The sequence below is a fragment of the Schistocerca cancellata genome, chromosome 9 (assembly GCF_023864275.1).
Source record: "Schistocerca cancellata isolate TAMUIC-IGC-003103 chromosome 9, iqSchCanc2.1, whole genome shotgun sequence".
Lineage (NCBI taxonomy): Eukaryota > Metazoa > Arthropoda > Insecta > Orthoptera > Acrididae > Schistocerca > Schistocerca cancellata.
In genome coordinates, this window is record NC_064634.1 from 336,375,111 (window position 1) to 336,618,903 (window position 243,793).

The 243,793-nt window shown below is 43.5% G+C and overlaps 1 protein-coding gene and 1 pseudogene across 1 annotated transcript; one reads left to right on the forward strand and one right to left on the reverse strand.

Moving 5' to 3' along the window:
* Window positions 1-103,643: 103,643 nt before the first annotated feature.
* LOC126100377 (L-dopachrome tautomerase yellow-f2-like) lies at window positions 103,644-229,430 on the forward strand. Its single transcript, XM_049910985.1, has 6 exons — window positions 103,644-103,759; window positions 172,186-172,495; window positions 190,316-190,568; window positions 202,063-202,422; window positions 215,097-215,337; window positions 228,947-229,430. Exons 1-6 carry the CDS (start codon window positions 103,712-103,714, stop codon window positions 229,163-229,165), a joined length of 1,431 nt encoding a protein of 476 aa, XP_049766942.1. The 5' UTR covers window positions 103,644-103,711; the 3' UTR covers window positions 229,166-229,430.
* A 13,177-nt stretch (window positions 229,431-242,607) lies between these two features.
* On the reverse strand, window positions 242,608-242,725 carry LOC126102382 (5S ribosomal RNA; annotated as a pseudogene).
* Between the last annotated feature and the right edge of the window lie 1,068 nt (window positions 242,726-243,793).

Sequence of the window (243,793 nt, forward strand, 5' to 3'; positions counted from 1 at the left end):
CACAATTGGTCTGATAGTCCATATGCTCTTACTTTGTTCATTAAACGACTGTGGGGAACTGTATCGAACGCCTTGCGGAAGTCAAGAAACGCGACATCTACCTGTGAACCCATGTCTATGGCCCTCTGAGTCTCGTGGACGAATAGCGCGAGCTGGGTTTCACACGACCGTCTTTTTCGAAACCCATGCTGATTCCTACAGAGTAGATTTCTAGTCTCCAGGAAAGTCATTATACTCGAACATAATACGTGTTCCAAAATTCTACAACTGATCGACGTTAGAGATATAGGTCTATAGTTCTGCACATCTGTTCGACGTCCCTTCTTGAAAAAGGGGATGACCTGTGCCCTTTTGCAATCCTTTGGAACGCTACGCTCTTCTAGAGACCTACGGTACACCGCTGCAAGAAGGGGGGCAAGTTCCTTCGCGTACTCTGTGTAAAATAGAACTGGTATCCCATCAGGTCCAGAGGCCTTTCCTCTTTTGAGCGATTTTAATTGTTTCTATATCCCTCTGTCGTCTATTTCGATATCTACCATTTTCTCATCTGTGCGACAATCTAGAGAAGGAACTACAGTGCATTCTTCCTCTGTGAAACAGCTTTGGAAAAAGACATTTAGTATTTCGGCCTTTAGTCTGTCATCCTCTGTTTCAGTACCATTTTGGTCATAGAGTGTCTGGACATTTTGTTCTGATCCACCTACCGCTTTGACATAAGACCAGCATTTCTTAGGATTTTCTGCCTAGATTTTCGGAGCACACCGTTCATCGCACACTGTTGAACGCGGAGTTCCGCAGCAAACCAGCCCTACGTGTTTACATGTTGACCCAACGATATCGTCAATTGAGATAGCAGTATGTACGGAAACATCGGGATTCGATCGTCGATCAATGGGAACGCGTCGGTTCTTTGGGTGAATCACATTTTTGCTAAACTATGTCGATGGCCGTCTCGATAAATGCCGTCTTTGAGGTGACCGGCGGATCGAAACGTGCAGCGCGCGACAGTCTTTTGCGCTTGTATGAGACCTGTGGTAGTAATGAAAGACAAAGTGATAGTTACGAAACACCTGAATCCCTTCATGCTTGATGTCTTCGCTGACGGCGACGTCATCTTTCAGCAGTATTATTGTCCGTGTCTCGGGGCGAGAACGGTGCTACAGTGGTTTGAGGAGCATTACAGTGAACTCGTGTAGATGTCTCGACGATTCACCTGACGTAAATCCTATGGAACCCATCTGGCGTCATCACCGCGAACGAAAATCAGCAGCCTGTTATTTACGAGAATTACATGGCCTGTGCGTAGAAATCTAATATCACATACCTCCACAGACCTACCAACAAACTGTTGGATCCCTGATATGCAGAATTAGTGACGTATTTCGTTCCAAATAAGGACAAACAAGCTGTTATGCAGGTAGTCTGTGGGGCGGCGGGTGGAAATAATAGATATAAAATGTAGAATGTAATGTAGAAAAGATGCATTTCCCGGCCGATGCACCATATGTGGGGAGGCGGGTGGAATAATTGTCATAAAATGTTTTGTATTTATGATGTTGCTGTTGTTTGCCGTTCTCAACACTGGCTCTCTCATTACAATATTGGCAACCAGAAAGTGATTAGCAAAACGTGAAGCCTGTAATTAGAATTCCTAGTGCCCACTTCATCTGAGAAATACATTTATAGCTACAGCTTACAGCTCCGAGGAATTAGGAGATTGTGTGGGATTCGTAATCAAAAACCATTTTCTCTAAAATGTTCACTATATTCTGAAAGTCACAGACCAAAGAGAATCCACACAATCCAACTACCAGAGCAGTTCAGAGTCAAATGCTCTGATGCAACTATAACTGTTCAAATTAAATGTTTAAGTGAATGCTCGCCATAATTTAATGATAATGTTCATCAAACGCCACGCTAAATAATGGTAGAATGTCCGTTCCGCGGCGGCACGTGATAATATGACATACGCAAACTGAAGATAGATCATTAATGTCATCCCAGAATTAATACTTCACTCGAAAACGATTTCATGGTTACGCGATCTAGTATGATAAAAAAAATTATTATTATTAGGTTAAATATATTTCAATTCTATCAATTTAAGTCTGTGTTTCATACTAGAATGTCGTGTTCCCAGTCTGGCACAGCTTTGCCACAGGAGACAGGAAAGCGGTCGAAGACGTCCGTCTTCTGGTCGGCTCCTGATCGTTGTCAGAAGGAGGCTAGTTTTTTATTACGCAAAGACTTCTGTTATTTTGAAAAGTACAACCCGGATTTCTTTACGTAATCAGTATGAATTTTGTAATTACCTAAAGGACCTTTAACAATGAACAGTAAAGAAAATTGCATTTGCTAATGAAATCATTAATAAATGGGGCAGCTATGAGTTGTATAGAAGACAAGGGGCAGCCTTCTGTACACGACCAGGATGCCGCAGTATTTTCTGCTGTAGTAAAGGCTGTTTGACATTTCTAAAAATAATATGGCACGGAGGTTAAAAAAGTATAAAGGAAAAGAATAGAATAAGAAATCTGGTAAACACTAAATATATTATAATAATTCTCACAAGCAATTAGAGCTACTTTATAAACAGCATAACTTACATAAGTAATTTTCTAACTCTATGGTGCGATCAGATTTCAGCCTGTCCTGTACTAGTTCCTATGTTCACGTTTTTGTCACAAATTACAGTCATTACTTTTCTCCTTCGTTAAAGACAATTCTTGCACTGTTCAACACCTCCGATAACAATAACTTGCCGATTTACAGTTTCGAACATAAATTACTTGAATGTTATTAATTAATAATGTTGTCTGCACGCTGGCAAGACCGCTCACATTTTTGAGCTTAAAGTCGACCTTCTTCTACGTTTTCACATTACAAGCAGAAGTAGTACATTAAAATCTGAAGACCTACAAAGTTTTTTTACTGTCATCTTTTATTTAGATCGAAGCGGAACGTCAGTTCAGCGTCTGTTAAAATGTCTCTTTGACTGCGCAATCGGTGTATTAGCATCCGCGCTAGATGCGCATCTTTACAGTTAGTAAATTATATAAAACAAATGTCTTTCAAAGAATAGGTCTCATTTCATAAGTTGATCATTTAATATAAAGATAGGTGAATGCCTTTCCAAGGGTACTCACAGGTTTCATACTACGGAAATCCCAATAATATTACAGTGTATCCCAAGTAACTTATTACGGTATCCGAGGTTGTTTATAGCAATGATACCGATGTGACGCGACTCCCGGCATAGGTGGTGCACTAATCAGCGTCTGGAGAGAACTGGAGAACTGGAGCCTTTCTCTCTCACGCAGCGTTCTTACATATAAAGCAGCGGTGCGGACGGCTAAGGGAACGCCTGATCAAATCCGCTCTCCCGACTAGCCGCTGAGCTAGTGATGCACCACTTTAAGTTATTGAAAAAATTATTGCTTCATTTGCTGATGGCCGATGAAGTTCTCAATTTAAATGTGCAATCAGCACACAGGTAAGTAATCATAATAAAAATCTGTCGTGGCTAAGTCAAATATTTTGGGCGAGAGAATCAATTTAATTACACAACATGCAGTAGACGAGCTCTGAACTTGCCCTTTGGAGATACGCTATCACTATAGTTTTATAGTTATTCAGTTGAAACTTCTCACATCTTTATGATTATAGCGGATCTCCCTTCTACTTAAATTTAAACATCCTAGCCTTATTTATTCGCCTACTTAATCTATCTTGCTTCCTTAATTTCTAAGACAAAAACCAGAAAATCATGAATTTCAACTAAAATTTTAATTTGTGAGATCCAGAATACTGTTTCTACTAAATTATTATGAAAAAGGAATCTAAATATAAATTTTTAAGTTTCTAGCTCTTTCCTGTTGCGCCAATGATTTTTACAGAAAAACATCCAAATTTCGAAAATGGTTAAAGTTATTGAACTGATATCCAACACATATTGATTTAGTATTACTCCTGACATGCTAGAAACGTTTCAGGTTATTTACTTGATTTTTAAAGTATTGCGCAACATTTATGACATCAGAGCTAGTTACAGCGGACTGGCTGGCACACAATGGAAAGGCTGATGTGAATTTTATACGGCGTGAGTAGGCTGCTTCCCTACATCACCCTCTACTTAATTTTTTTAATGTAAATGGAGAAAAAAAATTAATTACAAAAAGGGAACCTAGAGTACAGCTTAACTCCCTATGAAAATTAAAATTGAAATGCAAACATATAGAAATATTAATAGAAAACTTATAACCTGCTTCAATTATTTAAATTGCTGGCATGTTCATTGCCTCTTAAGCAACATTATCACTCAAAATTTAAGCATAATAAATGAGACACTTTGGCATACATATTGCCTTAGACAGACAAACACATAAAATATGTAAAATTATGAAAATCTTAAATCCATTAAATATATTTTTACATACACAAATTCAAAGAAAATAACACAGTTATTCATGATACATAAACAGATAATTATATCTTAGCAGTCTTTTCTAAACCTGAAAGAAAATTTCACAAATCATGACAATTTCATTTTTACACACGTGGTTGTAGCCGCTTTGGCTGGCGTTCTACACTTCCATACACAAGGGTAGTAGAGGGAAGTTGCTATGGTGTGCGTCCTTCACGTTCACTCTAAATTACATGGGGAAAGGGGAGAGGTCACTGTGAGTTGTGTCCAAGTCACTCCACACTTTCACGCAGCTACCAGGCTGCTATTATCTGGTTTGTCCTGTAGAACAAACAAAAAGAGTGCCTCAGACTCTGTTCACTTAATATCTAAGGGTGGGTCACAATGAAATGGGGGTATATACATTTTATCTTTCAATATGTTACTGGAACAAAGTTAACAGAACTTTTTCAGTTTTACTCTCGCAGTTACTTAACTGTCATAAAATCGGTAAACAAATGGCTCAAAACGCCATTAGTCACGTACTAGAGAAAATTTATGCTCAAGGCATACAATCATAAATCCCATTTAATTTCAATTTATTATTTCTGGGCCGGAACACTGAACCAATGCTCGGTACATTCCTCATACATTTGTATTTTATTTACTTAGCTGACTCATCTTCGATTACCTTATTCTTAGAGATAGTATGAGTATATTTGATTAGTAGTTGTCTTCTCAGCTTCTTTGTACATGTGAGTAACTTGTGGTAATAGTACAGTTCTGAGTGTTCAAAACACACTACGTTTAGTTGACTACTAAATCCACTTATTGGTCCTCTGCTGCTGTGTCAGTTCCACATCTGCAATTATGTACTTACTTCATCGAAGTGTATTTATTCTGAGCTATAAATAATGTTTCACGTGCCATTATGTTACTCAATTACGTTGCTAGTGTATGTACTTATTTAACACTCATTCTATTAACATTTAACGAATAGGATAGCACATTTATTTCATATCGATAGTGTATTGCAGCTGATCAGTTTGCTCACGTGGCAATCCATTTCACTTGATTGGACGCTGAAACCACAGGTAGTCTCTCTCGACCTACCACTAAAGAGCATTAAGTAATTATGGACGAGCGTAATGCTAAATTCCTTAAACCTATAGGACACCATGAGCTGCTCTGTCTCATCTAACATAAGGGTACCTATGGTCGCATTCACGCCTCCAACTCATAACCTAAATACGTGTAGGTGTGTCCTGTCACACACTACACCAAATAACGGCCAGCTCCAACCTTATAAATGTTTCAAGGACGTGTCCTTCACGACTCAACCACAAACACTGTTCAATTCTATTACACTGCCATTCCTTGCTACACAAGGTGATTTCATTCATACAACTTATCTGCATATTTTTCATAACACTAAGCAATCTCTTTTACTATTAATTAGTTAGCTCTAATGCATACCCTAGGTCTCATTGCCACTTCAGATCCTGCTTATAAACGAACTTGTATATCTTTTTTAAATATCATTGTGGGTGGACCATTTCCAATAAAACAACAACTTTGTACTTATAATATTACCAGGGTTCTATACATACTTGTTACTCAAATACCTTTGTATCTTAACTACATCATACTTCTCTGTTGTTTATGTCCCTGTTAGGTTTGTCACATTAGGTATTTTCTTCACTAATCGGTGGATAGAATGGTTACAGAACTCATGGCTTGATAGCCATGACGGAAAATTTTAGTATTGCGAAGAAGGAGTCGAAACTTTGGTAGATAGGAAGGATGAAGAATGAGTGAGACCTGAAAAGGAAAGAAGATCTCACACAGCTGGGACTGCACAGCTGCCACACTGTGTAGAGGTTACAGAACAACCTCCTCCCTACAGAATTCATTAGTTTATTATTGGCTTGATAACCATAACGGAAAATTTAATGTGTTGGAAAGAAGAGGTCGAAATTTTAGGTGGATAGAAAAGATGAAGAGAGAGTGAAATCTGAAATGGGAAAGAAGATCTCACACAGCTGGGACTGCACAGCTGCCACACTGTCTAGAGGTTACAGAACAACCTCCTCCCTACAGAATTTATTGGTTTCAGAAAATTTTCATATTGGAAAGAAGGGGTCGAAATTTTTGTAGATAGGAAAGATAAAGAATGAGTGAGACCTGAAATGCAAAGAATATCTCACACAGCTGGGACTGCACAGCTGCCACTCTGTCTAGAGGTTACAGAACAACCTCCTCCCTACAGAAATCATTCACTACCTATGAACTTCTTCAGGTCGATCACTTTCCTGAGACCTAATAGCTTTTTACTCTTAGGGTACTCTAGTCTATATGCATTGGCATGTGGTTTTCCTATGATCCTGAAAGGTCCTTGGTATACGAACATGAATTTCTTTGTTTCTGCATTTATTTTCTTTGACTTTTCCTTGGTTTTGACAAGGACTAAGTGACCTATTTCAAAACTGGTGGGTACAGCTTTTGCGTCATGACGCTTCTTCCTTTCCAATGCTCTTTTTCTTATATTTGCCCTAACCTTTAACTTCTTCTCGTCTGTGTTTAGCTTACTTTTACTAAGATTAACACCTTCGTCCCAATATCTCCTATTTTTCAGAACTCGTAAAGGCAGCTCCCAAGTTTCATCATTAGTTACTACATGTTTATCAATAAAAGGTACCGTAATTACTCCGGTTATCGGCAAGACCAATTTTAACTGGCTTCTTTCAAAGTCAACAACACTCTGATATTTCGACAAGACATCTATGCCAATTAGAACCTCAATACTGAGATTGTTTACAATTAAGCATGGATGATCAATTAAATTACCATTAATATCAAAGGGCAGCAAAGCTTCTTGCTTTACCGTTTTTGACACCTTGCCAGTAGCACCAATTATTCTTAGTCCTGATACCCTCATTACTGTAAGCTTGTCTTTACCAGGTAATGCATCAAAGAAGGACTGAGATATCGCACTCACCTCACTTCCACTGTCTAAGAGACAACGTACATTGATACCCAACATATTCACTATTATTATATGGTGGCTTATTCTAATTTGTACAGGTGGTTCCTCAAACTCATCCAATAGTTCCTTGTGGATTTGTCTCCAACTAAAGTGATCGACATCTGTCTTCATTACATTTAGGTCAAAGTGTGTAGGGGTTTTCTGAATTACATTTTCAGCTGCCTTTTCCGGTCGGTCTATTAATTTCAAATCGAAACACCGCACGACTTCATTAGATTTACTCTGCTGAACATGACCCAACTTACTGTAGTCTGAGCGATTCTGCGCCTCCAGACCGGGCATAACACTAGTTACAGCTAAACCACTTTCACTATTATCGTCGAGTTCCTTCTCAAGTGACAACTGGTCACAGCTACTGGGTTCATCGACCCCCAACAGGCTATCCTCTACATTCTCACTTACCTCCTGTCCTAAATCTATTAGTACAGTATCAACATCTTGCACAGGCACTTTAGATAAGAGCACATCATCCTCATCGTAAATATAAGCATGAATTTCTTCTGCTTCTTCACCTGACAATTCAGTATTTTGTAGCTCTTCCCTACCGTTACACTGCTGCGCCTTCTCTTTCTCTTCCCACTTAGAAAGCGTCTCTAACACGGCATCTATCAAATACTGTGTGATCTAATATTTCTGCTGTATCCTTAGATGCTACCGACCCCGCATCCACATGTTCAGTCTGAGTATTCTGATCTGTCTTACCAATTTCTGTAATTACTGGCTTAGGAAAAATAACAGCCTGGTGAGCGTCAGTGTCCTCATAGACGGGAACTAGTTTTCCTGCCTCGGCCTACTACTGTTCCATTATAGTTAACTGGCACAGCTTTGCGTTCCGCACTGTTGTTTACCTGCATAATTTTGTTCGAAACAAAATTACTATCATTTGGATGCCATTGTTGGTTCTGATAATTATTTCTCCAATTCCTACCTCTCTTAGGATGGCGAACACCTACTGTTCTGATGTTTACATTGCCATTCTGCTCGTTCTTAAAATTACTACTAGTGTTATTAGCATTTCTGTTATTACGTGCTTGCTCCTCATTGGCAGCCACACGTTCTACACGTTCCAAATATTCAATGAAACGATCCAGATTGTCTCTAGGGGCAGATAGAATTCTAGTTTGCCAATACCATGGCAGTTTGGCTTCAAGACCTAGTATTATCATTTCAGGTTTTAGCTTTTCGGCCAAATGTGACAAACGTGAAATCCATGACCTAGCAAACTCTTTAATAGATTCCTTGCCTGCATTGAAGCGTTTTCCACTCCAAAATTCTCTCAACACTTCATTTTGCTTATTGCTAGAACAATACTCATTAATGAAAGCTGTTTTAAATTCCTCTAATGTTTTACACTTCAACATAACATCAGCTGACCAACGCATGGCGTCACCTGCTAAATGGCTTCTAATAAATGAGATTTTCTCTCGTTCAGACCAAGTTGGTGGAATCACATCTTCAAAATCGTCCCAGAAATCTAGCGGGTGGATATTTTTATCTGGATGCAACCGCAAGAACTGCCGACACCCGATAAAAGCGGCGTTTGCAGCTACAACTTGTTGTATACTACCATTACCAGAAGTTACTGAAGCTACTTTACTCTCAATGTTAGCAATGTTAGTACTAATATTTTCTACTCTCATTTCAACATTATCTACTCTTTGCATAATATGAGTAGCATCAGTTTTGATTGCGCCTACTTCTGCTTGACATATGTTTACTTTTATATTAACATCTTTAAACCTATCTGAGCACAGTTCAAATTCCGCCTCGATCTTTTCTGTTAACTTGTGCTCCAGCTTCGCATCTTCCATTTGGAAGTCTCTGTGAACGTCAGAAACTTCGGATTTTACTGTTTTATACATTTCAGAAAATTGTTGAGCAAAATTTTTCTTAATATCATCATGATTGTAATCAATTTTATAATTCAAACTGTCCAGATCCTCTTTCAACTTATTGCAACCAGCCTCGAAGGTATTGTCCTTTACCTCCAATCGTTTATTAAAATTAGTTTGGCTCTGAGCACTAAGGGACTTAACATCTGTGGTCATTAGTCCCCTAGAACTTAGAACTACTTAAACCTAACTAACCTAAGGACATCACACACATCCATGCCCGAGGCAGGATTCGAACCTGCGACCGTAGCAGTCGCGCGGTTCCGGACTGAGCGCCTAGAACCACGAGACCACCACGGCCGGCTAAAATTAGTTTGGCTGGTCACAATCTCATATTTTAATTCAGCATTACTGCTTTTGACCTCAGTTATTTCAGACTTTAATTCAGCTTTATTGGATTCTAATTTATTGTCCATTGCCTCAAACCATTTATTAAAATTAGTTTGGCTGGCCACAATCTAATACTTTAATTCAGCATTACTGGCTGACAATTTTGCATTACTGGCAGCTATTGCTTGTAATATAACATTTAAATCAATAGCCCCAGTATCTTTGGGTTGCTCACTAGCTGGTTTTTTATCACACTCAGGTGACAAAAAACTAGCTCCAACACCAGAATCATCAAAACTAAATGAAACTTCTGATCGATCAGTCATATCTAACTTATCCTTTTTAAACTCTACCATCTCTGATGACTGTTCCGTTTTTAACTCATCAGATAAACTATCATCCAATAAATTAACAATTTCTAATTTCTGTTTTACTACAGGGGTCTCTATTATTGAATCATTGCCCCTTTTCACACTACTGTCAGGAGACAATACTTCATATTTCACTTTAACATTACTATTTTCCTGCATATTTACACTTGAACCGTTGTCTGGATTTGCAGTTCCCTCAACAGACATAGGTTCTGATTTAAGTTTAACCTCGGTTTCTTCTGACAGTTCCATCACCGACAGTTTTTTAGTGCAGGTTAGTAAAAATTTCACTTAACTTAGTGCCTTCTGCACGACGTATGGCGTTGCCGGCGCGGCGTACCAGGATTACTGATGCGATGCGGCGCGTTGAAATGCAGACGGCACTTCGACGGCTGCTGTGCGTTTGCGTGGATTGCAACTGCAGGCGCGGCTCCGGTTGCTGCGGTGAGGCGAAACTGGCTTCTCGCGATGCCAGCAGCGCCGCTAGACTCAGTGCCAGCTCCGTCAATCCAGATGCATTGTTAATCCAATTGCGTCGTCCACGTACACACATAACACTATCACTGTTCTATTACTCAGTTGCGTGTCGCATTTCACTCCAGATCCAAATATTTAAAATCACTTTCACTTTAACTCAGTATCTTTCCCGGCCGATGCACCATATGTGGGGCGGCGGGTGGAAATAATAGATATAAAATGTAGAATGTAATGTAGAAAAGATGCATTTCCCGGCCGATGCACCATATGTGGGGCGGCGGGTGGAATAATTGTCATAAAATGTTTTTCATTTATGCTGTTGCTGTTGTTTGCCGTTCTCAACACTGGCTCTCTCACTACAATATTGGCAACCAGTAAAGGATTAGCAAAACATGAAGCCTGTAATTAGAATTCCTAGTGCCCACTTCATCTGAGAAATACATTTATAGCTACAGCTTACAGCTCCGAGGAATTAGGAGATTGTCTGGGATTCATAATCAAAAACCATTTTCTCTAAAATGTTCACTATATTCTGAAAGTCACAGACCAAAAAGTATCCACACAATCCAACTACCAGAGCAGTTCAGAGTCTAATGCGATGATGCAACTATAACTGTTCAAATTAAATGTTTAAGTGAATGCTCGCCATAATTTGATGATAATGTTCATCAAACGCCACGCTCAATAATGGTAGAATGTCCGTTCCGTGGCGCCACGTGATAATACGACATACGCAAACTGAAGATAGATCATTAATGTCATCCCAGAATTAATACTTCACTCGAAAACGATTTCATGGTTATGCGTTTCCCGAGTAACTTATTACGGTATCCGAGGCTGTTTATAGCAATGATACCGATGTGACGCGAATCCCGTCACAGGTGGTGCGCTAATCAGCGTCTGGAGAGAACTGGGGCCTTTCTCTCTCACGCAGCATTCTTACATACGAGGTGCATTCAAGTTCTAAGGCCTCCGATTTTTTTTCTCCGGACTGGAAAGAGATAGAAACATGCACATTGTTTTAAAATGAGGCCACGTTCATTGTCAATACGTCCCAGAGATGGCAGCACCATATGGCAGATGGAATTTTACCGCCAGCGACGAGAATGAGAACTGTTTTAAATACTTAAAATGGCGACGTTTTCCTTACTTGAACAGCGTGCAATCATTCGTTTTCTGAATTTGCGTGGTGTGAAACCAACTGAAATTTATCGACAGTTGAAGGAGACATGTGGTGATGGAGTTATGGATGTGCCGAAAGTGCGTTCATGGGTGCGACAGTTTAATGAAGGCAGAACATCGTGTGACAACAAACCGAAACAAACTCGGGCTCGCACAAGCCGGTCTGACGACATAATCGAGAAAGTGAAGAGAATTGTTTTGGGGGATCGCCGAATGACTGTTGAACAGATCGCCTCCAGAGTTGGCATCTCTGTGGGTTCTGTGCACACAATCCTGCATGACGAATTGAAAATGCGAAGAGTGTCATCCAGGTGGGTGCCACGAATGCTGACGGACGACCACATGGCTGCCCGTGTGGTATGTTGCCAAGCAATATTGACGCGCAACGACAGCATGAATGGGACTTCCTTTTCGTCGGTTGTGACAATGGATGAGACGTGGATGCCATTTTTCAATCCAGAAACAAAGCGCCTGTCAGCTCAATGGAAGCACACAGATTCACCGCCACCAAAAAGCTTTCGGGTAACCGCCAGTGCTGAAAAAATGATGGCGTCCATGTTCTGGGACAGCGAGGGCGTAATCCTTACCCATTGCGTTGCAAAGGGCACTACGGTAACAGGTGCATCCTACGAAAATGTTATGAAGAACAAATTCCTTCCTGCACTGCAACAAAACCGTCCGGGAAGGGCTGCACGTGTGCTGTTTCACCAAGACAACGCACCTGCACATCGAGCTAACGTTACGCAACAGTTTCTTCGTGATAACAACTTTGAAGTGGTTCCTCATGCTCCCTACTCACCTGACCTGGCTCTTAGTGACTTTTGGCTTTTTCCAACAATGAAAGACACTCTCTGTGGCCGCACATTCACCAGCCGTGCTGCTATTTCTCAGCGATTTTCCACTGGTCAAAACAGACTCCTAAAGAAGCCTTCGCCGCTGCCGTGGAATCATGGCGTCAGCGTTGTGAAAAATGTGTACGTCTGCAGGGCGATTACGTCAAGAAGTAACGCCAGTTTCATCGATTTCGGGTGAGTAGTTAATTAGAAAACAAAACCGGAGGCCTTAGAAGTTGAATGCACCTCGTATTAAGCCGCTGTGCGGACGGCTAAGGGAACGCCTGATCAAATCCGCTCTCCGGACTAGCCGCTGGGCTAGTAATGCACCACTTTAAGTTATTGAATAAATCATTGCTTCCTTTGCTGATGGCCGATGAAGCTCTCAATTTAAATGTGCAATCAGCACACAGGTAAGTAATCATAATAAAAGTCTGACGTGGCTAAGTCAAATATTTTGGGCGAGAGAATCAATTTAATTACACAACATGCAGTAGACGAGCTCTGAACTTGCCCTTTGGAGAACGCTATCGCTATAGTTTTATAGTTATTCAGTTGAAACTTCTCACATCTTTATGGTTATAGCGGATCTCCCTTCTACTTAAATTTAAACATCCTAGCCTTATTTATTCGCCTACTTAATCTATCTTGCTTCCTTAATTTCTAAGACAAAAACCAGAAAATCATGAATTTCAACTAAAATTTTAATTTGTGAGATCCAGAATACTGTTTCTACTAAATTATTATGAAAAAGGAATCTAAATATAAATTTTTAAGTTTCTAGCTCTTTCCTGTTGCGCCAATGATTTTTACAGAAAAACATCCAAATTTCGAAAATGGTTAAAGTTATTGAACTGATATCCAACACATATTGATTTAGTATTACTCCTGACATGCTAGAAACGTTTCAGGTTATTTACTTGATTTTTAAAGTATTGCGCAACATTTATGACATCAGAGCTAGTTACAGCGGACTGGCTGGCACACAATGGAAAGGCTGATGTGAATTTTATACGGCGTGAGTAGGCTGCTTCCCTACAAGTCAAAATGTTTTGGCTCATCAGTGTATAATGTACGTTAAATGGGTTCAGTGCTGTATTCATTGGACAGATATATTATACTAGAATTGACATGTGATTACATTTTCACGCAATTTGGGTGCATAGATACTGAGAAATCAGTACCCAGAACAACCACCTCTGGCCGTAATAACGGCCTTGATAAGCCTGCGCATTGAGTCAAACAGAGCTTGGATGGCGTGTACAGGCACAGCTGCCCATGCAGCTTCAACACTATCCCACAGTTCATCAAGAGTTGTGACTGGCGTATTGTGACGAGCCAGTTGCTCGGCCACCATTGACCAAACGTTTTAAATTGGTGAGAGATCTGGAGAATGTGCTGGCCAGGGCAGCAGTCGAACATTTTCTGTATCCAGGAAGGCCCGTACAGGAGCTGCAACATGCGGTCGTGCATCATCCTGCTGAAATGTAGGGTTTCGCAGGGATCGAATGAAGGATGGAACCACGGGTCGTAACACATCTGAAATGTAACGTCCACTGTTCAAAGTGCCGTCAAGGCGATCAAGAGGTGACCGAGACGTGTAACCAATGGTACCGCATACCATCACGCCGGGTGATACGCCAGGATGGCGATGACGAATACACGCTTCCAATGTGCGTTTACCGCGATGTCGCCAAACACGGATGAGACCATCACGATGCCTTAAACAGAACCTGGATTCATCCGAAAAAATGACGATTTGCCATTCGTGCACCCAGGTTCGTCGTTGAGTGCACCATCGCAGGCGGTCCTGTCTGTGATGCAGCGTCAAGGGTAACCGCAGCCACGGTCTCCGAGCTGATAGTCCATGCTGCTGCAAACGTCGTCGAACTGTTCGTGCAGATGTTTGTTGTCTTGCAAACGTCCCCTTCTGTTAACTCAGTGATCGAGACGTGGCTGCACGATCCGTTACAGTCGTGCGGATAAGGTGCCTGTCATCTCGACTGCTAGTGATACGAGGCCGTTGGGATCCAGCACGGCGTTCCGTATTAGCCTTCTGAACCCACCGTTTCCACATTCTACTGTCATTGGAGCTCGACCAACGCGAGCAGCAACGTCGCGATACGATAAACCGCAATCGCGATAGGCTACAATCCGACCTTTTTCAAAGTCGGAAACGTGATAGTACGCATTTCTCCTCCTTACACGAGGCATCACAACAACGTTTCACCAGGCAACGCCGGTCAACTGCTGTTTGTGTATGAGAAATCGGTTGGAAATCTTCCTCATGTCAGCACATTGTAGGTGCCGCCCCCATCCAACCTTGAGTGATTGCTCTGGAAAGCTAATCATTTGCATGTCACAGCATCTCTTTCCTGTCTGTTAAATTTCGTGTCTGTAGCACATCATCTTCGTGGTGTAGCAATTTTAATGGCCATGCACACCCGAATAATTGGCACAGTAATTCTATTCTTAGTTATAGCAATTTATAGGATACGTTTTACCTTGAGGTCAAATATCATTTTGAGGTGCAACAGTAATTATTAATTTACTATCAGCAATTCCATACTTAGGAACAGATTTAGTTCAATGAGTGTGAGGAGGATTTGCTGTTGATGACGCAACATTAAATCGACTCTTTAAATTCCTTTTGTATTACCATTTATTATTGCAGGTATGAGGAACAATAGTTGGTAGAACTTTTTCAATAAGTTTCGGATTTAATTGTTTTAAACACTGTCATCTCCCATAGCCCAGATCAGATGAACTCAGAGCTTTAAATATTTAAAAACAACGTCGCTTTGAGGTTGACGTACCCTGCAGTAAGGAAAAAACTTAACCTCCAGTTTTCTCTGAGGCGAATGTTATTGTTTTGAACGTCGTGTTCGCCTCGCGTGCTGTGAATCGTACGACCACGAAAGTCGGTAGACTGCCGTTTCCGTCTTCGATTGGTGATGTGAAGCCAAGGTGACGTTAAGTATGCATGAAGACTTGTGGAATGAGTTTTATCCATTCCCTTACGTACCACTGTCTTTTGTTTGCTCAGTCTCAGTACGTCTGTCTACTTGACAGCATATACCTGTTATTGTGTCATGTGTTGTCACGTAAGATGTGATGTTCCTCGTGCAGTATGTCATGTAGCACTGAGAACAGTAGAACGTGTGAGTTTGTTTAACCTGAAGTGGTCCAATAAAGTGTACAGTAATACGGTCATCAGTGTTCTCCACAGAAATAATTTATGGCAGTAGCCACATGCGTTACAAATCTCAACAGGTTATGAGCCCAGTCCAGTTCTTTTACTCAACAATGATAGCGACGAATTCTTTGGTTAACGTGCTGAAGATGAAAGGACGTTACAAAAGAAGGGGTTTTTGCAGTCCATAACGTGCTTATTCTCGAAGGATTAGAAAAAGGTAGCTCAGAAGTTGTTGTATCCCAACATGCCAAGGCCGAGGCGAAAATAAGAATGATTTATTAGGAGATGTTTGAAAATTTTCAGTATTTCTTCATTCCCCGGTGCCTCGCTGTCAGCTCGACGTTATTGCACTTCCGGTAAATTGTCACTTACAGGAAAGTTTATTAATAAATGTACCAGCTGGAAACAAAATGTTGGTCAGGTTTGCCACGGGCAAGGCCAGAGCAATTTGCTTTCAACAGCTTGCGTTGTTTCCTCGACAGTCACCTTCTCGCAAGGCTGCCTTTCACACGTCAGATGTGTATCTGTGTGTAGAGGTAGAGGGGAAGTACTCGCACCCAGTGAGGCACGACTTTGGCGATGATCTAAAACCAATTGAATTGATTGTGTTCGTGACATTTAGCGCAAAGCAGCATATTTTAAAATATCGAATGGAAGGTCCTAAAGGAAAAAAAAGCATTATTACCAGGTTTGGTCTGTGACAAGTTGTTGACATTAGCTAACACGATGAATATTTTCGTTTCTTCTTGTTTAGAAGGTAATGTTGTTCCGCAACTATATTCTCAATTAATTCAAGTTGCTGATATAATATGTATTCAAGTCCACGGCAGTATGCATCTTCACTTCGAGGTCTGTTCCACGTGGACTGAAACTGCCATGTATCGAAATGTGCAGTCTTTTCTTATAATGATGATACGTCCACTTTCTTACGATGTCACGGGGCATATCACTTTTAAATCTAGCCGGGATTTGACGTTGCTTCACCACGGCACCATGTAAGACATACTCATTTCTGTACTTATAATATGTATGTGTAACTTATTTGTGTCCTGCCATGTGAAATATTGGTTTGGTGGATAAGTTCGTAGCGTTTTTCCTTAAGTTTAATAAACACAACAGATACAAATAACAGAGATTTTAGTCATCAGTAGTATATACTGAAATGTTGGAACACGTGAGGCAATACTAACCTTACGACTTATCTTAGAAGAAAGATTAAGAAAAGGCAAACCTACGTTTCTAGCATTTGTAGACTTAGAGAAAGCTTTTGACAATGTTGACTGGAATACTCTCTTCCACATTCTAAAGGTGACAAGGGTAAAATACAGGGAGCGAAAGGCTATTTACAATTTGTACAGAAAACTGATGGCAGTTATAAGAGTCGAGGGGCATGAAAGGGAAGCAGTGGTTGGGAAAGGAGTGAGACAGGGTTGTACCCTATCCCCGATGTTATTCAATCTGTATATTGAGCAAGCAGTAAAGGAAACAAAAGAAAAATTCGGAGTAGGTATTAAAATTCATGGAGAAGAAGTAAAAACTTTGAGGTTCGCCGATGACATTGTAATTCTGTCAGAGACAGCAAAGGACTTGGAAGAACAGTTGAATGGAATGGACAGTGTCTTGAAAGGAGGATATAAGATGAACATCAACAAATGTAAAACATGGATAATGGAATGTAGTCGAATTAAGTCGGGTGATGCTGACCGAATTAGATTAGGAAATGAGACACTTAAAGTAGTAAAGGAGTTTTGCTATTTAGGGAGTAAAATAACTGATGATGGTCGAAGTAGAGAGGATATAAAATGTAGACTGGCAATTGCAGGGAAATCGTTTCTGAAGAAGAGAAATTTATTAACATCGAGTATAGATTTAAGTGTCAGGAAATCGTTTCTGAAAGTATTTGTATGGAGTGTAGCCATGTATGGAAGTGAAACATGGACGATAACTAGTATGGACAAGAAGAGAATAGAAGCTTTCGAAATGTGGTGCTACAGAAGAATACTGAAGATGAGGTGGGTAGATCACGTAACTAATGAGGAGGTATTGAATAGGACTGGGGAGAAGAGAAGTTTGTGGCACAACTTGACTAGAAGAAGGGATCGGTTGGTAGGACATGTTTTGAGGTATCAAGGGATCACAAATTTAGCATCGGAGGGCAGCGTGGAGGGTAAAAATCGTAGAGGGAGACCAAGAGATGAATACACTAAGCAGATTCAGAAGGATGTAGGTTGCAGTAGGTACTGGGAGATGAAGAAGCTTGCACAGGATAGAGTAGCATGGAGAGTTGCATCAAACCAGTCTCAGGACTGAAGACCACAACAACAACAACAGTATATACTGCTTCACCTTTTACAACAGTCTGCCTGCGCTGGGGCAATTTTCGAGTCCGTGACTGCAGAAATCACATGGTTTTGAGACGAAGAACTCGTCTAGCCATGTTCAGAGCGCATTTTCTTCCAGAACGGAAGTTCCTTAAACGCTGTTCGATAGAGAACGGAAAAGGTGAAACAGTGAAGGTGCAAAATCAGATGACTAAGGTAGGTGCGGAATTACTTTCCCACCAAACTCCTGTGTAGTGTCTTTTTTCAGTCTACCAGAATGTGGGGATGCGTTATCGTGGAGTAGCATCAGTTCATGCGGTCTTCCTCATTGTTGTCCTTGGATTACGCATGCAAGACGTCTCAGTTGTCACCAATAAATGTCAGCAGTGATAGTTACTTCTCGGGGAAGCAAATCGTAGTACACCACACCGTCGCTGTCCCACCACATGGATGACATAATCTTTAGCGGACGCGCGCAGGCTGTACGGGGATTTAGTCCTTTCTTTTCCTTATGTTAGCATAAAGACGCCATTACTCATCGCCAGAAACGATACAGGATAGGAATGGTTGGTGCTGTTCACGAGCCAATTGATGATGAGCAGGCACCGACGTTCTGATTTTTGTGATTTTGGCTTAGAGCCTGCGGTATCCAAACACCTGATTTTTGAACATTCCCCATTGCATGCAAATGTCGCTCGATGGTGAAATAATCACAGTTTATCACATCTGGCTTTTTTCGAATACACTGACGGGATCATTATGGATTAATGCGCTTAAATGATCTTCATCAAACCCTGAAGGTCTTCCTGAACGTGGAGAGTCACTAATGTCAAAACGATTCTCCTTTAAGTGAGAAAATTATCTTCTTGCGGCGCTCTGTCAAAAGACATCGACCTCATACTTGGCTCAAATGTTACTGGCTACCTCCGCTGCTGTCACCCCTCTACTGAACTCAAACAGAAGAATATGTCAAAAACGTTCCGATAATTTCTCACTTGGCCCTCTATTTGGTAGCGTCCACAGCTTGCAGAAAAATTACCAGATGGTACACATATCATCTCTGCGTATCAGTTCGACATGTCATCGGGGCCTCTGATCTGAAGATGGCCATATAGACCGAAATTAGACTGGAATTTAAATAAATAGCCTATTTTGATCTGGACTGTTTCTCTTTTCTTAAAGTTAATTTACGATCGCTGTGCTTTCTAAATGACGTTGAAAATTATTTGCTCGTAAACCATATAATGAGCCCCGTGGTCGGAAAATTCAGCTTACTTTCAAATTATTCCGCAGTTTAGCTGCTGTAACGGAACTGAAATGATGGTGGGCTGACAGTAATTTGGAGCCCGCGCGTCTGAAACGGGCGCGCTTGTGTGAGACTGCCAGGGAGTGCACCCTGATGCCATCTATTGGCGAAACTGTGAATTAGCGCTGTCAGACAATGCACTAAGCTCTCAGAGTCAAATGTATTCTTTTTCTTGGTAATTATAAGTTATTACTGTATAATTTAATGTTGTAAAACGCTAGTAATAAATTATTATGACTGGTATGGACTCCAGGGTAGTAAATATAAATATTCTTAAATACTAAATGATTTCGGTAAAAAGGTGGTAGGGGAACGCCCCCACTCTTGGTGATACGAGCGTAGCTAGGGGTAGCTGGAGACACAGGGACAGAACAATGGAATGGCCTGGGGAGTGTTGACGTGATCGGACGTGCGTAACTGTGCTCACGCAAAAGTGATTGTGCAACAGCGAAGAGGCGAATATCGTCGCCGTTTGTGGAGTAGAACGCGACGAATGGTTGTCGAAGCCGCCTCTATGCCACTGGGGCTGATTGTAAGAGTTCCTGTGCCCAGATTTTATGGCGGACGTGCAGTAGCTTATACGAGTGCTACAGCTCATAGTTCCAGCCGCCATTAAGGGCATGAGGCGTGAAGAGCTGCGTTAGCCACCAGCATCTCACCACCAGCACCGACACGTCTACCCAAGGCAAGACTGCTTGCAATTGTTAACTCGAACTTTGTATACATGTAAAAGGAGAATACCAATTTTCTTTTATGCAAGTGCAGAGGACAGAATATAGTAATGAGTAAAATTATGACGCATGTTGTTCATTGTAAAGTGTAGTAACCTCAAACATAGTATAGTGAAATCAGACTGAGGCCACCATCGCCTCTTTCATTTACAACTCTTTTGGTTGTAGAATACTTTAGCGTATAAGAATGTTGAAAAGAGCAATGGTCACACCAGAATGAGTCGCCTATTTACAGTTACTTAAATTTTTCTGAGCAACCTTTCAAGTAAAGTCACCTAACTAATTCTGTATCAATGGTCCAAAGAGTAATATCCAAAATCATTAAATAAGTTGAAGGATAGAATTTTGTTAACTGAAGTTGCATAAACTGTCTTGGTAGTAATTACCAAGCCACCTCACAGAAATTGAGAGAGTATTTGCTTTGTAGAATCATCTAGAATGATCAGAAATAGTAATATTCAGAATTAAGTTTAAATTCAACTCAAGCCATTTCACTTTGAAACGAGCCCAAAAATTGATTTATTCTTTTGCTCCTTCAGAGCTGGCGACCGTAGTTATAAGTATTTTCAGGAGGATTCGACGGTAAGTCTGCTGCTCTCGTTGTGCTGATAGGATTATCCACTGCTGCCAGCAGTGGTGATTGGATACATAAGCTCACTACCAAGTTAAGTGGGTCAGGTAGGCAGTGTTACCGTGTGAACTGTAGGGCACTGTAGGCCGTGGATCGAACCCGTTCAATCATCACAGCTCTTAGGGAAATAGTCCGGTTAGGAGTGTACTAATCATTAGGTAAATACTGGCGAGTAACGGTCAAAAATGTATACGCAAGTGAATTTAGCAAGGTCCACGTAGCACCTAGTTAATGTGGTGCAATGGCGAGGGTAGGAGTGGAGTAAAAGTGAGCTGAGCTTGTGGCAGCTGTGCTGGATTCAAATATTAACTACGTGAATTCACTACTGCCTCTTACCATTGGGACTGAGCTATTTACAGTCAAAATACGTAGCAGTAAGCGCAAAGGCGTGACAGCTACAAGTCCGTATCGGTTTTATACATACGGAATTGGGAAGTGGGTCATTCCGTCAGTGGAGGGGGTTAAAACAACCGAGTCAGTGGAGAACATACCCCATTTACTGATGGAAAGATTCAGCGGTTCGGTCGCATGTGGCGACCGTGACAGGACTAACCAAGTTTGTAGAATAATGGCTGCAATAAAAGTGTTTTATATAAATTTGTAGTTTCAAGAAAATTTTAAATTTAAAATTCTGTTGTAGACAAATATACCACAATTGGTAAGTTCAAGACGACAACCTGCAAAGCAGCAAAAGAAAGTCCAATAGTAGGAGTTAAACAAGTAATACTTGGTTTAATAAACATTTCTATTAGGCACGAAATACAGCAGCATAAGATGGAGTCGAATAGTAACAAGCAAGACGAAAACATTACAAGGTCAGACCCAGAATTAGGGACCATAGATACTGTTGTAGGGTTGGAAAATCTTATAGATGAATCCACACCCATAAGACAGGAGGAACGAGAAGTGAAACCCAAGGTAGTGAAAAGTGAACCCAATGTATCTGTGGATGCAAGTCACAAGGGAGAGGATATGGAATTAACAAGTTTGTTAAATAGGATGATGGCGCAAATTCAAGAAGGGAATGCTAGTTTGAAAGCAGAAATGGCTAGTCATATATCCCAATTGGATGAAAACCTATCTGGTAAAATAAAAGCCAATTTAGATATTTTGAATACGCAAAGCCAACGTATCACAGAGGTAAACAAATCAGTAAATAGCATTAGGGCTGAAATAACAAATGTTCAGAGAAAAGTCACAGAAATAGAGAAAAGATTTGATACCGAAATTCAGAGAATAGAGAAATCAGTGGAACCTTTGGTTAGTGAAAAATTAGAACCGATAATTGAAAGTAAATTACAGGTGATAGTACCAGTTCTAAAGAAAGAGATTGTTAAAGAAACGGCAGCTGATATTGAAACACTGCGCAATACAATGTTGAGTTTTGATGCATGTGTGCAGGAGCAGGAAAATACACTGCGTAATGAGATAAAATTATTAAGTCAGCAAGTTCAGAATCAGACGTTTCTTAACTGTAGTGGTATCCCATTGGTAATGCAAAAATCGGAAATACTGAGTAGGGAGGAAAAATACGATCCTCAAAAGAAACAAGGTGGATGGCATCCAATGGATTTTATAAAAAATTGTGAACGTGTCTTACCAACAGACATGTCGGATAAAGAAAAAATTAATTTAGTAATAGACGCTTTAGCAGGTCATGCTAAACGTTGGGGATTGAATTTGGATATCGACAATTTGAAGTTTACAGACTTCAAAGAAAAGTTCCTTGAGGAATTCTGGAGCACACAACAGAGAGATAGGTTGTGGAGAGAATTCGTTGTCGCCAGAATGCCAGAACATGGGCGTGGGCTCATGAAAGAATACTGTGAAGGATGGTTCAAGCGTTTGGAGTATCTTAAAGATCGTAGATCAGAATCGGAGATAGTGTGGGAGTTGTGGAAAAAGCTACCTGACGATTCAAAGCGTTATGTAGGAGGCACTCATCGAACATTCGATGAAATTTTAGAAAAAATCGAGAATGAAGATAGGTGGCGTGAAACTAGAGAGTTTCGAGGTTTCAGAAATCAGAATGGAATAGTAAAAGGTGGTAGGAATGAACCGCAAATTAACATGATGAGAGGAAGAGGTCAAGAAGGTAACTCTCAGCGAGGGAGAGGACACTATCAGGGAAACAGGATGCATTATCAAAATCAGGAAAACTAAATACCGCGCAGGTCAAGGGCCTAAAGCGCGCGGAAAGAAAGAAATGGCCCAAATATAGGGAAGATCGGAGTAGTCAGTACTATAGTAGGATAGTGCGTCGTTCGCCTGAAGAGCAGTTACATAAACGAAACTTTGCGAAGTATAATTCAGGGATACAAACAGAGGAGAGAGAGCAGGGAGGAATTATTAAGGGAAATGAAGTAGGAAAAGAATATCGGTCGGATGTGAAGGCTCACGTGAATGAAATAAGTACAATTCGCGGTCAGAGTGACGAATTGATGAAGGAAGAGTCAGAGAAGGCGTTGTTTGTCGGTAGGGATGGCAACTGTGCAGAGAGGCAGGAGCAAGGGAGGAGTGATGTGACTTATGGTAAAAGGTTCGTACGAATAGTCGACGAATCGCATCGAGAAGTAATTAAAGAGGAAAGGGTGGATAAGAAAAAGGGGCATAGTGCAGAGACGCATGCCGATTCAGAAATTGCCTCGTATGCAGAATATATACATCAGCTCAAAAGCCAGCCAGCACAATTAGAAAGATCTTCCACTCAAGTGATTAATTTGGACCCGAATATGACAGTGTTAGAGAGCCATACCGATTATGATGTGTACCTAGTGACAGCAAGAGTACATGACTGTGATGAAGATTCTTTTAAAGAAATTAGAGAAAGTGTATCTAACCAAGAGAAAGAGTGTTGTGATCCCTGTAGCACTGAAGCAAATGCGTTGAGTGAGACTGGAATTCCATTAGTAGGGGAAAATAATGAAAGTAAGAGTGGCGAATGCACTATGCAACAAAGGGAAAGTATTGAGATGGATTATAATTTGCGAGAATTATTTGAACCCGAAGAAGGTCATATTTCTAAGGAGGAGGAATTATCGTCAGAATCATCAAAAAGCATCCAGGGAGAAAAAGAAATAGAGGAAGTTTCCGATTCCGCAACCGAGAGTTCAGGCATGACAGATTCGAATGAGAACGAGATGGCATTAAAGAGCCTAGACGAAGGACTATTGGAAAAAGTGGTGAAAGAATTTAGGATGAAAAGGAGAAAGAAACCTCCGGATGGAATGGTCAGTATAAAAACCGGAAAAATAATATGGCAAGACTTGGCGGTGGAAAAGGATTTATTATGGGAAGATAAAGAAAGTATGAAAGAGGACAATAGGATGCAAACAATCCTACCCATTAATGTATGTGGGTACGATTTATATGTATTGTTGGATACGGGTGCTCAAATAAATGCTATTTCGCACGCATTTTTTGAGATGATCAAAGAGCAACGAGGAGTAGTAATGATGCCAGTAACAGGTGTTAAAGTGATAGGGGCGACAGGGAAATGTAGTAAACCTGTTAAACATCAAGTGATGATGGAATTGAAGATAAAAAACAAGCTATTTTCTAATGCATTTTTAGTAGTTCCAGAGCTCAGTGCCGAGATCATTTTAGGCATTGACTGGTTAATAAAACAGAAAGTAATTATAGATTGTGACAAAGGGATAATAGTTTGTAAAGTTGATAGTGCGGTATTAGAAATACCATTTGAATCATCTAGAGTAATCGAAGAGAACCAGCTGAGATGGGTAGAATTTAGAGATGATCATGATTCAGGAATAGGTCAAAAATTCGATTGGTTTCTGGTGAGGCAGATAGTTGAAGATGGAAATAAGGAGACACTCCTTCGAAATGTAGTGGATAAAACGGAAGGACTATCTGATGCCCAAAGGGAGGCTCTATGGCAAATTCTGAAAGAAAATCAGGAGGTATTTTCGGGCAAACCGGGACGAGTGATAAATTATGAGTACTGCATGGAGGTAGAGGAGCATGAACCTTTCTTTAAACCACCATATAATGTACCCTTGTCTAAGAAAGAAGCAGTTCAAAAAGAAATAGATAAAATGGTTTCATGTGGGGTCATTGAACGGAGTTCTAGCCCATATAATAACCCATTGGTGATAGTAGGTAAGAAGGATGGAAGTGTACGAATAGTGATAGATGCTCGTACTCTGAATAAAGTAGTGAAGAGGGAGTTGGATCGTCCAGAGAACATAGATAATTTATTGCAGAAGTTTAATGGTGTAAAGTACATGACTAGTTTAGACCTAACGGCAGGATACTGGCAAATCCCATTAAGTGAGGAGTCTAGGAAGTACACGGCATTTTTATTCAATGGCAAATGCTACCATTACACAGTGGTACCATTTGGCCTAAATACTTCCGTTTCAGTGTTCATTCGGGCTTTAGACAAAATTTTAGGGAGTGAACTTAGTTCGCTAATCACGGTTTATGTAGATGATTTGTTAATTGCTACAAGGACATGGGAAGAGCACATGGAGTTATTCGACAGGGTGTTCAAAGCTTTAATTAAAGGAGGAATGACCCTGAACCTGAAAAAATGCGAGTTTGTGAAGAAAGAAATAAAGTTTTTAGGTCACATAGTAACACCAGAGGGAATTGAAAAGGATCCCAACAAAGTCAAAGCAAGAAGAAATTGTCCGGCTCCCAAGAATAAAAAACAACTAAAGTCGTTTATAGGACTTTGTTCCTTTTATCGTAAGTATGTGGATGATCAGGTGTTCAATAGCCCACATCTGAACAACCTACTTAAGAAGAACAGTGTGTATATATGGACTGAGGAATGTGAAACAGCATTCAACCGGCTAAAAGACAATTTGGCTAAAAACATAAAGTTATGGCACCCTGACCTGTGTGAACCATTCCACATGGCAACAGATAGTTCAGATTATGGATTGGGAGTATCCATATTTCAGGAGGTAATGATAGATGGGGAAAAAACTCATAGACAAATAGCATTTGCGAGTAGAACCATGTCTAAGTACGAAAGAAACTATACAGTTTCAGAGAAGGAGGCTTTAGCTATAGTATGGGGTTTTAGGAAATTTCAACTTTTCTTATGGGGACATAAGACTGTGGTCCATACAGACCACAAAGCTTTAATATTTTTGAAGGACTGCAGATTGTTACATAACAGGTTGACCAGATGGGCGCTGTTTTTACAACAATTTGACATAGAGATCAAGTATGTTAAAGGGAAAGAACATGCAGTACCGGATGCTTTGTCGAGATTACCGGAAGGATGTGAGACACTAGAAAGTGTAAAGAATAGGGAAGATGTTTTTGAGGTGAATTACTTCAAAAAAGCGGAAGGAAGAGAAAAAATTAGGGAAATATGTCGGAATATGCGAAGATATCAAAGTGATGATGATGCACTCAAGTCGGTAAAGGTCAAGTTTGACAATCCGGACGCAACTAACATAAGGGCTTCATATAAAATACATAAAGGTGTACTGTATCTTCAAAGATTAAATAATCCAGGGAAGTGGAGAGTATGTTGGCCGGAACAACACACTGAAGTGCTGATAGATTATGTTCACTTGGCATATGGCCATTGTGGTGCACGGAAGTGTACCGATAAGTTAGATGAATGCATTACCTTTAACAACATGGCACGAAGGGTAGCACAGAGGATAAGATCTTGTGATCTATGCCAAAAGGCGAAAGTAACAAATGCAACTAATCAAGGGCCCATGCAATCAATAAAACCTGATGAAGTATTAGAAATAGTAGCAGTAGATATCTCTGGACCTTTACCGAAAACCATGGGGGGTTTTGTGTACATATTTGTAGCAGTTGAACTTTTCTCAAAGTATATAAAGCTTTATCCCTTGAGAAAAGCTACCGCCAGAGCTGTGTATGATAAAATGGTGTGTGATTATTTTGTGAAAGTAGGGAAGCCAAAGAGAATACTATCAGATAATGGTGTTCAGTTTTGCTCAAAAATGTGGAAGGATGGGATAACTGAGAAACAGGTAGAAGTGGTACATATCTCAGCTTATCACCCATCAAGCAATCCGGCAGAAAGATATATGCGTGAGATAGGTCGGTTATTTAGGACGTACTGCCATAGTAACCACAAGAAGCGGGCCTTTATGTGAGTGAATTCGAAGAAATCATGAATTCATTAACAAACGAGAGCACTGGATTTACTCCAGAAGAAATCCTGAAAAAGACAAGAAGTAAAAGTCTAGTAGAAGACCTACTAGAATTTCCAAATAGAGTTGAATTAGATTATGATAGTAAAAAGAACTTAGTAAAAGACAAGATGAGAAAACAAGCAGATGCGAGAATTCGTCGTCACAACGAAAAAGTAAGGAATCCCAAATTCAAAATAGGTGATCTTGTTCTTGTAAAAACACATGAAAAGTCAAGTGAAATTAATAACGAGATCAGCAAATTTAAATATATATATAATGGACCATTTAAAATAGTGTCCATACCCAATGTGAATGCTTATTATTTAGAGTACCCATTAACAGGCAAACGCCTGGGAGTAAGAAACATAGTGGATCTCAAAAGGTATGAACCACGAATTCTACCAGATTGAAAATAAAAATATAAATAAATATTAAAGTAAACCAATATGTAAATAGTTGTGTTTCTTTTGTTCTATGTGAAAGGTAAATGCTCACTAAAATATATTGCAGTATTCTAATGAAACTTCTAGTTTAAGTAGAGACTAAACAGACTGGAAAAGACTGAGCTTCTAAGAAAGGCTTAATATATGTGTAAATAAGTGTTGTGGAAGAGGTAGAAAAGTGAGGAGGTAAAGTGAAAAGGACGGGCTACAAAGTAATAGGCGCATAACGTGTGTTTTACTAGCCTGAGATAAAAGAAGTGTATTTAAAACTTTGTAAAAAAAAAAAAAAAAAAAAAGATGTTTAAAGTGTACTGTGTTTAGAAGTAAGAAAATTGGAAAGAATATATGTAAATCATTTATGTAATGTTTAGCAGGAAAGAGAGAAAGAATTGGTGTTTCATTTTAAATATGTAATATAAGTATCGAGGTGTATCAGTAAGAAAGAGAAAACCCTTGGTAAAAAGCTTATCAAACATTTCAGATTCATTATAGGAGAGACTTCTTATTGAATTATCACTGTAAGATACTTCAATAAGAAGTGGGGCATGTGTAACGGAACTGAAATGATGGTGGGCTGACAGTAATTTGGAGCCCGCGCGTCTGAAACGGGCGCGCTTGTGTGAGACTGCCAGGGAGTGCACCCTGATGCCATCTATTGGCGAAACTGGGATTTAGCGCTGTCAGACAATGCACTAAGCTCTCAGAGTCAAATGTATTCTTTTTCTTGGTAATTATAAGTTATTACTGTATAATTTAATGTTGCAAAACGCTAGTAGTAAATTATTATGACTGGTATGGACTCCAGGGTAGTAAATATAAATATTCTTAAATACTAAATGATTTCGGTAAAAAGGTGGTAGGGGAACGCCCCCACTCTTGGTGATACGAGCGTAGCTAGGGGTAGCTGGAGACACAGGGACAGAACAATGGAATGGCCTGGGGAGTGTTGACGTGATCGGACGTGCGTAACTGTGCTCACGCAAAAGTGATTGTGCAACAGCGAAGAGGCGAATATCGTCGCCGTTTGTGGAGTAGAACGCGACGAATGGTTGTCGAAGCCGCCTCTATGCCACTGGGGCTGATTGTAAGAGTTCCTGTGCCCAGATTTTATGGCGGACGTGCAGTAGCTTATACGAGTGCTACAGCTCATAGTTCCAGCCGCCATTAAGGGCATGAGGCGTGAAGAGCTGCGTTAGCCACCAGCATCTCACCACCAGCACCGACACGTCTACCCAAGGCAAGACTGCTTGCAATTGTTAACTCGAACTTTGTATACATGTAAAAGGAGAATACCAGTTTTCTTTTATGCAAGTGCAGAGGACAGAATATAGTAATGAGTAAAATTATGACACATGTTGTTCATTGTAAAGTGTAGTAACCTCAAACATAGTATAGTGAAATCAGACTGAGGCCACCATCGCCTCTTTCATTTACAATTCTTTTGGTTGTAGAATACTTTAGCGTATAAGAATGTTGAAAAGAGCAATGGTCACACCAGAATGAGTCGCCTATTTACAGTTACTTAAATTTTTCTGAGCAACCTTTCAAGTAAAGTCACCTAACTAATTCTGTATCAATGGTCCAAAGAGTAATATCCAAAATCATTAAATAAGTTGAAGGATAGAATTTTGTTAACCGAAGTTGCATAAACTGTCTTGGTAGTAATTACCAAGCCACCTCACAGAAATTGAGAGAGTATTTGCTTTGTAGAATCATCTAGAATGATCAGAAATAGTAATATTCAGAATTAAGTTTAAATTCAACTCAAGCCATTTCACTTTGAAACGAGCCCAAAAATTGATTTATTCTTTTGCTCCTTCAGAGCTGGCGACCGTAGTTATAAGTATTTTCAGGAGGATTCGACGGTAAGTCTGCTGCTCTCGTCGTGCTGATAGGATTATCCACTGCTGCCAGCAGTGGTGATTGGATACATAAGCTCACTACCAAGTTAAGTGGGTCAGGTAGGCAGTGTTACCGTGTGAACTGTAGGGCACTGTAGGCCGTGGATCGAACCCGTTCAATCATCACAGCTCTTAGGGAAATAGTCCGGTTAGGAGTGTACTAATCATTAGGTAAATACTGGCGAGTAACGGTCAAAAATGTATACGCAAGTGAATTTAGCAAGGTCCACGTAGCACCTAGTTAATGTGGTGCAATGGCGAGGGTAGGAGTGGAGTAAAAGTGAGCTGAGCTTGTGGCAGCTGTGCTGGATTCAAATATTAACTACGTGAATTCACTACTGCCTCTTACCATTGGGACTGAGCTATTTACAGTCAAAATACGTAGCAGTTAGCGCAAAGGCGTGACAGCTACAAGTCCGTATTGGTTTTATACATACGGAATTGGGAAGTGGGTCATTCCGTCAGTGGAGGGGGTTAAAACAACCGAGTCAGTGGAGAACATACCCCATTTACTGATGGAAAGATTCAGTGGTTCGGTCGCACTGCACTCATGTAAATTCGCAATGATGCTTATATTATACATAGTGTTTCGCTTCCAACGACAACTGAATCTGTGCGCAACTTAACTAAATCTTATATACCGATATCATACGAAGCCCTACTATTATGTGAAAGGAGTCTGTTTGAGAGTGTACTACCACAGTGAAACTTCAGTTCCTCACTGTATTTCATTAGGTTGCATTTTCTATTACGACCAAGCAGAAAGACCAGCCATTGTAAAACAAATAATAACGCTCTTGGTAGAGCAGCTAACTGAACTGTACACCGAAAAATATTATCCCATTGCCGACATAGCTAACGATAACTTCAAAGTCCTTGTCTAACATTCAGACATGAATTTCAAACTTTGCATGCAGTTAGACAAATATCTAGTTCTTTTGACATAGATGTTAAGGGGATGCCATTTCGAACCGAAAGAGAAAAAAAAACTGTATAGCGAAATATTCAGCCAGCCGTAGTGGTCGAGCCGTTCTAAGCGCTACAGTCTGGAACCGCGCGACCGCTACGGTCGCAGGTTCGGGAATGGATGTGTGTGATGACCTTAGGTTGGTTAGGTTTAAGTAGTTCTAAGTTCTAGGGGACTGATGACCTTAGAAGTTAAGTCCCATAATGCTCAGAGCCATTTGAACCATTTTTTGAAACATTCAACTTACTGTGAAGTGCGTCTTCGAGGGCATCTATTACCATATAGGGCTATTAAATTATTAAAAGAAGAAACAATTTTCAAAATTCAAAATACAGACGGACTGGTACGACTCGAATATGCTGAATCTGATCAATGGCGAAACTGCACTGAAAGTTCGGTAGTAAACGGAATAGTCATCTCGTCATAAACAAGCTCATGTTTGCACCGGAAATTCGTAGTAAATGTTTGCAGATGTAAACGAAAACAACTCAGAGCTCTGCTGGTGTCAACATCGAATTCTACACCTTCACTACTACTCTGCAAATCACACTTACGTGAGTGTCAGAGGGTACAGAGACACAGAGACCCAGTGCCAGATTATGTCTCCTCAGTTCCATTCTCGAATAGCGCATGGGGAAAAATAAACACCTTAATGTTTCCGTGCGAGCCCTCATTTCTCTTACTTCAGTGATAGTCATTTCTCTCTATTCAGGTGGGCGCCAAGAGGAGAAAGCAGATGACTGAAATTTCGTGAAAAAATAACACCGCAACGAAAATCCTTTTTTGTAATGATTAGCACCCAAATTCGCGTTTCATGTCCGTGACACTCTCTCCCTTATTTCGCGACAATACAAAAGAGCTGCCCTTGTTTGAACTTTTTCGCTGCCCTTCGTTAATACTGTCTAGTAAGGATTCAACACGGCGTAGCAGTACTCTACCAGAGGGCGGACAAAGAGTAGGCAGTCTCTCCAGTAGATTTGTTGCATCTCCTCCGTGTTCTGCCTATAAAACATGGTCTTTGGCCCGCCTTTCCCTCAGCATTTTTTGTGTGACGGTTCCAATTTAAGTTGTTCATAATTGTAATCCCTAAGTTTCTGATGAATCAAGCAACCTTTAAATTTGTGTGATTCATCATGTAACAGAAATTTAATAGTTTTTTTTTAATACTCATGTGGAAGTTTTCATACCTTTTATTGTTTAGGGCCAATTTTCACATCATGCAGATTTCTTGTCTAAATAATTTTGCAGTTCATTTTGATGGTCTGAGACTTTACTATACGGTAAAGGACAGCACTATTTGATAAAACTTAACAGGGCTGCTCAGACTGTCTGTTAAATCGTTTACATAAATTAGGAATACTAGAGTGCCTATAACACTTCCGTGGGGAACGTCAGATATGACTTCCTGTCAGTGCTTATGAACTGTGACCTTTTTGGCTGGAAATGCAAATGCATTCTCATAACCACGACAATACTACTTAGGCACGCAATCTTTTTACAAGTTACTTGTGAGGAATAGTATTAAACGGTTATAACACAGACTTTCTCCGACACAAAACAACCAAGATAATTTTCAATTATTGACTGCTTAAGTAACGATAACTGTGTATAATTCTTTACCTTTAATTCAGTTTTATTTTTATTTAAGGTAAATGAAATTAAATAAATTCAATAATTATGTTGTGATGTTCTATGTAAGTTTAATTTTATGCAGTTTATATGTAAATAAAATGCTTTGGATCGTTAGAAAAAAGTTTCATCTGGTCAAAAATGTTTTTAATCTGGTCGTGGTAAATCATAGGAGACAGTTGTTTCCGGACTCTCGGTAACGTAATCACGGGTAAACGAGGATGAGTCGTTTAATTAGTGAAAAGAGTGACAATTTCGAGAAAGGGAAGCACTTCCTTTGCGGTGAGGATCAGAAGCTTTTATGTAGAGAAGAGAATATAATAGTGAGCCAGAAAAGGCAGTTTGCTTATGAAGGGACCATCAGAACACAGTTTCCAAACAGCTGACGTTGCAGTTCAAAAAAAAATTTTTTTATTGGTCATCAGTCTTCTGGCTGGTTGCTGTCCGCCACGAATTCCTCTCCTGTGCCAACCACCTCCTCTCAGAGTACCACTTGCAACCTAGGTCCTCGATTATTTACTGGATTTATTCCAATCTCTGTCCTCATCTACAGTTTTCTCCACTACAGCTCTCTCTAGTATCAAGGAAGTTATTCCTTGATGTCTTAAGAGATGTCCTACCATCTTGTCCCCTCTTGTTGTCAGTGTTTACCATCTAGTATCAAGGAAGTTATTCCTTGATGTCTTAAGAGATGTCCTACCATCTTGTCCCCTCTTGTTGTCAGTGTTTACCATATTTTCTTTTTCTCTCCGCTTCTACGGAGAAACTCCGCATTCTTTACCTTGTCAGTCCACCTAATGTTCAACATTCGTCTCTAGTACCACATCTCATATACGTCGAATCTCTTTTGGTTTGGTTTTCCCACAGTCCTTGTTTCACCACAATACTGTGCTCCAAGCGCTCATTCTCACAAATTTCTTCCTCAAATTAAAGCTTATGTTTGATACTATTATTCTCTTGGTCAGAAATACCCTTTTTTACCAGTGCTAGTCTGCTTTTTTGTGTCCTCCTTGCTCCGTTAATCATGGGTTATTTTGCTGTCCATGTAGCAGAATTCCTTTACGTCATCTACTTCGTTATCGCCAATCCTGATGTTTCTTGCTGTTCTCATTTCTGCTACTTCTCATTACTTTCGTCTTCCTCCGATTTACTGTCGGTCCATATTATGCACACATTAGACTGTTCATTTCATTCAACAGATCCTGTAATTTTTCTTCACTTTCACTGAGGATAGCTATGTCATCAGCGAATCTTATCATTCATATTCTTTCGCCTTGAATTTTAATCTCACCCTTGAACCTTTCTGTGATTTCCGTCATTGCTTCTTCGATGTATAGAGTAAATTGTACCAGCGACATGCTAAATCCCTGTCTTACATCCTTTTTATCCGAGCATTTCGTTCTTGATTTTCCACTCTTACTGTTCCCTCTTGGTTCTTGTACACATACTCATGTTCAGAAAAAACAGAACATCTTGAACGACTAAAGGTAGGACGTTCGTATTCACGGGACATGTATATTAGTACGTTTTGTAGAAATGATTAGCATTTGAACCACGTCGGCCCGCCGATTCGAGGTTAACATCGATATTGCGACGCAACGCTACCTACAGGTAAAGTGTACCTGCGGCTCTCGTTGTCACTATAAACCGAAGATAATGAATCAGTGTAACTTGAGCAGACGTGCAGGTTGCCTCTTCCCACTTTAATACTAAAGTGGGAAGAGAAGCCACATTACATCCAATATGAAAGCAACGACAACAGGTTCATAATTGCTATATCAGCAAGTCGCCGCATATAAGTGCACGCGTCAGAAAAACGGGCAAGAAACGACGACGACGCAAGGCGGGAAGACCGCCTGCGGAGGGGACACAAACTCACGCCGGAGTCGAGCAACAGACCCGACACAACAAGAGCAAAGTAATAGCAATCTACGCTACAACGAACTGCAACGAAGTTCTAATTTTTTTTATCTTGTATTGAATTTCGATTCCCTCCACACACACACACACACACACACACACACAGAGAGGGGGGGGGGGGGGGGGAGGCGGGCTGACAGCAGCTTAATATGACTCTCTACATCCAATAGCCCCCCATGAACCATGGACCTTGCCGTTGATGGGGAGGCTTGCGTGCCTCAGCGATACTAATGGCCGTACCATAGGTGCAACCACAACGGAGGGTATCTGTTGAGAGGCCAGACAAACGTGTGGTTCCTGAAGAGGGGCAGCAGGCTTTTCAGTAGTTGCAGGGGCAACGGTCTAGATGAGTGACTGATCTGGCCCTGTAACAATAACCAAAGCGGCCTTGCTGTGCTGGTACTGCGAACGGCTGAAAGCAAGGGGAAAATACAGTCGTAATTTTTTCCCGCGGGCATGCAGCTTTACTGTATGGTTAAATGATGATGGCGCCCTCTTGGGTAAAATATTCCGGAGGTAAAATAGTCCCCCCTTCGGATCTCCGGGCGAGGACGTCATTATCAGGAGAAAGAAAACTGGAGTTCTACGGATCGGAGCGTGGAATGTCAGATCCCTTAATCGAGCAGGTAGGTTAGAAACTTTAAAACGGGAACTGGATAGGTTAAAGTTAGATATAGTGGGAATTAGTGAAGTTCGGTGGCTGGAGGAACAAGACTTTTGGTCAGGTGAATACAGGGTTATAAATGCAAAATCAAATAGGGGTAATGCAGGAGTAGGTTTAATAATGAATAAAAAAATAGTACGGGTAAGCTACTACAAACAGCATAGTGATCGTATTATTGTGGTCAACATAGACACGAAGCCCACGCCTACTACAGTAGTACATGTTTATATGCCAACTAGCTCTGAAAATGATGAAGAAATTGATGAAATGTATGATGAGATAAAAGGAATTATTCAGGTAGTGAAGGGGGACGAAAATTTAGTAGTCATGGGTGACTGGAATTCGTCAGTAGGAAAAGGGAGAGAAGGAAACATAGTAGGTGAATATGGATTGGGTGTAAGAAATGGAAGAGGAAGCCGTCTGGTAGAATTTTGCACAGAGCGTAACTTAATCATAGCTAACACTTGGTTCAAGAACCATAAAAAAAGATTGTATACATGGAAGAATCCCGGAGAGACTAAAAGATATCATATAGATTATATAATGGTAAGACAGAGATTTAGGAACCAGGTTTTAAATTATAAGACATTTCCAGGGGCAGATGTGGACTCTGACCACAATCTATTGGTTATGAACTGTAAATTATAGCTGAAGAAACTGAAAAAAGGTGGGAATTTAAGGAGATGGGACCTGGATAAACTGACTAAACCAGAGATTGTACAGAGTTTCATGGAGAGCATAAGGGAACAATTGACAGCAATGGGGGAAAGAAGTACAGTAGAAGAAGAATGGGTAGCTCTGAGGGATAAAGTAGTGAAGGCAGCAGAGAATCAAGTAGGTAAAAAGACGAGGGCTAGCAGAACTCCTTGGGTAACAGAAGAAATATTGAATTTAATTGATGAAAGGAGAAAATATAAAAATGCAGTAAATGAAGCCGGCAAAAAGGAATACAAACGTCTCAAAAATTACATCGACAGGAAGTGCAAAATGGCTAAGAAGGGACGGCTAGAGGACAAATGTAAGGATTTAGAGGCTTATCTCACAAGGGTAAGATAGATACTGCCGACTGGAAAATTAAAGAGACCTTTGGAGAAAATAGAACCACCTGTATGAATATTAAGAGCTCAGATCGAAACCAAGTTCTACCAAAGAAGGGAAAGCAGAAAGGTGGAAGGAGTATATAGAGGGTCTATACAAGGGCGATGTACTTGAGGACAAAAAAAATGGCTCTGAGCACTATGGGACTCAACATCTAAGGTCATAAGTCCCCTAGAACTTAGAACTACTTAAACCTAACTAACCTAAGGACATCACACACACCCATGCCCGAGGCAGGATTCGAACCTGCGACCGTAGCAGTCGCGCGGCTCCGGACTGCGCGCCTAGAACCGCGAGACCACCGCGGCCGGCACTTCAGGACAATATTATGGAAATGGAAGAGAATGTAGATGAAGATGAAATGGGAGATACGATACTGTGTGAAGAGTTTGATAGAGCACTGAAAGACCTGAGTCGAAACAAGGCCCCCGGAGTAGACAACACTCCATTAGAACTACTGACGGCAGTGGGAGAGCCAGTCCTGACAAAACTCTACCATCTGGTGAGCAAGATGTATGAGACAGGCGAAATACCCTCAGACTTCAAGAAGAATATAATAATTCTAGTCTCAAAGAACTATCAGTTTAATAAGTCACAGCTACAAGATACTAACACGAATTCTTTACAGACGAATGGAAAAACTGGTAGAAGCCGACCTCGGGGAAGATCATTTTGGATTCCGTAGAAACATTGGAATACGTGAAGCAATACTGACCTTACGACTTATCTTAAAAGAAAGGTTAAGGAAAGGCAAACCTACATTTGTAGCATTTGTAGACTTAGAGAAAGCTTTTGACAATGTTGACTGGAATACTCTCTTTCAAATGCTAAAGGTGACAAGGGTAAAATACAGGGAGCGAAAGGCTATTTACAATTTGTACAGAAACCAGATGGCAGTTATAAGAGTCGAGGGGCATGAAAGTTAAGTAGTGGTTGGGAAGGGAGTGTGACAGGGTTGTAGCCTCTCCCCAATGTTATTCAATCTGTATATTGAGCAAGCAGTAAAGGAAACAAAAGAAAAATTCGGAGTAGGTATTAAAATCCATGGAGAAGGAATATAAACTTTGAGGTTCGCCGATGACATTGTAATTCTGTCAGATACGGCAAAGGACTTGGAAGAGCAGTTGAACGGAATGGACAATATCTTGAAAGGAGGATATAAGATGAACATTAACAAAAGCAAAACAAGGATAATGGAATGTAGTCGAATTAAGTCGGGTGATGCTGACCGAATTAGATTAGGAAATGAGACACTTAAAGTAGTAGAAGAGTTTCGCTATTTGGGGAGCAAAATAACTGATGATGGTCGAAGTAGAGAAGATATAAAATGTATACTGGCAATGGCAAGGAAAGCGTTTCTGAAGAAGAGAAATTTGTTAACATCGAGTACATATTTAAGTGTCAGAAAGTCGTTTCTGAAAGTATTTGTATGGAGTGTAGCCATGTATGGAATTGAAACATGGACGATGAATAGTTTGGACAGGAAGAGAATAGAAGCTTTCGAAATGTGGTGCTACAGAAGAAAGCTGAGGATTAGATGGGTAGATCACATAACTAATGAGGAGGTATTGAATAGAATTGGGGGGAAGAGGAGTTTGTGACACAACTTGACGAGAAGAAGCGACCAGTTGGTAGGCCATGTTCTGAGGCATCAAGGGATCACAAATTTAGCATTGGAGGGCAGCGTGGAGGGTAAAAATCTTAGAGGGAGACCAGGAGATGAATACATTAAGCAGATTCAGAAGGATGTAGGTTGCAGTAGGTACTGGGAGATAAAGAAACTCTCACAGGATAGGGTAGCATGGAGAGCTGCATCAAACCAGTCTCAGGACTGAAGACCACAACAACAACAACAGCTGATAGAAGATTTAAAAAACATAATGGAAAGATAAAAAGAAATATAAAAAAGGCGATTAAACGGTGACTTCGTTAAAAACAATAAAGTGTCGGAAAGTTGCAGAAGTTAAAATAGAAAAAACACTGGGTTGACGATGACAATGAAGGACACAGGCACAATTAAAAAATACGGCGCCAGTATGGTTTCTGCTCGCAATACTTTAAAAAAGGGGGCACACAATACTGAAATCTCACACACTGCACCACAGATTAGAGACGAAGATAACACACCACAGACTAAGGCAGATTGGGGGGGAGGGGGGGGGGGAACCCGGTCGGATGAGGGGAAAAAAGGGTGGGGCAAGCAAAATAGGGGGAGCAGCCGATTGAGGGAGAGGACACAGAAAAAGGGGAGGCAGGGCAGATACGAGAAGGAGCGGGCAAAGCAGTGGAGAGGAAAGCAAAAGGACTCGAGGGAGAGAAAGGAGTCAAAGAGAGGGTAGGCAGGGAGAAAACAGGATGCGGAGAGGGAGCTCAGGAAAAGGACAGTGGGAGGGAGGGGGAGGTGAGGATCAGAGTTGATAGGAGGGATAAATGGAGAGAGTGAGATCATCATTCGGGAGGAGGAGTTGATGGAAGCCACCTCGGGGAAAGAGATGAAAGGTGTAGAGATGGAGGGTAGGGGGGACACAATGGTGAAGGCACGGCAGTGGGCAGGGGTTGGAGAGGAGAGGAGCAACCAGGGTAAGATGAGGATCATGTCAGCGGGAGGTGTAGAGGACACAGATATGTTCGAGGAAAAGGAGCAGATGGGGAAAAGGAATTAGGTCATAGAGGATCCACGTGGAGGAAGGGAGGCGGATACAGAAGGTGAGGTGGAGTGCATGGCGCTCGAGGATCTCGAGGGACTTATAGAATTTGGGAGGGGGAGGCAGAGATCTAGGTGGGACTGGCATAATGGAAGATGGGACAGATTAAGGATTTGTAGGTGTGGAGGATGGTAGAGGGGTTCAACCCCTATGTCTGGCCAGAGAGGCAGTTTTGGGCTTTGGATTGGATAGTGGAGATAAGGAATCCAGGTGAGGTGAGGGTCAATGGTGAGTCCAAGGTAGGTGAGGATGGGGGAGAGGCGGACAGAAAAAGCACAGATGGTAAGGGAAAAATCAATGAGCCGAAAGGAGTGAGTGGTACGACCTACGATGAATGCCTGAGTCTTGGAAGGATTGATTTTGAGGAGCCACTGGTTACACCATGTGGCAAAAAGGTCAGGGTGATTCTGGAGATGGCGTTGGGACTGTTGAAGGGTAGGAGCGAGGGCAAGGAAGGCGGTGTCATCGGCATTCTGCAGGAGATGGACTGGAGGGCGAGAGGGGGTTGTGGCATATCTGCTGTGTACAGGAGGTAGAGGAGAGGGTAGAGGACAAAGCCCTGGGGCAGACCCGCAGAGGGGTAGAAGGTGCGAGAATTGGCGTTATGGATGGTAACGTAGGAGGGGCGGCGGGAGAGGAAGGAGGCAATCAGACTGCCATAGTTGATAGTAAGGGTGTAGGTCTGGGCTTTAAGCAGGAGACCGGGCTGTCATACACGGTCGTAGGCCTTTCCGAGGTCTGAGACAAAAATGGCGGAGCGACGGGAATTAAGCTAAGGGAGAGGAGATGAGTGAGGCGTAGGAGTTGGCAGAGAAAGGAGGTCGAAAGCCACATTGGGTGTTGGGGAGGAGGTGGGGTCGCTGGTGGTGGTGATGGATACGCCAGGTAAGGATGGATTCCAAGACTTGCTGAACACCGAATTGAGACAGATACGGCGATAGGAACAGGCATCAGATGGAGTGTTGTTGGACTTGGAAAACATCAGAAGGCAGGAGGTTTTCCACAGGTCGGGGTAGAAGCCAGTGGCAAGACGAAGTTCTGACACGACGCTGTCAACAGATCAAGTACGAGCCACAATCCAGTTCGAGACCAGAGGAAAACCAATACCAATTCGAAGTCGTCGGCGAACAGTCAGTATTAAGGTGGACGTAGTAACAAACGCTATCAGATGAAGTACACGACTGACTGACCAGCCGAGGTGTAGCGGTATTTTTGTCAGCCGCTAGGGACACTATTGGTCTGTGTATCCACGTGAGGAGATGGTGACGCACTCACTAGGCGAGTGCAGCGCTGCGGCGATACTGCCCTCTATCGTCCGTCCATTGAGGTCCATTCGCTCCGGCGGGCATTCAACTTCCGCGCATCCCGATACTAGAATAACAACTCCAACATCGAAAGGGATGTTCATCAACAGCGCAAAATTTTCAAGAGAAGGATATACGTAAAGGAACTTGGGTGTCGCCAGATGTTAAACCAGTTTAACAGATAAATCAGATTGCAATTGCCATCACAGCGAAAAACTGAGTGATGGATGTAAAGACAGCACGGGGTGCAAAATGTGAGAACGACCATTTCGTTATAAAAAGCTGCCTACAGGTACAGCCCACAAACAGAGTTAGAAACAATCTTAAGAAAGTAGTGGGCTACCATGTGGGCTCAAAGATATTTCAAAGAAAGAACGAATTTCAGCTACAGCTCATCAAACGCTTTGAATTTCTGCAGGAAGAGGGTTCACAAAAGAACCCAGAAGAAATATGAAAAGAAGTCCAGATTACAGTAAAAGATGAGGCAAATATAGTCATCAAGAAGCGGATCAGGGGCAAGCCAAAAGAAGGGAAGTCAAGCAAAACTGGTTACGAGGGTCAGATTTTACATAAGGCAAAGAACAGTTCGAAGAAGCACGGAGAACTACTCAAGCAACACTTAGGCGAGCAAAGAGAATGTACCTCAAAGAAATGATAACGCTCAGCAAGATATCTTGCGAAAAAAAGCGCCAAAAGGATACCAGAGCCACCAAAAATTTGCCAGGAACTATAATGAGGCTATACTAACCAACGAATCCAACATAGCTGAGAGATTTGAAACAATACTCCACGACGCTCCTCAGCTGTGATGAACCTACAGATCTGCTCGAATTTCAAACATGCGGGAGAGAATTTAGCCGTTTGCAGAAGAAGTGACTGTTGAATATCAGGGGAGGAGGGTTTCAGAAAGGGCAGGTCGACTATCGACTGCGTGATGCGACAGCTCACGGAGAAGTTGTGTGCATATAACGAAGACCTGCTTGTGCTCTCCATAGATTTTAAGAAGGCATATCATTGCATCCACCGGGTCAGCCTGATGTATTGCCCAACCGAGTTTGAAATATCCATGAAATTCGTCAGCCTAGTTCGAGTTTTTCGCACTGATTCAAAAGGCAAAGTGAAGCTCGGGAACCAAGTCACGGAGCTATTACACAAACACAAGGTTGAGACAAGGAGATTGTTCAACCTGACGCTCAAAAAGGTAGTGAGGGAAGCTTTCCATAAGAACATAGAGGGGACCGTTGTAGAGGATAAGAAAATCACACACCTTGCATTTGCCGACGATGTGACCCTGTTGTCCAGATCTAAGGGAGAACCGATGCCTGCCTCGGGCATGGATGTGTGTGATGTCCTTAGGTTAGTTAGGTTTAAGTAGTTCTAAGTTCTAGGGGACTAATGACTACAGCAGTTGAGTCCCATAGAGCTCAGAGCCATTTGAACCATATTTTTGAACCGATGCGGGTGGGCGACAGCGAGCAGAGTCGGTCTCCTTGCGAATGAATCGAAGACCGAATATCTGGTGGTGAGCAAGACTCATGCTATTGAACCTATCGACTCTAGCTTATGGTAGTCGGAACCCGACCATACGAAAAGATTCATAATTTTAAATAGCTGTTGGTAATCTTTACAAAGGACGCATCGTTTGTGGCAGAAAACAAAGCGAAGATCCAAGTCGCAAACCGATCGTTCTTCCGTCTCAGTCCGCTTTTTAAATAGCGCAGTCTCTCACGGAATTTTTATGTCCAGTTGTACAAAACACTGATCCATCCCGTTGTGAGCCGGCCGAAGTGGCCGTGCGGTTAAAGGCGCTGCAGTCTGGAACCGCAAGACCGCTACGGTCGCAGGTTCGAATCCTGCCTCGGGCGTGGATGTTTGTGATGTCCTTAGGTTAGTTAGGTTTAACTAGTTCTAAGTTCTAGGGGACTAATGACCTCAGCAGTTGAGTCCCATAGTGCTCAGAGCCATTTGAACCATCCCGTTGTGAAACCTGCAGCGTCCGGAAAAAAGTCTTAAATAATCTTGTTTGCAAGCGAAAAGTCTTAAGGAAGACCAATTACCAGGTACAAGGTGACATCACTGGAGAATGTGGATCCGGCATAATTGTGAGGTGGGTGAAATCTACAGCAGAGCAGATAACGTAGGTGTGATGAGAAACAATGGCTGATATGTGCAGGATATATCCCTCGGATGGATAAACACCGATGGCCTTTGAAATCTATGGATTTTAGTAACTGCGGAGGAAGACCACTAGGAAGACCAAAACAGTGGTGGAGAGATGAAATCCATGAGGTCTTGCTGCAGATCGGCATAGATGGTGACTGGCGACAGGAGACGCGAAACAGAATCCCGTGGAAAAGGAGCCTTCTTACTGCTAGCTGTCCTCTGGGCATGATCGCGTAAAGTAAACTAAGTTGGATGTAATCGCTGCTGCACAAGAAAGGCGGTAGGCGACAACAAGGTAGCCAGATGATCGATAACAAAAAAAGCACTATGTCAGTTTTCTGTGTAACAAGTAATACACATCTACACGCAATGTCCGTGAGCGGCACTGGTTTCTCCTGCATCTGTAAGCTTCAAGGTCGAAGAATGGTAAGTCGTATTACCTCAATAAAAAACTCACGCTGGTAGTAAAAGTGCTATCAGTCGTAGCAGTGACGGAGAGCAAAAACTATGCAGTCACGCGGTGGGTTTCTTCTTTTTTTTTTTTTTTCTTTACAGTGAGACAGAATTGTGACTTTGGTTTTTCAGTACGATAGGGTATTTGACAGTTTTCCGGAAATCATCATAAATGATTAATGTCGTTTTATGCTCATAACATGCTTTTTTCCTCATGAATTTCAATATTTCTTTTTTTACAAAAGACGGAAATGAAGTTAAAATAATTTGAAAGCTCATTAAAGCGCTCCATTTCAGTCATGTAATGCCTATGACGTCACTGGATAACACGTAGCTCCTACTCTCGTAACGTTCGCCATGTTATCTTCTTTTGGAAGTCACGTTTCGGAAAACTGGTTACAAATGGTGTCTAGTACTTTTTTGTACGTAAGGTGTAATAGGCTATTTTTGATTTTAGTTTATTCATTAGTTACTGCAAGAAAGTGATGAAAATCGCACGACTAAACTATATCTTTGTTTCAAACGTGCGCCGTTTTATTATTTTGTCAAAACTCAAAAAACTATAGGTCATTCACCTAAAGCCATCTGCGATAGCAACATTTTGCACACCGAAAAGAAGGGGCATATACTAGATATTCCAGAAGACTAGATATTCTAGAAGCATTTTGCTCGAAAGGGTAGCCTCATCCTTAACGAACAGCTACAGCTACGTAACAAAATATTTTTCAACGGTATAAAGCCGTTGCTCGATGTCTGACTTCGGGTCTCCTTGTGCAGGTTGCCGAAATGTTCTTTTCCTTCTAAGGTAGTCATATGTTTTTCAATTATCATATGTTTCTTGGCTGCATTTCTCGTCAATATTGCTTTATACAAGTTGTCATTCAGTCCTGTCTACATTTTCATAATGATGTTTTCATGTTTTATCTTACCGTTATAAGCTTTGATGTAGACAAATGTTATGTCGTATGCTACTATCAAACAAACATTGCTCTCTATTATGTACCAAATACCGTTTATTAATAATCATTTCCGCTATATTTCAATGTGAAGTAGCCTAATTGTATCTACGGCTACTAGATGGCGCGCTCGTTGCAGTACCATGTTCACCTGGCCGCATTTGTTAACGCGGGCACCTTAGTCGGTCAGTTCACTTGATGATGGCGACATGTATGATCGCCGAAATATTGTGCCTGTTGGACACTGTAGACCGGCAGTACACCAGTGGGTATTCTGATTATTTTTAGTCATAATTCTGTGATCATGTTATAGAATATAGACCATTCTTTGTTTTAAATTCTGAGGAAGACACTACTAGCAGTGTCGAAACCAGGTTAATTTGTTAAAAATAGTGACCGAGGGCTGATTTTCTTTCAATTGTAACTCAGAAAATGTGTCCAATAAACAACCAATAATGGGCAAAATAACTAACGTTGATTGATTCATTTGTTTTTTTTTTTTTTCAAAAAATCGTAAAAATCACTTATTCTATAGGCTCACTGAGGAGCATCGACCTCAGCACTTACAAATGATAGAGTTTCAGCAACAGTTAATTATACAGTAGAACAACTGATACTTTGAAGTTCTGCATCAACCGCATAGTTTATAAACGTAACTTTCCTGTGGCTTAATGATGTGGAGGAACAGAAAAACTGCCATGTGTACGTTTGCTAAAGGCTACAAGATAATGCTCTGCAGTTCCCCACAAGTGTTATTACGCTGTCTGAACATTTGAAAGTTGAGAAAAAACATGCAATACCGTTTCCACGTTTCTTGTTTCCGGAACATAAAAATGTGGGCTGTTTTTGAAGACCGAAGAGACAATAAACGCATCAACATTCGGAAGGTTCCCACTATCAGTTTTCACAAACACCTTTTTAATTGTTACCTAAAAGTTGGTAATGCGTTTTCCATCAATAAATAACTAAACTCTTTGTTTAAGAAGCGAGGAAAAACACTAATAACTTCGGTCAACGCTCCTGTAATACATGTACAGATTCATCTTACTTCTAGCCTATGACATCACCAGAGCTTCAGCCAGGAGTAGAGCGGTTTAGATCACGTGAGCAAATCTTGAATTTTAATGACTTTTAAGCTATAATTACATAAAAATAACAGATATTTTACGACAAAATTGACTGAAAATGCTGCTTAAATGTTATAACCATTCAGAACAACAAAATTAACCATACTTTTAACGTAGAAAATACCCTATGGAGATCTGGTTTACGTCAGGAAATTTCTTCTACAAAAACTCGAAACAAAGTCAGAAAGTCTCTACTATATTAATTTCTTACCGCAATAGTAACGTGATGAGAAGAACACTTCCAAAATAGTACGAAGGGAAAGGAAAAATTACTTTCTTTATTTGTCTCATAATCGGTTTGGAGCCATATTTGCTCATCTGCAAATGATTATATATTGGACAATACTGAAATACACTTTACAAGGAGGAAGTACCTAAAAGCAATTACACTGCAGTTCTCAATCAGTTCATGAGAGGTTTCAGTTATGTTATTATCACCAAAGAAATCTATTGTTTTATCAATGCATTACTCTTCAGAAACAATGACTGCTTTATTCCTCTACTCAGGTTTGAGAAGTGCGTGATTATCTCTCGTTAATGTTTTTAAGTGGTTTAGTTTCCATCCTGTGCTGCTAGACTGCTCAGATTTGAGCTCTCTAGAGTTAATACTGCTGGCTTTAAGGGCTGCTGGATTTTGTTCATTTCAGCTATACTGTTTCACTGGAATGTTTCACCCTCACAAATAATGTAAGCAGGTTGCTATAATTAATGTGTAGCTACTCACAGAGGTCCGATACGGATTACCAAATCAAATGGTTCTGAGCACTATGGGACTTAACATCTGTGGTCATCAGTCCCCTAGAACTTAGAACTACTTAAACCTAACTAACCTAAGGACATCACACACATCCATGCCCGAGGCAGGATTCGAACCTGCGACCGTAGCATACGGATTACCGTATGCCAGCTAAACTTGGTAAATAGATTGATGCATTAACGCGGAAGCGATTTACGCATCAAAAAAATTAATTCCAGTTTTGGTCACCAGGTGAAAATCTAGCACTCTCGTCGACGTCCCTGGTATTTATGTAGAACAAATTGTGAGAATGGCAGTTAACAATAAAATCAACATTAAGTCTTTCTTACTTGTTTGACCTTGTGTGCCGACGTCTTGTTCCTAATCCATTATATGTGGGAATATTTATGTACGTCGTTCTTGCATTTACAGCGTCAGATTTGCAGTTGGTGGACAAAATTGGAACTAATTTTTTTTCCAACATGTATCTGTTTCTCGTTGACACATTAGAATATCTACCAAGTTTCGCTATCGTACGATAATTACAACCCGTAATGGTCCTTCGTGAGTAGCCCTCTGTGAATAGCTGCACTTTAATTGTAAGTGTACGTAGGGACTCCAGAAAGTAAATCGCACATGTCGTTCCACGCTGGAACACCCGCAGGATTTTATGTCAGTAGAAACAAAACATTTTCATCATCATGTTATCAGAAATTTCGTGGACATTGTCATCGGCTTTTCATTTGCTCATATTGATTTTTACAGTGCACTTTTAGTGTCTGGTCAATACTATAAACGTAAATAGATAACAGTGTAATTACAGTAATACCTGTTTTTAAGAGGCACTTTCATAACGATTTCCGCTTTTTCGTCACCTGGATCTACTCTAAACTGCGAGAAATCATCAGAAAGAACATTTTAATTTGTTCTTTCTCTTAAAAGCAAGCTATGTAATGCGCAAACCAACAAGCAATAGCATGTTTAATTTGTACTAATTCCGGAGGAGTCTCATTGACAGGTTCTTCTACACTCTTAGTTTAGTTTGTCATATTAATAAAATTACTTGACTTCTCAGCTGCATATTTAATCCATTCGGCATTCATATGCATTTTCACAGATTCATGAAACTTTTTAATTTGGTGAATGCATGGCGTATGAATGCGCCATGATAACTGCAATGCGTTATACGAGACCGAAAACTCACACGCAACTTATGAAGCGCACTGTTATCTGCTTTAGAATAAACGAAACATGGATTTCAATGACATCCAATTAAATCGAAATGCTCTCTTTATGACGACATTATTCTCGTGGCTATAATTTTTTCCGGGTTGCTTTAGATTCAATAAAATCTTATACTTTCGGGAGCCGTCAATATTTTTTCCAATATAATTTCCGACATCGGAAACACTGACCAGGACGCTACTATCGTTTTCACCGAAACACTTGAAGGCAGGATGGGTACTGGTTAGATCTACATCTTCTCCATTACCACAATAACTGCAATTTTAATAGAAATATTTGAGTTTGACTCACACATTTCTAGTGATATTCTGTCGTAGGTAGTATATTTTTCGATTCCTCCACTTTAATTTTCGGGTTTCATTCGTCTATGAAGCACATTTTTTTCCACATTGTTCACTATTCTTTTACTCATCACAATCCACAACATTCTAATTAATCCACTTTCGTGCACTACTACCCTCTTAACTTATTGTTGACTATGAAGAGACTGAGAGATAACTTCATTCATTGCCGACAACACACGCCGTACAGATCACTTTGGCAGTGATAGGTTACAATACACTAAACCGACAAAGTCCTGGGATCCTCCTAACATCGCGTCGGCGTCCCTTTGCCACGCATAGAGCAGCAGCTCGACGTGACATGGACTCAAGTCCTTAGAAGTCATCTGCAGAAATATTCAGCCGTGCTGCGTCTATAGCCGTCCATAATTGTGAAATTATTTCCGGTGAAGGATGTTGTGCACGAACTTACCTCTCGATTATGTCCCATAAATGTTCGACGGGATTCGTGTCGAGTGATCTGCGTGGCAAAATCATTCACTCGAATAGTCTAGAATGTTCTTCAAACCGATCGCGAACGGTTATGGCCTAGTGACACGAGGCATTGTCATCCATAAACATTCCATCATTTTTTGGGTACATGAAGTCCATGAATGGCTGAAAATGGTCTCCAAGTAGCTGAAAATAACAAATTTGGGTCAATGGTCGGTTCAGTCAGATCAGAGGACCCAGTCTACTCCATGTAAGCGCAGCCCACTTCATTACGGAACCCCCACCAACTTGCACGGTGCCTTCTTCACAACTTGCGTCCATGGCTTCGTGGGGTGTGCGTCAGACTCAAACCCTACTATCAGCTGTTAACAACCGAAATCGGGACTCTTCTGACCGGGTCACGGTTTTCCAGTCGTCTATGGACGAACTGATATAGTCGCGAACCCAGGAGAGGTGGTGCAGGGGTTATCCTACTGTTAGCAAAGGCACTCGCGTTAGTCGTCTGCTGCCGTTATCCATCAACGCCACATTTCGCCGCTCTGTCCTAAAGAATTCGTCATACTACGTCACACAATGGTTTCTGCGATTATTTCGTCTGTTAGTAATGACAACTTAACACAAACGCCGCTGATCTCGGCCGTTAAGTGAAGACCCTGTTAGCCCCCGGTAGCTGAGTGGTCAGCGCGACAGAATGTCAATCCTAAGGTCCGGATTCGATTCCCGGCTGGGTAGGAGACTTTCTCCACTCAGGAACTAGGTGTTGTGTGGTCCTAATCATCATCATTTCATCCCCAGCGACGTGCAAGTCGTCGAAGTGGCGTCAAATCGAAAGACTTGCACCCGGAGCCGGCCGGTGTGGCCGTGCGGTTGTAGGCGCTTGAGTCTGGAACCGCGTGACCGCTACGGTCGCAGGTTCGAATCCTGCCTCGGGTATGGATGTGTGTGATGTCCTTAGGTTAGTTAGGTTTAAGTAGTTCTAAGTTCTAGGGGACTGATGACCACAGATGTTAAGTCCCGTAGTGCTCAGAGCCATTTGAACCATTTTGAGCCACTTGCACCCGGCGAACGGCCTACCCGACAAGAGGCCCCAGTCACACGACATTTACATTTTAGTGAAGACCGTCAGTCACGCTAGATCAAGAGGTCAGTTCGTGCACAAAATCGTGCTGCGGCAACACTTCCGAAATAGTGATATTTCTACAGGGGACTTCCAACGACTCGTTGAGTTCATGCCACGTCGAAGTGCTGCACTACGCCCAGCAAGAGACAGTCCAACACGATATTAAAGCACTCCGTCCTCAGGCCACAAGTGGCCCATCGGGCCCATCCGACCGCCGTATCATCCTCAGTTGAGGATGTGGATAGGAGGGGCGTGTGGTCAGCACACTGCTCTCCCAGTCGTTATGATGGTTTTCTTTGACCGGAGCCGCTACTATTCGGTCGAGTAGCTCCTCAATTGGCATCACGAGGCTGAGTGCATCCCGAAAAATGGCAGCAGCTCATGGCGGCCCGGATGGTCACCCATCCAAGTGCCGTCCACGCCCGACAGCGCTTAACTTCGGTGATCTGGCGCGAACCGGTGTATTCACCGTTGCCCAACACGATATTAGGGGGAATCCTATTACTTTTGTCGCCTCAGTGCAGTCTGATGTAGCGGTTTTAACGGCTTACGTGTCAAATGTCTTGCAGAGCACGTTGCTTTGTGGGGTGCTTCTAAAATGTGGTGTTGACGTGTTGTGTTCGTGTAGTTGTTGCGAGACAAAGGGAAAGGTCAAACACATTTTTAGCACATAGCCTATTTCTTTCGATGGTCCACAGTATACTTGTAAGTCACATGTTACTCATTTGTGCTCATATATTAGCTCTCTATATAAACAGTTTTGGAATTTGCGATTAGTGTTCTGCGTTTTTATATTCTTTCACGTTTTCACCTCAATCATCACGTGCGTTTTCTAAGGGTGTGTGTACCCTTTTTTTATGATTGTCATTGGGTCAATGCTGTGATCAGGTACATGTAGACTACAGTGTAAAACTCGAAATGATTTGCTTGCATCTAAACTACCCGGAACCCGTCTTCGAAATAAGTATATTTAGGGGATGCATGGTGAAAGTTTTTTCCTTACACAATTAAAAGTGTGGCTCGTAGGTTCAATGATAAAGTGCCAGAGTACGGATAAGAGATCTCTTTAGTATAATTCTTCTGGATTTGAGGCCGGATTGTCATCTGTAAAATTCCGACGCTTCGGCGACTGTTGCAAGGCACCTTCCTGAGGGTGTATTGCTGATTGCTGAATGAACACTAGTTTGGATTATATACTGTGGAGGAGTGCTGTCATTGGATGTGAGGGTGAGGAGGAAGGGTATTAGGAGTTCATTTTATTTATCTTTGCATTGCGTGTTGTCATTGGCGGAAATGGGCGTTTTCCATTGAAGTTTCCTTTTCTGCTTGCCATTGGTGGAAATCGGCGAATAGGAGACTGAGCGGCGACTACGGTGTAGCGTTGTTTACTAACGGCTTAGTATCGACTAGGGCGCGTCGGCGCTGTGTGTACCCTCCCCCGCTGTGGTCTACGGCGCGCCTGTTGCTCTGGCCTTCCGCAAAGCTGTCACTGCTGGCAGCCGAGAAACTGGAAGTCGGCACCCGTCTTCTCTATTCATGTTGTCGGGTCGATTGTCTATTTCTATAGCCTCTCTAATCTTCCTCCTCTAACTAAAAGGCTGTTTTGCCAGTACGCGGGCCTCTCGAAATTCGATCCACATCCCGCACTGTTCCTGATGTTCTACCACCGCTAATTTGTTGTAATGTTTGAGGCGGATATATCTCTCGTGTTCAGTTAAGCTCGTGCTTATTGGACGCCCAGTCTCACCTACATACGCTAGTCCACATTCGCACCCGATTTCATAAACTCCGGCGGCACGAAACTTGTCAATTGTATCTTTCGTCGAGCCCAGAATGTCTTTTATTTTGTTGTTGCAACGAAAAATCGACTTAATGCCTGCCCGACGGAGAATTTTCTCCAGACGTTCAGTAACCCCTTGTACATCTGGTAGCACGACAGTGTTCTGTGCTTCGTTCTGCATTTCGCCCTTGCCTTCCTCCTTCGGCGGCATGATTTTGTGTATCATTCTGATGTCGTTGCCATTAGCTCCAAAAATGGATCTGAGGTTCTGTAGTTCAGCTTGCAGGTTGGTTTCATCACTGATCCTGTACGCTCTCTTATTTAAAGTTTGCAGGACCGAATTCTTTTGACTAGGACAGTGGTGGGAGGATGCATGCAGGTTCAAAAGGGTTCAAATGGCTCTGAGCACTATGGGACTCAACTGCTGTGGTCATAAGTCCCCTAGAACTTAGAACTACTTAAACCTAACTAACCTAAGGACATCACACACATCCATGCCCGAGGCAGGATTCGAACCTGCGACTGTAGCGGTCGTGCGGTTCCAGACTGTAGCGCCTTTAACAGCTCGGCCACTCTGGCCGGCCGATGCATGCAGGTACCTGTCCGTATTGGTGGGCTTCCTATAAACTCTGTCTCCGAGCTTCCCCTCTGGCTTACGGTAAACTTCCACGTCGAGAAAAGGCAATACCCCGTTCTTTTCTATCTCCATGGTAAAGTGAATTTTGCTGTGCTGCTAGTCGAGATGTTCGTGGAAGTTCTGAAGCTCTTCTTCTCCGTCATCAACATATCGTAGCCAACATTCTGGACGTAATGGTGCGGACTGGAGTGTTGTTTCTTCAACGCTTGTATAAAAATGTCTGCTGCGGCCGGCGAAAGAGGGGAACCCATAGCTACACCGTCTGTCTGCTCATAAAATTCCCTTTCTACCTGAAATACGTGATCATCGACTAGTGGCGCACTAGCTCGCAGATAGCAGGTGCCAAGCGTTCCTCTAAGATGTTCATGGTGTCCGTCACGAGTACATTTGTGAACAAAGACTTCACGTCAAAACTGACCATCAGATCCGTATCCGAAACACGCTTTTCTTTCAAAAGTGCTATAAAATGGGTGGAATCCTTGACGTATGAATCTGTATGGCTCACTAAACTCACTGCAGCAGTCGCCGAAACGTCGGAATTTTACAGATGACAATGCGGCCTCAAACCCAGAAGAATTTTATTGACTGTGACAACGGCTGCGGAAGCCTAGGTTTACAAGAGATCTCGTGTTTCATCCTGGAGTGTTCTATAATTTTTGTGTGTCACTTTTCACTTCTTTCAACTATGGCAATATCTTTTAACGGAAAAACGTACACGGTGATTCGCAGCTGATGTTAAATTTTAGATCCTACCAAAACTAGAAGGGTAACACAGACCAAACGACGGAGGAATGGCAACGGCATGCAACTTCCAATAGCACCACGTCCAGTGAAGCACTGCAATGTTCAAACTAACCCTGAAGTTCATGACAGTTTTAACTTTTACCTTTACACAGTAAAAATCCTCTCGAATGGCCGGAGTGTTTCGATCCTGCAAGGTCAGTTCGGGTTATTCTGATGAGAACCGATGCTACTGTGACCTACCAGTTGACGTGACCTGAAAATGTTATGAAACAGTGTACTTGCAAAAGACTGGCCAGTAGCTTTAAAGCATCACTTATTCGAGGCAAGCTAAAATCAAACTGCCTCCTCTAGTATGATAAAAAAAATTAGGTTAAATATATTTCAATTTTTTTTCAATTTTAATCTGATAATTATATATATATATATATATATATATATATATATATATATATATATATATATATGTGTGTGTTGTTTTTCATACTAGAATGTCGTGTTCCCAGTTTGGCACAGCTTTGCCACAGGAAACGCGAAAGCGGTCGAAGACGTCCGTCTTCTGGTCGGCTCCTGATCATTGTCAGAAGGAGGCTAGTTTTTGATTACGCAAATGCTTCTATTATTTGGAAAAGAACAACCCGGATATCTTTACGTAATCAGTATGAAGTTTATAACCATCTAAGGGACCTTTAACAATGAACAATAAAAAAAATTGCATTTGCAAATTAAATCATTAATAAATGGGGCAGCTATGAGTTGTATAGAAGACAAGGAGCGGCCTTCTGTCTACTACCAGGATGCCGCAGTATTCTCTGCTGTAGTAAAGGCTGTTTGATATTTACAAAAATAATATGACATGGAGGTAAAAAAAATTAAGGAAAAGAATAGAATAAGAAATCTGGCAAACACTAAATATATTCAAACAATTCTCACTAGCAAATTAGGGCTTATTTATAAACAGTATAACTTACATAAGTACTTTTCTAACTGTAGGTGCGATCAGATTTCAACCTGCCCTGTGCTGTATCCTTGGTTCACGTTTTTGTCACAAATTACAGTCATTACTTTTCTCCTTCGTTAAAGACAATTCTTGCACTGTTCAACATCTTCATAACAATAACTTGCCGATTTAAAGTTTCGAACATAAATTACTTGAATTTTATTAATTAATAATGTTGTCTGCACGCTAGCAAGACCGCTCACTTTTATAGCTTAAAGTCGACCTTCTTTACGTTTTCACATTACAAGCAGAAGTACATTAAAATCTGAAGATCTCAAAAGTTTTTTACTGTCATCTTTTATTTAGATCGAAGCGGAACGTCAGTTCAGCTTCTGTTAAAATGTTTCTTTGACTGCGCAATCGATGTATTAGCGTCCGCGCTAGATGCGCATCTTTACAGTTACGTAAATTATATAAGACAAATGTCTTTCAAAGAATATGTCTCATCTCATAAGTTGATCATTTAATATACAGATAGGTGAATGCCTTTCCAAGGGTACTCACAGCTTTCATACTACGGAAATCCCAATAATATTACACTCTTCAACTAAAGATATCAAATGTAAGGTTAAGGAGCATAGGAAGACAATGAGCCAGATATCGCAAAGAACAGCCTTGGCTGACGACCAGTTCTGAACAGGAAGCACGCGGAGTTCTAATGTAACACTGCGACATTTTACAAGGTAAGGAATGTTAGGAGACACACCCAACGTCGCGCACACCTTCTCGCGTTTGATGACCTTCTATCGGCCAAACTTGTTTCCATACAGTCTGAGACCACTGCTCACAACACACTGCTACGCGTAATTATTTGTGCTACCGGTTTTCCTGCGCTAGCCGGGATAGTGTTACTGTTAAACTGCCCTGCTGTACCCACTGTCTGCAACAGCGCATCGGAATACACACCAATATTCCCGAAAATTACAACTGTCGGAGACATCTACCAGAATGAGTCGACACTGGAGGAATATGTAGAACTTTGTGCTAGCACTATCTTCAATATGACTGCAGAGTAGGCCAAGTTAAGTTATTAAACACGGTTTTCCGAAATTGCTTCACCAAAGAAGACGAAGTAAATATTCCTGAATTCCAATCAAGAACAACTGGCAAGATGAGAAACATAGAAGTAGATATCCTCGGAGTAACGAAGCAGCTTATAATCACTTAATAAAGGCAAGGCCTCCGGTCCAGATTGTATACCAGTCAGGTTCCTCTCAGAGTATGCTGATAAAATAGCTCCATATTTTGCAATTATATACAACCACTCGCTCACAGAAAGATTCGTACCTCAAAAACTGGAAAATTGCTCAAGTCACACCAACACCCAAAAAGGGAAGCAGGAGTAATCCGCTGAATTACAGGCCTATATCACTAACGTCGATTTGCAGTAGAGTTTTGGACATTTGGTAGGGTATTCGAACATTACCTCGAAGAAAACGATTTATTGACACATAGTCAGCACGGTTTCAGAAAATATCGTTCTTGCGAAACACAACTACTCATGAAGTAATAAATGCTGTCGACATGGGATGTCATATTCGTTCCATATTTTTATATTTCCAGAAGTCTTCCGACACCGTTCCTCACAAGCGTCTTCTAACCAAAGTGCGTGCCTACAGAGTATCGCCTCAGTTGTGCGACTGGATTCGTGATTTCCTGTCAGAAAGGTCACAGTTCGTAGTAATAGACGGAAAGTAATCGAGTGAAACAGAAGTAATATCCGGCGTTCCCCAAGGAAGTGTTATAGGCCCGCTATTGTTTCTGATCTATATTAACGACATAGGAGACAATCTGCGTTGCCGTCTTAGATTGTTTGTACATGACGCTGTCATTTACCGTCTTGTAAAGTCATCGGATGACCAAAACGACTTGCAAAATGATTTAGATAAGATATCTGTATGGTGTGAAAAATGGCAATTGACTCTGAATAAGGAAAAGAATGAAGTTCTTCACATGAGTACTAAAAGAAATCAACTACATTTCGTTTACGCGTTAAGTCACACAAATCTGACGGCTGTAAATGCAACTCAGTACTTAGGGATTACAATTACAAATAACCTAAACTGGAACGATCACATAGATAGTAGTGTGGGTAGAGCAAACCAGAGACTGCGACATTGGCAGAACACTTAGAAGGTGCAACACGCCTACTAAGGAGACTGCTTACACCACGCTTGTCCGCCCTATTCTGGAGTATTGCTGTGCGGTGTGGGATCCGCATCAGGTGGGACTGACGGATGACATCGAAAAAGTACAAAGAAGGGCAGCTCGTTTTGTATTATCGCGAAATAGGGGAGATAGTCTCACAGACATGATACGTGAATTGGAGTGGCACTAATTAAAACAAAGGCGTTCTTCTCGTGAAATTGCAATCACCAGTTTTCTCCTCTGATTGCGAAACATTCTGTTGGCATCCACCTTCATAGGGAGAAATGATCATCACGATAAAATAAGAGAAATGGGAGCTCGCACAGAAAAATTTAGGTGCTCGTTTATCCCGCGTGCCGTTCGACAGTGAAAGGGTAGAGAGACAGCTTGAAGGTGGTTCATTGAACCCTCTGCCAGGCACTTTATTGTGAATAGCAGAGTAATCATGTAGATGTAGATGTAGATGAAGAGCCGCCAGCCGACGTGGCAACATTTAAGTTGGTGAGCCTCATCCACGTCGAATGCTGCTTGTGTGGAGTCGTTGGATAGTTTCCGATCGGAAACTAACTAGTCTTAAATTACGCGAGCTACTGCATTCTCTTCTTCTCGGCGGTATGCCAACACCGTGTGAGATACTAGTTTAAAACTTGAGTGAAACAATGAAGGAAACCTCGACTGTTCAGAAAACGATGTGGCAATGTGCAAAATGAGTTCCCTTTGTCTCTAAAGCTGTGTGCACACCAGCCGGCGCCGATCTGCCAACGCAAAACCAACAGAAGTACACTCCTGGAAATGGAAAAAAGAACACATTGACACCGGTGTGTCAGACCCACCATACATGCTCCGAACACTGCGAGAGGGCTGTACAAGCAATGATCACACGCACGGCACAGCGGATACACCAGGAACCGCGGTGTTGGCCGTCGAATGGCGCTAGCTGCGCAGCATTTGTGCACCGCCGCCGTCAGTGTCAGCCAGTTTGCCGTGGCATACGGAGCTCCATCGCAGTCTTTAACACTGGTAGCATGCCGCGACAGCGTGGACGTGAACCGTATGTGCAGTTGACGGACTTTGAGCGAGGGCGTATAGTGGGCATGCGGGAGGCCGGGTGGACGTACCGCCGAATTGCTCAACACGTGGGGCGTGAGGTCTCCACAGTACATCGATGTTGTCGCCAGTGGTCGGCGGAAGGTGCACGTGCCCGTCGACCTGGGACCGGACCGCAGCGACGCACGGATGCACGCCAAGACCGTAGGATCCTACGCAGTGCCGTAGGGGACCGCACCGCCACTTCCCAGCAAATTAGGGACACTGTTGCTCCTGGGGTATCGGCGAGGACCATTCGCAACCGTCTCCATGAAGCTGGCCTACGGTCCCGCACACCGTTAGGCCGTCTTCCGCTCACGCCCCAACATCGTGCAGCCCGCCTCCAGTGGTGTCGCGACAGGCGTGAATGGAGGGACGAATGGAGACGTGTCGTCTTCAGCGATGAGGGTCGCTTCTGCCTCGGTGCCAATGATGGTCGTATGCGTGTTTGGCGCCGTGCAGGTGAGCGCCACAATCAGGACTGCATACGACCGAGGCACACAGGGCCAACACCCGGCATCATGGTGTGGGGAGCGATCTCCTACACTGGCCGTACACCACTGGTGATCGTCGAGGGGACACTGAATAGTGCACGGTACATCCAAACCGTCATCGAACCCATCGTTCTACCATTCCTAGACCGGCAAGAGAACTTGCTGTTCCAACAGGACAATGCACGTCCGCATGTATCCCGTGCCACCCAACGTGCTCTAGAAGGTGTAAGTCAACTACCCTGGCCAGCAAGATCTCCGGATCTGTCCCCCATTGATCATGTTTGGGACTGGATGAAGCGTCGTCTCACGCGGTCTGCACGTCCAGCACGAACGCTGGTCCAACTGAGGCGCCAGGTGGAAATGGCATGGCAAGCCGTTCCACAGGACTACATCCAGCATCTCTACGATCGTCGCCATGGGAGAATAGCAGCCTGCATTGCTGCGAAAGGTGGATATACACTGTACTAGTGCCGACATTGTGCATGCTCTGTTGCCTGTGTCTATGTGCATGTGGTTCTGTCAGTGTGATCATGTGATGTATCTGACCCCAGGAATGTGTCAATAAAGTTTCCCCTTCCTGGGACAATGAATTCACGGTGTTCTTATTTCAATTTCCAGGAGTGTAGTTTGGCGCAGTGCGGCGCGGTCGGAGTGGAAGGCAAACAGCGCAGCTCGCAACGGTCGAGTTCAAAGCAGTGTCGATGTATCAAAGGAAATGGTTTGTGCGCTTCTTGGGCTGTTCTGTTTGGGCGGTGTTTTTCGTATCTGTATCCATTCTTGATTGACGGGCATGCACTGCACGCACACCTATAAACATTCTACTCCAATCTGCGCAGTTTAGCGATGCTCTGCGCCGCGTGTTTGCTTTCTGCGCGGCGCTCTGCGATGTGGTGCGTCCGGTGTGGACTCAGCTAAAGGGGATAGTCCTCTTTGAAAGCTGGAAAAATAGACGATTTTCGAAACTTTTTCCAAGTAAAATAAAAGATACTGCTATATATCCGATGGTATAGTCTTACTCCCTACACTTTTCATTTTTGTGTTCACATCCGACGCTCCCTGTAACCGCTGCACCAGGTGGAACGATTCCTGACAGCCGGAATATTTATCGTGGGCGGAATTTCCCAACGCCCTCCTGCTGGACCTGTAACAAAATAATTTTTTATGAGGCATTTTCAATATATTTTCTATCGTTATACTTAAGATAACTGAAAAATGTAAGTTTTAACAAAATGTTGACGTGTTGAAACGTGTCATTCTCTTCATCCACAAAATAAAAGCGTGCGCCGAAAACAGACTTTTGTAAATATCGCAAAACGGCTGTATAAGCTGATAGATAACTAGAAGGCCGACATCAAATTCCAATCGAAATTATGTTTATCACTCTCAAGTTATGTTTCCAAACAATTTGAACAATACGGTTTCGAGAAATATGGGTTTAAAGTTTTGCGTTACATTTTTTGCATTTCAGGCAAACATACGTCTTATCAGCGCTCCCTGGACTACTCAGTAATTCTCCCAGATCAGACAGGTCTTCCTCCACCTTCCTCGTGCGCCACTTTGGCAGCCCTCTTCATCCACTGCTCAGGTCGCTCGATACGCTATTCGTCCGTTTTTGTGCAGAAGTTCTAATAGGCTGGATCGATCTAAAGTTAGAGCGCTATCATAATGTCCATAATACCTCTTAGGCATGAACATCAACAAAAGCAAAACGAGAATAATGGAATGTAGTCGAATTAAGTCGGGTGATGCTGAGGGAATTAGATTAGGAAATCAGACACTTAAAGTAGTAAAGGAGTTTTGCTATTTGGGGGGCAAAATATCTGATGATTGTCGAAGTAGAGAGGATATAAAATGTAGACTGGCAATGGCAAGGAAAGCGTTTCTGAAGAAGAGAAATTTGTTAACGTCGAGTATAGATTTAAGTGAAGTCGTTTCTGAAAGTATTTGTACGGAGTGTAGCCATGTATGGAAGTTAAACATGGACGATAAACAGTTTGGACAAGAAGAGAATAGAAGATTTCGAAATGTGGTGCTACAGAAGAATGTTGAAGATTTGGTGGGTAGATCACGTAACTAATGAGGAGGTATTGAATAGGATTGGGGAGAAGAGAAGTTTGTGGCACAACTTGACTAGAAGGGACCGGTTGGTAGGACATGTCCTGAGGCATCGAGGGATCACAAATTTAGCATTGGAGGGCAGTGTGGAGGGTAAAAATCGTAGAGGGAGACCAAGAGATGAATACACTAAGCAGATTCAGAAGGATGTAGGTTACAGTAGGTAATGGGAGATGAAGGAGCTTGCACAGGATAGATTAGCATGGAGAGCTGCATCAAACCAGTCTCAGGACTGAAGACCACAACAATAACAGGCCTTCGTTGAAATTACGTGGTGTCACTTTGGTAGCAATGTGCTCTTTTTCCCGTTGTGAATGGTTTTTAGAGACGCTTTTTCACAAATTGCCTTGTAACTTGATAACGGAGTTTCCGGCAAACGTTGGGAGAACACTACAGTGAATACCAGGAAACATCTTATGCAACAAAAAGTCGATTCTTTTTAATTTTCAAAGACAACTACACCCTTAACCCCTCCAGAAGTTTCAGAATAAATTTCACAGGAAGTGAAAAGTAAGTTTTTGGTCTCTCCGGTTCTTCCAGACTTTCGCTATTGAGATGTAATCCAACAAGGCACGTGTAGTGCTAGAATTAACCGTAGACGCTCGGGTGTATTTCATCTGCAGCGTCCGTTTGTCCAGTTCGACGTAATACTCCGTTGATTTCCTTCGACCTATCCAGTTACAAACATTTCTGCAGTATAACGTGGACTCCGAACCATCTGGGCCACATACAGTGTTCAGTACTAATTAACAAGGCTGCTATTATTGTAGTGCCATTGCTCTCATGACATTAACTGTTGATAACGTGCATATCTATAAACTGTACAGGTGTGTCCCTTCACCTGAACATAACGCTTCTTAACTAATAGTGTGTGGCAAACAAGTCAATGTTTATCTGTGTGATTCTGTGCATCACATATTTGGAAGGAATTGAAGGGGTATTTTCAAAGAAAAGTTCAAGACAATTTTCTTGACAAAAATCTTCTATTCTCGGTAATAATAACTACAGTGTAATGATACTTGACAACAGCTAACATTTGGCTTAAGAATCACGGAAGAAGGCTGTATACGTGGAAGAGGCCCGGAGTCACCGTAAGGTTTCAGACAAGACAAAGATTTAGGAACCGGGTTTTAAGTTGTAAGACTTTTCAGGGGCAGATGTGGACTCTGACCGCAATTTATTGGTTATGGACTGTAGATTAAAACTGAAGAAATTGCAAAAGGCAGGAATTTAAGGAGACTGGAACCGGATAAAGTGAAAAAACCAGAGGTTGTAGAGAGTTTCAGAGGGAGCGTTAGGGAACGATTGACAACAACAAGGGAAAGGAATACAGCAGAACAAGAAAGGATAGCCTTGAGAGATCAAGTAGGTAAAAAGACGAGGGCTAATAGAAATCCTCGTGTAACACAAGAGATATTGGATTTTAACTGATGAAAGTAGAAAATATAAAAAAAGCAGTAAATGAGATTGTCAGGAAGTGCAAAATGGCTAACCAGGAATGGCTAGTGGACAAATGTAAGGGGAGAACAAATATCACTACGGGTAAGATAGATGCCGCCTACAAGAAAATTAAAGAGTCCTTTGATGAAAAGAGAACCAACTGTATGAATATCAAGAGCTCAGATGGAAAACCAGACCTAAGCAAAGAAGGCAAAGCAGAAAGATGGGTGGAGTATTTTGGAGGTCTATACGAGGGCAGTACTTTAGGACAGTATTATGGAAATGGAAGAGGACGTAGATGAAGATGAGATGGTAGATATGATACTGAAAGACCTAAGTCGAAACAAGGCCCCGGGAGTAGACAACATTCCGTTAGAACTACTGTACTGATAGTCTGGGCACAACCAGCCATGACAAAACTCTTCCATCTGGTGAACAAGATGTATGAGACAGGCGAAATACCTAACACTTCAAGAAGAATATAATAATTTCAATTCCAAAGAAAGCAGATGCTGACAAGTGTGAAAATAACCGAACTATCAGTTTAATAAGTCACAGGTGCAAAATACTAACATGAATTCTTTACAGAAGAATGGAACGCATAATAGAAGCCGACCGTGGGAAGATCAGTACGGATTCCAGAGAAATGTAGCAGTATGCGTGGGAGTACTGACCCTACGTCTTATCTTAGAAGAAATGTAAAGAAAATGAAAACCTATCTTTATGGCACTTGTAGACTTAGAGAAAGTTTTTGGTAATGTTGACTACAATACTTTCTTTCAAATTCTAGAGGTGGTAGGGGTAAAATACAGGGAGTGAAAGGCTATTTACAGTTTGTGCAGAAACCAGATGGCAGTCATAAGAGTCGACGGTACGAATGGGAAGCAGTGGTCGAGATGGGGGAAGCAGGATCGTAACCTATCCACGATGTTATTTAAGCTATATGTTGAGCAAGCAGTAAAGGAAACAAAACAAAAATTTGGAGTAGAAATTAAAATCCAGGGAGAAGAAAGAAAACCTTGATGTTTGCCGACGACATTGCAATTCTCTCAGTGACAGCAAAGGATCTGAAAGAGCAGCTGAACGGAATGGACAGTGTCTTGAAAGAAGGATGTAAGATGAACATCAACAAAAGCAAAACGAGGATAATGGAATGTAGTTGAGTTAAATCAGGTGACGCTGACGGAATTAGAGTAAGAACAGAGATACTTATTTGGACAACAAAATAACTGGTGATGGTCGAAGTAGAAATGATATAAAATGTAGAGTGGCGATGGCAAGGAAAGAGTTCCTGAAGAAGAGAAGTTTGTTAACATCGATTATAGATTTAAGTGTTAAGCAGTCTTTTCTGAAAGTATTTGTATGGAGTGTAGCCATGTATGGAAGTGAAACATGGACGATAAACACTTTAGACAAGAAGAGAATAGACGTTTTCGAAATTTGGTGCTACAGAAGAATGCTGAAGATTAGATTGATAGAGCACTTAACTAATGAGGAGGTACTGAATAGAATTGGGTATAAGAGGAATTTGTGCCAGATCTTGATTACAAGAAGCGATCGGTTGGTATGACACATTCTGGGACATCAAGAGGTCATCAATTTAGAATAGGAGGGTAGTGTTGAGGATAAAAGTTGAAGAGGTAGACCAAGAGGTGAACACAGTAAGCAGATTCAGAAGGGTGTAGGTTGAAATAGTTACTCGGAGATAAAGAAGCTTGCACAGGGTAGAGCAGCACATCAAATCAGTCTTTGGACTGAAGACTATAATAACAAGAATAATTATTGTCAATTTCTAACATTTTTAGAACTGAAATTATGGATGTTTTAATAAGAGATGGTACTTAATAACTGATCCAACTGTCCTGATTTGGGTTTTGCATGATTTTTTCAAATCACTGAAGGCTCTCCTGGAATAATTCCTCACAAGATTCTATGGTCGTCTTCTTCCTCGTTGTTATCACGTTAAAATTAACGCCTTGGACTCTCCAGATATTATTACCATCCATTCAGCTGGTGTACTTATTATTTATCCATTAATGTAGTGAACTACACCTAGATCGTGCGGCAGTGTTAACAGTGGTCGTACGGAATGAAAACAAAAATCTTTCTCTAGTGGGCAATCTAAATAATTTCAAAGAATTATCCACAATATGGCCTGCTATGATTCCATTCTGGCATATGAAATACAATCCAACGATCCAATTAGGTTTAAAATGCTTCAGTTGCAGCAATCTTCCAGTTGTTTAAAAGAAGTCAATTGAGCACTTCTCGCTCAAGAGCGAGTATGGTATCGTCCAATATGGACTAACATGTTCTTTCTGTAACATACCATTACAATAAAATGTGAATGATAGAGAAATAAAGGATCTGTACTTCCACAATCGAACAAGGTTTGAGCCTTGTGTGTTCCAGTAAATTACTGGTGTCATAACCTTTTTGTACTAAAGGGTTCTGAAAATTTGCTGCTTCTTTCAATCTTATATGTTGCACAGTAAATTAATGTAACAGGTAGGAAAGTTGTGTTGGTTCTGGTTCATTTTGACCCTTTGGGAAATACTTCACACAATAAAAAATGGTGATAACGGGGAATTTAAAAAAAATACGAGAGGGTACACATGGGAAATTTTAAAGATGTATGGCGGTGGTTGTGGTGGTGGCGGTGGCGCAGTCAGTCATGTTCAAAAGTACGAGAAGCTGATGATTATGTGACATTGTTGGCTGTATAGGAGCGATCTCAGAACCTAAACACAATTGTTTTCCTTATTACAGAAGTAGATTCGGGCAGATCGCACAAAAATACACAACGATACACAATTCCAGTGAAATTAAATCGCCGTGTTCAGTTTACATTTATAGAAAATATCTTTTAGAAGGTCAATCCATTTCATCGACCATACTAATGATTTGAAGATGGTGATTTAATTTCATTGAAACTAGTAACAATTGTATATTTTTGTGCGATCTGGGCGAATAAATTTCTGTAATAGAACGAGTATCTGATTTTTTTCTTTTTTTTCTTTTTTCTTTTTTTTGCGAAATGTTCAATATTATTCAATTGTAATACAATACTTCTACATCAAAAAATTACTTAAGCTTCTTCACTTGAGCTGCATAAATTCAGATATCACACACACACACACACACACACATTGCATAGCGTTTCACTTCTATTTGTATAGTCAAAAATGGTTCAAATGGCTCTGAGCACTATGGGACATCTGTGGTCATCAGTCCCATAGAACTTGGAACTACTTAAACCTAACTAACCTAAGTACATCACACACAACCATCCCCGAGGCAGGTTTAGAACCTGCGACCGTAGCGGCCGCGCGGTTCCAGACTGTAGCGCCTAGAACCGTTCGGTCACTCCGGCCGGCACACTGTGTAGAGCACGTTGGGTTAAAACAGTGATATGTGGGCGAGAGTTATCCTGTTGGAAAATACGCCCTGCAATGTTGTCCATGAAAGACAGTAGAACAGGTCGAATGACGTATAAATTTGTAGTCAGGATGCGTGGTATAATCACGAGAGTACTCCTCCCATCAAACGGAATTGCATCCGAGTCCATAATTCCAGGAGTAGATCCAAGTGCGTCTAGGCCGCATACAGCTTGGCTGCAGGGGCTCAACTGGCCTCCTCCTAACGTAAGCAACACACGACCATCACTGGCGCCGAGGCAGCACTCCGCCCGCCAATGAGCTCTCGCTTGACACCACTGAAGTAGCAAACGGAGCTGATTTGAGGTCAGTTAAACGCTACAAATATAGCACCATTCTTATCCGTCATCTATCAGAGATCATTGGAACGGTGGAAAGTTCCACGGGACTGGAAGAAGGCCCAGGTCATAACAATCTATAAAAAGGGGAGAAAATCGGATGCACATAATTACGGGCCAATTTCACTGACAATGATTTGTTGTAGAATCATGATACATATTTTTTTCAACCATAATGACCTTTCTAGACTCTGAGAAGCTCACTTGTAGAAACCAGCACGGTTTTAGGAAACAGCGGTCATGCGAGACACAGCTGGCCTCTTTGTGCATGCTATACAACAGGCTCTTGATACCGGCTCCCAGGTTGATGCCATATTCCTTGACTTTCGAAAGGCATTCGACTCAGATCCGTCCTGTCGCTTGCTACAAAAAGTGCGCGCTTACGGTCTATCCGATGACATATGTGGTTGGATAGGAAGTTTTCTAACAAACAGGGAGCAGTATGTCGTCCTGTACAAGGTGACTTCAACAGAAACAAGCGTAATTTCAGTTGTGCCCCAGGGCAGTATAATAGGTCCTCTGCTTTTTACGATTTACATAAACGATGTGGTTGATGGTATTGACAGCGGCCTTAGACTGATGCTGTAGTCTACAGGAAAGCAGTATCACACAAAAGTTGTGAACAAGTCAATGAGGCTTTGCAGAGAAGAAATGCGTTGTGTAATGACTGGCAGTTATCTCTCAATATTAGTAAGTGTAACCTACTGCGTATAACAAGGCGAAAACCCCATTATTTGTACGAGTACAAAATAAATGCCCAGTCTTTGGAAGTGGTAACGTCCGTCAAGTCTCTGGGTGTGACTATTCGAAATGTTCTCAAATAGAATGTACAGATTGTAGTGGGACGCGAAATTGAAGCGTCTCCCATCCACCAGTGTCAGCCCAGTTTGCAGGTGAATATAAGTTTAATTTAGTTTTTGTTTATGTATTTTTGTAATATTTTTAATAGCTGTGAATTATCTAAAGTTTGTATTTTTTGTATGTTTCATGTACGGAGAGGGCGGCGCAACGAACGGAGACAGCATCTTCGCTGCCGCGACCAGAGAGGAAATTGCTGGCCACTATACGTCGCGGGTCGACAGCCAAAGAGCAACAGAAGATCCTGGAACCGAGTTGTTGCGTCGTGCTTCTAAAAATTGAAAATGAATTTTTTGTACTCTTTTTGTATAACAATGACGTCATAGAGAGCTTAATCTTATTGAAAATGTCAGTTCTAGTTTGTCAACGTTCAAGTTCACAACTGTATGTAGGAAGCTAATGAATTAGTGGATGCTACTAAAGTTGAAACACGTGTTCTGAAGATTTATTTATGGAGAATTATGTGAACTGATTAATAATATGTTTGACAAGATTATTGGATTTTGACAGCGTTCATCGCAACTTCGAATCTCAAAAGTTTATTTAATGTGTGGTTCTAATTTCGATTAAGTCAAGATAACGTGTATCAATATAAGTTCTGAGGAGAAACAAACGACGTCTAAAATCGAAAAAGTTTACGCAAAAACCAATTGGCCCAAGTGACGAAATTCTTTGCTTACGACTCAACTGATGTTTTACAGTTTCGTTCAAGAACCATTCTGTGACAATTTAAAAAGAATATAAATCATTTTGAAGTGGGTTGTAACTGACGTAGGTGACGAAGTCTGCACATGGTCATATATCAAAAGTAAGTCATTTATAAAAACAAACCTATACGTCGTTACACTACAAGATTACACAAGTAACGGGTAAGGCGAACTCTAGATTGCGGTTTATTGGTAGAATCCTGAAGCGATGCAGTCCTTCAACAAAGGAAATAGCTGACAATACGTTAGTTCGTCCAGTCTTGGAGCATTGTTCGTCTGCACGGGACCCTTACCAGTTGGGTCTGATTCAAGAGATTTAGAAGGTCCAAAGAAGAGCGACAAGATTCGTGACTGGTACATTTACAAATCTCGTAGAAAGTTCGAAGTGGGACACACATGCAGATACACGGTGCGCTAAACAGAAGGGGCTGGTCACTAAAATCCAATATCCGATCTTCAGCGAAGATGTAGAGCATATATTATTACCACCAACTTTCAAATCGCGCAATGGTCACCATTCCAATATAAGGGAAATAAAAGCTCGTACTGAGGCGTTAAGACAGTCGTTTTTCCCTTGCCCTATCTGCGAGTGAAACAGAGGGGAGGGGGGGGGGGAAGGTGACCTTGGCGCGAATTGTGCCCTCCGCCACACACGGCATGGTGGCTAGCGGAGTATATATATAGATGTAGATGAGTAAGGCTCGGAGTTGTCCTTGAAATACCCGATTGTCGGCTGGGGTGACCGAGCGGTTCTAAGCGCTGGAACCGCAGGACCGCTACGGTCGCAGGTTTGAATCCTGCCTCGAGCATGGATGTGTGTGATGTCCTTAGGTTAGTTAGGTTTAGGTAGTTCTAAGTTCTAGGGGACTGATGACCTTAGAAGTTAAGTCCCATAGTGCTCAGAGCCACTTGAACCACGTACCCAATTTGTAACAGTTTGTTGCGTCACTGTGGTGCCAATTGCTGGTCAAATTGCTGCTACGATGCGCCAGAGCCATACACCGGACAAGACGGTCTTCCCTCTCGGTAGCTCCACAGTTCGGTCTCTTTGCGACCATGCCTTCCCGTGACCACCGCTGCCAGCAATCATTTACATTGGCTACATTCCAAACCGGTCCTCCAAATCTGATGTACGCAGAGTGCGCCGTCTCTCTGCACGTTCGTCTGTCTCAAAGGACCCACGAACACACAAACGACCAAAAAGGTCCTGAAATGTTGTGTGATGTGGTTGCTGTCTGCGAGGGTACTTTTTTTTGTATAGCCGTGCTGCCTCTCTAACTTTTTCCATCCTCTTGGCCATATACACTACTGGCCATTAAAATTGCTACGCCACAAAGATGAATTGCTACAGACGCGAAATTTAACCGACAGGAAGAAGTTGCTGTGATATGCAAATGATTAGCTTTTCAGGGCATTCACACAAGGTTGGTGCCGGTGGCGACACCTACAATGTGCTGACATGAGGAAAATTTCCATCCTATTTCTCATACGCAAACAGCAGTTGACCGGCGTTGCCTGGTGAAACGTTATTGTGATGCCTCGTGTAAAGAGGAGAAATGCTTACCATCTCGATTCCGACTTTGATAAAGGTCGGATTGTAGCCTATCGCGATTGCGGTTTATTGTATCGCGAGATTACTGCTCGCGTTGGTCGAGATCCAATGACTGTTAGCAGAATATGGAATTTGGTGGCTTCAGGAGGGTAATATGAAACGCCGTGCTGGATCCCAACCGGCCTCGTATCACTAGCAGTCGAGATGACAGGCATCTTATCCGCATGGCTGTAACGGATCGTGCAGCCACGTCTCGATCCCTGAGTCAACAGAAGGGAATGTTTGTAAAACAACAACCATCTGCACGAACAGTTCGACGACGTTTGCAGCAGCATGGACTATCAGCTCGGAGACCATGGCTGCGGTTACCCTTGACGCTGCACCACAGACTGGAGCGCCTGCGATGGGTACTCAACGACAGACCTGTGTGTACGAATGGCAAAACGTCATTTTTTTGGATGAATCAAGGTTCTGTTTACAGCATCGTGATGGTCGCATCCGTGTTTGGCGATATCGCGGTGAACGCACATTGGAAGCGTGTATTCGTCATCGCCATACTGGCGTATCACCCGGCATGATGGTATGCGGTGCTATTGGTTACACGTCTCGGTCACTTTTTGTTCGCATTGACGTCACTTTGAACAGTGGACGTTACATTTCAGATGTGTTACGATCCGTGGCTCTACCCTTCATTCGATCCCTGCGAAACCCTAAATTTCAGCAGGATAATGCACGACCGCATGTTGCAGGTCCTGTACTGGCCTTTCTGGATACAGAAAATGTTCGACTGCTGCCCTGGCCAGCACATTCTCCAGATCTCTCACCAACTGAAAACGTCTGGTCAGTGGTGGCCGAGCAACTGGCTCGTCATAATACGCCAGTCATTACTCCTGATGAACTGTGGTATCGTGCTGAAGCTGCATGGGCATGCCATCCAAGCTCTGTTTGACTCAATGCCCAGGAGTTTCAAGGCCGTTATTACGGCCAGAGGTGGTTGTTCTGGATACTGATTTCTCAGGATCTATGCACCCAAATTGCGTGAAAATGTAATCACATATCAGTTCTAGTATAATATATTTGTCGAATGAATACTCGTTTATCATCTGCATTTCTTCTTGGTGTAGCAATTGTAATGGCCAGTAGTGTACAAATCTCATCTCGGCAAGTTACAGACATGAATACCGACCATTATGTTGGTTACAGTACTCTGCGTCAACCACACAACCTGCAACGCACAAGGAATACAAGGCACGTGGTCAGAGGAACTTTCATTCGTCAGTGTCATCTACCGTGGCAACAATGCATTTCCTGACACATGTTCATAGGCCCTTTTTTCCTCTATTTCCAGTCAGTAATCCATCCCTGCACATTGTCAGTTTTATTAATTTTCACCCTGTACGTAATATACGGATATATATTTAGATATAGTATATTTAACAGAGAAAGGGAAATTACGAGTACAACGTGAATGTTTTCTGTTAAAACCGATTGCGAGAAAGAATATGTTGTGCTGTGCTATGAAAAAATACGGTTTTGTTTGGTTTCTCGCAGTCAGTGTCAACTGCAATAAGTTGAACGTGTAAACCATTAGACAATCCTTCTTATGCATCTTCTCATACAAAAGTTGTCACACAGCAACGTGCTGTGTTGTTTTCTCCCTATCTGTTTTATAGAAAACAAAAAAGTTGTAATTATGTCTTATCGGCTCATAAAAAGAATACAGTTACGACATCTGAATCGTCCAAAACCTTGTAATCCTACCGGTTCACAGATTAAAACTACGCGAAACACTGTCATTGAAGCTACCATCCTCACACATCCATCAGCTGGAGAGGTATCTCTCATATCCAGTATGTGAAAGATCCCAACCGGTTTATCCATTAATTCCAAGCGACTTCAATTCTCAGTCAGAGTTACATTTGCAATAACAGTAAACGAGGCTCAAGATCAGAGAGAGAGGTAACAGGTCAGAGAAGGGTGAGGCAGTGCACATAAGGAGGAGATATACACTCCTGGAAATGGAAAAAAGAACACATTGACACCGGTGTGTCAGACCCACCATACTTGCTCCGGACACTGCGAGAGGGCTGTACAAGCAATGATCACACGCACGGCACAGCGGACACACCAGGAACCGCGGTGTTGGCCGTCGAATGGCGCTAGCTGCGCAGCATTTGTGCACCGCCGCCGTCAGTGTCAGCCAGTTTGCCGTGGCATACGGAGCTCCATCGCAGTCTTTAACACTGGTAGCATGCCGCGACAGCGTGGACGTGAACCGTATGTGCAGTTGACGGACTTTGAGCGAGGGCGTATAGTGGGCATGCGGGAGGCCGGGTGGACGTACCGCCGAATTGCTCAACACGTGGGGCGTGAGGTCTCCACAGTACATCGATGTTGTCGCCAGTGGTCGGCGGAAGGTGCACGTGCCCGTCGACCTGGGACCGGACCGCAGCGACGCACGGATGCACGCCAAGACCGTAGGATCCTACGCAGTGCCGTAGGGGACCGCACCGCCACTTCCCAGCAAATTAGGGACACTGTTGCTTCTGGGGTATCGGCGAGGACCATTCGCAACCGTCTCCATGAAGCTGGCCTACGGTCCCGCACACCGTTAGGCCGTCTTCCGCTCACGCCCCAACATCGTGCAGCCCGCCTCCAGTGGTGTCGCGACAGGCGTGAATGGAGGGACGAATGGAGACGTGTCGTCTTCAGCGATGAGAGTCGCTTCTGCCTTGGTGCCAATGATGGTCGTATGCGTGTTTGGCGCCGTGCAGGTGAGCGCCACAATCAGGACTGCATACGACCGAGGCACACAGGGCCAACACCCGGCATCATGGTGTAGGGAGCGATCTCCTACACTGGCCGTACACCACTGGTGATCGTCGAGGGGACACTGAATAGTGCACGGTACATCCAAACCGTCATCGAACCCATCGTTCTACCATTCCTAGACCGGCAAGGGAACTTTCTGTTCCAACAGGACAATGCACGTCCGCATGTATCCCGTGCCACCCAACGTGCTCTAGAAGGTGTAAGTCAACTACCCTGGCCAGCAAGATCTCCGGATCTGTCCCCCATTGAGCATGTTTGGGACTGGATGAAGCGTCGTCTCACGCGGTCTGCACGTCCAGCACGAACGCTGGTCCAACTGAGGCGCCAGGTGGAAATGGCATGGCAAGCCGTTCCACAGGACTACATCCAGCATCTCTACGATCGTCTCCATGGGAGAATAGCAGCCTGCATTGCTGCGAAAGGTGGATATACACTGTACTAGTGCCGACATTGTGCATGCTCTGTTGCCTGTGTCTATGTGCCTGTGGTTCTGTCAGTGTGATCATGTGATGTATCTGACCCCAGGAATGTGTCAATAAAGTTTCCCCTTCCTGGGACAATGAATTCACGGTGTTCTTATTTCAATTTCCAGGAGTGTATAAAGACTTTCCCTCTTTACAAAATTGAGCTTATAGAACCAAATAGGGATAATGAAAGGGTACGTCTAATAATGAATAAGAAACCAGGAATGGGGGTAAGCTACTAGGAACAGCATTGTGAAGATATAGCCATAGCCAAGATAGATAATTAGCCAACACCCGCCATAGTATTACAAGTTTATATCCCTACTAGCGCTGCATTGAAGGAATGTGTGATGCGATAAAATAAATTGTTTAGATAGTTATAGGAAGTGAATATTTTATTGTGACGAAGACTTGAAATCGATAGTAAGGAAAGAAAGAGAAGGAAACATAGAAAAACATAGACGGTTTAAGAATCATGTAAGAAAGCAGTATGCATGGAAAACACAAGCAGAGACTGAAACGTTTCGAATTTATTATATAATAACAATACAAACATCCATTTGTAAAAGTTCGAAGTAAATAACTTTTCAACATTAAGTTCGATATTGTTGCAGATGACAAACTGTGAAAGAAAAGAAGTGCAATAAAAAATATAAGAACTCAGGAAAACCACAGCATGTGGTAATAAGATATATATATATATATATATATATACACAGAAAGTTGTCTTTCATAATGGTATGTTGATAATTTTTAATTTTTGACCATCTAATTAAATAAAACAATTCTTGGACCATAGGCGTTTCGCCTCTATTCTTTGCACGGTATCTTCAGTGGCATGTTTCGAGGATGTTATTCTACATTTCGTGTTTTTGTTCCATTGTTAAGGTCGTTCTTCTTCTTATAACACTTGTTCGGTTCCTAGCACTGTGAATTCTGGAAACAAAATTTCAAATGGCGGTTAAAAGAAGAAAAATATAGCTGGCAATCAAACAAAAACATAACATGTAGAACACCAACAAAACTTGCCACTGAAGATGCCTTGCAAAGAACGAAGAACAAACGTGTATGGGGCAAAAAATGTGTTTCAATTATTTTCAATTAGTCGGCCCTACAGTAAAAATTATCAACATGCAATATTATACGCAACAGAGGACGATAGGACTACAAAAGCTGTTTAACAGAAAATAAAACTATACTGATGATGCTGAAACTTCAGCGAAAGAGAAGAAAAGTTAAATTTGTTGTTTTCTCAAGGCTGACCTCTTCCATAAAGAAAGCTAGTAAGACAAAAATTTCAAAACCACACTTTAAGCTGTAATTTCTCGAAGCAGATATGGAATCTGACCATAATTCATTGGCCCTGAACTGCAGATTAAAGCTGAAGAAATAGAAATGTGATAGGAAATTTAGGACGTCGGACCTTGATAAACTGTAGGAGCCACCTGTCCTTGAGAGTTTCATGGTGTGCATTACGCAACGTTTGATTGAAACTGAGGAAACGAATACATTAGAAAACGAATGGGTAGCTTCGAGAGATGAAAGAATGAAGGCAGCAGAGGACCAAATAGGTTAAAAGACAAGACCTGGTAGCAATGCTTGTATTACACAGGAGGTATCAAACAGACAGATGAGTTATTAAAATTTCTAATTTCTTAACAAAAATGAGGTAATATTAGACGGACATTTTAATTTAAATGTTTAGGTCGAACGTATCTTACAATCACACATAAGTCTTTTGTAATTTCACACAATCATTCAAAAAGAGTTAGGAAAAACAGCTGTGCTCCTACTGATAATCCCATATCACATATATATTATAAATGCGAAACTTTGTATGTTTGTTACCGCATCACACTAAAACGATTGGACAGATTTGGATGAATTTTGACGCGGAGATAGCTTATGATCTGGATTAATACACAGGCTACTTTTTGAAATTGTGTAGTATCAGAAAATTTATTTATTTCAAGGATATAATGTGAAATATGGAATAATAATTGATCACTAATCAACAACCAATGAAAAGTCATAAAAGAAAGGCCAATCAAAAAAGCATTGCGTAAACGCTAATTTCCAGATTTGGAAATTGGAAATTTGTGGTAAGGACTATGGGACCAAACTGCTGAGGACATCGGTCCCTAGGATTACGCACTACTTAACCTATCCTAAATTAAAGTAACTTACGCTAAGGACAACACACACATACCCATGCCCGAGGGAGGACTCGAACCTCCGCGACGGTGGGAATGGGGGGGGGGGGGAGGGAGGAAGGAGGAGAGCCGCCCAGAGACCGCACGGCTACCCCGAGCAGCAACGTGTCAAGTAAAGCCATATTGGCAGCAACAGCCTTAACGAGCTACTAATCCATCAGATGAAATAGCAGCTTTAGAATGTTCCGCCCTTCTTTGCGGTTAGAGACGTCATATTACGAAACTGAATTGTGTAGTAACATGATTTGCGTCCTTCTGCAGTCACGTTATTGTCATTGCGTTCTTTTACGAGGTTGCTCAGACCCGGTGTCACGAACATCAGGCAGCTGACAAATTCCTTAACTCCTGTTCATCTATGGAATCGCCTTCAGGAGTCAAAAAAATGGCTCTGAGCACTATGGGACTTAACTACTGAGGTCATCAGTCCCCTAGAACTTAGAACTACTGAAACCTAACTAACCTAAGGACATCACACACATCCATGCCCGAGGCAGGATTCGAACCTGCGACCGTAGCGGTCACGCTGTTCCAAACTGACGCGCTTAGAACCGCACGGCCACACCGGCCGGCTCAGGAGTCATTATGATGGTGTTATTTAAATGCTGTATAACAAACAAAGAGACTCCTTTACATGTAGAGCGTTGTAGGATTTTGGTGAGTTTATCTACTGGTAACAGGCATACACGTGAGGGCAGATGACGTTGCTTCACATGCGAATATTATATAATATGCAGTGCACCGAACCAGAAATTGCTTATTTTCCTCGTCCGTCGCGATAGTATCTTTGTTACACATTCAAGATGCACAAATTTAAATGAACTTTGGCATGTAGACAGCCTAAACCCTGAATTAACACTCGGGCTGCCTTTTATTCCGAAACAGATGACTGTTCCCGTGGGTTGGTCAACGTGACTACTGTTCCCATGCGACGGGTAACATGACTAAAAAGTCGTACATAAAAGTTAACTATCAGCTGAATGCATTATGTTTCGTTTGAGATTACTTTTTCACTGTTTTAACAAATGAAGGAAGCACACTGTAGGATACAACCTCGGAAACAAACACACACGTAATAAAAGTCGGAATACTTGTGAGGTGTAATGATTGTAAATAATTAAACTGCAGCACTTTCAACGATATTACTCTTAGGCTCCTAGGAAATCAACCTGTACAAATCAACGGACAATCTGTGAAACAATGGACACGCAATAAAAAAGTAAATATTTGCGAGAAACAGTACAGTAACTATTTCAATTTTAAATAAGAAACTCACAGAATTTTTACAAACGTGGTAAAAAAAATTGTCTGTAGTAGCACGCAAAGTACATTCATATATAATTCACCTTTGTAACGTGATGTTTTCCGTGTGGCTACACGGAAAGCACGATAATAAGCATTTCGGGTATTTTATTAGCACCTCGTGAAGGCGATTACTGCCAATATGGCTCAAACTGACTTTCAAATACAATTAATCGTACTAATAATGTTGAATTTGTGATGAACCTTCAATGAGTTGTTGCCTTGAAAGAGAATAGTATTAGAATACTGTTTAAAATCTGGATATAAGCGTTTACGCAGCGCCAATCTGATTTGTTTTAAGAAACTTACAAAAGCAGAAATATTACTTTAGGATAAAACCATCTGTAAACTCAGTAAAAATGTGACGTACACTCATGTGTATTCCATTTGATACTAGTGGGATTTTTAAACAGTGATAGAATGCTTTCACGACCGCATGACATTACTGCTGCTAAACCTTTGGGAGCACGAGGAGCAACGCCTCTGAAACTGTCCAGCGCAGCTCTGCTCGAAACATTGGGAACAGAAGAGTTTCGTGGACGACGACATTGTACCCCAAAAGTTTACCCGCAGAAATTCTTAAACGTTGTTTTTCCTTTGGATTTCAATGTAGTGTGTTGGACTGAAGTCTTCGAGCTTCATAGTCGTAGATAGTGATAGTAACAAGATTCTTAAACGTTCTAGTGTCTTTGAATTTCAGTTTCTTTGGAGTTTTCGATTGTCTCTAACATTCGAAAGTTTGCTTTTAGGACACTGACTTGGGCCTTGCTGGTTAGATTTAAGTGACTCATAAATTCTTGGCTGATTTCGTTGGTTGGCGGGATCTGAATTGTTTTCCTGTTAGTTTAAACGATAGTTAATTGAAACCCTCCGCTGCCGACAAGTGTTGTTGATATACCTTCACGGAGACAGCTGAAAATGTGTGCCCCGGCCGGGACTTGAACCTGGGACCTCCTGCTTACATGACAAATGCTCTATCTATCTTTTTTTTTTTTTTTGCCTTTCGCGGGCAAGTGCTCTACCAACTTTTTTTTTTGCCTTTCGCGGGCAAGTGCTCTACCATCTTTTTTTATATATTTTATTTGTTCATTTAATGTCCCAAAAGAAAAATCAAATATAAAAAGAAGGGGAAAAAATATAGGGCCGAAGTGACATTCTCGTCACTTCACTGGGAGTAAAGCCGAAGTGACATTCTCGTCACTTCACTGGGAGTAAATCCTATCCCTCGAAACAATGTAAACCTGGGACTCCCCACCGCTTCGGGGGGTTATGAAACATGCTGCCTAGAAAGTTCGCAAAATGCGTTTTATATTTAGAGTGACGTCGGATGAGTTCGTGTTGTTGTAGTAGATAATGCCAATAGTCCATGCCCGATATCAATGTCCGCGAGAGCACGTAGTGTGATGCGTGTCCTCCAATCCATCGGATTGCCGATGTTTTTTGTGAGGGGAAAAAGACAGCATCAGGGAAAAATAAAGCGTCCGTCGTGATCCTGGATTCGTCGGTGCGTCGGAGGAGGGCCATGATGCGTTGCGTCAGCCGCCAGACATCCTTTGCCTCACCGCACTGCAGAGAATGTTCGTCGGTGTCTTGCATGCCACATATAAGGCAGAGCGGGGAATCTACCATGCGAATGTCGTACAATCGTTGGCGGTTGACTGTCTTGCGGGTGATTAATGTATACCATGACGATCGCGCTGCTGGGGTGAGGAGAGGTGCATGGACAGCTCGCCAAATCTGTCGCCAGTTTCGTGTTGGGTATTTAAGTTCGACAACATTGCTGCCATGATGACGCCGCAAGTATCGATATATCTCACGGGTAGTGGGGATGCCTGTAGAAGGTATCTGTAACTGAACATAACTAAAATCAACAAAAAATCGCGCGACGTGAGAAAACGAGGGCGAGATTGTGCCTACCGCCACCGGTGGTTCAAAGGACGTGGGAAGAAGCACATCCAGGATGGCCGACGTGATGGCGTGTTGCCGTTGATTCCAAGTTCGTAGCGTCGCTCGCAGGTATAGAGCTAGAGCCTTGTTCCGCACATCCGTGAGGTTAAGTCCTCCAGAATGGTGTGGGAGAGTTAAAGTCTTGTATTTTATTTTAAACAACATTCCTTGGCTGACATAGTATCCAAAGGCTGCCATTAATCTGTCAGCAATACCATGTGGCATTGGCAGTACCTGTGCCAGGTGCGAAAGTCGCGAGGCCAGGTGAACATTAGTATAGTCCACCCGTTGGAGCAGGTCGTGCGTTCGGAGTGCATTGTTGCGTAAGTGCAGTCGGACGTTCTGGAGGAGACGTCGATAGCTCGCCGCCGCTGATTGCCGTAGCGATCGGGTGAACAATACACCTAAGCATCGCAAGATGTCCACCGTCGTAAACGGACTGTGCAGAGCGTCCAGCCCTCGACCGATGTGCATGATCTTTGTTTTATTCATGTTGACCCTGCTTCCCGCAGCTACTCCGTACGTAGTAAGAAGGGTAACCACCTTACTTACTTCGTTCTCCGACCGGACGAGTATCATCAAGTCGTCGGCATATGCACGACACGTGAAGGAGCTCGCACGGAGTCGGACGCCTGTTAGAGTCCGTCTAAGAGTCTGCATCAATGGTTCGAGCGCTATTGTAAACAGTATCATCGACAAGGGACATCCTTGCCTAACTGAGCTGCAAACAGGAATCGTTCCTATCTCCCTGCCATTGACTCTCACCGTCGAAGAAGCGCCGCGAAGGAGGCGCATGAGGACAGTAATAAAATCATGTGGTATCGCCATGCGTCGCATGGTCGAGTCAAGGAAATCATGGTTGATCCTGTCAAAGGCACGATCAAAATCCACCGATACGAACGCCGCTCGCATGCGACAAGCTTCCGTCAGGGAAATTACGTCACGGTACTCGCCGAGGATAGAATTTATGTTGCTCCGAACCCCTAGACAAGCCTGGTCTGGTGGTATTGTCTTGGAAATTACAATATTGAGCCTTGCCGCCAACATTCGCGCAAAGATCTTATAGTCAGTATTGAGCATCGTGAGCGGTCTAAATTGATGGGCGCTGACACTCGCTGTCGATTTGGGAATTGGTATAAGCAATCCCGCCATGAACTGCGACGGAACGTCCGTGTCAGGGTTCAATAACTAATTATACATCAATACCAACTGGGACATCATTAAAGCTGCAAATTCGCGATAAAATTCGAGTGTCAACCCATCTGGCCCAGGGGATTTATGCACCGCACCCTTCGCGAGTGCGCTCCGGATGTCATCTTCCGTTAGGGGTTCCAATAGCGCCTCTGCATCCGGACCATCCACCTCCGTTTGCATCTGTCGCAAAATTTCTTCTTCTGTCCGATTGTCCGTCGGCGTCCCAGTGAAAAGGAGGCGGTAATGCTCCAGAAACTCAGCAGCAATGTCCTGTTGCGACGTCAAGGGCCGACCATCGTCATCATGGAGCACTGTGATTAGGGATAGGCGATGACGCGCATGCCCCTTGGACACATGATGCATGCTAATACGTTCTCCATCGACGTTGTCCAAGCACCGAGCACGGATCGAAAGTCCCTCCAGTCGACGTCTCGTGATCGATAAAATGCAGGCCTGAATGCGATGGACTTCGCTTGACGCTCGGGCGATGGGTCCCTGGAGGACAGGTCGCGGAGCACCATGTAGTAATAATCAAGTGTATCTCGGAGCCATTTCGCTTTCTCCTTGCCATACGTTATGAGAGCTCGTCGTATCGCCGGTTTTGCACATTGTAGCCACCATGAAAGAACCGTACGGTGCAGCGGCAGACGGCGAGTGCAAGTCTGCCATGTTTCTTCGATCCGCTGGCGACATTCGAGATCCACCAATAAGGATGAATTAAGTTTCCTGGAACTACGACTCCGCCAGACCCGCTGCCGTGGGAGGGTCAACGTGCAGAAATATGCAAGGTGATCCGTAAAAGCTGTGGGCCAACGTTCAGCAGCCAACACGTGATCTCTTAATCCGTCAGAAACATAAATTCGATCCAGCCTGCTCGCCGAGTGGCTAGTAAAATACGTGTAGCCCTCTCGCTGCCCATGGATCTTTTCCCACGTGTCCATTAGGGCCATGTCCCGGCAGATCGTGTTCAATGCGGGGCAGGAGCTGAAATTTGGAGTTTGATCCTTCGGTGTGAGTACACATTTAAAATCCCCCCCTATCAAGATGTGGTCATACCTCCCATGGAATAGGGGGGCAATCTCCTCCGAGTAGAATCGTGCACGCGCCTGTCGATTGTCAGATCCGGAGGGTGCATAGATGTTGACGATACGAATGCCGTTCACGGTCATAGCCAAACCCCGAGCCGAAGGAAGATAATCGAGGTCACACATCGGAATCCCTTCCCGGACTAGTATCGCTGTGCCACGTCCTCCATCTGGAGTCGGCGCTAGATAAGTGTTGTATCCATGCACGTCGAGAAAAGCAGCATTGCAGGTTTCCTGCATCAGCAGAATATCAACGTCTGTGGCGTAAATCATGTCCCGGAGAAGTTGCATCTTTGCAGGCGAACGTGCGGTGTTAATGTTCACTGTGCCCACCTTATATGCTTGGTTCGTTGTCGTTGTCACGCTCGTGTCATGTCATTGAGAACTCCAAGGGCTTTAGTCCACTATTCGTGCTCAGAGGGGTGCCCGCCAACGGGTTGCCCTCTCTTGTTGTCGTTCCGTGGTGTGCATCCTGTATGTGAGTGGTCATCATTTGGGGGTGGCAATTCCTGTATGTCTTCGACTGGTTCCGCCCAGTCGCAGCGGTCATCCATCCGAGAAACGTCCTCTGATGTATTTCGACGGGGCTGCTGGGACATTGGTGTCCCTGACTCCTTCGTCGGCAGCGCTGGGTCAGTCGGTGTCAATGAAGAGGGACCATCTGAAAGGCAGGACATCCGGTCACCATCTGACGGAATCCTGTCAGCGTCCTCTAAAGGCACGTGTTCTGTGTCAGCCAGTTCTTCGGCTAGGATACCTTCCGTGTCCCCTAGGCTAGGGGGGGACGTGTCACCCGAACTATGGCGACGCTTTTTGTGACGCTTTGGCGATCGCTGTTTGCGTGCCCTGCCCTCTGCTGCCTCACTGTGTTCGTCGATCGTTCGTTGGCCTGTTGCCGGCGCCACTGTCTCGACCTCTACTTCCACGCCGCGTGCTACATGTGAGTTTTCGGAAGGTTCCTCTCTCAACTGAAGTGACGTGGGTGTAGGGTCATTCTCCGAGTCACCTCCATGCTCCCGTAACTCGGTCTGCTCTTGCATAAACACGTCCTTGTCACGCTCCGAACTTGGCAACACCTCCCGGTGGGCCACCGAAACATACGTCATCGGCAGTTGCGTGGGAACTTCTCGCTGTGACGCTTCTCCACGTGGCAGTTGCACGACGCGGCGTTGGATGCACTCCGAGGGGATATGTCCTTCTCCACCACAGCCAGAACAGGTGCGTGACTGGCCATCGTAAATCACAATAGCTCGACATCCTCCAATGTATAAATAAGAAGGGATATGTTTAGTAAGGACGATCCGCACCTGTCGGACGCCGTTTAGCACAGGATAGGTGCTAAAACTTGCCCAGCGTTCAGGCGTATGACTAAGTACCGTTCCATATGGTCGCAGCGATTCAGTAACCATCGATTCTGGCACCTCAAACGGCAATTCAAAGATCCGAATGACCCTCACACCCAATCCTGAAGGAGCTACTGTGACATCGCTGATATGGCCATCAGAGTGACGAAATTTAAATCCTCTTTGAGCAGCGGAGAGAGTTCTTTCACACGCAGCTTCATCGGTCATCTTTACGTACATTGTGCTGCTTACAATGGACAGGTGTATTTCAATGATGTCTTCAGCAGGTAAACGAACTTCTTCCCTCAAAAAACGCTCTATTTCGAAAGCTTTTGGTCTGGCAAATTCGTTGTCGAACGTAAATTGGAGCGTAGTCTTTCGAAAATTGTGTGCCATGGCGATCGAGTCAGACAACAACACGCACGAGTATCGGCGGTGTAAACACTTCCTCGTCCACGCGCGCCCGCGGCCGGGACAGCAGGTCCGTGCCGCGCCACCGCATGAAGCAGACTGTCGAGCCATCGAGGACACAGATGAATAGCGCGGCAGGGAGTTATCCCTTGCACGCTACCCCATCGAGGTATAACAATAACACCTGTCGGCAGCTGAAGGTTTCAATTAATTATCATTTATTCTAGAGAAGCTGCACGGTCACCAGTGGTATCTGTTTTATTCGAGAACAATTACTGTATTCGTATATATAGTTAAAGGCTACCCAGCCACTGACCTTCGTCTGTGCGAATGCGCACAGGTTGCTCGAACTCTTACGGGAATCGTCACCTTCGTGTGCGAGAGTAATGCGTGGATGGGCAAATATCTATTAGGTACATTACGTATGTAGATTGTGGATAGTTGGGAATGTGGGTCTCACGGGAAGCGTGGAAGGGATAAGTCCCTGCAGTCGCGCTATTCCTCTGTGCCCTCCGTGGCTCAGATGGGTAGAGCGGATGCCATGTAAACGGGAGATCCCGGGTTCGACTCCCGGTCGGGGCACACATTTTCAGCTGTCCCCATCGAGGTATATCAACAACACCTGTCGGCAGTTGAGGGTTTCAATTAATTATCATTTATTCTAGGGAGGCTGCACGGTCATCAATGTTATCTGTTCTTTCGAGAACAGTTACAATCATCATATATCCTGTTAGTTTGTTGTTTCTTTCGTTCGTGTACCTGGTATTTGTAAGATCTTGGTAGTTTGTTTATCGGTTAGGATTGTTGTTTCTTTTGTTCATCTACTTAGCGTTAGAGGGATCTCGACAGTTTATTTCGTTGTTAGGATTGTAGTTTATTTCGTTCGTTAACTTGGCATTTGTTTTGAATTACTGAATTGTTGTTATTGTATTTAGTTATAGATTGCTTAGGTTGGATATCTTACGAGACTAGTTTCCCAGTTTAGGTATTACCGTTTAAATTTTTAATGTCTAGAAACCACAAGTCAACTTAGTCACAGAGCTCAGAAAGAGATCGAGCTATGGAGGTATTTAGACAGCGACAATCTTTTGCTGAAGAGCGGTGATTTGAGCAGGCGGAGCGTCAGGCAAAAGCTCGAGTAGTTGAAACCGCTGCACAGGCCCATACTCGATGTCAGCAGACAGCTGAACGCACTGAGACCGCCGAAGGTACAGTTTCTCGGCGTCTGACGGACGCACTACGCATGCACCCGTGCATGGCTCTGAAACAGTCAAAGCAGTAGACGCACGCCGACACGCTGTTGCTCAACGACAGGTTGAACATTGGCAAATATTTGCAATGAATACCTGGCGTTTTCCAAAAAAAACAAAGCAAAAGAAATGAAATGTGCTTTCGACTATGATGCAACTCTGGATCACGGTAACCACAGACTCATCAAGCAGGGCATGCAGATTTTGTAAGACACTGAAATGGAAGGAGGAAACGGTGGAAATGTGTTGTTCTGGGAGCAAGATATCCGTTCCTACACCAGAAGAGCCGGTGGATCGTTTAGAGGAATTATTTTCTGGAGAGGCTGACGACTCACAACAGTTCCTAAACCGTATAAAAAAATTTAATTCCTGTTTTCACGTGACCTTCTTTGGGGTCAGATGGCTTTCTCGCCGTGCCTGGATTTTCGCCTATCTTTACGGTGCAGGGTCAAGTGCACGATAAAATCAGCTATCTTTTACATCCGTCCAATGGTGAAGCACAATTTTTGCAAGTTCACTTTATGGGAGACGACGAAGGGGAGACTGACAGACGGTGTCAAGTTATTCAGGGAGTTGAGTGAGAAACGGTTCTGAAAATTCAGAAAATTCTGCACGATCACAATCATATTGGTGCATGAGTTTTAAACAGCTCTGGAGAACATTGTAATATTGGTAATTTTCGTCTCACAAACGTTAGGATACGCTCAATAGTAAACGCCTGATGGCCTGAAGTTACCAAACAATTGTAATGTAAAACAAATGAACCGTCGCATAGCAGTGACAGAATCTATTATTCTTTATCTTTGCCGCTCCTGCGCTGCGGCTGTAAATTTCTATGTACACGTATCCATTAATGATATAAAAAGAATTCAGTTGTTTCAAGACAAATGTGGCCTTGAGAGCTTCACCTTTTACTGTTTCTATTCCATGAAAGGCGGACGCGGACTGGCTGCGTGCCGCAGTCTGTATTTTATGAGTTGTGAAAAATACTCTGTAACTGTGCTAATTGCCTTCTCAATCAGAGAACATATAGTTTTACGTAATTACGAGCAAGCACCATCAAGAGAACATTAATCTCGAGTACTGCCTGTTATGTGCTAATCCTTTGTTAATACGCACCAGCCATTGTAACTGTAATATAAAAATGTAAGTACCATTAAAAAACGTGTTCTGTATATGAAGTGTGCTTATTTAGACAAATTATCCTTAAGTATCTCCATCTCCTCATTACTTGAACGTTAATCATTTTGTATCAGATTATCTGCCGGCCGGTGTGGCCGTGCGGTTCTAAGCGCGTCAGTTTGGAACCGCGTGACCGCTACGGTCGCAGGTTCGAATCCTGCCTCGGGCATGGATGTGTGTGATGTCCTTAGGTTAGTTAGGTTTAATTAGTTCTAAGTTCTAGGGGACTGATGACCTCAGTAGTTAAGTCCCATAGTGCCCAGAGCCATTTCAGATTATCTCCAGAACTTACGATCACGCTGATAGACCGAACGCAGCATTGAGGCATGAGGAACATTATCGTTTTCCTATCATTTCTGAATCAATCCTTTTTAATTGTGTAGTGTTGTTTTTTTCTTTTAAAGTCAGTAAATCTTTTGGTCCGTTAGTGTCGATTCGGGTATTGTAATATTAGTAATTTTCACCTCACAGACATTAATATACACTCAATAGTAAACGCCTGATGGCCTAAAGTTATCGAACAATTGTAAAGTAAAAGAAATGAACCATCGCATAGCAGCGTCAGAATCTATTATTCTTTATCTTTGCCGTTCTTGCGCGGTGCCTGTGAATCTCTATGTACATGTATCGATTAATGATATAAAAAATAATTCTGCTGTTTCAAGACAAATGAGGCATTTGGCGTCTCGCCTTTTACTGTTTGTATTCCATGAAAGGCGGACGCGGACTTGCTGCGTTCCGCAACGGTATTTTATATTTCATGTGAAAATATTGAGTGAATATGCTAATTGTTATTTTTCCAATCAGAAAACATGTAGTTTCTTGTAACTGATTACGAACAGACAGCATCAAGAGGACATTTTGACTATTATGTATGAAGTATTTAATCACAATGGTCATCTATTGTAATTTAATATGAAAAGTTCATCACCAGAAATTATGATCACGCTGATGGGCCGAACGCAGCATGAGGCAGAAGGAACATTATCGTTTTCCTATTATTTCTGAACCAAATTTTTTTTAAATTGTGTAGTGTTGCATTTCTTTTAAAGTCTATCAATCTTCTGGTCCCTCAGTGTTGTTCCGGGTATGACTACATCGCGACTATAAAAATGCACAGAAATGATAATGTTTCCCTTATTCAGGTATTTAATGCTCAACGTATGTTATTATAATAGTGTAATCAATCCCTGAATCTGTTGCCAAGTGCCCCACCAAAATATTCACTTTTTCGACGTTTTTTCAAAAAAAAAAAAAAATTCTTTTTCTCTTCGCCCCCCATGAGCAACGCTACAGTATGACTGCATCGCGGTCATGAAAACTCGCGGAAATGGTAAAGTTGCTTCCTACCAATCTCAAATAAACTAATCTGCTGCTCTATGTCCAAAGAATGCAATCAGGTATTTAAAAAATATTTATCGGGTGAAATAATCATTACAGTGACATGTTACGATAATACAATAAGTCTCTGATTCTGTTGCCAAGTTACCCACAAAATTTAATTATATCTTCAACATTATATTATTTATAACACTACAACAATCCCGACGAGAGCTGCAAGGTGGTTATCTACGCAGATCGTATGCCGAGAGGGCGGCACGCATAGGGGGCTACAACGCGCCGGCCGTGACCGAGGTCGAGGCTGTGTTGGCGGGCGCTGACCCCACCGGCCCGGGCACAGCGTCCCGCGCAAGCGCTACGGCTCTGTCACCTGGCATGCGGACACACAGCGTTACTGTGATGCTCCGCAGTATCCCATTATGTTTCGGAAAGGCCAAGAAGGATATCATTCCTGTATTCCTCAAACAAATCCGGCGGCTGGGGGAGAGAACCCGAACAAAAAAGTGACATGCGAGGCTTTCTATTCTTTTCACATGATGCTCCGCAAACACGACTTCAACTCGCCGTTATTGTGTACTACGGTACTTCTGTCGCATTTTTGGTACACATGTACTTTCTAACAAACCTACCACAACAAAGGTCAAAATTTAATAACGATTGTGGTGTTGCTGCTAAATACTGCATTTTCGGGCAACAACAAAGTTATTATGTGGCAGGTGTAATTAGAGCACAGTTAATACAGTCATTTAATGTAATAATGAATAAACTAGCCACTCATCTTTTCGTGTTTCCCACGCTGGTCTCGTTGTAAAATCATGGCTCAATCGTCGAAAATCTAGGTGGAGATGATTCCAAGCTCGGATGCAACGAGGCCTAGGTTTTATTCTGCAATATTCAAAAGTTTTGTAGATGCGCTTCACAAACCATTCTTGAAGATTTCACTTTTGCAGGACAATGGTGATGTAAAAAAGTAATCAGCACTCCGAATTTAAGTTACACCTCTTTTTTATTACTTTTGCTGCAATATCACCTAACACATAAAATATCACTTCACAATACAAAACATACTTGAAAACATCTTCCTCACTGTTAAAGTTCACATTTTATAAACTGGCTACAATATTCGTCTTTCCAACATCACGTCCAAGACTACACTTTCTCAAGGTCCGACTCTCTAACAACTAATAATCTCTTACGCGCCCAAAAATCAAAGTTAGAAGTACGTCAAAGGTCATAGTGACAAAAGAAAGAATACACATAAGAATAATATCATTGCAATACAAACATATCGATGTATCAAAGTACCACTACATTAATGAAATCAAATCTGAATGTTATCTCAGAAATATGTTAACTACTTTACAGAAACACAGTGGAATATTACTGGTATCGAGCACTTGAGTTGAGGTGTCGTAATGGTTACGTAATTCAAGTACCATTACAACTTGAAGAGTGAGTGGCTAAGCTCCATAGCGTTAAACCGAACCGAGCTGTATGCAGAGAATTACTTCCACTTGCAAGACGCCATTGCGAACGATGTCAATATACAGGATGATTATAACTAAACTTTCAAACCGCTGTAGAAATAATACCACTGGTCAGAATGACTTCAAATTGCAAATCTTTAACATATTGCAGCGTGTCAGCAACTGTGAAATATACAGCAAATAAACAATTTTTTCAGCCTTCAGTTGCAAGGTAATTTTACTCGTTTACCTAGGTTTCGATTCCAGTAATGGAATCTTCTTCAGAACCTATAAATTAAACCACATACGGACATATATTACTCACTAAAATGCATTATCAGTCTAATGATTGAATAATGAAGAAATTGTGATACTTACAAAAAATGAAATTATTTTGTGAGCCAAACACTGGCCATGTCACAGATTAAAAATTAAAACATTAAAGACGCATAATCATAAGATTATGTCAGTCAAAATTAAAACCATTAGGGCGAACGTAGACGGAGCTGCGCCGGTCATAAATCAGGACCACACGTAAGCGGCTCAAAAACTAGGCGTCGTGAGCAGTTACGCGGCGAGGCTCGGCCGCGGCCAAGCGCATGCGCAAGCGCAAGCGCAAGCGCAGGGGCGAGAGACAAACTGTCTCAAAATTACTTAGAGCAAATATACATATAAACAAAATGTGACTGAAAGCTGTCCTACAATTGGACAAACCTATCTATTGGTATAGCAACATTAAATAATTTACCTGATAACAAACTACAAAGCCAAGGTATAATTTTTTTTCCTTTAAATATTATAGTAAGAGGGCGTAGCCCCGCTACAGTAACTAAAAATTAGTGTCAAAACCATGCGTGCTAAGCATAAAATGTCTTTAACATAAAAAGGCCTTAGCAACTATGTGTCATTACCAAGCATATAACGAAATACAAAGACACACATGTACAATCACATTATAATAAAGGGACAAAGCAGATAGGGAAACAGCATCGGCCATTCGAGGCGGACTGTGGGTCAACTCCACTGAAGTAAAGGTTGAAATCCTTCGAAATAACTTCTATTTTTTAATTGCAGCTGATCATTAAGTAAGTTGTCCCTATCAATACTAAGATGTTTAAAAATTTGCAATATGTCCGTATGTGGTTTAATTTATAGGTTCTGAAGAAGATTCCATTACTGGAATCGAAACCTAGGTAAACGAGTAAAATTACCTTGCAACTGAAGGCTGAAAAAATTGTTTATTTGCTGGACTTCAAATTGCAACGGAATATTATCGGAGAAGGGGGAAAACATATGAAATGGTTCAAATGGCTCCGAGCACTGTGGGACTTAACAAAAAAATGGTTCAAATGGCTCTGAGCACTATGGGACTTAACTTCTCAGGTCATCAGACCCCTTGAACTTAGAACTACTTAAACCTAACTAACCTAAGGACATCACACACATCCATGCCCGAGGCAGGATTCGAACCTGTGACCGTAGCAGCCGCGCGGTTCCGGACTGAAGCGCCTAGAACCGCTCGGCCACCTCAGCCGGCTGAAAACGAATGACAGAAGAAAAATAAATAGTTGCAAAATGTAGCAATACTTGGCGCTGTAAGCATCATAATTTAATAGAGGTCGACTACAAATGACATATGAATCATACAACAATGCCTAAAGTGTACGTTTGACGTTAAATAAACTGTACTACCCAGTCTGCATGGGTGTACAGATGTGATACTGTTAGTTACGTAAGCCCATCCACCACGGCAAGATCACATCACCAACTGCGACATGGTCGCGTATACAAACAGTGATCCAATACTGTCAAATGTTTTTTATTCCAGTCTTTGATCACAATATGAATTCTTTAGACGATGACCGGTTTCAGTCCGTAATGACCATCCTCAGATCTTTTTTACACCTTGTCCTAAAGTGATAAGGCCATAATGGCATCGTAAAAATATATAAATATAATTTTGACGATGCCATTATGGCCTTATCACTTTAGGACAAGGTGTAAAAAAGATCTGAGTATGGTCATTACAAACTGAAACCGGTCATTGTCTAAAGAATTCATATTGTGATCAAAGACTGGAATAAAAAACATTTTAAGATCATATCACATCGGATGGGAAAAATCGGTTTTTAATTGTTCTCAGGCCGAAGACCGCATAAAAAGCAGCAATCACATCGGCTTTTAATTGTCCTGATGCCAAAACCGCTCAAAAAGCATCAGTCAAAATCAAATCGGATTATTAATACCTGTGTGACTGGCGCAGAACATCTTCAGCATGCTATCCACCACTTTCTGCAACAAGTTGAAATCGAGAAACAGTGCATCTAAATTTGCAATCGGAACACTGAACACAACATCTTTCAGATAGCCCCACAGCCAGAAGTCACACGGATTAAGACTAGGTGATCTGGGCGGCCGGGCTGTAGGGAAATGGCGGCTGATAATTCTAGCATTTCCGAAATGGTGCTTCAACCGCTGCTTAGCTGGATTTGAAATTTGTGGAGGTGTGCCATCTGGAATGAAAATGAACCCATCAACACATCCATTCTGTTGGAGAGCTGGAAAGACGTGGCTGCGCAAAAGACACTTACAGCGCTTACCAGTGACGGTACAGGTAACAAGACCGGAAGCATCTGTCTCTCCGAAAAAATAAGGCCCTATGACAAATGATGCCGTAAACCCGCCCCACATAGTGACCTTTTCAGGATGAAATGGTACTGGTTGATTTGCGTGTGGATTTTTCGTTGGCCATGTTCGACAGCTCTGTGTATTGACATATCCTGTGAGATGGAAGTGGGCTTCGTCTGTCCACAAAATCTTCCAGGCCCAATCATTGTCAACTTCCATGCAAGCAATAAATTCTAAAGAAAAGGTCTCTCTTGCTGGCAGGTCAGGAAGCGACTAGTGCACGTGGGTAATTTTGAATGCATTGCTAAGAAGGATGTTTCGTAGGATTTTACGCACCGTGCTCCCGGGTATGTCCAATGTTCGGACAATTTTCCGTGCGCTACACCTTTGGACACTCGTCCCCTCCTGCATTACTGTGGCCACTGCTTCCACTGCCGGCTGGTGTGGCCGAGCGGTTCTAGGCGCTTCAGTCTGGAACCGCGCGACCTCTACGTCGCAGGTTCGAATTCTGCCTGGGGCATGGATGTGTGTGATGTCCTTAGGTTAGTTAGGTTTAAGTAGTTCTAAGTTCTAGGGGACTGATGACCCCAGATGTTAAGTCCCATAGCGCTCAGAGTCATTTGAACCATTTGAACTGCTTCCACTGACCGAGCGAGGTGGCGCAGTGGTTAGCACACTGGACTCGCATTCGGGAGGACGACGGTTCAGTCCCGCGTCCAGCCATCCTGATTTAGGTTTTCCGTGATTTCCCTGAATCGCTTCAGGCAAATGCCGGGATGGTTCCTTTGAAAGGGCACGGCCGACTTCCTTCCCTAATCCGATGAGACCGATGACCTCGCTGTTTGGTCTCTTCTCTCAAACAACCAACTGCTTCCAATGACGTCGAATCAATTCGTTTCCTCCTTCTATCAGGCTGCACACCAAAAGAATCTGTCTTTTCGAATTTCCGAATCATTTTCTCCAGACCCACAGCAGTCATCGGACCAACGCCTTTTCTCAAACACTTAAGTGTCCTGAACTTCTGCAGAGCCGACGTGTGCACAGTCATTATTCTTGTAATACAGCTTTACAAGCAGAGCGCGACCCTACATTGAGACAGTCACGGCGGAAGTCGCAAACGCTAAAGGAGGAAAAGCCATGTACCCGGCATCTTTATATCAACTTCAATGGATCGTCTGCATGACAGGTGTTTTCATTTACGTTTTTTGACACATACAGCGCCATCCATTGATCACTTTTCACACTGTTTTTTTTTTCTTTTGCCATACGTTTTCCCCCGTCTCCGACAATATTCCGTTGCAATTTGACGTCATTCTGACCAGTGGTGTTATTTCTACAGCGTTTTGAAACTACAATTAGAATCATCCTGTAAATACTAGTGACTTAGATCAGATGGTAATTTCTCGTCGTCAGCCGTGCACAGTCCGAGGTACCTCAACGAATACACCCAGGAGGCTTTCTTCTGTGTGCGGAACTGTAATCGGCTGGACTTATTCATCGTCGTCACATGCAGTGTAGCCTGGACCGAGATCAGGGAAGAAGTGATAGTGGGGCAGAAACTGAATGAATCGCTAATGTCTAGTTTGTTTGTCCTTCTGAAGAAGACGGACTTAAATCCATAGAAGCCATGCTCAAGGTTATTTGAAAACCACCATTTATTGCAACAGCTTGGCTGTCTTTTACACCTGCTGTTCTGTAACTGTTGCTGTAGTCCAGCTATGTTCAAAATATTCTTAAAAGTGACCCAAACGAACGATATTGGACATCCGTCCGACGGAACGGGACCTACAGAAACAATGAAAGTGAGAGGTATGGCGCAAGAAGTCGTACTGGACAACAGCTGTGTCACTCCATACTCACCACTCCTTTCCAATATATTTAATACGCACATTAATGTGGAATTTAAGACAGTTAAAGACAACTAAATAAATTTGCAAATACGTGAACAAAGGCAGTGGCTAGACATATTTATTGTGCAACATCAGGGCTGCGCTCATGTTGATCAAAGAAACTAAGTGCAGATGTTTAGAGTCGGTAGATATGTGAGTAGCAACGGAGCTACAGTAGATGGTGGATATTGAGCTTGTAGCCCCACGAGAGGCACCCGACAGTGACGTATCTAGCGGTGTAACTTCCCAATGGCGAGCGCATCTACTGCACTGAGTCCAATTTGTGCAGTCGAATAGGCGACACTGTCCACTAATACCCTCACCTCATTTTTCCGTCTGTGCCAGATGGACGACTTTGCTAGAACTCTGCTGCATGCCGATGTTCCAAAATACACTGCAGCGTCAAGGAAACTGGTATAGGCATACTGTAGGGAAGCAGCCTACTCACGCCGTATAAAATTCACATCAGTCTTTCCATTGTGTGCCAGCCTAGTCCGCTGTAACTAGCTCTGACGTCATAAATGTTGCGCAATACTTTAAAAATCAAGTAAATAACCTGAAACGTTTCTATCATGTCAGGAGTAATACTAAATCAATATGTGTTGAATATCAGTTCAATAACTTTAACCATTTTCGAAATTTGGACTTTTTCTGTAAAAATCATTGGCGCAACAGAAAAGAGCTAGAAACTTAAAAATTTATATTTAGATTCCTTTTTCATAATAATTTAGTAGAAACAGTACTCTGGATATCACAAATTAAAATTTTAGTTGAAATTCATGATTTTCTGGTTTTTGTCTTAGAAATTAAGGAAGCAAGATAGATTAAGTAGGCGAATAAATAAGGCTAGGATGTTTAAATTTAAGTAGAAGGGAGATCCGCTATAATCATAAAGATGTGAGAAGTTTCAATTGAATAACTATAAAACTATAGCGATAGCGTATCTCCAAAGGGCAAGTTCAGAGCTCGTCTACTGCGTGTAGTGTAATTAAATTAATTCTCTCGCCCAAAATATTTGACTTAGCCACGTCAGACTTTTATTATGATTACTTACCTGTGTGCTGAATGCACATTTAAATTGAGAGCTTCATAGGCCATCAGCAAAGGAAGCGATGATTTATTCAATAACTTAAAGTGGTGCATTACTAGCCCAGCGGCTAGTCGGGAGAGCAATTTTGATCAGGCGTTCCCTTATCCGTCCGCACCGCGGCTTTATACACTCCTGGAAATGGAAAAAAGAACACATTGACACCGGTGTGTCAGACCCACCATACTTGCTCCGGACACTGCGAGAGGGCTGTACAAGCAATGATCACACGCACGGCACAGCGGACACACCAGGAACCGCGGTGTTGGCCGTCGAATGGCGCTAGCTGCGCAGCATTTGTGCACCGCCGCCGTCAGTGTCAGCCAGTTTGCCGTGGCACACGGAGCTCCATCGCAGTCTTTAACACTGGTAGCATGCCGCGACAGCGTGGACGTGAACCGTATGTGCAGTTGACGGACTTTGAGCGAGGGCGTATAGTGGGCATGCGGGAGGCCGGGTGGACGTACCGCCGAATTGCTCAACACGTGGGGCGTGAGGTCTCCACAGTACATCGATGTTGTCGCCAGTGGTCGGCGGAAGGTGCACGTGCCCGTCGACCTGGGACCGGACCGCAGCGACGCACGGATGCACGCCAAGACCGTAGGATCCTACGCAGTGCCGTAGGGGACCGCACCGCCACTTCCCAGCAAATTAGGGACACTGTTGCTCCTGGGGTATCGGCGAGGACCATTCGCAACCGTCTCCATGAAGCTGGCCTACGGTCCCGCACACCGTCAGGCCGTCTTCCGCTCACGCCCCAACATTGTGCAGCCCGCCTCCAGTGGTGTCGCGACAGGCGTGAATGGAGGGACGAATGGAGACGTGTCGTCTTCAGCGATGAGAGTCGCTTCTGCCTTGGTGCCAATGATGGTCGTATGCGTGTTTGGCGCCGTGCAGGTGAGCGCCACAATCAGGACTGCATACGACCGAGGCGCACAGGGCCAACACCCAGCATCATGGTGTGGGGAGCGATCTCCTACACTGGTCGTACACCACTGGTGATCGTCGAGGGGACACTGAATAGTGCACGGTACATCCAAACCGTCATCGAACCCATCTTTCTACCATTCCTAGACCGGCAAGGGAACTTGCTGTTCCAACAGGACAATGCACGTCCGCATGTATCCCGAGCCACCCAACGTGCTCTAGAAGGTGTAAGTCAACTACCCTGGCCAGCAAGATCTCCGGATCTGTCCCCCATTGAGCATGTTTGGGACTGGATGAAGCGTCGTCTCACGCGGTCTGCACGTCCAGCACGAACGCTGGTCCAACTGAGGCGCCAGGTGGAAATGGCATGGCAAGCCGTTCCACAGGACTACATCCAGCATCTCTACGATCGTCTCCATGGGAGAATAGCAGCCTGCATTGCTGCGAAAGGTGGATATACACTGTACTAGTGCCGACATTGTGCATGCTCTGTTGCCTGTGTCTATGTGCCTGTGGTTCTGTCAGTGTGATCATGTGATGTATCTGACCCCAGGAATGTGTCAATAAAGTTTCCCCTTCCTGGGACAATGAATTCACGGTGTTCTTATTTCAATTTCCAGGAGTGTATATAAGAACACTGCGCGAGAGTAAAAAGGCCCCAGTTCTGTGTCGGGAGTCGAGTCGCGTCGGTGTCATTGCTATAAACAGCCTCGGATGCCGTAATAAGTTAATCGGGATACGCGTAACCATTAAATCGGTTTTCGAGTGAAGTGTTAATTCTGGGATGACTTTAATGATCTATCTTCAGTTTGCGTATGTCGTATTTTCACGTGCCGCCGCGGGACAGACCATCTACCATTATTTTAGCGTGGCGTTTGATGAACATTATCATCAAATTATGGCGAGCATTCCCTTAAACAGTTAATTTGAACAGTTATAGTTGCATTAGACTCTGAACTGCTCTGTTAGTTGGTTTGTGTGGATTCTTTTTGGTCTGTGACTTTCAGAATATAGTGAACATTTTAGAGAGAATGGTATTTGATTACGAATCCCAGACAATCTCCTAATTCCTCAGAGCTATAAGCTGTAGCTATAAATGTATTTCTCAGATGAAGTGGGCACTAGGAATTCTAATTACAGGCTTCACGTTTTGCTAATCACTTTCTGGTAGCCAATATTGTAGTTAGAGAGCCAGTGTTGAGAGCGGCAAACAACAGCATTAAATAAATAATAGGAACATTAATAACAAATATATCCACCCGCCGCCCCACATATGCTGCATCGACCGGGAACTGCATCTTTTCTACTTTACACTCTACATTTATAATAACATTAATTCCACCAGCCGCCCCACATATGGTGCATCGGCCGGGAAAAACAAAACATTCATATATTAACAATTAATTTCCACCCGCCGCCCCACAATACGTATTCAAATACATGATGATGATGATGATGTTTGGTTTGTGGGGCGCTCAACTGCGTGGTTATCAGCGCCCGTACAATTTCCCAATCTTTGCTCAGTCCAATTTCGCCACTTTCCTGGATGATGATGAAATGATGAGGACAACACAAACACCCAGTCATCTCGAGGCAGGTGAAAATCCCTGACCCCGCCGGGAATCGAACCCGGGACCCCGTGCTCGGGAAGCGAGAACGCTACCGCGAGACCACGAGCGGCGGACTATTCAAATACAGAGGTATGTAACCAGGTAGAATATGACGCTGCGGTCGACAGCGCCTGTATAGGTCAACAAGTGTCTGGCGGAGTTGTTAGATCGGTTACTGCTGCTATAATGGTAGATTATCAAGATTTAAATGAGCTTGAACGTGGTGTTATTGTCGGCGCACAAGCAATGGGACACAGCATCTCCGAGGTAGCGACGAAGTGGGGATTTTCCAGTCAGACGATTTCACGAGTGCAGCGTGAATATCAGGAATCTCCTATCTCCGACATCGCTACGGCTGGAAAAAGATCCTGCAAGAACGGGAACATCGTCGACTGCGGAGAATCGTTTAACGGGACAGAAGTGCAACCCTTCCGCAAATTGCTGCAGAATTAAATGCTGCACCATCAACAAATGTTAGCGTGCGAGCTATTCGACGAAACATCATCGATATGGGCTTTCGGAGCCGGCCCACTCCTGTACCCTTGATGACTGCATGACACTAAGCTTTACGTCTCGCCTGGGCCTGTCAACACCGACGGTGGACTGTTGATGACTGAAAACCCATTGCCTGGTCGGACGAGTCTCGTTTCAGGATGAATCGAGCGGATGGACGTGTACGGGTAAGGAGACAACCTCATGAATCCATGGACCCTGCATGTCGGCAGGGGACTGTTAAAGTTGGTGGAGGCTCTGTTATGGTGTGGGACTTGTGCAGTTGGAATGATATGAGACCCCTGATACGTCTAGATACGACTCTGACAGGTGACACGTACGTAAGCATCCTGTCTGATCACCTACATCCATTCATGTCCATTGTACATTTCGATGGACCTGGACAATTCCATCAGAATAAGGTGACATCTCCCACGTCCAAAATTGTTGCAGAGTGGCTCCAGGGACCTTCTGAGTTTAAACTCTTCCGCTGACTACCAAACTCCCAAGACATGAACATTATTGAGCATATCTGGGATGCCTTGCAGCTGTTCAGAAGAGATCTCCATCCCCTCGTACTCTTATGGATTTATGGACAGCCCTGAAGGATTCATGGTGTCATGCACTACTTCAGGCATTACTCGAGTCCATGCCATGTCGTTTTGCGGCACTTCTACGTGCTCGCGGGGGCCCTACAAAATAATAGGCAGGTGTGCCAATTTCTTTGGCTCTTCACTGCATTACACACAGAACGCGCCACGGAAAGAATGGAAACGTCGTGTACAGTGCAATTCGCTCACCGACTCGCGAAGTTTAAAGGCGTCAATGTCCTTGGCAGAATTTACACCGTGCATGTTACACATTTTGATTGATAATGTGTACGGTTGCTTCTGAACCGCGTATGGGGCCCCATCAGTTTTCAGGGCCTGAAAACAGTCGACTGAGAAGAAAAAGCCACGTTCCAGGAAGCATATGAGGTGATGGGACATTTGGGAGATGACGATCACTGCGACGCTTCAATGGAGGATGGCGTATTGTGCCGGTCGTCAGCCGGGTTGACATAGCTCCTTGCTATCATGCTGCGCACCTGTGGTATCTCGAAACCTATAATATAAAACAGCATTATTCGAAGATATTGCGCATCAGTAACAAGGTACAAGACAGGCCAGCGACGACGTATATTTCAATTAAGCGCTGAAGCTTATTGAGGACAAAGTTTTCTCGTGGTGGGAAAACGTCTGTCTGATTTCGGCATGCCCATCCCACAACAAGTGGTAGAACTGTCCACTGATTTGCTCAAGGAACTCAGTTACGACACAGCAGCCTTGGAGATCCAAGTAGCCCAAACGGAGCCCCTGCTATTGCCAGAGCAAAGGCACATTTTCAGTAAAATTTTGAGTCACGTGGAGATCGGAGGGGGTCTTCGTTTCTTGGACGGGCACTGTTCAAATTACTGCTGACCCAGCCGCGCAAGGACAGGACTGTTGCTCTAGCTGCTGCGCCCTCGGGAATAGCCGCAACCTTGTTGAGCTGAGGAAGAACTGCCCACTCATTGTTCAGACTTCCTCAGAACCTTGCTTACAATATAAGCAAGAGCAGCGGTCGTGTTTCTCTGTTGCAGCAGTGCGAATTGATCGTGTGGGAGGAATGTTCGATGTCACACAAGCGTACAATCGAGGCGCTCTGTCGAAGCTTGCAAGACATCCGCAGTAACCAAATACTGTTGGATGAAGTCACTGTCTTGCTCGCAGGCGACTTCCGACAGACGCTGCCAGTCATCAAGTGAGGCACTGCAGCAGACGAGATCAACGCGTGCCTCAATTCCTTGCCACTGGGGCACACGTAGAAACTTTACAGCTGACTAGTATCAGAGGCCAACTATACAACGACATGGAGTCTGGGATCATTGCTCAATATCTCCTCGAGATAGGCGAGGTCCACATGGCAATGGATGCGTAAGACCAAACAAAATTTGAAAGCTGCTTCTGCAGTGTTGTAAGCTAGGAAGATAACCTCATTAATGCGCTAGCTTACATGAACACTAGAGCAACAAGGAGTGGTTATACGAAAGAGTTACCTTGGCGCCTAAGGACCGGTGGGAAACATCAATAACAATATTATTGCTCAAGTACCTGATGAGGTAACCACCTACACGTCAATCGATAGAGTGACGACAAGAGATGACGCAACTTCATACCTTGTTTCTAAACTCATTAGAGCTGGCGGGGGTAACGTCCCAGTTGGACCTGTCTTATTGATGCGTAACCTGGATGCATCAGGGACCAGATTACGCATCACGGACCTGAGATGGCATACCGTGCAGGCCTCCATCATCACAAGCGGAGCCAATGGAGAGACAGTCTTAATACCACAAATTCCTATTATCCCAACAAACTTGCCATTCCAGTCTAATCGCTTGCAGTTCGCATTGAAAATGGCCTTCGCGATCACTATAAATAAGTCTAAAACTAAAAGTGGAAAGTATTCATCTGGGCACAAATTTCATTTCCATTTATTCGTGAAAACACGGTTGAAATTATGAAACAGTGGTACAAAGAAATATGCTTAATGTAAAGATGTATAAGTACAGTATCCAAACTAAGGAAAATGATACAGGAAAGTTTCTGTAGGCTGGACGCAGCTGCTACGCGTGTCTACAACGCTAACCTCTGTGGGGAAATGCCTCTTAGAGCTCTCTATAGACGGCTACCGTTCGCCTACCATCATTTGCGCTTCGCAGTTAAAATCTGTCAAAAGAGCAACCAGGTGTCAGGGATTTCCTCAAGATGACCCGACTATACGAGTGTCTCAGTCGTAAGGAAGAAATGTATTAAAACTTCAAGTATCATTTGGCACCGAGCGGGTTAGCGCACCTGGTTAGCACACTAGACTCGAATTCTGGAGGACGACGATTCAAACCCGCGTACGGCCATCCAGATTTAGGTTCTTATGATTTCCTTAAATCGGTTAAGGCAAATGCCGAATTTTTCCTTAGAAAGGGCACGGCCGCTTTCCTTCTCCATCCTTCCCCAATCCGAGCTTGTGCTCCATCTCTAATGAACTCGTTGTCGATGGAACGTTGAACACTGATGTCCTCCTCCGCATGATGTGGCATTTTTTCACGCATGACGTCATACCTCCCGAACTATGATAGGCAGGTGATTTTCACACCCTCAGCGATTCTTGCCGAATAGTAAGTGATACATACACCAAGTTTGGTTGAAATTGATCCATTGGTTTAGGAGGAGATGTGGAACACACACACACACACACATATGCGCGCGCACGCAAATAAACACACTCACACGCATACATACATACATTTTATAATATATGTGAATTTCGTTCCTTTTTTAATCTTTTCCTCACTTACTACCTCACAAAGCAGCAAAAGGAAAACAGTTAACCGCTTTGTAAATGTTAGTTGTTCATGCGGCTACACTTCAGCCCGAGCGGTTCTAGGCGCTACAGTCTGGAACCGCGGGGCCGCTACGGTCGCAGGTTCGAATCCTGCCTCGAGCATGGATGTGTGTGATGTCCTTAGGTTAGTTAGGTTTAAGTAGTTCTTAGTTCTAGGGGACTGATGACCTCAGAAGTTAAGTCCCATAGTGCTCAGAGCCTTTTTTTTTACACTTCAGCATCTATTCATTCGTAATCAGATGTTTGGAGCTGTTGCATACATGGGAGTCCCATTCTTTAAAGAATGAGGGATCGGGGGCAGATTATTGATAAAGTACTCCTTCTTCCTTTTCTTCGCCTTGATCCCTCGCCGTTAAATTATCGGACTTTACAGTGTTAGTGGTAGAGAGTGTCCGGCCACCCTGTTTGTCACCATCCCCCCCCCCCCCCCCCCCCGCATTCGGGAGGACGACGGTTCAATCCCGCGTCCGGCCATCCTGATTTAGGTTTTCCGTGATTTCCCTAAATCGCTCCAGGCAAATGCCGGGATGGTTTCTTTCAAAGGGCACGGCCGACTTCCTTCCCCGTCCTTCCCTAATCCGATGAGACCGATGACCTCGCTGTCTGGTCTCCTTCCCCAAACAACCAACCAACCAACCAACCCCCCCCCCCCCCCCCCCCGCCCTCACCCGGGACGGACTCCGTGTGCCACAGCTGTGTGCGTCTAGCGTTACACCATGTGCAAACATTTTCTAAATGGACTGAGAATGTCGTAACTGAGTTGGGACGTGGGAGCTAGCCCGATATTCACCTAGTTGGTTGTGGCAAATCGCCTAAAAACCACATGAAGCCTGACCGACAGAACGGCTCCCCATAATTCATCCGCTGGGCGTATCTTCCAGAAATCCCGAAGCGACGTGTTAACGAGAGCGTTTCTTTCTACGTTTTTTACTTTTTTATTGTTGTAAAAGCAAATTTCAAATGAAAAATTGATGCAAACACATACTGTAGTGTTCAACTTAAATGTCCTCACTAAACAACTATGAGAAAAATTTTCTCTGGCAGTCACACGCCGTGTTTGTCTGACCTTTCCACACAATAGGTTTCATCGTTATTGTTACTTCGCAATTGATGGTACATTGTACATGAAATAGGTTCTCTTCTCTATTTATTTGTTTGTCGAATTGTTAACGAAACAGCAATTCAAATCATCTTAAGCTTAAAATCCATGTCCATACGCAATACGAAAATTAAAGTACGTTTAAAAGTATGTACGCGGGTTTCACATCTCCTTATCCAGACGGTATGCTTATGACTTACTGTCTGGAAAGAATGACTGTGAGAGAAGAAACACCCCTCCGCCAAAGTGGTGGGAGTGAAAATACAGTGAAGTCCACGACGCGCAAATACCCTCAATTTGCAGTCAAGTATTTGCTAATAAAAGCGCTTAGACACTTGCAACAAACTTTACGCATTATTTCAAGCCTTTACGAAACTTCTTCTCGCTGACAAATTCCATAAAGTGATGAAAAGAGCCGGCCGCTGTGACCGAGCGGTTCTAGGCGCTTCAGTCCGAAACCGCGCTGCTGCTACGGTTGCAGGTTCGAATCCTGCCTCGAGCATGAATGTGTGTGATGTCCTTAAGTTAGTTAGGTTTAAGTAGTTCTAAGTCTAAGGGACTGAAGACCTCTGATGTTAAGTTCCATAGTACTCAGAGCTTAGAGCCATTTTGATGAAAAGATAAAAGCTTATTGTTTACAGTTTCGCTGTTCATGCCGTGAAACTGCAGCTTGAAGCATGACGTTTTCATTTCTCGTTTATTGTTCATATTTTCGCTGGTCATGCAGTAAAACTGCTGCATGAAGCACGACGTTTTTTTTCTTACTTCTTTATTACTAACTATATTCGCGACACATTTTTCAAATTGTATTCATACATACCACTGAATGTGCCAACAAAATTGTATCATTGTGCGCCACACAGTTCAAGGAGATACGACATCATAGGCACTGAGATGCGTAAAAAATTTCCGCATCGTGCATGACGCTTAAATTATTACATCTTTGCTGACAGCTCTATTCGCAACGCATTTCACAGACTGTATTCACATATGTCCCTGAATGTACCTACAAAAATGCAGTATATCATTGTATGACGCATAGTTCGGGAATATGACGCCAAATACTAAGATGCGTGAAAATTAGATTAGATTAGATTTACTTTCATTCCAATTCATCCGTAGTGAGGAGGTCCTCCAGGATGTAGAACATGTCAGAAAAACAACAATACATGATAAATATTTACAACTCAAACAAATAAGCTAATGTACCATTCCACAGGTCCCAAGTGGAATGATCGTCATTTTTTAATGAACACTATATGAAAGGATCATTTTACAAATACTAATGCACTGAACTTAAAATAAAAAAGTTTTTTTATTTATTTATAAGGTAATAAACGTGTAAAACAACTACTATAATACTTTACAATGAAGACATTACTGCACTGAAATAATGCAGAAGTTAGATTGTACTTACACACACACACACACACACACACACACACACACTTATTTACAATGAACACATTACTGCACTGAAATTGTACAGAAGTTATACTATATATATATATATATATATATATATATATATATATATATACAAATCAGTTGGTTCTACTGAGAAATTCATCAATAGAGTAAAAGGAGTTGGCCACCAATAAATCTTTTAGGCTTCTCTTAAACTGAATTCCATTGCTTGTTAAGCTTTTTGCGGCTGCTGGCAATTTATTGAAAATATGTGTTCCTGAATAATGCACACCTTTTTGTACAAGACTAAGTGACTTTAAATCCTTGTGAAGATTATTCTTATTTCTAGTACTGACTCCATGAATTGAGCTGTTGGTTTGAAAAAGTGATATATTTTAATGACAAATTTCATTAAAGAATAAATATATTGGGAAGCAGTAGTTAGTATCCCTATTTCCCTAAACAGGCTTCTGCAGGATGTTCTTGAGTTCAAACCACATATAACTCTTACTGCACGTTTTTGTGCATCATGTGGTATCATGTGGCATCATGTGCGACGTTTTAATGTATTACTTTTTTACTCCTAAATCTATCCGCAGCACATTTCGCAGTGCTAACTCCATGCTATTGAATGTAGCTAGGTAAGTATATCATTGTACAATATATAGTTCAAGCGATATGACGTCGTTAACACTGAGATGTGTGGCAAACTGCTGCATCATGCATGACGTTTTAATTTTACTACTAACACTATAAACAAAAAATTTCTCTCACAGTACCCATATATACCACTGGATGTACCTACAAAATTATACCAAGTACAACACACATTTCAGAAGATATGACTTCACAAACATTGAGATGCGCGTCAGTAAAACTGCAGGGCGAAATTCGCTAAATATAGGGGAAATGGACGTATCTGTACAGATACGAGTGAAATATTTTAAACACATCTGAAATATATTTGATATGTTTAAAGCCACGAGTAAAAAGCCCGTCCTAAAACCCTGGAACGACTTCAAACAAATTTGGACACACAAAAGTTACGGTCCGGAAATAAATACTGTGAGGGTAAGAACCACTAGCTTCCTATCGAGATGGTGATAACGCGGAGAGAGAAGGAGGAGGTGAAGATGGATGGAGAGAGAGGGCAGAGAAGGAGATGAGCACAGATAACTGGAGCAGGAGAGGGACAGAGAAAGGAAAGAAGAAGAGATGGACAGAGACAGGGGGAGAAAGAGGCAGGAATAGGGGAAGGAAGAGATGAAAAGAGAGAGGAGAAAGGTGAGATAGGCAGAAAGAGGAGGAGGAAGAGATAAACAAGAGGAAGGAAAGAGATGGACAGAGAGGGCGGATGATGAAATGGACAGAGAGAGGGAGGAGGGAGTGGCGCGTGTTGGACGAAGAAGGGGGTGGACAGGGAGAGGAGAAGGAGGAGATGGACTAATAAAAACATCAAAAAGTTTCTCATCACCTCCGTTCCAAGAGTTCCGGAACCCGTACAGAAAATTGGAGTAGAGAACATAAACATCATTTCCACCCTTTTTATTACTCTATAAAACCACACATTGCATGTTTTACCACCATGCAGCGAGACCTTCAGAGGTCGTGGTCCAGACTGCTGTACACACCGGTCCCTCTAATATCCAGAAGCACGTCCTCTTACACTGAAGCATTCCTGTATTCGTCGTGGCATACTGTTGGTCCAGATTGTCCCACTCCACAACGGCAATTCGGAGTAGATCCTTGAGCGTGGTTGGAGAGTCACGTCGTCCATAAATAGCCATTTTCAATCTATCCCAGGCATGTTCGATAGGGTTCATGTCTGTAGAACATGCTGGCCACTCTAGTCGAGCGATGTCGTTATTCTGAAGGAAGTCATTCACAAGACGTGCATAATTGGTTCGCGAATTGTCGTCCATGAAGACGAATGCCTCGCCAGTATGCTGCCGATATGGTTGCACTATCGGTCGGAGGACGGCATTCACGTATCGTACAGCCGTTAGAGCGCCTTGCGTGACCACCAGCGCCGTACGTCGACCCCTCATTATGCCACCCCAAAACATCAGGGAGTGCACTCGCTGGACAGTGTGTCTAAGGCGTTCAGCCTGACTGGATTGCCTCCAAACACGTCACCGACGATTGTCTGGTTGAAGGCATATACGACACTCGTCGGTGAAGAGAACGTGATGCCAGTCCTGAGCGGTCCATTCGACATGTTGTTTGGTCCATCTGTACCGCACTGAACAGTCAAAGGGACTGTGTCTATGATACAATGTCCACAGTCAACGTCCACTTACAGGAATTCTGGGAACTGGGGTGAAGCAAAACTTTTTTTGATGTATGTAGATGATTGTAATAAATAGATACCGGGACAACGCGAGAAGTTCGGCTAGTTTGGAAATAAATGAAGATGCGTAAGATAAAACTACACAGTAAGAAAGATAGGGCAAAAAGTCGACAATTATCGATTGAGCTGAACGTTTCTATTGTCATTAAATAGTTACAACACAATTAAATCACAATGTTCCGTGATTCACTTAGTTATGAATAAGTAAGAAAGTTCTCTCTTGAATTAAAATTTGAATAAAAGTTTATTGCGTTTTATTTCAGTGTTACAGTATGCTTATACGCTACTGGCCACTAAAATTGCCACAGCACGAAGATGACGTGCTACAGACGCGAAATTTAAGCGACATGAAGAAGATGCTGTGATGCGGTGGCGACACCTACAATGTGCTGACATGAGGAAAGTTTCCAACCGATTTCTCATACACAAACAGCAGTTGACCGGCGTTGCCTGGTGAAACGTTGTTGTGATGCCTCATGTAAGGAGGAGAAATGCGTACCATCACGTTTCCGACTTTGATAAAGGTCGAATTGTAGCCTATCGCGATTGCGGTTTATCGTATCGCGACATTGCTGCTCGCGTTGGTCGAGATCCAATGACTGTTAGCAGAATATGGAATCGGTGGGTTCAAAAGGGTAATACGAAACGCTGTGCTGGATCCCAACGGCCTCGTATCACTAGCAGTCGAGATGACAGGAATCTTATCCGCATGGCTGTAACGGATCGTGCAGCCACGTCTCGATCCATGAGTCAACAGATAGGGACGTTTGCCAAACAACTACCATTTGCACGAACAGTTCGACGATGTTTGCAGCAGCATGGACTATCAGCTCGGAGACCATGGCTGCGGTTACCCTTGACGCTGAATCACAGACAAGAGCGCCTGCGATGGTGTACTCAACGACGAACCTGGGTGCACGAATGACAAAACGTCATTTTTTCGGATGAATCCAGGTTGTGTTTACAGCATCATGATGGTCGCATCCGTGTTTGGCGACATCGCGGTGAACGCACATTGGAAGCGTGTATTCGCCATTGCCATACTGGCGTATCACCCGGCGCGATGGTATGGGGTGCCATTGGTTACACGTCTCGGTCACCTCTTGTTAGCATTGACGGCGCTTTGAACAGTGGACATTACATGTCAGATGTGTTACGACTCATGGCTCTACCCTTCATTCGATCTCTGAGAAACCCTACATTTCATTAGGTTAATGGACGACCGGATGTTGCAGGTTCCGTACGGGCATTTCTGGATATAGAAAATGTTCGACTGCTACCCCAGCCAGCACATTCTCCATATCTCTCACCAATTGAAAACGCCTTGTCAATGGTTGCCGAGCAACTGGCTCGTCACAATACGCCAGTCACTACTCTCGATGAATTGTGGTATTGTGTTGAAGCTGCATGGGCAGCTGTACCTGTACATGCCATCCAAGCTCTGTTTGACTCAATGCCCAGGCGTATCAAGGCCATTGTTACGGCCAGAGGTGGTTGTTCTGGGTACTGATTTCTCAGCATCTATGCACCCAAATTGCGTGAAAATGTAATCACATGTCAGTTCTAGTATAATATATTTGTCCAATGAATACCCGTTTATCATCTGCATTTCTTCTTATTGTAGCAATTGTAATGGCCAATAGGGTATATAAATATATTCTCACTGTTTGCTTGTGGCTGAATGTTACAGTTCCTAAACATATCGAGATAATATGGAAACGAGCTTTTGCAATACTAACTATGCCCTACCTCTGCATTTTTACCAAATATAGAGATATTTTCGTTTCTTCGCAGTTCATCAAACAGTGCTCGATCCCACGTGTGGAATCTGACAGTTCTGGTTTGTCCACACTCACTACATAATGGGCAAATTGACTAGTTTACCAGATAACCGTACTGTGTTTGTGGATCTGAAATCGCTTTACATCCGTCTCTGACATCCGTTGTATAAGAAACAGGTTGTTCTATCCAAACAGCATTACGGGTAAAGTAATGATGTGAGTAAAAGTATCAATTGAAAAGAATCGAAATAAACGGTCTGAGTATCAACTTGAAAGTTCTCGATACCAAGAAGTATGGATACGGTTTCTGTATTCCTGCTGATACGCCTTCTCTTTCAGGGATTTTGGGAGCCACTGCTCTGTAGCGTGTTGCAGCGCGCGGCTCGCGCTTGCGTCGCGCTTTCAGTGAAAGGTGTGGCAGGGTGGGCGAGGCGAGCGGCGCAAGTCCGCGTCGCGACACCGCGGGATGCCGGGAGCCCCGCAGCCGGCCAATCAGGAGCGCCGTCGCCGCGGCCCGGCCTCGCCGCGCTCTCGGCAGCCGACGCGACGCCAGTGCGGGCAGCGACACACGCCGCACAGCCGCTGGCATGTCGCCCGTGCACGACTGGACGCGCTCCGACCTCTCCGCCAAGACGGTGAGTCCGCCTCCGCTGGCCCAGCCGCCTGCTGCCGGATTTCGTCCCCTCGCTCGTCGGCGTAGCCAGTACTTAGCGGGGGAAACACATGCACCGATTCTGTTCGCCTCATGAGTGTGGTACATATTCTTCTTCATACTTACTCTGCAAACCATTGTGAAATGCTTGGCGGAGGGTACTTCCCATTGAACAGATATTAGAGCTTCTTCCCCTCCCACGTACGTACGGAACACCGGAAGATTCGCTGCGTAATTGCCTCTAATTTATCCTCACAGTTCCTAAGGTAACTATACGTAAGGGATAAGCTCATCCATCACGGATGTTTGAGGGGGGAGGGGGGGGGGGGGGGTAGGACGTCAAACGGGACGACTTCGAGAAGGAGAGACACCACAGGAATTTTTAATTTCCACTGTCTATACTTTTAAAAATAAATTCGTAAAACTTTGTCAGAATGACCAGAAAGGATTCAGGATTTACACTTATAGTGGTGGAAGTTCAAAAATATAAGAAAATAATTTATTTTTTACGTTTGTATTTTATCTTTTTTTCACTTACCATTGGCTGCATTTGTTGCTATAGGTACACTTTTCATCATAAGTAAGGGAGATTCTTCGATGAATTTCGCACAGCATAAAAACCATACGTACAGGTGTATGAAACTCTAGAATTTTCCAAATCTGTTAAAAACTGTGGTAAAAATTGAGATAATTAACTATAAAATTTGAGTTTCTTCTGAACATGAAGTTTAAAATGTAACAGCACATTCATTTTTTCATAAATTAAATCATTTCTAGAGTTTCATACACCTGTAAGTATGGTTAGTATGCTGTACAAAAGTCATCGAAGAATCTCTCTTACTTATGAAGAAACATGTACCTATAGCAACAAACGCAGCCAATAAAATTGAAAAAATTATGAACTTTCATATGTAAAAAAAATTATTTTGTTATTTTTTTTAACTTCCACTGCTATGATTGTGATTCCTTAATCCTTCCTGATCATGATGACAAAGTTTTATGGATTTATTCGTCAAAGTATAGACAGTGGAAATTAAAATGTCCTGTGGTGTCTCTCCTGCTCCAAGCCGGCCCGTTTGACGTCGTACCCCCATTAAGAACCAGTGACTACAACAACGCACTTTTTTGTGTACAGGTTACACCATTTGAAGATGAGCCTTAAAAGATTCGAAAACCGATTCTTGGAATAAATAACTATTTCAAAAAAGTGACTTGTTGCAGTTTTCTGTATTTACATTATATACGTAAGAAATCGTGTAGCCCTATAACCATTATTTAAAGCCAGTTATTAAAATCGTGTAAGTAAAGTTCCTCGGGATAATTTGCGGCTATCTTCGGCTGCATATCAGTTCTTTTTTTCTTGCATCTCTGATACACTCTAGCACGAGTTGAACAATCCTGTGGCCATTCGTGCAGCCCTTCGTCTGTATACGTTCAGTAGCCCCTGTTGAGGCGAGATCGGACTCCCCGTGTCGATTACGGAGTCCAGTGATACCCCTTCCACTGAGATGGCAATCACTGGACTAACGGCTGAAATCCTGTTATCCGTTTGCTCCTAAAGTAATGTTTCCCTAATGTGTTCCTGGCCTATGTAACGTACTTTGCAACTTTCCGTCATCGGGTGTGGACTAATACCGTTCTCTGCCTCGTGATGACTGGGTGTTGTGTGCTGTCCTTAGGTTATTTAGGTTTAAGTATTTCTAAGTTCTAGGGGACTGATGACCATAGCTGTTAAGTCCCATAGTGCTCAGAGCCATTTTTGACTAATACCGACAGGTAGTTGATGTCACAGTGAGGACTTCCACATTCCACTACACTGCATTCGTGAAAGGAAGAACCTGCTGTGTAGGGACTTTTGCCTTGTGGAGAGCAACGTGGCCAATAAGACGCAGCATCGGTTTTACGTCACAAACACTACTTAGGAGACATATTGTGTTAAGTGAGAAGGAGCTGAACAACATTGTTTTGTGATATTGTGGCGTACAAAGTATCAATGAAAGCTGTTTTAAAACACCAGCACATTGAGATTGTCTCGAAAATGCATCGGTTTGGCTAAAATTAGTTCTTGTTAGATCACAGTCTAACATACACAATCGGGGGACTCATTGCTGCGAAAGTTTTTAGCGTTTGACAGTTGGAACGAGACTAGCGCTCACAGCGGCTAGAACGCCAGATATAAGATGGATGTTTGTTCTCATTTTTCCACTTAATTAATGAAATAGTTATTGTACCCATATTTTTGCATTCCAGCCATTAGTAAATTATCGAGAGATGTGAACGACTGTGAAATAAATGTAAAATCAGTCGAATCTCACTGATGCAACCACATAAGCTACAAATTTCTGACGAAGAAATTCTTTCGAAATGCTGCTTAGCCCGCTGAAAGCAAAAGAATATAGACATATATTTCTGTTGTTGCCTGTTCTTTTTATGGTAGGTACAATCCTTGCACGCAACAATTTTGTATCTAGCCTAATGATTCGCACATCCTACGATTCACTCGACTTTCTAGTACACGACTACTTTTGTAAATGTAATTACTTCTCCTTCGAAAGCGAGTTTGTTGGAGATCATTGCCATTTGTGGCTCAGATGTAGCAACAATTGTGGAATTGGTTTCTTTTGCGTTGGGAAACAGTTTTGTTGCTTTTGACGGTTTATTGCCACCTTCAGCTAAATAACTGGGGTGGGCTGGTACGTTAAATAACAAGTTTCCTACATTTCACATTCATTGATTTGACTAGAAGTGTAGGGAAGGAAACGTCACATTGGTGAGTAGATAGAAGAAGTCTTTCTACGAAAGGTTAGGTCTTCTGCTGTTTACTAGCCGTTTATTGGTTCTTAAAAGAAAACGACTTCTTCAGCAAATACCTATAAGTTACAAGAGAATCGTACTTAAACTGTCCTGTGACAGTGACATACCTCCCGAGATCATTAGCAAACTAAGGAAAGACAAATGCGGCGTAATTTTTTAGTTATTGTCGATTTTATGGTACTACATACGCTTCCCATTGTGAAAACTATGCTACATATCAATATAAACGATACTATTCGCACTCATCCGATATCTTATTCAGGAGTGTAGCTTCCTGTCCGCTTGGAGCGCTGCTGTCGTAGTGTACAACACAAATGAGCAGGAGTGTCGTGACCGTAAGTGCAAGACAGTGTTTATATGTCAGATAAAGACATCTGTGGTCACAACCTTAAGACATTTGTAAAAACTGTATACCATGTAACTTAGACGCTGCAGTCGTGTTCAAGCTCTAGCCTGGTAGACAGTGTTGCAAACTGTCAAGCAAAAGGTTGGAGATTCCCGTCGGTCTACCAGCAATTTTTTTCCTCTAATGTTTTCTAAATGATTCTGTGACTTTACTAATTTTACAGAAGTATGCTCCACAATATTCGATATTATTTATTGCACAGAATGTATACGCTGCAATTCTTCTTGGACAGGCTAACTACTGAAATGTTCCCCCAATGACCGGAATTCTTACAGTAACGGCCAGAAAATAAATGCAAGTTACGCAATAGTTTCTGCTGTTGTGAAACTTTCTGTGAAAGATACAAGCCTTATGGACTGTCTCATGTTTGTGTCCTGTCGGTAAATATCTTTTTCAATGACGATGAGTGGCTTCGAAAAAGTCTCCCATGCAAATGTCGATCTTGAAACCTATGTGATGTAGTACATTACTTCATAGTGATAATAGTCAGCACAAATCGTCAATGTGGATATTACGCACGTGCAAACCGACGTTAGACGCTGTACTTCAATTGTATTCAGTTAAAAAATGTGATTATATTCAACTGAGTTAATGAATAACTTCTATCAGTATGTGCCTCAGATCGTTCTGCAGCAATTCGCTGTTCAAGTTATCGACGAATCTAGAAACGTCTTCGTGATTTTCTCCGTCCTTCTTCGCGGATCGCGAAGATAGTCAACACATCTATTTTATGCGCGCCCGTTCTTGCAAACAAACTTTGTGACTCGTGCAGCAGATGCAGCAACTGCCGCAGGACAGCGCTGCGAACGAGGAGCGTGTTCCGTGTGATGTATCATGTGGTTTCGGAGCGTGCAGTAAGCACGACGGATACTACGTCTGGTGTGCTTCACGATGAGAAACATTACCAATGTAAGGACGGCTTCAGTCCTGTTTGATATGGGTCCCACACACTCGAGCAGTATTCTGGGATGGGTCGCACGAGTGATTTACAAGCAATCTACATCTACATCTACATCTACATCTATACTCCGCGAGCCACCTTACGGTGTGTGGCGGAGGGTACTTATTGTACCACTATCTGATCCCCCCTTCCCTGTTCCATTCACGAATTGTGCGTGGGAAGAACGACTGCTTGTAAGTCTCCGTATTTGCTCTAATTTCTCGGATCTTTTCGTTGTGATCATTACGCGAGATATATGTGGGCGGTAGTAATATGTTGCCCATCTCTTCCCGGAATGTGCTCTCTCGTAATTTCGATAATAAACCTCTCCGTATTGCGTAACGCCTTTCTTGAAGTGTCCGCCACTGGAGCTTGTTCAGCATCTCCGTAACGCTCTCGCGCTGACTAAATGTCCCCATGACGAATCGCGCTGCTTTTCGCTGGATCATGTCTATCTCTTCTATTAATCCAACCTGGTAAGGGTCCCATACTGATGAGCAATACTCAAGAATCGGACGAACAAGCGTTTTGTAAGCTACTTCTTTCGTCGATGAGTCACATTTTCTTAGAATTCTTCCTATGAATCTCAACCTGGCGCCTGCTTTTCCCACTATTTGTTTTATGTGATCATTCCACTTCAGATCGCTCCGGATAGTAACTCCTAAGTATTTTACGGTCGTTACCGCTTCCAATGATTTACCACCTATGGCATAATCGTACTGGAATGGATTTCTGCCCCTATGTATGCGCATTATATTACATTTATCTACGTTTAGGGAAAGCTGCCAGCTGTCGCACCATGCATTAATCCTCTGCAGGTCTTCCTGGAGTACGTACGAGTCTTCTGATGTTGCTACTTTCTTGTAGACAACCGTGTCATCTGCAAATAGCCTCACGGAGCTACCGATGTTGTCAACTAAGTCATTTATGTATATTGTAAACAATAAAGGTCCTATCACGCTTCCTTGCGGTACTCCCGAAATTACCTCTACATCTGCAGATTTTGAACCGTTAAGAATGACATGTTGAGTTCTTTCTTCTAGGAAATCCTGAATCCAATCACAAACCTGGTCCGATATTCCGTAAGCTCGTATTTTTTTCATTAAACGTAAGTGCGGAACCGTATCAAATGCCTTCCTGAAGTCCAGGAATACGGCATCAATCTGCTCGCCAGTGTCTACGGCACTGTGAATTTCTTGGGCAAATAGGGCGAGCTGAGTTTCACATGATCTCTGTTTGCGGAATCCATGTTGGTTATGATGAAGGAGATTTGTATTATCTAAGAACGTCATAATACGAGAACACAAAACATGTTCCATTATTCTACAACAGATTGACGTAAGCGAAATAGGCCTATAATTATTCGCATCTGATTTATGACCCTTCTTGAAAATGGGAACGACCTGCGCTTTCTTCCAGTCGCTAGGTACTTTACGTTCTTCCAGCGATCTACGATAAATTGCTGATAGAAAGGGGGCAAGTTCTTTAGCATAATCACTGTAGAATCTTAAGGGTATCTCGTCTGGTCCGGATGCTTTTCCGCTACTAAGTGATAGCAGTTGTTTTTCAATTCCGATATCGTTTATTTCAATATTTTCCATTTTGGCGTCCGTGCGACGGCTGAAGTCAGGGACCGTGTTACGATTTTCCGCAGTGAAACAGTTTCGGAACACTGAATTCAGTATTTCTGCCTTTCTTCGGTCGTCCTCTGTTTCGGTGCCATCGTGGTCAACGAGTGACTGAATAGGGGATTTAGATCCGCTTACCGATTTTACATATGACCAAAACTTTTTAGGGTTCTTGTTTAGATTGTTTGCCAATGTTTTACGTTCGAATTCGTTGAATGCTTCTCTCATTGCTCTCTTTACGCTCTTTTTCGCTTCGTTCAGCTTTTCCTTATCAGCTATGATTCGACTACTCTTAAACCTATGATGAAGCTTTCTTTGTTTCCGTAGTACCTTTCGTACATGATTGTTATACCACGGTGGATCTTTCCCCTCGCTTTGGACCTTAGTCGGTACGAACTTATCTAAGGCATACTGGACGATGTTTCTGAATTTTTTCCATTTTTGTTCCACATCCTCTTCCTCAGAAATGAACGTTTGATGGTGGTCACTCAGATATTCTGCGATTTGTGCCCTATCACTCTTGTTAAGCAAATATATTTTCCTTCCTTTCTTGGCATTTCTTATTACACTTGTAGTCATTGATGCAACCACTGACTTATGATCACTGATACCCTCTTCTACATTCACGGAGTCGAAAAGTTCCGGTCTATTTGTTGCTATGAGGTCTAAAACGTTAGCTTCACGAGTTGGTTCTCTAACTATCTGCTCGAAGTAATTCTCGGATAAGGCAGTCAGGATAATGTCACAAGAGTCTCTGTCCCTGGCTCCAGTTCTGATTGTGTGACTATCCCATTCTATACCTGGTAGATTGAAGTCTCCCCCTATTACAATAGTATGATCACGAAACTTCTTCACGACGTTCTGCAGGTTCTCTCTGAGGCGCTCAACTACTACGGTTGCTGATGCAGGTGGTCTATAGAAGCATCCGACTATCATATCTGACCCACCTTTGATACTTAGCTTAACCCAGATTATTTCACATTCGCATTCGCTAATAACTTCACTGGATATTATTGAATTCTTTACTGCTATAAATACTCCTCCACCATTGGCGTTTATCCTATCCTTGCGGTATATATTCCATTCTGTGTCTAGGATTTCGTTACTGTTCACTTCCGGTTTTAACCAACTTTCCGTTCCTAATACTATATGCGCACTATTTCCTTCAATAAGAGATACTAATTCAGGAACCTTGCCCTGGATACTCCTGCAGTTTACCAACATTACGTTAACTTTTCCTGTTTTTGGTCTCTGAGGACGGACGTTCTTTATCAACGATGATAATGTCCTCTCTGGTAAGCCGTCAGGTATTTTATCGTTTCGCCCAAGGGGGGGTCCCTCTAACCTAAAAAACCCCCGTGTGCACGCCACACGTTCTCTGCTACCCTAGTAGCTGCTTCCGGTGTGTAGTGCACGCCTGACCTGTCTAGGGGGGCCCTACAGTTCTCCACCCAATAACGGAGGTCGATGAATTTGCAACCATTATAGTCGCAGAGTCGTCTGAGCCTCTGGTTTAGACCCTCCACACGGCTCCAAACCAGAGGACCGCGATCGACTCTGGGCACTATGCTGCAGATATTAAGCTCAGCTTGCACTCCGCGTGCGATGCTGGTTGTCTTCACCAAATCAGCCAGCCGCCGGAAGGAACCAAGGATGGCCTCAGAACCCAAGCGGCAGGCGTCATTCGTTCCGACATGTGCTACTATCTGCAGCCGGTCACACCCAGTGCGTTCAATAGCTACCGGAAGGGCCTCCTCCACATTACGGACGAGACCCCCCGGCAAGCACACCGAGTGCACACTGGCATTCTTCCCCGACCTACCCGCTATTTTCCTGAGGGGCTCCATAACCCGCCTAACGTTGGAGCTCCCTATAACTAATAGGCCCGCCCTCTGTGACTGTCGGGACCTTGCCGGAGAATCGGCCACTGGCCCAACAGGCGAGGCATCCTGTGGTGGCTCGGAAACGATGTCATCACCACTAGGAAGCACCCCGTACCTGTTGGAAAGGGGTAAGGCAGCTGCCACGCGGCCAGATCCCACCTTCGCCTTTCGGCCAGGCACGCGAGAGCCCACCACTGTCCGCCATTCACCCTGGAGTGATGGCTGACCGGTAAGATGCTCACTGCCGGAAGACGCAGCGATATCAGGGGTTCCATGTGATTCCAAGGCCACCGAAGTAGGCATAGGTCTCACCACAGTTGCCCCAACGCCACTACGAGCCGACGCCTGCGCCTCGAGCTCGATGAGCCTAACAGACAAAGCCTCCACCTGCCCCCGAAGAGTGGCCAATTCTCCTTGCGTCCGCTCACAACAACCACAGTCCCTACACATGACTATGTTTACCCTACCCTATACGGTGACAAATTCCCAAGATAATCTTCTGATGAGCTACTCTGATAATCAAGAAACACTCACTGAAATACGAGACGCGAAAACTACGCTAGGTTTTCCCAGAAAAACTATTTAAAAGCTAAGCGCAGCAAATAAGTACAAAAACGCTTTATACAAACAGTACTCGCTGCTGCTGGTGCTCTCGCTCTGGCTGTCACAAGACAACTGCTGATTCAAGTGACTAGTGGCTAACGGCCGCGAAACAAACAAAGACGGTTTTAGGGCGCTTTCTGTTCTAAACGATCAAGAAAACACTAAGAAATCTAACACGAAAACTACGTAAAGTTTTATCAAGAACTGTTAGTTACTATGCAGAGCAGATAAACACAAATAGAATCCCTTCCTTAGTGGAAGGTCGTAAACAAAATGCAAAATAAACGCTTTATACAAACAGTACTGTGCTGCTGCTGGTGCTCTCGCTCTCGCTGTCACAAGACAACTGCTGATTCAAGTGACTAGTGGCTAACGGCCGCGAAACAAACAAAGACGGTTTTAGGGCGCTTTCTGTTCTAAACGATCAAGAAAACACTAAGAAATCTAACACGAAAACTACGTAAAGTTTTATCAAGAACTGTTAGTTACTATGCAGAGCAGATAAACACAAATAGAATCCCTTCCTTAGTGGAAGGTCGTAAACAAAATGCAAAATAAACGCTTTATACAAACAGTACTGTGCTGCTGCTGGTGCTCTCGCTCTCGCTGCTTTGGAGACTGACGGTATTCCCCTAGTCTTTTACCAATGAACCTGCTTTACTAACGCCTGACTATGTCAAATGTTTTTTATTCCAGTGTTTGACCACAATATGAATTCTTTAGACGATGACCGGTTTCAATTCGTAATGACCATCCTCAGATCTTTTTTACACCATGTCCTGAAGTGATAAGGCCATAGGACATGGTGTAAAAAAAGATCTGAGGATGGTCATTACGGACTGAAACCGGTCATCGTCTAAAGAATTCATATTGTGATCAAAGACTGGAATAAAAAACATTTGACAGTATTGGATCTGTTTGTATACGCGACCATGTCGCAGTTGGTGAAGCCTGACTATGTGATAGTTCCCTTTCATAATCTGGCTGTTGGCTGTGGCCCCTTTCATATCCCAACGAAGTTTTATAATCAAATATTTGTTACGAGTTCACCGATTCCAACTGTGATTCGTTGATACTGCAGTCAAAGCGTTCTAAACTTTTCCGTTTCGCGAAGTGCACAATTTTACATTTGTCAAAATTTAAAACACGTTGCCAGTCTTTGCATCACCTTTATATGTTATCTGTATCTGATTTAATATTTGTGCATTTTTTTCCAGACAGTAATTCATTACAGATAACTGCATCATCTGCGAAACATTTGAGGCTACTTTTACTATTATCTGCAAGGTTATTTTAATGTATAACAGGAACAACAAAGGTTCCAACACACTTCCTCAAGTTACTTCTACGTCTTTCCGTCGATGACTCTCCATCCATGAAAGAATGCTGCCACCTTCCTACAAAAAAATCCTTAGGATTGCACAAAATCGTCTTGATACCCCACACTACAGTAAGCGGTGATGTGGTACCGAGTCAAATACTTTTCGGAAATCGAGAAAAATTGCGTCCGACTGCCTTGATCCACGGCTTTCAGGATGTCAAGTGAGAATTGCACGAATTTGCTTTCCCATAACCGATGTTTACGGAATCCGTGCCGGTTGCATAGAAACGGTAATTCTGTTCGAGATAGATTACGTTTGTGACGTAAGATTCTACAGCAAATGGATGATAAAGATATTGGACGGTAGTTTTGTGGTTCACTTTGTCTACCCGTCTTCTAGACGGTTGTGATGTGTGCTTTCTTCCAACTACTCTACACAATTTCTTTTTCCAATTATCTATTGTAGTTTATAGTTGAAAGAGGTACTAACTCAGCCTTAAACTCGGTTGCGCACGTTAAAGGGGTTTTGGCTTTGACATTCTTTAACTGATTACAAAGGAAGTCAACCCAGAGAAACCGCACATAAACAACACAACAGTTACGTTAGTGGTGGTATCTGCCGTGGGCAGAGAGATATGACAGCGGTCAACAAAACAGAAGGCGTGACCAAAATACTCTGGTTGTTTGTTGCTATGGTAGTTCTTTTCCAAACACTTAATTATTATTCTGATCCGGATAAAAATGTATCAGTTGCTGTTACAGTACGATGCGTTTCTCAAGCATTTTCCTAAAATCGAGTTTCAAAGTTATAAGAGCCTGTTCAATACCACAATAGAGCGACAGGCGACGATTAGCGTCATCAGGTGAAGCGGTTGAGGCGTCACACTATAGTTCTACCCTCAGTTTCCTTTTTCCTAATCTCCCAACAAACAATTGTATCGCTACTTCGAATCATGTTTCTTTGGAGAGAAGCAATAGTAATACTGATAACAATTGTGGTTCAATCGTAGCAATGTACAGTCGAAGAATAATAATGAATCGAGATTAAATGGTTCAAATGGCTCTAAGCACTATGAGGCTTAACAACTGAGGTCATCCAGTCCCCTAGACTTAGAACTACTTAAACCTAACTAACCTAAGGACATCACACACATCCATGCCCTAGGCAGGATGCGAACTTGCCACCGAAGCAGCAGCGCGGTTCCGGACTGAAGCGCCCAGAACAGCTCGGCCATAGAATCGAGATTGAGTTATCGTTTATTTAACGATCAATTCTTAAAAATACTTGGGAGTAACGCTTCGTGGAGATATATGTGCTTTTATAAGCTATTCGGGTAAGTTCTGTAGCTTTACGAGTTACACTGAATTTCCTTGATGCTCGTGTCATAAGTTGTCATCAATCTTGATAATCTGCAAACTAAATATTTTTTTATCTTTATAAGTGAAAGAACCAAATTAAATTCTCCTTTCTCTTTTGTCTCGAAAGTCTCCGATCGTTCTACTAGCTAAGATGAATCTCTAGTGTGTTAAAATTAGACCAGGAGCTGTGGACTATACCTCGTCACGAATGTCGTTATTGTTACAATTTCTCGTGTCCAAAGAAAGACGATTCGTTATAGCGATACAAGTGTTTGGTGAATACCCAACAAAGCAATTATTATATCCGAACGCAGTACGGGCAGAACTGTAGCCTACCACCTCAACCCGTTGCGCAAACGGCGATTCGCTTTGGCTTCCGGCTCGCATGGCGTTCAGAATGGCTCCTAAAACTTTGAACCTCGAACTCGCCAAAATGCTTGAGAAGCTCACCGTAGTAGAGAACCATTTCTTATATTTAAGTATTTACAACCCTGCGAAAGATAAGCGAAATCGGTGACCTTTCGGCTTAATGTTTTCCTTGTTAGCTGCACAAATGAATCGGTCCAATATACGTCCCTGTAGCCTCTCAGTCGTGAAGGGTGGTTACTTATTCATTTTTATTTTCATTACTTACGTACACAGCTTTTATTAGATCTACCGCGTGTCTCTGGGCATATACCATTATCATGAGATGAATCTTTCTTTATACAGGGATTTTTCCTGCCTGTGTCGTCTGCGTCATCATCATTCAGCCCCATTACGGTCGGAGGAAGGCAATGGCAAACCACCTCCACTAGGACCTTGCCTAGTACAACGGTGCGGGTCTCCCGCATCGTCCCCTACGCTCCTTGGAGTATGGGACCTCATCATCATCGCTTCAATTTTCGATTCGTAATAAGCGCCGGAGTTGGACTAGGCAACAGGCGCGTCGAAGCGAGTATGAGCGTCAGTGAAATGAAAACCGAAAAACCGCCACAACCGGACCAGCGAATGGTTCCATTCAGAAACAATTACCGCACACGTTAAGATAGTTATCCCATTGGAAGACGAAACGATCGATTCCTGTCTCGTAGAACACGGTCGGCGGCTGCCAGATCCACAGCCGCAAACACTCTGGCACTTCTGAGTCTGCATCTGACTCAAACCGACATCCACGCCTGTCTTTCTTCAGGTCGCCAAAGATGTGAGAGATCCGGTCTGTAAGAGGATGTGGCAGTGTTTCTTTGAAACGCATCCTTCGCCAGATTGACGGTGTGGGGGCGGACTCTTAAAGTGGGAAGGATGATTCCGTCCTACTGCTCGAGGACAAACACCAAAGCCAACAGTGGAAACACCGAGGGAGGTGGCGCAGTGGTTAGCGCACTGGACTCGCGTTCTGGAAGATTACGATTCAAACTCGCGTCCGGCCATCCTAATTCAAGTTTTCCGTGGTTTCACTAAATCGCTTCAGGCAAATGCCGGGACGGTTCCTTTAAAACGGCACGGCGGACTTCCTCCCCATCCTTCTCTAATCCGATGGGACTAATGACTTCTCTGTTTATTCCTCTCTCTTCAGATTAACCAACCAACCTACAGTGGAAACATCCCACATCTCCCCCATCAAAAAAATCCAAAGCTGTTCACACAAGTTTCGGTTAGGTCATGAGAGTCCTTCTTCGATTGCAGGGGCCTTCTGTTCGTCGAGTTTGTCGAGCTTGGGAGTACAATCAATGAGCAGCGCTCTGAATAAACTGTACAGAAACTGAGTTGCACCATAAAGTGAAAACGCCCAGAAATGCAGTCGGGCGGAATCATCCCGTTGCACCATAACGTCTGCCCCACACTGCCAACCGGACGGGGGCTATATTTGAGCGATTTGGTTGGGAAACAGTGCGACATTCTCCATATTACCCTGATCTCTCACCGTGGGATTTCCACGTCTTTGGTGACCTGAAGACAGACACGCGTGGACGTCGCTTTCAGTCGGACGAGAAAGTGAAGGAGTGCGTGATGCTATAGGTCCGGCAAATGGTTCAAATGACTCTGAGCACTATGGGACTTAACATCTGAGGTCATAAGTCCCCTAGAACTTAGAACTACTTAAACCTAACTAACCTAAGGACATCACACACATCCATGCCCGAGGCAGGATTCGAACCTGCGACCGTAGCAGTCGCGCGGTTCCGGACTGCAGCGCCTAAACCGCGTGGCCACCGCGGTCGGCTAGGTCCGGCAGCTGCCTACCGCGTTCTAAGAAACAGTAACACATCGTCTCGTCTCCCAGTAGGATAAATGTCTTTACGCGTATGGTGATTACTTTTGAATCGAACCATTTCATGCCCTCATTGAGCCGGGTGTTCGGTTTTCATTTGACTACCCCGTATAGGCAAACCATCCGCTCCGTCTTCTCGCATCGAATTAGTTCGAGCCCGCAAATAGGCAACCCAGTGAACAAATTTTCAATGCGGGCTGCAGTCACGACTTCCAGGACAATCCGTGACAGTTACTTCAATTAACTGCGCGCACGTATTGACGTTTGCTGCCACGCATACGGTCCCGCATTAAAGAACTGTAATACAAGTTATAAACTAGGATAGATGCTGTGTTCACTGACGGGTCTGTTTCCTATATGTCTGCAGTTTTCGCGCAGTTGTCCTCTGAAACGCTGGAAGTATTTACGATAACCTGTATTAGCGGCACATTCACGTTTTTATTCGATCAAAGACGCATTCCACTTGTCGTAGTTCGGAAATCTCATATTCCTGTGCTCACTAAAGGGTTTCACTGTGCTCCGTTCCTTCAGTTTTCTGTAAAATGCCTAGGAGTGAAGAGAATTATGCAATACTAGCCGCTGGCTTTGACTAGTGACGTAATGGTAAGGTATTTAAAATTTTTAAAAAAGAACGAATCTTTTAATTGTCCTGATCGCAAAGATCTATTTCTACGATCAAGACAATTAAGATTTATAAAAAAGTACATAAAATCGCTTTCGTCCATCGCCTGAGAACGTCAGGCGCAGTTCTCACTGACGCAATGCAACATGAGACACGACGCGTTGCGATAAAGGTCACACAGCGTGACGGTTATCCACGGGACACTAGTTTTCCGATAGAAGCAATACAAGCAACAGGACACAGCATGCCGCAAAATCCTCGCACGTGACACGTTCCAGTAGCCTTGTCACGGACAACTTCTACATACAATGAAGTGGGATAGCTCTTAATATCGTGTCGGATCTCCTTTCGCCCGGAGTAGTGTAGCAACTCGACGTAGCATATACTTACCAAGTCGTTGAAAGTCCCTTGCGGAAATATCGAGCCATGCTGCCTCTGTAAAAGAAACACTGTCAGAACAGGCCTTGAAGGATCAACGATACCAATCGGCCGCCATGTCATCTTCAGCCCTTAGGCGTCACCAGATGGGGATACAGAAGGGCATATGGTTAACACACCGCTCTCCCGGCCGTTGACAATCTTCGTAACCAGCAGATTACCGGTCTCATCATTGACTCCGTAGAACCGATGAACATCTTATGAATTGCGATGTCTTGCTTTAGCGAGTCGATATAAGTCCCGCTCTCCTTCAAGTGTGTCAAGTTTGGTGTTTAGATAAGCAAAACGTGAGGATTTGGTTGCTGCTATAGCCCGCTTTGCATCTCTTCGGGCTCTTCTGTACGCATTCCATCGCTCCGGTGTTTTATCGGCAAGAAACTCTTGACACAATCGTTTCTTTGTGTGTAGCGCGTCTTTGACGGTGTCGTTCCAAAGCCACGTATCTCTATAGATTCTCCGTCGTCCTGGTTGTGTTGTCCCCAGGATTTTTTTTATGGAAAGTTTCCTCAAAATCGTATGAAAAAGCGGAGAACATGTGCGATTTATGAAACAGCAGCCTTTAATTTTTTAGATTAGAAGTAAAAGTGGAATAGCTGCACCATCTCACAACTGTGTCCAGCACACAGCCTGGCTAAGATGGGTGCACCGCTTCACTACTCGGACCTATTTACTGTCAGAGTGTCAAAGCTTCAACACTGCATGAGACTCCGTGAACACTGCATAGGTAGGCCTGAAGATGACTGCGGTATGTCCTTTTACAGTGTATTGGTAGTATTCGTGTTGTGGATAGATGAGCGTCAGATAAAGGGATGAGAATACACTGCCTATTCTTGTCGAATAGCACCAAGCGCTGCCAGGGTTTAGCTTCAGAATGCTATGTACGAGTAACTGTCAACAGCGCTATACACTCCCACTATATGAGACGCTACACACACGACTACAGCTCAACCCAGGCCATCCTGATTTAGGTTTTCCGTGATTTCTCTAAATCACTCCAGGCAAATGCCGGGATGGTTCCTCTGAAAGGGCACGGCCGACTTCCTTCCCCATCCTTCCCTAATCGGATGAGACCGATGACCACGCTGTCTGGTCTCCTTCCCCAAAAACAACCAACCAACCTCAACCCAGGACTTTAGAAATTTTACGCTACCACCTTATCTCCCCTTCCCGGGACTAATGCTGTAGCCTGGAATTTCTTCGTTACCGGGATTAAAACGAGCTCAGTTCTACGTCACAACCTAAATAAACGAAGAAAATGATGCGGACACAAAACACAATTGAATTCGTGCCCCACAAGTGAACTACATGCGACGGATTATTACGTGCGTGCGTTGCACCAATTGCGACAGATTATACGTTGCTGCTGCAATGCAATTTCTTTACAGCGGTAGATCTTCGCACGTAAACTCCTGACTGCAGCTACTTATGAGATCACAGAAAAGCAGTGTTGAGGAAACTGTAACCTCATAGCTACACGCCGGAGGCCGCTATAAGTAAAATTTGCCGAAAATTGTCTATGTACTTTAAAGAAATGATTCGGAAAGGGGATGTCACTCGTACTTTAAACATGAAGCTCAAATTTAAACCTTCAATAGATATTTATTGCAGTTAAGCAAGATCATCAGCCCACGTTTACGAAAATTACTAAAGTTTCTTCTCACAGTTATCACCATACCTAAAACAGCCAGACCTTTTACCTTCCCAAATTCCGAAACCAATTACTTGTAACACAGTCAGTGATCGGCCAATTACTTCTGCACACGATATTCAGTGGTTATCTTTCGTAAAAGTTTATGCTCAAAAATACTCAGTAAGAATATACTCAGTACCGCCACGCTATATAATTCAAAGTTCACTCGCGATTTTCGTCGGAACGAATTATCACAACACTCTAAAGTTTTCATAAACAGTTTCTGGTCACTACCAGATACCATTAACACTGGACCATAACGCGGAAGTCTTCCCAAGACTTCATCTTACACATAATGCGAAACGTCACATCCAACATAACCGCCTCCAATCAAAGCTAGCTCGCGACTCCCCTCACTCTGCCACACTCAAAACTATATCTCCTCGCTACAGTAAGAACTCACTTCTAGGGCGCGGCTCGCGCCAAAATCTAGCAAGCACCAACCACTTCTCTAGGCTCATTGACGTCATCAAATTAAGTAACACAAACCTCTCTAATTAAATAAACAAAACAAAATGAACTATAAGCTTTACTCTACATCTGGAAATTTATTATGTAGTCGCTAATGTTCTGGCTGTCTTATACATAGGCATACATACTTGGACATCCGACATTCACTAGTGGATTCGTTCCCACGTTACAGAGTTGGAACACTTGCCAGTTCCTGTAGAGAATTACATGAATGATTTTTAATAATGCCGAACGTCCCACATACTCTCACGCACGCATTCTCATTCACACGCACCCTAACACACAATACACATATTTACTTAGAATTCTTGAAATTATTATTATAGAAAAGTCACAAAGGTTTTCTGAAACTAAAAACTTTCCAAATTTATATATGAACACTGAAAGTGTTATTAGATCATCGTACATAGTCACTGAAGGTGAACTATTACATCACTGTATTTATTTAAATTCTTGACTGTCGGAAAATTAAGTTTTTTTTTTAATTTTACTAACTTCCAAAATACAACTATTTTTGATCTCAGACTTTGACATATTGTTTGTTTTCACAACAGAAGGATGTACATCAAGTATGACGTTCCTCAGGTTATTCCTTTATTAGTTACTAATTTTTTTAGTTTCGTATAATGTAAGTGGCCTGCCAGCGCTACTCCACTGCTTTCACACGCGCAGCTGCAACAGATGGTCGTGACGGCAGTCTGCAGGACACAACTCGTCCGTTACTGACCGTATAATACACTACCGGCTTACATTGCAGCCCACATACATTCTGAAATAAAGCTTTTAATAGACAAATGGGCGATCGCGCACTAGTTGCGACGCCACATACAGAGTAATTATTTCTCTAATTATTATGTGTAAGTATGCTACATGTTAGCAATGTTCCCGAAAGTTTCCATAAAAATATATGTTAGTTTTACGTGGCAGTGACAATAATAGTTAAATCAAAGATGTAATTTCACTCACCAGACAAAACAAATCACCACCAGGAGGCATCATGCTAATACGCCATAACATCTTCTCTTACTTTGATAATGGCCTCATTTTGTCAAGCAGAACAATACACACTTTTCTTCAGGTATACAACTTCCAGTTGATGGTTACTCGCTGACAATTAGATCCCGAGAGCTACCAGACTACGAGGTGTGAATCGCTGCATTTCAACCGCAGTTTCAATTTGCTCCACACATTTCCCATGAGATTAAGAGCTATTGATTCAGCAGACCGGTCGTGGTGCGACAGGGTGGTCGAGTGGTCGTAAAACCGTGGCAGTGTGCGTGCTGCCTTCTGAGCACAGCTGTTGTCATCTAGGAAGACGCAGCATATTCATCACGAAGAAAGGGCAACACCTGGTCACGGAGAAAATAAGCGTTCAGATTCACCGTAACCTGAATGAATGAGCCCAAGTCATGGCAACACCTCCAAAACATCACAGAACCACCTTCGCCCTGAACTACGATTTCCACAGATTGTAGATTAAAGAAGATTATAGAAAAACCAAACTAGTATAAATCATTTACCTTCTGTAGAATCAGGATAGATAATTAACCAGGGAACACTTGGTTGTCATCTACAACAAGAAAATAAAAGTTGTCCACTTGCTTCTGACGTTGATTTCTGCAAATTGAAAATCACCGAAAATATACTATTAGCGTAGCCAGACTGAATGAGAATATAATAGCAGTTTCTCATGTTAAGAAAATGGAAAGGAGCGATCTGTATTTCAGTTAAAAGAACTTTTTATATGCAAGATTGCATATATTCTATGTACCAACTTGACAGAAAATCCTAGGAAGTTCTGGTCTTACGTTAAATCAGTAAGTGGCTCGAAACAGCGTATCCAGACACTCTGGGATGATGATGGCATTGAAACAGAGGATGACACGCGTAAAGCTGAAATACTAAACACCTTTATCCAAAGCTGCTTCAGACAGTTCCTTCTATAAATCCTCGCACAAACGAAAAAATGGCTGACATCGAAATAAGCGTCCAAGGAATAGAAAAGCAACTGAAATCACTCAACAGAGGAAAGTCCACTGGATCTGACAGGATACCGATTCGATTCTACAGAGAGTACGCGAAAGAGCTTGCCCCCCTCCTAACAGCCGTGTACCGCAAGTCTCTAGAGGAACGGAAGGTTCCAAATGATTGGAAAAGAGCACAGGTAGCCCCAGTCTTCAAGAAGGGTCGTCGAGCAGATGCGCAAAACAATAGACCTATATCTCTGACATCGATCTGTTGTAGAATTTTAGAACATGTTTTTTGCTCGCGTATCAAGTATTTCTGGAAACCCAGAATCTACTCTGTAGGGATCAACCTGGATTCCGGAAACAGCGATCGTGTGAGACCCAACTCGCTTTATTTGTTCATGAGACCTAGAAAATATTAGATAAGGCTCCAAGGTAGATGCCATTTTCCTTGACTTCTGGAAGGCGTTCGATACAGTTCCGCACTGTCGCCTGATAAACAAAGAAAGAGTCTACAGAATATCAGACCAGCTGTGTGGCTGGATTGAAGAGTCTTTAGCAAACAGAACACAGCATGTTGTTCTCAAAGGATTGACGTCTACAGACGTTAAAGTAACCTCTGGCGTGCCACAGGGGAGTGTTATGGGACCATTGCTTTTCACAATATATACAAATGACCTAGTAGATAGTGTCGGAAGTTCCATGCGGCTTTTCGCGGATGATGCTGTAATATACAGAGAAGTTGCAGCATTAGAAAATTGCAGTGAAATGCAGGAAGACCTGCAGCGGGTAGGCACTTCGTGCATGGAGTGGCAACAGACCCTTAACATAGACAAATGTAATCTATTGCGAATACATAGAAAGAAGGACCCTTTATCGTATGATTATATGATAGCGGAACAAACACTGGTAGCAGTTACTTCTGTAAAATATCTGGGAGTATGCGTGCGGAACGATTTGAAGTGGAATGATCATATAAAATTAATTGTTGGTAAGGCGGGTGCTAGGTTGAGATTCATTTTGAGAGTCCTTAGAAAATGTAGTCCATCAACAAAGGAGATGGCTTACAAAACACTCGTTCGACCTATACTTGAGTATTGCTCATCATTGTGGGATCTGTACCAGGTCGGGTTGACAGAGGAGATAGAGAAGATCCAAAGAAGAGCGGCGCGTTTCGTCACAAGGTTATTTGGTAAGCGTGATAGCGTTACGGAGATGTTTAGCAAACTCAAGTGGCAGACTCTGCGAGAGAGGCGCTCTGCATCGCGGTGTAGCTTGCTGTCCAGGTTTCGAGAGGATGCGTTTCTGGATGAGGTATCGAATATATTGCTTCCCCCTTACTTATACCTCCATAGGATGTCACGAATGTAAAATTAGAGAGATTCGAGCGCGCGCGGAGGCTTTCCGGCAGTCGTTCTTCCCGCGAACCATACGCGACTGGAACAGAAAAGGGAGGTAATAACAGTGGCACGTAAAGTGCCTTCCGCCACACACCGTTGGGTGCCTTGCGGAGTATAAATGTAGATGTAGATGTAGATTAATTAATATTTATTATTGGCGATCGGTTTCAACAGTTGAAACTGTCATCTGAGTTTCAAAATTTTTTTTTAATATAAATTTTCTATTATGAGTTTATCACTCATGACACGTCTTCTTTATGGTGGAGAATATACAGCACATTATACATAGGTTCGCCGAAAGTAAAACTATACACAGGTAAAAAGTACCGTTCACACAACGTAGCACTCCACTATCTGTTATGCCCCGTTATAGTCTGTGGATGCTAATCATACCTACTGATAAATATCATCTTTGATATTTCTGCTAGAAGCCACTACGGCACATTTACTACATTATTTTATTCTCTTTCTTAATGCCATTCTCCGTCATCGGCGCAGGGTCGGTACAGGTATAAACAAATTTGCCATGGCCAGGTTAAGGGGTGGCCGGATGCCCTCCCTGTCGCCATTCCATATTTATATGCCTAGCTTTCCTAGCTTTTTTTTAAGGCAACAGCTTAATTACATAGCAGGCTATGTTGTTCAAATTAACAGTTATACTTGCTCATATCGATAATCATCTCCCTTGTTGTCGACGAAATAAGATTTCGTCAGTGAGTGGCATACCGATGCTTACGACCACAGTATCGGACGTGTAGTGAATTTTTGTAACTGTTCACTTGTTCCAAATCAATCTCGTTTGCTTTGCTTCCGCCGGCGGGTGTGGCCGAGCGATTCTAGGCGTTTCAGTCTGGAACCGCGAGACCACTACGGTTGCAGTTTCGAATCCTGCCTCGGGCATGGATGTGTGTGATGTCCTTAGGTTAGTTAGGTTTAAGTAGTTCTAAGTTCTAGGGGACTGATGACCTCAGATGCTAAGTCCCATAGTGCTCAGAGCCATTTGAATCTTTCTTTTTTTTATTTTGCTTTGCTTCCACGACATCAGAAATCAATCACACAATGAGTAACTCAGTCGCTAATCGAGCCATCTTAGAGATAGCATATAACAAAACGAGAAACCACTCATCTACAGCAGAGGCAACGTCGCGGCAAGTTGCCAGATTTCGCCACAGCTCTTAGCTAAAAGAGAGTTCCACTTCTCAGGCGCCAAGTACAGAAAACAGCGACACTTAGCTGAAGCGCAGATATTCAACCATCAGATGAAGCTAAAGGGCAATGAGATCAGGTGACTCATGGAAGTATTACGACGTGAATGTACCCAAGTCAGACGACGAAAAGCACCATGAAAGATTTATTGCCTCAAGTGTTGAAAAATTAGCTTCATTTGAAAGAAAGACTTCTCCAGGGTGCAAAGAGAGTGTCCAACAGTAAGATTATGAATCATTTTCACAACTACAAAACAAAAACTACACTGCTGACAAAAATCGTGAACCACACATGGGAGGAGGAAAGGCATCGGATACCTCTTAATATCGGGTCGACCTCCTTTCTCCCGGCATAGTCCAGCAATTCGACGTGGAATAGACTCAACAAGTCGCTGGAGGCCTGTGTGGCCGAGCGGTTCTAGGCGATTCAGTCTGGAGCCGCGCGACCGCTGCGCTCGCAGGTTCGAATCCTGCCTCGGGCATGGATGTGTGTGATGTCCTTAGGTTGGTTAGGTTTGGGTGGTTCTGAGTTCTAGGGGACTGATAACCTCAGTCGCTGGAATTCTACTGCAGATATACTGAGCCCTGCTGCCTCTATAACCGTCCATAATTGCAAATTATTGCCGGTGCAGGATTCTGTGCATGAACTGACCTCTCGATTATGTCCCATAGACGTCCGACGGAATTCATGTCGAGTGATCTGGATGGACAAATCATTCCCTCGAAATATCTTCAATGTTCTTCAAACCTATTGCGTACAATTGAGTCCCGACGACACGGACCATTGTCATCCAAGAAAATTCCATCCTTGTTTCGGAACATTAAGTCCATGAATGGCTGCAGATGTTATCCAAGTGGCCGAACATAATCATTTCTAGTCAATTATCGGTTCAGTTGGTCCACAGGACTCATTACGTTCCTATAAACACAAACCACTCCATTAAGGACCCACCACCAGCTTGCACAGGGCTTGTGTCCATGCATTCATGGGGACTGCCCCCGCTCGAACCCTACCATCAGCTCTTAGCAACTGAAATCGAGACTTATTTGACCAGCCACGGTTTCCCAGTCATCCATTGTCCAACTGGTATGGTCACGATCGCAGGAGAAGAGCTGTAGGCGATGTCGTGCTGTTAGCGAAGGCACTCGTGTCGGTCGCCTGCTACCACAGCCCACTAACGGCAGATGTCGCCGCGATGTCCTAACGAATACGTTCATTCTACGTCCCACATTGATTTCTGTGGTTATTTCACACAGTGTGGCTTCTCTTTTAAAGCTGACAAATCTACACAAACGCTGCTGATATCGGTCATTTTTGAAGCCCGCCGGCCACGGGGTTGCCCATGGTGATGGATAATGCCTGAATTGTAGTACTTTCGCCACATACTTTAGACTGCAGATCTCAAAATATTGAATTCCCTGATAATTTCCGAAGTGGAACGTCCCATTCGTCTAGCTTCAACCACCATTACGCATTCCAGATCTGCTAAATCCCGTCGTGCTACCATAATCACGTCGGACACCTTTTCACCTAAATCACCTGAGTACAAACCACAGCTCCACCAATGCACTGCCCTTTAATACATTATGTACGCGATACTACCGCCTTCTGCTTATGTGCATATCTCAATGTTGTTACTAAAATAACTAATTTGACAAATGGACGTAGCCCCGACTCAATACACATGCATAGACTTCTGCGGTCAGGGTCAGTCAACATAAGTTTTATGGATATAGTTAGTGCGGCTTTATTCGTACATTATACAATAACTGTTACTGTACAAAAACGATGTTTCGGCCACAGTTGTAGTGGACTTCGTGTCGGTCTATTATACACCTGCTGTCCAGTTTCTGTATCGTCTGATCCACTGAAGACGAACACCTTTGCGTACTGTTGTGAGCAATGATCGTTTTCAAATTATTAGACCCCATCCTCGGGCTATTCGTCGGCTTCTTTTACTTACACTTATATTACATACCTAGTTACACTACTGGCCATTAAATTGCTACACCAAGAAGAAATGCAGGTGATAAACGGGTATTCATTGGACAAATGTATTATAATAGAACTGACATGTGATTACATTTTCACGCAATTTCGGTGCATAGATCCTGAGAAATCAGTACCCAGAACAACCACCACTGGCCGTAATAACGGCCTTGATATGCCTGGGCATTGAGTCAAACAGAGCTTGCATGGCGTGTACAGATACAGCTGCCCATGAAGCTTCAACACAATACCACAGTTCATCAGGAGTAGTGACTGGCGTATTGTGAAGAGCCAGTTGCTCGGCCACCATTCACCAGACGTTATCAATTGGTGAGAGATCTGGAGAATGTGCTGGCCAGGGCAGCAGTCGAACATTTTATGTATCCAGAAAGGCCCATACAGGGCTTGCAACATGCGGTCGTGCATTATCCTGCTGAAATGTAGGGTTTCGCAGGGACCGAATGAAGGGTGGAGCCACGGGTCGTAACACATCTGAAATGTAACGTCCACTGTTCAAAGTGCCGTCAATGCGAACAAGAGGTGACAGAGACGAGTAACCAATGGCACCCCATACCATCACGCCGGGTGGTACGCCAGTATGGCGATGACGAATACACTCTTCCAATGTGCGTTCGAGCGATGTCGCAAAACACGGATGCGACCATCATGATGCTGTAAACAGAACCTGGATTCATCCGAAAAATGACGTTTTGCCATTCGTGCACCCAGGTTCGTCGTTGAGTACTCCATCGCAGGCGTTCCTGTCTGAGATGCAACGTCAATGGTAACCGCAGCCATGGTCTCCGAGTTGATAGTCCATGCTGCTGCAAACGTCGTCGAACTGTTCGTGCAGATGGTTGTTGTCTTGCAAACGTCCCCATCTGTTGACTCAGGGATCGAGACGTGGGTGCCTTGCGGATAAGATGCCTGTCATCTCGATTGCTAGTGTTACGAGGCCGTTGGGATCCAGCACGGCGTTCCGTATTACCCTCCTGAACCCACCGATTCCAAATTCTGCTAACAGTCATTGGAGCTCGACGAACGCGAGCAGCAATGTCGCGATACGCAATCGCGATAGGCTACAATGGTACTCATGGTACTCATTTCTCCTTCTTACACGAGCCATCACAACAACGTTTCACCAGGCAACGCCCGTCAACTGCTGTTTGTGTATGAGAAATCGGTTGGAAACTTTCCTCATGTCAGCACGTTGAAGGTGTCGCCACCGCCGCCAACCTTGGGTGAATGCTCTGAAAAGCTAATGATTTCCATATCACAGCATCCTCTTCCAGTCGTTTAAATTTCGCGTCTGTAGCACGTCATCTTCGTGGTGTAGCAGTTTTAATGGCAAGTAGTGTAGTTAGCGAGACTTTATTCGTATATTGGAAAATAACTGATATTGTACATAAACAATCTATCGGCCACAGTTTTAGTGGCCTTCGTGTCGGTCTACTATACACCTGTTGTCCTGTTTCTGTTTCTTCTGACCCACTGAAGACGAACACCTTTGCGTACAGTTGTGAGCAATGGGCTTCTTCAAATTATTAGACTCCATCCACGGGCTATTCGTCGGCTTATTTTATTGATAGTTATATTACATACCCAGAAATCTTTTATCGTAATTAGCCCTGACTTACGTCCGTAGCAGACATTGTTTCCGATCGATCATCATACTGGAAATAGAGTAATGTGTCTCCACCCCCCCCCCCCCCCCTCTCCCGCACCTCCACCAGGAGATAGCATGTTGATACCGGGTAACACCGCCTCTAGGTATGATATAGGTTTGAGTTCGGCGAAGAAAATATGAGGGTTGCCCAGAAAGTAATGCACCGCATTTCTTGCCTTCGACAATTGTTTATTGAACATAATGAGAAGTACGCAAACAAAAGAACGGTGTTTTATCTACAGACCCTATTTTTTCACGTAGTCTCCATCCCGTTCTATGGTCTTCCTCGAGGGCGAAACAACGGCGTGTATGCCTTGTCAGTACCAATCCTAGTCCTGGTGGCGGAGCCAGTGCTTCACTGTGTGAATCACCTTCTCATCGTCCTCAAAATGTCTTCCACGAATGGCATCCTTCAATGGCCCAAACAAGTGGAAGACCGAGGGGGCTAGGTCAGGTGTGTCAGGTATGACAGCCGTGGATGGTCTCCCCGACCGCTGCAAATCGTGGAGCTCCACCGAACCGTCTTCTGATGGCTTCACCTTCCGTGTTCAGGGACTAACTGTACTTCTGTCGACAGCAGATGCTCCATAGACTTCGCACGAGCGCTTGTGAATATTCCCCACAGTTTCTTTCCCTGCAGTGAAAAATTCAATGACGGCACGTTGCTTGTAGCGTACCTCACCTACAGGTGCCGTTTAAAAATTGTCCTGCAGCTACGCTATTTGTCGGAAGTGACGTAAACTTGGTGCGCTCATTCAGGAGTTGTTTTTGTTGTGATCTTCAGTCCTGAGACTGGTTTGATGCAACTCTCCATGCTCCATGCTACTCTATACTGTGCAAGTTTCTTCATCTCCCAGTACTTCCTGCAACCTTCATCCTTCTGAATCTGCTTAGTATATTCACCACTTGGTCTCCCTCTATGATTTTTACCCTCCACGCTGCCCTCCAACGCTAAATTTGTGATACCCTGATGCCTCAGAACATGTCCTACCAACCGGTCCCTTCTTCTTGTCAAGATGTGCCACAAACTTCTGTTCCCCCAAATTCTATTCAACACCTCCTCTTTAGTTATGTGCTCTACCCATCTAATCTTCAGCATTCTTCTGTAGCACCACATTTCGAAAGCTTGTATTCTCTTCTTGTCCAAACTATTTATCGTCCATGTTTCACTTCCATACATGGCTACACTCCATACAAATACTTTCAGAAACAACTTCCTGACACTTATATCTATACTCGATGTTAACAAATTTCTCTTCTTCAGAAACGCTTTCCTTACAATTGCCAGTCTACATTTTATATCTTCTCTACTTCGACCATCATGTTTTTTAGCTTCCCAAGTAGCAAAACCCCTTTACTACTTTAAGTGTCTCATTTCCTAATCTAATTCCCTCAGCATCACCAAACTTAAATCGACTACATTCCATTATCCTCGTTTTGCTTTTGTTGATGTTCGTCTTATATCCTCCTTTCAAGACACTGTCCATTCCATTCAACAGCTCTTCCAAGTCCTTTGCTGTCTCTGACAGAATTACAATATCATCGGCGAACCTCAAATTTTTTATTTCTTCTCCATGGATTTTAATACCTACTCCGAATTTTTCTTTGGTTTCCTTTACTGCTTGCTCAATATACAGATTGAATAGCATCAGGGGGAGGCTATAACCCTGTCTCACTCCCTTCCCAACCGCTGCTTCCCTTTCATACCCCTCGACTTTTATAACTGCCACCTGGTTTCTGCACGAACTGTAAATAGCCTTTCGCTCCCTGTATTTTACCCTTCCCACCTTTAGAATTTGAAACAGAGTATTCCAGTCAACATTGTCAAAAGCTTTCTCTAAGTCTACAAATGCTAAAAACGTAGGTTTGCCTTTCCTTACTCTATTTTCTAAGATAAGTCGTAGGGTCGGTATTGTCTCAAGAATCCAAACTGATCTTCCCCGAGGTCGGCTTCTACCAGTTTTTCCATTCGTCTGTAAAGAATTCGCTTTAGTATTTTGCAGCTGTGACTTATTAAACTGATAGTTCGGTAATTTTCACATCTGTCAATACCTGCTTTCTTTGGGATTGGAATTATTATATTCTTCTTGAAGTCTGAGGGTATTTCGCCTGTCTGGCACATCTTGCTCACCAGATGGTAGAGTTTTGTCTCTCCCAAGGCCGTCAGTAGTTCTTATGGAATGTTGTCTACTCCCGGGACCTTGTTTCGACTCAGGTCCTTCTGTGTTCTGTCAAACTCTTCACGCAGTATCCGATGTCCAATTTCATCTTCATCTACATTCTCTTCCATTTCCATAATATTGTCCTCAAGTACATGGCCCTTGTATAGACCCTCTATATACTCCTTCCACCTTTTTTTCCTTCTTTGCTTAGAACTGGGTTTCCATCTGAGCTCTTGATATTCATACAAGTGGCTCTCTTTTCTCCAAAGGTCTCTTTAATTTTCCTGTCGGCAGTATCTACCTTACCCCTAGTGAGATAAGCCTCTACATCCTTACATTTGTCCTCTAGCCATCCCTGCTTAGGCATTTTGCACTTCCTGTCGATCTCAATTTTGAGACGTTTGTATTTCTTTTTGCCTGCTTCATTTACTGCGTTTTTATATTGTCTCCTTTCATCACTTAAATTCAATATTTCTTCTGTTACCCAAGGATTTCTACTAGCCCTCGTCTTTTTACCTACTTGATCCTCTGCTGCCTTCACTACTTCATCCCTCAGAGCTACCCATTCTTCTTCTACTGTATGTCTTTCCCCCATTCCTGTCAATTGTTCCCTTATGCTTTCCCTGAAACTGTGTACAACCTCTGGTTTAGTCAGTTTATCCAGAACCTTCTCCTTAAATTCCCACCTTTTTACAGTTTCTTCAGTTTTAATCAACAGTTCATAATCAATAGATTGTGGTCAGAGACCACATCTGCCCCTGGAAATGTCTTACAATTTAAAACCTGGTTCCTAAATCTCTGTCTTACCATTATATAATCTATCTGATACCTTCTAGTGTCTCCAGGATTCTTCCATGTATGATTCTTGAACCAAGTGTTAGCTATGATTAAGTTATGCTCTGTGCAAAATTCTACCAGGCGGCTTCCTCTTTCATTCCTTGCCCACATTACATATTCACCTACTTCTCTTCCTTTTCCTACTCTCGAATTCCAGTCACCCTTGACTATTAAATTTTCGTCTCCCTTCACTACCTGGATAATTTCTTTTATCTCATCATACATTTCATCAATCTCTTCGTCATCTGTAGAGCTAGTGGGCATATAAACCTGTACTACTGTCATGGGCTTCGTGTCTATCTTGGCTACGATAATGCGTTCACTATGCTGTTTGTAGTAGCTTACCCACACTCCTATTTTTTTATTCATTATTAAACCTACTCCTGCATTACCCCTATTTGATTTTGTATTTATAACCCTGTATTCACCTGACCAAAACTCTTGTTCCTCCTGCCACCGAAGTTCACTAATTCCCACTGTATCTAACTTTAACCTATCCATTTCCTTTTTAAATTTTCTAACCTACCTGCCCGATTAAGGGACCTGACATTCCACGCTCCGATCCGTAGAACGCCAGTTTTCTTTCTCCTGATAACCTGGCCTCTCCGTTGTGGTTGCACCTACGGTACGGCCATCTGTATCGCTGAGGCACGCAAGCCTCCCCACCAATGGCAAGGTCCATGGTTCATGGGGGGGGGGATCATTCCTGAGACTTCAAATAATACATACGTAACGTTTCACTTTCGTAGCACTGAGCATTGTTTTCGGCTGAGAAAAAAATGTGATGCATTACTTTCTGGGCAACCCACGTAGTTCAGAAGTTTCACCGGGTAGGCTATACCCAGCTAAAGCCACTAGTTGATGACTAGATCCTGCACAACTACCAACTTGCGGGTATGTTGATTACTACATTTCGTCTAACACTCGGAATAGTGTGGAACAGTGCAACCAAGCGCTGTGCACTCTCTGGAAACGAGTCAACAGGTTTCCAGTAACTGAAAGGAACTGGGCTACTTTCACCAATTCGCGACCACCTGCAATGAAGCAGCATCGTGCTGTTTTGTTATGTAGGGTACAGCATCCGAGAGGACTATAATGATCAGTCACTTTACAGACATTGTTGGTTGCTGTGGCTGCCGGTTCATTGCCCGTAATTATCACGCTCCTCGGTGCCCAGTAGAATATCACAATCAATGGTCATATGTTGTAGGCGACGGAGTGGTTTCTGGATGGACTGAAAACGTTTCTTTGCTCGTTAATCGTATTATATGGCTTGTACGAGTAATAATTTGAGTGAATCGGAGCAGATGAATTCAGTGGGCCGTATGCACCTCATTAGCTATAGAACCCTCTGGCTGCTTTTAGCTCCTCATCATAAACTGCACTTGCTCCGAGAGACAGCCTGAAGATGCGATCGGGAAAAACTACTGAGCAGCAGCGATCTCCTTCTTGCTTAAATGAATCACTGAAGTTGATTGTGTTACTACTGGATACCATAAATGAGTGTGGCGCCTTTGGAGACACAAACGGCTCGGAAATATCCATGCACCTACCCAACTACACTTCAACGCAGCTGAGTGCAAGTCTGCGGTTAGCGACCGAACCGGCATTCATTTACACGAAAGGAGTGCCGCTCGACAAATTTGGCAGCTTCCATTGACAATATCCAGCAAAACAAATGCGGATTACAGTTTGCACTAATATCTCACTCAATTTTCCACGGAAACAAATGGAATTTAATGTCTGCAATTGAATCTGGCCTAGCTCCTTTCGCTCATTGAGCACCACCTCCAGCTAGTTACTGGATCCACATACGGTCTCTGCGTAGCAACCATGTGAGCATTTCCAAAACAGCTGCAGTGGCCTAGAAACCAGGAAAGTGCTTTGCTGTATTATACATCCATCTATGGCAACGTACTTACAAACTATTGGAAGTTGTTTATGGGCGTAACAACTTCACTGATGCCTGAGGATCAGCCACTCCTGACTTTGTATAAGCAACACAACACAACACCTGAAAAACAACTTCCAATTCCACCCCCTCCCAATCTTCCCCCTCCCCTACCCCTTCCCCTACTAATTCGTGATATGCTCGAACATGGTTTCCAGCAGTCTGAAGGGAAATACGTATGATGGCGTAAGTATACGCGTGCTCCTACACAATGAGTGAGAATGAGTCATGTGGGTAGCACATAAACAGCACTCACATAAAAATAGCAGTTTCATCCACAATATATACATAAACGAACCGTTCGTGTAGCCACCCTGGTGGGTGGACTACAACAGCCTGTTGTAACTGTTTAGACTGCTGGAAACCATGGTACTGCGTGTCACGTCTTAACTTTGTGTAGTGGCATTTACTTGCCTTTATGCTTGAAAATGGGAGACTGTAGAAATTACAATTGCACGTGGACTCAATATATTAAAAAAATAACATAATATGGCTGTGGTGCCAGTCCCATCAAAATGTTGAAGAATGGTTTGTTAATCTCCCTGTTTTATTCCAGAAATCTGGAAATAATTCTGGGCCTCTTGAGTATCCAGCGAGGCAGACAGCTCGACCACTAAATGGTTCAAATGGCTCTGAGCACTATGGGACTTAACATCTGAGGTCATCAGTCCTCTAGAACTTAGAACTACTTAAACCTATCTAACCTAAGGACATCACACACAACCATGCACGAGGCAGGATTCGAACCTGCGACCGTAGCGGTCGTGCGGTTCCGGACTGAAGCGCCTAGAACCGCTCGGCCACAACGACCGGCGCTCGACTACTACGCAAGAACTGGAGACTGTTTTGGGGCATATATTGCTACGCAATACGCTTAAAATGATGAAGGAAACAATGAAATTTTAATTCCGATTGCCCCTACAAAAACTTGTACCAAGCGCCTGCCAAATTACCGTCCACTGTTGTTGCTGTCCGTATTGCCACATTTCGTTACTGTCAACGGTCGGACTGTAAGCCGCTGATCTGTATACGGGTAGTTGTTCATTGATACTATTGGAAACTGGAAGAACACAATGGAAATCTTGGACACAAGTTAAATAACACCAATCTGCACCATACTACCATTTACCTTTTGATATAAACTAGCTCCCCACGACTCTTCGGGGAACATGCGCTCAACCAGACAACCTAGAAACAACTTTCACTGTCGACTCCCACAAATCAGATTAGTACTGCATCAGCATTTGATGACGAATAGTATCTGCTCCTCGTGCAGCTGAATCTGATGGACTGCTATCACATTGCTGTCTTCCTTGCGTATATCGGAGGCATAATTTTACTTCGGTTACCGTTGGTATAAGACTGAACTTGATTTTTAGTATTCTTACCAACCACGTGTTGTTCAAATGGTGCATTTATTAAGCAAAGAAAACGTGTTTCGTCTGAAGCAGTGTTGTTTATGTCACATTTGTCGGCCGCCCTTTGTTAAATTCTGTGGACAATACTCATGTGCAAAACCATGCTCAGGATTCAGCTCACAAACGTATATATTTCATCTGAGTTGCAAAGAGAAAAACTGTTACGGCTTGAAAGAAGCCTAGTTCCTATTAAATTCTGCAGCGGAAGGTCATAACGATTAATCATAACATCATATGCATACGGAACCGGCTTGTCCTCGTATTGACCCTGAAGTGCGACCTTAAAATGGTCGAGACGTTCCGGGCGACACGTGCCTAACTGTAACAAACACTCCAACGTAATTTCCATTCACACTTAGAGCGAGCGATTTCCAGTTCCGGAACCAGTTTACATAACGCTGTCCGTTGTCCGCAATCTCGGGAATTTACGCTGGCTGTCCCTGGTTGAAGCCAACAACCTTGCTCAATTGGCGTCAGATCACAGCGCCTACATCTGCATCTATATTTGCACTCCACAAGCCATCTTACGATGTTTGGCGGAGGGTACTTCCATCTTTTCCCCTGTACCCTGTCCCATTCACGAATCATAGGCGGGTAGGACAACAATCGCTAAGTCTCCATATGAACTGTAGTTTCTGTCATTATCTCTTGGTGGTCATTTCGCGAGACGTATGTGGCTGAAAGTAACACGTTGCCCGACTCTTCTTAGAACATCAACTCTCCACTCCAAGGAGTTGACGATATATTTACTTCATTTATTGATAATTCAGTTCGAAGAAGAGGGTAATGACGGGCTCGATTAAGAATATTGGTTTTTAGCAGATTACTGAAAGCCTCACTTATCTAATATATTTTCAGATACACTCAGTTTAGCAATACAGTAATACCCCGGACTAGGTGGGCTGAACGATACCCCGATAAGGCAAATTCGCGTAAGTCGGGGTTCGCGTATAAATACATACAAATTACGTTCAACCGGGACCAGAGACTAAAGAAAACGATGTAATTGCGAGAAAAACGTTTATTAAAATGTTCAACAATACAACAAATCATATTACAGTACAGTCAGTACAGTGTTATGCACTGCAACAATATAAACTGAAGTTATTGTGACGTAGACGGCTTCCTAAAATCTAACAATGTAGTTTGACGAGTCATTTTTAATTCTCACGCAAAATATCTTAGCGCATTAATAAAATTGTTTTGTCCCGTTTTGTGGTAGAAATGAGCATTTCGTTGGATTCTACTTTTTTAAAATTTGTAAACCTTTTTTAATTAAACTGAGGCCTTCTATCAAATCTGCAGGCTTCATTTGATCTTCTGACTGAACTGGGTCTGAAGAATCAGGTTGTTCAATGTTTGGCTCTTGTTTACGCATTTCTACACTTATGATGATAAATTAAGGATAATGCTGATACATGGTGAAACAACGCTCTGGTGAGCGGTTTGCAGGTTTAAATCACCTCGGGGTATGACCATGCGGTGCATTTGACCTGCGGTCGTCGCACGGTGGCGCTGGCAACAGTCCACATACGCAGAGGTGTGCTGGTGCATGTCAGAGTACGGTGCAGCGAGTAAGTGTGCAGACGTCTTCAGACGTGCTAATGATGACTGTGTGTTGAAAATGGCTCAAAGAACACATACTGTTGACGTTATGAGGGGTAGAATACTAGGGCGACTGGAGGCTGGTCAAACACAGCAGGTCATAGGACGGTCCCTCCGTCTGCCATAAAGGGTGATCTCAAGATTATATCAACGATTCCAGCAGACAGGAAACGTGTCCAAGCGCTACAGTACGGGACGTCCACAGTTTACAGCACCACAAGAAGACCGATATCTCACCATCAGTGCCCGCAGGCGGCCACGGAATACTGCAGGTAGCTTTGCTCGGGACGTTACCGCAGCCACTGGAACAGTTGTATCCAGACACACAGTCTACATACGACTGAGCAGACATGGCTTATTCGCCCAGAGACCTGCAAGATGCATTCCACTGACCCCTGGTCACAGGAGAGCCCGTAAAGCCTGGTGTCATTGGAACAGTGGTCCCAGGTTATGTTCACGGACGAGTCCAGGTATATTCTGAACAGTGATTCTCACTGGGTTTTTATCTGCCGTGAACCAGGAACAAGATACCTACCCCTTAATGTCCTTGAAAGGGACCTGTATGGAGGTCGTGGTTTGATGGTGTGGAGTAGGATTATGATTGGTGCACGTACACCCCTGCATGTCTTTGACAGAGGAACTGTAACAGGTCAGTTGTATCGGGACGTCATTTTGCACCAGTATGTCCGCCTTTTCAGTGGGTCCCACCTTCCTCCTGATGGATGATAACGCACGACCCCACCGAACTGCCATCGTGGAGGAGTACCTTGAAACAGAATATATCGGGCGAATGGCCTACCTGTCCTCCAGACATAAACCCCGTAGAGCACGTCTGGGATGCTCTCGTTCGACGTATCACTGCACGTCTTCAAACCACTACGACACATCAGGAGCTCCGACAGGCACTGGTGCAAGAATGAGAGGCTATACCCCACCAGCTACTCGACCACCTGATCCAGAGTACGCCAACCCGTTGTGCGGCCTGTGTACGTGTGCATGGTGATTATATCCCATATTGATATCGGGGTGAATACGCAGGAAACAGTGTTTTGTAGCACATGTGTTTCGGGACGATTTTCTCAACTTATCACCAATACCGTGGACTTACAAATTTGTTTCGTGTGTGTTCCCTACGTGCCTATGCTATCAGCGTCAGTTTTGTGTAGTGCCACGTTGTGTGACACCACATTCGGCAATTTTCCTTAACTTATGAGCATGAGTGTATAAGCTCATCAATCGTCAAATCTTGATTGTGTGAATTCAATGAACTTTGTCACCATCCACCTCTAAATACAATTGTCTGGCAAAATCGGTCACTTCTTTGACCACACTATCAATTTGATCAGGATCTGGTGGTGATTCCCCTTGGGTTTTTACTACCGAAAAAAAATGGACACACTTTTCCAGACGCCGTTTAAAGCTTTTTGTGTAATTTTATTCCAAGATTGACCAGTAATTCTCAAGGCGACTAAAACATCGAAATGCTTCCAAAAGTCTTTAACAGGAAGCTTGTTGTTTTGTCTCATAGTTTCATGTGCATGCGCGAACGATCGTCTTGTCTAGTAAGCCTTAAATATTTCACTGACTCACTGTTTCATCAGTTGAAGCAAGCTGGTTGTATTCGGTGGCAAAAATAAAACTTTTACACGTGGGTTCTGGCTTCCCGCGCCCGGGTTCCCGGGTTCGATTCCCGGCGGGGTCAGGAATTTTCTCTGCCTCGTGATGACTGGGTGTTGTGTGATGTCCTTAGGTTAGTTAGGTTTAAGTAGTTCTAAGATCTAGGGGACTGATGACCATAGATGTTAAGTCCTATAGCGTTCAGAGCCATTTGAACCATTTTTTTACACGTGGGTCGAAATTAATTAGAGTAACAGGATGCACTGTCGATTAATAGCATCACTTTCAATGGGATTTGTTTTACAGTAATTGGCAGGAATGTTCGACTCTGTTACGGAGTGATCAGCAAACCAATCTTCAAAAAGGAAAGTGGTTACCGAAGCTTTAGCATTCGACTTCCAAATTACGGACAACACAGCTCTAGATGCATGTTTTAAAGCATTTGTTTCTGCGCGACAAACTAAGAGAGTTTTAATTTGCAATCACCAGCTGCGTTCGCTCCAACCATCACTGTCAATCGACAATTGGCGGCTTTAAAACCTGGGAAGGTTTTACCTTCAGGAGCGACAAAAGTTCTTTTAGGCATATTTTTTCAGAACAAAACAGTTTCACCTCCACTTAATATGGTTTGGGTGGTACAGTCAGCGTCTTCTGTGATTGTCTTGAGTTTCTCTGTGTTGAGATATAGAAAGATCGTAGTAAACACAAAAAATCTGTGTGCATCAATGTAAGATCTTTTTTGACTGCTGTTTACAATACTGATGAAGCGTCTCTTTCCATTTTAGTCTTATGGTTTTGTGTACTCTCTTAAAATACAAACAAAAGACAATCCCTGGAATTTTACGAGTTATCTTGATAGGTTATGGATCCAGTAGAGAGGGAAATCTTGGGATGTAGAAAGTGGTAATTTGTGAGTGTAAAAATATTGTACTTCTTCGTGTAAGAATACTTGTGTATCATTTGTCTAAGTATGGCTTCATCAGTAGAAGATATAGCATTAAACAGTGTACCTAAATGAAGAGACACTACAAATTTTCTGTAATAGGATCTGGAAATAAATGTTATGTTCATGGTAAAAGTCCTTGGTGGATGCTGGTACGTTACCGGCAATATAAAAAAATCTCAAAAAAAAAAATCTGAATGGGAAAAAAGACGCACTTGCAAAATACAATATTTTGAGAACGGTTGATATCAAGGTTAAAACCCATGTCTACACCTTGCAAACGTCTAACGAAATGTATGATACACATACCACGATATATCAGAAGAATACAATCAACAGAAGACTCAATTACTTGGAAAGTTCTACGACTCTGAATATGACAGAAATCTGGATGTGTCGGCCAATATTGTTAAAGTGCAAACCCTAGCATTCAGACTGAATCACATGGGGAACAATACTGACGACACTGATTACAAGGATAACAACAAAATTGCCTGGCAAATATAATCATTCTGGACTCTACTAGTAAGGAGGAGAAAACGTTTGAAAACCTGAAATCAAGACTTCAACCAGAAGAAGATAAAATGAAGAAAAATAAAGAAGAAATAGGTGTTGTGTTCAGAGCCGCAGGCACGGAAGGAAGATCAGAATAAGAAAAATGAGAAATCAGTGAAATGCTTTGGATATGGAGGTTCATGTCACCATGTAATCGAGAATTAAAATACTTAGTGATAACTAGAACAAAACATACGCCCTTCACGTGGTAAATATCATCTGGGAAAGTGTTGGGCAATAAAGGAACTGCCTTTCTTACAAATAGGAACTTGAGAAGATGAAGAAAGCGCCAAAGACAGTTTTCTTTCAGAAGCAAGAAAAGAATGCTGATAAAACACACAGTGGAAGTAAAGAGCACATGTGAAAGGAATTTAAGGTCACGGTTGAAGAGCTGCAAAAATACTAAAATTAAGCTTGCAAACGGAAATTTCATGTGTTCCAATCTAGTTGGTGAAGTTAGATCATAACAGGCGTTGTTGAAAAATAGGCCCCAAGTCATTGTCCAGAAATTTATTATCAGTAAATGTCATCTCTGAAAAGGGAGGGGTGGGAACTTTTTACAAGGAAAAGGTGAAGATTGTGAAAGATGGAGATGTTATCTTGTAGGGCAACAAATCACAAAATGGACTGTACATCATTGACAACAGAAATGACCGTAAAAAAGAAGCACTAATGACACAAAAGAAGAAAACAATAGAGTGGCATAAAAACTAGCACATCTAAAGAAGAAAATACCAAAACTGTGTGATGATGTGAACAGAATTGTGTTGGAAGAGGACATGCCTTATTGTGAAACATGTATCATGACAAAGCAAGTACGAAAACTATTCAACACTGTATCGTAGCCGGCCGCTGTGACCGAGCGGTTCTAAGCGCTTCAGTCCGGAACCGCGCTGCTGCTACGGTCGCAGGTTCGAATCCTGCCTCGGGCATGGATGTGTGTGATGTCCTTAGATTAGTTAGGTTTAAGTAGTTCTAAGTGTAGGGGACTGATGACCTCAGATGTTAAGTCCCGTAGTGCTTAGAGCCATTTGAAACTTTTTTTTTTTTTGTATCGTACAGAGCAATGTAACCTCTTGAGATGACTCACACTAGTGTACGTGATAAAATAATCCCCAACTTATCTCAATGAAGAACAATTTTTAACGTGTCTTGATGACTATACACATATCTTCAGGGTATATCTTCTGAACACATAAGATGAAACAAAAGACTGCAAAATTTTCTGACGCAAGTGATGTTGAGTCTACTCATCAACATGAAGACAAAACAGAGTAAGTCAAAGGAATAAGAAGAAATATAACTGTAGAAAACTAATTTTTTGAAGAAGAAGAAGAAAGAGATAATGTCTGGAAGAAGAAAGAAGAGAACAACCAGAAGAAGTAATAAGAACAACCCAGAAAAAGATAAAAGAATATATCAGGAAACAAGACCTCAAATACATTTGTGAAAGAAAAATTATGATTATGTCATGCTCAAATACAAGGAATGCTTTGAAGATGAAGACAAGGTTGGCTCAAATGGCTCTGAGCACTATGGGACTCAACATCTTCGGTCATTAGTCCCCTAGAACTTAGAACTAGTTAAACCTAACTAACCTAAGGACATCACACACACCCATGCCCGAGGCAGGATTCGAACCTGCGACCGTAGCAGTCCCGCGGTTCCGGACTGCAGCGCCAGAACCGCTAGACCACCACGGCCGGCTGAAGACAAGGAAAATTGGATAAAGACTATAAATGAAGAGAAAGAATCATTGAAGAAAAATAAAACACGGACTCTGGTGGATAAAGAAATTGCTCATGGAAAAGAAATAACTACAGGAAAATGGATTTTCAAGGAAATTGATAAAGGAAAGTACGAAGTTAGGATGGTTGCCAGAGGATATCAACAAGATCAAAAACTGAAGAAAAATATTGACATTACAGTTGATGAAGGACCAATATTGTATTTTGTACTTGAAATCAAAAGAACTAAAGAAAATGTTTATATTCACCAAGAACAATATGCTAAAGAAGTGGTGAAAACATACAGAATGGAAAAATTAGCAACTTCAATTTCACCACAAGAATAAACTGAAGAAATAAGTGCAGCAAAGTTAAACGTTCCATGTCGTGAAACGACAGGCAATTTGTTCTATTTAGCATGAAAAACTACGCTGGACTTAGAATATGCAGTGAACTCTGAAAGCAGAGCAATGAGTTACCCAAATCTCTTAGACATCTAAAATCTGAAGAGAACTTTAAGATACATGAATTCAGCGACACGGATTGTAATATTCTACTCATTAGAAAAACAAGAAAAAGAAATAGTGGCTTACTGTGATGCAAGTTTCGCAGGCGATAGGAAAGATAGAGAAAGTACTACAGGTTGTATACTTTTGTACAATTTGCTCAAATCACTTAGTGCTGCAAGAAAGAGTGTGTTGTTGAACTATCTACAGAATACATATCTGCAGCTCAGTGTTGTCAAAAGAAGAAAGTTTTGAAGAATTTCATGGGAGAATTGTTGACTACAGATATAAAAATTACACTTTTAGTGGACAACCAAAGTGCAATAGCAATGATGAAATCTGGTCAAATGTCAAGAATAACTGAGCACATTGAAGTGAGTATCAATTCATCAGTGATGAACTAATCATGGATGGTTCAACATACAATACTACCAAAATCGAGAACACCTTGCTGACATTCTAAGTAAACCTCTCCAAAGCATTGCTTTTAAAAGCCTGAAATGAATTTATATGAATATTTGTTGAGAGTTACGCGTGGAGCATTAGGCAACGATTGACTAGAACAGATGAAAATAATACGGTAGAAGACGAATGTGTAGCTTTAAGCTATGAAATAGTGAAGCAGCAGAGGATCAAATAGGTAAAAAGGGAAGGCCTAGAAGAAATCTTTGGATAACACAAGAAATGTTGAATTTAACTGATGAAGGGAGAAAATTTAAAAGGCCATGAAATGAATCACACGAAAAAGGATACAAACATTTAAAAAATGAAACTGACGGGAAGGGCAAAATTGCTACACAGGAGTGGCTACAGAACATATGTAAGGATTTGGAAGAACATTTCACTAGGGGAAAGATACATAGCCTACAGGAAAACGAAAGAGACCTTTAGTGAAAAGGGAAGCAGCTGCAGGAATATGAAGAGCTCAGATGGTAAACCAGTCCTAGGCACAGGAAGGAAAGCTGAAAGGTGGAAAGAGTGTTAGAGGGTCTATACAAGGGAGAGCAACTTGAAAACAATAGTACAGAAACGGAAGTGGACGTACATGAAGATGATCTGGAAGATATGGTACTGCGAGAAAAATTTGACAAAGCTATGAAAGATCTGTCGAAACAAGGCTCTGGGAGTAGACGACATTGCATCAGAACTACTGACAGCCTTGGGAGAGCCAGCCATGACAAAACTCTTCCATCTTGTGTGCAAGATGTATGAGACAGGCAAAATAACCTTAGACTTCGAAAAGAATGTGGTAATTCCATTTCCACAGCAAGAAGTTGTTGACAGGCGTGAAAATTACCGAACTATCAGTTTAACAAGTCATGGTTGCAAAATATTAACACGAATTCCTTACAAAAGAATGGAAAACATGATGAAAGCCGAAATTGGAATATCATTTTGGATTCCAGAGAAATGTAGGAACACACGAGGGAGTACCGACCCTCCATCTTATTTTAGAGGATATTTTAAGAAAAGGCAATCTGGAATCCTCGCTATGAAATTCTGTAGGTAGCAGCGATAAAATACAGTGAGCGAAAAGCTATTTATAATTTGTACAGAAATCAGATGGCAGTTGAGCAAGAGTCGATGGACATGAAATGAAGGCAGTGGGTAAAAAGAAAGTGAGACTAGGTTGCAGCCTATCGCCGATGTAATTCAATCTGTATATTGAGCAAGCAGTAAAAGAAACCACAGAAAAATTTGGAGTAGGAATTAAACTTCAGGGAGAAGAAATAAAAACTTCGAGATTTTCCAATGACATTGTAATTCTGTCAGGGACAGTGAAGGTCTTGGAAGAGAAGTTGAACGGAATGGACGGTGTCTTGAAAGGAGGATATAAGATGAACATCAACAAAAGCAAAACAAGCTTAATTGAATGCAGTCGAATGAAAGGAGGATATAAGGTTAACATCAACAAAAGCAAAACAAGCTTAATTGAATGCAGTCGAATTAAATCAGGTGAAATTTAGGGTATTAGATCAGGAAACGAAACACTTAAAGTAGTAGATGAGTTTCGTTATTCGGGCAGCAAAATAACTGATGATGGTCGGAGTAGAGAAGATGTAAAATGTAAACTGGCAATGGGATGAAAAGCATTTCTGAAGAAGAGAAATTTGCTAACATCGAATATAGATTTAAGTGTTAGGAAGTTTTTTTCTGTAAGTACTTATCTGGGGTGTACCCATGTATGGAAATGAAGCATGGACGGTAAATCGTTTGGGAAAAAAGAGAATAGAAGCTTTCGAAATGTGGTCCTACAGAAGAACGCTCGATTGGATTGGTCAGTCACGTGACCCATGTGGAAGTACTGAACAGGACTGCAGAGACAAAAAATTTGTGGCACGGCTTGACCAAAAGTAGGGATCAGTTGATAGCAAACTTTCTGAGACATTATGGAATCATCAGCTTAGTATTGGAGGGAAGTGTATGTGTGTGAGGGGTGGGGAGATTATCGTAGAGGGATACTAAGAGACGAATACAATAAGCAGACTCAGAAAAATGTAGGATGCAGCTGTTATTTGGAGACTCGCAAAGGATAGAGTACCATGGACAGCGGCATCAAACCGTCTTCGGACTGGAGACCACAACAAAAACAACATAATTGATTCGCTTCGATAGGCAACGAATCCACCTTCTTCAATGCGGATGCATGATTACATCCGACCTCCTGCGGGAATCTCACAGTAGCGAGCATGGAGAACATGCAGAAGGACTGGCGAATAGGTGGCGTTGGCTGGGAATTTGGGTCGGTCGAGAGGCGTGCCGAAATGGTCCGTGCAGTTGCCATAAACACTGTGTCTGGGTGGCGCAGTGCTTAACACAGCTGCTTAGTAAGCAGGAGATTCCGGGTTCGAACCGAAGTCCGGCAAAAATTTTCGGGACCGATGGCCCTAGCAGTCTGGTCCCTTCAATCCCACAAACCAACCAACCAACCACACATTTTCACTCGTCGCCGCTGATTCCGCGTCAGATACCGATGCAGCTGACATCAATAGTCTCTTTCGTTTCCTTTCCTTTCTTTTTGTCCCCCCTCGACCTTCAGTTTACATGTACTGAAAGAAAAGTTGATGTTTAATTGAAATTAAAATCTTTTGTTTGCTTTTATTAATTCAGAGACTATGGTCGTAACCCATCAGGTTACCTTCCACTTAGAAAGCTGTTGCACTCAGCGACGTATTGACTTGTAAATTATAGATTGCAGCGATAAGTCGTCCTTTTTAAATTATTTGCACTTTTATTATCGCTGAATGCATGTAATTCCCTGTTGGTCGGGTTTCATCCACAGTTCATTGAATACTACTACTACTAATAATACTAGTAGTATTCAGTGAATTGTGGATGAGGCCCGACCATCAGGGAATTACATGCATTCAGCGATAATAAGAGTGCACTGAGAATGGCTTGCTTCTAGCCGAAATCTAATCGCCAGCGAGTGTTGTCAGCCGGATGGGGCATAGCTGAGGAAATTTGTGGACTCTGTCCTTCCCCGATTTGAGGCCATGCATGAGGCTGGGGCTGGTGCTGTACCATATTACGGTGACTAATGTCCGCCCCCGTTAGATGAGTGTTCAGCGCGGTGGAATGCCGCGTCAAAGGGTCCGGGTTCGATTCCCGGCTGGGGCATGTGATTTTCTCCGCTCAGAGACTGGGTGTTCAGTAGTCCTCATCATCATATCATCTCCATCTCCGACGCGCAAGTCGCCCAATGTGGCACGAATGCAATAAGTACTTGCCCTCGGCGGCCGAACTTCCCTGAATGGGGGACTCCCGGCCCACAATGCCGTACGCTCATTTCCATTTAGGGTGACTAATCTTGCCTCCGGTGTGATCGATGCAAGAAGTAAATGCAACAATAATCAGTAAAAGAAAGGACTACAGTAATACACACACACCAATAAATCATCACCCTTTTATTACGAAAATCATGCCACAGTAAACAAAAATTGGCTCTTAGACCATTTTCAATGGCTCCAGACCACCAAATAAAAAAATCCTACAAAAGACTCGAATCCACAGTATCCAGAAAATGGTATGATGCTTTTATTCTCAAGGTGGACCAACACGCTACAAAGCAGGTGATCATAGTGATGAATTCTTCTCGGGTTATCAGCCAAGTGGTGGCGTCGTCTTGTCGCAACGTTTCAATGAGTTTCGTACCCACGTACCCATCATCTTCTGGCGAAGAGTGTCCCACATATCTATATAGCTGCTTGGCCGTATTCGCTGCTGTAGGCTGGTCAATCACATTCCTCCGGAAGGGGTACCGTGTCGGAGGAGGGGGGGGGGGGGGGGGCGTAGCGGCGCGGACCGCCGTCGAGACCCGGTGGCTATCCAGTCTGTCTGCGGACGCCGCTGCCTTCAGATCGGAGCGTTCCTGACGTATTTTGTCAATTGTGGAATTCGACGCTGCACTGAGCTGAAACACACTATCCCTGTTTACTAAATTGTTGTGCAGACGTATCTCCACTGCCTCTTTGAAAATAGTGTCCCAGAAACCGTTGGCGCCTCACAGCTTCTTCGTTTTTTCGAATTCGAAGGTGTGTCCCTCGATAATGCTATGTTCTGCTACAGCGGGCCGGCCGGGATGGCCAAGCGGTTCTAGGCGCTACAGTCTGGAACCGCGCGACCGCTACGGTCGCAGGTTCGAATCCTGCCTCGGGCATGAATGTGTGTGATGTCCTTAGGTCAGTTAGGTTTAAGTAGTTCTAAGTTCTAGGGGACTGATGACCTCAGAAGTTAAGTCCCATAGTGCTCAGAGCCGAATGAACCATTTTTGCTACAGCGGACTTGTTTGTCTGTCCTAGTCGTACGTTCCTCATGTGTTCAGTACAGCGCTGGGAGATACATCGTTGTGTCTGCCCGATATATTCCATCCCACATTCGCACTCAATACTGTAAATGCCCGGCGTCTGCAGCCCCAGTTGGTCTTTGGTTGGACCAAGTATATCTTTGACGTTTTTCGGTGCCCGAAAGATGGTCGTTCTTTCGTGCTTCTTTAATATTCTTGCGATCTTGGATGTTAGCGGTCCAGCAAACGGCAGAAACGCCACACGTTTTGCTTCTTCTGGTCTCTCCTCCCGCCTCTTGTCTGCACGCAAGGCGTGTCTCATTTGTGTCTCGGTGTAGCCGTTCTTACGGAAGGTTTCCCGCAGATGTGCTAACTCACGCGGGAAACTCTCGCTGTCACAGACCGACCTAGCTCTTTGTACTAAGGTGTTCAGTACTGAGTTACGTTATGCTGGATGGTGGCAGCTCCGAGCATTGAGATATAAGTCCGTGTGCGTCTTCTTCCTGTAGACAGAGTGTCCCAACGTACCGTCGGGATTTTTCTTCATCAAACTATCCAAGAAGGGAAGGCAGCCATTCTCTTCTACCTCCATGGTGAATTTGATGCTGTCATGTATGCCACTGAGATGGCGTAAGAACTCCTGTAGTTTTTTCCTTGCCATGGGGCCGCGCTACAAAAGTGTCGTCTACGTAGCTGTAGAACACCTTTGGTTTATGGCGGGCGGTGTTCAGTGCCACATCTTCGAAGTGCTCCATACCTGGGGCCAAGGGGGGCAACTCACTGAAACGTTGCGACAAGACGGCGCCACCACTCGGCTGATAACACGAGAATAATTCATCAGTGGAATATGCCGAGAAAGACTGAAATCGCAGGTGACCAAAGTGTTTTGACACTTCAGTGAATCTGGTCTTGATTAAAGGTAAGGATTTTTGACATACCCCAAAGGTCTACACGAAAAGTGATTTGCAGATCTGCAGTTTTTTTACGTGGTTGTTGTAGGATTTTCCATCGCCACAGAGAGATTTAACGCTGTGATGGCTGCGCCACATCTTTGAACCGGCCTTTCTCGACTGCGAAGGTAAATTCTGACATGTAGAGGACAGCTCTGTGCAGGGTTCGGCGGCCTCCGCGGCCGCGGCACTGGAACAGCTATTAATAGCCCCGGTTATAAGGAGAGCCGGCGCGCACACCCAGCTCCTCCCCACATGTGGAGTCGGAGCTCTGGCCAAAACAGCTCCCACGTCAGTAACGATCGTATGCAATAATGGCGATAAAACTAAGAGCATTAGATTACAGAAGATAAACTTCTTTGCTAAGACCATTAATAACCTGTCTGCCTAGATCTGAAATGGTGACATTCATTACCGAAACCGGTTATCGAGAATAAAGGTTATTTATCAGCGATCATGGCGAAGAAGTTTATTTTCTCTAATATATTATCAAAGCGCTCCGACAGCTGAGCGGTCAGCGCGGCGGTCTGTCACTCCAAGGGGCCCGGGTTCGATTCCCGGCTGGGTCAGAGATTTTCTCCGCTCAGGGACTGGGTGTTGTGTTGTCCTCATTATCATTCCATCATCATCAGTGGAAGTCAACGGGAAACCACCACTGGAATCGCTTCCCTCGACGCTCATGCGGTGGACCTCTCTGACGGGGCTTCCCCCATAACAAGACCTGCTGTAAGGCAAAACACGAAGTTTATTATCACAGATCCCCTCTTGTGGCTCAAAATCAGTGGACTAAAAGGAGTAGCTTTTTTTCTCGAAAAATGTCATTCCTGTAATCAGAGTCAAATGACAGGTGGACAACTATGTCATTTCAGACGAACCGAGTGGATAAAAACACAAAACCAGACCTTGTGTTTTCAAATGAACATACTTCCGGTTAAGTTGTGGTCGTTGGGGGTTGTGCGGTTGTGTTCCTGTTGTTGCTTCTATGAATAAGGCGCTGACCATAGAAGTCATGAGCAGCCAAAATAAATTAATTTTAAACGAATAGAGTTAAAATGTTCGCAGTTGGATTGCAAAAGGTAAAATAAGAAAGGAACTTTGACCTACTCTGTTCCGTTCTTACTCACCTTCGCAAAGATATACAAACTATGAGCTCTGGAGATGTGAGAGTCAGCCAAAAAGTAATGCCTCTTTTCCTTTTCATTTGTCCTGAATTCCACCTGCAACCACGTAGGCTGAAAACCACAACACTGATGATTAATATATGACTTTTCAATATAATCTTCGTCCATTTCCACAAGTTTGGTCCATTTTTTTAAAAGGAACAAGTATTCGAGTGTATAAATGCCACAGTCTTGCTTCTGAAGCCACTGAAGCACGATCACTCTCACGGCCTTCTCATCTTCAAAGTGAATCCCACGATCTCTCTTTACGGCTCCAACAGATAGACGTCCAATGGTGCCAGGTCAGGCCTGTATAGAGGATGAGGTAAGACTTCCAATTCAATTCTCGCAGTCTCTTCAGAGGTGTTACGACTGGAGTGTGGTCTTGCATTTGCCATAGCTTTTTTTGGGCGAACCCTTTGAAGATGAGCTTTAAGCTGTTTGAGGGGTTTGACGTATTGGACAGAATTTACTGTGCACCCCTATTCCTAAAAATCAACCATATTCACACCCTCTGCATCCCAGAATAATGTAGCCATTCGCACACGTTTGAACTTTTCTTCCTTCAGTGAGTTTCTTTGAGACCATTCCGGTGGCTGCCTCGTTGATAGTGGTTCAAAAAATGCTTCCATGTTTAGTCTCCAGTCACAGGTTTTTTTTCCAGAAACTCCTCTCCCTCCAGACAGAAGAGCTGCAAGAGTTGAGAGGCAGATGATTTTCTTGCCTCTTTGTTCTGATCGGTTAACGTTCTTGGTACCCAAGTCACACAAACCTTTTGAAGATCCCAGCTTTTGAATAATCGTCATCCGCTGCCCTTACCGAGGGAGGTAGTGCGATGCAAATCATCTACAGCTACCAGGAGATCATCACGAATGATGTCATCGATTCACTGAATGTTGTCTGGAATCCCTGCAGTCACCACAAGCCTGCCACTCCGCGTTTAGTCAGCCAACAGTGGTTGCCCTTCTGCTTCCTTACAAGGACGAACCCATCGTCTAACAGTGCTGATATCCACTTCTCCATTACGTACACATTTTTCAGTCTTCCATGAATGCGAATGGGCGTTTCACTTATTGCAGTCAAGAATACTACAACAGAACGCTAATGTTAACATCGATGTTGGCCATTTTGTAAGCGACTGCAGTACTAGCATCTGTTGACACAGAAACATACTACTGCAATGGACTGGGGAAGAATAGCGCCAAATTCAAATTTTCACTTGACCAAATTCATTTAATGCGGACAAAAATATGAGGCATTACTGTTTGACTGACTCTCGCATTTCTTTTTAAACTAGCCACTAAAATTGACGTACAATGACTGTACTGACACTATAATACACGGCCTAGCAAAACAGTGGAGCTCACAGATGACATGGTCGGATGTCAATATGACTTCACATACGTATACACCATTAGAGGATAAGTTAATGATTACATTTGTATTGAAACTTCCTGGCAGATTAAAACTGTGTGCCCGACCGAGACTCGAACTCGGGACCTTTGCCTTTCGCGGGCAAGTGCTCTACCATCTGAGCTACCGAAGCACGACTCACGCCCGGTACTCACAGCTTTACTTCTGCCAGTATCTCGTCTCCTACCTTCCAAACTTTACATTTGTAATAATTCCCTGTGGCAGGTAGAATGGCTACCAGAATGTATTAGAGATGTTCTTTTTTAGTGTTACCAGGTCTGGTAGGTTGTTTCAGCGGGACGAACAGTGTCATATGTAGAGTGGTCACAGTGAAGGACATGGAAATGCTATGTACTCGTATGAGGTAGCGTTATCAGCACCTGACACAGTTTCAAATCGATCTCGTTGTAGGTCTCCATTTGACCGACTGTTCGGGACGTCCGATATCGATATTTGTGTGACAGTGGTCCAGTCGACCACGTCTGGCCAGCACATGCAGAAAATAACCCCTTCAGGTCTGCGCCTGGCATTCGAGAACAAATAACGGACTTTGTGCATCACTCTGTGTCATCCCGCACTATTGGTCAGAAACTAACAGCAGCCTTACCACGGAATTACCGCCCTGTGTGTTCAAAATGGTTCAAATGGCTCTGAGCACTATGCGACTTAACTTCTGAGGTCATCAGTCGCCTAGAACTTAGAACTAATTAAACCTAACTAACCTAAGGACAACACACACATCCATGCCCGAGGCAGGATTCGAACCTGCGACCGTAGCGGTCGCTCGGCTCCAGACTGTAGCGCATAGAACCGCACGGCCATTCCGTCCTGTGTGTAGGCTGCCGTTAACACCATAACACAAACGGTTACCTTTTGAGTGACGCCATGACTGGGGAGCATGGAGTGTTGCTGGGTGACATCCCAATGTCTTCAGGGATGAATCGCGATTCTGCATTACACCGGGTGGCCATTGGCGGTAGGTATGGCGGCGACCAGAGGACAAATACCATTCTTGCAATGTTTTGGAGAGGCACAGAGGTGTTACTCCCTGCATAATGGTGTGGGAAGTCGTCGGATATGTTTTATAGTAGTGACTGAGGGAACTCTGACGACGCAACGGCGCATCGCAGACATCCTGCCTCTCATGTATTACCTCTCAAGCAACGGTATCATGGTGCACTTTTCGAGTAGAGGACATGTCTCTATGAACTGTATTCTCGATTCCGAGGTACTCCCACGGCCAGCAGGATCCCCAGATTTCCCCCAATAGAACACTTGTGGGACCAGCTCGGACGTCAACTGCGGCACAATGCCTGTATCCAAGATATAAAAGGCCAGTTACAACAGTTGTGGATCAGCTTGCCCGAGGAGAGGATACAATGTTTTTATGAAGCCCTTCTCAGCAGAATCAGACCATGTGTTCAGGACAGAGTGGCTCCAGCATCAAACTGACAAGCGGGCTCAAACTGCCAAGTTCTTCATAAATTTGACTCTCACCTGTAATCACTGAAAAGACGTCAAATACTCTCTCAAACTGTAAAATTTCATTTTCTTTCTTCCTCCCTATCTAGGAGTTCCACTTTTCCACTTTATATTGCTGCAGTCACTTTTTACTAATATTTTAGTATCACAATGCATTTCGGCAGAATGCTGCCATCATCAGGTGCATTGACAGAACATTTTTCATTGTTGTTGTTGTGGTCTTCAGTCCTGAGACTGGTTTGATGCAGCTCTCCATGCTACTCTATCCTGTGCAAGCTTCTTCATCTCCCAGTACCTACTGTAACCTACATCCTTCTGAATTTGCTTAGTGTATTCATCTCTTGGTCTCCCTCTACGATTTTTACCCTCCACACTGCCCTCCAATACTAAATTGGTGATCCCTTGATGCCTCAACACATGTCCTACCAACCGATCCCTTCTTCTAACAAGTTGTGCCACAAACTTCTCTTCTCCCCAATCCTATTCAATACTTCCTCATTAGTTATGTGATCTACCCATCTAATCTTCAGCATTCTTCTGTAGCACCACATTTCAAAAGCTTCTATTCTCTTTTTGTACAAACTATTTGTCGTCCATGTTTCACTTCCGTACATGGCTACACTCCATACAAATACTTTCAGAAACGACTTCCTAGCACTTGAATCTATACTCGATGTTAACAAATTTCTCTTCTTCATAAACGCTTCCCTTGCCATGGCCAGTCTACATTTTATATCCTCTCTACTTCGACCATCATCAGATATTTGTCTGCAGCTCGTGGTCGTGCGGTAGCGTTCTCGCTTCCCACGCCCGGGTTCCCGGGTTCGATTCCCGGCGGGATCAGGGATTTTCTCTGCCTCATGATTACTGGGTGTTATGTGATGTCCTTAGGTTAGATAGGTTTAAGTAGTTCTAAGTTCTAGGGGACTGATGACCATAGAAGTTAAGTCCCATAGTGCTCAGAGCCATTTGAACCATCAGTTATTTTGCTCCCCAAATAGCAAAATTCCTTTACTACTTTAAGTGTCTCATTCCGAATCTAATTCCCTCAGCATTACCTGATTTAATTCGACTACATTCCATTATCCTCGTTTTGCTTTTGTTGATGTTCATCTTATAACCTCCTTTCAAGACACTATCCATTCCAGTCAACTGCTCTTCCAAGTCCTTTGCTGTCTCTGACAGAATTACAATGTCATCGGCGAACCTCAAAGTTTTTATTTCTTCACCATAGATTTTAATACCTACTCCGAATTTTTCTTTTGTTTGCTTCACTGCTTGCTCAATGTACAGATTGAATAACATCGGGGAGAGACTACAACCCTGTCTCACTCCCTTTCCAACCACTGCTTCCCTTTCATGTCCCTCGACTCTTATAACTGCCATCTGGTTTCTGTACAAATTGTAAATAGCCTTTCGCTCCCTGTATTTTAACCCTGCCACCTTCAGAATTCGAAAGAGCGTATTCCAGTCAACATTGTCAAAAGCTTTCTCCAAGTCTACAAATGCTAGAAACGTAGGTTCGCCTTTCCTTAATCTTTCTTCTAAGATAAGTCGTAGGGTCAGTATTGCCTCACGTGTTCCAACATTTCTACGGAATCCAAACTGATTTTCCCCGAGGTCGGCTTCTACTAGTTTTTCCATTCGTCTGCAAAGAATCCGCGTTAGTATTTTGCAGCTGTGACTTATTAAACTGATAGTTCGGTAATTTTCACATTTGTCAACACCTGCTTTCTTTGGGATTGGAATTATTATATTCTTCTTGAAGTCTGAGGGTATTTCGCCTATTTCATACATCTTGCACACCAGATGTTGGAGTTTTGTCAGGACTGGCTCTCCCAAGGCTGTCAGTAGTTCTAATGGAATTTTGTCTACTCCGGGGGCCTTCATCCGACTCAGGTCTTTCAGTGCTCTGTCAAACTCTTCACGCATTTCATCTTCATCTACATCCTCTTCCATTTCCATAATATTGTCCTCAAGTGCCGGCCGAAGTGGCCGTGCGGTTAAAGGCGCTGCAGTCTGGAACCGCGCGACAGCTACGGTCGCAGGTTCGAATCCTGCCTCGGGCATGGATGTTTGTGATGTCCTTAGGTTAGTTAGGTTTAACTAGTTCTAAGTTCTAGGGGACTAATGACCTCAGCAGTTGAGTCCCATAGTGCTCAGAGCCATTTTTTTTGTCCTCAAGTACATCACCCTTGTATAGACCCTCTATATATTCCTTCCACCTTTCTGCTTCTTTCCCTTCTTTGCTTAGAACTGGGCTTCCATCTGAGCTTTTGATATTCATGCAAGTGGTTCTCTTTTCTCCAAAGATCTCTTTAATTTTCCTGTAGGCTGTATCTATCTTACCCCTAGTGAGATAGGCCTATACATCCTTACATTTGTCCTCTAGTCATCCCTGCTTAGCCATTTTACACTTCCTGTCGATCTCATTTTTGAGATGTTTGTATTCCATTTTGCCTGCTTCATTTACTGCGTTTTTATATTTTCTCCTTTCATCAGTTAAATTCAGTATTTCTTCTGTCACCCAAGGATTTCTACTAGCCCTCGTCTTTTTACCTACTTGATCCTCTGCTGCCTTCACTACTTCATCCCTCAAAGCTACTCATTCTTCTTCTACTGCATTTCTTTCCCCCATTCCTGTCAGTTGTTCCCTTATGCTCTCCCTGAAAGTCTGTACAACCTCTGGTTTAGTCAGTTTATCCAGGCCCATCTCCTTAAATTCCCACGTTTTTGCAGTTTCTTCAATTTTAATCTACAGGTCATAACCAATAGATTGTGGTCAGAATCCACATCTGCCCCTGGAAATGTCTTACAATTTAAAACCTGGTTCCTAAATATCTGTCTTACCATTATATAATCTATCTGAAACCTGTCAGTATATCCAGGCTTCTTCCATGTATACAACCTTCTTTCATGATTCTTGAACCAAGTGTTAACTATGATTAAGTTGTGCTCTGTGCAAAATTCTACCAGGCGGCTTCCTCTTTCATTTCTTACCCCCAATCCATATTCACCTACTACGTTTACTTATCTCCCTTTTCCTACTGCCGAATTCCAGTCGCCCATGACTATTAAATTTTCGCCTCCCTTCACAATCTGAATAATTTATTTTATTTCATCATACATTTCTCCAATTTTTTCGTCATCTGCAGAGCTGGATGGCATATAAACTTGTACTACTGTAGTAGGCGTGGGCTTCGATTCTATCTTGGCCACAATAATACGTTCACTATGCTGTTTGTAGTAGCTTACCCGCATTCCTATTTTCCTATTCATTATTAAACCTACTCTTGCATTACCCCTATTTGATTTTGTGTTTATAACCCTGTAGTCACCTGACCAGAAGTCTTGTTCCTCCTTCCACCGAACTTCACTAATTCCCACTATATCTAACTTTATCCTATCCATTTCCCTTTTTAAATTTTCTAACCTACCTGCCCGATTAAGGGATCTGACATTCCACGCTCCGATCCGTAGAACGCCAGTTTTCTTTCTCCTGATAACGACATCCTCTTGAGTAGTCCCTGCCCGGAGATCCGAATGGAGAACTATTTTACCTCCGGAATATTTTACCCAAGAGGACGCCATCATCATTTAACCATACAGTAAAGTTGCATGCCCTCGTGAAAAATTACGGCCGTAGTTTCCCCTTGCTTTCAGCCGTTCGCAGTACCAGCACAGCAATGCCGTTTTGGTTAGTGTTACAAGGCCAGATCAGTCAATCATCCAGACTGTTGCCCTTGCAACTACTGAAAAGGCTGCTGCCCCCCTTCAGGAACCACACGTTTGTCTGGCCTCTCAACAGATACCCCTCCGTTGTGGTTGCACCTACGGTACGGCTATCTATATCGCTGAGGAACGTAAGCCTCCCCACCAACGGCAAGGTCCATGGTTCATAGGGGAGGGGGGGGGGGCATTTTTCATTAAGTATCCATCTTGTCAATACATCTAGATAAAAGTCCTCATCTTCACTGTGTTTGAATTTGTAAGTAGTTAAGCTTAGATTTTATAGCTCTCGGCAAAGATGTTAACATTCTTTGAAATTGTAAGTAGTTTATCTTAGATTTTAAAACTCTTTGGAAAGATGTAAACAGATGTTTGTGAAAATGCGAAGTTGTGATTTACCTGTTACTGTGCTCTGTGTGCCAGAAATGAAATCGCCAACAGAAATGTAAGTAAACGTATAAATATATTGCCTAATCATGCTATTCACATAATGCACACACTGTAACAGATTTATCCTTCCATACAGGTTTATTTTTCGCTTCTTAACCCCAATGGCACACACAGCTAATGTGCATAACCTATCAGCTGATGTGTAAATAACTGTATAATGCACCTGATGATGGCAGCATGCTTCTGAAATGAATTGTGCTAGTAAAATATTAGTAAAAAGTGACTGCAGCACTAAATTATTCCACATTATCTTATAATACAGTCGCAGATCTCAAACAACATCCATATAACATGGATAAATTTAAATTCTACTTTTTTGTCAGATAGTGTAACATAACAAGGCATTGTGACTGGATGGTCATTGGAACAAATTGATAAACCAATCACCTGAAAACACGTTATAATCTTATATTTACTCGTTATAATGTATTTGGAAGAACTGTGGTTACTCAGAATATTAAAACACCGTACCATAATTATTTCATCACGTAAAATAAAGGACAAGTTAGGTGCTGAGCCAGTTTTTCTTCAAATCATGACAAAAAGTTGCTATTTTTGTGGTCTTCAACGCTTTTCTTATGATTGCTAGTATCCATCTTATATCCTCTGTACTTCAACCATCAGACAGCAAATTTCATGTACTATGTTTAGAATTTCATTTCCTGATTGAGGGGGTAGGGAACGGGCGCGGAGAGTAGAAAGGTGCTGTGTCACTAAAATCTTGATTAAATCCAACAAACTATATTTGCCAAAACAAAATGCAGCATTACACAATACATAAATATCAAATTTACGCCTTCCTAAGAGAGAGTCTAAACTCCTTCCATTCTATATAAGCATGGAGCAGACATGGTTTGAATTCAGAGAAATAATTTCGAGGGCGATTGAGAGATATATATCAAATAAATTAATAAGAGATGGTACCGAACCCCCATCATACCCAAAATAGGTCATAAGACTGATGCAGAAGAAACTGAAAAGCATGCGAAATTTAAAAGACCGCATAACAACCAAGATTGACAATGTTTCACAGAAGCTCTAAGTTTTGTGCGAACTTCAATGTGAAATGCTTTTAATACTTTCTACAACGAAACTCTGTCTCGAAATGTTGCAGAAAACCCAAAAATATTTTGGTCGTATGTAAAGTACACCAGCGACAAGACGCACTCACTATCGGCACAGGCGATGTTATTGACGTTACTGATGACAGTGCCACTAAAGTAGAGTTACTAAACACAGTTTTCTGAAATTCCTTCACCAGAGAAGACAATATAAATATTCCGGGTTTCAAATCAAAAACAACTGTCGAAATGACTAACTTAGAAGTAGATATCTGCGGAAAAGCGAAGCAACTTAAATCATTTACTGAAAGCAAGGCATCCAGTCCAGATTTTATATCGGTGAGGTTCCTTTCAGGGTACGCTGGTACAGTAGCGCCATGCTTAATAATCACATACAATCGCTCGCTTGACGAAAGGTTCTTTACCTAAACACTGGAAAGTTGCCCAAGTCACACCAGTACTCCAGGAAGGAAATAGGAGTAATCCGTTGAATCACAGACCCATGTCGCTAACGTCGATTTGCAGAAGGATTTTGGAACATATACCCCCCTTGAGCATTATGAATTACCTCAAAGGTAATGATTTATTGACAAACAGCCAACACGGATTTAAAAAATATAGTTCCTGTGAAACAAAGCTAACTGTTTATTCTCGCGAAGCAATGAATGCTATGAATGGGGGATCTCCAATTGATTCCATATTTTTAGATTTCCAGAAGACTTTTGACACGGTTCCTCGTAAGCATCTTCTAATCAAATTGCATGCCTATAGAGTACCGTCTCTGTGTGCGACTGGGTTCGTGATTTCCTGTCAGAAAAATCACAGTTCGCAGTAACTGACTTAAAGTCATGGAGTGAAATAGAAGTATATCTGGCATTCCTCAAGGAACGGTTACAGGCCTTCTATTGTTCCTGATCTACGTAAACGATATGGGAGACAATGAAAGCACCCCTCTAAGATTGTTTGCAGAAGATGTTGTCATTTGCCATCTTGTAAAACCATCATGGGATCAAAGCCAATTGCAAAGTGATTTAGACAATATATTTCCATTGTGCGAAAAAGACAACTGACTATAAACAATGAAAAATGTTAAGTCATCCACACTAAACATGCTAAATTTCCGTTGCACGATAAATCACATTACACAAATCTAAAGGCTGTCAATTCAGTTATATACTTGGGGATTTCAATTACAAAAACTTCAGTTGGAAGGATCATATAGATAATTTTGTAGGGAAACAAACCAAAAACTACGGTTTATTGGCAGAACAGTTAAAAAAATGCAAGAGGGCTACTAGAGAGACTGCTTACACTACGCTTGTCCACCCTCTTCTGGAGTACTTCTTTGCGGTGTGGGATCTGCATCAGATATGATTGACGAAGGATATCAAAAAAGCCCAAAGAAGGACATCTTGTTTTGTATTATTGCGCAATAGCGAAGAGAGTGCCATGGATATGATACGTGAACTAGGGTTGCAGTCATTGAAACAAAAGTGATTTTCGTTGTGGCAGCGTCTTCTCATGAAATTTCAATCAGAAAATATTTTGTTGGCTCCCACCTATATAGAGAAAAATGATCATCATAATAAAATAAGAGAAATCAGATCTAGCATGGAAAGATTTGTGGCCTCGTTTTTTCTATGCGCTGTTCGAGAGTGGAACGATAGATTAATAGCCTGGTGTTTTGATGAATCCTCTGACAGGCACTTAACTGTGAACTGCAGAGTAATCGTGTGGATGTAGATGAATGACAATACGATTTAATTAACCAAAATTTTGATAATATAGTCGTTCAAGACGTACACAGCTGTTTGAACCAATTAAGAATTTGTTACAACTGCGAACTACCCAACACACAAGCGATTTCAAACAATAATTGGAATTGATGAATAAGTTTAGACAAGAGATTACCACAATGGTCAGAGTCCCATCAAGAAACAGACTTCTTCTTAACTCATAACATAAAATTTGAGGTGAATGAAATTTATTTTTTAAACAATTCATAATCCATCACGTTAAATTTTAAAGGGACTAGAAAAAGGTAATCGTAGAATAACTAACTGACCACAGAAAATTTTTAAAAAATAGGCAGAAAGAGCAAATGATGAAATTAGTCCTTTGAAATAAACAGTATTTTTTTTAAAGCTGAGATATAGTTCGTGGTGGAACTAGTCACACCTCAAAAAATTTTATTTAAACAGCCAAAATAGCAAATAGTGGTATTAGAAACCTTATGAAGCAGCAGAAGAAAAAAATAACATTTATGATTCACGACCTGGAGATAGAAACGAGCGTAACTCAGGTTTAGAAAAGACTGGTACATGAAAGACAATTCAGTAAAGACGACTTAATTTGAATCAAAGGTGCCCACTATCAATGGCACAAACCTATTATTAAATTCAATAACGCTTACTCACTGGACTCTTTAACTACTAGATGAGTAAAAAAGTGGTGACAGTAGACTCCCAGGACAGATTTCCTTAATTTTAATAGATGTAACAATTAACTGAAAGCTAGAACAATCACGTTTTAACCTGTAAGACAAACCAATATTAGAAAGCAGTTCATGCACAGTACATGCCACCTTCAAGCTTACTAATGAGCCTTGAAGACATGAGGTTTAAATATTATAACTCCAATGGCCTTGCACAACTGTCTATTGCATGTTACCAGTCAAAGGCCACGTCTGATCAACTTTCCTTTACACAACAGAAATGAGCTAAATTCACATATTGTAATTAGATAATTTGCCTATCAAATAACCTGTAACAGATGGCTTAATGAATCAATGCAAAAGTTCACTCTAAACAAGGCAATTCAATGACCTGAGTGAACAGGTGAATCACACACCAAAAAACTAAATTTTCGTCTACTCTGATTAGCTTTTGAATAGAACAATGAATAACATTACTTGCGCCTGTAATAAAGCAAGGCACTCTCTACAGCTAACAATTTGCTCACTACCCACAATAAGGTTCTATGTAACCATGGTGGTGAATTACAATCCACAGAAACCCTTGAAGCTCACGAAGCAAGTTGTTCACCGTTCATTCCAAGCAGTTACGGTTTGGGCTCCATCCTTCCAACGGTTGAGTGTTCAGCTCCTTTCAAATGGTGACTGCTGTAACGAGATGTAGTGACCTCAGTCACCACTGTCGCAATTCCACTATGTTCAGCAATGGTCCAAAATAAACACTCACACCACAGTCATGGACACCAAGAACCTTCCCCTTACATCAGACAGCCGACCCTTTTCGGCGCTGAACCACAGCTCTCCCGTTCCCCCATGTATGGCTCATGCAAGCCCTTATATCGGCATGCCGAGCCACACCGCCACCATCTGGCAGGGGCGTCTCTGCGAGTTGCCAGGCGACCTGTCAGAGAGATTCCTGTCAAGCGGACTATGTCAATAGCGCAGCAAGTCACTAATATCGCCCACACACCGCACAAATCTTATTTCCTCAGCGTAGCTTGAGATCACTACATTCAGTTCACTTGTTTTATTGTTATTGATGTTCCTCTTGTCACTCTTTTCAAGACACATTGTGTTAAATTATGGTGTAGTGACTCCTGCACGCCACAACACTGTGAAATGGTGTGAATTCCTTCTGAAGGAGACATCCAGGCTATCCAGGGGTGCATTAAAATTACCTCTCTCCACCTTAACAGCCATAACGTCATACACGTATCAGTTGTTCCACCAGCCACAGCTTAACCCACCCACTGACACATGCATCCAGTTTGCTGTTCTGGGTGAGGTCGCAGTGGAGGTGGTTTGTCCCTCCGACCTGATACAATGGATAAATGTGTGTACTATATGAATGCGATACATACATGTTTGTCATGGATGAGTATCAAATGAGACTATGAGGTGGCACAGTGCAGCCACATACCCTATTCATATTGACCTACACTAAGAGGAATTCCAAGCTTAACAATCCCATTTAACAAATGGAATCTCTCAAGAGCTTCACGTTCTCACATTATAAAAGATTGTGGAAACAACACCGAACATAAGCATGTGGTCTTGTGATCAACAACTGTACACCACCACTGACGAAAAATTCTTCTGCATCAGGATTCAATCAGCTTACTCCTATTCGAGATTACTGAATTGACCAGCACAATAGCTTACTTATTTTTGAGAAATCTGTTGTCTGGTCTATTTCAGAAAGTTTCAAGTTTTAAAACAGCATTGTTCACTTGTTTCAGCAGGAGAGTGGTAGTAACGAAAACATTGGCTTGAAAATGAAAGTAATAAACTTTGTGTGTTTTAAATATATTGAGAACCTTTCAGCTTCAAGCTCTCTGACTTGGACACCAGAAACAGCTACATGTCGATTGCCTCTTATAAATGGATTAGTCTCACCTGCTCACTGCTCGTGAAAGATTCCCGTCTAAAAATTGGGATGGTCGCACGGGATCGTTTCTTCGCCTTTCAGGACTCTAGTTGCTCGATTACGTCAAACTACTGACCGACAGTAACACAACATAATTAAGTTCACTGGATGAAAAATTCGTCACCATCAACAAGCATCACATGCGCAAAACAACACTGATTCCCTGTAGCATTGACTGCACGAGGAGACAAACAACTAGCTCAAGCAGGCCGAATGGCGTGTTCGTCTTTTGTGTTGGTTGGCGTGTTGTTCAAGGCTGTTCCAGATATTTGTATTAAGATACAAATCCGTGCACTCTATGAGTTCTTACAGGTGTGTAAGAGTTCTGAATGTTAAGCAGTTACTGTTTATGTCACGTACGGGAGCATATCGCTATTCAGGAAGACAAGGCTGTTAATTTTGCGCCCTTCGTTAAGGTGATGAGAAAACAATGAAACTTGGTTGTCCAGTAGCTCGACTTGATGTAGCAGGCCAGAGGACCCATTGCGGCATTATTATGTACAAACAACATAGAAGTTCCTACAGCTTGTATCATCCCTCACATGACCAGGAAGTGATGAAGTAATCTGAGTACGTAAGAGATGTGACTGCAGTAATCTGCCCTGAAAATATTTCCCTTATATACAATATTTTCGATCAAGAATGATCACTAACGCTATCTGACCTCTATTTAATTGAAATGTTAAGAAGTAGGAAAAGCTGTCATTGCGCAATGAAGAATAAAGGGGAGCCTGAACAAATATTTGAATGAATGCAGAACTATAGTTACACTCTCTAACTTCCAGACGTGATCTGCAAGTGAGGTTATGACCTCCCTTATAGGCATATTACGTACGATGAGGATGTGAAACCTCACTTTGTAAGCCTAATGCCAGTTCACAGACGGAACAGGGAATAAAATAGTCACGTCTAACATATCGGGAGCAAAATGAAGTCTTGAAGTCTTGTCAACTCTGACTTACCTTACTGACTGTAGTATGCATGCAACTAACTCAGAACATTTTGGCAGCTCTTTTTTGAGTAATAATTCCGCTGAAGGTGGAGTGTACTTGATAACTTGTTCTCAGACCAGATATTGTCTCCCTTAAAAAATGTTAGAGCTTATAGAAATAGCTCAGAACTAGGCTTTTTCTAAATGACTAGGTGATGCGAATAAACCGAAAGTACATCAGGACAATTCCTTTTTATGAATCATTGACTCAATAAACAGTGGGAAGAACAAAATTACATCCATCCTTTGATGGACCACGTGGAAAAGTATGAATGGACATTCCATACACATTAAAATATTCGACAAAAGATCTGAAAAATGGGAAATTAACGAATTTCATACTCTAATTTCAAGGATGGGCATTTGAAATATCGATATTGTTCAGTGAACATGGAACAACATCTCTCTCTTTTAACCATGGATGTTAAATCTGGACAAGACTGAATGAACACATATAGCCCTGAAAGTATTCCAAACAAAATATTACGCCAAGCTGCAGTAGCATAGCCACATCCTCAGCATATTAAAGATTACAGTATGGGAATGATCGTCGGAACATCAACTGAGTACCCACAGTATCCTCAAGGCAGACCCAGAAACGTGGAGATCCAGAACGAGTACGCGCACGAAACAGAACAGAATAGTTTTGTCTAGCGATCACTGGAGCATGCTTCCACCAAACTCATGACCCATGATTGGACCACTATACTTCCAAACGTATCGACTGCACATACACCTACAGATCCCCAGCCAAGACTGTAGTATGATTAGCAGTCCACATCTCAGGTACAAAATGTTTTGCTCTACTTTAGCGATTCAAACCTCGTACAAAAATAAATGATATGAAGAACGACTTTTGACGAAAGGCTTCGCAATCAAACAGCTTTATCGGTGGCTGGGAATGTCTGCTCCGAATGTGGATGTTACGTATTTCCTTCACGTATTTCCTCCAGTAACCTGAATCTGTCAGGATGCTGTTTCGCCCACGGTAGTTTCATAAATTCGTTGCAGTCCGGTACATTTTCCACTATTGTTGAACCAGCAGTACATTAGATTGCTGTTGACCTGTAAAATTCCTCCTCTTACTTCACAAGGTGAGCTTTGCACGTCTGAAGCCAGTTACATCACATCGTGCGCTCAATGATAGACGCTACGTAGGCACACTGAATGATCTTTTCTTAGTGTCTGAGATCTAAATTTCTGAATTTAAGAAGTCGGAAAGTCTCCGGACCACCACTGTTTCTGCACAGGCACTGCAAGCCTTACAGGTCTACTAATAACGATACTGTGTAAAGTATTGTAGAAGATTTTGTGCTGTGCGGTCAGCTTGTTTGATTCTAAATGATGCCGCACTTCTACAACCACTCGCCCAAAGACAAAAGATATAAAAAAGAAAGCTCTGTGTATAAATGAATCGATACATATATACATAGCCTAAGCTCTGATATTTTTTTCTGGACGTACACTGGTGAGACGAAACATTATATATTTAACAAGGACTTCCTGTTCCAGCATCAAATTGAAAACCAAGGGAAACTACCCGAAAACGCTGGTCGCGCCGGAAACTTGGAACTAACTTAGATTTATTTCTGGGGCAATTTTGACAATTTTTCCGATCAAAAATTAGAATTTTCCTAAGCCTGCTCACCTTGTAAGAGGTCCATGAACAAATTCCTTATTCATGGACCTCTTACATAAAGTCCATGAATAAGGAATTTATTGCTAGCGCACTCGAGCAGATGTAATTTCGATGGATTGCTCACGCACTGTCTGCGATATGTAAGCTACAATAGAATCGCAGACAGTGTGTGAGCGATCCATAGAAATTACATCTGCTCTAGTGCGCTAGCAATAAATTCCTTATTCATGGACCTCTTACAATCTTCACACACTGCACATCTATAACGAAAAAAAACCTCACTAGAAAAAACATTGTTCGTGTTTTATCTGTATAGCATTAAGGAAGATAGACGTTCAAACAACTTTCTAACCTTCCGGACTCCGATTTTCTGTGGTTTTCCTGACTCGATTAAGGTGAAAGTTAGAGCGGTTTTTTTCAGGAGGACTCGGCTTCTTTGTCCTATTCGAGCACGATCTGCAATGACCTAATCGTCGAAATAAAAAATGCTGCCGTCCTTCATTGGAAGTTTACGCTCAGGTGACAAAAGTCGTAGGATACCGAAAGAAATCATGACGGACTTCCTTTCGCCCAGTTAGTGCGGCAGCTCTGCGTGACATGGACTCAACAAATAGTTGGAAGTTCCCTGCAGAAATATTCAGCTATGCTGCCTCGGCAGCCGTCCACAATTGCAAAAGTGTTGGCACTGAAGGATTTTGTGCACGAACTGACCTTTCGATTATATCCCATAATTGTTCAATCGTATACTTGTCGGGCGATCTGAGTGGCGAAACCATTCACTCGAACTGTCCAGAATATTCTTCAAAGAAGTTGCAAACAACTGTGGGTCGGTGACACGTCGCATTGTCATCCATAAAAATTCTACCCTTGTTTGAGAACATGAACTCGATGAATGGCTGCAAATGGTCTCCAAGTAGCCGAAGTCAAATATCGATTCCGGTGGATCAGAGAACTCTGTCCATTCCAAGTAAACACGGCCCACACCATTAAGGAGTCACCACCAACTTGCACAGTGCCTTGTTGACAATCTGGGACCATGGCTTCGCGAGGTCTGTGCCACACTCCAACCCCACCATCAGTCGGGACTCATCTGACCGGCCACGTTTTTCCATTCTACAGGGGCCCAACCGATACGGTCACGAGCGCAGGAGAGGCACTGCAGGCGATGTCGTGATGTTACCAAAGGCACTCTTGTCAGCCTGTTAAAACTAAATTTCCCCTTACTGTCCTAACGAATACGTTCGTCGTACGTTCAACATTGATTCCTATGGTTATTTCACGCACTGTTGCTTTCTGTTAACAGACAACTCTAAGAAAACGCCGCTGCTCTCGTTCATTAAGTGAAGCCCGTCGGTCACTGCGTTCTCCCTCGTGAGAGGTAGTGCCTGAAATTTGGTATTCTCGGTACACTTTTCATACTGTGGCTCTCCCTACGATTTTCGAACTGGTATGTCCCATGCGTCTAGATACAACTTCCGTTCCGGCTTAAAAGTCTGTTAATTTTCTTCGTGCGGCCATAATCACGTCGGAAACCTTTTCACATGTGTCACCTGAGTATAAATGACGGCTGCGTCAAAATGCTGTCGTCTTATACATTACTGGCCATTAAAATTTCTACACCACGAAGAAGACGTCCTACAGACGCGAAATTTGACCGACAGCAAGAAGATGCTGTGATATGCAAATGATTAGCTTTTCAGAGCATTCACACAAGGTTGGTGCCGGTGGCGACACCTATAACGTGCTGACATGAGGAAAGTTTCCAACCGATTTCTCATACACAAACAGCAGTTGACCGGCGTTGCCTGGTGAAACGTTGTTGTGATGCCTCGTGTAACGAGGAGAAATGCGTACCATCACGTTTCCGACTTTGATAAAGGTCGGACTGTAGCCTATCGCGATTGCGGTTTATCGTATCGCGACATTGCTGCTCGCGTTGGTCGAGTTCCAATGACTGTTAGCAGAATGTGGAATCGGTGGCTTCAGGAGGGTAATACGGAACGCTGTGCTGGATCCCAACGGCATAGTATCACTAGCAATCGAGATGACAGGCATCTTATCCGCATGGCTGTAACGGATCGTACACCCACGTCTCGATCCCTGAGTCAACAGATGGGGACGTTTGCAAGACAACAACCATCTGCACGAACAGTTCGACGACGTTTGCAGCAGCATGGACTCTTAACTCGGAGACCATGGCTGCGGTTACCATTGACGCTGCATCACAGACAGGAACGCCTGCCATGGTGTACTCAACGACGAACCTGGGTGCACAAATGGCAAAACGTCATTTTTCGGATGAATCCAGGTTCTGTTTACAGCATCATGATGGTCGCATCCGTGTTTCGCGACATCGCTCGAACGCACATTGGAAGAGTGTATTCGTCATCGCCATACTGGCGTACCACCCGGCGTGATGGTATAGGGTGCCATTGGTTACTCGTCTCTGGCACCTCTTGTTCGCATTGACGACACTTTGAATTGTGGACGTTACATTTCAGATGTGTTACGACCCGTGGCTCTACCCTTCATTCGATCCCTGCGAAACCCTACATTTCAGCAGGATAATGCACGACCGCATGTTGCAAGTCCTGTACGGGCCTTTCTGGATACAGAAAATGTTCTACTGCTGCCCTGGCCAGCACATTCTCCAGATCTCTCACCAACTGAAAACGTCTACTGAATGGTGGCCGAGCAACTGGCTCGTCACAATACGCCAGTCACTACACTTGATGAACTGTAGTATCGTATTGAAGCTGCATGGGCAGCTGTACCTGTACACGCCATCCAAGCTCTGTTTGACTCAATTCCCAGGCATATCAAGGCCGTTATTACGGCCAGTGGTTGTTGTTTTGGGTACTGATTTCTGAGGATCTATGCACCGCAATTGCGTGAAAATGTAATCAGATGTCAGTTCTAGTATTAAATAGTTGTCCAATGAATACCCGTTTATCATCTGCATTTCTTCTTGGTGTAGCAAATTTAATGGCCAGTAGTGTATCTTGGGCACGCGATACTGCCGCCATCCGTATACCTGCGTATCGCTATCCCTGACTTTCGACACCTCAGTGTACAAGCGGGAGAAACATCGGTGCCAGTCAAATGACCTCAACATTCCCACCGCGCATAAGGAGAAACAAACCGGGTAAGGCTGACAGACTTTGCTCTACACACACTTACGATAATATTTAGTAACGAGCATTCATGCCGTATTTGATGCTGCAGATATGATGTTTGCTCAAGTGGTACAAAGACCCTAGTTACTTCTGTGGGCCAGGTGCGTAACATAATTAAATGCTGTCTCCGTGGCAGTTACACGAGTAGGTCGGAAGTTTGAGAGAGTTGTGATCCGCGAGCGCTTTGTGTACCGACTCGCGCGCCCACACGCCAGCACGCACCGGTTGCAGCCAGCTCGGCGGCTGCGAGACATCTTGGCCAGCTTCCAATCGCGCTGAGAATGCAACTAGGGCGGCGGCTGGTCAGGCCAGCGGCTATCAACACGCAGCAGCGGCTCCCCAGACACTCACCTGGCTTATTTGTCCCATCAGTCACCTACTGTTCCGGTTATCACCGACCATCCGGATGCTGGATACAACAGATTAGTTAAAAGCAATTGTGCAAACACCTGACATGATTTGTACAGTTTCACTGGGTAATATCGATATTTTTCAGCTAGAAAGGCATATGGGATGCTTTTAAGTACTCTGCTGTACCCTACATCCTGGATGATGGTTAATTTTGTGTTGGCAGAAGAGCCAACACCGTGTTATTAGTGGAGGCCGAAATGCAGCAGGATAGCGTGAGAAGGGAAGAATATACTGACGTGAGGTCTGCAACATGACAAGGAAAGCGGACGTAATTAGTTTGATACTTAACTTTAATCCATTAATGATGAACGTCGCTCTTGACGGTACATGATTCACAATATTATCTGTTCAGAATACATTCTTGAAGTAATTATAGTAACTGAATATGGCGCCTTGCTAGGTCGTAGCAAATGACGTAGCTGAAGGCTATGCTAAACTGTCGTCTCTGCAAATGAGAGCGTATGTAGACAGTGAACCATCGCTAGCAAAGTCGGCTGTACAACTGGGGCGAGTGCTAGGGAGTCTCTCTAGACTAGACCTGCCATGTGGCGGCGCTCGGTCTGCAATCACTGATAGTGGCGACACGCGGGTCCGACGTATACTAACGGACCGCGGCCGATTTAAAGGCTACCACCTAGCAAGTGTGGTGCCTCGCGCCCTAGCACACAGCAAAACGCTTCAGGTAAACGATGGAGGCGTTTAGTTGGGAAATACTGGGGCATGCGTCTTATTCTCTAGACTTGGCTCCGTTCGGTTATTATCTGTTTGCCTCACTGGCACATGTTGTCGCTGAACAAAAGCGAAAAAGGTACGAAAGCCGCTCCCTTATTGGTTCGCTGCAAAAGAAGAACTGTTCTTTTTTTTGCGTGGCGTTCATGGCCTGCGGAAGAGGTGGGAGAGAATTGTATAAATAGCAATGGCGACTATTTTGAATAAAATATTGTTTATCAGTTTCAAACAACAGACATGTAATTATTGCAACCAAATTCCGGTTTCATACTTATACACCTGGTACAAGGAATGATACGAGAGCCCAGGCGAAGCACAACGGAGGTCCGGGCCCCTGAGTTGCTAGCCTTGTAGCGTGGCCACAGGCGCCTCGTGTGTGGCCTGTGACTAGCGCTGAGGTGGTGAGCGCAGCGCTCGCAAATATTAGCAGCGCCGCCTAGCGGCTGTGGTCTAGGGGGGCGTTCAGGCGGGCTTTCGAACTCGTTGGGCCGGGATTTCAGACCTGGCAAATTAAAACTGTGTGACGGACCGTGAGTCGTACATGGAACAAGTCCATGTCTGTTGACTCCGTAACTGATACAGTGCGGCTGATAGTTACAACGCCAACAGAACAAACGAACGTGGAAATTACACACTTGACGGTTTTTAGCCATTTTCAGCAACTCAAAGGTCGACGTAAAGTCCCGAGCGACTGGAAAAAAGCGCAGCTGACGACTGTATATAAGAAGGGTAGAAGGACGAATCCTCAAAATTACACGCCAATATCCTTAACATCTGTGTGTTGCAGGATTCTCGAACATATTCTCAGTTCGAATATAATGAATTTCCTAGAGACAGAGAAGTTGCTGTCCATGCATCAGCACGGATTTGGAAAGCATCGCTCCAGTGAAACGCAACTCGCCCTGTTTTCAGATGATATCTTGCAAACCATGGATGAAGGGTATCAGACGGATGCCATATTCCTTGACTTCCGGAAAGCGTTTGACTCGGTGCCCCATTGCAGACTCCTAACTAAGGTACGAGGACATGGGATTGGTTCCCAAATATGTGAGTGGCTCGAAGACTTCTTAAGTAATAGAACCCAGTACGTTGTCCTCGATGGTGAATGTTCATCGGAGGTGAGGGTATCATCTGGAGTGCCACAGGGAATGTGGTAGGTCCGCTGTTGTTTTCTATCTACATAAATGAAAATGGCTCTGAGCACTATGGGACTCAACTGCTGTGGTCATAAGTCCCCTAGAACTTAGAACTACTTAAACCTAACTAACCTAAGGACATCACACACATCCATGCCCGAGGCAGGATTCGAACCTGCGACCGTAGAGGTCGCGCGGTTCCAGACTGTAGCGCCTTTAACCGCGCGGCCACTCCAGCCGGCCTACATAAATGATCTTTTGGATAGGGTGGATAGTAATTCGCGGCTGTTTGCTGATGATGCTGTGGTGTACGGGAAGATGTCGTCGTTGAGTGACTGTAGGAGGATACAAGATGACTTGGACAGGATTTGTGATCGGTGTAAAGAATGGCAGCTAACTCTAAATATAGATAAATGTAAATTAATGCAGATGAATAGGAAAAAGAATCCCGTAATGTTTGAATACTCCATTAGTAGTGTAGCGCTTGACACAGTCACGTCGATTAAATATTTGGGCGTAACATTGCAGAGCGATATGAAGTGGGACAAACATGTAGTGGCAGTTGTGGGGAAGGCGTCGGTTCATTGGTAGAATTTTGGGAAGATGTGGTTCATCTGTAAAGGAGACCGCTTATAAAACACTAATACGACCTGCTCTTGAGTACAGCTCGAGCGTTTGGGATTCCTATCAGGTGGATTGAGGGAGGACATATAATAAATTCAGAGGCAGACTGCTAGATTTGTTACTGGTAGGTTTGATCATCACGCGAGTGTTACGGCAATGCTTCAGGAATTCTGGAGGAAAGGAGGTGTTCTTTTCGTGAATCGCTACTGAGGAAATTTAAAGAACCAGCAGTTGAGGCTGACTGCAGTACAATTTTGCTGCCGCCAATTATATTTCGCGGAAAGACCACAAAGATAAGATAAGAGAGATTAGGGCTCGTACAGAGGCATATAGGCAGTCATTTTTCCCTCGTTCTGTTTGGGAGTGGAACAGGGAGAGGAGATGCTAGTTGTGGTACGACATACCCTCCGCCACGCACCGTGTGGTGGATTCCGGAGTATGTATGTAGATGTAGATGTTTTGTAGAGCCCGCGTCCAGGAAGATTCGTGGCACCCATATCACAGACTCGTGCCTGACACCTTAACAGTCACACCCCACACTGTCGATTTTGAGGCGGGCAACAATGCTACAATAGAGTAGTGGGTCACTGAGCATACGAGATAGCCTTGACCCCGACCTAGAGATCATCCCAGTACTCAGGCATTTGTCTTTGTCGTATTTGGCTGACGTCGGCATCAGCAATTTTCTGCCCTCATCGCCTCTAGCCCAGTGCACCACGGCTATTCCCGGAATCTCTAGTATGATAAAAGAAAAAAAGTTAAATATATTTCAATTTTTTTCAATTTTAATCTGATAATTATATATATATATATATATATATATATATATATATATATATATATATATATATAATTATCAGATTAAAATTGATATATATATATATATATATATATATATATAGTGTTCCCAGTTTGGCACAGCTTTGCCACAGGAAACACGAAAGCGGTCGAAGACGTCCGTCTTCTGGTGGGTTCCTGATCGTTGTCAGAAGGAGGCTAGTTTTTGATTATGCAAAGGTTTCTATTATTCGGAAAAGAACAACCCGGATTTCTTTACGTAATCAGTATGAAGTTTATAATTACCTAAGGGATTTTAACAATGAACAATAAAAAATTGCATTTGCAAATGAAATCATTAATAAATGGGGCAGCTATGAGTTGTATAGAAGACAAGGAGCGGCCTTCTGTCTACGGCCAGGATGCCGCAGTATCCTCTGCTGTAGTAAAGGCTGTTTGATATTTACAAAAATAATATGACTTGGAGGTAGAAAAAATAAAGGAAAAGAATAGAATAAGAAATCTGGTAAACACTAAATATATTCAAACAATTCTCACAATCAATTAGGGCTTATATGTAAACAGTGTAACTTACATAAGTAAATTTTTAACTGTATGGTGCGATCAGATTTCAGCCTGTCCTGTGCTAGCTTCTAGGTTCACGTTTTTGTCACAAATTACAGTCATTACTTTTGTCCTTCCTTCGAGACAATTCTTTCACCGTTCAACACCTTCATAACAATAACTTGCCGGTTTACAATATCGTACATAAATTACTCGAATTTTATTAATTAATAATGATGTCTGCACGCTGGCAAGACCGTTCACTTTTATGGCTTTCTGTACGCTTTCTCATTACAAGCAGAAGTACGATAAAATCTGAAGATCTACAAAAGTATTTACTGTCATCTTTTATTTAGATTGAAGCTGAACGTTCAGTTCAGCTTCTGTTAAAATGTTTATTTGACTGCACAATCGATGTATTAGCGTCCGCGCTAGGTGCGCATCTTTACAGTTACGTAAATTGTATAAAACAAATGTCTTTCAAAGAATAGGTCTCATTTCATAAGTTGATCATTTAATATACAGATAGGTGAATGTCTTTCCAAGGGTACTCACAGCTTTCACACGACGGAAATCACAATAATATTACAAATCCTGACATCAGCACCAGCACTTAATCATCAAGGCCACCCTGTCCCTTGTGCACCTGTCCTTCGCTGCCCACGCACCCACTCCCTGCTCCGAATGCCCTTGCTCGTCATCACGCTGTCAGCCAGTGTGGCCCAGCAATTCTTCATGTTGCGCAGCATTCCAGCCGCTAAGGACAGTTCTAGGAGTCCTGACACCAGCTTCATCGCATCTGGCGATGTGCAACCCCTACTCCTACCTACTCCTACCCCGCCATTCTGGGCTTCCACTCGTCCATTGGGCATCGGGTAGATTTGTCGACGAAGGCTGTGCTTTTCAAAGTGTCCACGGCGACTGCAGCAGAGTGAGCGCGCGACTGGTGCCGGCAGACGCGGCGCGCCATGACGACGTCGGCGCTGCTGACGACGGCGGCGACGCTGCTGACGTCGGCGGCGGTGCTGCTGGCGACGGTGACGCCGCAGGCGCGCGGCGCGGCCGGGCCGCACGCGCTGCGCGAGGCCTTCTCGTGGCGGCAGATCAACTGGACGTGGCCGGCCGGCGGGCCTCCCGCGGCAGCAGACTACCAGCCGCGCAACAACCTGCCGCTGGGGCTCGCCGTCTGGCGCGACCGCCTCTTCCTCACCGTGCCGCGCCGGAAGGCCGGCGTGCCCGCCACACTCGGATACGTCGACATCGACAGTAAGTCGCACCGCGCTGTTACAGCAAGCGCACCGACCGCACTAGTGATAAAATGCGCAAGCTACACCCGTCGGGTCACGTGACGGCCTCCACTCGTTACTTTAGAGACGCTTCCTTCTTGCTTCCGTATTATAGTATGTTCTGGCGCTGCAGTCTGGAACCGCGAGACCGCTACGGTCGCAGGTTCGAATCCTGCCTCGGGCATGGATGTGTGTGATGTCCTTAGGTTAGTTAGGTTTAACTAGTTCTAAGTTCTAGGGAACTAATGACCTCAGCAGTTGAGTCCCATAGTGCTCAGAGCCATTTGAACCATTTTATAGTATGTTCGTGCATAAGTTCTACATTCACGTCTGCATCTACATGCCTACTCTGCAACTCGCAATTAAGTGCCTGCCAGAGGGTTCATCGAACCACCTTTAAGCTACTTTCTACCATTCTCTCTCGAAAAGCCCTGATTTCTCACCCAGTGTGGCTTTCGACCTTCCTACTCTGCAGATGACCAACTCCTATGCCTAACTTCTCTCCCTCCAGCTTAACTCCTGTCGCTCCGCCGTCTTTATCCTTCTCAACCTCGAAAAGGCCTACAACTGCGTATGGCATCCCGCTTTCCTGTTTGAACTCCAGACCTATGCCCTTCCTATCAACTATGTCCGTCTGATTGCCTCCTTCCTCTCCCACCGCCCCTCCTACATTATTATTATTATTATTATTCGTTACAGTCAACTTTGGACTACGCTAAGCATCAGTCATTTCTTGTGCTCTTTCTTGCGTTCTTCCCAGTACTTCTTCATTTTTTCTGAGTGGGCTTCTTTACGTTCTTGCGACCAGGTTGTTCCCGTCTTCTTTGATTGCGTTCGGTCTTTGAATCCCTGTATTTTGTTGATGGCATTCCTATATTCCATTCTGTTGTAAACTGTCTCTGGTATAATGTTCATTTCTGCAATGTCTTCTTTTACTTCTTTCAGCCAGTTAATTTGTGTCTTTCTGCTTTCCATGTATTCCAGGATTTTCTTTGCCGTTCTTTCTGGTGCCATTCTTTTGACATGCCCATAGAAACTCAGTCTTCTCTTTTTAAAGGATGTTGTCAGTTTTTCAATTTTCTCGTATAACTCTTTATTGGATCGCAATTTATATTCTTGTCCATCCTTTTTAGGTCCTAAGATCTTTCTCAGTATTTTTCTCTCTTTTATTTCCAATTTCTCCAACAGACGTTTTCTGTTCAGTGGGATGCATTCAATCGCATACAAACTTTCTGGTTTTATTACCGCATTGTAGTGCCTGAGCTTGGCATTGATGGAGATCGACTTTTTATTGTATACATTTCGGCATAGCTGGTATGCCGTTTCCATCTTTATTGCTCTTTCCTGTAGTGAAACATTTGGTAACCCTGTCGGTGTAATCCATTCCCCTAGATACTTAAATTTATGAACTCTCTTAATTATTCCATATTTAGTTTGCAATGTCTGTGTTGGGTCTGTTTTGTCCTGTATCATCAGTTCTGTCTTTTCATACGATATTTGTAGACCTGTCTTCTCAGCGATCTCATGCAGCATTTCTATCTGAATCTTTGCTGTTTCGATGTCATCTGCCAATATTGCCATGTCATCAGCAAATGCCAGACATTCAATTTTTGTTTTATTTCTTCCTAACGTTATCCCATTTTTCACTCCAGCTTCTGCCATCTTCTTTCTCCATTCGCTGACCACTTTTTCAAGGACAATGTTAAACAACAGTGGGGAGAGCCCATCCCCTTGTCTAACACCTGTTCCAATTACAAACGGTTGTGACAATCTACCCAAAAACTTCACTTGCGATTTTGTTCCCGTAAGGGTTTCCTGGATTAGACTTCTGCTTTTATCATCAATCCCAAATTCTTCTAATGTGTTAATCAGAGTTGGTCTATCAATAGAATCATATGCTTTTTTGAAGTCTATGAATGTAATTACTAGATTTTTCGATGTGCGTGCGCGAAGTTGTATTATGGAGAGTAGACTGAGTATCTGTTCACTGCATGATCTTCCTTTTCTAATCCCAGCCTGATATTCACCCAGTTCTTTCTCTACCTGATTTTCAATCCTGTTTTGTAGTGCCTTGGATAGGATCTTATAGGCCACTGATAACAATGAGATACCTCTGTAGTTATTTGCATTTGTCTTGGCACCCTTCTTATGTAATGGATGAATCAATGCTGTCTTCCATTCCTCCGGAATCTTCTCTGTATTCCAAATCTCTTCAAACAGTGCCTCGAAATTATTTATTAAGTTTTCTCCTGCGTATTTCAGTAGTTCCGCGACTAACGAATCTTTACCAGATGCTTTATTGTTTTTCAATCCTTTCAAGATCTCTTTAATTTCTTCTTTATTAGGTGGTTCAGAGTCTGGTAGCTTATTCTTAGGCTTCTCAAATGTCAAGGTTTCATCAGGTCTTTTGCAGCTTAGCAGCGTTTCAAAGTAGTTCGCTAGGTGTTGGCAATTTTGTTCCACGCTGGTGATCAGATTTCCTTTTTCATCTTTGAAGCAGAGTGTCGGTGGTTTATATCTTGTTATTGTAGTTCTGAATGTTTGAAAGAAATTGCGTGTATTGTTCTTAGAAAATTCATCTTGTATTTTCTGTATTTGTTGTGTGTCATATTTCCTTCGTTCACTTTTAATGATTTTCGTCGTTTCACGTCTTTGCGTTTTGAACTGCTCCCAGTCAGTTGGCCTTTTGGTTGAGTTGTATTTCTCCCAAGTTCTGGCTCTTTTCTGTAGTGCTTTCTCACAGACCTCATTCCACCAGGGATGCTTTTTCTTTTTGGTTAGTAAAATTGTTTGTTCTGCTGCGTCTCGTATTGAGGTTGCAATTTCTTCCCATTTGTGACTTTTGATTTTATCTGTCTTTTCCTTGTAGTCGTCTAAGACTTGCTGATTGAGCATTAAGTCCTGTACTCTGTATTTGGCTATTTTTGTTTCGTCACTCTTGTGACTTCTTTCTGGTGTTAATTTCATCTTAATTTTGGTCAGATAATGGTCAGAATGAAAGTTGGCCCCTTTCACCACCTGTACATCTTGAATGTCCCTTGAATTATCATAACTTATTGCCACGTGATCAATCTGGAACTCGCCAAGTAATTTGTTCGGTGATTTCCATGTTGTTTGTTTTTTGGGATTCTTCTGGAATTTAGTTGTCATAATGTTCAATTTGAATTTCTCACAAAACTCTACTAATCTCTGGCCATTCATGTTAGTTTTAGTGTGTGCTGTAAACCTCCCTGTGCTTTTTGATAATCCGTTTCTTCCAATTTGTGCATTAAAGTCTCCTAACAGAATTGTAGTGTGTTGCTCAGGGATCTTCCCTATTGTTTCTTCCAGTTCCTCCCAAAATGTCTGCACTTTCTCTGGATTTTGTTGGTTGTCTTTATTTATTGGTGCATGGGCATTTATAAGTGTGTACTTTTTATTTTTATTTCTGAATGTTATCAATGATATTCTTGGTGATTTAGATTTAAATTCTAGTACCTTAGTAGAAAATGAGTTATGTATCACAAATGCTGTGCCATATACCCGAAGACCTTTTGTATTCTTTACTATCTGTGCTGGTTTCCCTTTATAAATCCTGTACTGGTCTGCCTGTACTGTATCCTCATCTGGGTATCTTGTTTCTTGTATAGCCAGAACTTTTAGTTTGTGTTCATCCATTAGTTTTGTCAGTTCTTTTTGTTTACCTGTTCTCAGCATTGAGTTCACGTTCAGTGTTCCTATGAACGTTTGATGTCTGTTCCTATGTTTAGCGTTAGGGATCCTAGGACCCTCCGACTGGTCTGTTGCGCAATGATGCTGGGCCCCCGGATCCGAATGCCCAGCTTCGGTGGTATTACCACCACGGGGAGGAAACTTTCTCATTGCACCTTCCATTTCTGATACTTGGTTAAAGCTGTTGTTTCCAGAGGTATACACCTCCTTCCACTAAGACTTAGTTCGCTACACTAAGAAGTTAATTCAGGCCGCTCCTCTGTGGGTGTGCCCCAGGGCTCTGTCCTCTCCCCTCTCCTCTACCTCCTGTACATGGCAGATAAGCTCCAACCACCGCCTCTAGTACACCTCCTGCAGTATGCCAATGACACCGCCTTCCTCGCCCTCGCTTCTACCCTTCAACGGTCCCACCACCTTCTCCAGAATCACCTTGACCTTTTTGCCACATGGTGTAACTCGTGGCTCCTATAAGTCAATCGTTCCAAGACCCAGGCAATCATTGTAGGTCATACCACTCACTCCTTCCGGCTCCTTGATTTTTCTCTGACCATCTGTGCCCATCCTGTCCGCCTCTCCCCCACCTTCACCTACCTTGGCCTCATCATTGACTGTCACCTCACTCGGATCCCTCATCTTTGCTCCATCCAATCCAAAGCTCACAACCATCTCCGCCTCCTCAAACTCCTCCCTGGCTAGACGTGGCAGTTGCACCCCTCTACCATCCTCCACACCTACAAATCCTTAATCTGTCCCATCCTCTGTTATGCCAGTCCCGCCTGGATATCTGCCCCCCTCCCCCAAATTCTGTAACTGCCTCCAGATCCTTGAGCGTCATGCACTCTGCCTCGCCTTCTGTATACACCTCCCATCCCCCACGCGGATCATCTATGACCTCATTCCTTTCCCCCATCTGCTCCTATTCCTTGAACATATCCACATATTCTACACCTCCCGCATCACCCCCTCACCCCCTGGTTGCTCCTCTCCTCTCCCATCCCCACCCCCTGCCACGTCTTCACTGTTGTGTCCCCCCTACCCTCCATCTCTACACCCTTCATCTCCTTTCCCAAGGTGGCTTCCAACAACTCCCCCTCGCAGATGATGCCCTCTCTCCCTCCATTTATCCCTCCTATCAACTCTGATCTTCACCCCCCCTCCTTTCCTCCGTCCTTTTCCTGGGCTCTCTCTCCCCCCCCCTTCCATCCTCTTTTTTCCCCGCCTTCTCTCTCTCTGCCCCTCTTCTCTTCCCCGAGTCCTTTTTCATTTCCCTCCTCTGCCTTTTCCCATTCCCTCTCGCGTCTGCCCTGCCCCTCCCCCCCTATGAGTCCTCTACCCCCTTCGGTCCCCCCTTTCGTTTTTCCTCTCCTCCCTCCTTGTTTCCCCCCCTCATCCGTCCAGGTCACCCCCCCCCCGCCCCCCCCCCCGCTCTGCCATTGGCTATGCTGTGTCATCTTTGTGCCGACATTTTAGTGCAGTGTTTACAGTGAGTGTTCAGTGTTGTGTGTCTTTTCCGAAGTGTTGCGAACGGAAATCGTACTGTCGCTGCGTGCGATTTTTATATCTCTTGCAAACAGAAACCAGACTGTCGCCATGTTTTTTAATTGTCTGTCTACTATTTTACCTGTCTGCTTCCTGCGTATTTTATTAGCATTACCAACCCCTTGTTTTTTGTTTTAACTTTCCACAATTTTCCGCCGTTTTACAATTTAAGTCACCGTTTTATCGCCTGCTTTTGTTGTTTCTTAGCTTCCTCTTACGTTTTAGAAAGTCTGTAGGCTGAAGAGCAGCGTACTAAGCTGCTGACAGCCCCCCCCCCCCCTTAGGGGGGAATTGAAATTCAATAAAGGAAAAAAAACCTCTGATTTCTCACCTTCCTTCTCTGCGTATGATCAACGCCTACGCCTCACCCATCTCCTCTTTCTCCAGCTTAACTCCCGTCGCTCCGCCTTTTTTTGTCTCCCTCGACCTCGAACAGTGCCACTTGCCACTCCATTGTCTAGCATCCACAACTCCACTCATTGTCTCCAAATGAGAAAACGACAATATGTAAACTCAAATAGCAACAGTGACCTACAAATAAATAAAGACAATCGATAAATAAACCCAGGGCAAGCGCAATTCCAACACGCAAAACAAAAGCGATACGAACGTATACACTAGGCAACGGTGCAGTGAATAGTTATCCCAAACACGTCACTCTTGGTACGATATACGTATGTTGGAACTTAAATAGCGGCAACACTGCTGTGGAGACACTATGCAATGGAATCTACTATTGTCGCTGATAGCACACGTTGTTGACGTACCTACCTTAGCTCCCCGCAAATAGACTTGCCTGTCCCACGTCACAGGCGTGCGCCTAATCGAGGGAAACACAGTCACCTGTGAGCGAGCGGTCTAATGTAACGGTGTCGCTATGTTTTTGAAACAGCAACAATGGAGTTGAATGAAGACTGAGTGTGCCAGAGATCGTACAGCACGACAGTGTCATCAGGGTCTTCAAGAGGCGTGCGGGGAACCGGCACTGCCGTACAAAACAGTGGTACGTTGGGTAAAAGCCTTCAACGAAGGACGGCAAATGTGGCAGGTCGTCCTAATGTCTCTGAAGAAGACGTACATGCCGTTGCCGCGTTAGTGAACAGTGAACTCGCCCACGAATTCGGATTAGCGCATATGACTGTGCTTCACATCCTGAAGGAACGCCTGGGCATGCGAAAAATTTCATCATGATGGGTTCCGCGTAACTTGACGAAAATGCAGAAATGGATGCGTTACGACGCTGCTCAGACGCACTTGGAGCGCTATGATAGCGAAGGAGAGGCTTTCTTACGCCGAATCGTAACACTGGATGTGACGTGGGCCACATCGTACGAGCAATGGCGTCATTATGGGTCACCGCGAAAGTCATAAGTGCGTCACAGACCCAGTATGGTGAAAGTTATGGTGATTCTCGTGTACGGGAATCACCATAAACTGCCCAGTTGATGGTTGGAGTGCTGACATATTACCTGCGTATCCAGTAATGCTGGCAATTGATGGGTTATGCATGGGTATCATATCAACCTGTACCGCATCAAAACAGCCTGAAGATGACGCAATAAAGCGTTGAAACTGGTAGCGACAAAATAAAATAAAATCACAAGAACGGCTGTAGGTGTTTTTATTTTTTGTCACGATAGTAAACGGCCGTCGTCCCAGAGACCTCCTGCTAACGGTATGGACATACAACGTTTATTTATTTTTCAACGTAATCCCTCTCAAGGTCTATGCGCTTATGATTCTCAATTCCACATGCAAAGATTTCTTCGGGACGCACTACGCACTGCTGCTTGGACTTTGTCATCATCAGCGAACCTTGAGCCACTAAGAGCTTCTTTGAGTGGGTTAAAAATTTTGTAATGTGAAGGTGCCACATCTGTGAAACACGGGGGTGGAACGAGACGCACTTTAGGTTTCTCTGCTCACAATCGTGCGCCTTCTTTCATTTTTGATGTGAAAATGTGAAACGTTTTGGAATCCACTTTGGACACACTTTCTTGAACATCAATACCTGACGAACAATATGGTGGGCTGATCTGGGACTCATGTTCACCGTTACTGCAATATCAGTGACCACAGTACGCTTGTTTTTGCATATGAAGTCGTCAACTCTCACAACGTTCTTCTCCGTGACTGCACAGACGGAGTGTCTTGGGAGTGACGAATCGTCAACACTTGTTAAACCCCATTTGAACTTATCTGCCCACTCATACACTTTTTTTCGAGTCAAACAACTTTTACCATTTTGTATTACCACCCGGTGGTGAAGTTCGATTAGTATCAACCCTTCAGCTAACAGAAATCTAATGACCCTCCTCTGCTGCCCGTTGGTGCAGACCTGTGAGGTCCCGGGATGATTCCCAGCATCACGTTCTCAAAGTACGTGAGTCAGTCCCATCTGATAATAGTTCTAGGACACCACCAACCAAAGAATCACAAACTTTGTCGACGTTTTGTATTTTTTTACAACTTTTCTTGTTTCAACTGCTAAGATGCACTGAGAGTCAGACATTTTGGTACGAGCAGATTTACATCAAGGCTTTTGATATGCAGTGTCATTGCTGTTTATTAACTTTTTTAGTATTACTTACTTTTTTACCAGGATAAGCAGTTACTGATTACCTTTTATATTATTAGATAAGTATTTCTTAAGTCTCTTTAGTAATAATGGAACAAGCATTCAGCTTTTGAGAAAATTTCAAAGAAATTTAAATTGTTACTTTCTTACCTGTCTCAGAATAGTCACTTGATGGTGGCAGCAAGCTTATGAAAGGATTCTGCCAATAAGTATAGGATATAAATCTGATCTAAGGGTACCTTCCACCGGCTGCACACAACACACACACACACACACACACACACACACACACACACACACACACACAAAGACTAACCCAAAACATCACCCTGTTAAACCCCTAACGAAAGCAGCTTTAGCTACCAACCAAGAGTAAAAGCCGCCGATAGGGAACCACATGAAAGTAGTGGGGCCGTAGTATCTACATAATGAGCGTGTACAAAAGACCTGAGTAGTCCGGATGTGTAGTACACAGACAACTTTACAGGTAAAAGTATAAGTACTAGTGCTCAGGGGTTACTTCACGGCCCCAAAGCGATCTCGAATATTACAGTGGTCTACAAGTATGAAGGTGGGTGTCTGACGTGATTTGCACAACACGGTCTTGTATCCTCAGTGGTGTGGCACATGTGCGACGATTCATGATTCCCAGGTAGTGTGTAAGTCTTACTTTATTAGCAAAACACATAAAAAGCAATGTCTGACATAATATTGATTCTGATAGACATAAACTGAAAGAAGTCACTGATCTGCTAGAAATCTGACAAAGTCAATGGGCCGGCAACTGTGGGTGAGCGGTTCCAGGCGCTTCAGTCCGGAACCGCGTGCCTGCTACGGTCGCAGATTCGAATCCTACCTCGGGCATGTAGGTGTGTGATGTCCTTAGGTTAGTTAGGTTTAAGTAGTTTCTAAGTTTAGGGGACTGATGACCTCAGATGTTAAGTCCCATAGTGCTTAGAGCCATTTGAACGAAGTCAATGTCCGCCGTGACATAGGTCGTGACGGAAACCACCTGTTACAGATTCACAATTAGTTCCACGTAAGAACACAAGTCCTGGGACATCGAATCTGGGGAAGGCTAGCATCTGAGGAGGCTACTGGAGGTGATGGCTGGTGGTTCGGTGTGGCTGCTGTGGAGTATCTTCCCTAGTAGCTGCTGGAGGATCGTTGCGGCGAGGCGCAAATACAGATGCTGGGCTCAGCTGGACAGAGCTGCCGTGCATGGCCGGCGAGAGCTCAGCGAGAGCTTAACAAGTTCTCCAATGAATAGGCTACAGGGCGCGCTCGGCGTAATGCTTGTAACGTGTGCATAAGCTGCCTGCTAGGCGTCCAGCAGTGTAAAAACAGGCAGCAGGCGGAAGGACGTGCACGGCGCTTGATGGTGGGTGTAACAGTGCTGCGACTGCAGCGCCACTATCGTCGAAGCGCAAGCTGCTGGCGGTGAGGCTGGCGCCTTGTCGTAGCTAATCGCTTGCAGTACTTGCATTGAATCGCCAGAGGTGGAGAAACGCCTGTGGCACTGGAACCCGACTACCCGCTAGTCACGGTTGCTATACCGGAAGCAGAAGTGGCAGGCGAATGACTGTTGCCTATATTGGTAACCAGCTACAGTGGGATACACACGACTTTAGGACAACGCTGACTCTCCCTTAAAGTGGCATACAGGGTATTTCAAAACGAATATACGAAATTTATGGCTTTGTAACATTTATTATATTCACATTACAGTTATTATAAATAATACAGCAAAGGAAAGAGCATCTCAAACAGTCTCACAAGTGTTCAGTGTGAGCACTACTCGTTACACAGCGAGTCGGTAGGTGAGTTCTTCCAAAACTTTGATCAGTGTGTCTGGAGTAACTGTTGCAACAATGCTGTTGCAGTGTGGAATAGATCAGCTGGTAGAGAAAGCACACACACATTATCCTTTATTAACCCTCAAAGGTAAAAATCACATGACATCTGGTGGTGTGTGAACGTGGAGGTCGTGTAAAACAAGTTCTGTCATCCGGCTCCTAGCGGCCGGGTACAACGTCGATAACCAATCGCGTACTGAGTTATGCCAGTGAGGTAGCCACCATCTTGCTGCGAAATAAAGATCTGTGGTTCAGCTTTTTCCAGTTGAGGAAAGAGACGTACGTCTAGCGCATCAAAATAAGAAACACAAGTTACAATTGTTTCACCGAAAAAGAATGGCTTATAAACTTTCCGCCGGGGATGTGGCACAAAAACATTCATTTGAGAGAGTCTCGTTGGAACTGTGCCATCCCGTCGGCATTTGGTGACTTCCAGATGCGTACATGGTGTGTGTTCACATTTCCACTTAGGCGAAATGTCGATTCACCAGTGAAGACGACACTAGCCAGAAAATCTTCATCGTCATGCAGCAACATTTCGTTTGCAAAGTTGGCTTGTTAACTGTAGTCTGTAGGGTTTAGAGCCTGTAACAACAACGCAAGGACGCCGCCCCCCCCCCCCTCCTAGCTCTCAGGCAAAGGAAAAAATATCGTAGTCAGAATTTATTTTAAGAAAATTATTTAAAACACAGTATTGCGCAGGTTTTTAATAAGCTCGCAACTGTAACTTCTTGTCGCTGTTTACAAGTCCCCATTCATCTTTCAAAATATAGACCCCAGGTCTAGCCCTCCCTCTTCCACCCCCCCCCCCTCCTTTCTCCTGCAAAATATCTCATGGGTGCCCTTCTGCAAACCATAAGGGCATAGTTGTAACAGTCTCCTTAAAAATCTCCACACAGACGTCACTGACATTGTTAATTCACGATTAACCTAAGTGAAATAGTCTCATTCGTTCAACACGTTCTTCAGTCACTCTTGTTTGTTCCATACTCTTCCCTTCGCGCACAGTCACATGAATGATGTCAACATTGTGAAAATGCTTATTTTCGACGATGACATGTATACATGTCGGAGGGCTTTAAAGTATGACATGTGCTAAAGAAAAATATTTTGCAGTACCACTTGAAAATTGTGACGTAAGTAATTTCTATATTCAACGCCGAATATGACGCCGTTTAAAAAAGCTCTTTCATTTCATGTATTATTTTATACCTAAGTTGAATTTAATAAATGCTACAAAGAAAACCTTATATTCATTTTGAAATATCATGTATACCGGGAAAGCTATCGTTGTCGCTTGTTAACGTAATGTGCATGTAATACCCACAACTTAGCACATCTACTGTTTGTTTACAACCTCCTGAACAAGGGCTTCCTAGAACTAGAGCGGCTGAAGACGGTAGATATCGGTCGACTTCAGGTCACGGATTTTGTGTCCGGTCACTCCCATCAGTGGCAGTCTAACAAAAAGTTGCCTGTGTGTACTGTAGCCGCTCATAAGTGACTATCGTGCTGAGCAAAAACCAGTATTTTCCAATATAAAGCATAGCTTGTTGGTGGCTCATTACCAAAGTGGAGCGTCTTCCCGTGTACGATTCATCTCGCCAGGCGAAATTATTCAAATCATTGAGAGAAAATGACTATATCCAGTTTAATAAATCAACAGAAGACTACTACGTATGTTCTACAGGATTATTTTACTTAGTTAACCAGTTTTCGGGTTGAGAGCTCGTCATCAGACTTTAACTGACTATCGTCCTCAAAAAAGGTACAATACTGTATTTGTAAGCAAAATAAATGATGTTACTCATCTAGACTGACGCAAAAACATGCAGTAAATGTCATCTTCGACTGTGCAGTAGTAATTAAATTAAAAAGGTAAAAAGTTGAACAATAAATAAATACACAATGAGCGAACCAGGCAAGACATTAATGCTAAACACCAAAACTTGGAAAGACTACTAACAATAGCTTGAAGAGTTATTATATGAGGAAAGTGATAAAGAAACGAAGAAAAAATAGAGTCGATAAGTGTAACAATAGAATATGTGGAGTACATAGAAAATCACAGCAGAATAAAAGCAAATAAATACAGAAAAATGGAGGAACAGAAAGGAACAGACTTTTGAGAAGTAATGGCTTCAAATGGCTCTTAGAACTATGAGACTTAACATCTGAGGTCGTCAGTCCCCTAGAACTTAGAACTACTTAAACCGAACTAACCTGAGGACATCAGAGACATCCATGCCCGAGGCAGGATTCGAACCTGCGACCGTAGCGGTCGCGCGTTTCCAGACTGAAGCGCCTAGAACCGCTCGGCCGCACCGGCTGGCAAGTAATGGGAAGCTGAGCGGAATATGTGAAGTATAGAAGAGAGAAAGTGTTGAGCTGCGTCTGGTCATTTAATGTTAAATGAGGACTATGGGCCAGATGTTTGATTTCCAGGGTTTTCAACAGGTTCCATTTTTGGTCTGTGTTTCCTGATCGAAGGATGCTAGACTGACTTGTAGCTGTGCCCTCATTCTGGATATGCTCAGCAAATGTGGAGTCGTAAGTCGCTATGTACTTACTTTTATTTTATTGTGGCTGCCTTTGTCCTCTATACAGTCAGTTGTCACAGTTGTCAGTTCTATCTTTTATTCTGTTTCTGTATCACTTGCCATGTGGAATACCTCTTCAGGCTCTTCTTTAGTAGCTCGGTCAAATAGTAATTTATATCAAACTAGCTTAGCGCCAGTTGCTTCGCTCGCATAGACTGCATGATCTGTAGAGATATTTTTTGTTTTTATTTAATCGAATGTTTATGTTGTTCACAAATTGAAACGTCTTCTAAACTTTTCATGGTAGTTGAGACCAATTAAACATGGTCTTTTCTGAATGCACCTCCATCAGAAAAGCGATCCTAATAGCTGGCGTTTAAAGTTTTCGTTAATCACGCCTTTTGCGTTCTTGTGGAGATATTTCCTTAGCAACTTTCATCCCATAACAAATATTTCTTTGTATCTAATGTAGAAGTGAAATACCGATTTTCATAAATTTAGCTTCAAAACTTTTTTAATGTAACCAAATACTTTCTTAAAAATTTTCATCCCGTGTTGCATTCCCTTAGGGGTTGAATTTCCAGAAATACTGAAACACATTTTTTTTTATTTGTAACCGAGAAATCGGACACCAATGTTCATAGATGTAGCATCAAAAATACTTTATCAGTTCTTTAACAATGATGAATTTTCAAAAAAATCTTTCACCCCCGTCCCATAGGGTTTTTCCAAAAATGCTGAAACACCCATTTCTTTATTTCTGATCGAGATACTAAATACCAATTTTCTAGCTCCAATTTTTTTCAAAAAAACCCTTATCCACTATCTCACGCCATTAAGGTTGGACCTTCGAAAAATCCCTTCTTAAACGACGCCTACAGTATAAGGGAATTTTTCCAAATTTCAATATTCTATCCCTAGCGGTTTGGGCTTGGGGATGATGAGTCAGTCAGCCAATCAGGACATTACCTTTCATATAAAGAGATTGTTATGTAAGCACTATTTTTCCAGTGTAGCTTTAATGTTAGCTCCCTTTATTTACTTTTCAACTTTTTACCTTTATCGTGTGTTTGTGCTCCATTCTAGATGAGTAGCATATTTTTACGATGTAGTTTACAAATATTGTAACTTCTTTGACGATGATAGTTGAAGTTTGATGATGGCCTTGTAAACCGAAAACTGGTTAACTAAATAAATTAACCTGTAGAACATACACAATATCGTGCTTTTCATTTACTTATAGAAAAACATAACATGTCGTTTTTGTTGTACAGAAAAAGCAATGCCCAAAATATCGAAATATCTCCCAACATAACAATTAGCCAAGCACGATAAACATATATGCACAAGAAGAAGAATTCATCTGTCTAAAATCAGTGTTTTGTTGGCTGATAGTATAATTCGTGCTCTGAACTACGTCAAATCTGTGTTGAAATTCAAAAGTGATAGAGGGAATGGATACCAAAAATGTTGTGAATTAAACTGATTGAGAGATTAATAGGTGGAAACATTTACATTTATTACTATATTGACAGTACAAATATTGTTCTCGCGGCCTGTTTACTGGTCATCTACACAACTCAGTAATTGGGAAAGCAAGAGGGAAATGGACCATCATTTTCCATGTTCTGTGGCTTGAACTTCTTTTTTTCTGTGCCGGCTGACTGCCGACCTAACTCCTTTGTGGTATAGCCTGGCGGCCAATGCAGTATTATCGTACAAGCGATCAGCGTCTGTTGTCTGCAGAGATTATTTCACAGAAGCGGTGTCAGCATAGTATTGATATTTGGATGCTGAGATAATACGAGGAATTGCAGACAGATGCTTAAAGATTAAGAATTGGGCTGAAAAGAGTGTCTATTCAGTTTGAAGTGGAAAGTGAGGATAGACATCAGAATGAATGCAGGGATCAGACTTAATGTCTGAAGACTGAGTCGAGTATAGTTTGGTACGCTTCCATAAAGCAGACACATTGTCTATCTTCTCCTGTCCGATTCCTGTCTCTCTGCATTGCTGGCTCACCGACTGATTGACTTCAGGCTGAGTGATGCATCTCTGATTGTTTGTGTCATTGGTTACTCACTGATTATTGTCTGTTTGCTCCCTTGGCTATCGTGCGTAGCCGTGTTGTTATCATATTCCCCCAATTTTCCCTCCAAGGTGCTGAATTTTCCGTTGTACGTCTTTGTCTTTGATGGGGTCAATTTGCAATCCCACGCAGTGAACAACCGATGTTATGTGACTGTGCCTCCCATACTTCATACAAGATGAAAATTTCGAACTTTCTGTGGCTGGCTTGTAACTTGGAAACTCCAGCATTGCTTTAAGGTGTGCCTCGTTTTAGCCTTAGCCTACGCTGACTGCTGGGTTTCTAGAGTATTGCTCACCGCTAGGATTATTTTGAAGTGTTCGTCTGCATTCCAAATTTATCAACAACGCAGCGACACAGCAGCAAATCCACTTGCTTCGTTCACCCATCACCAGATGTTTGTGAGTCGGCAGCATCCCTCTTGCTGTAGGTCAGATTTAAATGGGGCAACCCATTCCAAGTGTAGCAAACACTTTAGTTAAGCCATCCCTACCTGGTGCTTGAGAAAGCCCTGCCTGCTTGTTGCGGCTTAAGCGCCCCTCATATCCTAAGAGCCTGGCAGTGAAGTATTACAAATGAAAACATTTAAATAAAATATGCAATGCATGCACAGCTACTTTGACACCAGCAGTAAACAGTAAAGGGAACAAAGTATAACATCATATTTTGTCTTACAGGTATCAAGCACTTAAATATTACACTTATTTATAAAACATCTACTGCAACTTACATTCTGCATGTGTTACAGAAGCTATGATAAGAATGATAGGTACTAGTCCATCTCAGATGTGTACATGTGACATTGTAGATACATCAATGTCACCTTCACAGCAATGCTCTGAAAACGTCATGCTTTACTTGATCTGCTACATTTCGCCACAAGCCTTGGTCCACAAGCTTTCCCTTGCACTGCCCTTCATTAACACACATATGTATAAAGTAACACGTAGCTGTATTCAGAATTGCCTCCCAAACCCTAGGATCGATTTCAACCAAATCTGGGACATAAACAGCTAACTTCACAAGTATCAGAACTGTGGGCTTTGCTACCTCCTAGCTCCATTAGAAGTGCAGATAAGGACAAAAATGTGTTTTTGCCGACACATGCTGTACAGACTGCCCTACACAACAGTCATACTGAGTGAGAATAATGTCGACCTGCCTTATTGACCTGCTTTTGGAGGCCCTTTATGTGAGGGGTAAAAAAAGTATTTCCAAGTTCCTGACATGTAGACTGCCCAGCATGACAGGCATGTTCTGGGAGTAGTATTAGCTTGCCTTATCAACATGTTGGGGCTATACTTGTGGAAAAGGATGAGGTGGATAGAGGAGCAAACCAACAGAGAAAAGGTTAGTTGTAAACACAAAGCAGTGAACGAAAAAATCGAAACACATACACTGTATTTAAACCAAAAGTATTAGTTTAGATGCAGCGTTTATATGTGGAAAGCTATCTGAGCATCTGTACACTAAACAAGTAACCATTCCCACGCAAATTTTCGATTTCATTTCGATGAATAACAGTACAGTACAGATACTTGACACAGTTTTGGCCTTTCTATTACGGCTAAGTGAAAAAATTGCTGACTTCGTGATTACTGTGCCCTGCATGCTGCGACCATGCAAGGAGTACAACTCAGGCGCTGAATATAATGAATTACTTGTTATGACAACTTCCCGATCATTGGATGCCACTGTGACTTTTTTTGTACACAGAGTGCAATTTGTATACACTACTAGCCATTAAAATTGCTACACCACGAAGATGACGTGCTACAGACGCGAAATTTAACCGACAGGAAGAAGATGCTGTGATACGCATATGATTAGCATTTCAGAACAGCCGCGCGGGATTAGACGAGAGGTCTGAGGCGCTGCAGTCATTGACTGTGCGGCTGGTCCTGGCGGAGGTTCGAGTCCTCCCTCGGGTAGGGTGTGTGTGTTTGTCCTTAGGATAATTTAAGTAGTGTGTAAGCTTATGGACTTATGACCTTAGCAGTTAAGTCCCATAAGATTTCACACACATTTGAACATTTTTGTCAGAGCATTCACACGGTTGGTGCCGGTGGCGACACCTACAACGTGCTGACATGAGGAAAGTTTCCAACCGATTTCTCATACACAAACAGCAGTTGACCGGCGTTGCCTGGTGAAACGTTGTTGTGATGCCTCGTGTAACGAGGGGAAATGCGTACCATCACGTTTCCGACTTTGATAAAGGTCGTGATTGCGGTTTATCGTATCACGACATTGTTGCTCGCGTTGGTCGAGATCCAAAGACTGTTAGCAGAATATGGAATCGGTGGGTCCAGGAGGGTAATACGGAACGCCGTGCTGGATCCTAATGGCCTCGTATCACTAGCAGTCGAGATGACAGGCATCTTATCCGCATCGCTGTAACGGATGGTGCAGCCACGTCTCGATCCCTGAGTCAACAGATGGGGACGTTTGCAAGACAACAACCATTTGCATGAACAGTTCGACGACGTTTGCAGCAGCATGGACTATGAGCTTGGAGACCATGGCTGCGGGTACCCTTGACGCTGCATCACAGACAGGAGCGCCTGCGATGGTGTACTGAACGACGAACCTGGGTGCACGAATGGCAAAACGTCATTTTTTCGGATGAATCTAGGTTCTATTTACAGCATCATGATGGTCGTATCCGTGTTTGACGACATCGCGGTGAACGCACATTGGAAGTGTATATTCGTCATCGCCATACTGGCGTATCACCCGGCGTGATGGTGTGGGGTGCCATTGGTTACACGTCTCGGTCACCTCTTGTTCGCATTGACGGCACTTTGAACAGTGGACGTTGCATTTCTGATGTGTTACGCCCCGTGACTACCCTTCTTTAGATCCCTGCGAAACCCTACATTTCAGCAGGATAATGCACGACCACATGTTGCAGGTCCTGTACGGGCCTTTCTTGATACAGGAAATGTTCGAGTGCTGCCCTGGCCAGCACGTTCTCCAGATCTCTCACCAATTGAAAACGTCTGGTCAATGGTGGCCGAGCAACTGGCTCATCACAATACGCCAGTTGATGAACTGTGGTATCGTGTTGAAGCTGCACTTGTAGCTGTACCTGTACACGCCATCCAAGCTCTGTTTGACTCAATGCCCAGGCGTATCAAGGCCGTTATTACGGCCAGACGTGGTTGTTCTGGATACGGATTTCTGAGGATCTATGCACCTAAATTGCGTGAAAATGTAATCAGATGTCAGTTCTAGTATAATATATCTGTCCAATGAATAGCAGTTTATCATCTGCATTTCTTCTTGGTGTAGCAATTTTAATGGCCAGTAGTGTATTATACGAACAAAACTTCTTTCTCATCAGCACACATTTTCTATTTTCCACTAGTGCAAGAACGTTAGTCTTACAGGGACAGCGGTAAAGGCCGCAGCAAGTATAGTAATTACTTGTGTCTAAGGAAAAGGGCAACGTGCTAAGATGTAGCGTGGCCTGGTTTCTCCACAGGGAAGAGTACGGCGCGGCGGTCGCCAGCGCTGCGGCCCTACCCCAACTGGGAGACGAACCGTCTGGGCAGGGGGCCCACCAGCAGGGGCAGCGCACCGCGCATCACCTCCACCTACCGCGTCTGGGTGGATCCCTGTGACCGCCTCTGGGTCGTCGACACTGGGCTCGCCGATCCTGGCAACGGCACTGTCGTCACCATCACCGCACCGCAGATCCTCGTTTTCAACCTGCTCAACGACCGACCCATCTTCAAGTACAGTCTTTCTTTTTTTTTTTTTCCTCATTGGTCTTCTGATTTGATGCAGTCCGCCACGAATTCCTCTTCTGTGCCAACCCCTTCATCTGAGAGCAGCAGTTGCAACCTACATCCTCAATTGTTTACTGGATGTATTCCAGTCTCTGCCTTTCTCTACAGTTTTTACCCTCTACACCTCCCTCTCACCGAGCGAAGTGGCGCAGTGGCTAGCACACTGACCCGCATTCTGGAGGACGACGGTTCAATCATGCGTCCGGCCATCCTGATTTAGGTTTTCCGTGATTTCCCTAAATCGCTCCAGGCAAATGCCGGGATGGTTCCTTTGAAATGGTACGGCCAACTTCCTTCCTCTTCCTTCCCTAATCCGATGAGACCGATGACCTCGCTGTCGGTCTTCTCCCCCCCTCAAAAAAACACCTCCCTCTAATACCATGGAAGTTCTTCGCTGATGTCTTAACACAGGTCCTATCATCCTCTCCTTTCTTCTTTTCAGTGTTTTCCACATATTCCTTTCCTCTCCGATTCTGCACAGTACCTCCACATTCCTTCCTAATCAGTTCACCGAATTTCCAAAACTAGTCTGTAGCACCATGTCTCAAATGCTTCGGTTCTCTTCTGTTCACATTTTCCACAGTTCGTGTGTGCTGTGCTCCAAACGTACATTCTCATAAATTTCTTCCTCAAGTTAAGGCCTATGTTTGGTACTAGTAGACTTCTCTTGGCCGGGAATGACCTATTCCAGTGCTAGTCTGCTTTCGATATCCTCCTTGCTCCGGCCGGCAGGTGTGGCCGAGCGGTTCTAGGAGATTCAGTCTGGAAACGCGCGACCGCTACTGTCGCAGGTTCGAATCCTGCCTCGGCTATGGATGTGTGTGATATCCTTAGGTTAGTTAGGTTTAAGTAGTTCTAAGTTCTAGGGGACTGATGACCTCGGATGTTAAGTCCCATAGTGCTCGGAGCCATTTGAGCCTCCTTGCTCCGTCCGTCATTGGTAATATTGCTGCCTAGGTAGCGGAGTTCCTTAACTTCTCGCGCTTTGTGATTCCCAATTACGATGTTATGTTTCTCGCTGTTCTCATTTCTACTACTTCTCGTTACTTTCATCTTTCTTCCATTTACTCTCAGTCCATACTCTGCACTCATTATAAAGTTCTTTCCATTCAACAGATCCTGTAGTTCTTCACTTTCACCGAGGACAGCAATGTCTTTAAACCGAGCGCTTCGTGTTTGGTCTTCCACTCTTATTGTTCCCTCTTGGTTCTTGTACATACTGTATATTACCTATCTTTCCCTAAAGCTTACCCCTATTTTTCTCAGAATTTCGAACATCTTGCCCCATTTTACATCGTCGAACGCTTTTTCCAAGTCAACAAATCCTATGAACGTGTCTTGAATTTTCTTCAGTCTTGCCTCCATTATCAACCACAATGTGAGAACTGCCTCTCTGGAACCTTTTCCTTTTCTAAATCCAAAGAGATTGTCATCTAAGATACCTTGAGTTTTCTTTTCCATTCTTCTGTATATTATACTTGTCAGTAACTTGGATGCATGAGCTGTTAAGCTGATTGTGTGATAATTCTCGCACTTGTCAGCTCTTATAGTCTTCGGAACTGTGTGGATGATGTTTTTTCGAAAGTCGGATGATACGTTGCCGGTCTCATACATTCTACACACTAACGTGAATGGTCGTTTCGTTGCCACTTCCCCTAATTATTTTAGAAATTCTGATGTAATGTTATCTATCCCTTTGCCTCATTTTATCTCGAGTCGTCCAGTGCTCTCTTAAATTACGCTCTTAAGCTGAAGTACACTCTTCCTCAATAAATACTTGTGTCCTCTACATTTTATATTTCTGCACGTCCTAGTTCATTAGATTTGTCCACTTGTAAGAGAGTACCACAGGGTGACACAGAAAAACTAGAACTTTCGAAATGCTTAGTGACAACCATATACGATTGGCAGCAATGAGGAATGGGGACCTTGAGTTCTAAACAATCTCATCATTTGGTAATCACACATCATTGCAACGGTAAATAGCATTCTTTTGCCATAAAAATGTTTCACAAGAACAATGATGGTTTGGAAAGTGGGCAGAGGAAATTCCGACGTTTTCTCAAATTAGGGCGTCATAGTCGGGTTCCCTGGAAGCACTGTATAAGAACTTAGATACCAATTTTTGAAAAGGCTAGATCTGCTGTAAGAACTAAATAGACAGTATGGCGGAGAAGTGCTCTTACACCACAGGATTCGAAGCAATATGCGTTTCAGTTTTACAAAGCCTACGGGTTTAAGTTTGTAGTAATCGAGAGAGTATTCGTCGAGTTCTCTATTACATTTTAAAATTTCAAAATTTCATCCGAACAAGCTGAAGAACATGCAAAAACTGAAGGAGAACGATTACCAGTCACGATTAGAAATATGTCAGCAAATTATGACAAACGTAAATGGGACAATGGATTTATTGACAAGCTGTGGATGTCAGATGAGGGCAATCTTCTTCTCACGGGTTACGTGAATAAGCGGAACTACAGCTATTAGGCAGACAGCAACCCTAATATAGTTCTAGAACACGCTTTACACGTCAGCAAGGTGTTAGTATTGTGTGCAGTTTCGTCACATGGGGTCATCAAACCTCACTTTTTCGAAAATGAAGAGCGGATCACAGTGACTGTCGCTTCGGATCGGTATGTTGAGATGCTGCTCTCTTTTGTTCCAACTGCATTGAACAGTATTCCACAACTTCACGACACCTGGTTTCAACAGGATGGTGCGACATAGCACAGTAGCAGCTATCATCCCAAAATTCTACGACGTTCCCTGGCCTCCAGGATCTCCGGATTTTTTCGTTTGTGATTTTTTCTTGTGCAACTACCTCAAGAGTCTGGTCTACACGACTCGACCAAGAACACTGGATGAACTAAGGACGAAATTCGTGGTGATCCCAATTGATATGTTGCAGCACCCAGTGAACAACCTCAAGGGCAGATCATAAGTGCAGGACGACGCTGTATATAGAACGTAATAGAAAGTTCGGTTACTGTCTCTTAAAAAGCAAGCTGTAGTGCACGGCTTAACAACTGGCCGGTTTTGAGCGCGAGTACTCGCGTCTGCTCAGGCAAGTGCTCGCCAGCAGATGCAAGGTCGCGGAGTAGGGAGGGAGGGGAGGGAGGGGAAATGCGCGCGCACTTTTGTAGCAGATTTAACAAGCCATCTGAATGCTTTTAACATTTTACTACAAGGTAAAGATCTGCTAATTACTCATTTCATAGATCGAATACGAGATTTTAAAATGAAATTTGACACTTTGGGTGTGTCAGCTGGAAACAGGAAACCTAGCTCATTTTCCTAAATTATCATCCATGCAAGATGTTCACAAATACTATGAACGTTATTCACATAGTTTAGTTGACCAGCGCTGTCAAGATCTGACAGCACTAGACAGTGATTTTGATCTGTTCTCTCCATGTTCAGCGAAAATTTAAGAGATTCGTCCTGAGCTGCAGCAAGAAATTATTGACCTGCAGTGTGACAGAGAATACAGAGACTCAGAACAAGAAAAACATTTTGGAATTCTACAAACACTTCCCTCAGGATAGATTTCCTCGTTTGCACAAACTGGCGGCTACAATAATATCAATGTTCGGTTCCACGTATGTTTGTGAACAACTGTTCTCTGTAATGAAATGTAACAAGGCGCGCCTGAGAAACGCGTTGTCTGATCGAAATTTAAACTGCACGCTGCGCCTAAAATGCACAAGAACAATTACTCCGAACATTGACGCAATTGTAAAGGGCAAAAAGTACAAGATAACCGAGAATCCCACACTTCAGTGACACCTTTTACTGTGTAACAGTTCACAAATTAATGCGAATGTAGAGGCATACACTAAGCTAATAAAATTATGTGTCATGTGTACATTCTCCTTTATTTGTTTCATTTGTCGCAGTAATACACTCCTGGAAATTGAAATAAGAACATCGTGAATTCATTGTCCCAGGAAGGGGAAACTTTATTGACACATTCCTGGGGTCAGATACATCACATGATCACACTGACAGAACCACAGGCACATAGACACAGGCAACAGAGCATGCACAATGTCGGCACTAGTACAGTGTATATCCACCTTTCGCAGCAATGCAGGCTGCTATTCTCCCATGGAGACGATCGTAGAGATGCTGGATGTAGTCCTGTGGAACGGCTTGCCATGCCATTTCCACCTGGCGCCTCAGTTGGACCAGCGTTCGTGCTGGACGTGCAGACCGCGTGAGACGACGCTTCATCCAGTCCCAAACATGCTCAATGGGGGACAGATCCGGAGATCTTGCTGGCCAGGGTAGTTGACTTACACCTTCTAGAGCACGTTGGTTGGCACGGGATACATGCGGACGTGCATTGTCCTGTTGGAACAGCAAGTTCCCTTGCCGGTCTAGGAATGGTAGAACGATGGGTTCGATGACGGTTTGGATGTACCGTGCACTATTCAGTGTCCCCTCGACGATCACCAGTGGTGTACGGCCAGTGTAGGAGATCGCTCCCCACACCATGATGCCGGGTGTTGGCCCTGTGTGCCTCGGTCGTATGCAGTCCTGATTGTGGCGCTCACCTGCACGGCGCCAAATACGCATACGACCATCATTGGCACCAAGGCAGAAGCGACTCTCATCGCTGAAGACGACACGTCTCCATTCGTCCCTCCATTCACGCCTGTCGCGACACCACTGGAGGCGGGCTGCACGATGTTGGGGCGTGAGCGGAAGACGGCCTAACGGTGTGCGGGACCGTAGCCCAGCTTCATGGAGGCGGTTGCGAATGGTCCTCGCCGATACCCCAGGAGCAACAGTGTCCCTAATGTGCTGGGAAGTGGCGGTGCGGTCCCCTACGGCACTGCGTAGGATCCTACGGTCTTGGCGTGCATCCGTGCGTCGCTGCGGTCCGGTCCCAGGTCGACGGGCACGTGCACCTTCCGCCGACCACTGGCGACAACATCGATGTACTGTGGAGACCTCACGCCCCACGTGTTGAGCAATTCGGCGGTACGTCCACCCGGCCTCCTGCATGCCCACTATACGCCCTCGCTCAAAGTCCGTCAACTGCACATACGGTTCACGTCCACGCTGTCGCGGCATGCTACCAGTGTTAAAGACTGCGATGGAGCTCCGTATGCCACGGCAAACTGGCTGACACTGACGGCGGCGGTGCACAAATGCTGCGCAGCTAGCGCCATTCGACGGCCAACACCGCGGTTCCTGGTGTGTCCGCTGTGCCGTGCGTGTGATCTTTGCTTGTACAGCCCTCTCGCAGTGTCCGGAGCAAGTATGGTGGGTCTGACACACCGGTGTCAATGTGTTCTTTTTTCCATTTCCAGGAGTGTAATTCGTGAGTGATATCCCAGCAGGTGGCTGCGGATTTACATTGATTGGCGGCAGCTGTTGTGTGCCCCACGTGACTTTCCCCACTCTCCGCTCTGGTGCGGTAGTGGGGGTAGCGTGCTCGCGCTGCTCCATGCTGCTCGCGCCTTGCTGCTAACAGCTTGCTCCGCGAGCACGTATATTGTGAAGCCCTGTTGTAGTGGTTCATTTGCGGTCATAAAACTTTAGTTGAGTTTTTTGTCTATTTTCATTTTATGTTTAAAAAGTCCCTGTTTTTCTGTGTCACCCTGTACCGGAATCGGTCGATAACAATGGATGAATTAAAGCAGTAAATTGAAGTCGAAATTTTCCTGAATCATCCGAATACTCGCAATACTTTCGTATTTATGCAGTTTACTACCTCTCTCTTGCACCACTCGGTTCGATTATATAAACTGGTTTGCGTATTACCGCTATGTGTAGTTTCGAGCTGGATTGTTTCACCAAAGAAAACACAAGCTACCATCAAAAGCGAACGAGAGTTCTCTCTGGTGTAAGCGATGGTCGTGTTCTCTCCGCATCCGCTTGTGTTAGTTCGTATTCCCTTGCTTCTCTCTCTTTTATCGAACCATCAAACGAAGTTCAAGTCCTTTCCGCTTCGGAACTTTCAGTACAGAAACTACTTTTATTGTTGTTGGCATGAGTAACATTGCTGATAAAAGAATATAGATAGCATACATGTTTCTGTCATCCAAGAAATCCGCAGCACAAATGCCGAAGGACTCATAGGCAGGAGACATGAGAAAGGTTATAGATTCAATACAAGCTTACATCAGGCAGGAACGAAGTGAATAGACACAACCTTTGTAATTCTTTTTCTTACAAAGGAAATAACAAATTTCCTTGAAAATAAACAAGCGTGAATGTACATTTATTACGCAGATTAAAATAAAAATTAACGTTTGCTAATGTGTCATTGTTATGTTAGAGGCTGTGGGTGATAAAGGAAAACGGTTTAGCTGTGTTCAATCAATCTATCCTCCAACAAACTAGATAGCAGATTTTATCAAGTAAGTCATATGTACATTTCGCATTTCATTAATTACATTTTATTGACGCTGTCCACCTTACACGTACAGTACTTTAATAAAACCCTTGAAGTGCCTCGCATGTGGGTCGTACGGTGACCAAGAGGATCAAGTCAGAATAGGAGAATTTGAGAGAAATGGACATAAAGTTTTTGTTGAATAATTAGTTACAGGAAAAAGTTTACACTATTTAAAGTATTTACATGATAAAGTATCTTCTATGTCATGTATTCACATATTAAACTTCCTGGCAGATTAAAACTGTGTGCCGGACCGAGACTCGAACTCGGAACCTACGAGCCTCGGTCCATCACTCAGTTATAAAATTTTGTATTTCAGTTAAAATTTTGTATTTGAGGGGATCCACAGCCTCCAGATCTTAATAAACGTAAACACAGTTTTAATTTGCCAGCAAGTTTCATACCAGTGCACACTTTGCTCTAGAGTCAAAATTTCATTCTGGTATTCACATAATTCGTATGGGTGAATGTATCATTACATGCTATCATGAACAGAAAAGTAAAATTTTGGAGTTGATTCTTTTGCACATTGAGTGTATAATACTTGTATATTCCTTTTTATTCAGGTCTGCAGGTTTTCTTACGGAAACAACAATGAAAGTACGTTTCTTGAATTTATAATTATAATTTTATTTCCTATGTCGACTTACAGTATAACTAACATTTCCAAACAGGAAGTTATACAGCTCAAATTCAAGGGATTTTCGTCTGCTCGCTGTTGCAATGCTGAGGAAGCACTTGAGACAGTGACACACCATTGGAAAAATGGTGATGCGTACGCTGTGTATCTAGCAGTAAATCATCCACGCGCTTTTTCTTCGCTTTTGTTACTGGTACACATTTGGTATAAAGAGGACCCTGCAGGATGTCACAAAAGTATGTAATTGGATGGCGAGGCTTCCTTATTGCATCAACTTCGGCAAACAGCACGTCAGGGTTCAAAGTCCGCTTACAAAGTAGGGTAAAAGGAGATTCTAGTGCATACTGTAATCATCTCATAATCAGACATTTGCTACAATAACCATCAAGATCGCTGATATTCCGGTGTGTTATCTTCCATATCTTCAGATGAATCACTCATAATCAACAGTCCGCTTGAATTAGATCTCATGCATCGATAAAACAAACCGTGCACAGTGTGACAATGAATATCTTCATATTGTGCCCCCTTAAATTCCAGGCGTGGGGGCGTTTTACCAACAGGTGGATGGCTATTGGATCCCCACTGGCGCCATATATTGCCAATCTATGCGTGGAATACTTCCAGGATATCGCCTTGGAAACAGCACGCCTTAAACGCAAGGTCTTTTATCGGTACGTGCACGATACTTTCACGGTCTGGCCGCATGTCGGAAAGAATCTAATGAAATTTCTCAGTCATCTGAACAGCATACAGGAGAACATCAAGTTCACAATGGAATTGGAAGAAAATAGGTGCCTACCCTTCCTCGATACCCTAATAAAGAAAACGTCCGGCACTCTAGGACACGGTCTACCGACAGACCTGTACCTCAACGCCAACAGCTGCCATGACCCAGCACAATGGAAATCCGTGTCCGCAGAGCTCATGACATATGCGACAAGGACAGTTTATCAACTGAGATTCAGCACCTGAAGAAAACCTTCCAGAAGGATGGCTACCCCGAATCGCAGATTAGACGTGCTCTCAAGATGAACAAGAATAAGAAAGAGGACCTTCAAGAAGAAGAGACAAACAAAGGTCGGCTGTTCCTCCAGTACGCAAGGCCGCCCACGGCCAGGATACTGGAGAAGTATAAGATAAAAACCATCTTCAGTCCTCCACCAAATATCAGAAATATGCTGGGCTCAATGAAGAACAACTTGGGTCTAAGAACACCGGTTGTCTAAGGCATTTCTTGTGAATGTGGAAACCAATATATCGGAGACTCGGCGTTGCATCACACAACGTATCTCTGAACATGTGAGAAGCGTTCTCCTCGGACAAAAGGAAAAAATCCGCGGTAGCGGAGCACAGACTCAGTGAAGAACACACGTTTCAATTTGAACAAACCAACAGACGAGTAGAGCGAAAGGTTTCTGGGACTGTTATTAAAGAGGCAGTGGAGATACGGGTCAGTGATAACCTGGTCAACCGGGATAGCGGCTTCCAACTCAGTACCGCGCGGATCACAACATTAGCGAGAATAAGACGAGAGCGCACCGTTGGAGGCAGGTCAGTGGCGGCGAATCGAATAAACAGGCCGCACACAGACGAGACGCCAGGACTCGGCGTCTGCAGCTCCACCCCCCCCCCCCCCACCACCACCACCACCCACCGCCGCTCCGATTCCTCTCGCACCAGATTGGCCCAACCGGCACCGAGGATGCAGAGAAACCTGTGGTCCAGTGGCTATAAAGATCCGGACGAGACGTGAACCTGACACTTCGCCTGATGATGGCAAGTAAGAAACTTGCTGAAACGTTGCTGGAGAACGATGCATTGACTCGACTCTCAACCTGAGAAGATTTTATCATCGAGATTCGCCAAGAAAGCCTACATTCTCATAAAAATATTAGTCCGCTCTCTCAAGACAGGACATATTTCAATTTGGAACTTTTTCTCCACGATAACGCCCGTGCGCACACGGCATTAAGTGTCAGGCAGTTTTTGGTCAAAAACCAAATGACAAAGGATCTTCATCCGCTCTGCACAGCTGACCTGGCTCCACTTTGCTTTTTTTATTCCCAAGAATGAAAAGGAAACTGAAAGAGAAACTTTATCGAGACATAAAAAAGTGGAAAAAATTGCTGAAGGCCTTAAACAACACAGCTTCAGAGATGGCTAAACACAGTGTCCACCAAGAAGCTGGGACAAGTGCAGTAACCATGATATATTTTCAGTAGGAAGAAACGGTCAAGGTTGCAATGGCAGAAGAAGTTTTATTGACGTGTTTCACCTTTTTGGGACATCCTCACAATTTCTATATGTGAAAAATACAGAAAAACAGATTAGGAGTATGGTCTTATCTAGCATGAGAAGACAGTAAAAACTTTTTTAAAAAGTTCTATAAAAGCACCAGAGTGAAGGGGCTTACTAGGAACTGCGGGTAACACATTTAGTCATAAGTAGCAGAATGCAAAAGTAAAAGAATTTTTAAGAAACGTTGACCTATAGTTGCAACGAAGAGCCAGATTCGTAGTAGAACCGTGAAAGAGCATAGCTGCATGCCTTCGCAGCAGATTATAATCGTCGTCTCTCTCAAAGTTCCGCTACCAAAATCTAGGACAACAGTTAGTTTTTTCTTGCAGAAGTTATGAAGATGCCTCAAAAAGGCGAAACGCATCAATAAACCTTCTGCTCTGATTACAACATATTTTATTTTCCTACTAATGATGGACAGTATTTTGAAGGTGTTTAAGTTTTGAAAATATTCCGTCAAACACACGATTTTTTGTAAAACTACTCTCGTTATTTTTTAGTCCCCCCGCACCCTTGCATATTTTTCGACACACTATCCACACCGCGCAACTGATATAAGTACATGTTTTGCAAATCAAACTGCCTTTTCCTGCTGCTAGTTAGTTTATTTATTCCATACGCGTTTCGCCTTCTCCTGTTCTAAGGCATCATCAGTGGGATCTATAACGATACAGTTTTGTTAGTTATAGATTATCAAACAGTTCACTTTTTGTAAAAAAAAAGTAATTACTTACGATTTGCTGATCTGCGTTTCCTCACATCTGCTCTGAAGGTCGCACTGACACTTTTATCACTGCCATATAGTCACATCTTTGTGTTCTCGCCATCCACACACTGTTCACCATGTTTCTCACTCTTTTGTGTGGTGAGAAACATGGTGAACAGTGTGTGGATGGCGAGAACACAAAGATGTGATTATATGGCAGTGATAAAAGTGTCAGTGCGACCTCCAGACCAGATGTGAGGAAACGCAGATCAGCAAATCGTAAGTAATTACTTTTATTACAAAAAGTGAACTGTTTGATAATCTATAACTAACAAAACTGTATCGTTATAGATCCCACTGATGATGCCTTAGAACAGGAGAAGGCGAAACGCGTATGGGATAAATCCACTAACTAGCAGCAGGAAAAGGCAGTTTGATTTGCAAAACAAGTTCAAAATGGCTCTGAGCACTATGCGTCTTAACTTCTGAGGTCATCAGTCGCCTAGAACTTAGAACTAATTAAACCTAACTAACCTAAGGACATCATACACATCCATGCCCGAGGCAGGATTCGAACCTGCGACCGTAGCGGTCGCTCGGTTCGAGACTGCAGCGCCTAGAACCGCACGACCTGCAAAATAAGTATTTATATAATTGCGTAGGCTTCCACGGCCAGAGTCAGTCGACATAAAAGTTTTCTGGGTTTGGTACCACGTCATAATGTGAAAACTACTGCTGCTATAGAAAAACCAACGTTTCGGCCACGATTGCAGCGGCCTTCTTCTGGCTCTAATGGTGCGTTCTAGCTATGCAGTGTCCTTTATATTTTGTTGTTAATGTTCACTGCGTATGGAATTACATCATAATTTTAAAAAGGTAGATAGTTGCATTGGTCACTTAAGGAAGAAGGAGAGGGAACTTTATTTTAATAGGTGATTATTTTAATAGGTTATTATTAAAATAAAGTTCCCTCTCCTTCTTCCTTAAGTGACCAATGCAACTATCTACCTTTTTAAAATTATGATGTAATTCCATGCGCAGTGAACAACAAAATATAAAGGACACTGCATAGCTAGAACGCACCATTAGAGCCAGAAGAAGGCCGCTGCAATCGTGGCCGAAACGTTGGTTTTTCTATAGCAGCAGTAGTTTTTTACATTATGACGCGGTACCAAACCCAGAAAACGTTTATGTCGCAGTATTTATATGCTTGCTGCGGAGGATGGCAACACAAACAAACTTAATATTATAAGTCTTTTGGTGTCCCTGACAGTGGTAGTCTGTACAATCGCAAGCAAATTACCCTACATTTATCGATTTAGACATTCCAGATACTGTGGATCTGCACTGCTTTACGTGCTGACGCGCGGCCCTGTGCCCGCAGCTACTACCTGAAGGAGGCGGACTACCGACCGGACTCGTTCTTCGCGCACATCGCAGTGGACGTGACGGCCGACAGGTGCGCCGAGGCGTTCGCCTACCTGCCGGACCTGGGCTCCTACGCCATGGTGGTGTTCGACCTGGCGCGCATGTCGTCGTTCCGCGTGCAGCACCACTTCTTCTACTTCGAGCCGCAGCACGGCGACTACCGCATCGCCGGGCTGGACTTCCAGTGGCCGGACGGCGTCTTCTCGGCGGCGCTGTCGGCGCCCGACCCCGCGGACGGCGGCTTCCGCACCCTCTACTTCCACGCGCTGTCCGCCACCACCGAGTACGCCGTCTCCACCAGACTCCTGCGCAACAGGTTGGTCCACTCTGCCCCACAGTGCATTACGTGTGCCGAGACATTAAAAATGGCCAAATGATTTGAGAAACGAATTGTCTGAAAGCAAGAAATAAAATACACTACTGGCCATTAAAATTGCTACACCACGCAGATGACGTGCTACAGACGCGAAATTTAACCGACAGGAAGAAGATGCTGTGATACGCAAATGATTAGCTTTTCAGAGCATTCACACAAGGTTGGCGCCGGTGGTGACATAACGTGCTGACATGAGGAAAGTTTCCAACCGATTTCTCATACACAAACAGCAGTTGACCGGCGTTGCCTGGTGAAACGTTGTTGTGATTCCTTGTGTAAGGAGGAGAAATGCGTACCATCACGTTTCCGACATTGATAAAGGTCGGATTGCACCCTACCGCGATTGCGGTTTATCGTATCGCGACATTGTTGCTCGCGTTGGTCGAGATCCAGTGACTGTTAGCAGAATATGGAATCGGTGGATTCAGGAGGGTAATACGGAACGCCGTGCTGGATCACAACGGCCTCGTATCACTAGCAGTCGAGATGACAGGCATCTTATCCCCATAGCTGTAACGGATAGTGCAGCCACGTCTCGATCCCTGAGTCAACAGATGGGGACGTTTGCAAGACAACAACCATCTGCACGAACAGTTCGACGACGTTTGCAGCAGCATGGACTGTCAGCTCGGAGACCATGGCTGCGGTTACCCCTGACGCTGCATCACAGACAGGAGCGCCTGAGATGGTGTACTCAACGACGAACCTAGGTGCACGAATGGCGAAACTTCATTTTTTCGGATGAATCCAGGTTCTGTTTATAGCATCATGATGGTCGCATCCGTGTTCGGCGACATCGCGGTGTACGCACATTGGAAGCGTGTATTCGTCATCGCCATACTGGCGTATCACCCGGCGTGATGGTATGGGGTGCCATTGGTTACACGTCACGGTCACCTCTTGTTCGCATTGACGGCACTTTGAACAGCGGACGTTACATTTCAGATGTGTTACGACCCGTGGTCCTACCCTTCATTCGATCCCTGCGAAACCCTACATTTCAGCAGGATATTGCACGACTGCATGTTGCAGGTCCTGTACGGGCCTTTCTTGATACAGAAAATGTTCGACTGCTGCCCTGGTCAACACATTCTCCTGATCTCTCACCAATTGAAAACCTCTGATCGATGGTGGGCGAGCAAGTGGCTGGTCACAATACGCCAGTTACTACTCCTGATGAACTGCGGTATCGTGTTGAAGCTGCATGTGCACCTGTACCTGTAAATGCCATCCAAGCTCTTTTTGACTCAATGCCCAGGCGTATCGAGGCCGTTATTACGGCCAGAGGTGGTTGTTCAGGGTACTGATTTATCAGGATCTATGCACCCAAATCATGTGAAAACGTAATCACATGTCAGTTCTAGTATAATATATTTGTCCAATGAATACCGATTTATTATCTACATTTCTTCTTGGTGTAGCAATTTTAATGGCTAGGTTACAGTAACATTTGAATGATGCAACACCGACAAAGATCCCCTAATACTATTTGAGATTCTAAGTCAAACACTGAAGTTTAAATTTTCAAGTGGCACATCAAAAAATGGTTTAAATGGCTCTGAGCACTATGGGACTTAACATCTGAGGTCATCAGTCCCCTAGAACTTAGAACTACTCAAAGCTAACTAAGTACATCACACACAGCCATGCCCCAGGCAGGATTCTAACCTGCGACCGTATCAGTCGCACGGTTCCGGACTGAAGCGCCTAGAACCGCTCGGGCCACCGTTGCCAGCTAGTGGCACCTCATTTGCTGTACGTAAGAGGGGCGTTCAGTAAGTAATCAAGCGGTTCCTTTTATTGAGGATTCCAATACACCACATTATCTTCCCACTCCTTTGGTCGCAAAACCCTATTTTTCACCTTCCGGGGAGGGCTCCTATGCCACATCGAAGCCAACGTCTTGCTTCATCAATAACCTTCCTATCATCCATGTACTTCTTCCCGCAGAGTGCATTGGCCCAAACAGAAAGGTGTGAGATCTGGGCTGTAGGACGGATAAGGAAGACGAGTCCAATGAAGTTTCGTGAGCTCCTCTCGAGGGTCTATATTTGTGCGAGGGCTTGCGCTGTCATGGAGAAGGACCAGGTCGTTTGAACTATTCTGGCGACGAACACGCTGAAATGGTTTCTTCACTTTCACTTCAACAGACTTCAAAGTTTATCGTTGTACCATGAGGGAGTGCATCAAATAGAATAACCCCTTCAGAATTCCAAAAGCCCGCCGGCATGGCTTTACCACCAGAGGGTGTTGTTTTAAATTCTTTTTCGGGTGAGAGGTAGTGTGGCGGCACCCTATGGATTACCGTTTTGTTTTCGGTTCGAAATGATGAACCCATGTTTCATCGCCGGTGATAATGGTCACCAAAAAATTGTCACAATCAGCGTTGTAACGTGCAAGCAGTTTAGCACAAATGGTTGTCCATTGCTCTCTATCGCATTCTGTTGAGGGACGGAGAGGACACCGATCTTTGAGTGCCCCAACTAGAGGACAAGTGTGTCAGCCCTACCAACAGAGACGTCCAATTGTGCAGCGAGTCGTGTTTGGTTGTGATCCGTGGATCAACTCGAATGAGAGTGTCCGCACGTTCCAACGTTGCAGGAGTTACAGCTGTGTGCAGCCGTCCGGCACGAGGGAGATCAGATAGGTTATCTCGTTGCGATGATGACAGGGGTCTCGTCCAACGACTCACCGTGGCTTTGTTCACTGCCAGGTCTCCATACACATTCTTCAGGCGCCTAGGTATATCTGCGATGTTCTCGTTTTCTGCCAAAAGAAACTCAATGACAGATCTCTGCTTGGAAAGCACCTCTGTCACAGACGCCATTTTGTAGGCTACCTGTAGCGCCTCCACCTATTGGAACATTATGAAACCTTACGGGCTGAAGAGGGAATATTCCACGATATCCCACGACAAATTTCGGGTTTTTCAACCAAAATTAGCTGAGGAAAAAAGTGTTGCATTGCTTATTTCACACCAAAAAATTTCGAGCACCATTCTATGACACGTCAAGCGTTTCTCTAATCCGTTTCATTGATTACTTGTAGACAAATCATTTCACAAAACATTTCACGGTTTAAAAAAAGTTATTTCAAAATTGTTTCTTGACCGTTAAATATCGCGTAAATTGAACATTTTACGGGAAATATAGCTCTATACCGTGGAGAAACGAACCTATTCACACTTCATTTATGAAATATTCCATTTTTTTTTAAATCATTACAGAGAATTTCTTACATATCCAGATTACTTTGAAGTAGTTACATACACCCTCTTCAAATTTTTAATTTATATTCATAGCAGTTTTCGCTGGGCAATGATGTGTCAATGAATCAGTGAGACCTTGCTGCACCCTCCTATGGGTTTATTTTATAAAACCAGTGAAACAAACTTTTTTATTTCTAACAGAGGAGCCAAGTTTTCATAGATTTAGCTTCAAAAATGCTTCCATAACGGAATACTTCCACAAAAACAATCATCGCCTGTTCACTGCCATACGGGTTGAATTTCCAAAAACAGTGAAACACGTATTTTTTTATGTATTACTGAGACTCCAAATACAAGTGTTCTTGGGTTTAGCTTCAAAATGACACATTTTGATAAACACTTTCATCCTCTATTTCACCCCCTTAAGGCTTGAATTTCCAAAAACGCTTAAACATTTTTTTTATTTGCAACCGAGAATTTAAATGTAAATTTTAAAATTTTTCCGCCGAATTGAACAGAGAATTTAAATATCAACTTTCATTGCTGTATCTTTAGAAATATTTCAATTGTTCTTTAATAACGATTTATTTTCACAAAAGACTTTCGTCCACCATTTCGCACCCACAGAGGGTTAAATTTCCAAAAACGCTGAAATACATCTTTCTTCAGAGACCAAATACCAATTTTCGTCGATCTAGTTTCAAAATTGCCTTAATAGCGCCAAATTTTCAAAAAGGGTGAAATTTCAAAAAATACTTTGTTAAACGACACCTACCGTGTGATGTCAACACCCTCTCCAAATTTCTGGTTTCTATCCTTAGCGGGTTGGGCTGGGCGATAATGAGTCAGACGGTCAGGGCATTTGCACTGCCAGTAATCTTTGGGTGTAAAATGGGAACAGGAAAAGGGCAACAACAATAAAAAAAATTATAAATGTTTGACGATATAAACATTACCCTATAAAAGCGTACAAAATATTATGAAGCCAAACAACCAACACTACAAGGTTATTTAACATTTTACAACGTGCTTATCCAAACAGTGAGCTACGCCGTCGATGGGAAAACAACGGCCTGCAGAAGGTCCACAGCCAAAATAATTTTTTTTTCTTTACAACGCGCGCCTATAATTCAGCATGATGTTCAAATGTACATTCATGCAAGGGGGCAGTAACACAAACGTAAGGCAATTTACGATCACAAACTCAAAGCAGAGAAACGTTGCCACACAGTTGTTAATAGCTCCCACAACACCGGGAGATTGGCCCCGCCAGACGACGACCGTTGCACTAACTAGATGAAAAATCTTACTTTCAGTGACGAAACCACCTTCTGAAGGTTATTGGCAGCCGCAGGCGAACTTCGTAGCTTCCCCAGCCCATTAACGAAAAAAAAAAAAAACGCACTGCAGAACGGTCGTCCAGGGCGAAATACTCGTCTCAACTGCCACGTCCGCCCTCAGCACGGCACACTGCGGCTCCTCCCAGCGGGCGCGCTAGCAGCGCGCTCATGTAGTCTCCGCAACGCCCTCTAGCAAAGCGCGGAAACTCCAAATACGAGTAAACCAAGGGAAAAGCAGTAACAGTGGCAAACGACACGGTTCAAGGGAAACCTGCAGAGGATCGACGCTTGGGACAGGGGTTGCCCTCTAGCAAAGCGCGGAATCTCCAAATACGAGCAAACCAAGGGAAAAGCAGGAACAGTGGCAAACGACATGGTTCAAGGGAGACCTGCAGAGGATCGACGCTTGGGACAGGGGTTGCCCTCCAGCAAAGCGAGGAAACTCCAAATACGAGTAAACCAAGGGAAAAGCAGGAACAGTGGCAAACGACACGGTTCAAGGGAAACCTGCAGAGGATCGACGCTTGGGACAGGGGTTGCCCTCTAGCAAAGCGCGGAATCTCCAAATATGAGTAAACCAAGGGAAAAACAGGAACAGTGGCAAACGACACGGTTCAAGGGAAACCTGCAGAGGATCGACGCTTGGGGCAGGAGTTGCCCTCTAGCAAAGCGCCGAAACTCCAAATACGAGTAAACCAAGGGAAAAGCAGGAACAGTGGCAAACGACACGGTTCAAGGGAGACCTGCAGAGGATCGACGCTTGGGACAGGGGTTGCCCTCTAGCAAAGCGCGGAAACTCCAAATACGAGTAAACCAAGGGAAAAACAGGAACAGTGGCAAACGACACGGTTCAAGGGAGACCTGCAGAGGATCGACGCTTGTCGCAGGGCTTGCCCTCTAGCAAAGCGCGGAAACTCCAAACACGAGTAAACCAATGGAAAAACAGGAACAGTGGCAAACGACATGGTTCAAGGGAGACCTGCAGAGGATCGACGCTTGGGACAGGGGTTGCCCTCTAGCAAAGCGCTGAATCTCCAAATACGAGTAAACCAAGGGAAAAGCAGGAACAGTGGCAAACGACATGGTTCAAGGGAGACCTTCAGAGGATCGACGCTTGGGACAGGGGTTACCCTCTAGCAAAGCGCTGAAACTCCAAATACGAGTAAACCAAGGGAAAAACAGGAACAGTGGCAAACGACATGGTTCAAGGGAGACCTGCAGAGGATCGACGCTTGGGGCAGGGGTTGCCCTCTAGGAAAGCGCGGAAACTCCAAACACGAGTAAACCAATGGAAAAACAGGAACAGTGGCAAACGACATGGTTCAAGGGAGACCTGCAGAGGATCGACGCTTGGGGCAGGGGTTGCCCTCTAGCAAAGCGCGGAAACTACAAACACGAGTAAACCAAGGGAAAAGCAGGAACAGTGGCAAACGACACGGTTCAAGGGAGACCTGAGGAGGATCGATGCTTGGGGCAGGGGTTGCCCTCTAGCAAAGCGCGGAAACTCCAAACACGAGTTAACCAAGGGATAAACAGGAACCGTGGCGAACGATACGGTTCAAGAGAAACCTGTAGAATATCGACGCTTGGGGCAGGGGTGCCGCTTGACCCTCGACATAAACAAATGTAACGTATAGCGCATAAAAAATCGAAAAGACCCGTTATTGTATGATTACACAGTTGACAAACAGTAACCGGAAGCAATCATCTCTATTAAATATCTGGAAATAGGATTACAGGGTGATTTGACGTGGAATGTCCACATAAAACTAATTGTACGAAACGCATATGCCAAGCAGTCATAATGCTCAGTAAATGTACTCCACTACGAAGGAGAGAGTTTACTAAATCTTCTCTCAAATAATTGTTGACTGTTGCTCGTCGTTCCGATATCCATATTACACACAACAAAAAAAGTTTTGCATCACCTCGGTTCCGAGAGTTACGGAACCTGTACAGAAAATTGGAATCGAGATCAACATAAACACCATTTCCGCCATTTTTATTGCTCATGAGAACCACACATTGCATGTAGTACCACCATATAGCGAGACCTTAAGAGGTGGTGGTCCAGATTGCTGTACACTCCGGTACCTCTAATACCCAGTAGTACGTCCTCTTGTATCGATGCATGCCTGCATTCGTCGTGGCATACTATCCACAATTTCATCAAGGTACTGGTCCACATTGTCCCACTCCTCAACAGCGATTCGGCGTAGAGTTGTTGGTGTGTCACGTCGTCCATAAACAACCCTTTTCATTCTGTCCGAGGCATGTTCGATAGGGTCATGTCTGGTGAACATGCTGGCCTCTCTAGTCGAGCAATGTCGTTATCCCGAAGGAAGTCATTCACGAGATGTGGACGATGGGGTCGCCAATTTTGTCCATGAAGACGAATGCCTCGCCAATATGCTGCCTATATGGTTGCACTATCGGTCGGAAGACGGCATTCACGTATCGTATAGCCGTTACGATGCCTTCCATGACCACCAGCGGCGTACGTCGGCCCCACATAATGCCACCCCAAAACAGCAAGAAACCTTGCACTCGCTGGACAGTGTGTATAAGGCGTTCAGCCTGACTTGGTTGCCTCCAAACACGTCTCCGACTATTGTCTGGTTGAAGGCATATGCGACACTCACCGGTGTAGAGAACGTGATGCCAATTCTGAACGGTCCATTCGGCATGTTGTTCTTGTTTGTTGTGGTCTTCAGTCCTGAGACTGGTTTGATGCAGCTCTCCATGCTACTCTATCCTGTGCAAGCTCCTTCATCTCCCAGTTCCTACTGCAGCCTACATCCTTCTGAATCTGCTTAGTGTATCCATCTCTTGGTCTCCCTCTACGATTTGTACCCTCCACCCTGCCCTCCAATGCTAAATTTGTGAACCCTTGATGCCTCAGAACATGGCCTACCAACCGATCCCTTCTTCTAGTCAAGTTGTGCCACAAACTTCTCTTCTCCCCAATCCTATTCAATACCTCCTCATTAGTTACGTGATCTGCCCACCTAATCTTCAACATTCTTCTGTAGCACCTCATTTCGAAAGCTTCTATTCTCTTCTTGTCCAAACTATTTATCGTCCATGTTTCACTTCCATACATGGCTCCACTCTATACAAATACTTTCAGAAACGACTTCCTGACAAATCTATACTCGATGTTAACAAATTTCTCTTCTTCACAAACGCTTTGCTTGCCATTGCCAGTCTACATTTTATATCCTCTCTACTTCGACCATCATCAGTTATTTTGCTCCCCAAATAGCAAAACTCCTTTACTATTTTAAGCGTCTCATTTCCTAATCTAATTCCCTCAGCATCACTCGACTTAATTTGACTATATTCCATTATCCTTGTTTTGCTTTTGTTGATGTTCATCTTATATCCTCCTTTCAAGACACTGTCCGTTCCGTTCAACTGCTCTTCCAAGTCCTTTGCCGTCTCTGGCAGAATTACAATGTCATCGGCGAACCTCAAAGTTTTTATTTCTTCTCCCTGGATTTTAATACCTACTCCAAATTTCTCTTTTCTTTCCTTTACTGCTTGCTCAATATACAGATTGAATAACATCGGGGAGAGGCTACAACCCTGTCTCACTCCCTTCCCAACCACTGCTTCCCTTTCATGCCCCTCGACTCTTATAACTGCCATCTGGTTTCTGTACAAATTGTAAATAGCCTTTCACTCCCTATATTTTACCCCTGCCGCCTTTAAAATTTGAAAGAGAGTATTCCAGTCAACATTGTCAAAAGCTTTCTCTACGTCTACAAATGCTAGAAATGTAGGTTTGCCTTTCCTTAATCTTTCTTCTAAGATACGTCGTAAGGTCAGTATTGCCTCACGTGTTCCAACATTTCTACGGAATCCAAACTGATCTTCCCCGAGGTCGGCTTCCACCAGTTTTTCCATTCGTCTGTAAAGAATTCGTGTTAGTATTTTGCAGCTGTGACTTATTAAACTGATAGTTCGGTAATTTTCACATCTGTCAACACCTGCTTTCTTTGGGATTGGAATTATTATATTCTTCTTGAAGTCTGAGGGTATTTCACCTGTCTCAAACATCTTGCTCACCAGATGGTAGAGTTTTGTCAGGACTGGCTCTTCCAAGGCCGTCAATAGTTCTAATGGAATGTTGTCTACTCCCGGGGCCTTGTTTCGACTCAGGTCTTTCAGTGCTCTGTCAAACTCTTCATGCAGTATCGTATCTCCCATTTCATCTTCATCTACATCCTCTTCCATTTCCATAGTATTGTCCTCAAGTACATCGCCCTTGTATAGTCCCTCTATATACTCCTTCCACCTTTCTGCTTTCCCTTCTTTGCTTAGAACTGGGTTTCCATCTGAGCTCTTGATATTCATACAAGTGGCTCTCTTTTCTCCAAAGGTCTCTTTAATTTTCCTGTAGGCAGTATCTATCTTACCCCTAGTGAGATAAGCCTCTACATCCTTACATTTGTCCTCTAGCCATGCCTGTCGATCCTATTTTTGAGACGTTTGTATTCCTTTTTGCCTCCTTCATTTACTGCATTTTTATATTTTCTCCTTTCGTCAATTAAATTCAATATTTCTTCTGTTACCCAAGGATTTCTACTAGCCCTCGTCTTTTTACCTACTTGATCCTCTGCTGCCTTCACTACTTCATCCCTCAGAACTACCCATTCTTCTTCTATTGTATTTCTTTGCCCCATTCCTGTCAATTGTTACCTTATGCTCTCCCTGAAACTCTGTACAACCTCTGGTTTAGTCAGATTATCCAGGTCCCATCTTCTTAAATTCCCACCTTTTTGCAGTTTCTTCAGTTTTAATCTACAGTTCATAACCAATAGATTGTGGTCAAAGTCCACATCTGCCCCTGGAAATGTCTTACAATTTAAAACCTGGTTCCTAAATCTCTGTCTTATCATTATATAATCTATCTGATACCTTTCAGTATCTCCATGTATACAACCTTCTTTTATGATTCTTGAACCAAGTGTTAGCTACGATTAAGTTGTGCTCTGTGCAAAATGCTACTAGGCGGCTTCCTCTTTCATTTCTTACCCCCAATCCATATTCACCTACTATGTTTCCTTCTCTCCCTTTTCCTACGCTCGAATTCCAGTCACCCATGACTATTAAATGTTCGTCTCCCTTAACTACCTGAATAATTTCTTTTATCTCGTCATACATTTCTTCAATTTCTTCGTCATCTGCAGAGCTAGTTGGCGTATAAACTTGTACTACTGTAGTAGGCATGGACTTCGTGTCTATCTTGGCCACAATAATACGTTCACTACGCTGTTTGTAGTAGCTTACCCGCACTCCTATTTTTTTATTCATTATTAGACCTACTCCTGCATTACCCCTATTTGATTTTGTATTTATAACCCTGTATTCACTTGACCAGAAGTCTTGTTCCTCCCGCCACCGAACTTCACTAATTCCCACTATATCTAACTTTAACCTATCCATTTCCCTTTTTAAATTTTCTAACCTACCTACCCGATTAAGGGATCTGACATTCCACGCTCCGATCCGTAGAACGCCAGTTTTCTTTCTCCTGATAACGACGTCCTCTTGAGTAGTCCCCGCCCGGAGATCCGAAAGGGGTTCTATTTTACCTCCGGAATATTTTACACAAGAGGACGTCATCATCATTTAACCATACAGTAAAGCTGCATGCCCTCGGGAAAAATTACGGCTGTAGTTTCCCCTTGCTTTCAGCCGTTCGCAGTACCAGCACAGCAAGGCCGTTTTGCTTAGTGTTACAAGGCCAGATCAGTCAATCATCCAGACTGTTGCCCCTGCAACTACTGAAAAGGCTGCTGCCCCTCTTCAGGAACCATACGTTTGTCTGGCCTCTCAACAGATACCCCTCCGTTGTGGTTGCACCTACGGTACGGCTATCTGTATCGTTGAGGCACGCAAGCCTCCCACCAACGGACATCTGTAAAGCGCTGCATGGTGTCGTAGTTACAAAGATGGGCCTCGCCATGGATGTCGGAAGTGAAGCTGCGTATCATGCAAAAAATTGCGCACAGTTTGAGTCGTAACACGATGTCCTGTAACTGCCCGAATAGCATTATTAAACATGATGGCGTTGCTGTCAGGGTTCCTCCGAGCCATAATCCGTAGGTAGCAGTCATCCACTGCAGTAGTAGCCCTTGGGCGTCCTGAGCGAGGCATGTCATCGACAGTTCATCTCCTCCACGTCCGAACAACATCGCTTTGGTTTCTATCGTATTGTATTGTATGTTAACCGGGGACCTAGAAACGACGGAGAGGCTCCGTCCCCGCCGCTGCCGCACCACAACCCCACGACGACTACCGCCGTCCACTTCACCCCTTCGCCGCCCCACACCGAACCCAGCGTTATTGTGCGGTTCGGCCCCCGGTGGATCCCCCAGGGAAAGCCTCACAGCAGACGAGTGTAACCCCTATGTTTGCGTGGTAGAGTAATGGTGGTGTACGCGTACGTGGAGAACTTGTTTGCGCAGCAATCGCCGACATAGTGTAACTGAGGCGGAATATGGGGAACCAGCCCGCATTCGCCGAGGCAGATGGAAAACCGCCTAAAAACCATCCACAGACTGGCCGGGTCACCGGACCTCGACACAAATCCGCCGGGAGGATTCGTGCCGGGGACCAGGCGCTCCTTCCCGCCCGGAAAACCGTGCGTCAGACGGTACGGCCAATCGGGCGGGCTTCGCTTTGGTTTATCTGAGACGCCTGGCACAAAGTAACAATGCGGCCGCGATCGAACTGCGGTATTGACCGTCTAGGCATGGTTGAACTACAGACGACACGAGCTGTGTGCCTCCTTCCTGGTGGAATGACTGGAATCGATCGGCTGTCGGACCCCCTCCGTCTAATAGGCGCTCCTCATCCATGGTTGTTTAAGTCATTGGGTGGGTTTAGTGACATCTCTGAACAGCCAAAGGCTCTGTGATATAATATTCACTGTCAACGTCTATCTTCAGGAGTTCTTGGAACCGGGGTGGAAAAAAAATGGTTCAAATGGCTCTGAGCACTATGGGACTTAACTTCTGAGGTCATCAGTCCCCTAGAACTTAGAACCATTTAAACCTAACTAACCTAAGGACATCACACATATCCATGCCCGAGGCTGTAGCGCCTAGAACCGGGGTGATGCAAAACATTTTTTCATGTGTACAAACTGATAGAGGAAATAAAGAAGACCCAAAGAAGAGCAGCGCATTTTGTCACAGGTTCATTCAGTAAGCACGAAAACGTCACGAAACTGCTCAGCCGACTGTAATGGCAGGTGCTACCAGAGAGGTGTTCTGCAGCGTGGTGTAGTTTGCTGTTAAAGTTCCGAGAGCGCACATTCCTGGAAGAATCACTCAGCGTAGTTGTTCCTTCTCCATATATCTCGCGAAGAGACCATGAAGGTAAAATCTTTCTTCCCGCGTACCACCCGCGACTGGAACAGCAAAGGGGGAAGCGACAGTGGTAGACAATTTGCCCTCTGTGACGTACCATAAAATAGCTTGCGGAGTACAGATGTATATGCAAATCTCTGAACGTCGCCCTCAGCTGGGTGTTAAACAGTGGTATGCTGGTGGCTATCTCAATTGCCCTGTAAGGTTTGTGTCAGATGGTTATGCACCGAAACTACATCTACATCTACATTTATACTCCGCAAGCCACCCAACGGTGTGTGGCGGAGGGCACTTTACGTGCCACTGTCATTACCTCCCTTTGCTGTTCCACACGCGTATGGTTCGCGGGAAGAACGACTGCCGGAAAGCCTCCGTGCGCGCTCGAATCTCTCTAATTTTACATTCGTGATCTTCTTGGGAAGTATAAGTAGGGGGAAGCAATATATTCGATACCTCATCCAGAAACACACCCTCTCGAAACCTGGACAGCAAGCTACACTGCGATGCAGAGCGCCTGTCTTGAAGAATCTGCCACTTGAGTTTGCTAAACATCTGTCACGCTTACCAATAACCCTGCGACGAAAGGCGCCGCTCTTCTTTGGATCTTCTCTCTCTCCTCTGTCAACCCGACCTGGTACGGATGTCGCAGCCATGGGAGCACTTGAGAATGGCCGGCGTTTGCAGGACCGCGGCTGGCACGACGCCCTGGTTCCGCTCCTTCCGGGCAGTGGGATCGCGCGGGCCCAGCGGCCAGTCTACGGGCAGCTTCCTGGACGAGGAGACGGGCGTGCTCTTCCAGATGGAGGTCAACAACCACCGCGTCACCTGCTGGAACTCGCGCACCGGCCTCCCCATGTCTCCCGCCACCATAGGCGTCGTCGCCCCTGACGACGGTCGCTCCTTCGTCTACCCCAGCGACATCAAGGTAACTAACCGACACCTGCGCTCCTGCTTGCCGCCATTGTTTAACAACGTCTTCACAAAGTTGCCTCACATACACGATTTTCAATAAAAATCAATAACCGCAAAAATGCTAGTAACTTGCAAAAATACAAAACAAGTGAGGTAAAATTCTAATAATTAAACGAAGCATTTAGATATTTTAATATTTTAAACAAATATGAGCTCGGTTGTGAGCTCTGCAAGATCCATGAGCTATTTTATATTTACGTGACAAACCCTAATTCTAGGGCTGTATTTTATTTTTGCCACATGGATCTATGCCGACAATTGTAAAAACGGCGATGGTACATTAGTCCTTACTAATGTAAAATTGCTATCTTCTGAAAAGGACAAATTTATATTTGTCGAAACCTAGGTAAAGAATTTCTTTATCCATTCCAACTGGTCGGCTGTTTATAATTTTATTATTATGAAACATTTAGACTTATTTGAGGAGCTTTATTATTATTGCACGAATTAGATTTCGAGTTATAAGTTCGTTTCCTACTACACAACTGATCCCAAAGATGGCAACCAAACAAGAATAAAAGTGTAAACTTTCTTAATCTATTGATTCTTGGTTCAAATGGCTCTAAGCACTATGGGACTTAACATCTGAGGTCATCAGTCCCCTAGACTTACAACTACTTAAACCTAACTAACCTAAGAACATCACACACATCCAAGCCCAAGGTACCGAGCGAGGTGGCGCAGTGATTAGCACACTAGACACGCATTCTGGAGGACGACGGTTCATCTACATCTACATGGATACTCTGGGAAACTCACTTAAGTGCCTGGCAGAGAGTTCATCGAACCACCTTCACAATTCTCTTTCATTCCAATCTCGTATAGCGCGCGGAAAGAATGAACACCTATATCTTTCCGTACGAGCTCTGCTTTCTCTTATTTTATCGTGGTGATCGTTCCTCTCTATTTAGGTCGGTGTCAACAAAATATTTTCGCATTCGGGGGAGAAAGTTGGTGATTGGAATTTCGTGAGAAGATTCCGTCGCAACGAAAAACGCCTTTCTTTCAATGATGTCCAGCCCAAATCCTGTATAATTTATGTGACACTCTCTTCCATATTTCACGATAATACTAAACTTGCCGCCTTTCTTTGAACTTTTTCGATGTACTCCGTCAGTCCTATGTGGTAAGGATCCCACACCGCGCAGCAGTATTCTAAAAGAGGACGAACAAGCGTAGTGTAGGCAGTCTCCTTAGTAGCTCTGTTACATTTTCTAAGTGTCCTGCCAGTAAATCCTGATTTAGCTTTTCCGTGCTTTCCCTAAATCACTCCAGGCAAATGGCGGAACGGTTCCTTTGAAAGGACACGGCCGACTTCCTTCCCCGTCCTTCCCTACTCGATGAGACCGATGACCTCGCTGTTTGGTCTCTCCCCCAAACAACCCAAGCCCGAGGTAGGATTCGTACCTGCGACCGTAGCAAAAGTGCGGTTCCAGATTGAAGCGGCTAGAACCACTTGGCCACAGTGGCCGGCTATTGATTCTTGGCTTGAGTTAGATTAAAGGGAGTCGTCATGATGTCACAAACTTGCAGCTGACGTCCGCCATTTTAGCTGCCCCAAACTTCAGCTTCTGTTGAAATATTTTTATCAAAAACGCCAGCTTGCGTCATTTACGGTTGTACTAATCTTTACACTCTAATTTTGTAAAGGAATCATATGGGCTCGTTGAAGAGAGATTTTCTTTTATATGCCGGTGCATGAAATGTGGTTGCACTGTTTACTTTTTCTGTAAAAGTTTTAATTCTGTCATTTGACTTTAGATTTCCTACTGGTCCAACTCGACAAGTTGTCTGGGTGAACGCTATGATTAAGGAAACACTGTAAACCGTCCAAACACAGCAAAATATGTTCTCAGCATTTTCGGGAGGGTAATATAAACCAAACATCAGTTTCGTCCGTCCGTATTAAGCGAAGCCTTTTCACATCGTTTACGTCTCTTCTTCGCCATTCCAAACGTATGAAAAGGAGAAAGTTACGTTGAGGCGAAATACATCGTATTAGTTGATCAAATATGCTTTTAACAATGTCTTAAAATAGCTTCTTGACGGTGTGTTATTCACTAAAGCACTGAAAGGCTTTCTATTTGAAGCAGAACAAAAAGCAATCGTAAACAGCAATCTGCTAATTTTTTGGGTCATATTACGTGGTGTCCCCGACTTCAAAGCAACTTACAGCTTAAGTCCTTAATACCATCTCCCCTTATTATATTTTCATGGATTCCTGACTTAATGTATAAATGTTATCTCTGTTGAAAATCTTGACACAGTAACATTTCTTTTCTACCACATCCATTAGGAAATCATTTATAATAATTATGAACAACATACAGTGGAATAAGGCCATGTGAACAGCAATTTGTGTCGTTATCTACTCGTGAATGAAGGTATCCTGGTTTTGCTCCTATGTAGATTTTGTAACATTTTCTAAAATGGATGAAAAACTGAATAAAATCTGCTCGTTCAATAGCAATTGCGGGGATAGATAACCTTTATTTTTTTTATTTCTAAGATTTCGAATTGAGTGAGCATGCGACATTTCCCTCCACATGTAGGACTTCTACATCTATTATGTTTTTGTGGTTTTGGTTTAAGCACTGTTCGGCAAAGGCTGAATCTGGCTTCTTTAATCTCCAGCTTCTGTGGTGTTCTTTGAGCCTAGTACACATCGACATCCAAGTCTCTCCAGTATATAAGGACTGATACCACTTGCAGATGAACTTGTAAATCCCTCTTTTCATTATGACCGGATGTTTATCTTTTGAACTGAAGCAACATGTACCTAATGGCTGTCGGACATAGGGAAACAGAGTGAAACCCTTTGCCTTTAAAATGTTGCTTGGCCTATTAGACGTTTCACCTGTAGAGGATAAACGGCACCACTTCCTTTTCGGTCCTTGTACGTTGTTCATTGGGTACGATAGGTATCTGGCATGCTTCTTCAGTTTTTTATTGAGAATGTTCTCAATAATTTTGCGTTCAGATTCATTACTTGTAGCAAATGATTTATTGTATTACGTTTCTAGTCATAGTCTTCTGAGGATATTTGGACAGAAAAGAGACGGTGATTCCTGTGATAGAATGCTGCATGTTTGTAGGCTGTTGGCTGTTGAGAGGAAGTATGGATGAATGTGTCAGTGAAGGAGTATTTCTGGTAGATTTTAAATTTATGGTTGCTATTTTCTGTCTGTTAGTTGATATATAGAGAATTAGTGGGTGAATCTCTTGACTTTATGTTAGTATGCTACTGGTTCATATTTTCCAGGAACTTCTGGAGTTTCCTGATGGAATACTTTTCCATCCAAAAAATATCATCGGAATATCTGTACCTATACACAACATGTTTTCCACTGGTTCACTTTTAGGAAAATCAGACTCCTACTTCCCCACGAACATTTCTGATAGCAACGGGGATAAGGTTGAATTCATTGCCAGACGATGTGCTTTTTTTTTTTGTAGTAGCTGGCTTGAAATCACTTAACCACTGTGTTGCTGCACAGAAATTTCTGTCTTCCTGTTTACGTCATCAGCCTTCTGACTGGTTTGACGTGGTCCACTTCCAAACGAGAGCTCCTCTCCTGTACCAATCTCTTCGTCTCAATTATTTGTTGGATATATTCCAGTCTCTGCCTTCACATACCGTTTTATCCTCTATAGCTCCCTCTAGTACCATAAACGTTGTTCCTTGACGTCTTAACACATGTCGTATTGTACTGTCTATTCTTCTTGTCGAAGCTTTCCACATGTTCCTCTCTTCGCCGAGTCTGCAAAAAACCTCTTCATTTCTTACCTTGTCAGTGCACTTAATTTTCAACTTCCTTCTGTTGTATTACATCTCAAATGCTTCGATCCTCTTCTTTTCCTGTTTTCCTGAATTTTTCTAACAATGGATTCTTCGAAATTTCTTCCTCAAATTAAGTCCGACTTTTGATGCTAGTAGACATCTCTTACGAATGAATGCCCTCATTTTGCTATGCTAGTCTGCTTTTTATGCCCTCCTTGCGTCTTTCATCACTTGTAATTTTGCTTACAAAGGTAGTAGAATTCCTTCACGCCGTCTACTATGTGGTCCCTAATGCCGATGTTAAGTTTCTTGCTAATCTCCTTCCATGTTAATCCCACTCCTCTTTGATTTATGTCTTAGCTTCTTCGACGCGGAGACAGAACAATAGGGACAAACCACTACATCCTTGTCTCATGCCTTCATGATCGTCGCACTTTGTCGTTGGCCTTCCATTCTAAAGAGGTACATCTGACAAACAGCTCTTATGCCATGAAGGAAAGATGCCTTGGTAGGACAAGGCATTAGGCGGCTCGAAAAGACCTTCGAAATTCTCGGACTAACAAAGACTTACGGCTCTTTCTTTCTTCTGAAGATAAGCAGGAACCGTCCGTGTGCAAGACCGTCAAAGAAACAAGTTGAAATTTTCGTCCGATTTTCAAATGGTCAAGCAGAAACACTCGATTAAAAGTTTTCATAGCAGTCTTTCTATATATTATAATTTCCCGTACTATATCAAACTACTTGTATGTTCTGCACATGTAAAATATCGTAGCTAAACTAACTTATACAAAATGACGCACTTCAGATTATCTTTTTAAACATTGAAAGACTACCATTAAATTATGTGGACCTCGATAACATAGAACATATACACTGAAGAGCCAAAGATCTGGTACACCTGCCTAATACCGTGTAGGGCCCCCGCGAGCTCGTAGAAGTGCCGCAACATGACTTGGCACAGGCTCGACTAAAATATGAAATAGTTCCGGGGGAAATTGATACCATGAATCCTGCAGGGCCGTCCATAAAGAGTACGAGGGGATGGAGATCTCTTCTAAACAGCACATTGCAAGGCATCACAGATATGCTCCATAATGTTCATGCCTGTGGAGTTTGGTGGCCGGCGGATGCATTTAAACTCGGAAGAGCGGTCCTGGAGCCACTTTGTAGCAATTCTGGACGTGTGGGGTGTCGCATTGTTCTTCTGGAATTTCCGAAGTCCGTCGGAATGAACAATGAACATGAATGGATGCAGGTGATCAGACAGAATACTTACGCACGTGTCACCTGTGAGAGTCGTATCTAGGTATATCGGGGGTCCCATATCACTCCAACTGCACACGTCCCACAACATTACAGAGCCTCCACCAGCATGTAGGGTCCATGGATTGATGAGGATGTCTTCATACCCATTCACGTCCAACCGGTCGATTCAATTTGAAACGAGACTCTTCCGACCAGGCAACATGTTTCCAGTAATCAACAGTCCAATGTCGGTGCTGACAGAACCAGGCGAGGCCTGAAGCTTTGTGTCCTGCATCATCAAGGGTACAGGCGTGGGCCTTCGGCTCTGAAAACCCATATCGATGATATTTCGTTGAATAGTTTGCACTATGACACTTGTTGATGGCCCAGCATTAAAAACTGCAGCAATTTGGGTTGCACTTCTGTCACGTTGAACGATTCTCTTCAGTCGTCGTTGGTCCCATTCTAGCAGGACCTTTTTCCGGCCGCAGCGCTGTCGGATATTTGATGTTTTTCCGGATTCCTGACATTCCAGGTACACTCGTGAAATGGTCGTACGAGAAAATCCCTACTTCATCGTCATCTAGGAAATGCCATTGCTCGTGCGCCGACTATAACACCACGTTCAAACTCACTTAAATCTTGATAAACTGGCATTGTAGCAGCAGTAAACGAGCTATCAATTGCGCCAGACACTTGTTGTGTTATATAGACGTTGCCGACCGCAGCACCGTAGTCTACCCGTTTACATATCTCTGTATTTGAATAAGCATACCTATACCAGTTTCTTTGGCGCTTCAGTTGTATGGTTACTTCGTTGGTTCCAGTAGGGGAGAGCGGAAGAATACCGACATCCGTCATCTTAAGAACTTTTTCTTTTTTTTAATCTGTCACTTCTATGAAAAAATCCATGACACGCTGTTTGACGAAGGAATGTTAGACTTATACCCGTACAAGAAAAATCGAAAAATGTTGAATACTAACATCGACAGCGTTGCAGGATAATACCAGCAGTAAGCAATGCAAATAGAGCAAAATTTCTGTTCCCAGAAAGTAACATATTTTATTGTCTTAATATGTATCAAAATAGGTACACAGCATGTTTTCCGAAAGTGGTGTTGAAGTTGGGAAAACAGCAGTCACCTTCAGCTGTGCTGAAGCCCAGATCTTTGCCTTCAGCTGTGCTGAAGCCCAGATATTTGCCTGATGGTTTTATTAAGTATATTATAGGTTTTTTTAAACCAGAAACCCAGCCTTCTCCAGCCATTTTGGTAGTTTTCTTGAAACTGTGCTTAAGATCTAGTTTTCATAGCAATTCACTGCAACACTACAAGAGAAATAATTGTGCCATTGTAGTTGGTTGACTAATTCTTGTTCTTGTTCAGTAATAAAAACACATCTCCCCCCCTCCCCCCAAGGAAAGTTTATTGGCTTAATTTGATTTTAATCGATCATAAAGTGTAATTTTTAGTATGTTCAGCTTCTTTGATACCCTGTTCAGTGATCTCCTTGACTTCACTAAACTTAATGCCTTTTTAAGGATTTCTTCAGTCCATTTAATCCTCTCTGATTTTCTTATTGTTGTCCTCGCCATCTGAAATTAAATAAAAGACCTTACTAAGTGCGTAAACATTTTTTTCTGAAGTTTAGAGGAAGGGGAAATATGCAAGCCCTGTCCATATTGCTCCATATTATCTGTCAATATTACTCCACTCAGACATTTGGTGGAGACCAGACTTTAGTTGCTTTGCTAATGGTGTCTATATACCCCGCTCAGACGTCAATGGCGGAGACCAGATTGTAATGGCTTTGCTAATGCTCTACAAGTTACAAACCCATGCTGAAAGAAGCATTAGGAAACATACTGTCTATCTTCGTAATAGTTATTACCATTAAAAAAGTATATAAACTCTTACCGGTACCTCCGTTTAAGCATAAATGAACACTAGTTTTAGCACCACAATAAGGCCATCATGTACAAGAACACCTTACAAGAGCACCTTACTTCTGGCATCATCCGCTATGCTGCAGCACTATCTCCCAATGACTATAGCGCTGCTCAGATGAAAAAAAAAGAACGATGGTGTCGACATTGCCTGGTATGTCGGTATTCCCCAGTCTCTGCTAATACCGTATCCTTCACCAAGAATTTTGAAGAGGTTTCTTTTTACGATAATGCAGGGCCTCTGTTGTACATCTACATCTACATGGATACTCTGCAAATCACATTTAAGTGCCTGGCAGAGGTTTCTTCGAACCACCTTCACAATTCTCTATTATTCCAATCTCGTATAGTGCGCGGAAAGAATGAACACCTATATCTTTCCGTACGAGCTCTGATTTCCCTTATTTTATCTTGGTGATCGTTCCTCCCTATGTAAGTCGGTGTCAACAAAATATTTTCGCATACGGAGGAGAAAGTTGGTCATTGGAATTTCGTGAGAAGATTCCGTCGCAACGAAAAACGCTTTTCTTTTAATGATGTCCATCCCAAATCCTGTATCATTTCTGTGACACTCTATCCCAATTTCGCGATAATACAAAACGTGCTGCCTTTCTTTGAACTTTTTCGATGTACTCAGTCCTATGTGGTAAGAATCCCACACTGCGCAGCAATATTCTAAAAGAGGACGGACAAGCGTAGTGTAGGCAATCTCCTTAGTAGGTCTGTTACATTTTTTAAGTGTCCTGCCAATAAAACACAGTCCTTGGTTAGTCTTCCCCACAAAATTTTCTATGTGTTCCTTCCAATTTAAATTGTTCGTAATTGTAATACCTAGGTATTTAGTTGAATTTACGGCTTTTAGATTAGACTGAGTCATCGTGTAACCGAAGTTTAACGCGTTCCTTTTAGCACTCATGTGGACGACCTCACACTTTTCGTTATTTAAGGTCAACTGCCACTTTTCCCATCATTCCGATAATTCTTCTAAATCGTTTTGCAGTTTGTTTTGATCTTCTGATGACTTTATTAGTCGATAAACGACAGCGTCATCTTCAAACAACCGAAGACGGCTGCTCAGATTGTCTCCAAAATCGTTTATATAGATAAGGAACAGCAAAGGGCCTATAACACTACCGTGGGGAACGCCAGAAATCACTTTTGTTTTACTCGATGACTTTCCGTCAATTACAACGAACTGTGACCCCTCTGACAGGAAATCACAGATCCATTCATACAACTGAGACGATATCCCATAAGCACGCAATATCACTACGAGCCGCTTGTGTGGTATAGTGTCAAAAGCAATGACAATGTCCTTCGGACCTGCATGCTCGCGATAAACGGGGACTCCGGATTCGAGTCCCGGTCAAACAAAAATTTTCATTCTTGTCATTGAATTATATAATTGCGCAACAAAGAATACATTTGGTGAGTTTCTTTTTATTCCTAATGTCCAGTTTCTACAGGTTTATGCTATTATGGCAAGCAAAAAAAGTGCTATTACATAAAGCAAAGAAAGTGAGAGCATGCGTTTGTTCTCGATTATGGAACAGTTATTAAGACAATGGTCATTCATAGTAGGGAGGTTCGAATCTCTGTGCGATGCCCAGTGGTTTTCTGAGGTTTCCTATAGCGCTTTAGTAAATGCCAGGATGGTTCCTAAGGACGTGACCAGTTGCTTTCCCCCCTATCAAAACTTCTACTCAGTCTCTAATTACATTGTCATCGACAAGAAGTAAAAATCCTTATCTTCCATACTTCCCTCGACCTGCTTTCACATAAGTTTTCTCATGGTTAAAATAACTTTACTGTTACTTTCGGCAACACAGAGAAATACACTACTGGCCATTAAAATTGCTACACCAAGAAGAAATGCAGATGATAACCGGGTATTCATTGGACAAATATATTATACTAGGACTGACATGTGATTACATTCTCACGCAATTTGGGTGCATAGATCCTGAGAAATCAGTACCCTGAACAACCACCTCTGGCCGTTCAAAAGAATGGCTCTGAGCACTGTGAGACTTAACCTCTGAGGTCATCAGTCCACTCGAACTTAGAACTACTTAAACCTAACCAACCTAAGGACATCACACACATCCAAGCCCGAGGCAGGATTCGAACCTGCGACCGTAGCTGTCGCGCGGTTCCAGACTGTAGCGCCTATAACCGCTCGGCCACCTCGGCCGGCCTCTGGCCGTAATAACGGCCTTGATACGCCTGGGCATTGAGTCAAACATAGCTTGCACGGCGTGTACAGGTACAGCTGCCCATGCAGCTTCAACACGATACCACAGTTCATCAAGAGTAGTGACTGGCGTATTGTGACGAGCCAGTTGCTTGACCACCAGTGACCAGACGTTTTCAATTGGTGAGACATCTGGAGAATGTGCTGGCCAGGGCAGCAGTCGGACTTTTTCTGTATCCAGAAAGGCCCGTACAGGATCTGCAACATGCGGTCGTGCATTATCCTGCTGAAATGTAGGGTTTCGCATGGATTGAATAAAGGGTAGAGCTACGGTTCGTAATACATCTGAAATGTAACGTCCACAGTTCAAAGTGCCGTCAATGCGAACAAGAGGTGACCGAGACGTGTAACCAATGGCACTCCGTACCGTCACGCCGGCTGATACGCCAGTATGGCGATGACGAATACACGCTTCCAATGTGCGTTCACCGTGATGTCACCAAATACGGATGCAACCATCATGATGCTGTAAACAGAACCTGGATTCATCCGAAAAAATGACGTTTTGCCATTCGTGCACCCATGTTCGTCGTTGAGTACACCATCTCAGGCGCTCTCGACTGTTAGTGACACGAGGACGTTGGGATCCAGCACGGCGTTCCGTATTACCCTCCTGAACCCACCGATTCCATATTCTGCTATCAGTCATCGGATCTCGACCCACGCGAGCAGCAATGTCGTGATACGATAAACCTTTATCATAGTCGGAAACGTGATGGTACGCATTTCCCCTCCTTACACAAGGAATCACAGCAACGTTTCACCAGGCAACGCCAGTCAACTGCTGTTTGTGTATGAGAAATAGGTTGGAAACTTTCCTCATGTCAGCACGTTGTACGTGTCGCCACCGGCGCGAACCTTGTATGAATACTCTGAAAAGCTAATCATTGCATATCACAGCAACCTCTCCCGGTCGGTTAAATTTCGCGTCTGTACCACGTCATCTTCGTGGTGTAGCAATTTTAATGGCCAGTAGTGTATTATTTGATTTCAGTTATAATTTTTAATCGAAAATATTGAGTGAGCACAGGAAGATGGCGGTCTTGCTGTGGATAGTTCTCGGGTGTTCAAAGTTTTTGCATCAAACGTGTAGGGGTGACAGATGACATCAAGAGGAACACCTTTTGTTAGAAGCAAAATGTTCGCTGACGCTTTTCGGCGACGCTAGGCGAGCGTTTACCATTGGTTATGACGATGAGAATAAAGGGTCTGCTTACCTCTCCATACTACCTACCCCAGGATTGATAGAGTGATTTTCAACAAGAAAATATTAAGAATGAGCGTATCTGACCGGAGAAAGATGTTTGGGAAGCGAGTCAGGAACCTTAATTTTGCTAGCACTTCCCCTTTCCACACGGAACAGAGGACTAGCTTATAGGCAATACACATTGCATTTGCAAGCCGGAGAGAGCCTGCGCCCTGCCGCTTCCCAAGGGCAAAAACAACACCTTGTATAAGCGTGTGTGATGCATGATGTATAAAGCACTTAATATTCTTGAAAGAACTGTTGACAGCAACATTGAACAAAGTGCACTTTAACCATAACAAAAGAAGAAGATACATTGGATTTAAAATCCAAATGAAAATGACACAAATAATGTCTACACTTACATCCATATTGTGCCAGTCTCTGTACAAGAGGACTAAAGAAGTTGTTTCAGTCATAAAATATTGTATAATTCATCTTTCACTCAGCAAAGCAGTTACGAAAACATTCTAAGACAGAAACCGACTCACCCGCCGGAGATTCGAGTCCTCCTCCAGGCATGGGTCTGTGTGTTGTTCTTAGCATAAGTTAAAGTTAGTTTAAGTAGTGTGTAAGTTTATGGATCGATGACCTCAGCAGTTTGGTTCCTTAGGAATTCACACACATTTCAACATTTTTTTAACAGAAACCGACACACCATGAAGGAATCATCTGAATGAGGAGGAAATCGGTAAATATGATGTACATGTACAAACAAACGATTACAATTTCAGAAAAAAATTGGATTATTTATTCAAGAGGAAGTGCTTCACAAATGGAGCGAGTCAATAACGCGTTGGTCCACTTCTGCTCTCTGGCCCTTATGCAAGTAGTTGTTCGGCTTAGCCTTGATTGATAGAGTTGTTGTATGTCCTCCTGAGCAAGTGCCAAACTCTGTCCAATTGGCATGGTAGATCGTCAAGATACCGACCAGGTTAGAAGGCTCCGCCCATGATTAACGCTCCAAACATTTCAATTGGAGAGTGATCCGGTGACCTTGCAGGCCAACGTAGGGTTTGACAATCACGAAGACAAACAGCTGAAAATCTCAACCTGTGTGGGCAGGCATTTGGTTGCTCAAATGTATGACCAGGATGGCTTGCTATGAAAGGCAACATAATCGGTGTAGAATATCGACGACGTACGTATAAGGATGCCGCAGATGACAACCAAAGGGGTCCTGTTATGAAATGAGACAGCAACGCAGATCATCACTCCTGGTTGTTGGACCGTACGTTGGGCGACAATTGGGTTGGTAACCCGGGGCGTCTCCAGGCACGTCTTCGCTAGTCATCGAGGCTCAGCACGAAGCGGGACTCATCACTGAAGACAATTCAGTTGCAGTCAGTGAGATTTCAGGCCGAAAGTGCCCCACACCACTGCCAATTGGCTTCTTGGTGTGCAGCCCTCTTTCTGTGAGCTGAATATTAATGGTCCTTATGGTCAATCAAGTACCAGTTGCACGTAGGATCGATCGTAAAGATGAATCTGAGTCTCCGAGAGACTCTCCGACGATTGGTCGGTCATCACCTTCTGTCGTCTCCCTAGGTCGACCGCTTTCTTTTTGACACTGTAGTTGACCCATTTCTACCAAAATTGGCGAATAGTGGCATCGTTCCTATTCTAATATCGAGCGATCCGCCGATTATTCATCCGGTTACTTTGAGCCCAACTACACGTCCTCCCCCAAATTCTAACATCTGCATATGTTGATTACCAAACTGTCTGCGAGGCAGAGTTACTGTCCAGCTGAGAACACAGAATGAAATTCGCAAAGATTTTATGCCCTGGCAACGACATTTCCCTTGTCTCTTATCCTTGCCAGCTGTGCGGTCAAATTGCACTGCAGCAGCAAATATCTTTCATCGACGGCCAAGGTTTACAACTTTTGACGAACTGTAAGTCTGTAGGCTTTCGTGGCCGTTGTCATTGAAGTTAAAGTCTCCTGGGTTATTAGGCCGCGTCATGTGTCTTCTAAAATGTTCGACGCAACAGTTTGAAACCACGCGACCGCTACGGCCGCAGGTTCGAATCCTGCCTCGGGCATGGATGTGTGTGATGTCCTTAGGTTAGTTAGGTTTAAGTAGTTCTAGGTTCTAGGGGACTGATGACCTCAGCAGTTAAGTCCCATAGTGCTCAGAGCCATTTGAACCATTTGTTCGACGTTTCGATCCCTCTGCTGGGATGTTCCTCAGGATCTTTTGGTGTCCACTACTGCTAGAACACTGACGAATTGCCTGTTGGCTTCTGTCTCGGGTTCTTGGCCGTCGTTTGTCTGATGATTTTTCTGGCGGTTCGTTAGCACGAGTGGCTGGTTCAAAAATGGTTCAAATGGCTCTGAACACTATGGGACTTAACTTCTGAGGTCATCAGTCCCCTAGAACTTAGAACTACTTAAACCTAACTAACCTAAGGACATCACAGACATCCATGCCCGAGGCAGGATTCGAACCTGCGATCGTAGCGGTCACGCGGTTCCAGACTGTAGCGCCTACGAGTGGCTGGCATTGTCGAAGTTTCACCCTCCATTACCGGTGTGAATATCAGTTTTATAACAAATTTGCATAACTTCTTCTTCGGTTTTTTATTTTTGGAGTGTATGTTAGTATATTAAGCCACCTGAAGAAGAAAGAAAACCAGAAACAAGAATGAAATTTTCACTCTACAGCGGAGTGTGCGCTGATATGAAACTTCCTGGCAGATTAAAACTGTGTGCCGGACCGAGACTCGAACTCGGGACCTTTGACTTTCGCGGGCAAGTGCTCTCCGCAATATCCTTTCTTCCGGGAGTGTTAGTTCTGCAAGGTTCGCAGGAGAGCTTCTGTGACGTTTGGAAGGTAGGAGGCGAGGTACTGGCGGATCTAAAGCTGTGAGGATGGGGCGTGAGTCGTGCTTGGGTAGCTCAGTTGGTAGAGCACTTGCCCGCGAAAGGCAAAGGTCCCGAGTTCGAGTCTCGGTCCGGCACACAGATTAATCTGCCAGGAAGTTTCAACCAGAAACAAGTCTTATCAAAATGAAGTGCTCTTATTCTTCAGTGGTCAGGGCTCTATTTGTACAGGCAGAATTGCATCGTATCCTTTTCTGGTTGCAGGTGGACGCCCGCGGGGACCTGTGGTTCGTGAACAACGTGCTGCCGGTGCTGCTGTACGGCGAGGTCGACAGCAAGGCGTACAACTACCACGTCTTCACGGGCCGCGTCTCTGACGTCATCAGAGGCACCGTCTGCGAGCCTTACCGCCCGGCCCACAGATGGCAGCTGCCGCCGACGCCCGCCGCACGTCTAAGCCTAATCAGCGTGCCTTTCGGATAGGCGCCGAAATGAATGTGCGGGAAGCTGGAAAGTCTGTCGATGGACGAAAGGACCAGGATATTTTCGGAACAATTTTTATGGCTTTTTTTTGTGTAATGTGCATTGATGCCATACCTGCCTGCAGTGTCAGAGTAGAGACGACTGAGCTTGTTTGTTACCATTACTTTTGTTTTTTTTTATGTCATACTCATCTTCATCAGATACTATCATCACTTCAGCATTTTATCACACATCCGTGGATTATAAATATTTGCTATTAATCGCCTATATTTGTATGCTTTTCTCTTACTATGGGTCTTTTAAACTGATGCCCACAATCTTTGTATTTAGACACTTCCAGCGTATACTACTGAAGTCTTCGCCAGGAGTTGATGAATACAACACTCGACGAAACGTCGCGGTTTTTCATCTCTATCTCACAGCTGTAAACTACAAAGCCTTTCATCACCCACAATCTTTTTCTACTATTTCTTCATTTTATATATTTTGCAAGAAATATAATTTATCTTAATTGTCAATATCAGAACTATGACAGTCATAAAAATTTTGTACAATAATATACAGGGTGAACATTAACAGCCGGTCAGAGTGGCCGAGCAGTTCTAGGCGCTTCAGTCTGGAACCGCGCGATCGCTACGGTCGCAGGTTCGAATCCTGCCTCGGGCATGGATGTGTGTGATGTCCTTAGGTTAGTTAGGTTCAAGTAGTTCTAAGTTCTAGGGGACTGATGACCTCAGGAGTTAGGTCCCGTAGTGCTCAGAGACATTTGAACATTAACAAAACTGTCAAACCGCAGCGACGGATTTTTAATTGGAACTGGAGGAAAAAAGGTCCTATGAAAATGTGTCTGGAAATGGACGGTGGGCGTGCAACGAGAACTTATCGTACTGGAACACAGAACAGAGCTGCATCGCATCCACGTCATCACAGATGTTCGAAGTGACCTCCATGGGACTGCAGGTGATAGGGATAGTAGCGGTTGTCAGGCAGGATACACATAACGTACTTTGGCTTACACCATGTTAGCGGGCCACTTGTCTGAAGCTTGTACTAGGAATCGTATCAATATTCTGCAGAACCTGGTCCTCCAAATCTTGTGTACGCAGAGTCCGCCGCCTCCCTGCACGTTTTGTTTTGGCATGGCCATGCTACCAAAAATGTTCAAATGTGTGTGAAATCTTATGGGACTTAACTGCTAAGGTTATCAGTCCCTAATCTTACACACTACTTAACCTAAATTATCCTAAGGACAAACACACACACCGATGCCCGAGGGAGGATTCGAACCTCCGCCGGGGCCAGCCGCACAGTCCATGACTGCAGCGGCCCAGACCGCTCGGCTAATCCAGCGCGGTGGCCATGCTACCTCTCGACCGTTTCCATCTGCTTCGCTGTACGCAATCTCAGCTTGTTCCCGACATGAATACCGGACCTTTCCGCTGCTTACAATACGCTGCGTCGATCACACAGCCTCTAACACACAAGGAACAAACGGCAGGTGGTCAGAGAAACCTTCATTCGTCAGAGAAACCTATCATGGCAATGATGCAATTCCGAACATATGTTCGTAGGACTTTTTTCCTTCATTTCCGGACAGGAATCCGTCCCTGAAGTTTGTCGGTTTTATTAATGTTCACCCTATATGATGATGATGATGTCCCATACTCCGAGGAGCGTAGGGGACGATGCGGGAGGCCCGCACCGCTATACTAGGCAAGGTCCTAGCGGAGGTGGTTAGCCATTGCTTTCCTCCGACCGTAATGGGGATGAATGATGATGAGTATACCAGCGGAAAAATGCTCCTCTCAGAGAACAGAAAAGACGAATATGATCCTCCTTAAAAGACACTGACCTATAGAATTCGTTTTACATAAGCAGCGCGTAGGTGGGAAACTGAAACTTCCTGACAGATTATAACTGTGTGCCGGACCGAGACTCGAACTCGGGACCTTTGCATTTCGCGGGCAAGTGCTCCACCGTCTGAGCTACCGAAGCACGACTCACGACTCATCCTCACAGCTTCAGTTCTGCCAGTACCTCGTATCCTACCTTCCAAACTTCACAGAAGCTCTTCTGCGAACCTTGTACAACTAGCATTCCTGGAAGAAAGGATATTGCGGAGACACGGCTTAGCCACAGCCTGGGGGATGTTTCCAGAATGAGATTTTCACTCTGCAGTGGAGTGTGCGCTGATATGAAACTGCCTAGCAGATTAAAACTGTGTTCAGGACCGAGACTCAATGTCTGCGCAATATCCATTCTTCCGGGAGTGCTAGTTCTGCAAGGTTCGCAGGAGACCTGTGAAGTTTGGAATGTAGGAGACGAGGTACTGGCAGAATTGAAGCTGTGAGGACGGGTCGTGAGTCTTGCTTGGGTAGCTCTCGGTGTGTCACATTGGCGCTTTGAGTGGCGGGTGTTTTTTTTTTGTGTGTGGGCTGAAGAGACCATCCTTGATGACTTATTCTTCTAGGATGGGATGTAAGGATATAAGGAAAACACTTTATTTATTACACATTCAGTTAGGCTTGGGCACTCAATGGGTCCTTTAGCCTGCTGTCTTTGGTGATGTCTATCTGCTGTGGAGGGTGAGATGTGCCTAGGCTGTTATGTTATGACAGATTGCCTATGGGGGGGGGGGGGGGGGGTGAAACGTTAATGACTTCGGTACTCGATACTTGTGCCATCTTGCAGGGTTTACCATTCCTTCCGATTCTGATTGTCGAACTTCGTCCCTAAGGGCATCGATTTTGTCAAAAACTCGTAGAGCCTTCTCTTGTATAGTGGTCTCGTGGAGTGCGGTGCGGATGTCGACGTTTCTTGTCCACCATGGAGCTCCTGTGATCCATCGATAGCAACTGTTTTGCAGCGTTTGGAGTTTGTTGTAGTTGGAGACGCACGTAGTTCCCCACGAGGTGGAGCCATATAACATTGTGTGTCCCACCGTTGCCTTATACAATTGGAGTTTAGTCTTAGGGTTGAGATCCTTACTCTTAAGGAACGGAAACAATGACCTGGCCATCTTCTGAGCTGCCGTCTTCTTGTCGTCAATATGCTGCGTAAATTTTTTGTCAAGGTAGACACCGAGGGATAAACTGATCAGCCATTTGGAGTCTGTCGTTCAGAACTCGTTTCCTCCGTGTGAACATATGGGCTGCCGTCTTCGTCGGGTTGATCGTTATCTTATTTTGCAGCGCCCAGCGTTCCTTTACAGCAAGTTGCCGTTGCATCCTGGCGATTAGCTGGCCCAAGTGTCGTCCAGTTGTCAGAGAGGCGGTAACGTCCACATAAAAACTCACCGTAACAAGGGGGACTGTTGGGATGTCATTTACATAGAAGTTGAAAAGCAGAGACGAAATGACAGAGCCCTGCTGAATTCCTGCGGAGATTAGTTTCATTTCGGAGTTTTTATCGTCGACTCGGAAATACAGTTTCCTGTCCTGCAGAAAGCTGTCTATGAGTCCAATGTAACAATCCGCAATAGGGGTAGTGCGATGCAGTTTGACGATAAGGTTGGGCCGCCACACCTTATTGTAAGCTTTGTCGATGGGAAGGAATACACCAATCGTGAAGTGCTGCTTGTTGTATCCTTCTTGTATCCGTTCGGCGATCCGTAGAAATTGAAGTTCGGCAGATAACTTGTCCTTGAAACCGAATTGTTCGGGTCGTATAACAACATGCGCTGTAAGCGTGTCATGGAGCCTCTTCAACAGCACTCTCTCGAGCACCTTGCCAAGGGTCGGCAAGAGGCTAATCGGCCGGTAACTGTTGGATTCTGCTAGGTCTTTACCTGGTGTTGGTAGTGGAACTATTCGAGCCGTCTTCCATGCCGTAGGAAAATATCCCTACAGAAGACAGCTGTTGAAAATTCGGGTAAGGAGCACAGTTAGCTTCCTGGGCAACTGTTTCAAATCGGTGTTGCTTATGGAGTCGTTGCGTGGCGCGTTATTCCGAGCCTTCCGGATAATTTTACGGATCTCTGGTCGCGCGTCGGGCGACTAGGTTGTGCTCTTAGTTCCGCCTCTACTGTAGCGCTGCGTGTTTCCCTCGTGTCCGTTTAGTGTCGTGTTGGTCTCCGTGCGCGTCGCATCGCTGGTTGTCGGCTAGTGTTTGGTGTTCGTGCGGCCCTTCCTGTAGCGGCGTCGTCTCGCGCCGTGATGTCCACCATGGTTACCACGAAAATTCCGCGTGCAGTTACTGTCAGCTTCACCTTCGACAAATCCACGCATCACGTCCAGCCCAGTTCTTTGGAAATACATGACTGGTTAGTCGATACAATTAAGTCGCTACTGATTAGGTGCATACTGCATATTTTGACTGCGAATTATATGTGTTTTTTGTTGTTTCTTGACTCGCTCCAGGTTGATAAGATACTTTCTTGTGACGGTTCTCAGGTACCCTTTACGCACCGTGATGGTTCCACTAGTATGGTTCTCTTGGTAAGTGCAGAAGTGATATATACGAATGTCAGGTTGTTTAACCCTCCGCCCGAGGTGTACGACAATTTTCTGAAGCCCGTTTTGCTTCCTTATGGGGAAACATGTCATATTCTAAAGGAACGCTGTTCTGCTCAGCACCGCTTTCAGTTCTATAGTGGTATTCGGTCGGTGGAAATGGTGGTCAAAACATATTCGTTCTTATCTATAGGTATTTGGTTATAGGGTCCATATTACGTACAGTGGCCAAGAAGACACATGTTATTATTGTAATCAAACCGGTCATTTCAGTACTAATTGTCCGTGGCATGTGGTGGTATTAAAGGGTCGACAGAGGCGTCCGATCCCACGCGTCGGCTTTGACCCGTGACGTAAGGGTGTTGTGTGTGACGTCATGACGGCGCGGAGTTTGGTTTGTGAGTGTGGCGTGTTTGTAGATGTCGTCGTGTTGTGGTTTGTTGTGCTCTCTGGTGGTGTGTTCAGGGTTTCCGTTTGTGTGGTGTAATGGGCTCAGTTTGCTTTTGCTCATTATCCAGAACTGTTCGAGTGTCGGCTGTGTTTGTAGTGGAATTCGTTTCAGTGAGTTAACGATTTTGTGTGATGGTTAATTTAGTGTTGTTCGCTGCATATCGTGTAGTAATTGTAGTAAAATTAATCGGTTGTTGTTTTTTGTTCAGGAACTGATATTACTGATAAAATTAACAGTGCGCAGATCACGAGAAGTGTTCGATCCCAATGTTTGGCTGTGTATGTTGATATTGGTATCGGGAGATGTTTTTCAGCTATATAGGCCAAGGGAAGTGTTTGATCCCAATTTATGGGATCGGGAGCTGCTGTTGAGCTATATAGGTCAAGTGAAGTGTCCGATTCCAGATGATAATGTGTTTAGTGGTGTTTGGGGAGTTTTGTGATGTCGGATATTTTCGTCGTTTGGAAATACGGAAGCGTCCGATCCCGCCCGTCTGCTTTGACCCATGACGTCACAAATATGGCGGAAACAAAAACAAACACACACACTTTCCACAAGAAGCCTAATAACACTAACGGGACAAGCGCGGGAAATGGGGAGTTTTGGGTAGGGGGGCAAACTAAATATAAACAAATTTAGACGCCTTGCGTAGCTACAACGTGTAAGTGAAGACAGCCATGCATGAATACCCACCCACCTCCCCAGGGGTCGTAACCCCTGCAACCCATAGAAGATAAAGATGCTTCAGTAGCTGATTAGTGTTTTTTGTCTTTTTAAAAAAAAATCTCACGGGATAGAACGAACAGATCAGAAAGACAAATATAATAAACTGAAACAGAAATTGGAGGAAACAGATAATTAAAATAAGTAATAAGCGTTTTTAAATTTTAAAAAAATCTCACGAGATAGAACGAACAGATCAGAAAAGTAAACAAAATAAGATAAAACAGAACTGGAGACAGCCACACTCAAACCAAACTCCGCGCCGTCATGACGTCACACACGACAACACCCTTACGTCACGGGTCAAAGCCGACGCGTGGGATCGGACGCTTCCGTATTTCCGCTCCCTGTTACTGAGGGACGCAGTGATCTGTTGATCGACAACGCCCGTGATTTTCTCCCGCTGTCCTTGCGTCGGGATGTTGATGCCGTTAATTTCGATGTGCCCGCCATGATTTCTCACAACAAGTGTCGCCGAACACAGGATGATGCGGCAGATGGTTTCCAGTAAAGGACCCCCTTTCTCAGTCTGAAACCGTGGATGAGGACACAACAGGTGCTTTCACGACTGTGCAGAAGATCCCTGACACCTTATCTGGCGTTGTTCCTGTTGTCGAGGCCGCCCCTTCGGAGACGCCCATGAAAGAACCTGCTTCCGGTTCCCACGTGTCTTCTCCGGTTCTCTCGGACAGTTCTCCTGTCGACTCTGTTTCCCATCCTCCTTTGCGACTTCTGTCGCCCCCTCTTTGTCACAGCCTTCCCCCATGAAACAACTGATTGATTCTCAAGAGCCAGTGGATTCCGTTTTTATTCACTAACCGTCCCTCCGTGAGCCCATGTCTGCGGACGAGTGGGATGTAAAGACCTCTCCCTTGCAATCTGAAACGGAATACCTAAATGATGGTCCCACGCGACCGAACGCGGCAGCGTAGGCGCCGCGGAGCCGCAGTAGAATCCGTAAACGGCCACAGAGAGCCGCTTCACGGCCGAAGAAAAAACAATGGGAAGATGAGGGTTGTGTTTCGTAGTTCTTCTCTATCTGGTTCGGCGATTGATTCTGGTATGGTTACTTATATGTTGCTCCGTCGACTGACGGATCTCTACCGTTCTTTGTTCTTTCTTCTCGGTTGAAGTTCCATGCAAGTATACACATTTCTTACTCTGAATATTAACAGAATATGTACTTGCCGCTTTGCGACAGTTTATATATCAATCTGGGGCAGATTTTTTTTACAGGAAGTCTTATTCGACCACTTTTCCATTCCTGGGTTAACCCTTTTTAATGTAGCTTCCGAACTTTCCACGGGCACTGCCCTGTTTTATATGGACGGCACTGCGTTGATGGATTTCGAAGTACTCGACAGTGAAAGGGGATCGGGTGCCCGTTTTGTGATCTCAATTTACTCCTTCTTTATGCCTCTTCTGGCACAAGTCGTACTACCGCACGTTCGAGTTTCTATAAAGAAGAAATCATTTACCTGCTTTGTAAAATCCCGACAAAGATTATCTTAGGTGGGGACATCAGTTGTGTTCTACGGCCTTTGGATCGGTCTCCTAATTTTAATTTCAGTGAAGGACTCTAAGACCTAGTGCGCTCCTTGAGCCTGCGTGACGTGTGGGTTTCTCGCTATCCTTGTGCGACATACATACTATACTCCTACGTCTATCAGTCGACTCGATCGCTTTTACCTTCCCGATTCCTTGTGTGGGCAACTTCTGGATGTTGATGTGATACCAGCCTCTTTTACTGATCATTACGCCGTAGCCGTCACTTTTAATTACGAGCTGCAACCGGTAAAATTGTTTCGTCCTCCCTGCATGCTCAATATAGCCTATTTGCAAGATACCTCTCTTGCTATCGTCCTGGAGAACGTATGGGGTCGTTGTTCTCGTACTATGGACCGGTACTCGGCCGGCCGGAGTGGCCGAGCGGTTAAAGGCGCTACAGTCTGGAACCGCCCGACCGCTACGGTCGCAGGTTCGAATCCTGCCTCGGGCATGGATGTGTGTGATGTCCTTAGGTTAGTTATGTTTAAGTAGATCTAAGTTCTAGGGGACTTATGACCACAGCAGTTGAGTCCCATAGTGCTCAGAGCCATTTGAACCATTCTTTTTTTTTTGACCGGTACTCGTCTATTGTGGTGTGGTGGACACTGTATGTTAAATGAGAAATCCGTAGGGCTCTCATGCGTTTTGGAGCTGCGAAGGTGGCAGACGATCGACGAACGCAAGAATTTTACTACTCAGTCTTAGGTCAACTGTACGATAATGCTACGCATGTTCCCCTACGGGCTACTGATACACAGCGCATCAAAGCCAAATTGCTGCAGCTCAAACGCATTCAAATGGAGGGACCGCAGACGAGGTCTCAACCACGTTCCCTTTTACAAGTCGAATTAACGTCACTTTACCATCTAGTCCGTTTACTGGCGGCTGCAGCTAATATCCGAGGGGCTTTGCTTTTTCTTGATTTCCAAAAAGCGTTTGATCGTGTCAGCCATGATTTTTTAAAGAGAGTGCTCATCGCTGTCAGCTTTAATAATGATGCTCGACAGGTCTTGTCGCGCTACAACATGAGGAGGAGGCGTTCACGCCAGACAGTTTATAAAGCTATTGACAATATTGATATGAAAGTTAGTAGCGTTAATGGGCAGGTGTTTTTGCATGGCCCTTCTGTTTTTTGTGGAGGAGTGTTTAATTTCACTCTACAAAATAATGATCAGAATGGAGCTGGCAATGGATGGGTGACTGTAGCAATTGTACGTTACCCAGGAGACACTGTCTACAGTTGAAGGACTTGAGGCTTTTTACGATAGAGACATTATTGCTTATCGTACCTATCATATTGCTGAAGTGTTTAACAGAGATATGGGAGCTTCCTATTTTATCTCTACTATGCCTCTTGTTCTAAGGACAAGGTGAATATGAGTCTGTATCAGTGCGGTGATTGTGAACGCTCACGCTACCCCCGGATACCGATCAGACAGGGTTTACCCCAGGGAAACCCCTTATCCATGTCCCTTTTTGTCTTGTTCTTGGAGCCCTTATTTCGCCACCTCGCCATGCAATTACGTGGTTGGACTATATTGGGGGAACTTTTTTCGGTCAGTGCATGCGCCGATGACGTCATGGTTTTAGTATGTCATGTCGAGGACATACAGAGGCTTAAGGATACCTTCGATCCATTTTGTCGTCTTGCTGGTGCTCGCATCAATGATCGTAAATGCACGTTCCTACCGTTGAGAGGCTTCGATCATGTCGTCATTCATTGGGCGGCGGTCGTCAATCGCCATAAGACCTTAGGGATCTTAGTGGATCGCAATCCGATCAAAATGACTACACTAAATTGGCGTGAGGTTAAGATTAGTGTTCACATGGCGATCCTTTAACGTGAACGCCGTTCCCTTAGCGTCCTTCACAAGGTACGGGCTTTAGGAACCTAAGTCTTCAGTAAAGTATGTCACGTTGCGCAGGTCTTCCCGCTTCCCGCGATGATGGCCCGCAGACTGAAACAGCTGTCTGGTCGATTCCTGTGGCGCCACCATATCTTTCGTGTCCGGTATAAAGTAGTGGCCAGGCCTCGAAAGTTTGGAGGATTGGCACTTTCCGATATCAAAATGAAGACAATCTTATTTGCCTGTCGCAATGTTTTAACCTGTACGCGGGCTCCGCATTCAGTTACCTCTCGTTTACGTTTCCGCCTCCGGCCGGTCTGTCCGACCCCTCCTGTTGATTTTGGACGGATTAATCGTAAATTGCCGCACACTCGTCAATACTTTCTAATTATCGGTATCCTAGGTGCTGATATACTTTCTATAACGCATATTAATACCAACATGCTATCAGCCCGTTGGGGTGCACCGTTGAACTTGCTTCCCCGTCAACGTCTTGGAAAACGGTCTGGTCTCATCTTAGTCTTCCTACATTGCCGATGGAGATTGCTTCAACGTGATATAAGATCATTCACCGTCTGATACCTACTAGTGATCGTCTTTTTCGTATTGGCCTTCGTCCGACTGATCAGTGTGAGGAATGTCATCAAACTGACACCTTACTTCACAGGCTTGTTGCTTGTGGACGGGATCATTGGCTCTGGGTCCGCCGTCAGTTAGCTTTCCATACTCGAGGGCCTGAAACGGCTTTCCCAGACGACATTCTCCAAGACATATCCTTTTTTTCTCAAAGGAAAACGAACACGATTGTCTGACTCTTGGGTTACCATGTTCACTATGTCGTTGAAGGCGGGAATGACCCAGATCACCGCGTTTTTCACCATTATCTGACACCTGCGCATTGAAAATGGCAGCGGTTGCCACGATACCGAACGCTTTTTGCGAATATGCTTTTTCTTGTGTTTAACAGTCAAGGTGTTGGTTAAGCACCCCTGTGATCCCTGTTTCTTCCCTGAGGTTGAGTCCCCTCCCCTGTAGCTTTGTCTTGTCACTTTTTCTCCTCCACATATATATAAAAAAATTGATAAGATGGGTGGGATAATGGTTTAGTCTTCCCATTCAGAATTTAGTAATTGTTTGTGCTTGAACTAATTTGTTGATTTTCTTTTTGTATCCGATATTAAACGATGATTTGACTATGGTTGTCTGATTTTCATGAAAATACCAAGTCAATCTGATGATAAAAAAAAGATGGTAGAGCAATTGCCTGTGAAAGGCAAAGGTCCCGAGCTCGAGTCTTGGTCCGGCAAACAGTTTTAATCCGCCAGGAAGTTTCAAATCAGCGCACACTCCGCTGAAGAGTGAAAATCTCATTCTGAAAGCGGAAACTAACTGTCTCAATCCTCATTTCTCTTTCCTCACCAAAAATTTTGGCATCCAATCATATTCGCACTCTTTTAAAACACAACGTTGTAAATCATGTCTTTCGTTGCAGTTAAGCCTTCATACTCACCATCTCCCTCTCACCGCCACTGTCTATATATCTCTCCCATTGCTTCCTTTTTCTCCCTTTGATTTCCAGTCTACCCCACTGCTACTGTCTATATATGCCTCTCCCCCACTGCTTTCTTTTCCTCCCTTTGATTTCCAGTATTTCCAATTGCCGCTGTCTCCTCTATGACTTACATTGACTCCTTTTGTCTTTCTTTCCCCCTGCCACTGTCTCCACCCTACCTCGGCGTTTAAAACTTCCAGATTGTCCAACTTTTTTCCTTCTACACACATATTTAAAAAAGCGCTCCCTCCTACACCTACTTCTCAAAGTTCGCCGATCTGGGCGGGTCCAGACCTCTCAAGCTCAGGTATCGTCTCCACTCAACTGTATTTCTCATTTCCATTGTCTCCTCTCTCTTTCTCTCCCATAGGTACTTTCTCCTCTCTCTTCCACCGTCACTCTCTACTATATTCTTTCAACCCAAAAGAAAGAGAAAGAGAGATGGCTGAAAATGATAGTGGGGGACAAACAGGGAAGAGGTATTGTTGACCAGTGAGAAAGTGGCAGTAAAAGAGAAAGAGAAATGGCTGGAGACACGAACAGTGGGAGCGAATGAGAGAAGAGATAGTGGAAATGAAAAATACAGATGAGAGGAGACTGTACATAGGCTTGGGGGGCGGGGGTTGAGTCTTCCTAGACCAACGAACTTTAACACACAGGTGTAGGGGTGGAAGCATTTTGGACCAAAAGCTTAAACACGTGGATATAGGGGATTCCCTTCCATCCCCCCACCCTCTCCCCCCCCCCCCCTAGAAGTTTTGAGCGCTCAGGTATGGTGGAGACAGTGGCAGTGGGAAAGGAAGACAAAAGGAGACAGTGTAAGTGGTAGAGGAGGCACTGGCAGTTGGAAATATTGGAAATAAATGGAAGGAAAAGTAAGCAGTGGGAGAGAGACACATACGGACAGTGACAGTGAGAGGAAGGTACTGAGTATGAAGGCGTGACTACGAAAGACTGCGTAAAAGCATTTAGAATGTTCCGTGTTAAAAAAGACCGAATGCTGGTATGTTCACGTGTCAAACTTTTTAGTGCGGCTCACCACTTTTCTGTAAGTCTTTTAAAGAGGAACCTATTTCCCTATTCTGTGCTCTGACAGGACCATTTTTCCACTGGTTCTCTTATTTTTCCTACTACCATAGATCGTGTTGCTTGTATAAAGCTGATTCCATAGGTCAGTAAAGTTTTGTCAGGTTATTTGTGTACTTACAGACATTTATACACTTTGCCACATATAAACAAATAAGTACATACACTGATGTCCAAGATTAAAGCAGCAAAACGACTATTTCCCCGTATGTGCCTAATTCACGATATAATCATACAAATTGTCAACCGATGACGTTACGGTCGTGTTCTGCACGGAATATAGCATTCCGATCAACGGACAACCACGCCAGCAAGCAGGGAGTGTTTGCATGGTAGTCCCACATCCACAATCGCTGTGTACACGGTCACAGACTGTGCAATATGGCACAGAGAAGATGCCTTTGCTTTGGAGAGCCGTAGGAAGAATGGAAACAGGAGAGTGAGAAACTGATGTGGCTCGATGGCTTAATATGAATCGTTCTGTTGTTTCTCGTATGAGGTGACAGTTTATAGAGACCGAAACTGTATTCTGGAGACCAGGACAAGACCGACCACGTGTGACTTCAGAAAGAGCGGACCGTTATTTGGCTTACTACTACTCTGCAACTGCCAACTGACCTCAGAGCATCCACTGCAGGTGTTGTATCGATGTAAACGGTGTGCAGAAGGCTTCAGCAGAGTGGCCTGCTGTCTGTTTACCTCTGGCGTGTGTACATAGAAGGGAACTTCTACAGGCGTCAACATGCCACCTGTACGATTGAACGGTGGGTCAATGTTCTTTTCGCAGATGAGTCCCGATTTGCTCTGTAGAGCGATTCTCAACGGATTCGCATCTGGAGGACTCGTGAACACGACTCCGGGACCCGTACATTGTGGAAAGAGACCGATATCGAAGAGGGTCCCTACTGGTGTGGGCAGGGATTATGCTGACCACCTGAACACATCATGGAATTGTATGGGTGAATCAGCAAGATACTGTCAGGTACCGCGAGGAGATCTTGCGACCTCACGCATGGTTGTTGCGATGTGCTGTGGGTCCAGGCTTCGTATTGATGGACGATAATGCTCGACCTCGTAGAGCACGTGCGGTTGATGTTTGCATGGAATCGGAAGATACTGCACGCATGGTGTGGCCTGCTCGCTCTCCCGATTTGAATCCGATAGAGCATGTCTGGGCTGCACTAGGGAGACAGGCTGCATCACGTGAGCATCTACCAACCACTCCCCAAGACTTTTGAGCAGCTCTGCAGGAAGAATAGGCGTTACCGCCTCAGCATGAGATTGATGACATGATTCAGGCATGTCCCATCGACGTCAGGCCTGTATTGGTGCCAGATACGGCCACACCCCACACTGGCCACATTAACCAGTTGTCAGAATACGTGTGCAAATCCGTTAAGTTGAGAAAAAAAAACGAACATTTTTGTGCACCGTCATGCATGTTGCAGCTCATTTTGTTCTGTATTCTTTACATTGTTTCTACTTCAATATGACTTGTTTATACTATTATGTGACAAAACAAACGCAATCTTGCAAAATTTCGGTTTGTTGCTTTAATTTTGGACGCCAGTTTATGATATAAGCACTCTGTCTTCAGGCCACAAGCGGCCCATCGGGACCATCCGACCGCCGTGTCATCCTCAGCTGAGGATGCGGATAGGAGGGGCGTGTGGTCAGCACACCGCTCTCCCGGTCGTTACGACGGTTTTCTTTGACCGGAGCCGCTACTATTCGGTCGAGTAGCTCCTCAGTTGGCATCACGAGGCTGAGTGCAACCCGAAAAACGGCAACAGCGCATGGCGGCCTGGATGGTCACCCATCCAAGTGCCGGCCACGCCCGACAGCGCTTAACTTCGGTGATCTGACGGGAAACAGTGCATTCACTGCGGTAAGGCCGTTGCCTTTATGATATAAGATCAACACAAAATTGTTTGTTTTACATTTTTTCTGGGTACTTTGCTCATCGACTACAATTTATCGAAAACGCCTGGCTTATGTATTGTATCCTAAAATAGTTAAAATGTTATTATAAATATTTTCCTGTATTTGCAGCCTTTCCAGTTTTACATAATTTTTGGCAGTCATTTTAAGTACTTTTCAGGCACGTTAAGATCTATTGTTAACCCTTATTTTATCACTACAGTAGCAAAAAAAAAGGCTCTGAGCACTATGGGACTTAACATCTGAGGTCATCAGTCCCCTAGAACTACTTAAACCTAACTAACCTAAGGACATCACACACATCCATACCCGAGGCAGGATTCGAAACTGCGACCGTAGCAGTCACGTGGTTCCGGACTGGAGCGCCTAGAACCGCACGGCCACCACGGCCTGCACTACAGTAGCACTTTGAGCATATTTGTCTAGGTCTGAAGAGCCCTTTATACATAGACAGGGCGTCATTAAGTTATATTGATAAAAAATGCTGAATAAATCGCAGTTTGGAGACCTCAGAAACCTTTCGATAACCTTATGACCCTTGTCACGTGTTCACTGTGGCGGTTAAAACTACATCTACGTCTCAGATCGGATATTACGTTCATAAGTACGGTATCTTTGAACCTATGGATCTCGGCAATAGATAGTGATAAAGAAAAAAGTTTTAAAGTTACCCGAGAACATTATCTTAAAAACATACAATAAGTTTCCTTTAATTTACGTCTATGGTCACAAACTTTCTGTTAACAGATTACCGGTTTCAGTCTATAATGACCATCATCAGATCTGTTTTATAAAAACAAAGTCCTAATGTACTGCAGCCATAGTGGCACCGTCAAATGTTAAATGCATGAGTCATGTTATCACTAGCACTACTGTTCAAAACAGTACTACTACTGACAACATGACTCGTGCATATGACGTTATAAATATATATTTGACGATGCTGGTGCTCATTTTGCATTTAACGTTTGACGATGCCACTATGGTTGCAGTAAATTAAGACTTTGTTATTATAAAACAGATCTGATG

Bases quoted from the DNA above. Each gene is read 5' to 3' on its own strand.
- LOC126100377 (XM_049910985.1), top strand. From the start codon at position 103,712: ATGTCGCCCGTGCACGACTGGACGCGCTCCGACCTCTCCGCCAAGACG. The intron at 190,569-202,062 runs GTACAGTCTTTC...CTGTGCCCGCAG, and splicing joins AACGACCGACCCATCTTCAA to CTACTACCTGAAGGAGGCGG. The intron at 215,338-228,946 runs GTAACTAACCGA...TTCTGGTTGCAG, and splicing joins TCTACCCCAGCGACATCAAG to GTGGACGCCCGCGGGGACCT.